Below are 282,276 nucleotides of genomic sequence, written 5' to 3'. Positions count from 1 at the left end.
TCTTGACTTCTTAAAATGGTGATACCAATCCACTTCACAGGACTGTGGTGTGGAATGTTTTGTAAGCCTTAAGACCCTATAGAAATATACTTTATTATGTAGTGACCTCCTGTCTTAAGGATATAATGACTATCATTGCCAGGGTAAGACTTTGTAACAAGGAAGTTCTATGAAAGCAATAATTTGGGAGTTCTGATCCTTCTTCCCACTTGTATTTGTTTATATCCTTCCCCTGGAGCCTTCCCCTTAGGAATGGGGTATCCTATCTGTGTGCCCCTTGGAGATTAGGAACCTTCCATTTTGGTTCCAGGCTGAACTAATTAAACTTGAAGCTCAGATGATTTCCCTGAGGATTTCTCCATTTCCAAAGGAACTAACTAGCTATACCTGAGGAGTTCCTAAGTCATCTAGGGCAACTAGAGTTTTGCCTCAGGGTGGTAAATTTAGAGGGAGTTGAGCAATGGCAGAACTTAAAGAATGAGCTCTTTCCCTACCCTCCCATGGCCTCAAGGCAGCCTCCTAAATAGTGGCTTGGCAAAAGTATTCTGGGATCTCTGAATCTCTTCAGCTAGATGAATCCAGGGATAGAGAACTGGACCTGGAGTTAAGAAGACCTGAATTCAAATCCAGCCCAAGACTTGAGCAAGGGCCTGCCTGCTTCCTCAACTGTAAAGAGGATAGTAATAGTACCTGTTTCCCAAGGGTTGTTGTGAGGATCAAATGATGTAATATTTGTACAGTGCTTGGCATATAGTAGGCACTTAATAAATGTTTATTTCCTTCCTCCTACAGGGTGGTACCCTGCCCCATGGTACTGACATACTGAGGAGGGAAGAATTTCCTCCTAATGCCTTGAAGTCTTCCATTGGCTCATGCCATGTGGGCATAATCCCGCCTCCAGTCTCTTACCTGGTTACCCTCCTCATTATCTTGGCAATTTGGCATCCTTTGCCTTGAGTCTGTACTGTGCCTCTTCCCTAAGATGAATTTGACTTGGGTATAGTTTGCCTTATATTTAAGGACTTTGTGTTTCTTTGTATTTATCCTCTGTAAAAATATATTTTCTGTCTCATTAGAATGCAGACTTCTAGTGATTAGAGACTATGTCATTAATAATGTTTGCATTCCCATCTGTGTCTGGTACCCAGTAGGTGCTTAATAAATGCTTGTTGCTTGATTAATTAGGCCATCTTGCCTTTCTATATGCTCTGCATATAGTAGCTTAATATGTAGCTATTTAATGAGTCAAAGTGATGTTCTTTTTTTTTTAGTCATTGTTCAGTCCTTTTTCTCAAGCTGTTTTTTTAGTTGTGTCCAACTCTTCATGACTCAGTTGGGTTTTTTGTTTGTTTGTTTGTTTGTTTGTTTGTTTGCAAAGAAACTGGAATGGTTCACCCTTTCCTTCTCCAGCTTATTTTACAGATGAGGAACAGAAGCAAACAGGGTTAAGTGACTGGCTCAGAATCACACAGCTAAGAAGTGTCTGAGGTCAGGAAGATGAGTCTTCCTGACTCTAGGTCCGGCCCTCTATCCACTGTGCCACCTAGCTGCTATAGGCTAGGCTGATGATGAATGATTATATTTACTATTTATAGATCTTAATTTATATATTTTTATCAGTTATCACTTTATTCATTATTATTTTTTATCATATTATAATGATTAAATTATATGATGATCTATGGCTCATTGCAAGGTAATTTAGATAATAAAAAGAGCAGGCAAAGTTATATGAACTGGATTAGAACTTTATCCAGGATGAAAGGAAGGACTTTAAGATTAGACAACAATATACAATCTCAGTGGGTATTTTTTTTTTAACGGCGTTTGTCTAGGGCACAGTCCTCAGGGAACACTTTCTTCACTCTCCAGTAACTTCCTGTCTTTGGGCCCTTGCATAGATTCATGGCTTCTCTATAATAATCCTTTGTATAAATAGTTAAACCTGTAGCCACAACATAGATACAAAGTTGAGAGGCAGCACCAGACTCTACTATCAGATGAATTAATAGCCCAGACCTCTTTGAATAGGAGCCTTGTAGTTTGCCAGAGAGCTTCAGATGGTTCTTGCAAAAATCAGGCAGAAGCAAGAGGAGGGAAAAAATAGATAGGAGGTCAAGAGGACAGGCCTCAGACCTGAAAGCAGAGGAGAACAAAGAGGCTTACTCTTGAGTACAAGAAAGCAGGCCACGCTTTGATGGAATTGACAGCACATGGTAACATTTAGAAAAGGCATTTCAGCAAGTGACTGAAGCAGCCCCTTTTAGGCTTTGCTTCAGTCGCCCATATTTTGGGATGGACTCTTTTGCGCATCTCATGGGGCGAGGGTTTTGTAAGTGGGGTTAGGGATATGATAGTACCAGTGTTTTGTTATAGCTAGTATTTGCATAAGCCCCTTTACAAATATTATCTCATTATCCTCATAATGACTCTGGTAAGTAGTTGCTCTTATTACCCCCGTTTTACAGATGAAGAAACCGAGGCCAATAGTGCTCAAGTGATTCACCCAGAGTCACACAGCTAGAAGTGTCAGAGGCTGGATTTGAACTCAGGTCTTCTGGTGTCCGAGCCCAGACTTCTCATCTTTTTTTTTTTTTAACTTGCAACAAACATTTATTTTATTTTTTCCAGTTCCATGTAAAGGTAGTTTTCAACATTTATTTTCATAAGATTTAGGGTTCCAAATTTTTCTCCCTCCCTCCCTTTCCTCTCCCTTCCATAAGACAGCAACCAATCTGTTATAGGTTATAAATGTACAATCCAAAAGTGCTCTTTTTTTTTTAGTTTGGGTCCAATCAATATCAGTTCTTTCTCTGGGAGTGGATAGTATGTTTTATCATTGGTCCCTTGGGATTGCCAGACTTCTCATCTGCTGCACTGTCTAACTGAGGTCCCAAAGAGCCATCCCTGATCTCTAGTTTGGAGGGAACTCAGTGCCTATTAGCAAAGTCTTCTGGAGAGCATTTTTATCCCAGCCTGCTCACATACTTAGTGTCTCATGGTTAGGATGCTGCCCTTACTCTGCTAACAAGAAGAGGAAGCAGGGGATCCCAGAGAATCAACTTTAATAGATAGTTTGGTAGACCTGGAAGGGACCCTAGAGACTGTGTAACCCAGATCTTACATTTTATAGCTGGGGAAAACTGAGACCTCAAAAGATGAAATCAAAGCTACTCTCAGGAGGGGGTTTTAGAAACCATCAGCCCAACCTTCTCATTTTGAGGGTGAAGAAGCTGAGGCTCAGGGGGAGGAAATCATCCAGATGATAGACTTTAAGAGCTAGAAGAAGGGACCCTTCATTTTACAGAGATGGAAACTGAGGCCCAGGGAGGAAAGTGACTGATCTAAGGTCATAGAGTGGCAGAGCCCAGACAAGTGCTTGGGTGTGACTCCAATGCCATGTGTTCTTTCCACAAGGTTTCTAAGTAACACAGTGTGAAATAAACTGTTAAAACTGAATTCATTACCATGGAAAGGGCACTAGATTTGAGGTCAGGAAGACCATCCTTCAAATCCAAATCCTGCCATTACTACCATCCTTGAACCTGTTCCTCCCTCTTCAAAATGGGTTCCAATTAGAATATCTTTGAAGTCTCTTCAAGTTCTACCTAATTTTATGATTGTGCTTTAAGTCCAAGAAGAGATGAAAGGTGATAAACAGGTTCAATAAAGAGGTCACTGGTTAGGCTCAGCTACCCACTGGACTTGATGTGAGGAAGATCTGGGTTCAAATCCTAATTCCAACCCTCCCTTGATGTGTGAACCTGAGTAAGCAAATTACTTATCTTTTTTTTTTTTGGTGGGGCAATGAGGGTTAAATGACTTGCCCAGGGTCACACAGCTACTAAGTGTTAAGTGTCTGAAGCTGGATTTGAACTCAGGTCCTCCTGAATCCAGGGCCGGTGTTCTATCCACTGTGCCACCTAGCTGCCCCATCACTTATCTTTTAATAGTCTCAGTTTCCTTGCTTGTAAATGGGGGTATATGTGGATTAATAGCATATACTTTGGGTCAGCTAGGTGATGCAATGGATAGAGCACTGGCCCTGGATTCAGGAGGACCTGAGTTCAAATACAGCCTCAGACACTTGACACTTACTAGCTGTGTGACCCTGGGCAAGTTGCTTAACCCCAATTGCCTCACCAAAAAAAATAACATATACCTCATAGAGTTATGAGGATCAGATGAGATAAATTATGTAAAATGTTTTAGAAATCTTAAAGTGCTATTAAATTATTATTTCACCCCCTTTATGGATGAGAGAATTATTAAAGGGATTTGAGAAATCTGGGGGATGCCTCTGGCTTTTCAGGGCTGAGGTTCCTAGAAGGCCACTCTGACAGCTCCCTTAACCCCGCCCCTCCCATGCCAGACCCTTCATGTGGGATTGGGGGCCTATTGAGTGATTTCTAGGTCCATACAAGAAACCAGAACAACAGACTTTCTTGCCAGGTGGGTAATGAACCTCTTTAATGCCCCGATTTACTGTTGCCACGCAAGGCTTTGCTCTTCGATATTCTGCCATACCCCTCTGAGTGGCAGCCTGGGAGGATGGCCATAGGGGTGGTAGGTTCCCAGTTTAGAGTGAGGCCTGGGCTGATAGGCTTTTCTTCACCTTTAAGCCCTTTCTTTTGTGGAGCCCCGTCCAGGCAGCAGCGCCTTCTGGGATGTTGTTCAGCGCTACATTGTGTGCGCCCAGAGGCCCTGGGTCTTCATCAGTCTCAATAGGGGAGGTGGGTAACTCTTCCGGGTCCAGGTTGGCATCGCTCCAGCCCTCAGAACTATCGCTAAGGCAGCATGTGCTGGTCCCTTCATCCTCAGCCGGCAGGATGGTCTCTTCTGAGTGCCCAATGGGGCTGCTTTCTGAAAGGTTGGCCCCCTCCCCGGTTGGCCCCTTGGTCCCCACAACAGTGGGCTGGATATCGGCATCTTCATCTGGCTTCTGCTCTGGCAATGGGGACAGCTCTTCAGCCCTCACCCGAATGCTAGGGGAAGGTAACCGGATGATGGCGTGGATAGGGGGTTTAACGAAACCCTGACCAGTCCAAAAGAGGGAGAGCTCCTGGCGACAGATGGCAACCACTAGACTGGTGATGAGGGTACAAGACACTAAGTAGAGCAATGCTGGCTGGCCCATCTGCATGAGAATCATGGCAAGAAAAGTAACCAACAGGCCAACAGCATAGGCCAAGGTGCAGGCCATGTAATAGACCCGGGGGGAGTGTACCTGGACGTCAAAGCGGTGGCAGTAGGCCACCAGGAAGCCAGGCACCACGATGTCCCCAAAGCCAAGGATGGAGAACGGCCGGTCACACAGAGTCAGAGGCGAAAAGCTGAGGCGAGGCACCTTCAGCACCATGGGCAGCTTCTCATGACTGGTAGAATCCGAGGGACCAGAGGCCACTTCTACCATGATGCTCTCGCCAGTCCTGGTGAGGAATGGGGTGATGAAGACGAAGAAAACATCGAAGGCCAGCAGGGCCAGCAGGAAGGAGGTGCAGCTACGTAGCGTGGGCAGCCTCACGCGACGGAGCACAAACAGGCAATAGGCCACACCTAGCGTGTCTTGTAGAAGCCAGGCCCAGCGCTCTTCGTTACGAAAAATCATCCAGATTGCTGTGATGGCGGTGCACAGGCCGGCTAGCAGAATGAGGGACAGCTGCAGGTACGTATGCAGGCCCGGCAGGATGAGCTGGTAACGGCCCAGGGGCAGGCGGCGAGCCAGAGGAGCCAGGCAGCTGTAGAGGCCGGTGCCGGCGCCCAGCCCGAAGATGCCGATCATAATGTAGACGAAACAATCATAGAAGAAGTACAGCAGCAGCATGATGGAACAGGACATGAGCACCACCGCCCCGGTCATTGCCGGCGTGAAATCCACCGGCTCCTCCTCCTCCTCTTCTTCTTCCGCCATCCCTTCGGCTTCCTCGCTCACACTGGTCCCTCCGCCCCGGCGCTCCCTGCGCCGCTGGAGTCGTTCTGCTTCACTCAGCCCAGCCCAGTAGCCCCCCAGGGCCACGGTGCCGACGGCCAGGATGAAGATGATCACCATGTTGTAGTCAAGGACAGGCTCCAGGGGCACGTACATGGCCACGCGGATGACGGCCCCACCCCGGGCCTGGTTCAGGATGTCCAACATATCATCGTAGCGGAGTACGGCCACTGGGATGGTCAGCTCGGGCAGCGGCCCGTAGCTCTGGTAGGTGGCTGGCACCGGGGTGGTGTCTGAACACTGGAAGCCGCCGGTTCTGCTGACGATGAGAAGCCCGTGGGCACCCTGCCCTTGGGCTAGGCGCCCTTTGGCGTAGAAGCTGCAGTTCCCCCGCAGCACCATGGCGGTGGTTTTACTCAGTGGTTTCTGAGAGCTGGAGCCTCGGGGGTATGACTGGTGGGTGTTCTCACTGGGGCACCACGATGCTTTGGTGCCATCGTGCAGGGGCAGCAGAGGGGCATGGTGGAGGTCCCGGGGCAAGGTGACGTACTCGGAACTGAACAGGGCGCAGTAGTCTTTGCTACCCTTCTTTTCCGATACCACGTGGACCACGCCGTACTCTCCGTGGGCTGGAGTACCCACGTGGAGTAGGAGGAGGATGAAGGGGAGGAGGAGGTCCGGAGCTGCCATCCTCCTCAGCCACCTGCTTCAGTGTCCTGCAGGTCTGAGTTGCCTTGTGAGTGGGCTTTACCCCACAACACACTTGGCCTGCCTTCAGCTGCCCCATGGCGGGGGGGACCCCTCCCCTCACGGTCACAGAGCGAGGTCCCTGGAGACCAGGGCTCCGCCCACTTCATCATAAAACACTAAGAGTAGGAAGAGCAGTCAGGCACACTTTCCACTCATGTCAAAGCACTGTGCACCCTCCACTCCACAGTGTGCCCCAAATCCAGGCTTCTCTTGTCCCTCCCTGGTAAACCGGTCTGGTCTCACCTTTGTCTAATACCTTAGGACTGATGTGGAACAGGTGCTGGGTGGGGTCACAGGTAGAGCTGACAGTATGGCATTAAAGAGATTAGGATACGGACTGGAAGTCAAGAAACCTGGCTTCTATTTCTGACTCTCCCATCAAATAACCCCAAATGACCTCAAAAAAAATTCATCGACCTGCTCCTGACTCAAGTAAGCGGAGGACATTGGACTTAGTGGTCTCCAGGGTCCCTTCCTGTTCTGAGAATGCATGAAATAATCGCAAGTCAGGTTGTCCATTTCATCTTCCTAGTCAGACACAGCCCTATGTCTATCACAGTACTTACAGTCGGTTCTCTGGGAATCAGGAAGACCTGAGTTCAAATCTTGCCTCTTGGCATCTACTAGCTGGGTGACTTCAGGACAATTCCATTCTGGGTGAGTGCCACCAGATCCCTTGGACTGTCCTTGAATTTCAATTTCATCATCTGTAGAATGGGGATAATAATAAGCAGAGGGTTGTGAGGAGGATCAAATAAAGTAGTACTTTGCATAGAGCCCTTAAAGGACTCTATAAATGCAAGCAATTATAATGATTATGGATACATAAATGGTCACAGTCTTCGTATATTATTTTTGACTCCTGGGCATTTATGGTGGGTGACTGGCCTATCTCACTTCTCCTCATTGTTCTTCCCCTTTTTTTGTTGGCTGGCCTGCCGAGAATCTCCATTCCCGATAGACCCCTTTAGCCCCATGTGTATGATTTCCTAGGTTTAATTTGCGTCTTGTCTCTGAAACCCAAATCACTTTCTTTATGATTTCCCCACCTCCATCTCCCCTTTGTCTCTAAGTATAACTCCTAGAGATGGGGGTGGGGAGGAGGGGATGCCTAGGGCCAGATATAGAAAAGTAAAGGAGACAGAGTCCTTAGACTCTCTAGAAGGAGTGGTTTGAGGATGCTAGAGGACCAAACTTGCCTCAGAGCAGAAGTGAGCTCTTACTGGGAGGAAGGGGTCTTGCCAACACGACTTCCCCAGGGTTCTTTGAGCACTCTGTTGCCTTACTCTAAGAGACAATGGTTAGATGGAGTTGAAGGGGCAGCTAAGTAGTTCAGTGGATAGAGCACTGGCTCTGAAGTTGGGAGGATCTGAGTTCAAATCTCACCTCAGATACCTACTAGCTACATGTCTTTGGACAACTCACAACTCCAATTGCCTTAAACATCTGGGGCCATCTCCATTTATCCTGATCTATCTATATCATGCCACTTGACCCAGATGGCTCTAGAGGAGAGAGTTAGGTTGGTGACCTTGCACAGCCCTTCCTCACTTAAATCCAATTCAGTGCAAGTCATGACCACCCCGATGTCATGGTCTTCTTCGAGAATGAAAGACAAACAACAAGAGGGAGTTGGAGGAAGTTGAAGAGAGGCAGATTTTGACCCCACGCAAGGAATAACTTCCAAAAATTAAGTGGGCTTCTCTGTAAGGAAGTGAGTTCTCTGACACTAGAGGGGGTCAAGAGGAGGCTGGATAAATTGCCTGTCAGGGACAGTGGAGAGATTTCCTATTCTAGTTATTTTATCCATTTATACCACAAGACCATATAGACCTGTGATGCCCCTATGACTTGAAAAATGGAAGTGGTGGGAAAGGCTGCTGGGAACTGAAAACAGTACCTTTCTGAGGACTCAGCAATGATAAATTTCAGGAATTCGGAACCTCGTGCAATATTTCCCACTAAGAGTTGCCAGCCCCTTCCCTCCCCCCTCCCCTTTCCATCTCCAATCCCCCAAGTGGTGAAAGAGAAGTGTCAAAACAGCCTAGTTTCAATTTCTAGGTAGGAATGAAGGTGATCTGGAGCCTTAAAGAGCAGGGGAGCCCTGTGTGCTGAATAATAAATATTTGTTGAATATTGAATAGAAAATGCTGAGCACTGCCCCCCAGCAAGTCATCCCTATCAGTGATGTTATTATATTCACTGCACCAGACTGATTACATCCTGTGGTTGTCTGATGTCATGTCTCTCCCTCCCTCCTGTGTTCATTCTCTCTGTCTCTCTCTGTCTCTCTGTCTCTGTCTCTCTGTCTCTCTGTCTCTGTCTCTCTCTCTCTCTCTCTCTCTCTCTCTCTCTCTCTCCCTCCCCCCTTGCTTCCTCCCTCCCTTCCTCCTCCTTCCCTCTCTCTCTTGTTCCTTCCCTCTCTCCTTCCCTCCCTTTCTCCTTCTCTCTCTTGTTCCTTCCCTCCTTCCCTCTCTCTCGTTTTCTCCTTCTCTCGTTCCCTCCCTCCCCCTCCTTCCTTCCCTCTCTTGTTCACTCCCTCTCTTACTCTCCTTCTCTATCTCCCTCTCCCCCTCTCTGTTTCTCTCTTGCTTTCTCTTCTCCCCTCTCTCCTCTTTCTCCCTGTCGCCTCTCCCCTCCCCTTTCTCTTGTTTTCCTCAATAATGTTCCTGTTTATTTATTGCAATATGATTGCATTTAAATTAATTTAGATTTGATAATTTTAAAAAAACACACTTTACAAAGCCTTCTATCTCATTGTGGATAAAAATACCCTAAGGTGTTTGTTACCAAATGAAAGCATTGAAACCATAGAACCCACAAAAGACTTGGCAAATGTCTAGTGTTCAGGGAGGGGTGGAGAGGCAATCTGCTTTCTTGAGTCCCTTCCCCCAACCAAGCCCAATATCTTGGAGTTAGCTTTGTTTCTTGAGGAATTAATCATCCTCTTTCCCACCCCAATCCCCCACCCCATCACACACACAAAGGTCAGAGGTAGGACACAGATGAGGGCAGCCACCTGGATCCCTGAGAACATTCTATAGATCTGGGTAACAGCCATGGGGAGGAAGGAGAAAGAGAAGTTTGTGAATATCTTTGATATCACAATGATGCTCACTGGAGGAAGGACAGAAACTGAGGGTCTAAGAGGGGCCTCTCACAGCAATAGCTCACATATATAGAGAATGTTTTATAGTATAATACTCCTCCTCAGGATTAAGGATGGCTTCATTTGTTTCTCTTTACCCCCAGCACCTAGCACAGTGCCTGCCACATGATTAGTTAAGGCTTGTTGAGTTGAATTATAATTTACAGTGTGTGTGTGTGTGTTTTTTAAATTTTTTTTAATTTTTTTAAATTTTTAAAAATTTTTTTTTAGTGTGTGTGTTTTTACAAATATGTCATTTGAGCAAAAAATCCTGTGAGATTGCACAAGTACTGTTGTAGCCAGGTGTTGTAGGGTTGTTTGTTTAAGGCAGAAACATTCACCTGCCAGTTCACTACAAGAATGGAGGAGCACTTCCTTCCTCCTTTGGCCTCCACCCTTGGAATGTGGGTATTCTTGTCTAGTCACTCCCCTTCCCCTCCCACTAGGCAGGATCTACTTTCTCAAGCAAGGACACATATCCCTAAAAAATGATTTATCTGTGCATACAAAAGGTGGAAAACGATGAAGAAAGCAGCAAGGCTCCCCAGTGCCAAGCAATACTCCCCAAGCCCTCCTCCCCTAGCCAACTGACTCTGTCTTCCTGCCTCCTTACTTTCCTCTCAATCTTGTGTCCTGGTGCACTCCTCCCTCTTTCAACAAACTGTTCTTTCAATTTTGTCTGTATGAAATTATATCTCACAGAAACTCATGCAACTAAGCAAGCATTGGACACTTGCTCTGCTTGCAAAAACTGGTTTTCAGATGCTCCATGACACTATTACCCCCATTTTGACAGCCAGAGAAACCCAGTTTGGGTTAAGATACCTTAGAGAAATTATCTTTAGCTCTTTCCTTTTACAAATGAGGAAACTGAGGCCTGGAGAGAGAAAAATATCTTGAGAAAAGTCACATAGGTAGTACCTGCAGGAACCAAGACTTAGTCACAGTTATTGGACTCTGGTTCCAGTGCTCTCTCCTCTGGGCCACATTGTTGCCTCCCACAGTGGTCAGATTAAGAGAGTATAATGCCATGGTAGTTGTAGGGGGAGGGTACTCTTAAGGATATTTCCACTAGCAATCTAGCAGCCTTGTTGGCCACTATCCAGTTCTGGGTCACAGATCCAGGGGGAAGAATGGAGAAAGATATCCATGCTAAAGAAGAGTGTTCTTGGGTAGGGTTCTCCTGGGCAGTGTACTGAGAAAGGAGAAAGTTCAGAAGCTAGCAGCAGTAGTGGTATGCTTTAGATCCCAGAGCAAGGTCCCACTTTTAGCATATAGCTCAGCTTGAAGAGGAATAACCAATTCAGGAATTCCAGACCAAAATTCTGCCACTCTAAACCAAAAGAAGTTTCCATCTGACTGATAGAAGCAGAGTCCAGCAGCAGTCTACTCATGCACACACCCAAATCTGGGTCAAGAACTTGCAAAGCTCAGGCCAGGGGGGCAGCAGATAGATTCTGCCCTGGATAAATCCCTTTGGGAGCACTGAAAACTTTCAAGGTTCCAGGATATCCCTGAGGTCTTTGAATAGCACAACATTCAATATTCCAGGAAAGCAGTAAAAGGACCAATCCAGATCTTTCCTCCAGAAGTGGTGCAGAACTCATCCCTAACATCAAATCTAAAGTCAGGAAATGGGCTGCAAGAACAGGCAAATAAAATAGAACCCCACCATAATGAGCTATTATGGTGGCAAGGGCACTCAAGATACACACATAAAAGGAGAAAATGATTCCAAAACATCTACAAGTAATTCCTTAGAGAAAATCACAGCTTTAGCACAAACTCATAGAAGAGATAAAACAAGAGTAAAAGAATGGAAGAGATGAAAGGAGAGTTTAAAAAATTATAAATATTTTAAACATGGAATAAGAGAGTTTGATGAAAAAAACTAGAAAAGAAATGAGAGATACAGAAGAAAGAATTGTAAAAGGAATTAACAGCTTGGCAAAAGGATACAAAACCTCGTCCAAGCAACAAATTCCCTGAAAATTAGAATGGACCTAATACAAGTCAATAAACCCATGAAGCAATAAGAAATATCAAAACCAAAAGGTTGAAAATAGAAAACATAAGGCATCTGATAGCAAAAGCAATAGACCTAAAAGACACCTGAGAAGAAAGAATTTAAGAATCACTGGACTTTCTGACTGCCATGACCACAAAAGACCTTAGAAATTGTATTTCAAGAAATCATTAAGGAAAAATATCCAGATCTCTAAGAACCGGAGGAAAGAGTGGAAACAGAAACTACTGGTTACTTTCAGAGAGAAATCCCAAAATGAAAACTCCCAGGAATATAAGCAGCTATAAACAAAGAAGTGAAGTATTGAGGAGGCACATGCTAAATCACATGATTTAGCAACCACCACTATAAAGAAGAGGAGAACTTTGGAATGCTATAGCAAAAGCTATGGGCTTGGAGCCAAAAATACCTTACTCAGCAAAACAGAATGTCATGCTATAAGGGGGAAAATGGATCTTTAATGAAACAGAGGTCTTCCAAACATTCTAATGAAAAGACTAGAGCTGTGGAGAAACTTTGAAATTCAAACACAAGAATGAAGAAAACATAAAAAGGTAAAAATGAATGAACAATGATAAAGGACAAAATGTTTACATTCAACTATGGGGAAATGATATATGTGTCCCCTCTGAACTCTACCATTATCAGTGTTCATGGAGGGAGTTCAGATAGATGAGACCTAAGAGTGGTTCTGCAGTGTCTTGATGATTTTAAGAAAAGAATATAAAAAGAGTAGAGGAATATATTGGGGGGGAAGGTTATGGAAAATTATCTCATGTACTTGGGGTACATAAGTAGACATACATACAAGCAAAGAAGAGGGGGGAAGGAGTGGTTGACACTTGAACCTCTGAACTTGTCAAAAAGAAAGAACATACACAGTTTGGCACAGAAATAAATTTCACTCAACAGAGAAATAGGAAAAGGAGAGAAGGGGAATTTGAGGGAGGGTGAATTCAGGTATGGATTATTCTTAAGCAAAACGAACCCTAAGAATGTGCAAAAACATTTATAGCTCTTTTAAGAGTGGCAAAGTATGGGATTCTGAGGGGGTACACACAAATTGGTTTATCCACAAAATGGTTAAACAAGTTATGGTATATAAATGTGTTAGAATACTATTGTGCTGAACTCTAATCAGCCTAATGACCAACCAGGATTCCAGAGGGCTAATGAGGAAATGTGTTACCCACCTCCTGATAGAGAAGTAAAGAACTCAGTATGAAGAATGATACAAATATCTTTTGGATATGACCAATGTGGAAATTTGTTTTGATTGACTATACATGTTTAGAATGGATTTTGTTTTTCTTGTGTTCTCAACTGGAAGGGGTTTGGGATAGGATGGAAGGATGAGAAGATGTATCTTGACTGATTAAAACAAATAAAATATTAAAGAAAATAAAAATGATAAAAACCATGACCACAACTTCTGGAGTTAACTAAATCAAAAATAACCAAATTCTAGGATAGTTATTGAATGTCAGATCTGGAAATTACATTAGAAAACGTCTAGTCCAAAACTCTTAACTTTATCGAGCAAGAAATTGGGACCTAGAAAGGGGAAGTAATTTGCACAGGGTTATACAATGAGTTGATGTCACACCTAGGAACAGTAGCCAAGTAGAGCTATAACTAGGGTGGGGCAGTTGAGGCTTTGCCCCAGAGCACCAAAAAATAGTCATTATCTCCCAGGCATGATTCCTCCTAGCATAGGTCATTTGTCTAGTGGTTTTATGCAATGATCTCCACTCTGTCAATTGGTTACAGGGCTTAAGTCCCAAAGGGGTGCTGTCACCACAGGTTTCCTTTTTTAGAACTGCTTTCCTCCACCTGCCACCATCCCTAACCATCTCCACCTAGGAGTTAGATTATTAATGTGTGGTCTGTGTAGGAGGGGTGAAAGAAGGATTATCATTCCAATCTAGGTGTAATGCCAAGCCCTGGTTTTGGAATGTGAAATCTTGAGTCTAACAGATAGATTGGTGACCCTGAGCAAAATGCTTACTTCTCGGAGACTCAGTTTCCCTATCTATGAAAAGGGGTGAGAAATACTCTGTCCACTTCATAGGTGCATTGTGAGGGAAAGTATTTGATAAACCTTAAAGAGCTATAGAAATGTTTTCCACTAGGGCTCAGTGATGATAAATTAATTCATCCAAGTTATTAATAACTGCTTAATGATTGAATGTGTTATCTCTCCTAAAGGAACTCATGTTTTAAAAGAGAGTGACTGGAGACTTAACAGAGGAATTGCAGAGCAGGTACTGGAGGAAATCAGAGTGGAGGAGGAAGGCTAGTTGGGGGGTGACAGAAGCCTTAGACTGTGGCCCATAGGTAGCTCCCTAGTTAATTATGTAAGCTAGCCCTTCTCATCCTAAGTGAAGAAAAGCCCCAGGCTCCTTAGAGGTCCTGCTCTTCTTTAGTCCATCCATTTGTGACTGATGCTGTGTGGGAAGAAACATCTTGGAGGGATTCCCATGTTCTGGTGAGAATTTCAAACAGAAAGTGATGCTGTGTGGGCAAGAACATCTTGGAGGGATTTCCATGCTCTAGTGAAAAGCCGAATGTGGGCTGCACCCTAGCCAGGCACATCCATCCATCTACAGAATGACCTTCATTAGTTTCCAGCTTTTTATATGCCCAATCTGGGGATGTTGCCTTGGTGATGAATGGGGCCATATTTAGGCTGCAATTGGTCCTGCTCCCATTAGATTGTAAGATCCGTGAGGGCACGGAATGTCTTTGGCTTCTTTCTGTATCCCCAGCATTTAGCACAATGCTTGGCATGTAATAGGTACCTAACAAATGTTTATTGACTTATTGATTAGCCTTTGACATCTCGCTGGGAACACAAGATTAAATGAATTCTCTTGATAGAACTTGAGAAACCTCTATCCTTTCTGATGTTAAAGAATGGTATTATGGAGACTATTGTAGAAAACCCAGGTTTGAATATAAGCTCTATGATTTACTGTCTGTGAGAAGAGAATGCAAGCAAGTCAATTCCGCTCTCTGGGCCTCTTTATCTATAAAATGAGGGGGTCAGATAATCTCTGAGGTCCTTTTTAACTAATGCTTCATGAGCCTGCCAGGAAACTTGAGTTAGTGACACTGAGATACTCTTGCAGATAATTCTAAGTGGGATTATTGGGTTTTGGTTGACTAGAAATAATGCCATTAGATTGGCAGTTTAGTTTGTTTCCTGATTCAAGGTTCAATGCCCTAACTGTTATCCTGTGTAATTAGAATGCTAACAATGAGATAAATGTCTGTGGAGGTCAGCTGTTGTACTATTGATCTATAAATTGGCTTTTGTTGTTCAGTCATTTGTTTCAATCATGTCTTACTCTTTATGACCCCATATGGGGTTTTCTTGGCAAAGACCCTGGAGTGGTTTTAGCCATTTCCTTCCCCAGCACATTTTACAGATGAGGAAACTGAGGTATACAGGGTTATGTCACTTGTCCAGGGTCACACAGCTAGGACATGTCTAAGGCTGGATTTTAACTCAAGTCTTCCTGATTCCAAGTCTGGATCAAAGGATCTCAATCCTGTACTGACTCTGTTTTCTTCGTATGTGCTAGTTGTAACCTGCTAACATTTCTATTTTCCGGAAATGGCGTCCCTTAGCTCCTACCCAAGAAATGTATATGTTGTCTCCTTCATTAGATTGTGAGCTCCTTCAGGACAGGGATTCTTTGTTTTGTTTTCAGTCTTTTTATTTTCATTCCCAGGACATAGTAAGCACTTATTGACTTATTGCTTATTGACTAAGTCAATTGATTATCCTCGTCCCCTTCTGAGATAAGGCAGGCATGGGCCACTAGCTCCTCAGCTTTGTTGTGTCACCTTAGCTATCCTTTGCAAGATCATTTCAGAAGAGATAAATTGTGTACTCGTCTGGGGACAAATTTATTGTCATCCATGTCTTGCTCTGACATGGCCAATGAACTCCCTCTGGATTATAATATATGTTGTTTCTCCTCCTTAGCTACAGTTGACACTCTGTTAATTATAGCAGTTTGTTGATTTACATACTCATCTGGCTGCCCAGAACAAAGTGGGGAAGGAACCTGCCTTTCCTCATTGACCTGGTGTTTATTCCATGTTCTGGATGAAGGCCTATAATAGAGTTGGCCTCGGGGCTTGCAGGCAGGTTAGAGACTTGAGAAAGTGACAGCAGTAAGTGATCAATAATGAGGTGAAGTTGGTCTAATGGATATTTCTTCTGATGAGACTATAGGAGGAGTGCATCAGCACTCGTTGTTGGTGTTGGCTCTTGCCCATTGCTGGACATAGCTTTGTAGTGAGCCCTGAAGTACACCTCAGAGTATAAGAAGGGGTGGGAGGTGCTAAATACCAGGGCTTCCTCTTTAGAGCAAATGGCATTGGATTAAAAGGCTACCAATTTGTACCTGAGCCAGTGCCAGATCAAGAATCTATGATTTCGGGGCAGCTAGGTGGCGCAGTGGATAAAGCACCAGCCCTGGATTCAGGAGGACCTGAGTTCAAATCTAGCCTCAGACACTTGACACTTACTAGCTGTGTGACCTCGAGCAAGTCACTTAACCCCCATTGCCCTGCCAAAAAAAAAAAAAAAGAGTCTATGATTTCATCAGTGTGGAATTACTTCCACTGACACACGTTGCATCCAGTCTATTCTCTCAGTAAAGAAATCTCTGAGTTGTGCAAAGCTTAGAGAGACATACCTTTGGTTGCATAGCAGTAAGTATCAAGGATGGGGTTTGGTCAGCTCTCTCTGACTTCCGCCATTCTCCATCTACCAGGCCAGGGAATCTCATGTATCCTTCCAAAAACAGGCCTTGCCTTATAATCACAAATGCCTTTTGTAGTAATTTCTAGCATCCTGAAATATTAACCTGAGAACTGATGGTGGTCCATCAAGCCAACATGGTGTCAAGCATGATACAGATAAAAAATATAGCAGGGTTCAAAGAAGAGAAGAGGTGGTGGATACTAGAGTGATTAGAGTGATTGACACTTGAGTTGAACATTGAAGAATGTATAGAATTGGAATGGAATAAAATTATGATAGAACTTAGAGTATGGAATGTAATAATAATAATAATAGTTAGCATTTATATAGCACCTACTATGTGTTAGGCACTATGCTAAGGGCTTTACAGATATTATCTCACAACAGCCATGAGAGGTAGGTGCTATTATTGTCCCCATTTTGTAGTTGAGGAAACCAAGGCAAACAGAGGTGAAGTAATTTTCCCAGGGTCTATTAAATGTCTGAGGTGAGATTTAACTCAGGTCTCACTGACTCCAGGACTAGTGTTGCATCTTGTTTGGTCATTCAGTCCAACTCTTCATGACTTCATGGACCATACTGTCCATGGGGTTTTCTTGGTGAAGATATTGGAATGATTTGCCATTTCCTTCTCCAGTTCATTTGACAGATGAAAAAATCGAGGCAAACAGGGATAAGTGACTTGCCTAGGATCACACAGCTAGTGTCTTGAGACCAGATTTGCACCTAGGTCTTCTTGACTCCAGGCCCAGTGATCTAGCCACTGAGCCATCTAGCTGCCCTCACATCTGCTTCACCACAAATGCTTACTATGGGCAAGTAAGGTGCTAAGTGTTGGGAATATAAAAAAGGCAAATACAGGGTCTTTTCTCTCAAGGATCTCACTTTCTAATGGGGGATATACCATGAAGACATCTAGGCACATGCAGGATATTTACAGTGTGGATGGAAGGTAACCTCAAATGGAAGGAGTTGGAAGCCGGGAAAAGATTTCCCTTCATGAAGTAGGATTGGACTTGGGAATTAAAAAACCTGGGTTTGAATCCTGACTTTTCTATTTATTACGCATGCGACCTTGGGCAAATCACTTCTCCTCTCTAGCACAGTTTCCTAATCTGAAAAATAAAAGTTTGGGGGCAGCTAGGTAGTGCAGTGGATAGAGCACCAGCCCTGGATTCAGGAGGACCTGAGTTCAAAGCTGGCCTCAGACACTTAACACTTACTAGCTGTGTGACCCTGGGCAAGTCACTTAACTCCAATTGCCTCACCAAAAAAAAATAAAAAATGAATGTTTCAAATTGTTGGGGCAGCTAGGTTGCGCAGTAGATAGAGCACCGGCCCTGGAGTCAGGAGTACCTGAGTTCAAATCCGGCCTCAGACACTTAACACTTACTAGCTGTGTGACCCTGGGCAAGTCACTTAATCCCAATTGCCTCACTAAAAAAAAAAAAAAAAAAGAATAAATCTTAAAAAAAAATAAATAAAAGTTTGATTAGATGGTCCCTAAATTTTAGATCTAGTGAGGCAGGGAATGGAAGAGAGGCAATGGAACTTGCTCTCAGAGAGACCAGGGACTCTCACTGCTGGAAGGGGGATGCTAGGACCGCATACTTCTCTCTAGGTTTTTATGACAGTGGATGTAGCACTGGGCCTGGAATATGGAAGACCTGAATTAAAATCGACTCTCGACGTAAAGATGATAATTGAAGCTTTCAGAATGGATGAAAAAGAGTCATATCAATTGAAAAGAGGAAACTCTGTCTTCCAAGATAGGTCAGCAAGTTCTCTGCAGCTAGAGCACTTAGTCACTTAGGTGACTTGCCCAGAGTCAAACAGTCAGGATATGTCAGAGCAGGACTTGAAGTCCCATCATCCTGGCTTGGACACTGGCTCACTCTGCATTATGCTCAGCTGTCTCTCAATAGAAATAACACAATGCTTTAAAATTTGTAAGATGTATGTATACATGTATGTATATATACACATGTGCATATAAACACCAATATACATATAAACATACACACATATATACATTTGAAATACACACACATATATAATCTCACTTAAGCCTCATAGCAACCCTGAGATAGTTACTATTGGTATTATTATTCCCAATTTACAGATTAGGAAACAGGACGAGAGATTCTTCCAGGGTCATTCAGCTAAGTATCAGAAGCAGAATCCAAACCCATATTTTTCTGATTCCAGGTCCAACTCACTATCCACTATGTCAGTGGTTCTTACCCTTTATTATGCCACAGGTCCCTTTGGCAGTCTGGTGAAACCTATCAACCCTTTCTTAAAATAATGTTTTTATGTGTATAAAAGAAAATATATAGGCAGCTAGGTGGCACTAGATAGAGAACTGGACCTGGAATCAGGAAGACTCATCTTCTGACTTCACATTTGGTCTCAGATACTAACTAGCTGTGTGACCCCGGGCAAGTCACTTCACCTGGTCTGCCTCAGTTTCCTCATCTGTCAAATGAACTGGAGAAGGAAAATGGTAAACCACTCCAGTATCTTTGCCAAGAAAACGCCAAATGGAGTCACAAAGAGTCAGACATGACTGAAAACCACTGAGCAACAACAAAAAAGAATCACGAAGGAAACTAATTAGATTGAATTATAGTTTTCTTTTTTTATTTTAAATTTGAAAAAATTTAAACTTGAATACAAAATGAGAAAAGAAAAACATCATCATGTATGTAGCAGAACATAAGAGAGGATTCAATAGAAAATGATAAATTTCCACTTCAAGAAAACCTATATAATAAATACTACTCACTGTTTTCAAATCCCGCTTTTCTTTGCTTTCTTGTTGGTTTTCTTTTGTTCTCTGCTGTGTACTTTTTACTTTAATATTTCCCTTCCCTCCCCACCCACCCTAAAGAAGGCTGCGATTAAATGTGGCTATACCTATATATACACACACACAGATATCTGTACATGTACACACATCCGTATGTATATATACATATATACACACATATACACTCATACTCATATATGTAATACTGTACTGTCAACTGGACTTTTCCAGAACTGGTCTCTAACCTATGTATGGCTGGAGCTGCACAGAATAAGCCAGAGACAGATGAGTCAGGAATTAGAAAGTTTATTTTCAAGGTGAGGAAAAAAGGCTTGCAAGCAAGATGGACCTATAGACACATGTGACGGGGCCCCATCCCTAGTGGGGGGGAAGATAGTGTGGAGAGATCTCAATAGTTATACCAGTGGTTGGCCAGTGAGCTGTAGCTCTAACAATGAGGGAGCAGCAAGCATGTGACAAGTTTGATTCACTGCAGGACGTTCTGACTTTGTCCAGTGTTTGTCTTGGATCAGAGAACACCTGGTGAATTGTGTGACTAGCCCAGAGGGTGAGATCATCCAGAGGGTGATTGCAAAGGATTATTGTCCTGTCAAGCTAAGGGTGAAGCTTGCTTGTTGGGCCTTAGCTCTGGAAATGGAGTCTAAATTTTACTTTTTCAGTACTATGCTTATTTCCACTCATCATCTGTTTCTCTGAAGAAATAGAACTTCTTCTTCTTCTTCTTCTTCTTCTTCTTCTTCTTCTTCTTCTTCTTCTTCTTCTTCTTCTTCTTCTTCCTTCAGAAATATAGTTTTCAGGGGCAGCTAGGTGGTGCAGTGAATAAAGCACCGGCCCTGGATTCAGGAGTACCTGAGTTCAAATCTGGCCTTAGACACTTGACACTTACTAGCTGTGTGATCCTGGGCAAGTCACTTAACCCCCATTGTCCCTCAAAAAAAAAAAGGAAAAAGAAAAAAGAAATATAGTTTTTCAAAAACAGATTTTAAGTCCCAAGTTTTTAGAGCCCAGGTGAAGATTTGCATTTCCAGCATAGGAGAAGAGAAGGAAATCAGGTTAGGTAATACATGATGGCTCTCAATCAAAAGGGGCGATACATGGCAAGGAAATGTTTTCTAAGTCTTCTAAGCACATGTTTCTTTAGAAGATGAGATTTCGGTGTGGGGAGGGGGCGGGGAAGAATTTTAAGCAATTCACAGAACAATCTCATGAAGCCAATTGTTTAAAAACTCTAAGAATACTGCATGTCTCCTGGTCCTGAGGGCACTGATAATACCTATCAGGGTGTCAGGTCTTGTTATTTCTGTTAGGAAGACACAACACTTTAGTGGGCTCCTATCCTGCCAATGAAGCCTACAGACAAAAGAAGTCAGCTAAAGAAGCCTGGTGAATGTCTTTAGATATGCAAATCACAGACATTTAGGACTACCAAGATTGGAATCTCTCTATTCAGAGAGACAGCAGGGACCCAGCAGCATCTTTAAACCTATTCGGTGTTTCAAGAGAATCGCAGAAGGATCCGAGTGGGAAGGAACCTTGGGGACTATGTCTATCCCCCCACATACACACTCCCACCCCCTTCATTTTACAAGTGAGGAAACTAGGCCTGGAAAGGTTATCAGAAAAGTGAGAAAATCAATTTACAACACCAGAAGCCAAGGAAAATCCCCTCCCTGCCTCCCTGTCTGTCCTGACTTTTTTTTTTTTTCGGGGCTATGGGGGTTAGGTGACTTGCCCAGCGTCACACAGCTAGTAATTGTCAAGTGTCTGAGGCTGGATTTGAACTCAGGTACTCCTGAATCCAGGACTGGTGTTTTATCCACTGTGCCACCTACCTGCCCCCTGTCCTGACATTTTGTGGAAATTTTAACTCAAGAAATCTCAGAATGTTAGCAAAGTGTCATTTAAATTGATATAACTGACACCTCTCAGGCTTAGAATTACAAAAATGCAATACCACACTTAACCCCACAGTTAGCTCAAGCCCAAAGACACCTCCATCTCACTCCCTCTCAGAAGACCGTTCAGACTCCTGCTTTACTACAAAGATTTACTTCATGAAGTTGGCCCCACTCACAAAGGTATTGTCATACAAACTTTAAGGAAACCCAGGGCCCCCTGCCTGTGGCTAGGTTAAACTACCCAGAGTTCCTAAGGTTCCTGTGGCCCCTTCCTAGCTTTCAATTTTTCTTACATTTGACTACTCCTCATGCATTCTATGATTGAGTTCTACTGGTCTCCCATGCCTGGAATGTAATCTCTCCTCATTCATACCTTTTGGAATCCTTTGCTTCCTTTAAGACTCAGATCAAATGCCAGTAGGAGGCTTTTTCCAGTGCCCCCCTCCAATCCCCCAAATTCTAGAGACTTCCCCTTTAAGATTACAGTCCACCCATTCTAAATATATCTTAGGGGGGGTGGGGCAGCTAGGTGGCACAGTGGATAAAGCACTGGCCCTGGATTCAGGAGGACCTGAGTTCAAATCCGGCCTCATACACTTGACACTTATTAGCTGTGTGGCCCTGGGCAAGTCACTTAACCCCAATTGCCTCACCAAAAAAAAAAAACAAAAAAAACAAACCAACCAACAACCCCAAAACAAAAACAAAAACTAAATATATCTTATATGCACTTATTTATGTAAAGTGAAGTGAGCAGAACCAGGAGAAAATCCTCATTTACACTCACAACAATATTGTGAGGATAATCAACGACGAAAGACTTAGCTATGCTGATTAAGACAATGATCCAAGGCAATTCCAGAGGACCAATGATGAAAAGTGCTATCCACTTTCAGAGAGAGAGAGAGAGAACTGATGAACTCTGAGTGCAGATTAAAGTATACTTCGAAAAAAACCTTTCTTTTCCCTTTGTTTTGTGTATGTATGTGTTTTCTTTTGCAACATGGCTAGTATGGAAATATGTTTTGCATGACTTCACATGTAATTGATAACAGATTGCTTAAATGCAGTGATCCAAGACAATCTGAAGGACTTATGATGAAAAAGTGCTATCCATCTTCAGAGAAAGAACTGTGAGAATCTGAATGCAGATCGAAGCACACTTTTGCTTTACAATGTTTTCTTTTACAACATGCCTAATGTGGAAATTTGTTTTGCATGACTGCACATGTATAACCTATATCAAATTGCTTGCCTTCTCAGTAAGGGGAGGGAAGGAGGGAGAGAATTTGGAACTCAATTTTTTTTTTAAATGTTAAAAATTATTTTGGGGAAAATATATTAAAACTATATCATAGGGGCAGCTAGATGGCACAGTGGATAGAGCACCGGCCCTGGATTCAGGAATACCTGAGTTCAAATCCGGCCGAAGACATTTAACACTTACTAGCTGTGTGACCCTGGGCAAGTCACTTAACCCCAACTGCCTCACTTAAAAAAACAAAAAACTATATCATATTGCTTACCTTCTCAAGAGGTGGGGGCATGGTAGGAGGAAGATAGAATTTGGAATTCAAAATTTTAAAAAATGTTAAAAATGTTTTTTATATGTAATTGGGAAATATTTAATGAAATAAATAAAAATATGCCTTAAAAAGTATAAGATTTCTATTAGAATATGAACTCCTAGAAGGCAGGGCCTGTCCTTGCCTTTCTTTTTCTTTTTTTTTTTTTTGCAGGGCAATGGGGGTTAAGTGACTTGTCCAGGGTCACACAGCTAGTAAGTGTCAAAGTGTCTGAGGCCGGATTTGAACTCAGGTACTCCTGAATCCAGGGCCAGTGCTTTATCCACTGCGCCACCTAGCTGCCCCCCTTGCCTTTCTTTATAACCCCAGTTCTTAGCACTGGGCCTGAATTGCATATAGTAAGTGATTGGTAATTGATTGTAGACTCATGGAATGACTGAATGGACTTCTGGGAATAACCCATCTGTCATAAAGTCCCTCAACAGTCACTTAATAAGCCTTTATTAAATGCCTTCTGTATGCCCACCATTATACTAGACAATAGTGATGGGCAAACATTTATAAATACAAAGAATGAAATCTATTCTCAAAGAGCTTTTCTCCTATCCTCTGTACCTCAAAACTCCTCGCTGTCTTCACTCACCTACCCTTTATCCTTTAGGTTCATATTCAGGGGTAAGATGGCTTACACTCTTTATTAAGGCTGACTCTTTCAATTGTGCCCTTGATCTCATCACCTCAAAATTTATGGGTAAATGTTGGGGTACAACTGACCTAACTGAAGATTAGAGGGTGAGTACCTCAAACAAGCCTCACATTTCTGTTCCTCCAGCTGGGTGTTGGTTTTTATTGTTGTTCCAAATAGTCTGTGCCTGTGTCTGGACAGCTAATTCTGAAAAGATGTTCGTGTTGGTAACTAGTCATTTCCTTTCTGTTAAGATAGAGCCAAAATTTGGAGCTATGCCCAAAGGGCTATAGAACTGTGCATGTCCTTTGCGCCAGCAGTACCACTGCTAGATTTATATCCCAAAGACATCCCCCAAAAGAGAAAAAGACCTAATTGTACAAAAAATATTTATTGCAGCACTTTTTGTGGTATCTAAGAATTGGAAATAAAAGGAATGCACATCAACTGGGAATGGCTAAACAAGCCATGGTATATGATGGTGATGGAATATTATTGTGCTATAAGAAATGACAAGTAGAAAATAAAAAGAAATGACAAGCAGGATGATTTCAGAAAGGCCTGGAAAGACTTGTATGAACTGATGTATAGTGAAGAGAGCATAGCCAAGAGAACATTGTGCACAGAGAAATCAATATTGTTTGATGAAGAATTGTGAAAGACTTAACTATTCTCAACAATACAATGATCCAAGACAATCCCAAAGGACTACTGATGAAACATACTATCCACTTCAAAAGAAAGAACTGATAACTGATGGAACAGACTGAAGCATGCTATTTTTAACTCTTTCATTTTTTACTTTTATTCAAGTTTTCTTATACAAAATAACTAATATGGTAATGTTTTGCATAATTACATACATATAATCTTTATCTGGTTGCTTACTGCCTCAGGGAGAGGGGGAGGGGATGGAGGAAAGGAGGGATAAAAATTGGAACTTAAAACTATAAATTAAAATGTTTATTGCTTAAAAAAAAGATAGAGCCAATTTCTTTTTCTTTTCTTCTCCTTTTTTTTGTTGGTGATATTGTTTGGTACTGGTACATTTCCATCTCTTTCTCAGAGCTCTTTTCCTAATCCATGCTATAGAGACCCAAGGTTTTGGTCTAGAGGCCTTTGGCTTCTTTTGTTTCTAAATCCTGAAATATTGTGCCTCCATCCTCCCCTATGCCTACTTGCACATTGATGTCATTGGATATCAAGAGATATGCTACATGCCAAAGATATGAAAGAAAAAGGAAAAAGACATATATGTACAAAAATATTCATAGCAGATATTTTTTATGATGATAATGAGATGCTCAACAATTGAAAAGAAGAGAATTTGGAACTCAAAATTTAAAAAGAAAAGAATGTTAAAATAAATAAATACTTTAATTTTAAAGTTTAAAAAAAGCCATCAAGAGATATGTTACCTTGGTTATGAGGATTTCTACAAAGAATTTTCCTACTTCTTCATTCTCTACAAAGGGAGGTTTGTATATAAGCTGCATCCTTTTTTTTCATATGCTCTTCTTGCTCATGCTTATCTTGAGCAAACAAAGAGAAATTACCAAGTGTCCCATTCTTGCTGCCCTTCAGTACAGGATGAAGCTGACTGGCTTCTTTACTCATCTCTCTAGGGATAATCATCCTCCCATTTAGTGGCAATTTCTTTTTTTTTTTTTTGTGAGGCAATTGGGGTTAAGTGACTTGCCCAGGGTCGCACAGCTAGTATTAAGTGTCTGAGGCCGGATTTGAACTCAAGTCCTCCTGACTCCAGGGCTGGTGCTCTATCCACTGCACCACCTAGCTGCCCCTCTTTTTTTTAAACATTCTAATTAATTACTTATTTATTTTAAACATTTTTCTTTTTAAATTTTAAGTTTTAACCTCACCCTTCTACCTCCTCCCCATACACTGAAAAGGAAAGTAATATGATATCAATTGTACATGTGAAATTGTGAAAATCATATTTACATGTTAGCCATACTTCAAAAAAAGAAAAGGAAAGTGAGAAAATTATACTTCACTTTGCACTCAGTGTTCATCAGTTCTCTCTCTGGAGGAAGATAGCATTCTTTTCATCATGATTCCTTTGGAATATCCTTGAATCATTGGTCTCTCTGAAGAACTTTGGAATTGGCTGTAAGATATGGGACACCCATCATAGTGTACCCACATCAAAGAAGGCGCTGTATTCTATGAGCAAAGCAGAATTACAGTAGCTCAAAATAAATCTGAGATTTGCAAATTTAGAGACATTTCTGCTCCAAATGTTCATATGAACTATTTGTGCCTAATCTGTGCTATAGCCTTTTGAGCTTGTATTTTCTGATCAGCCACAGACACACTATATGTTGACCCCAACATAGTGATGTCATTTTGGTCCTCATTGAGAATGAAGGACAATGACCAAGGACAATTGGATTGGTTGGAGTATCCAAGTTTTTCACAGTTGATCATCATTACAACATTGTTCTTACTATGCATAATGATCTCCTGGTACTTCTCACTTCACTTTGTATCAGTTCATATAGGCATTGCCATATTTTTCTGAAACTAAACCCCTTGTCATTTCTTATAACACAATAGTACTCCATCAGAATCACATGCCACAGGGGAAGCTAGGTGGCACAGCAGATAGAGAACCGGCCCTGGATTCAGGAGGACCTGAGTTCAAATCTGGCCTCAGACACTTGACACTTACTAGCTGTGTGACCCTGGGCAGGTCACTTAACCCCAATTGCCTCACAAAAAAAACCCACGAAAAACACACAAAAAAGAATCACATGCCACAACTTGTTCAGCCATTCCTCAATTATTGGGCATCCCTTCGATTTCCAATTCTTTGTCTCCACAAACAGAATTGTTGTAAATATTTTTGTACATAGAGGTCCTTTTCCTTTACCTTTTATCTCTTTGGGATATAAACCTAGTAGTGGTATTGTTGGGCCAAAGGGTATGCACAGTTTGATAGCCCTTTGGACCTAGTTTCAAATTGTTTTCCAGAATGGTTGGACTGGCTTAGTGACAACTTCTTTAAATCTAGACATGTCGTTTATAGAGAGACTATCATCCATGCATGAGAATATCAAGTGCTTAATAAATTTTTAAAAATTTAATTGAATGTGTTGAATTATTCACTAATCCTGCCACTGTCAATGAAGGCTTTCATAAAGAAAACCCAGGGGAAGCCCTGAGTGTTACTTAAACTAGTATCATTCAAAACCTGAGAATACCACTTAGACACAGTCTTGCTCCTAAGAGTTGAAACAGGCTGAAAATTGACATAAGTTCAAGAAAGGTTTACATAAATTAACAAAGCCTAGATCTACAATCAGTCAATTATCCCTCAAGTATTTCTGAGCCTTTGATATGGGATCTAGAAGCAAAGAAACTATAATACCTTACTTGGGGAAGCTTGGGCGGGGGTGGAATTGGACAGGGGAAACCCATCACCTAGAAGGTCTAAGCTGGAAGGGATCTTTGAGATCATGTAGTCCAACCATCTTTATTTTACAAAGGAGAAATATGAATGCAAGGAGGGGGAAAATAGCTTGCCTAAGGTCACACAGAATATTAACAAAACAATTGGTACTAGAACCTTGGTCTCTTGATTTTCAAGTCTGTTGCTCATTTCATTACATCATGTTGACAGTAATTTTCATATTATCTATCTCTGTTGCTCATGCCCCATGTTGTATAGGCCTCTTCTAAGTCATGACCTAGCTCTGAGTGACCCCCTCCTTAGTTTTAGACTTGCCTCTGTGAGGTAGTCTGGTTGTGCAGTAAATAGAGCAGTGGGGCTGGAGTCAGAAAAGTCCTGAGTTCAAATCCAACCAAATCAATACTTAGTAGCTATGCAGTCCTGGGCAAATCACTTAAGTTCTCTCTGCCTCAGTTTCCTCAATTCTAAAATAGGTATTATAATAGCACCTATCTCCCAGGATTATTAGGAAGATCAGATGAGATAAGGGACCTAGCATAGTCCCTGGCACATAATAATTTCTTTTGTTTGTTTTGTTTTGTGAGGCTATTGGGGTTAAGTGACTTGCCCAGGGTCACACAGCTAGTAAGCGTCAAGTGTCTGAGATCAGATTTGAACTCAGGTCCTCCTGAATCCAGGGCTCGTGCTCTATCCACTGCGCCACCTGGCTGCCCCCACATAATAGTCTCTCTCTCTTTTTTTTTTCATATAAGGTATTTTATTTTTCCGTTACATGTAAAGATAGTTCTCAACTTTCGTTTATACAAGCTTTACAATTTCAGATTTTTCTCCCTCCCTCCCCTCCCCCAGACAGCAGGCAATCTGATATAGGTTATATATATATATATATATATATATCTATATATCCATATCCATATATATATACACATAATAACATTAATCCTATTTCTGCATTAATGCCGTTACAAGAGAAAAAAATCAGAGCAGTGATGCAAAACCTCAAAAAAAAAAACAAACCAACAGCACCCAAAACAAAATAGTATGGTTCAATCAGCATCCATACTCCACAGTTCTTTTTTGTTTTTTTTCTTGGATTTGGAGTTTTTTTTCTTGGATTTGGAGAATAGTCTCTTAATAAATATTTGTTTCCTTTCTTCTTGTGTACTGAGTCATGGGGAGGACTAGCCAATGAGGTGCCAGCTATCAGAGCATGCAGAGTCTTTTTTTTTTTTTTGCAGGACAATGAGAGTTAAGTGACTTGCCCAGGGTCACACAGTAAGTGTCAAGTGTCTGAGGCTGAATTTGAACTCAGGTCCTCCTGAATCCAGGGCTGGTGCTTTTATCCACTGTGCCACTTAGCTTGCCTCCGCAGAGTCTTCTTATTGCTGCACACTGAATGGAAATCTTGGGGAGTATGTTTCCCTACAGGCATAATGGGGCATTATTCTCCATTTCAGGGTATGCATAGGTATTCTGTGACTGCTTGATCCCTGTTGGCTTCTTGTTGTTCATCCTTCATTTTCAAAGAAGACCAATGACATCATGAGGATGATGCCTTGACTTGCTGTGAATCAGATTTAAGTGAGGCAGAGCTGTGCAAAGTTGGCAGCCCCACTCTCTCCTCCAGAGTCATTGAAGTATAGTGGCAAGACAAAAGTTAAATGGCTGGTTTAGTTCATGATGCAGAGGGGCATTTTGATTGGCCGCTGAAAAAGAACTAAGAGTGGAATACAAAAGTTTCCAATGGAGAAATTCTCTCTCATTTTCTTTCTGTTTGCCACAGGATGCAAAGATGAGTCCCTGAGCCTAGAAGTGTGTGTGTTTGGGGTGATGCGCCTTTATTTCCCATCAGATCAGCTGATGATCACATGGCCTCATAGGTAATCCTGTGTCTGAGATGGATGGTTGCCTCCTGTTTGTGGCTTCTTTCCTTTGGTATAGGACCTTGCATGCTTCAACAGGTCAGAAAAAAAACCACAGAAAAGGCCAGGAAGTAGACTCCATACTAGAGTTTACTTGAAGTTGAGCTTAGTCTAACAGTGAAGCCCTGGTGAACAATCTGTTTGATTCAGTCCAGCAGTGGATTGGCCTGGCAGACAAGACACCATCTACTGAAAGCAAAGGAAGGACCCTTTCTATTGGCATGCTACACTTGGAAGTGAGTTTGACAGGGTGAATGCTTTGTAGAATACTCCTTCATGTTAGAGTCTACTCTCCCTAGGTACCAAGGGGGTAGAGGAGAAAGTGTGCCCCAAGAAAGGGAGTGGGGAGAGGCTGTGTTTATACTTCTATTCTTGCTATGTCTTTTTAATAAATATCACTTTGTAAAAGCTAATTGCTTTTTTATGATATCAGTATCAAGGATGTTGATGAAATTAATTGGCACTGGTGATTAATACTGAGAACACACTGGATTAGAAGTTTGAGCCAATAACATAAAAAGAAACTCCACAAGTCTTTAAGGTTATCTCTAGAAATCTGAGTCAGCCTTCCCTTAGAGACTTGATTTTTTTCAGTGCTAGTGGGAGTTGGAATAGGATTGGCAAAGCCTTTTTACAGAAGAATCAGATATATTCTCCCCCAGCCTCACTCTATGGAACTTCAAATCCCTCCTGGGCCATGCCTATCTCAGGAGACCATTTCTCTGCCATTCATTTTCTTTTTATTTCTGTTTAAAACCCTTGTTCTTAACCTTTGGGATTGGACCAAGGAAGAGGGGGAGAGTCAACAACATGCCAAATTAAGTCTTTGATAGCAATGTGGTGCACTGGAGAGTGCTAAATTTAGAGCCGCAGGACTTGAGATCTTTTTTTTTTTTTTTTGCGGGGCAATGGGGGTTAAGTGACTTGCCCAGGGTCACACGGCTAGTAAGTGTCAAGTGTCTGAGGCCAGATTTGAACTCAGGTACTCCTGAATCCAGGGCCAGTGCTTTATCCACTGCGCCACCTAGCCGCCCCCTGAGATATTTTAAAACTAAATTTTCTTTTAGTCATCACATATATCCCTTCCCTCTCTCCCTTCTCTCCTCCCCAATTTACAAAGAAAAACAAAATCCATATCAGTCAAGCAAAAACAAATTCCCTCACTGGCAACATCCCCCAAAAAACATGCCTTAATCTGCCCTCTGAGTCCATCACCTCTCCATCAGGGGATGAGTTTCATCATTAATTTCCTGGAGTCATGGTTGATCACTGGCCAGAGTTCCTAAGTCTTTCAAAGTTGTTTTTCTTTATAATATAGTTGTCACTCGATAAGCCATTGTCATGCATTGTCTTATGAAGGAAGATGCTCTTCACCTCCTGAGAAAGAAAAGTATGCACAATATATATGTATATGTATATATCTGTGTCAAATAGTGGCCTTCTGTAGTGCAGGGTGGGGAGGGAGGGATATAGTTTAGAACTTAAAATGTAACAAAAATAAAATAAAATAAAATAAAAAATATAGTCAGCTTAAAAAAAACAACAACACCCTTTTAGGAATTCCAGTAAACTATGCTCAGTTCAGCCACTATTAGGAAGATGGAAAACTCTGCTGGTTTAGATAGAGTGGCAAAATTGTAGGCTCCTCTTTGTTCTGTTATTCTTACCTTAGTTATTAAACTGCAGGCTTCAGACTGGATTGGAAATTGGAATGGAGACCCTGCTCACTTTCTGGCATCAGAGTCAACCAGCTGCACCTTGCTTCTGAACTTGCTCCTTGCTTGGTGCACAATCTAAGGATCGCAACCATTCTGTATCCTGAAATGCCACTCGTATGTACAGATCCCTTTCTCAGTCAGCCCTGGATCAGTGACCCAGAACTAAATAGGGAGCAACAGAGCTGCCAGTTAACATCTGCCTTCGTGCACCTGTACAAGGTCAGGCTCCTCTGAGTGGGTCTAGAGCCTTTTCTTGCCCTGGTACAAAGCTTCTTTTCATTCTTCAGGAAAATTACTGCTAACTCTATGAAGAATGGATAAGAAAGGGGAGAGATGAGGCAGAGAGAGGGCAATTAAAAGACTTAATGTGATGGTCTAGGTAAGAGGGGGTGAGGACCTCAAATAGGGTGGTAGCTGTGTGGGTACAGAGAAAGGGCCTGATAAGAGATACTATGGAGGTAGAGAGGAAAGAGTAATAGTAAAGAGAAGAAGAAGGAGCACTAAGAGTGAGGGGCTTCTATTTTCTCAACAAAGTATGAAGGTCTCCAACTGAGAGGGTGGAGGGAAGGGCAGGTATGGGAGACTCAAGGAGAGAAGAGAAGGTTTGCAACAGTTGCTGTAAAAAGTGGGACAGAGAATTCAGGAGGAATAAAAAACTCGTTTTGCTGTGCTGAGGGTCTCATTGAGCATAGACAGCTTTAGCGTTTAGTAATTCAGTCAGTAGAGTTGTGAGATTTCATCCAGCTTCATTCATCTGCAGGTGAGTAGGAGCAAAAGAGGTGAATTGTGGGAATCATCCAGAGATGTGGTATTATCACTGGGTCAGTCACTTAATCTTATTGACCCTCATTTCATCATCTTTAAAATGAAGGTGCTGGTCTAGATGACCTCCAAAGTTTTTTATAGCTCTAGATCAATGATTCACTTTCAAAGAGAGATCCATGCTATGGTGGGAGGGAAACCAGAATAGTTGTTTTTGGCCTGTAGGGCCAGGGGCCAGCAGAGACCAGCTAATCTAGCCTAACCTGAAGATTGGTCCTAGACTGGCAGTGTCTAAAGGATATTTAGGTTGCTTAGCTTCCTTTCCCTGCTACTTTCAACACACACACACACACACACACACACACACACACACACACACACACACACACACACACACACACCACTCACCCTCTTCCCTTGCTCTCTTCTCCTTCTATAAGTATGTCTGATCCAGAAAAGATTAGAACTTGAAGGGACAATTATGATTATCTGGTCCAACTTTCTTTAGGTGGTGCAGTGGATAACATGTTGGCCCTAGAGCCAGAGAGACCCGAGTTCAAATTCCACCTGAGATACTGTGTGACTTTGGGCAAGTCACTTAACCTCTATCTGCCTCAGTTTCCTTAATTTTATATAGAGATAACAATAGCACCTACCTCCCCAGGGTTGTTGTGTGGATCAGATGAGAAAATATTTGTAAAGCGCAGTGCCTGGTATATGGTAGGAGTTATATAAATGCTTATTGCTGTTATTATTATTATGATGATGATGATGATGTAAGGAATCTAAGGAGAGAAAGAGAAAGGACTTGTCCATAGCTAATGTATCTTTGACTGAAGACTCATCAGATGGTCTGAGTCAAAATTGAATATTCTAGATCACATCATGTGGTCCAACTCCCTCCCCAGCCCTGACACCAGTTATACAGTAGAGGAAACTGAGGAAGTGAATTACCTGAGTTCACACTGAAAGTTGAGACGAGAGTCAGCACTGGGAGGTGAGTCTCTTGGCTCCAAGTTTAGTTCTCTTTCTTGCTTTTCATGTGTGTTACATGTTGGTATGTCTAGGGGTGTGACTATGGGGGGAGCATATGCCCCTGGCCTTTAGCCCTAAACCATAACCCCTTGCCCCAGCTGCCACTTTGTATGATGGTCTAGGAAGCCTCTTTATTTTTTTAAGGTTCTTTTAAAAAATGTATTTTATTTTTTCTAATTACACGTAAAAACAATTTTTAACATTCAGTTTAAAAATTTTGAGTTCCAAATTCTCTCCTTCCTTCCCTCCCCTTTCAATGAGAAGGCAAGAAATTTAATATAGGTTATGCATGTGCAGTCATGCAAAACATATTTCCATATTAGTCACATTGTGAAAGAAAACACAGAGCAACAAACAAAACAAAACAAGAAAAACAAAGTTTAAAAAAATTGCTTCTATCTGTTCAGACTCCATCATTCTTTCTCTGTGGGTGGTTAGCGTTTTTCATCATGAGTCCTTTGGAATTGTCTTGGATCATTGTATTGCTGAGAATAGCTAAGTTATTCACAATTCTTCATCCTTACAATATTGCTGTGTACATTGTTCTCCTGGTTCTGTTCACTTCACTTTGCATCAGTTTATGTAAGTCATTCCAGGTTTTTTTTTTCAATCATCCTGGCTGTTATTTCTTATGACACAACAGTATTTCATCACAATCAAAGACCACATCTTGTTCAGCCATTCCCCCAATTGATGGGGATCCCTTCAATTTCTAATTATTTGCTGCCACAAAAAGAGCTGCTATAAATATTTTTGTACATAAAGGTCATTTCCCTCTCTACTCCCCCCCCACACCCCTTTCTAAATCCCTTTGGGATACTGACCTAGTAGCAGAATTGCTGGGTGAAAGAGCATACAGTTTTTGAACCCTTTGGGCACAGTTCCAAATTGCTCTCCAGAATAGGATGCCTCTTTAAAGGAAGCATGATTTAAAATAGAGAACTGACAGTGATTTAAAATGCAAAATAGATGACTAGCGAGGCAGATGGATACAAAGGCCACTGCCAATTATTTTGCATTTTTCAGGGAGATCATGTTACTACTACTAATAGCTAACATTTACATAGCACACTTTCAGGCTTGCAAAGTACTTTACAAATATCTCATTTGATCCTCACAGCAACCCTGGGAAGTAGGTGCTATTATTATTATTATCCCTATTTTATAGATCTGGAAACTAAGACTGCTTGGAGGTTAAGTGATTTGCTTATTGTCACCTAGCTAGTAAGCCTCTGAGGCTGTATTTGAACTCAGGTCTTCCTGATTCCAGGTCTAGTTCTATCTATTATACTTCCTGGCTGTCATACTCTTGAGAGCCTGTTATAGATTCCTTACACTTACTAGTCTATGGCCTATGAGAAAATTCTAGAAAAAATAAGGGTAAGGAAAGAGGCAGTATGATATAATGATCATCCTGGTCATGAAGTTAGGAAGACCTGCGTTCAGATCCTGCTTCTGACACTAGCTAATGAAGAGGGTGAAAGATGAAGTGACTGGGGAAATAAAGGTTTGAGCTTCCAAGAATATTGATTTATTTAGCAATGCATGCCAATTGCATAATAAACCAGGAGCAGGCTTCCTCAGCTTGGCACTGGACCTTGAATACAGGGAGAGACAGATTTTTTTTTAATGTGGTAAAAAACAATTAATCAAATAAGAACAACTAATTAAAAGAAAGCAATTAACCAGGATACAAAATTAGGTAATCGTATTTGTAATTGGAGGAAAGATTAGGGACTTTCCAAGTTGGAAGGAGGAGAGCAAATGGGTGCAATTCCCTGAAATCAGAAAAAGAGGTGTCCCATTTCCCCTAGGTGTTTTTATTCAATCAAAGAAACATGGGAACAGTTACAGATGAACCAGGACAGGGCAAGTTTTCAGGTAAGACATATGGGTTGCTTGTGATACATAATTGTGAGAAAACTCCTTGCATCAGTCTTTGGATCTGGCTGAATTTCTGGTCAGTATAACCTAGGTCCTTAGTTAAGGGTCTCTAAGCAGCAGGTAGAGGTGGTCCAGCTTCCCAGTCAAGCAAGGCGGGGTTTAAACAATGAATTGAGTTTTCCCATAATTCCCTTAACTGAATAAAGTTTTCTCTGAAGATAGAAATTGGACTAGACCCATAATTGAATAGAAAGGGAACTGAGCAAACTCTGGAATTGAGTCACAAGATGAAGTCAGTGTGGCTCACTCAATTCCCACAATTCCCTCAGTATGTAGCCATGGATGAGTTATATAACCTCTCTGGACCTCAGGGAACTCTCTAAGACTGTAGGTGGGCAGTGATGGGCAGTGATCTCCATGATCACACAGCTTGGGCGTGACACACATTTATAACTAAAGGCTCTCCTCCCCATCCCAATAAGTCGCAGGCATCACTGGGATGTTCAAAAAGATCTTAGAGATGATTTAAACCAACCCCCTCATTTAATGGATAAGCTGAAGCCCAGAGACAGAAAGTGATTTGTTGAGATTCGGAGCTTCAAGGGACCTCAGAAACCAACTAACTAATCCAGGGTTTCTTAACCCTTTTTTGATGTTACTGGCATTCTGGTGAAGCCTAGGAACCCCTTCTTAAAATAATGTTTTTATATGACTGGGGATGGCCCCAGATGTTTTAAGGCAATTGGGGTTAAGTGACTTGCCCAGGGTCACACAGCTAGTAAGTGTCTGAGGTGACATTTGAACTCAGGTCCTCCTGATTCCAGGACTGTTCCACCTAGCTGCCCCTAGAATAATGTTTTTAAATGCATAAAACAAAATATATAACATTACAAAGAAAAACAATTATACTGAAATACAGTTAACAAAATACTAGGAAAAAAATTCATTGATCCCTTGAAATCTATCCATGGATCTTTTGGGGGGGAGGGGATCTGTAGACCGCACATTAAGAACCCCTGATTGAATCCAATCCCCTCATTTTATACAGACCTAGAGAAGTTAAATGACTTGCCTAAAGCCACATCCCTATACTAATCATCAGAGAGGGACATTGAACCTGGGTTTTGATTTCAGAGCTAGGGCTTTTTCCATTATACTACTGCTGCCTCCTAATAGGTCACACAGCAGGTGAAGCCAGTACTAGAATCTACAATAAACTAAATTATTGATTGAGAGAGAAATGGGAACCTTTAAGACTTTTACTCAAGTGGAAGAAAACAGAAAACAGTCAAGACTTCACTGGCAAGAACACCGATGACTAGGGGAACAAGACTCTGGAAAGAAGGGATTTGTGATTTTATTAGAAGGTGGTCACACCATCAAAAACCATTTTTTCTTCCTGCTTCACCATGAGGAAGGAGAAGATATGAAGATGTCAAAGGAAACCCAATAGGTTAGTGGGGCTTTCAGCTTACCAGGAATTCTGGGAAGGCCAAACAAGGCCATGACTCTCATAAACTCTACTAGACTGCACAGAAGAAATAGATTGTGGTTATTGAGGAGACCCTAGAATCATAATCAGTGAGCTGTGGGAGCAGCACATCCAAGTCTTCTCACTGAGTGTGGTTGGTTAGTTCAATGGTGGCCTCACCTGTGCTATGTAAGCTATTTTTTTCCCCTTGCCTGTGTGTATATTTGAATTTTGGTGAGTTAAATGGGCATTGTAATATTCACCTTCACATAGCTCGAAACACTTTATGACACCTCTATGAGGGAGTGTGACTATATTGGGAAGACTATATTGTTAGTCAAAAGCAGCTAAGTGGCTCAATGGAGAGAGTGCTAGGCCTGAAGTCAGGAAGACTCATCTTCATGAGTTAAAATCCAGCCTCAGACATTTACTAGTGGTGTGACCCTGGGCAAGTCATTTAACCCTATTTGCTTCAGTTTCCTCATCTGTCACATGACCTGGAAAAGGAAATGGCAAACCACTCCAATATCTTTGCCAAGAAAACTCCAAGTGGGATCATGAAGAATCTGAACCAAGCCAAGTTTTGTCCCTCCATCACATGATTCAAGGTCATTTAACCCTGGGAAGGAGTATGGGGGTGGCTTCATAATGGTCTTTGGGAAGGCTTCTCTTACCTCCTTGGGAGTCAGTGAGGTTTAGATCTTAACTCCTCCCCACCCTCTTCATTCCTTTCTCCTTTTATTATAATATCCACTTTATACTTGCTCACTCTCGCTATGTTTAACCCGACTGCTTAGCAGAATAACATGTACCCTTAGCACCCATATTCCCCAAGCACATCTGTTCTATTGAACAGAACTTTGCAAGAGGCAGGATTGTGAAGGTTGATGACAGCTCTAGAGAGCTGATTGTTGAATTTTCAGCATTTACATCTCAAAAATCGGCAAATGTTACAAATCAGGGCTTGGATTATTATTTTTTTTTATTGCTTAAACTTTAAAAAGCGATGGAATAAATGTTAATGATGAGAATTAAACTTAAAAGTGTGTCCTGGGTACAATTTTTTAAAAAGAGAGCTGGTTATTAAACATTTACCAGCACATTCCCTGCTCACATCTCTAATACAACCCTTGGGTCATGTATGTGTTATATATGGAAAGCCAGAACAATTGGCCTGCTTTTCCTCTGATCTAGGGAGTGGATTTTTTGGAACTGGTAGCTATTTATGGAAGTGAAATGTACTGAAGTTGAAAGGGGATCTATAGATCTATGGGACCTTGGACAAGTGACTTGCCCTCTCTAGGCTTGTTTTCCAAGCTATAAAATGGCTTGGGCTCCATTAACTCCAAATATCTCTTTCCAACTTCACCTTTTCTTGTTTAAACTATTAAAGAAACATCACTGGTGTCCTCTTTTCTCTCCTATAAGGAGATTTTAGTTATATTATGTAATTATATTAGATTACATACAAGTTATATGGTATATATAACTTGTATATAATGTTATAGATTATATATGTATATATAGTTACATATAGTGTGTCTGTATGTATATGTGTATATATATAAATACATACACACATACACACATATATACATACACGTATATGCTAGAACATTGGGCCCCGAGTCAGGAAGACGTCTTCCTGAGGTCAAATCTGGCCTCAGGCATTTACTAGCTGTGTAACCCTGGGCAAATCACTTCACCCTATTTGCCTCAGTTTCCTCATCTGTAAAATGAGCTAGAGAAGGAAATGGCAAAACCACTCCAGTATCTTTGCCAAGAAATGGCAAATGGGGTCATGAAGAGTCTGACCTGACTGAAAAATGACTGAACCACAGAATGTCCCTCTTAATTACTGTTTTCTTGATTCTTATTTAGATATGTATCAGTTCATATAAGTTTTTCCACCATTTTGGGGGAAGCAATAGGGTTTAAATGACTTGCCCAGCATCACACAGCTAGTAAATGTCAAGTGTCTGAGGGCAGATTTGAACTCAGATCCTCCTGACTCCAGGGCCAGTGCTCTATCCATTGCACCACCTAGCTGCCCCCAGAACTTCTTGAATTCTTTTGTCATTTTGCCATTTCTTATAGAACAATAATCTTCCATTACATTCACGTACCATAGTTTTCAGTCATTCCTTAGTTGATGGGAGTTCATTTTGTTTTGAATCCATACTTTTTGAGGCCAGCCTGCTCCTTTCCACAGAATCGGTTTTAAAAAAGTTGTCTTTAAGGGGCAGCTAGGTGGTGCAGTAGATAAAGCACCGGCCCTGGATTCAGGAGTATCTGAGTTCAAATCCAACCTCAGACACTTGACACTTACTAGCTGTGTGACCCTGGGCAAGTCACTTAACCCCCATTGCCCCGCAAAAAAAAAAAAAAAAGTTGTCTTTAAGGAAGTCCTTAGACATAAGATTGGGAAATTAAAGGATATGATGGGATCTTGGGAGGCAGCGGGTAAACGGTGTCTTTAAATTTTTTTATTTATGCCTTTTGTGTGTTTATATCACAGTCATTTCTGGAAAATAAAGCTCAACAACAACAACAAAACTCCTCTAGACTGAACCCTCCCATCTAAGGAAATCAATTCAGCAAAAACACCGAAAGTAGTTACCACATTGTATTCAGCTTTCTGCCCTAGTAATTCCTCACTTTTTTCCCCTGTGAAGATAGAATTTCCCAGGAATATCACCGTTGTTTTTTTAATTACTCAGGTTTTAGCTTCCTTTTTAGAGGTTGTTTTAGTTACATTCTTGTGGTTATTATGCATTTTGTTCTTTTGGTTCTAATTATTTCACTCTCCATCAGATTGCACAAATTTTCCTATATTTCTCTGATTTCTTGTATCTGTCCTTTTTTACTGTATAATAATATTCCATTATATTCATATGCCAAATTTTTTTCAGCCATTTCCCAGTTGACAGTTGACTTTGTTTCCAGCTCTTTGCTTACCACAAAGAGCATGGTTATTATGAATATTTTGGTTCATAATGGACTTTTATTTCATTGGGGGTGGGGTATTGCTCAGTATTGGCATTCCTATTTCAAAGGCTATAGATTTTTGCATCACTTTTCTTGCAAAATTCCAAATTTATATCCAGGAAGAATGCTATCAATTCATAGTTCTACTAACCCTGTGTTAGCATTCCTGGCTTCCCACAAATGAGATAATATTTATAAAGCACCTAGCACAGAGAAGGTGCTTAACAAATACTTATTTCATCCCATTCCACAACTTATTCAATATGAATTATTCCTGATTTTTGTCATCTTTGCTAATTTTTTAGGGTGTCCAGTGGAACCACAGAATTGTTTTAATTTGTATTTCTCTTCCTAATGGTGGTTCGGGGCATGTTTTCTAATGGCCATTCATAGTGTGTAATTCTTCTTTTTGAAAACCATTCATAGCCTTTGACCATTCATCCATGTATCAATTTCCTGTATCTCTTGGAAACTGTATTTTATCAGTGATATGTGATGCAATTTTTTTTTTACCATTCGATAGTTCCTTTGGTTAATGTCATTGATAGTATTAGTGCAAAAACTCAGCAAAAATATGTCTTGTATGATTTTTTGTCTTATATGATTTCCTCTATCCCTTGTTTGGTTAAGAATTCTCCCCTTGGACATAGTGATGACAGGCACCTCTCATTGTTTTCTTATTTTTTAAAAAGGATATAATGTTTAATATACATTGAATATTTAGTATTACATTGAATATAAATATTGAACTTAAGGTATATGTTGTAATGGTTTGGGTGTAATGTATGCTGCAATATTCTTTTCCTTTGAAGAAGAGATTCTCATTTGTTCTGCCTGTATCTTTCAGTCCTATTTGGAAACAGGGACCTGAATGAAATGACCTCTGGAAGTTTCTCTCCTGATCCTGATAGGTAACTACCACCTTTGGGAGGTAGGTTGAAAACCTGAGGCAGAGAGAAGGAAGTCTCAATAATAGGAGGTCTTGCCAATAATACAACTTAATGTTGTCTTTGTGAATCAAGAGAATAGCTCATTCTACCCCCAGGAGGAAACCCAGCCATTGCAATTAACCTAGCTCTGTAATTAAAAGCTCTTTTAATCAATCAATGAGTGCAGTGGGGAGTAGGCACAGCTGATAGGAGGTATAGTGGTAGGGCAGAGAGACTATATAGCTTTTCTCCACACCACCCACCCTCTTTCTCTATAGAGGAAGGGCAGTAAGTACTACTGGTGTTTTGGAGGACTTCTTGTCTCTTCTTGGTCTGTGCTTGAAGCTTTCCCAAAATTACCTGGAAGTTGGTTCTTTGTGAGACAGTTCCTACTTTTGTCCAGAAATTATCCCTGACTAAATCCCAAATCAAACCCTTGAAACCCTCCCCGTCCCACCCATCCCAATTCCTTGTGATCTGGTTCTTTCAATGCATTTCCCCAAGACATAATTTCCTGGGATCAGATGCTCTTTGGGATACCACCTTGAGACGCCAATAGCAAGTGAAGAGGTCACTTCACGTATGCCTAAGGAGACCCCTCAATGTTCTAGCTGAGCATCCCATAGGCCCGGGGTAACTAGGGGACAGGACCAGTAGCATCTATCATGTGCTGCTTGGGACCAAAGGGACTGAAGTGGAAAACCCAAAGCAACAGTTTGTATTTTTTTCCTCCTGAGCCTGGTCTAGTCTATTCCTCTGGATGTGGAGGGCTGCCCCACTTGGAGAAGCTGGAGAGTAAGGTGGGGGTAAATGGGAGCTGGTGGGAAGAAGAGGAAATGAAAGGGGACAGGTGGAAAAGGGAGGAGGGAGGAAGAGAAGGAGAAGAGTGGGAAGAGTTTCTTTAGAGGGGAATACAACGATGAAATGCAGCCTTCCCAGTCTAAGGTTTTCAGTGGAGAGTGCACCAATCTGAAAGGCCAGAGATGAAAATCAAAATCAAAGCGGACTATTATTGCACCAATGCCTTTTCTCTTCTAATAAAGCCCTTTTGAGCCTGTGTGTGTATTCATATTGATACCCTCAACACAGATTGAACTTTCTCCTGACCTCCCTTGTCTTTCCCCCAGACTTCTTCCCCTAATCAAAGTTGAATAACACAAAGACCTTCCAGGAACGTACATAGAGTTATCTGTCCCAAACCAGGCCCAAGGGTATTAGAGAGAGTGTAGAAGACATCAGATAGGGGAATGGGTAAGGACTGAACCTATGATTTCATTGTTATAATGGACTCCCAGGTGAGGAAACTCCCTTCACCAATGCAGGTTGACACCTTCTCTACAACTTATTGTCCTAGAGAGTTGTCTGGACTGGAACACTGAGAGATGACTTGCTTAGGTTCACACAGTATGTGTCAGAGGAAGGACTTGAATCCAGATTTTCCTGGCTTTAAGGACCACTATGATAACTGCTAGATTGGGGGCAGGTGGTTGGTGAGGAAGAAAGGTAAGAAAATGAAAGTCTGGTCCTCACATTTAGAATGTACATTTCTTTTGGCTCTAGGTGTTTCTAAAGGACAGGTGTAGTTCTTCTGCAGCACCAGGAAAAGCTGGAGAACATTCTGAATTGGGGTTTTTCCCCCCAAGTCCTTTGATTAAACAGTCACTCTTTCTCCCTTATCTATTTTGACTTAGAATTGAGTATAGATTGGCAGATATTATGACAGACAGAGAGCTAGAAGGGACTTCAAAGGCCCCTTTACTTCAGATGGCCCATGGAGAGGCTTGCTGAAAGTCACACAAATAATCACCAAAGATGGGGTTTGAACCATTTGACCCATTCTTTTTCTCCCCCTCCTCTCCTCCCTCCTCCTCCTCCTTTTCTCATTCATCTTCTTCTGACTTCTTCATGCAGCAAGCCAGAAAAATCTAAAAAAAAAGCCAGGCTAACACGACTATCTCTGAGCTTTTCTTTTTTTAAAATCATGCTGCCTTCCCCACCAGCCGTGTGCTTTTCTCTCCTCCACGTTAATCCATAGCCACCCTCTCCTTCAAGCCAGACTGGATCTCATTGTTCAAGTCTTCCTTTACTTGAGAGGCACCTCAGCACTTACCAGTACAATGTGAAAGTATATTGTCTTGTAATAATAATAATAATAATAATAACAATAACAATAACAACAATGATAATAATAATAACAGTAATAGATAGCATTTATATAGCGCTTTAAAGTTTGCAAAACGCTTTACAAATATTGTCCCCATTAATCCTCACAACCACCCTTGGAGATAGGTGCTATTATTATTCCTGTTTTAAAGATGAGGAAACAGAGGCAAACAAAGATTAAATGACTCGGCCAGGGTCACACAGCTAGTATGTGTCTGAGGCAGGATTCTAACTCAGGTCTCCTTGATTCCAGGCCCAGTGTTCTATTCAGGGTGCCAACTGACTGCATCCAGGTGTACTTATATATTGCCTTGCACTCCTATTGACAGACTTGTGAATTAGAAGGGTCCTAAAAGGTTGTTTGATCCACTTGGAGGAATCCTAAAAGGCAGTCATCTCATCAAGCTTCAGGATGGATGAATGTGGGGTGGAAGGAACACTGTGTCTAGAGTCAGAGGACCTAAGTGTGGATCCTGATTCTGTCCCTGTGTGTATATTGGGCTAACCTCTCTCTTTCTTCAAGCTTTCAGTGTCCTGGTGTAAAGGGAGGCAGAGGGTTAGATGCCCCAGAAGGTCCCTCCCACTTCTAGCTCTCACCCACCACTTCCCAGGGACCCAGATCCACTGCCCAACAGCCCTGACCTCTCTAAGTTGTCCCTCATTCATGGGTTTTCCCTAACAACAATGCCCAACAGCGATTTAGGGTTTTCAGATTTACAAAGCATTTTGCATTCATGACCTAATTTGAGCCAACAATCCTGTCCACCTGAACTTTTGTACCAAAAATGGCTTGGAGCTCCTAGGGGCCAGAGATTGTTTTTTAGTTCATTTTATTTCTTTTATCCCCTAGTCCACCCCATGCCCCAGCACCTTGGACAGGGCTAGGCTCAATCATTGCTTTAAAGGAATCTGTCAGTCAGTCCAGTTGGCCTAAAGGAGGACCCCCTTCAGGAGCCAATAGCAGCTGCTTCCTCAGCCTGTCTGCTGTGACAGCTTCTCACTCTAATATCTTTTCCTTTAAAAGGGCAGGGATTGTCGTGCATTTCTTTGTATCTCCAGCACTTTACACAGTGTCAAGTATACAGAAAGTGCTTAATAAATGCTTGTTGATGGACAAACTCCTTATTGATTGCTTCCCATAGGATGAGGCTCCCAATCTGCCATTGGGCCTCCAAGACCATTGTCTACTATTGGGACCCTGCTTTGTAAGCTAAGACTCCTTTCTCTGCCTGACTGGGCAAAGTTGATTTCTTAACATTTTCCCTCCAATTCTCGCATTCCTCCTCTTTCCACTCCCTTTCCATCCTCTTTCTTAACATTCTTCCTCCTACTCTCACATCCATCCTCTTTTCATTCCCCATCTCCTTTGCCTGAGTCCCTCCACTTTTCCCTGCCCCCTTCCCTCAACAAAAACCTCATTTTTTACATTTCCCAGCTTCCTTCCTTTGGTGGAAAGCAAAGTTGAGAATTATTTTACTGCCTCGGCCGTTTGAGACTCATTAGTCATTTCATGTTCCTCCTTTGTCAGCAGGGACCCATTATCCAGCTTCTCATTTTCTTCCATCATATTTCTGTGAAGCCCTCTGCCCCAGATTGAGTAAGAGGTTCTCTTATCACTTCTATTCTTCCCACACACCCACCTCCCACATGTTCCTCTGACTCCTCTGGCCTTTCTACATCTCTCCCCTGTAGTTACAGTGGTCAGACCTCATGGAGTGGGTGAGACAGGCTGGGGTTCCAATGTTCTTTCTCTGATGTATCTCTCCTCCTCCAAATGCCCCTCAGTGGCCTCTCTAGGTCCTGCTCCCTCCTCAAATGGTTATATGTTAAAAATCATTTATTTTGTTTCCTTTTTCAAGGAGAACTTTAATTCTTAGCTTCTTCTATCTGGAGTCTCCTCTCCCCCTCCCCCACCCCCCACAATGTATACCCATATCTTCTCTTGCTCCAACCACCTTTCCCAGGCTAACCACCTCAGTCCCTGACAGGAACCATTCAGGGCAACTCCCTTTCTTTCCTAACCTGGCCAAAGTTCTCTCCTGTACGTACACACACACACACACACACACCCCATACTCACAGGCTGACCCTCTTTGATGGAACCCAGTGTGATTTAGGAGGATTCTAGTAATTTCCTTTTTCTCCTCCTTCCTTAGTCCCTATCCCTTCCTTTCCTCCTACCTTCAGAAAATGCCAGCAGTATAAGATCTCTGTGTTGAATCCAGAGCTATAACTAATAATCTTGACATCCCAGCTACTTCCCCAGCTTCACAATACATGCCCACAAAGCAACTTTGAAAAGGAGGTCTGAGTAGCAATTCCCAAGACATACATGTATCAGGGAGTGAGCCATTTTGTTACTTTAGAGAAATCCCTACAGTAATAAATTTCAGGAGTAGCAGAGCCCTCAGGCAGAAAATAGTCTCTCCTTCCCCATTTAGGGAAGGGTAGTACCACTCATAAGTCACCTGCCCCTTCTTGGTATAGTGAGCCAGAGACAAGTAAGTCATGAGCAAAGAATAATAGCAAAGTCATTTCTGGGGTCAGTGCCTAGGTTATGGTTATGGTTTGCAGTGACATCACTTCTTCTTGCTGATGTTGTCATGGGTTCTGATGATGTGACCGTGGTTCATGGTGGCATCATCAGACTTTCCAATGATGTGGCTGTGACATCACTACAATCAAGGATATAATCATTGTCAAGAATTCTGAAGATCACATCCATTTCTGCAAGTGTCTTTATGATGATGTCACAATGGTTTTCACAAAGAAATTCATGAAGATGTTCTAATACCAACTGGTGACATCTTTAAGGCTGATGATGCCAACCAACCAATCCTGTGGTTTCTAGTTGGATGGCTACATTGTGCTCCAAGTTTTCATGGTTTTCATTGTCCATGTGCTTTTAATCTTCCATCTCATCCTTCAGGTAGGCCTGTCCAAAGATCAGACAAGGAGCACAGGAGAGTGAATTAGGTCTGAGACTCAGCAGCCTTCACCATTCCAGGGTCTCCTGTAAGACCCTTCTTTACCATCCATCTCTTATATGCTCACCATCACCAGTTTCCCACCTCTGTCTGGGTCTCATGGGTCCAACATTTCCCATGCTCATAGGGTTACTCTGGGCAAGCAAGTGCTGAAGTATGCCAAAGTTTGAGGAGGAAACTGTTTTCCTGCACAGATTGGGAAGAGTTAGGCAAGAGTAGGGAGAGCATATTGAATAATGTGTTCCTCCCAGCAAAGTTAGATTCTGGTTCTGCCCCTTTTGGCATCCCTACCCTCCACCCCTGTTTTCCCCATTCCATTCAGACAGCTGTTGACTGCTTGATGCTATGGAAACTGACACGTGTAGGGGAGGTAGGGATGGACATGGCCCGTGCCACTCGGGCACGAATTGAATGTTTGTCTTGCCACCGATGCCACCTCTTCCGGACAGCTGAGCGGACCTGTAAAGAAAAGAATGGAGGGCCTCAAGACTGGGGTAAGAAAACAGTTACTTCATAAATCCTAGAGATAGCCTGGGATGCCCACTCCTCCTGGATCCCATCATTTCTCTGTTTTCCAGACTATGGAAACTAAGACCTAATTTCACTGATGAGCCATAAAATTTATGGCTTCCAGCCCTCTGAGCATCAGATTCTCTGGAAGGAGGGTACAAAGGCATAGTTCAGCCAAGTAACCATTGATCAAGTATTGGTAAGGGGAAAACAGGAACCCCCCAAGACTCATATCCAAGATCTTCCCCTTGGTGGAGGAGCTAGAAGCAGGCCCCCAGCCATGTCCCTCCTCCACAGACATAGGAGGCGAGAGGGGGAAAACACAGGGAGGCTATTATACATATAATCCTATCCTGCCACCCCACAACCAGTTGAGTAGAAAGCCCAATGTTCAATAACCTCAAAGGTCTTGTTCATTTTGGAGATATACTCCTTACCTCACTGTTGAGGAAACAGTAGAAGACAGATACGAAGAAACCCTGGTGGGAGGAAGGATAAGGCCAAATTATTCTGAGAAGGGAGCAGGATGATGACCTGCCTTCACTCAGAAAACTTTACTCATTCCATCTCTTCAACTTTACCCTTGGCCACCCAAACTCCCTCTCCACTCTTTGCACACTCATCATTTCATTCCCAAACTAGCTAGCATCTAACTCACTTCTGAAAGCCTTCTCTGACTAACCATGCCTTCCACTCTCAGTTCCCTGTATCACTGACACTTGCCCTAGTTTCCTGTACTAGTTAGTAACTTGCTCTTGCTTGCTACTTCTAGACTGGCCCTCCAGAAACCATACCCCTATTCTCAGGGGAACAACTGCTCTGGGGCTCAGCTGCCTTGACTGGTGAGTGAGTGGGCACCTAGCCCACTATAGCTGATTCCATACCAGAGTATGCTTCACATCCTATCTAGTCAACCACCCAGTCATCTTACCAACTACTCTGTAGTATGAGTATTCTCCCTTTTTACCTAGTGCTCTAGGAGCAGCAACTAAATGAGCACTACTATTGCTTCTGCAAAGGACAAATCAATCAACTGCCCAATGGATTCATTCAATATGCCTGTGGCTCACCAGACCAGAAAACTCCCTCCCCTGGCCATCACTCTTCTGTATGTGTCATTTCTCCCTATTAGATGGCAAACTTCTTGTATTCCCAGGGCTTGGCACAGTCCCTGCCACATAATGCTGTTGTTGTTCAGTCATATCTGACTCTTTGTGACCACATTTGGGGTTTTCTTGGTAATAATACTAGAGTGGTTTACCATTTCTTTCTCCAGCTCATTTTACAGGTGAAGAAACTGAGGCAAATTGGGTTAAGTGACTTGTCCAGGGTCATATAGCTACTAAGTATCTGAGGCTGGATTTGCATTCAAGAAGATGAGTCTTCCTGATTCCAAGCCCAGTGCTCTATCCACTGCTCCACATAGCTATCTTGTTGGAACATAATAAGAAATGCTTAATAAATGCTTTTTCATTTCTTCATTGATTTCTACTGTCCATCTTTGATCACATGTAAGAGCTGACCCTAGAAACCTAATAGCCCAGTATTTTATTTAGGATTTTTGTATCCATATTCATTAATGAAATTGGCCTATAATTTTCTTTCTCTGTTTTTACTCTTCCTTATTTTACCCATAAGGCAACTGAGGTGGAGAAAGGTTAAGGGACTTGTCCAAGGTTACACAGTTAATACTTGGGATTGAACTTCATCTCTGGTTTCCTATTTGAGAGATAGCACAATTGAAATGAGAAGACCTGAGTTCCAATGTTTCAATGCCAGCTTACTACCTATGTGACCTTGGCTAAGGTATTTAGCTTTTAGTCTCTTCATCTATAAAATCAATGGAGTTGGACTCATTGACTTCTAAAGGTCCCTTCCAGCTCTGGTCCTGTGACTCTATAATTCCTAGTCCCCTGCTCCTCTCATTATTCCATATCATAAGGTATTGGAAGGCAGGGATAGTTCTCCCTCCTTCTCTGCTACCATCCCAATGGTGGGAGCCATAGCAGTACTCAAACAATATGAATTTTTGTTAACAGATGGGCTGCTGGCTATACAACAAGAGGAGCAGTCACCAGCCCCCATGCTTTCTCCTCCCACCTCCATCAAATGAGGAATGCTTGGGAAGCAGTGGTACCTGGAAGGACTCCAGGAAGGAGTTGAAGTAGATGAAGACGACTCGAGAGACCTCATCCTCCCCAGGGTTTACAAAGAACAACATGTATGTGATACCCAGAAGAGGCAACAGCACAAGAGTGGCTTTCACAGCTTTCCTGAAGGGAGAGGAGAGAATGGGGGAGAGGAAATCAGGAGTTTATGAATAGAAGCCACATTTGCATCCCAGAAGAACCCTCCCACAAGACCTGTTGGAGGTTATTGAGGGAGTGTTTGCTTAGGAGATCTCAGAGCAAGTGGAAGGGGAGCTTGGGATCTGTGGGACAGGGAGGGATCTCAGATTTGATAGGGTGAGACTCTGGAGATGCTAGGAAAATAGTCACCTGTACTGAATGGTTTCTGATGTGGTTGAGGCCCGGAGCTTAGTCATGAGGATACGGACGATATTGAAGAGGAAGATGAAGTTGATCTGAAATAAACCAGAGTCATTAGGGCTTAGGGTTGGCCATGGCTTCTCCCCCGGGGTTCCTTGCTCTTCCCTCAGGGGCCACTGACATCTCTCAGGGACCTCGTGCCTGGGGTTTGGTGCTACAGTGAAATGACCAACCACCCCAAAATGGGAAGGAGGCACACTGACTATTTTTATCATGAGAAGAGGGTGATGACATCCTCATCACTGAAAAAAAGAATCAGCTCCCCAATCTTAGATAGATGTTTTTTTTTCTTTTTATGAGATATTTTATTTTTTCCGTTACATGTAAAGATAGTTCTCAACTTTTGTTTATACATGCTTTACAATTTCAGATTTTTCTCCCTCCCTCCCCTCCCTCCCCCCTCCCCTAGACAGCAGGTAATCTGATATAGGTTATATCTATATATCTCTATACATATACATATAGATATATATATATACACACACACATATATACACATAATAACATTAATCCTATTTCTGCATTAATCCTGTTACAAGAGAAAGAATCAGAGCAGTGATGCAAAACCTCAAAATAGAAAAAAAAAACAACAGCACCCAAAACAAAAGAAATAATATGGTTCAATCAGCTTCTATACTCCACAGTTCTTTCTTTCTTTTTTTTTTTCTTGGATTTGGAGATCCTCTTCTTAGATAGATGTTTTAAATTTGGGTGTGAGGGCAGTGGATCACAGAAAGTAGACTAGGTTTCAGACTACTATTGAAACCCGAAGCAGATACAAACATCCTGGCTTCTGTTCTCCCAGGCCTGTCTGATGCCTGTCCCATGGGTACCCTGCACCCAAATCACTAGAAGACTTCCTCTAGGTTCCTAATTCATTCAATGCTCCATTCTATGACACTCCTGAGACAGTTGAATTGTTTATCCCAAAAGAATTATATTCCTACTAAATTCTTACCAGAAGGACCAAAATCATGGGACCCTGGTAGATGTAGTCGGTGTACACTCCAGCCCTCTTTCCAAACCAGCACCTGGGAGACCATAGAAATGGTGGTTAGGAGGAGACACAAGGTATCAAGGACCTCAGCCTCTGATTTACATGAGACTCAAGAGCCTAGGGAGGAAGGAAAGGGTGGGATTTGCATGGCTGACCTCCTCTCATCTCTGCCAAAGGGACAAGTTTCTCAACTTCAAATAGAAATACTCAATGAAAACCTTAGTTATCCAATCTGTAAAATGACCACCAACCTTCCAAGATTGCAGGGGGGTGGGGGTTAACTTTTTTTGTCACAAGTCCCTGTGGTAGCCTATATGGACCCCTCAGAATAATATTTTTATTTGTGTGAAAAGTGTTTTATAATTGTATTCATATAGTTCATATAGTATGATAAAAGGTAGAATGAGATAGATAAAGGAAAAAACCCAAAGCGCTATAAGATATTTAAAGAGATGATATCACTTTCATGGCTGGGGGGAGATAAAGAGATAGAGAGTGGATGAAGGACAGCTTTAGAAACTATTTACTAAGAAAGACTGGGTACCAGAAAGACCAAGCAGTGGACCCAGGTCATTTTTCTGACTGTCTATCCCTTAAGTCCTGCATTGCCTAGACAGTCCTTGACTGTCCAGTAGATCATAAATAATCTGTATGTTCCTTGAAGGCAGGGGTTGTATTTCATCCTTGTCTAATAATTAGCATTTATATAGTGCTTTAAGGTTTTCAAAGTGTTTGACAAATATTACATTTGATCCTCACAACAACCCTGGGAGGTAGGTGTTATTATTATCCCCATTTAACAGATGAAGAAACAGACAGAGGTCAAGTGACTTTCCCAGGCTCACTCCACCAGTGTCTATGGGGAGATTTAAATTGAGGGCTTCCTGACCCCAGGTCCAATGCTCTATTCACTGTGCCAACTGACTCTGTCTCTGTATCCTCAGTACTTTGTACAAAGTAGGTGCTTAATACAAGTCTGTAGAATAAACACATAATCTGAATCTCTCCTGCCTCAGTGGTAGCCCCTTTCTTCCTGGTTGGATTTCATAGAATGTTGTTATTCAGTTGTGTCCTACTTTTCATGACCCCATTTAAGGTTTTCTTGGTAAGGATACTGGAATGGTTTGCAGTTTCCTTCTCCAGCTCATTTTACAAATGAGGAAACTGAGACAAACTAGGTTAAGTGACTTGCCCAGGGTCATAAGGCTAGTAAATGTCTGAGGCCAGATTTGGAGTCAGGAAGATGAGTCTTCCTGACTTCAGGCCCAGAACTCTATCCACTATGGCGCCACCTAGCTGCTGCTCTCAATTTCTCATATAATCTACCTTCATGCACCTGGAAATGAAGTAATAAGGTCCTGCTGAGATAAAGACCAGTTTTCTTTGTGTTTCATTTTAGTTGTACCCCAGGGGTAGCTAGATGGCCCAATGGATAAAGCACTGGGCCTGGAGTCAGGAGGACCTGAGTTCAAATACCGCCTCAGACCCTTGACACTTACCAGCTGTGTGACCCTGGGCAAATCACTTAACCCCAATTGCCTTAAAAAAAAAGTTGTACCCTGAAACTCATCTTCCTAGGGTAAAGAGTGAGAGCATCAGGGGCAACTAGGTGGCACAATGGATAAAGCACCAGCCCTGGATTCAGGAGGACCTGAGTTCGAATTTAACCTCAAACACTTGACACTTACTTGCTATGTGACCCCGGGTAAGTCACTTAAGCCTCATTGCTCTTCCACCCCCCCCAAAAAAAGGGTGAGAGCATGGCATCCTCATAGATTCAGGGAAAGGTCACCTTGTCAGAGCTTTGCAAGCACTAGACCAGGAAAGAAGTAGCAAGTAGAAATATGAGGTTAGGAGCCAGGAAACCTATGTGCTAGTCCCCATTCTGACACTTCCCAGCTGTGTGACCTTGAACAAGTCACTGCCATTTTTCAGGTGCTGAAGGGGATAGAATGTTGGACCTAGAGTCCAGAAGACCTGCGTTCAAATCCAACTTCAGATATCTATAGCTATATGACACTGGGCAAGTCACTTAACCTCAGCCTGTTCCATTCTCCTCATGTGTAAAATGAGAACAAATGAGGATAAAATGAGATAATATTTGTAAATCCTTTTGCAAACCTCAAAGGACTAATATAGATGTTATTATTATTATTGTTGTTGTTATTATTATTTCTCCTCTCTGAGCCTCAATGTCCTTACCTATAAAATGAAGTTGGATTGGGGTCCCTTTCAGTCCCCACACTCTGTGATTCTATATTATTCTGAACACCCTTTCCTTGCCCCCTACTTTCCAAATTCAATAAGCATTCGTTAAACCCCTGACGAGTGCCAAGTACTGATTCTGGGTACTGGAAGAAATATTCAGTTCACAGAAGACAAAACTCTCTGTCCCTGTGGAACTTATAGTTCTAGAGGTGGGAAAGAGGCAAGCATTTAGGGTAGATTTATGATGCTACCCCAACGAATTGGGGTAGGATTGGCCCTTAGTCCTGAGGCTGGAGGTGACCCAGGCAGTGAGGGGTGGGGGAAGGGGAGGGAGGCAGTGTTACCAGGTAGGGATTCCTCAGACACCCAAGCTTGTGCTGTTATGCCTCCCCGCCTCTTCCCCCTGCCCCACCAGCCAAGCGAGGCTCCATGCCTTTCCAGCTGGGATATAATAGAGCCTGCTCTCCCAGGAATGTGTGAGATGCAGAAATCAACCGGCTGCCTCTGAGTCAGGCAGGAGTCACCCTGATAAATATGGAACATATTCAGATTTCTTGTCTTTCCCAGTACAGCTGAGGTGTCTCCATTTCCCAGGGGGGGCAGCCTCTTTAGGGGGGGAGTTGAGATGGAATGGGATGGGGGGGAGGGGCTGACGGCTGAGATAACAGGAAGCCTGGGCCATATTTGCCAATGCAGGAGCTGAGGGAAGCCTGTGCTTGTGGGCACATGCATCCCTACAAACGCACACAGGGATGTGAGATGTGTGTGTATCGCGCGCGCGCGCGCACACACACACACACACACACACACACACACACACACACACCCATGCTTAGACAGAGATATCACACAGAAACCAGCCTTTTACTCTAATAATAAAACTATGTCCTCTATAAAATAGATTTTGCTATTTAGTCTATAGTATATGCTGAAGGCATTAGAAAATAAAAGTGACTCATGTAGTTTTGACCTATGCACTCAAGTGAACACAGACAATATCCATCCACATATACCTATCCATTCATGTTCACACAGAGATAAATATACAAACAACATACATACACATGAAATGATATGCATGTATCATACACACTCCTAAAAAAGAGAGGAAGGTAGGAGTCCTGCAGTTGAAGGGCTGTTGAAAGTAATAATATCTGGGTTTTCAGAGCACTTTAACTATATCATCTTGTTTCATCTTCACAACATCCCTGTGGAATAGTTTAGGCAAGCATTATTAGCCCCATTTCAGAGGAGAGGAAATCAAGGCTCAGAAAGATTCGGTGACTTGTTTGTTGTCACACAGCTATTAAGTGTTAGAGGCAGGATCTGAACCCAGGTCTCACCCAACTCTAAGGTCAGTACAACCAAGTCCTCTGTAGAGGACTATATTGCATTAACCATTCAAGTATCTGACTAGTTGGGGAATCTGCTGATATCTCTGGACTTCTATATCCTAATCTGTGACATGAAATTGCTAACATGGGAAGATTAGATGTGAAATTAGGAGATTGCCTTGCTCTAACATGTATAAGTTCTGTGGCTTTGGGAGTCACAACCTCCTTGTACAATAGAATCCTCAAATATAAAATGAAGAAGATAATACCTCCAAGGACCCCGTCACAGGGTAGTTGTGAATAAAGTGTCCTGTAAACTCTAAAGCCCTTGAAAAAGGTGAATTATTCTTTTTGTTTTTTGTTTTTGCAGGGCAATGAGGGTTAAGTGACTTGCCCAGGGTCATACAGCTAGTTAAGTGTCAAGTGTCTGAGGCCGTATTTGAACTCAGGTCCTTCTGAATCCAGGGCTGGTGCTTTATCTGCTAAGCCACCTAGCTGCCCCCAGGGTGAATTATTCTTAAACTGGATTTTTCAAAGGACAGGTGGGACATACAGCCTTATTCTCAGGATCAAAGCCTGCCTTCCGGAGGTCAATCTTGTCCATCACTTGGCTTCCATAGACAGACTTATATCCCGCCCAGACATCTCAGCATCTTTTATACAGGATGACCTATCTAGACAAAGAGGGCTGTGATGGTTTACTAGCTCATTCATTAAGATCTAAATCATTTAAACCTCTATTCTTGACCCCAATTAGTGTTTGTGCTCATTCCTTTTTTTTTTCTCTAGGGAGATGAAGCAGTTGTGTCTTTCTTTGAACAGAACCATGAAATGTCAGCACTGACATTTAGAAGCCATTTAGTCCAACCACCTCATTTTATGGAGGTGGAAACTAAATCCCTGATAGAGGAAGTGATTTGTCTAGGGTCACACAGTCAGTGGGTAGGAGGGTGATGAGTAGAATCTGTATCTTTTTACGCCTAGCCCAGTGATCTTCTCATTCACCACTGTTGTGTTAAAAGTCAGAGCTTTGCTATGTTCTTTTCTTTTGGTGAGGCAATGGGGGTTAAGCGACTTGCCCAGGGTTACACAGCTAGTAAGTGTTAAGTGTCTGAGGCCGGATTTGAACTCAGGTCCTCCTGAATCCAGGGCCGGTGCACTATCCACTGTGCCACCTAGCTGCCCCTACTTTGCTATGTTCTGAAATAGTCTCTTGTGAGTGAACTGGATATGTGAGGCAGGGCTGCACAAAGTCGTCAGCCTCAGACAGTCATTACATCAACAGTGTGATGTCATTGGTCCTCTTCAAGAACAAGGGAGACAAGACGGCAAGGAAACAGTCTTGTGATGGCAGGGCTTAGGTGGATGGTTGGGTTTAGGGGGTTGGCATGTGGGAGCACTGGGAAAGGGTATCCATACACATTCATAGGAACACATTTTTCCCAGGTTCAAGGCAAAGCCCTGAGAACCCAGAGATTCTCATTCTCAGTACTGAGAGTCAGCCCCATGGCAGTCAGCAGCACATCTCATCTGTGTTGTTAATCTGGTACAAAGTGAAGTCATTTCTGACTCAGGATAATGGATGATAGATCACCTCATTTTACATATGGAGAAACTAAGGCACAGAAAGATTAAGTGCTTTGTGCCAAGCCATACAAAGTCCTTCCCTCAAATCCACTTAAGTTGCCAAATACTGTTAGTTGTATCTTCCTAATCTCTCTCACACCTCATCCCCACCTCTCTACTCCCATTAAAATATTTCTAGTTCAGACTCTTCTCACTTTGCCTGGATTATTGTAACAGTCTTCTAACTGGGTCTTGCCTCTTGTCTCTCCCTTCTCCATTCACGGAACAATCAAAGACCATTTATTTAATCTAGCCTTCAATAGAAAGGGAGATCCTGTCTGTGAAAGGGGTCATCTGACTGCTGCTTGGAGTATTTTAATGAGGGGAAACTCACCACATCCTGGGACATCCCATTCACTTTGGGGCAGCTCTGGTTGTCAGGAACCTGGCTCTCTCAACCTTTCTCCTATCACTTCAAGTGATTACTACTGGGACCACTTCCTCACACCTCTTCCTTATGACAACCTTTCAAATGTCTGAGAACATTGAAACTGTCTCCTACTGAGTTTTCCTTTTTTACCCCCAGGCTAAACATCTCCAATTCCATCAAGTAACTTCTAAGTCAAGGGTTCTTCATCTTTTTTTGTGTGTCAGGGACCCCTTTTGGCAGTCTGATAAATCCTATGGTCCACCCTTTTCTCAGAATAAGTTGTGTGTTTTTTTTCCCTTTTTTTGTTTGAGGCAATTGGGGTTAAGTGACTTGCCTAGGGCCACACAGCTAGTAAGTGTCAAGTGTCTGAGGCCAGATTTGAACTCAGGTCCTACTGAATCCAGGGCTGGTGCTTTATCTGCTATGCCACCTGGCTGCCCCCAGGGTGAATTATTCTTAAACTCTATCCACTGAGCCACCTAGCTGCCCCTGTTTTTTTTTTTAAGTGCATAAAATCAGATACATAAGACTGAAAAGGAAAACAATTAGAAAAATGCCTATATCAAATTATTTTAAAAAAACAAGTTCACAGACCCTAGGTTAAGAGTCCTTGATCTTACCATCTGCTTGTCTGCTTCCGATTGAATTTGTTTGTCAATATCCTTCCTAAAAGATGGTGCCCTGAAATGAACTCAGTATTCTAGATGTGGCCTGACCAGAGCAAAATACAGCAGGACTGTCATCTTCCCTGTCCTGGACATCAAGCTTCTCAGCATGCCTGAAAATCGGATCCAATCCTTTCCCCCTCACATACATATTCTACAGATGAGACAACTGAGACCCAGGAAAAGGAAGTGACTTTCCCAAGGCAACCCCACTGATTAGAAGCAGAGATTTCCCTTTAGTGTCAGGCTTAAGTGGACTCAGGTAAAACATACTTCTCCACCCCCACATATACATTTGTTGTTGGGGTGAGTGGGAGGGGGGAGAAGAAGAGATCTCTGCTCACTGTGGTTTGGTGCCATCTCTGCTGTAGACCATTGATGATAAAGGGGAGGGGGAAGAAGAGAGAAGAAAGCTAAATATGGAGCATCTACTTACTTCTCATTGTCATAGTACAATTTCCCAATGGCCCAGGCCACAATGATGGGGAAAGGCACACCTATAGAGGAGACAGAGTCAGTACTAAGGAAGGATCGAGCCCTTATATCTTAGAGTTACCCATTTGAGGACATTCAGCTAGGAATCACCCATCATGATCCTAAGAACCTTGGAATCTGTAGTTGTGGGTCTGGTGATGGGAAGCCCTCTGCCCATAAATAGGACAAGGTGATCCCGGTATATCATGGTTCCTGCTCAGCACACACTAGATTCTAAATTCATTTGATGAATTGGTTTGGATGCCAGGCCATGGAGCAGGGTGTCCAGGGACTGAGGAGACTGCTTACTCCCAGTTCCATCAAATAGGCTAAGTGCCCCAGAGTATCCCACCTTGACACATGCCCCTCGTGTGTCCCATCTGGGGTAACATTCTTCTTCCCCAGTGACTGTACTTTGGGGTTCCCAAAACAGGCCTTTTTTTCTAATTGGAGAAGAGGAAGGGGAATTATTTATCCAGAAGGAGCCACACGAATCATCTCTAGGGAGACACTCCAGAGGACAGTGTCAGCTCTTCCTTTCCTCATACCCTCCTCCTCCTCCCCCCTCATCCATGGACATGTGGTTGTGGGAAGGGAGGATGGATGCTGGTGGGTGCAGTGCTGAGACACGACCCCTCAATCACCACACTCACACCAGCCAATGCAGATGAACATCCACTTTCGGAGCTTGTCAGTAGAGTAGGTGAGTACGATGGCTGTGTGTAGGTAGCAGCCTTCTCCAAACATCCAGAAGAAGTTGGTAACATGAAAATAGTTGTAAGCAGCTGTCACCAGTCGGCACCAGGCCTGCAGAGCAGAGAAGGCATAGGGGATTAGGCAGCCAGAGGTCAGAGGGGAGGGGCTTAGAAGTAGCTTTTATCATTGCCCATCTCCAGACCCCAATTCTGCTTCTGTATCTAGTGGTCTTAGCTTCCCAAATAGGGTTATTGATGGAGGAAAGTTGGTGATAATAGAGGCATGGGAAATGGGTTCCTTGCCTTGCTCTATCCCTATCATTTATTCCCCCACACCAGAGCCAGCAGGTCCCTTGGAAGGAAGGATGAACAACAACCTTGGCTCCCAGGGGGCATTTAGAGGGAGAAGGGTTGGGGTCTGTTCTCCATCACCAGGGATGAGGGAATCAATAACAGGACCTCTGCTCTTCCATTGAGCAAGATTTGGGAAGTACTTATCAGCTCCCCAAAAGCTCTCTTCTGGGTTCAGTGCCCCAAATGGCTTTAAATCCAGTGATAGGAGTGGGAAAAGGGGGAAGGAGAAGGATTCTGGCTCTGATCCAATTTTGGGCAGCCAAGGCTTGGACCCAATCTGTCAGGACTGCTGCTGGAGGGATTCCCATACTAGGAGGGAGGTTGGGTCTAGATGAAATCTTTTCCAACTCTTAATTTTCTATGGCCATCTGCAAATGAAAAGACCTCAGTTTCTGTGGGCTCTACTCTCTTCCCCCTGGAGAGCATCTATCTTGTCCCCTGCTTCTAGTCTTGTCCCCTCCAGTCCCACTCTCCCACCTCAGACCAGACCTCAGCTCCCAGGCCCAGACCACATCCCAGCCAGGATGTACATACCACATTACTCTGGTGTACTTCAGGGCTCATGGTGAGCTGCACCACAAACCAGGTAGCATTGCGAAGGATGAAGGCAGAGATGAGGTTCCAATGAATGATGTTCCGAAGACACCGGATGCTCCTTTGTTTGGGTAGAGAGGAGCAAGGGGAGATAGAAAGCAGGATAGGAAGGTGGAAGAAGAGGGCAGCAAGTATACTAGTCGGCCAGAGAAGGCAGTAAATCCCTCTCTGACCTGGCCAGCCCTAATCCCTGCCCAGCTCAGCCCCTCGGCCCTCCCAATCCTAGGAAAATGTAAGTCCCTTGGGGCAGGGATTGCTTATTGGTTATTTTCTTCATATCCCCAGGACAGTGCCTTGTACACAGTAGGCACTAAATAAATACTTGCTGGAGAATAGACGAAACAGGGAAATGCTTGTTTTCCCTTCTCTTTCCTCCAGTCACCTCATCCCCTTCACTAAATCTGTCTCCTATTGCCTTAGATCACCCTGTGCCCAGGTGGCTCTCCTTGGTGATAGGGAGTGTCTGGGGTAAAGCTGTGGGTACCTGTGTCAGATGACCATCACCTAGGAGAGGTGGCAGAACTGGAATAACAACTCGGTGAAAGGTGCCAAAGGAGAGGGCCCACTGAAGGGCTGGATGGACTGGTAAGGCTGGACACTCAGAGATCTACATGGAAAACTAGAAGTACCCTGCAATAAGCCATGGGTTTTATAACAAATGGTTCTACAAAGTGGAATCCAGTCCAGCCCTAATTCAGTCTCTTTCTGCTCTGATCTCTTATGGCCCCCATTGCTAGGATTTCTCAGAAATGCAGAATGGTGCAGTCAGATGGGATGATAGAGGTCAGTTTCCTCATTTGACATGGAAACAGAGGACCAGCAAAGTGAATTGACTTTTTTTTTTGGGGGGGGGCGGTGGGGCAATGAGGGTTAAGTGACTTGCCCAGGGTCACACAGCTAGTAAGTGTCAGGTGTCTGAGGCCGGATTTGAACTCAGGTCCTCCTGAATCCAGGGCTGGTGCTTTATCCACTGCACCACCTAGCTGCCCCTGTGAATTGACTTTTGCTCAGTGTCCCCAGAAGAGCTGATGGTAGGGGTGGGCCTTGAGCCCGGCTCTATTTGACTCTCAAGTCCAGCATATTTTCTACCTTTCCACAAGGCCTTTCAGATTTCTGTACTCATCTAAGTTTTGTCTCCCCAGCTAGATGATAAGCAGCTTGAGGGCAGTGGTCATATCTCATAATTCTCTTGTTCTCCCAACAAGCTCAACACCGAGTACTCAGCACGTGCTCAAGAAATTCTGGTTGAATTGAAAAAAATTTTTTCTTTGAGTATCTTGGAAGCAATTGACTGGGAAAAAACAAATATCTTTGATAAGGTTTGGTATCATTTGGTATTCAAAATAGACAGACAAATAACAAAAATTTTGTTGTTGTTCAATCTTTTTCAATGGGATGGGATGAAGAAGGATGTGAGAAATACCACTCAGAGCTAAGGCAGATTCTCCTGGTGAAGGGGAGCAGAGCCTCCTGCCCCCAGATGACTCTAAGAACCAGGGGCTAGTGTTTGCCCTTAGTTCCAAGGACCCAGCTGGGTCTAGTGCAGAAGAATCAATGGCTGGGGACAGGTAGGGGGGCTATTGTGACCTCATTTGGGGTTTTCTTGGCAAAGATCCTGGAGTGATTTGAAATTCTATTATCCAGCTCATTTTACAGATGAAGAAACTGAGGCAAACAGGGTGAAGTGACTCACCTAGGGTCACACAGCTAGTAAATATGTGAGGCCAAATTTGAACTCAGGAAGATGAGTCTTCCTGACTCCAGGCCTGACACTCTATCCATTGCACCAATATCTAGTCCAGGGGTTCTTAACTTGTTTTGTATCATGGACCCCTTTGACAGGCTGGTGAAGCCAATGGACCCCTTCTCAGGAAGAATGTTTTTAAATGAATCAAATAAAACACATAGAATTACGAAGAAAACAAGCTATATAGAAATAAAGATGTGATTTTTTTTCCCATCCAAGTTTTTGGGCCCCTAGTTAAGATCCCCTGATCTAGTCCAATACCTTCACTTTATAGATATGAAAACCAAGGCCCAGAGATGGAAACTTTATTTGCCTCAAGTCACATAGGTAGTAAGACAATGAACCCTGTCTTCTCAGGTACACTGGGGTAAATTAGAGCAAATCATTTCCCCTCTCTGGCCATTAATCTATGCAGATAGATTCCTGTGGGCTGTATATGCACTTAGTGATAGCTTATCTATGTTTTATAGAATTTTTACTTATTTTGTTAAATATTTCCAAATTACATTTTAATCTGGTTCGGGCCACACTCAGGAGTATTGTGGGGTGCATGTAGCCCAAAGGCCTGGAGCGTGACACTTCTGCCTCAGAACACAAAGGACTAGAATTATAAACTCTTCCATTTCTGGCGTACTAGGTTTCTCTGAACTGGATAGTAGCCAGCATTCATTTTGTATAAGAGGAGGAGGAGGAGGAGGAGAAGTATGAGGATTGGGGAGGAAGCCATTCTATGGGGAGATGCCCACCAGGGCTATGAATGACCAGAAGGTGGAGAAAAACCTACCAGGACAGGACCCAAAACCCTGAAGACAAGTCTCTCTGATCATTGCCCATTTCCAGCCCCCAACTCAGCCCCTGCAGCTGTTGTCCTTAGCTTCTCAAATAAGATGTCAATGTAGGGAAGTTGGCAATGTCAGACTATGGGAAGCTGGCTTTCATGCCCCCCACCACTGACTCTTCTGCACCAGAACTAGCTGGTCCCTTGGGACTAAGGGCAAACACTAGCACTTGATTCTTAGGGTCACTTGGGGGCAGGAGGCCCTGCTCCTCCACACTGGGAGAATCTTCCTTAGCTCTGAGTGACAGTTCTCACATCCTTCTTCATCCCATTCCATAGCAATGTGGTACTGACTGGGGCTTGGCACAGAAGTGTCTGGCACGGAGGCCTCCATCCCTGCCAACAGGCGCTGCTGCTGCCACACACACGTCTGAGGGGTACTGTTGCCAGCTTTCTGGAAGCCCTGCCAGCAGCCGTCTTCTAGCTCTGACCCACCAACCTGGCCCTGGTTGTGTAGATGGGGGTGGGGAGAAGCAGAGCAGATGGAGGGCTCTCTGGTGTGGGTGAGAGTGGAGCAGAGCCATCTCATCCCTTGGGATTAGTGAATTAGAGCCCTGTGCATTACTGCCCCCACATCACTTCTCACACCCCACTGTGATGGCAACTGAACAGTTAAAAAGAGAAACATATTTGGGAGGGAGAAGAGATTAAGCAGGGTGAGGAAGTTAGGTGGCACAGGAGAGAGAATGCTAGATTTAAGAGTCAGGAAGTCCTGAGTTCAAATCCTGGCTTAGATACTTATTAGTTATGCGACCTTGGGCAAAGACTCTCAGCCTTCCTTTCCTCATTTGGCAAATAGGGCTAGAAATCACACTTACCTTACAGGGTTGTTGTGAGTATCAGATATGATATTATACATAAAACACTTGGTAAGCCTTAAATTACTATATGTATTAGTTATGATTGTTGTTGCTATTGTTAATAATAATAGCTAGCATTTACAAAGCAGCTATCATTATTATCAGCTATAACATCTATTATTATTATCAGAAAAATCTGAAGTTCAAATTTATATAATCAATTCATTTCTCCTCACCCTCATCCGGGTAAAGGAGGTTGGTCACATCCTACCACCCCACACTTCATTTAGGCTGCTTTTGGGGGATTTGCTTCTCTCTTTAAGATATACTTTCTCACTTGATTGTATCTAGCTAGACATGTTGAGGGGAGGGATAGGGTCAGAGCAGGTTAATTTGAGCCCTAATTGGGGAGTGGGCAGTACCAGGAAGCACTATATATATATATACATATATATATATGTATATATGTATATATATATATATATATTTTTTTTTTTTTGTGGGGCAATGAGGGTTAAGTGACTTGCCCAGGGTCACACAGCTAGTAAGTGTCAAGTGTCTAAGGCCGGATTTGAACTTGAATTCTCCTGACTCCAGGGCCGGTGCTTTATCCACTGTGCCACCTAGCTGCCCCTGAAGCACTAAATTTAAAGTCAGGAAGACCTGGGTTCGAATCCTTCCTCTGACACTTCCTAGCCATGTGACTTTGGGATGTCATTTATGATCTTTTTGCTGAAGTTTCCTCACTGGTAAAAAAAAAAATGGTTTTGGCTTTGATGCACTCTAAAGTCCCTGATAACTGCCATAGCTGGTTCAAGGATCTTCTTACCTTAGGTGCATGAAGAGGACAAAAGCCATGAGAAGAGCTCCAAGGGAGATACAGTGACCCAGGTAGTTGATGATGACAGCAATATGGTAGTGTAGTTTACTCTTTCTCTATGCAAAGGAAAAGAGAGGAAATAAAGTGGAAAAAAGTGTCCCCAGGCAATTACCATTTAATCTATTTCGTGATAGAAAATGTTATCCACATCCAGAGAAAGAATTGATGGATTCTGAATGCCGATCGAAGCATACTATTTTCACTTTATTATTTTTTTCATGGCTTTTCCCTTTTGGTCCGTTTTTTTTTTCTTTCACAACATGACTAATATGGAAATCAGTTTTACATGATTGCGCATATATAACCTATATCAAATTGCTTACCGTCTTAGGTACAGGGGAGATGAAGGAGGGAAGGAAAGAGAATTCGGAACTCAATTTAAAAAAAAAAGGGATGTTAAAAATTGTCGTTAGGGGCAGTTAGATGGCACAACGGATAGATCACCGGCCCTGGAGTCAGGAGGATTCAAGTTCAAATTCAAGCCTCAGATACTAGTTGTGTGACCCTGGGTAAGTCACTTTACCCTGTTGGCCTCAGTTTCCTCATCTGTAAAATGGGCAGGAGAAGGAAATGGCAAATGACTCCCGTGTCTTTGCCAAGAAAACCCCGAATAGGGTCACGTAGAGTCAGACATGACTAAAAAATTGACTGAACGACAACAATGACCTTATGACTCCCTAACTTGAAACAGCCACCTTGCAGACATATGTGAGCCTAACTCTAGCCAGTCAGCTTATGATGTAGTCAACAGGGAAACTGGGAGACAGGGCAGAGATGAAGTTTTAGTATCTCTAATCTCCGCCCCTGAGAAAACAACTCAACTGAATCTCTGGTAGCAGGTGCTAAATAACCCCTATGTATTCAGGGAACCCTACCAGCTCTTGTGGCCTAGGATCCCAGGAAACATCACCAGGATGGTTTCTGAAGAGGATTGTAGAGTAAACTCCAAGAATCCAGAGAATGAGCATCGTAGGTAACTGATTGGGACTGAGTTGGGGCGGGGGCGGGGGGAGTATGTGTGTGAATGGTGGTAGGAGGAAGAGTGGGGAGATATAATTGCTTAATGTAAATGGAAACCTTCTCGGCCCACAAAGCAATAGAGGCTGAGCCCGGGAGCATCCGGAAGATACATATCACAGTCTGTCTGGACCTGATTCTTAATTTTGTTTTATTAAATTTTCCAGAAGCCCACATCAAAAATGCACTGGATAATAGCATCTGTGGTGCCCTAGCCCACACAGGGCCCATCTTTGTCCATCAGGGCCCTATCTTGGAAGATAAACATTGCTGCACACAAAACGCTCACCTCCCTGACCCCCTCCTCACCCCATCCCACTCTGTCCTGATCCTGTCATCTTACATCCTTCCTTCAATCCCTACAGTCACTCCCAAAGTGCTGTGGGTCAGCCTTGGGGTGGAAAGAGAGGGCTTGGGGGGGGCGGTGTTATGACGCCCAGATAAACAACAGAAAGTTCCCTCGGCTGGAAAGGCGGTGGAGTGGAGAGAGCAAACGGGTTTGAAACTAGAGGGGCTGGGTTTGAATCCTATCTCTGCTCATTCTCAATTAGTCCCTCAATGAAGAAATATTGAGTAAATGACTACTGTGTGCCAAGCACACTATTGAGTGATGGTGACACCGAGACAAAAATGAAGTAGACCCTGCTCTGAAGGACCTTATCTACTATGGGAGAGACAAAATGTATACACATGGGGTAGCTAGGTGGTGCAGTGGATAAAGCACTAGCCCTGGTTTCAGGAGGACCTGAGTTCAAATCTGACCTCAGACACTTGACACTTAGTAGCTATATGACCCTGGGCAAGTCATTTAACCCTCACTGCCTCTCAAAAAAAAAAAAAAGAATAAATACAAAATAAACATAAGGTTGTTGAGGGAGGAAGGTACTAGTGGTTGGGGGAATATCAGGAAGGTAGGAAATAAGCACTTATTAAGTGCCTACTTTGTGCCAGACACTGCACTAAGCACTGTATAAATATCTCATTTGATCTTTACAACAATCCAGGAAGAAAGGCGCTATTGTGATCCATGTTTTATGGTTGAGGAAACCAAGGCAGGCAGTGGTTAAGTGACTTGCCCAGAGTCACCCATCTAGTAAGGGTCTGAAGCTGGATTTCAGCTCAGAAAGATGAGTCTTCTTGACTCCAAGCCCAGTGCTTTAACCACTGCACCACCCAGCTGTCCCAGGGTTTGGGCTAGAGCAAAGCTTTTTAAACGGTAGGTCTCAACCACAAATGGGGTTGTGTAACAATGTATGGGTCACGAAAAATTTGGCCACAATTAAAAGTTATGTATACCTGTTTTATATACCTATATACCTGGGGTCATGTAAAAATTTCTCAGGGAAAAAGGGGTTGCAAGTGGAAAAAGTTCAAGAAACCCTGGTCTAAATGATCTTTAAGGTACATTCTACCTCTCAATCCCAGAGTTCTTCTTCCCCCAGTCTCGGGGCCTTTGTGGTTCTACAAAGGTGGGAAATCTTGATTTTTTCCTCTCCCCAACCATATGAGTGGCTAATGACAAGCTTTCTTTCCAAGGAACCAGAAGAGGGGAACCCAGGCTCAACAATATCAGTGACAGGGGTTAGGGGGTGAGGAAAAAGGCTTTTTCTTCAGCATCAGCTCTGGGGTTTGGCAGCAGTGAGCCTGATCCAAGCTCCACCCTTTCACAAGTTCTATTAGGCTGGAGGTCTTTGGGCTCCGTCTGAGGAGTGGAGACAGCTGGTGAGACAGCCTGAGAGAGAGGAACAGAGACAGCTGGAGAGTCCTAGTCAGTGAAAGAGGGAATGAGGAGCGGTGTCAAGATGAGCCAGAGAGACAGCCGGAGACAGATAAGGAAACGAAGCTGGTTAGAGAGACAGCCAAAGACACAACCAAAGAGACACTTGGATAAACTATCTGAGAGATGGGGGAGCTAGTCGAAGGCAGCTGGAGAGACAGCTTGAGCTATAGCTGGAGAAATAGAGGCAGAGAGACAAATAGAGATAGTGTAAACTACAACAGGAGAGACAGCCTGGGATATAGCTGAAGAGATAATCTGAGAGATGGCCAGGGAAGAGTAATGAGACAACCCAAGACAAGTAGAGATGGCCAGAAAAATAATGAGAGAGATGGTTGGAGACAGAAAGAGCTGAAGCCAGAGGCAGGCCTCTGGGGCTCTGAATCATGGGTTGCCTTTGTCTTGGGGGGTGTCCCAGACTGACAAATCGCTACTGCTGAGATGGGAGGGGCCATAACCCAGCTGTGGGCTTCCTCTTAGTAGGGTGGTTTTGGGGGTCAGGGCCCCTTAATTGTGCCAGCAACAACCAGAATTCAATAAGCAATTAGAACTTGTCCAATTCAGAGACAAAGCTGCCAGACTTGCTGGGTGACACAAACCTTGCCTTCACAGGCCTGGGAGGCCAAACGAACAGCAGAATTAACAGTTTATCTACAGCCTCCTCCTCCAATTGGGTTAATAAGGCCATATTTTTCTAAGTCAGGCAGTGTGGTCCTGTATCCTTAATTTCTGTCCAGTCTGGCCTGAGATCCCTTAAGCACCCCCTCTCTGACACTTCTGAACCCTCTTAACCCTGATCTTTTTTCTTTTCTTCCTTTTTCTCTTTCCTTCTCTCCCTGTCCCCTCCCCCTCTTCTTTTCCCCAACTGCCATCTCTCCATCTTAAGTCTGTCTCTTGAGTTTTTTATTCCCCTACCTGTCTTTCCTGGGTTGTTTATACCCTCAACTCTACCAGTGATCAGGTAAGTAGTGGGACATGAGCAAAGCTTTCCTCTTTAGGTGTCCTCCCTGAGCGTGTGTGTGTGTTTCTGTGGTGGAACAGGGTTGGGGGGGGGGCTGAAAAAATGTGATTAAAGAGAACTGCTACAAGGAGGGGGACTGATACTAGGGACTGAGTTGAGGTGGGGTAGATAGGGATTGATGCAAGAGAAAGAAGGGTTGATACAATGAGTGGAGGATAGTTGGTCTCCAGAGAGGTGGGGTGCTGAATTGGAAAGGCTGGCACCTGGTCTCCCTGTGTCTTCACAAGTCCCATTTCACACAAACTTTTCTGTGAATCCATTATCCGAAATGCCCCAGGGGCACTGACACTTAATTAGGGCTTAACCAAGGTGATCTAGAAGCTGGAGAAACCCATCAGCTCAATTAATTGGCTACTTTTTCTCTCAGTTCCTGGAGAGGGCTAAGGGTAAAGATCTCAACTGATGGAACTGAGGGGAACTGAGATGGAATTAGTATAAGGGATGGTCCTTCTACTAATTAAATTAATTGATTATATTGAATGCTAAGCAACTGTGCAGGATGGTAGCGGCTGGCAGAACACTGTGGATGGCGGCGCTTTCATTGTTTATGATGGTAGGACGGAGAGATGGACTGAACAACTGGGCAGTAGGGACTGATTTTGTCTTGGTCCCTGAATTTTAATGATGATATGGAGAAATTAGAGAGGGTACAAAGAGAGGGGACCTAAAGGTTTAATGGGATGAAGACTAGGTCCTTGGGCAGGAGTCACCAACAGCTTGAGAATGACGGACTGGGACCACTGACTTTTAGAACAGGAAGGTAATCTAGTCTTCCTGATTCCCAGCCCAGTGCTCTATCCTCTGCACCACCTAGCTGCTCTTAGCTCACATTAGTTGTGCTTTTTGATAGAGGACAGTGAAGTTCAACAAAGGAAATCGGTGGGCAAGCATTTATGAAGTGCCTTTAATGTGCCAGGCACTGTGCTAAATGCTGAGGCTACAAAGAAAGACAAAAAAAAAATATTAAAAAGAGTCTCTTCCCTAAAGGAGCTAATAGGAGAGACAACATGTAAAAATTGTACATATAAGATAGATACTATGTAAATGGAATGTGACCTATCCATGGTCACATAGTAAGTGAGCAGCAGAGCCAAAAAAAAGATGGTGGGGTTTTCTGACTATATGATATCCTCTCTCTTCTGTATAAACTACTGCACTTGTCCCTCTTCTTGTCTGCCAGCCCCTATCTTCCTAAGTTCTGGGCTTATGGGTCTACAACATAAAGGGGAATGTGGTTAGAAGACACCAATACAGTTCTGATTCCTTGGGTAGTTGTGCCAATGAGCTTGGGGAGAAAAAGAGGGGAGCAAAGATTGCAGGTCTTTTTACTTTGAAGTAGCTTTGGTATTATGGATTGTAAACTCCCTGGGAATAAAGAGTACAATTTTTTTAATATATGCATCACCAGTGCCTAGTTCACAGTATGCATTTAATAAATGCTTATTGATTGATTGATGGGAAGAGCCCTGAGCTGGAAGTTAGGAAACCAGATGTTCCAGCTGTTCCAAAACTCAAAATTATTTTATTTCCTTGAATCTTGAGTCCCCAACTATGAAATGACGGGATTGGACCAGAAACTAGAATCAAACAGGTATGTCACACTCTTGGTTGTTGACTGACAACATTCCTGAGTGCAACCTAAACCATATTAAAATATAATTGGTAGCTATTTAACAAAACATAAAATAGATCATATATACAGAATATAGATAATAGTAATATGTGATTTTCTAAGTCATTATGATGGATCCTTATGTATGGTTTAGTGGGCACTGTTTCTATTTGACTTTGACTCTACTGGACTATATGGGCTTTAAGGTAGTCCTGTCCAACACAGGCTCATTGTTGGTCAGTCGTGTCTGAATCTCTGTGACTCCATTTGGGGTTTTCTTGGCAAAGATATTAGAGTGGTTTGCCATTTCCTTCTCCAGCTCACTTGACAGATGAGGAAATGGAGGCAAACAGGGTTACATGACTTGCCCAGAGTCACATAGCTAGTAAGTATCTGAGGCTGGATTTGAACTCAGGAAGATGAGTCTTCCTGATTCCCAGTCCAGTGCTTTATCCACTGTACCACCTAGCTGCTCTTAGCTCAGACTAGTTTTGCTTTATGATAAGGTGAAAATTCTGTTTTCTCATGGAAGAACATGCTAACTCTTGTGCTATACTGAAAAGTTAAAGGATGAACGATCATTTAGCCTGAAGAAGAGAAAGTTCAGGGGGCATCAGTTTTTATTTTCAAGTCGGTGTGGGTAACTATGATGGTGATGCCAAATAATTGGTTTCTATGTCAGAAAAGAACCCAAACAAAATGAGAGGGGCTCAAATTAGAAGAGAAGAGCATTAGCTTAGATATAACCAAGGATTCCTGGATATCCAAGGAAACAAAAACAGGAAAGGAGTTCTGTCCTCAGAGATTTTAAAGATGACTAAACACACCAATGACTGTCCTAAAGGCTGGGTCAGTCCACCTGCCTTGCTATCATTCACTTCAGTTCCTTTCTTGGATCTCTAGGGCCATTGGGTGCCAAGAGTTGGGTCAAAGTCCCTACTTTCTGATTTTGAAATCCCCCATCCCATTCTTGTCTAAGAGTTAGTGTTTCAATGTCTCTCTCCTTAGGAGAGTCATAATTATTTTTTAAACCACAACTTCTACATTTCTTCTCTTTCCACCTTCTAAGAAAAATTCCAACAATTGGCCTCATTCATCTCTCCTATTGATCCTTCTCTCTGGTCCAGTCTATCTTCTCTCTAGATCCAGTCACCTTTCCCAGGAGGGAGTCTCTACCCTCATAATGCCATTCCTGTCCAACACTTAAGTCCCTTTTGTTCAATCCTCTCCTTTTATGGATGAAGAAATTTTGTAGCCCAGAGAGAAAAGACTTCTCTAAGGTTATAGAAGTGGTAGAAACAGGAATCAAACCCAGATTTTCTGACTCTAATGGTTCAATGTGAAATTTCTCATTTGCATTTCCACCGTGAGACAAAAATCCCAAGATTTGTGTGTTCTGTGCTGATGCTTTGCAACCTGGGACACTTTTGACTCTGGATTCTAATTCTCCTATAGCTTCATTCCAGTGAGGATACTGTTGCATATTTATTACAATGTATTTAAAAAAAGGTACTAGGGCATAGGAGATAGCATTCTAGATTTTGAATGCATGAGACCTGAATTCAAATTCTGCCACAGACATTTACTAGCTGTATGACCCTGGAGCTAGTCACTTAGCATTGCTCAGCCTCTTCAGTATCCTGATCTATAAAATGGAGAGATATAATAATATCACCTTCCTCAAAGTCATATTGGGAAAATCAAATCAAATCAAATCAGATAAGGTATGCATAGATTTTTGCAAAATATGGTAGCTATAATTTTATAATATATTTTAAATAAGTTGATGATGTATTTTAAATAAGCTCATAATATTTTAAATGTTTGTAATATAATATAGTTAAGTGAGTTTATAATATATAATCCAATATAATTTTTATAATTTTATAATATGGAGGTTCCCAAAAAGTCTTACCGCAGTTTTAAGCTATTAAAGTTTAAAACTAGGGGCAGCTAGATGGTGCAGTGGATAGAGCACCAGCCCTGGAGTCAGGAGTACCTGAGTTCAAATCCGGCTTCAGACACTTAACACTTACTAGCTGTGTGACCTTGGGCAAGTCACTTAACCCCAATTGCCTCACTAAAAAACAAAAAACAAAAACCAACCAAACAAAAACAAATAAAGTTTAAAACTGCGCTATGACTTTTGGAACACCTTGCACCTGGTCACTATTATTTTTATGTCACTTAATTTCTTTGAGCCTTAGTTTTCCTATCTATAAAACTGAGATCATACAATCTATGGTACTTACCTCACAGGGATGTTGGAAGGATTAAATCAGGCTATCATGGGATCATAGATTTTGGTCTAGAAGAAACCTTTGAAGTTATCTAATCCAACCCTTTCATTTTATAAAGGAGAAAAATGGGACCCATAGAGCCTAAGCAATTTGCTCAAGGTCACATAGCTAATAAATATAAGAGAGCCAAGACACAAACCCAGGTCCTCTGATGCCAAGTCTTACTGCTCTTTTCATTGTTGACATCCTTTACTATTTGTTGTTGTTCTTCAGTCACTTTCCAGTTCTGTCCAGCTCTTTATAACCCCATTTGGGGTTTTCTTGGTAAAGATACTGGAGTGGTTTGCCATTTCCTTCTCCGGTTCATTTTACAGATGAGGAAACTGAAGCAAATAGGGTGAAGTGACTTACCCAGAGTCTCACATCTATTAAGTGTCTGAGACCAGATTTGAACTCAGAGAGAGGAGTCTTCTTGATTCCCAGTTCAGTGCTCTATCCACGGCACCACCTAGCTGCCCCCTTTTTACTATCAATTCCCTCATTTTCTACACTCTCTCCCTCTTCTCCATTCCCCTCCAAACCACTTCCTGCCTACCCTCCCCGTCCCCAGTCCTCCCCCACCCCGCTCCAGTCCAGGGTGCATCCTCCAGAGACTGAGGCAAATTATACCTCTTCATTAAGGATCTCTTGGCACTGGGAATAATTGACTCGTACTGCCCAGCTCCCATTTGCAAGACACTCCCGATAGCCATTGTCTGGAAAAGAGAAAAAGAGAGAGATGATGGGATGATTCACAAGCTGCACTTGGGGAGAAGTCCCTCCCTTATGGTTAGCCTGCAGAGAAGGGACTGATTAGGATTTTCACAGTAAGGAGCCTATCAAGGGGAGGCATCATCCGTCTTGATGGGACACTCTCTGGGGACCTTGCTTTGCTGAGAGTAGTTCCAGATTCAGGTCTGACATGGTAGGGGCACAATAGTTGCTGCCATGAATCTTTCAGCCCACTAACTACCCACCAGAACAGCCACACAGGGGGGCACTTGTGTAGATATGAGAGACTAAAGTTTTATTTCTCTGAAAGACGTGAGACACCAGGTTCACCTGGATCAGCTCCTCTGATGTGGTTCCTTCAGAACCTTTCACATGGTGAGAGTATGGAGGGACAGAGAGAGAACCTGTGTTACAAAGGGGAAACTCCCTCTAGATAATAACATGTTTGTTTTTGGTCAGTCATTTCAATCATGTCCAATTCTTTGTGATCCTATTTGGGGTTTTCTTGGCAAAGATACTGAAGTGCTTTGCCATTTCCTTCTCCAATGCATTTTATAGCTGAGGAAACCGAGGCAAATAGGGTTAAGTGACTTCCCCAGGGTCACATGGCTAGTAAGTATCTGAGGCTGGATTTGAACTTAGGAAGATGTCTTCGTCATTCCAATCCCAGTGCTTTATCCATTTTGCCACCTAGCTGCCCACCAAGAGCTCTTACTACTCCCCAAGGGCAGAAGGGTAAAGAAGCAGCAATGAGCTCCCCCTTGGCAGTCTTGGTTTTGGGTTCTCTACCCTCACACCATTCCTCCTTCCCTTTAAGAAGGAATTGTTAAGGGGGCAGCTACTTGGCACAGTGGATAAAGCACCGGCTTTGGATTCAGGAGGACCTGAGTTCAAATTTGACCTCAGACACTTGACATTTACTAGCTGTGTGACCCTGGGCAAGTCACTTAACCCTCATTGCCCCGCAAAAAAAAAAGAAAAAGAAAAAGAAAAAAAAAAGAAAAAGAAAAAGAAAAAAAAAGAAAAAGAAAAAGAAAGAAGGAGTTGTTAGTTTGATTTCTCTACAATTTCCGTTGAGGCCTCTCCACTCCCCCTTGCCTCCCTGACTCTCTCTCCAGCTGGCACCAGTCCATCCTCCTTTGCCTGAGATTCCCAGCCCCCATCCTGGAGCCCAGGGGCCAGAGGGACCCCAGCAGGAAGGGAAGGAGAGGAAAGCTGAAAGTCTTTTTTCCTCCTCCTCCTCCTGCTAGTGCTCCTCAGGTCCAGTCCCTGCTGACATTTTTCTGGATGCATTAGCAGCATTAACAGCTTAAGGAAGGAGGCTTCAGTGAGCTTCTCTTTCACAGTTCTGATTCAGGGTGGAGAAGAGTAGATGACAGATAAGCACAGCACTATTCATCACCTTCCCTCCCCTGCTTATGAATTTTCAGTGCCCATCTCTGACCTGTGAGATCACACCTCCACCCCCAGGAAGTCAGGGAAAAGAGAAAGGGTGGGAGAGATTAGGAGACAGCATTTCTGCAAACCCAGCATGGACTGCCGACCTGGGGATCAGGAAACCTGGTTAACAATCTGGGCTCTGCTACTACATAGCTATGGGACCTTAGACGAGTCTCTTCGACCTTTGATGGTCTCAGTTTCCTTATCAGTAAAATAGTGATTAATAATAACTTCACTTATCTAACAAAATTGTCATGTGGATCAAATCAGAAGGGAAATTCAAAATGCTTTGAAATCATCTGTGAGTCCGAATGCTTATTAGAGGGGGCAGGCTGGTGTGGAGACAAGACTTTGTGCTTGAAGCCAAAAGACCCAAGTTGGATCAGATACTTGCTTGTTATGTGACCTCAGGCAAGTAATTTAGCCTCTTTCAGGCTTAGTTTTCTCATCTATGAAATGGGGATGCCTGTAATTCTTGCTTTATAGAGTTCAACAAAGGTCAGATGGATAAGAAAGGAGGTTGGGATCTCAAAACAGTGGCTAGGGGGTCCCAAAAGTCTTGTTGCTGTCTTAAGCTTTAAGAGTTCTTTAATCTTTTCAGCTTTAAGAGCTTAAAACTTCACTAAAACTTTTGAGACAACCTATATATAGAAGCAATTGTTCTTACTTCAAAGATGTGAGGTGTAATGGATGAAGGGCCAGTCTTGGAGTCAAAGGGACCTGGATTCAGGTCCTGCTTCTGACACATACCAGCCCTCCAGGTAGCTATAAGTATGAATGAATTGTCGATTTATATTGGTTTAGGGAGTTCCCCACATTGATGAAACTGGAGGTCTGGGGAAAAATATTAGTATTTAGCCTTATCTGGGCTTCCGTTTCCTCCTCTAAAATGAAGATTTAGAGACTCCCTTCTAGTTTCAGAAATGTATTATTCTTTCCTCAGATCACAAAGCACCCTAGCAGAAACAAGGAAGACTTGTTCCTGAGCTAGGCCGCCTGAGGCTGGGCTCTAAACCTTCAATGACAGGGCATTCTCCTGGCCCTGAGGCATTCTTCAGGGCAGAGCAGACAGTCCTTAGGAAGTAGAATGGGGATGGGGAACTAAGGGTTCTTCTGCAATCAGAATAGGCCAGGTACCTGTCACCTGGAGGTTAAGGGATTAGGCCGTATTCTCCAGGTATTGAAGAGTCATAGATAGTGCATCAGTAACCAGCTCTAAGTGGGGATTTCCTTCAGCCTCTTCCCCACCCCCCCCCACTTCATGACACTCTATCTGCAAGGCCTGCTGTAACACCCTCCATAAGCAAAACAGGGGAAATGAATTTTTAATGTTATTTCCTAGTTCCATCAGCAACAGGCCAGGCCCCTGGGCACCACGGAGACTGGTAGCCTTGGCTCCATTCACTCCCTAAGGAGACTGGCCTCTAATTGTTAAATCAGGGGGAAATGACCCAGAGGAATAAGGCCAGGGGAACCGGGTTTTCTGAAAGGCCAGTGCAGTCAGGAGTCCAGCCTGGGAAATCTAATCCTTGTGGCTTGGGAAGGGCCATCTCCCCCACACTCTCCCCAAACCAGGGCAGCTGAGACCAGGGGCCATAGTTAAACTGAGTGAATTCTTTCTAGTGTCTCCAAAGATAGGAACCATGGCTTTTGAGAAGGCCTACAAAACATCCTGAGTCCTGGGGGAGGAGGGGAGGGAGAAAAGAAAACAATACAAATAAGCCTTGAATTCAAACCCAAGAAGAAAATTACCCCCCCTCCCCCTTCTTAATCAATGGCCCCTACTGGGCTCAAGCTGTCTCCCTCTAGTAATCATGGGAAATTGATATTTTCAGAAATCCTTCCCAAAACTTAGAAGAGCTGATGCCAAGGGTAAGAGGGAACACAGAGAGGATGCCCCGAGGTCCTCACTCAGTAATGAATTAATTATTGCTTCATTATTAGAAGTGACTCTAATAATGTTCCTGGATGTTGTTAATAGGGGTGGCATGATCCTAATCACTTTAGCTGCTAATTTTTTTAAGGGGGTGGACTAGAGGGTTGTTTCCTAACCTTTCCTTAAGATCTGCCCTATATTAGTCTTCTCTAACATCCCCGGAATGCCCTTCTGCTTCATTTCTGAATCCTGAACATCCTTCAGGGATCAGTTCAAAGTCTTTCTGCCTCTTATCAGGCCTATGCTGCCATGGGCCCTTCAATATTCTTTCAGGTGGATATTCTTCCTTATCATCATTAACTCACATTACTTCAATGCTTTTCAAGGCTTACCTTAGGAAGCCTTTCATCACAGGAACCCAGTAAGCCAAGGAGAGTTAAGTATTAATAGGCTTTCTGGAACATGAGATTTAAAGCAGGAAGATCCATTTAGACCAACGTCCTCATTTTCCAGAACAGAGAAATGACTTACCCAAGGCCATAGGGTAAGAGCCAATTTTAAAACCTAGGTGGTCAACCTAAAAACGGAACATTCTTATTCACCATGGTACTTCCCCATTCCATCCCACCCAGCACAATGCTTTATATAGAACAGGTACTCAATACATGCTAATTGACCAACTGTCAGACAGTCCCCTTGAACATCTTTAGGATCATAGCTCTAGAACCAGGAGGGACCTCAGAGGCCATCCATTCCAACAATCTTATTTTACAGATGAGGAAACTGAGGTACAATGAACTTAAATGACTTGCCCAAGGTCACACAGGTAATAAGAATCTGTGGCTGGATTTGAACCCAGGTCCTTTGGACCCAAGAGGCAGGAAGGGCTCTTTCCACTGCACCACACCTCCTTCTATTCCCTGGTATTCCTTCCTTTCTTCTTTCTTTTCTTTAATGTCTCCACTTTTCTGTGAATTAATTGTTAGGCCCAAGAGGCAGCTAGGTAACACAGTGGATAGAGCACCAAGCTTTGGAGTCAGGAGGACCTGAGTTCAAATCCCACCTTAGACACTTACTAGCTGTGTGACCCTGGGCAAGTCACTTAACCCTGGTTGCCTAAAAAAAAAATCAAGAGGCCAAAGTATGATATGTAATATGGTTTCCTTGTCCCTCTAAATGGGGGGATAATACTATTTGCACTATTTGTGAGGAGAATGCTTTGTCAGTCTGAGAGCATAATAGGAATGTATCTTACTATTGTCATCCTGGGGACACCCTACTAGGTTGTAGATGAGAAGTAAAGAAGTCTAATTAAAGCAGTCAAAAAGCTATTAGAAGAAACAGCTTCAGCCCTACCTCAGCCCCAACTTCTCAGGGAATGGGGATTATTTCCAAGGTTCTTGTGAATCCCAGAACAAGTCATCGACTTCTCCTGATTGGGCTTTCCCACTCTGACCTGATACCTTCCCTCTGATTCTGCCTTTCTCCTTTTATTCTTTTAAACCTCACTGATTATTAATATCAACATAGCTTATGTTTACACAGTGTTTTATGGGTTACAAAGCACCTCTGGGAAGGTATTCTCTTATTTGAATCTTACTGCACCTTTTAGAGTGCAGGCATTGTTAATCCCCACTTTACAGATGAGAAAACTAAGGCTCTGAAAGCCTCTCTGCAGTTCTCTGGGGTTTACCTTTCTTTCAGAGTGAGACTTACAGCTAGGTGGTGTAGTGGATGGGGTGCCAGACCTGGAGTCAAGAAGACCTGGGTTCAAATCCAGCCTCTGGCATTTTCTAGATGGGTGACCCTGGGAAAGTCATTGAACTCCTGTTGACCTCAGTTTCCTCATTTGTGGAATAGGGGTAATAATATCACCCCTTTCCAGGGGTTTTGTGAGGATCAAATGAGATAATAATTATAAAGCACTCAGTACAGGGCCTGGCATATAGTAAAGACTATATAAATGTTAGCTATTAGTATTATTATTGTTGTTGTTTAGTCATTCAGTTGTGTCGTACTCTACCTGACCCTATGAATATTGTCCATGGGGTTTTCTTGGCATAGATAAACAAATAAACTAATAAATAAATATTGAAGTATTATCATAACCTGAGTTCAAATCTAGCCTCTGACACTTAGTAGCTGTGTGACTCTGGGCAAGTCATTTAACCTCTGCTTCCCTCAGTTTCCTCATTTGTAAAATGGGGATAAGAATAGCACCTACCTCCCAGGGTTGTTGTGAGGATCATGTGAGATAACAACTATAAAACACTTAGCACAGTGCTTGGCACATAGTAAGTGCTATATAAAAATGTTAACTGTGATGATGATGTGACCTATACCCTATCTGTGACCATCAGTTCCAGGGGTCTTCACAGTTATAAGGGCCATTTATAGGTCACTAAAAAGTGATTTTTGAAACTTTTTTGAAACTCCAGAATGGGTCACCTTACCCCTTTTATACCTAAAACATTGAAAAACTGGTGATTGGTTAGAGAAGAGTAAGCAAGTGTAGCTAGAGGAGAATAATCCAAATGGCAAAGGACTTTGAGTTCATGGCCTATGAAGATTGGTTCCAGGGGATATTTACTCTGCGAAAGAGGAGGCTTAGCAGGGGCATGATAGCTGCCGTCAATTATTTGAAAAGCTGTCACATGGAACAAGGATTAGATTCATTCTGTTAGGCTCCCAAAGGCAAATTAGGAGAAATGGCTAGAAGTCAAATAGAGGCCAATTGTAGTTTACCATGAGGAATAATGGCCTAATAATTTTGTTGTTGCTGTTTTTCAGTCGTTTTCAGTCATATCCAGCTCTTTGTAACTCTATTTGGGGTTTGCTTGGCAGAGATACTAGAGGGGTTTGCCATTTCCTTCTCCAGATCGTTTGACAGATGAGGAAACTGAGGCAAAGTTAAGTGACTTGCCCAGGGTCACACAGCTAGTAAGTGTCTGAGGCTAGATTTAAACTAAGGAAGCTGAGTCTTCCTGACTCCAGTCCTGGTGTTCTTATCTACTGTGGCTCTAGGCCTAAAAATGAGAGCAGTACAAAAATGGAATGGGGGGCCTTTGGAGAAAATTGGTTCTCTTCCATGGAAGGCCTTCAGGCAGAGACTGGGTAAACATTTCCAGATATGCTTTGGGCTAAATGACCTTGAACCACTCTTCCAACTGTGGCATTCTATGATTTCATCATTTGCCCAAGGTCATGTGGCTAGTAAGTGAAGGTGAGACAGGAACTCAGGGTCTTAATTCAATGTAAGACAAAAATGTCTCCACTTTTTCCCTAGACCACGGGTTCTCAACTTGGGGAATGTGATTTAAAAATACATATATTTTCATAACTATATTTAAAAATAATTGGTTTTCTTTGTAATGGTAGGTATTTATTTTGTTCATTTAAAAAAATATTCCTGGGAGGGGTCACCAGACTGCCAAAAGTGTCCATGACACAAAGGGGTCCTTATAATGAACCTAAACCCTGCAATGGCTTATGAGAGAGCTGTATACTTTACCCCAACTAAAGGAGGCGTTGGGGGAGCCCAGTCAAAAATCCCAGGCTTGGGTTAAGGTCCCCCTCCCATGGCAGCCAGGAAACCTGACCCCCAGGACTCTGTGCTCCAGACCTCAGTTTTATCCTTGATGTGGCTTTCACTCTGTTGTCCTGCAGCTACTGCTCTATAGATAGACATGGCCCGTGCCATTTGGAGAGATACAAGCAAATTAATTCTGAGAGAAACAGGTGGCAGAACAATACACCATCAACTCCAGCAAGGACCTGTAAAGCCCTGAGGCTTGGGGCCACAGAGGAGAGAGTCAGGGGCCTCAAGCATCAGGTGTCAGAGATGGCCCTGTGCCAATCTACCCTTCCCTCTTCACCCATAGATGGAAAATAATAACAGCTGACATTAATAAAGGGCTCAGGGATTTACAAAGCGCCTTCCTCACAAGGACCCTCTAACATAAGGTATTGAGTGCTGGTATTGTTATCCTCACTTTGTAGCTAAGGAAACCAAATCTGAGAAGTCAGAGGGTCATTGGGTTTTTGAGAAGTTGGAGGCCAGCTAGTCCAACACCTTCATTTTTACAGATAAGGAAACTGAGGCCAAGGTGAGTGAAGTGTCTTGCTCAAGGTCACAGAGGGATTAAGCACCAGAGATTGAATTCAAACCCAGGTTTTCTGACTCTATCTGGTATTACTGCTTTCCTTTTCCCCTCCTTCTTTTAATTTCCCTACCTACTTTAGTGTACAGACTGGTGGACTCAAGTGGTGGGAGATCACAAAGTCACGTGGCTAGTAAATTATAAAACTGACATTCGAATTCAGGTCTTCAGGCCTTGAGTCACTTCTGACTCAAATCCAAGTCTTCTGACTGTAAGTGTAATTGGGAGGCATCAAGGCTCCTGATGTGGCCCCAGGACTCTGGGGTCTCTTTTTCAGCATAATGCACTATATGTCCCTCCACCTGTCATTGTCCCACCCTCCCTCCTCACAGGGAATAAGTTTCTCTATTTATTTCCCTACTACCTCATTTCCCCAAAGCAGGACCTTACTTGTTGTATTATAGCGGACTCCATAGAAGTAGGCAGGACAGGGCCGTACCACAAGCTGGCCAGCTGCACTCCGAGGCCAGCAGGTCCCAATGAGGTCAATGGATGAATTGCACTGGATTCCTGGGAGAAGAAAGGGAAAGGGAGACACAGAGACACAGAGAGAGACACACACAGAGACAGAGAGACAGAGACAGAGAGAAAATGAATGAGGTAGACCCTAATCTTCCCCTCACTGCCCCCCAGTCCTCTTATGTCCAAAGAGGGTAGAATAACCAATAGTACCTTTCACACTCTATCCCCAATCTGCCCTTCCTCCCCAACACACTCCTCCTCAGCAACCAGGAAAGACCCTAAAGGAAAACATCAAGGTGGGAAAAAACAAATCTTATCCAGAGGAGGAAAGAAAGGATACTGACTGGGCTAGAGCAAGGAAGCTGAGTAGAACAGATTTGGGGGTTAAGAATCTGGTGTGTGTGTGTGTGTGTGTGTGTGTGTGTGTGAGTGAGTGTGTGTCAGTGTGCGTGTTGAGCAGAACCAGGAGTACATTGTGCACAGTCACAGCAACATTGTACAAGGATCAACTGTGAATGACTTCTGCTATTCTCAGCAATACAATGATCCGAGACATTTCCAAAGGACTCATGATGGAAAATGCTATTCACATTCAGGAAAGAACTGATGGAGTCTGAAGGCAAATTGAGGCATACTATTTTTACTTTATTTTTTAATGTTTTTTTCTTTTGGTGTGTTTCTTCTTCCATAACCTGGCTAATATGTAAGCATGTTTTACATGATTGCACATATATAACCTATATCAAATTGCTTACCCTCATAGGGAGGGGGCAGGTAGGGAAGAGAAAGAAAAAATTTGGAACTCAAAATTTTTACAAAATGAATGTTACAATTTGTCTTTACATGTAACTGGAAAAAATAAAATAGTATTTTTAAAAAAATGAATGTGTATGTTGTGGGGAGGCATTGTGCACTCAAGGGAGGGACTTAAATGCCAAGTTACAGAGTACAAATTTAACATGAGTGGCCATAGGAAGGCATTTGTGTTCTGGAGCAGGGGAGAGACAAGGAAACTGAGGTGGTAAATCTTTCCAGGTTAAAGGGAATAATTAAAAGTTGTTAAGATCTTCTGCTGTCATTTTAGAGGAAGGTTGAGCCTTTCCCTAGGCAGCAAGCTCTATAGCTTGAGGCCATTCCACCCCCCCCACCTCCTTTCAACCTTCTAGCTGGCAGGTGGAGCCCAGTAATATACGGGTGTGATTTGTGCTCCTGGTAGCTTTATGCAAGTCCAGATCCCCTTGGCTCCAGGCCCAAATTTACATAACCCCTTCATAGGGAAAATAGATCTATCTCTGCCAATGCATATCTACATAAAAATGACTAAACTTTCAGTCAGGCGATAGCACTGATCTAGTTCCTGGGGTATCTTCACAGAGCACTGTACTAAGTACCACAGGGGAACATGTCACCCAGGGAACAATAATAGCACATGTTAATACTCAGAGGCCTACAAAAGATGAGCAGTGGGGTACTATTAGTCCTATTTTACAGATGAGAATGGAAGCTGAGCACCAACCAAAGGGCAATGGAGAGGCTTGGTCAAGATGGTCATGAATAATGCACAAAACATTCCAAACAAGAAACAACAAAGCAGAATCAGTGTAAAGGATGCCATCTGAGAAATATATGATCAAAAGAAGATGGGATTGTCTGGTATGTCTTGAGAGTAAGCAATAGCCAATGGGAAACCAGTATACTCCAGTGATATCCTTAAGATAGCAGAATTACTTGAGGAAAGCCTTCAGGATATTGGGTCAACCGTGTCAACTTTGTTGTTATCTTTTAGTCATCTTCAGTTGTGTCTGACTCTTTGTGACCCCTTTTGGGGTTTTCTTGGCAAAGATACTGGAACGGTTGGCAATTTCCTTCTCCAGTTCATTTTTTTTTTCGTTAACAGATGAGGAAACTGAGACAAAAAGCAACTTCCTCAGGGTCACACAGCTATTAAATGTCTGGGGCCAGATTTGAATTTAGGTCTTCCTGTTTCCAGGCCCAGCACTCTATCTACTGTGCCACCTAGCTGCACCCATGGGAAGTCAAACATCAGAGTCCTAAAGAATGCATGGAATAGTCACATCAGGGAGGTTGATGTGGGATAGCAAGGTCACAGATGCACTGGAGAATGAGAGCACAAATGAGAAGTAATGTGATTTGTCTAAGGTCATTCATTATTTCTTTTTTTTCTTTTTTTTTTTGTGGGGCAATGAGGGCTAAGTGACTTGCCCAAGGTCACACAGCTAGTAAGTGCCAGGTGTCTGAGGCTGGGCTTGAACTTGGGTCCTCCTGAATCCAGGGCTGGTGCTTTATCCACTGCACCACCTAGCTGCCCCCCCACTCATTTATTCAGTGGTATAGCTGGGACTTTAATGTTAGTCTTCTGAAAGAGGGATAGTCCTTTGACTTCAGAGTTGGGAATGGAATTCCAGTGAGAGGCTGGAGATGAGCTAACAGCTTGGTTCCCCATTCCAGTGCTGGCCTGGACACAGCTGCATTACTCGAATCTGTCTAGTTATGACCCCACCTGCTTAAGATGCAAACACCACCCCAGTCAAGCACCAGAGCTTATTTAGTAAAGGTCAGTTGCTAACACCCAGGGACTGGCATAGAGACAGATTAACATGTGTGGAGGAGTCAGGAGTAAATGAGGGGAAAGCAGCTACTTCAGTGTTAATGACCAGCCCTTGCTCTTGGGCTCTGTTCAAGACCGTATCTCAATCATTTTTCCTAAATTAGCCCTTCCCAACTAGGGAAACAGCACTGGTTTACGTTGGCTTCCTTTCTGGGCTGGGCTCAGGACAGCTCTAAGCAACACTTGTATCACATTAGTTTTTATACTCTAATCAAAGCTATTCATAGGACACAGAAAATCAGGGCTGGAGGGGGTGAGTCCTCTGAGCCAAGTGGTTTCACTGACAGAAAATTATAAGATCATTTAAGGATGTCTAAGTGCCAGCTTATTGGGAACAACACATCAATCAGGTTTTTGCAAAAGTGGGATTCCCTTCATTTCCAAGGATTAGGCCAGGTAGGGGAGACCAACCTCCTCAGCTCTTTCTCACTCCTTAGATACGGTATCTACTCTGGGTAGGGGCAGTCTACAGTGCTTTGCCAATAGTAGCACCGAACCAAAGGTGTTAATGATTAGGGTATGGTGAGAAGAACACTGGAAATGAATTGAAAAAAGGCTTTAGCTCAAATCTTGGCTCTGACACTTACTGGCTGTGGGACTAGAGCAAATCATTTTACTTCTTTGAGACTCAGTTTCTTCATCTATAAAGTAAAGATAAAAACATGCCTATCTGACAGAGCTCTTGTGAGATCAAATGAGATAACACGGTAGATTGATAATGACATGGGTAGAGAGATAGTTTCTCTGGATGGATGGATAGATGGAAAGATGGATGGACAGACAGACAGACAAATAGATAGGAGCCAGACAGACATAGGGATAGATTAGATAGATATGTGACCCCAGCTTCAATAACCTTTGCAATAGAGATTACGGATATAGTTACTATATCTTTAAAGGGGAATATACTCCCCAAAGAGATCATAGAAAGAGAAAAAGGACCCATATGTATAAAAATATTTATATCAGTTCTTTTTGCAATGGCAAAGCACTGGAAACTGAGGAGATATCCATCAATTGGTGATGATTGAATAAATTATAGTATATTAATGTATGGAATACTATTGTGCTATTAGAAATGATGGAGAGGATGGTTTTAGAAAAACCTGGAAAGACTTGTATGAACTGATGCAAAGTGAAATGAGAAGAACCAGAACAATTTATATAGTAACAGAATATTGTAAGGATAATTAACTCTAAAAGACTTCTCTTTCTGATCAACATGATGACCAATCACAATTCTAAAGGACTTGTGATAAAACATACTATCCACCTTCAGATAGAGAACTAATGGTCTTAACATGCAGACTGAAACATATTTTCTTTTCTTTATTTCTTTTCCTTCATTCCTTCCTCCTTCCCTTCCTCCCTCCCTCTCCTTCCTTCCTTCCTTCCTTCCTCCCTCCCTCTCTTTTCTTTCCTTCTCTCTCTCTCTCTCTCTCTCTCTCTCTCTCTCTCTCTCTCTCTCTCTCTCTCTCCCTTCCTTCCTTCCTTCCTTGGAGTATGACAAATGTGGGCATTGTTTTGCATGACTAAACATATTTGTACTAGGTTTGGATTTTTTTTTTTGCCTTTTCAATGAGCAGGGGAGAGAGAGAATTTGGGACTAAAATTAAAATAAAATTGAATTTTAAAAAAGTTAGTACCCTGGAAAAACAAAAAATCAAGAATATCCAGGGAAATAATGAAAAAAAATTCACAGGAAGGTGGGTTAGCGGTACCAAACCTGGAGCTTTACTATAAAGCAGCAGTCATCAAAACTATCTGGTACTGGCTAAAAAATAGAGTGGTAGATCAATGGAATAGGCTAGGCTCAGGAAATTCAGTAGTAAATGACACTAGTAATGTAGTGTTTGATAAACCCAAAGACTCCAGCTTCTGGGATAGGAACTCAGTATTTGACAAAAACTGCTGGGAAAACTGGAAGATAGTATGGCATAAATTAGGCATAGACCAACATCTTATACCTTATACTAAAATAAGGTCAAAATGGATACATGATTTAGACATAAGAGGTGATACCATAGGTAAATTAGGAGAGAAAGGAATAGTGTACCTATCAGATCTTTGGAAAGGAGAACAGTTTTTGACCAAACAAGAGATAGAGTATATTATAAAATGCAAAATGGATGACTTTGATTACATTAAATTAAAAAATTTTTGTACAAACAGAAGCAATGTATCCAAAATTGGAAGGGAGGCAGAAAACTGGGAAACAATTTTTGAGGCCAGTGCTTCTGATAAAGGCCTCATCTCTAAAATATATAGGGAATTAAATCAAATTTATAAGAATCCAAGTCATTCCCCAATTGAGAAATGGTCAAAGGATATGAACAGGCAGTTTTCTGATGAAGAAACCAAAGTTATCTATTCCCATATGAAAAAATGCTCTAAATCTCTAATGATTAGAGAGATGCAAATTAAAACAACTCTGAGGTACCACCTGACACCTATCAGATTGGCTAAAATGACAAAAAAGGAAGATAATAAATGTTGGAGAGGCTGTGGGAAAATTGGAACACTAATGCATTGTTGGTGGAGCTGTGAGCTGATCCAACCATTCTGGAGAGCAATTTGGAATTATGCCCAAAGGGCAATAAAGCTGTGCATACCCTTTGACCCAGCAATTCCACTTTTAGGTCTTTTGCCCAAAGAGATCATGGAAGGGGGAAAGGGACCCACATGTACAAAAATATTTATAGCTGCTCTTTACGTGGTAGCAAGGAATTGGAAGTTGAGGGAGTGCCCATCAATTGGGGAATGGCTGGACAAGTTGTGGTATATGAATACAATGGAATACTATTGTGCTGTAAGAAACGATGAGCAGGAGAAGTTCAGAGAAACCTGGAGGGTCTTGCATGGGCTGATGATGAGTGAGATGAGCAGAACCAGAAGAACATTGTACACAGTATCAACATTGAGTGTTGACCTACTGTGATGGACTATATTCTTCTCACCAATGCAATGGTACAGAAGAGTTCCAGGGAACTCATGATAGAAGAGGAAAAAAAGAAAGAAAGAACTGTGGAGTATAGATGCTGATTGAACCATATTATTTCTTTTGTTTTGGGTGCTGTTGTTTTTTTTTTCTATTTTGAGGTTTTGCATCACTGCTCTGATTTTTTCTCTTGTAACAGGATTAATGCAGAAATAGGATTAATGTTATTATGTGTATATATATATGTGTGTGTATATATCTATATCTATATCTATAGAGATATATAGATATAACCTATATCAGATTACCTGCTGTCTAGGGGAGGGGGGAAGAAAAATCTGAAATTGTAAAGCTTGTATAAACAAAAGTTGAGAACGATCTTTACATGTAACGGAAAAAATAAAATACCTTATACATTAAAAAAAAAAGTTAGTACCCATTCTTTCACTAACAGAGTGCAGACTCTATGTATTTGTGGGAGAGTGGACCTCTGATTTTGGGGAAAATGGTTTGTAATTATTGTATTGTGATACCATTTAGGTAATTGTATTTGCTAAAGAAAAAAAGGGACTAACTTTGTGAAGCTGAACTTGATTACTATCGTAGAAAAGCTGTTAATGATAGTTGGAGAGAAACTGAGTGAAACAAAAAAAACTAAGAGAACTTTTTTCTTGAGAGAACTCTTGTGAAGAAATACCATGAAGAGAATCCTTGAGAAGAGACTTCATTGGCATCTTGAGAGAACTAAATGGTAGGTCTATGTTTCCAGAATTGAAAAGTCAATAGTAATAATGGTTAGAGATGACTCTGGCTGTGATCTTTCTTAGATGTAAACAATTATTTATATCATCATTTTATTGTTTGTTGCATTGTTTATAAATTGTATCACCAGTAACCTTATGATTACTTAAGACTAGATAATTATAGAGATGAATAAAAGTTTGTGGAGGGGGCAGTTAGGTGGTACACTAGATAAAGCACTGACCCTGGATTCATGAAGACCTGAGTTCAAATCCGGCCTCAGACACTTGACACTTACTAGCTGTGTAACCCTGGGCAAGTCACTTAACCCTCATTGCCCCTAAAAAAAAGTTTGTGGGAAAAGAGATCTCTCTGGTTTATTTAATAAATAGTATTTAAACTTCTGGGTAGGGCCCAGAGCTGGTTGATTAATGAGAAATATCTTTCAGTTTTAGGAATTTATAAGAAAATATAGAGACATACTCCTTGATTGCCTTTGAACCCAAGGTGGAAATGAATAAGGAAAATGTGTCAGTAGATAGGCTGGCAGAGAAGAGAACAGTTGGCACTGATCATTCAGTGTACTGGCATTTTGGAAATAGCTAAATTTCTGATACTGCCAGAAACTAACTATAATGATGGAAACTTCAGGTCAGGTAGGAGTGGAGGAAACCTCAGCAAGGTACATATTTGGGGGGCAGGTGGAGTCTATTAGTACTCCTAACCCTCATGATATGTGCACTGCTTTACCTCCTCATCTATGCAGTAGGTCAGTCAGGCTTGCATAGAATAAAAAAAAGCATAACTTCAGAGCTAAGAACATAAGACATCATGAGAAAGGAATAGCTAAGTCACAGCAAACAAGTAGTTCTCTGGTTTCTCCCTATAGGTCTCTATAAAGAGGCTCCATATTGGGGCAGCTACGTGGCACAGTGGATAAGGCATTGGCCCTGGATTCAGGAGGACCTGAGTTCAAATCCAGCCTCAGACACTTTACATGTTCTAGCTGTGTGACCCTGGGCAAGTCACTTAACCCTCATTACCCTGCCCCCCCCCCAAAAAAAGAGGCTCCCTAGCTTCTCTTAGTTGCCTTATTCTTCTGGACTATAAGATGTTTTTCTTTATGTTTGACAGCATTTTCTTCTGCTTTAACCTAAGTCAATTTCCTCTTAGACATTCCCCTGTGGACATGGAGAACAACTTCTCACAACCTCATAAAAACCCAAATGCTGACTTGAAGACATTAAGTCATTCTGGAGCCTTCTTGTATCCACATTAGCCAACCTTCTGTCTCAGTCTGACCTCTGGGTACCATCAGGTTCAGCTATCACCAAATCCCCTTCTGGGGAAGTCAAATAGCAAAGCAGGAGCAATCACCAACTACAGGCCTAGGGCTTGGTAGCAAGCAGGACTGGACAGGGTGATTAATTAGTTTCTTTTTTTTCCAGGGCAATGAGGGTTAAGTGACTTGTCCAGGGTCACACAGCTAGTGTCAAGTGTCTGAGGCCGGATTTGAACTCAGGTCCTCCTGAATCCAGGGCTGGTGCTTTATCCACTGTGCCATCTAGCTGCCCCCAATTAATTAGTTTCTCTGTCTGCCTTTTCAGAAAGAGGACACCAGAAAACATCTAGATATCTTGGGCAAGACTAAACCAAGAACCTGCTAGGATAGGTTGGACACATATCCACAATTGGTCCAGGGATCTGGAGGTGTGTGTGCATTAATCAATATTTGCCTGTCTTGAGGAAAGAAGTGAATATTGGGCATCAATCTGGCTGATTGGGCCTTGACCCCAATCACAGGATCATTGAATCACAGATAGGTGAAGATAGAAGGGACTTCAGAAGAGCATGGAAGCCATCTAATTTTATAGAGAGCCAAATGATCCTTCCTTTTTATTCCTAATATCTAGCCCCTTTTTCTTGTTTTGATCTTTTTTTTCCTGTCTCTTTCCTGGTTTTTCCACAAAGGTCATTTGCGTTTGTTCCCTTCCATCCCTATTGCAGACTTGCAAGAAATATGGAGGTGACAGGGGGAAATGAGATGCCAACATTGTTTTTTTGACCTTTACATTTGGATTCTAGAAAATCCTTTAGGGAATATCTGCATGAGAGATTGGGAGGGTGAGAGGGACAGAGGAATGAATGCTAAGTAGAGCCAATGAATAGAAAATCTATCTTCTCCGCCTCTATCTGATAGTGTCCACAGTTCCTACTGGACAATGCAGAAGGTGCCAGGAATGGGAAAAGCAAATCTTATATCTGTAAGGGGATTGGGGGGTGGGTTCCCTGGCACAAGTCCATGGTGGATGGAAGGTAATGATGTATGACCTTGGCCATGTCACTTCTCTTTGGACCTCAACTTTTCTATAAAATGAAAGGGGGGCAGTTAGGTGGCGCAGTGGATAAAGCACCAGCCCTGGATTCAGGAGGACCTGAGTTCAAATCCGACCTCAGACATTTGACACTTATTAGCTGTGTGACCCTGGGCAAGTCACCTAACCCTCATTGCCCTGCAAAAAAAGGAAGAAAATGAAATAGTTTATTTAGGTAACCCCAAAGATCTTTTCAGCTGCAAGTCTATATGTATAGTACTTATTGAGGAAAGGTGGGTGAAACCAGAAAAGCAATGAATGTGATGTATGTGACCACAGAAAAGGAAGTACCAATCAGAAGTGGCAGCTGGGATTAGCTTTTTGAATGTGAAAAAATATAGAAGTTGTAGTTTAGCAACAAGGGAGAAAAATGGAGAGAGGGACAGAAAGCTGAGAAAGAAGGGAGGGCATGGGGTCTGTAAGTGTTTTGGATGACATTGTTATGAGGTACAGGAAGTTGAAATCTACCTCTGTCTTGCAGGATGTCTGATTACCTCACTGTTGTCCTTCTCACCCCATTCATACCCCACCTAGTAAACATCCTGGGATGCAGCTCCTGGCTAACTCAGCACCTTCCATTAGGAAGGGTTCCCTTTAATGAGCCCTCTGGGCAGACCACTGCAGCTGCTTGCAGTTCATACAGAAGGATTTCAAAATATTGCGCATAAACACATCAACCATCTACTGACTTTCTCTTCTCTGGGCAGCCTAAAGCCTGTTCCCTTGACAGAATAGGGAGTTGGGAGAGATGGAGAGACCTTCAGAAGGGTGGGTACTTGCTGATTAGGCAGTGGGCAGAGCCAGGAGCCAGCTCAGTGGTATCATCTGAACAGTGCATAACACAGGGCTGTAAGAAAGAAAGGAGTTCATAGAGGGGTGGGGACTGAGACTACAAAGGAGTGGGGTGGAAGAAAGGTAGGGAAGAAGAAAAGAAGGAAGAAAGGAGAGAAGGAGGGGAGAAAGTAGGGAAGAAATGAAAGAAGGAAGGAAGGAAGGAAGGAAGGAAGGAAGGAAGGAAGGAAGGAAGGAAGGAAGGAAGGAAGGAAGGAAGGAAGGAAGGAAGGAAGGAAGGAAGGAAGGAAGGAAGGAAGGATGGGAGGGAAAGAGGAAGGAGAAAGGTAGTAGGAGGAAATGAGGAAGGAAGGAAAGAAGGAAGGGAAGAAGAAAAGAGGGAAGAGAGGAAAGGAAGAAAGGGAAGAAAAAGGAAGGAAGGGAAGAAGAAGGGAATAATGAAGGAAAGGAGAAAGGAGGAAAAGAATGAGGGAAAGGGGGGAGAAAGGAGAGAGGAAATGAAGAAAGGAAGGAAAGAAAGAAGGAAGGAAGGAATTAAAGTTAGAGGGAAGAGGGTAAAGGAGGAGGAAAAGCAGAGGAAAGGAAAAGGCATATAGGAAAAAAAGAGGAGGAGAAGGAGAAAGAAATTGTGAGAGAGAGAGATGAAAAGGTTGAGTGAGATGAAAGAGCTATATAGGGAGACAAAGAGAGACCCATGACTTCTAAGACTAGCTGCAGAGACAGAAGAGCCAAAATTGCTCTGCCTGCTAGATAGAGAGGATGTGGGTTGGGGGAGGGGCAGAGCAAGCAGGGGACTGATCACGTACACCTGAAGATCTCTGGGGCAAAGCTAACACCCTTCTCCACCCAGGAACTGCAGGGTTCCACTGTTTGTCTGGAAATGCCTTGGAAAACAGGGCAAAGTCCTATTGTAACAAATATACATTTTTTCCCCTCACTCCCAAGCCAAAGGGACTGTGATGGGGACTTCAGTTTTGTTTTTGTTTTCATATTGGTCTGGCTTTAAAAGAAAGGGAGCAGCTAGGTGGCACAGTGGATAAAGCACCGGCCCTGGATTTTTAGGATCTGAGTTCAAATCCAGCCTCAGACACTTGACACTTACTAGCTGTGTGACCCTGGGCAAGTCACTTAACCCTCATTGCTACCCCCCCAAAAAAGATTTCGGAATGAAGCTAAAACAACTTTGCAAATTAGCCTCCCAAACTTAGCATCCCACAACACTCACTAGGCAGGAGCCTCCTCCACTAACCCCACTCCCAAACCTCATCCCTGCCAAAGGGCAGATATATTATGTCCAATTAAGCCTTTCCCAGGGACCTGCTGCTGTTTCAAAGAAGACCTGCTCACACTCAGCTAGTTCCAGTAAGGTAAGCCTGTGGTAATCAGGCCCCAAATCAACATGACCTTCCCGACTTTCTTTCTCTTTGGTACTCTTTGATCTAGCCTCTTAGAGTCTGACTATTCTCAGTTCCTCACATATGATACTCCATCTCCCATCTCCATGCCCTTCATTGGCTATCCCTCATGCCTGGAATGCTCTCTCTCCTTATATCTGCCTCTTAGAGTCCTCTTCCTTCAATATGAAGTTCAAAAATCATATTCTACATGAAGCCTTTCCTGATGCCTCCAACTGAGAGTGTCCTCCCTCTCAACCATTATATGGAGTACCTCCATCTCAAACTACCTTGTATTTTGATTTCATATATTTTCATTAACTTTATATTTATGCTGAAAACATTTTAACGTTATCTCTCCCAATAAGTTCATTGTGACTAGGGATTATTTTATCCTTAGAATTTGTATTCCCATCATCTAGCAAAATGCCTGGCACATTTGGTTGTTCTTCAGTTGTTTTAGTTGTATCTGACTCTTCATGACCCCATTTGGGGTTTTTTTTGAATAGATACTGGAGTGGTTTGCCATTTCCTTCTCCAGATGAGAAAAATGAAGCAAACAGAGTCAAGTGACTTGCCCAGGGTTACACAGCTAATAAGTGTCTTAGGCCAGATTTGAACTCAGGAAGATGAGTCTTCCTGACTTCAGACATGCCACTCTATGGACTATACTACTTAGCTGCCCTGGCCTGACACATAGTAGGTACTTAATAAATGCTTGTTGATTTATTGCTTGATTGGCTCCTCCCCCCTGATATTCAGTGTCATATCAGGTGGCAACAAAGAGCCCTAGTCACTGAATGCCCAAGTGAGTTATGCTCAGACTACCTTAATCCATGGTCAGGTATGTAGTGTGGTAGATAGAGCGCCAAGCCTGAAGTTGCGAAGACTGATCTTCATAAGTTCAAATCTGGCCTCAGTTTCCTCATTTGTAAAATCAACTGGACAAGGAAATGGCAAACTACTCCAGTGTCTCTGTCCATAAAACCCTAAATGGAGTCATGAAGCACCGGACACAACTGAAACTACTAAACAACAACAACCCTAATCCATACCAACTGGGGGAGAACTAAATTGAATTGTTGAAAAGTTTTAATTTGATAATAATATTTTTAAATTAATTCAGTTTTATAACTTTTTGGAGTGCAAAGTAGTTTAAAGTAATGCCTGCTAGGGTAGAGAAGAAGCACTTGAAAGTGGCACCTTTACTACTTGCTGCAAAAGTTATAAGAAAGCTTTTAGTACATTATATGTGACATAGTCCCACTTCAATTTTGTTTATCAGTGTAATTTGTGGGTGTTAGCCCCTTTTCTTCATATAGAGTACAAAGGAAAGCATCTGCCCCATGCTGTCATGGATTCCAAACCCATAAGAACAGAAGGAATGAATGATTTCCTCCCTATATTTGGTCCTCCTTCTATCCCAAGCTCCAAGATGGGAGGTGGTTTTGGTTTAAACACACAAAATTTTTGTAAAATTTTAAAAAATTAATTAAAATTTTTTTAAAAAACAGTTAAGCTGAAAGATTCCCAGAGCTTCAGAGTTTCAGAAAGCCAATTATACTAGTTTTTTGTCTTCAAACTCAAGGTTGGTCCTAACCTATCTAGATATATGTCCTACTGTGACCAATGGCAGGGGGATAAGGCAACAAGATACCTATGCCCCATCACCTGGATGGTAATAGAAGCAACATGGAGGCCAAGAAATATCCTAATCCATCTCCTTCTTCTTTTTTTTTCTTTTTAGTGAGGCAATTGGGGTTAAATGACTTGCCCAGGGTCACACAGCTAGTAAGTGTTAAGTGTCTGAGGCAGGATTTGAACTCAGGTACTCCTGACTCCAGGGCCAGTGCTCTATCCACTGCACCACCTAGCTGCCCCCAATCCATCTCCTTCTGATCCTCTGCTTGAATTTTCTCCAAGACTTAAAATGGTCTTGCCCTACTTCAAGTCTCCAGAGGGTCTTCTGTGCAATTTTAAAAAAATCATTCCACCAAAAACAATGTGTACATCCATAAGTCAAGCAGGAAAAATCCACCATCCATAGCTAATCCCCAGGACACCTGCAGTGAGGGTTCCTTTACTCTCTAATAGCCTTGCAACCCCAAGAGAATGGGCCAGATCCAATCCTACCTGGCATTTAACTCCCTCACGGTTGGATACTCAGGAAATGCTGCAGACTGAAATATTAGTGCGACTGTTTTGAATTAGTCTTGGGACCTCAGGAAGTCATCTCCTTATAATGTGGCGCTGTGAATCTGAGCAGTAGGGCAGGACCACAGCGCCCAGAAATTCTGAGTTAGACTTTTGTCTGCTCCCTGCAGGCAGGGACTGTATACCATCAGTATTCTATTCCATACATAGCATGGGGTGAGTGCTCAATCAGAGTTGGCCAAGAGCAACAGCAAAGTGGGAGGGCAATGACAGTGAGAGAGGAGAAGGGGGACAGTTTAATGACCTATATCCAAGCTGCCTCTCATTCATCGTCTCCCAGTATGGAATTTCTGGTCACACCAAAGGTCACAGAGAGGGATTGCTAATTCTAGTCCCACATTTTTGCCCTTAGCTGTCACTCATCTGTCAGCAGGAAATGCTGGTGGGTACAGAGTGTTCAGGAAAGGGAGTGAGAGGGCTAGGTGAGTGACCTTTAACTATGACAATATATAAAGTAGATGAAGGGGGAACTCTGGTTCTATCTCTAGGTTCTTTGGGCACAGGGAGTCTCTTCTTCACTATCCTACTTCCTGAGGTTCTTTGGTGATCAAACTGAACCATTCGTTACCCTAGAAACCATCTCAACCACTACCATTCTCAGGGGGTAGTGAATTGGGAAGAATGTCCAGAGAGTTCCTTCCCTTAGTTGACAAGGTCATCATCTCAGTAAGGACAGACTGGGCCCTCTGGATACAAATCTATTCTACAGTCAAGATAACTGGACCTGATTGGTTTAGACAGAAGAAGGCAGAGAGTTGGACCTAATGACTTCCCAAGGTCCTTCCCCAATTTAATGAGGTATTAATCTGCAGAGGAAGCATGAGGTAGTGGGTAGATCAGTGTGATGAGTCAGTAAGACCTGAGTTCAAATCCTGTATCTCATACTAAGCTGAGCACTATATTTTCCCCTTTCTTGGTGTAAACAATTCCATCTTAGACTAAGCCTTCCTTTCAGTGTTAAACAGGAAGCCACGTCTAACCCATGTATTTTTGTCTCCTTTTACCCCAGTTTGTAGGCAAGGATGAACGAAACAGAGAGTCCACTCTGACTTGGCCCCTTGAGACCAACAACAGACCAGCAAATTAAAAAGTCTTTTTTCCTTCTCTTGAAAAACTGTCCCAACCGAGCCCAAGGCCAATGGCTGACCAGTTGTGAACACAGCATGATTATATGCCTTTTTGTATTCCACAAGTACCTGTGGGAAATGGTTCCTATTTAGAAGCCCACTTGCCTCATAGAAACACGTCTCCATGTACCAACTATTGCTTTTCTCTGCTTTGGTTTGTAACAATGCATGAAATAAAACTTTTTATTTGATTGTATTCTAAATTGTCAGAAGTGGGTTTCCTTTTCTATGACAATACTTCATGCCCATGTGACCCTGGACAAGTCACTTAACCTCTCAGCCTCAATTTCCTTCTCTGTAAAATGGGAAGACTAATGTCATCTACCTCACAGATGTTGTGAGGCTTCAGTGAGAATTATATAAAATACATTGTAAACCTTACAGTCCTAGGTAAATGTGAACTTATATAAACACCATGGTTCTGATGCTGTTATTCTACAATTACATGATTTTATAATTTTGTGACCTATCTGGACTGTGCCAGATGGACAGATGAGCTCAAACTCCAGTCTATTTCCCAGTGGTGCTCTCCTTGGTCATGGAATATGCCATGTGAAAAGAGGATGGGGACTCCCCACAGAAAACCAATGTCTTGGTGTCACTAGGCAGCCAGACTGACCATCCATCTGTCAATGTCCCCTATCTGCTCCCCACACTCTCCATCTGTCTCTCCCAGTGCCCATTGGTCTGGGCAGGTCCAGGGAGGGAGGAAGAAAAATGGCACTTGATCAGAGGCTTCTGCAGAGGGTGATCGATCAGCACACCATAAAGCCAGTTTTGGATTGAGGGAGGGAGGCAGTGGTGAGGGTGAGGTGAGGAGAGGGAGTAGGGAATATAAATCACAGGGGAATGAATGCCATTTATCACAACCTCCAAGGACAGATGACACCTACGGCAATAAGCTATGGAATAGAGTTCTTTAGGGAGCAGAACAAATGAGTTAATGGAGCCCAACCAGCCATTCCTTCTGTCATGGGTCACCAGGGCCATTCCTATTAGGAGGCTCCCATTTCTTAGAGGGACTCATTGCTTCCTCTTCATACATGCCTACCACACTAATCTTCCTCCAGTACCATTCTCATGATGCTCTTCCTTGACTCAAGAACCCTAGCAGCTCTCTGCTAGCAGCCTGATATATCTAGTCCAAATTCCTCACATATCAGCTGAGCTCCTGATGATTCTCTAGGTCCATCTCTTCCTTTTGCCCACATTGAAGCCACTTGTCCAACCATGGGTCTCTGCTTGTTCATTCTCTATGTACAACTTGGTAGGTTCTGCCTCCAAATTTTTGCCTATGTCATTCCCTCTCCCCTTGCTTAGTGAAATGAGTTACCATTAACTTTTTTTGAGCCCAGTTTCCTCATCTGTAAAAACATAAACAAACAAACAAACAAATAAATAAATAAAAGGGAACCATACTCATACTATTGATCTCACAGGGTTGTTATAAGGATTGAATGTAAAGTATATGAGAAAGTCTTCCTAAATCACTTCCATTCCTAGATTAAGAGATCCTTTATTCTACCTCCATAAAGCACTTATTTCTTTGATTAGCAGGAAAGGATTTTGTACTTATTGATATGCTACTTGGAACTAATCAACGTGAAAATAAAAAGCCCATTACAGAGATTACCTTCATGGTATTTATCTTCATTATGTCTAAGCTATTTCAGGTATGTACCTTCTGCTTTTCCCTCCCCACTTTGTCCTCCCCTCCCCCCATCAGGCTGTGGTCAGATTGTGTGTCTTTCTTCTTTTATCCCTTTCCCAATGGGTAGAGTGCTCCACCTACGGTAGGCACCAACAAAATTTTATTAAATAGTTAGCTAGAGTTCAAGCTCAAGAGGGGTACAAGGAAGACTAATCTTCTGTCACCATTCCTTCTCTCCTCCACTCCTCCCACCCTCCTTCTGCCTCTAGATGGCACATCTCCCTATTTCTCCCATCTGACACATAAGCCTGATGCCCACTGCTGAGCACCCTTGTTTGGGGTTGGGCAATCAGAATTAAGCTTTGCTGGTACAATTCAGAAAGGCAACTCTGACTGTGATTTTCATGTCATGGAAAAGAGAAGCATTTGTTTGGCACTTTGTGCCAAGTAGAGTGACAAATGCAGGGCATACAATTAGAAAAACATTCTAAGTAAGGGAGATGACACATGAAAGAGGGTTCAGTTTCATGGCAGATAGAAGGGTCAAGTGGAACTTAGGGTCCATCAGGAGAAGCATGGAAGATAGTAAGACCCCATGGACCTTGGTTAACAATGATGGTCCCTGACCAATGACTGTTGGGAAGGGATAATGGGCCCAAAGGTCAGAGTGGAGTGGGGCTTTGGATTACCTTTGACAAAGATGGGGGGAGAGGTCAGTATCTAGACTGGGGTTGGAGTGGGGAAGAAAAAGGGTTCTTGAAGATCTATTCCTGCTAGTTTGTAGGATGGGGTAAAGCTTCACCATGGACAAAAAGAGATGGACTTAGAGAATGATCAGGGTTTCAGTAGAAGGCTTATGAGTTTGAACTGGATACATTAGAAAATGGGGAATAATACTGGTGTTCTTGAGCCAGGGAGGAATATGATGAAAATGGCACTGAAGGAAGATTTTTCTGGCAGGTATGTATGTATGTATGTATGTATATAGTATGTACATATGTATGAAAAAGAACTGGAAGAAAGGCTTCTCCCTAGGAAATGGAGGTCCAATAGGAATGGCTTTTGTGCTATTACTTCTCCAACTCTGGTGCATACTGTTTAGGAGGCATTTAGGGAAAAGGGAGGAGGAGGATGCCTTGGGGGTACTCACCAGTGGTGTTGTTGACTAAGGATAGGCTCTCACAGTACTGATCTTGGAGCGAGGCTGAGACTGGTGCAAGCCACAGAAGAAGGGCCTATAGGGGACACAGGAAGAGAGAAGCATGGTTAGGATATTCCACTTGCTCCCAGGGATTCTACTCTGGACAAGGTAGCCAAAACTAGAACCTCATTGGGTTTAGAGCTGGAAGGAATATCAAAGATCACCTAGTCCAATGCCTCCATTTTATAGATGAGGAAACACATTTTAGGAGAAGTGACTTACCCAGGGTCACACAGACATTAAGTAGCAGAACTGATATTTGAACTTGGGTCCTCTTGACTCTTAACTCAGGGCTTGTTCCACTATACCACAATGCCTCCAAACATTTAAGTTCTAGATAACTGAGACAAAATGGTGTACTTTATCAAGTTCGAAAGATAGCTATCCTCCCTCTATCAGAAAAGGCCTCCCCAAAAGTCTAGCAGCTACTTGGGCATGAAATTCCTATCTATGATAAGGAAAGTAAATATACTGCAATGGGTGGAAGGTACAGCCCTAGATTTCCATTTCTTACAGGTCCTACAACATCCTAATGGATATATTTGGTCCTTCAAAAAACTGCCAAGTAAGCGGCAACTTAAAACTTGGCTTGGGAAGAGCTTTTGTTGTTATTGTTATGGTCTGACTCTTCAGTTATGGTCTGACTCTTCATGACCCCATTTGGAATTTTCTTGGCAAAGATACCAGAGTGGTTTGCCATTTCCTTCTCTAGCTCATTTTACAGATGAGAAAACTGAAGCAAACAGGGTTAAGTGACTTGCCCAGGGTCACACAGCTAGTTAAGTGTCTGAGACAGGATTTGAACTTGGGCCTTCCTGATTCCAAGTTGGGAACTCTATACTTCTACCTCCCAGGATTATTTTGAGGTTCAAATGAGATAATGCTTATAAAGTACTTGGCCCAAAGTATGCAGCTTAATAAATGTTTGTTCCCTTTCCTCTCTATCCGCTCTATCACCCAGCTGCATCAAAACCTTCCCTTTTCCTTTTCCTCTTTTTCCCCTTTAGTATTCTTTGTTTTTACATCAAAGCCCTGCTTCTGTCCTGATAGAAAAATGAGGTGGGGGCCCACAGGAGGGAGTGCTGCTACCAAACTGGTGGAACTGTGGCCCAGAGATTTTTCTTGTGGGAGTAGGAGGTAGTGTGGAACATCGGAGAAAGCCCTGGACTTAGAGGCAGAAAGCCTTACCTCAAATACGGTGTGACCTTGGCCAGGTAATTTCACCTCTGGGCCCCAGTTTCCTCGTCCATCTCTGCACTGCCTCCTTCACAGTATCGAGAGGAAGGTGTTTTGTGGCTTGTAGGCTATCTCTATAAATGGGAACTATTCCTAGTGGGAATAGCTAGGCATAGTTGCTCTTCCTCTCTTTAAAGATTTAGGACTAAACCATGATGCTAAAATACCTGTTAAATCCCACTTTCCAGAAGAATCAAGTTTATTGAATTGAATTTCAGATCTGGTCCCAACCGAGAGTCAAAAGACCAAACTAAATTCTCCTTCTGGTTCTGCTATTAATTAGCTGTGTGAAAATGGACAAAGCATATCACCTCTCTGGGCCTTAGCTTCCTTATTCTAAAATGAGACCATATAGCCTGGGGAATCCTTTGCAGCTCTACATTTTTTATGGTCTCTCTTCCTTTGTACCTGAGCCCAGTGGGGATGGGCTGGGTTTGAACCCAGATTGTCTGACATCACACCCAGTGATGATCTTTCTATGGTGCCACTTTTTAAAATCTCTATGAATATAACCATGCCACCTCTCATTATTTTCACAATCCCTTCTCCCCACTCATTTTCAGGGGGAGGGATTTTGACAATTTTACCCTTTGTTTTCATGTCTGAAATTCTGTCATTTTACAGCAGTGGTTTCCCCCTCCCCAACTATATTGTCTCCCAGAGCGGATCCCCTGGGGAAAGGAAGACTCTTTCCAAAAAGTCAATTTCCCCTTGGGATTCCCTCCTTGAAGAGCAGAACATTCCCACCCAAGCAGGCAGGCAGAACTGAATTCCTTCTGCTAATATTAGAGACTCATTACAGCTCAGCCCTGCCCCTTCTCAGCTGCAGTACTCCTGCTCAAAGTCTCCCTTTAATTAGGCACTTCCCAGTATGCTCACACATGCCCACCCTTCTCAGTGGTGATAAATACGTGTTGGGGATCTGGGCCTGTGCTGCCTGCCTGCCTGTCCTTGGATTCCAGGGAATAAAATTGTGACCTCTTACTTCTAAGGATCTATCTGCTCACTACCCCAACTGCTACCGAGCCCCCAAGGTAAATAAAGGTCCTAGAGAGGCCCCAGATTGTTATACCATGGTAGGAGAGGATGTAGGCAACAAGGATGCTGAGACAGGTATGTGAGTAAGGTCAGGGGAAATTATGAATTTTAGGCACAATACCAGAATGGAATATTCAGCCATCCTTAATTTAATTCAACAAGCATATATTAAGTGTCTATTGTGTACCAGGCATTATGCTAGGTGTTGGGAATACAGACAAAAATGGAACAGTTCTTGCCTTGTAAACTCAAGGAGCTTATATTTTAACTAAGAGAAAACATGTGTATGTATATTTATGTATATGTGTATATACAGACAGGAGAATAAAATAGCAACCACCCTCTCTTCTATAGAGCTCGCCCCCGTGAGTGACGAGACTGTGTATTGGCCACTTCTGGAGAAACAGGAGGCTCAGTCCTGAAAGGACTTGGTATATTTGGTATGATGCAGAAAACTCTGGGTAGTTTCTTCCCCCGAGGTGTGAACACAGTCTGCACACATGTGGGTCCAGAGCTGAGAGGGACTCCTTGGTGTAGAACAAGGAAGACAAATCGCCTAGCTCCACTGGACCCAAATACAAATATTATTATAACACAGGTATATATAGGTATATAGGTAGCTGGGTGGATAGAGTGCTGGGTCTGGAGTCAGGAAGACCTGAGTTCAAATCCATTCTCAGACATAACCTAGTGTGAACCTGAGCTAGTCATTTAACCTCTGCAGCCTCAGTTTCTTCAACTATAATACGGAGGTGATAGCAGCACATACTTTGCAGGGTTGTTGTGAGGCTCAAATGAGATAATATTTGTAAAGCACTTATCAGTGACTGGCACACAGTAGGTGCTATATAAATGCCTTTTTAAAGACACAAACTGTATATGAAATAAGTTGTTGTGGGGATCACTAGCAGCCAAGGGGGATTAGGAATGGCTTCGTATATTGATTGGTGCTTTAGCTGAGTCTAGGGATGCTAAGCAGTAGAAGGGAGGGGAGAGTGCATTCCAGGCATCAGGAACAGCCCATTCAAAGGAATGGAAAGGGGAGATGGAGTATCTGTGTGAAGATAACTAAGAAGACCAATTTAGTTGGATTGTAAAGTTTGTGAAAGGAAGAAATGTATAATAAGCCTGGTAGACTAAAGACAAATCAAGAAAAGCTTTGAATGCCAGAGGAGTTCTTATTTTATTCCAGAGTCAGGAGGGACCACTGAAGCTTTTTGTACAAGGGAGATATATGATATGACCTGCACTTTGGGAATATCACTTTGGCAGCTGGGTGGAGAATGAAGCAGAGAGATGAATTAAGAGGCTGCTAAAATGGTCCAGGTGAGAGGTGATGAGACCATGCACTAGGGTGGTGACCCTGTCAGTGGGAAGATGAAAATGGATGTTGAGAGATGCTAATGGATGTGAAAGATGCTGTGAAGGAAGTAACAGCAAGACCTGGCAGCTTATTGCATATGGGAGTTGATGGAAAATGAAGACCAGGGATGACTCTGAGGTTGCAAACACAGGTGATTGGAAGGAGAGTGGTGTTCTCCACAGAAATTGTGATGTTAGGAAGACATATAGTTATTGGGAGAAAGAATAAATTCTGCTTTAGACATGTAAAGTTTGAGATGCCTTTAGAAAATCCAGTTGGAAATGTCCAACAAGCAGATAATGATTAGGGCTCAAGAGAGAGACTAGGATAGCTCTGGGAGTTATTGGCATTGAGATGATAACTGAAAATATGGAAACTAATGAGATTATCTGAGGGTATGTGAAGAAAGAAAAGGGAAAAAAAGCCTAAGCAAAACTCTGGGGCACATGAATGGTTGGGGGAAGGATAAGGATGATGAACTAGTAAAGGAGACTGAGAAGGCAGTCCTTACTAGGTGCAATGCATCTTGGGGAATGTATATATCTAGTACTTTCCCCCTAAATTCTCACTTTTTATTTTCATTTGTCCCTCAAAAAAAAGTAATGAAAATAGTTGAATAGTTTCTTGTTATTGGTTTAATTGGCTGGTCAAAATGTTCTAACTGAACTTTGTAGTTTCAAATTCTATTACTGAAACAGGTTCTGAAGAAATCTCTTTCTTAGGCAGCCTGTACATACTGTACTGAGGCAACCTAGGCTATGTAACTAGCAATCTATGATATGCTTATTTAAGTCAAGGACCAGGAGAAAAGGTCAGGAGTGGTTTCTTCTTAAGGAGGAATTAGAAAAGAAAAATGCAGAGGCATTTGATACTGGGAGGAAGCTACAGGAAATGAATGAAAAAGCCTTTTTAAGTGCTCCCCATGTGCCAAGCACTGAGGATACAAACTGGAAAGCAAATCCATTTCCTACCCTTGAGAAGCTTACATGGTAATGGGGGGGAGGTGGGAATGTTTCATGGGAAACATAGAAAGTGTCAGCTTCCAATCAGATGGAAAGGTCCCATGATGCTTAGGGGCGGCAGCAAAACAGATGGTAATTTGCCTTATTTAAGGCTATTTCCACTGACAAAAACATGTCCCTTTATGAGGCAGAACCATTTGGCACCCACACTTTCTTTCCAGGGGCTGCAGTAGCTGTGGCTGCTGGGAGGTTGGGGCTTCAGCACCTGAAGAGATGCTGATGACCTTTGGGGTTCTTTCCAATTCTAACGTTCTCAAATATCTCATAGATCCTACATCTGGAAAGGGAAGGAATTTACTTTAAGATTTATTTTATAAATGAGAAAACTGAGAACTAGGGAAGTTAAGTGACTTGCCCAAGGTAGTACTGAAGACAGGATTAGAGGTCCTCTGAGGTCCTCTGACATCAGAACCAGTGCTCTTTCTACAGTACTACTTTTTTTTTTTTTCATGTCTCTGGATATATCCATGCCTCCTCTCATTATACTTACTTACATTCTTTGTTCTCCACTCATTTTCAGGGAGAGGAAAATTGAACAGTTTTACCCTTTGTTTTCCATGTCCTAAGATACTGGAGGGCTTCCTCTGGTTCTGGAGCAGCTAGGTGCCATAGTGAATAGAGCACTGACCCTGAAGTCAGGAGGACCTGAGTTCAAATGTCACCTCAGACACTTACTAGCTGTGTGACCCTGGGCAAGTCACTTAACCTTTGTCAGACTAGGTTTCTTTATCTGTAAAGTGGAGTTAATAATTGTACCTATCTTACAGGGTTGTTGTGAGGATCAACTGAGATAATAATTGGCGCACTTAGCACAATGTCCAACACGTTGTTTAGTTGTGTCCAATGACAAACCACTCCAGTATCTTTGCCAAGAAAACCCCAAGTCCGGCCATGAAGAGTCAGACATAACAACCTTCAAGACTCCCTATTTAAAATGCAAAACCACCTGGGATATATTACATTATCACAAATCTCAGAGTTGGGAAGAACTCTGGCAGCCAAATATTCCAATTTCATGAGTAAATAAGAATCCCTCTACAAATTCTATTGCTATCTGTGCAGTGTCCACAGGGTTATAGGTACCTTGGTAGAGGCCAGAAAAGAAGAAATTTGGTTCAACAAACATTTATTAAAAGCCTATTGGGGGACAGCTAGGTGGTGCAGTGGATAGAGCACCAGCCCTGGATTCAGGAGGACCTGAGTTCAAATCTGACTTCAGATACTTAACATTTACTAGCTGTGTGACCCTGGGTAAGTCACTTAACCCCATTTGCCCCACCAAAAAAAAAAATAAAAGCCTATTGGGGGCAGTTAGGTGGTGCAGTGGATAAAGCACCAGCCCTGGATTCAGGAGGACCCGAGTTCAAATCCAGCCTCAGACACTTGACACTTACTAGCTGTCACTTAACCCTCATTGCCTCCCCCCTCCCAAAAAGACTATGACAAGAAAGGCACAATGTTAGGTGCTTGAAATACAAAACCAAGAATAACGCAATTCTTATCCTTGAGCAACTGACATTGTGCTAGTGGGGGACTGAGGGATGCTGGGGGTAGGGGCAGAAAACAACATGTACTGAACTAAGAATAACTAATAATTCAACTAAGAAATAGAAGGTAATTTTAGGAAGATACCACTAATCACTGGTTAAGGGAGGAATCAAGGATGAGGCCACCAGGAAAGGGGGGTGGGGAAGGAAAGATTTAAGGGCACCAAAGGACCATACAAATTTCCAGTTCACAGTGTTTGCACCTACTCCCAAAGATCTGAGAATGAGCAAGCATTGGATTTAATAATAGTAAGAGCTGGCATTTACATAACACTCCTCAGCTTACAAACTGCTTTATGAGGCAAATAACTGGTACATTGAGTCAGTAAGACCTGAGACTGAATCCTGACTTAGATACTTAGCTGTGTGACCCTGGACAAGTCACAACCTTTCTCAGTTTCAGTTTCTGAATCTGTAAAATGGGGGTGGGGCAGCTAGGTGGTGCAGTGCATAGAGCACTGGCCCTGGAGTCAGGAGGACCTGAGTTCAAATCTCACCTCAGATGCTTACTAGCTGTGTGACCCTGGGCAAGTCGCTTAACCCCAATTGCCTCACTAAAACAACAACAACAACAACAACAACAAAACAAAAACAAAAAACAAACAAACATCGGGGGCCATCTCCAGTTGTCCTGATCTGTATCTTGCCACTGGACTCAGATGGCTCTGGAGGAGAAAGTGAAGTTGGTGACCTTGAACAGCTCTACCTCACTTAAATCCAATTCACCACAAGTCATGATATAACTCAGCTGTCATGGTCCTCTTCTGGAACCAAGGCCAGACAACAACAATAAAATGGGGATGATAAGGGTTGTTATAAGGATCCAGTGAGACAACATAGGTAAAGTGATTTGCAAACTTTAAAAGGATTATATAAATAAATACTAGCTATTTACATTCATTGTTTTGCCTGATCTTCACAACATTCTTATGCTATAGGTAAAATATTATGCCCATTTTATAGATGAGGAAACCAAGGGCCACAGTAGGGAGCTGACTTCCCCAAGGTCTAGGCCAGTGGCAGAGCTGGAACTGGAACCTGGGTTCTTATTTCTCCAAGACCATTCTTCCTATGATACAACAGTGTCTCTGGATTCAGCCATTTACAGGGAACCTACTATGTGTAGAGCAGAATGTGTCAAGAAATACGTAAGCAACTAAGGACAGGTTCCTGTGCTTTAGAAGCTGGAAGGGACATAGGACCACACACCAGGATCAGCTAGTGAGAGGAGCACTGGATGGAGAACCAGAAGGCCACGTTCAAATCCCAGCCCTGCTCTATTTGAGCTATGTGACCTTGGGCAAATTACTTGACCTCTCTGTGTCTCAGTTTCTTCAGCTGTGAAATGAAGGGGGTTTATTTAGACTAGAAGATATCTAAACTCTCAAAATTTTAGCTCTGAAATTCTGTGATCCTAAGCAGGATGCAATTTGATGGGGGTGGGGGTGGGGTGGGGAGGTAGGAGATGGCGTTGGGGAGGATGGGGGTGGGGGTTGGGAGGCCCTGAGCTGGAGCCACTGATATTCCAGGGTTGTTACACAGCCCACAGCTGCAGAAAGCTCTGCACCTGCCGCATCCTGCCTTGGGCTGTCCCTTAAGCACAGCAAACAAGCCTGGAGCTCAAGATTCCCAACGTGACTTTGGCATAAAGGTTAATCACTCCGAAAAATGCTTATTAGACCCCATAAATAACCGCTTTGCCAAAGCGCGATTTGGTCTTTAAGGCACAGAGATGAAATTTTGTTGGATGGGCTGATTTGATAATTAACCTTTCAGGGCTGGTCTGAAAGGGCAGAGTGAGGGGGAGGGCAGCAGAGAGAACACCTAGAGCTGCCCACCCCCACAAAGGTTAATTAGAAACGAGAGGAGGGACTAGGGCTAAGGGCCAGGCTCACTGAATTGAATTTCTAGTTTCATTTTGTTGTTGTTGTTACCCTCTCTTTCTAGGGACTAGCTTTCCTTCTGGGTTTGGGAAAGACTCCAGATCACCATCCTGGCCAATGCACCTAGATTATCAAAAATAGAGGGTAGCCTTGTCCCCTTTTCATTATTATTCAACGTGCAGTTGCTTGGTTTCCTCTTCTGCAAAATGGGAATAATAATAGCACCTAACTCCCACAGTTTTTGTGAGGATCGAATGAGATAATATTTGTTCAGTGCTTAGCACAGTACCCGACACATAGTAGGTTCTATATAAATGTTAGTGATGATGATGATGATGATGATGATGATGATGGCAGAAATGAGTCAGTTGAATTTTTCCTCTCTGAGCTTCAACTTATTCCTCTATACAATAGGAGTAATAATACCATGATCTTTACTTTGCAAGGTTTTTCTGTTAGATTCAATAAATATTTATAGGCCTACTATGTGCAAAGTTCTATGCTAGATATTGGAGGTACAAAGACAAAACAGACGATGAACTAGTTTCTATCCTCAAAGAGCTTATATTCGGGGGCAGCTAGGTGGCACAGTGGATAAAGCACCTGCCCTGGATTCAGCAGGACCTGAGTTCAGATCCAGCCTCAAACTCTTGACACTTACAAGCTGTGTGACCTTGGGCAAGTCACTTAACCCTCATTGCCCCACAGAAAAAAGGAAAAAAAAGAAAAAAAGAGCTTATATTTCACTGAGGGATACAGGTGCACAACTTAGTATAGTATGACATGAGAGAGGATCAAAGGTGTGGCATGGGAGATGATCAGAACCCCCTATTCAATTGATTTTTCCCTAGCTGACAGAATTAAGGAAGGCAAGGGGCAAGTATGAGACAATGTTAAGGTCTTAAAGGAAGTACAAAAAAGTGTGTATTCTCTTTCATCCCTTTATAAGATATGGAGAAGTTCTTCAGTTGAGCTTGATGGAAATACAGAGCATCTAGCTATTGGTCCTGGTAGCCATTTGAAGAGCAAGATGCATTTTCTAGGGATCAGTAGAGGCAAGAGACAACTCTGGAGGTATGACCACTGTTAGCAAAGAAGTGAGTCAGCCATCCATGGAAGAGGAACCTAACACTTGAGAAGGAATCATTCTTCACCTGGGTGGGAAGATTTCTTTGCAGGATAGCTACTTTCCCAGTAGGAGATTGTGCATAGTGGTCAAGGCAGGAGACAGATCTAAGGAGCAGGGTTGAGGGGATCATGAGTTATAATTTTAAGAGTGTAGACCCTCAGAATACTGGGAGTAGTCATGTCCCTTGAAGATCCAACTTGGAAGTGTGGGTTGGGAGATAGTTCCAGGAGGGCCATCACATACATAATTTTTTTGGACAGGGCAATGAGGGTTAAGTGACTTGCTCAGGGTCACATAGCTAATAAGTGTCAAGTATCTGAGGCTGGATTTGAACTCATGTCCTCCTGAATCCAGGGCCAATGCTTTATCCACTGCGCCACCTAGCTGCCCCACCTGGAGTAATTTTAAAAAAATAATTTTGAAAGACATAGACAGAGACAAGGAGACAGAGAAAAAGAGACAGACAGAAAGACAGACAAACAAAGAGACATATTAACTTCCAGGTCATAGGATAAACAAGAGGCTGATTAGACACTTTCTCCAGGTTGAGTTATCCACATACCTGGCATGGTCTCACAAATTGATCCCCAGGCTTGTACCTAACATCTATTGAGGGACTTCTCTCACAATGCAAAGATCTTGCCAACACATCCCCACTCCTAAAACAAGTGACAGACATTGACTCTGCCCAACCATGTGCAGGTGGTAGGGGATGAGGGAGGAGTGAAAACTGCCATTCTCTGTTCACAGCATCATCCCTGCCCTCCTCTCACCCTTCAAAAAGCAGCAGATACTGTTTCAGCCCAACAAGAGAAGGAAAGGAGGAGAGCAAGATAATCAAAGGGAAAGGGGGGAAAGGCTTTAGCCAAAGAGAATTTAGTTTGTGAGTTATAATAATGTTTAAGATGATAACTTCTTAATATAAAACCAAAGGGTCCATATTTTCATTTGAACTCAATAGTTCTGATGACATGTTTCAAGTTGATTTGGCTTTTTATGCATCTTAACAAATAGCAGTTGGACTGTAATAGGCTTTTCAAAAAGGGACCAAAACCCACCTGGGGTTAGTTCTATCTCTTTAGAGGCTATTCAGGACAAGAATTCAAGCCAGAAAACCTGATTTGCAGCCCAGCATTAGGGCTACAGAAGAGGAACTTTAAACAATGGAAGGGAAACTAGAAGAGTCAAAGTGAAGCATAGTGGACACTAACAAATCCACTACAAGTAAATCACTGTATTTTGTGAATTGGAGTTTCAGAGTGGAAAAATACCAAAATGGAGAGTGAGGAGGTAGAGGACATATGGGTGTCCTCCAGGGGTGATATAACCTAACCAAGTCCATGGATGAACAGAAAAAGAATAATTCCTATAGTCTCCTAGCAAGAAGAGAAGTTATTGGAGAGTAGGGAAAAAAGGAGGAAGGAAGGAAAGAAAGAAGGAAGGAAAGGGGGAATCTCAACCTAGTGAGAAAGGGTGTCCTGTTGAAGAACACTTCCATGGGAGAAGAGGGTGTGCTTGTGGCCAAAGTAGGCAACATCCTAATCTGGGGGAATTTGATGCTTTGGGTGAGCCCTCTTAATTTTACTGTCTTTCTTCTGTTGGTTTGTGTGTTTGTGTGTGTGTGTGTGGCAATTGGGGTTAAGTGACTTGCCCAGGGTCACACAGCTAGTCAGTGTTAAGTGTCTGAGGCTGGATTTGAACTCAAGTCCTCCTGACTCCAAGGCCGGTGCTCTATCCACTGCGCCACCTAGCTGCCCCTTCTGTTGTTGTTTTTGGTTTTTTTTTTTTTTTTCAGTTTAACATGTATATAGATTATTTGTACATAACTATTACCACATTGTCTCTTCCATTAGATTGTGAGCTCCTTGAGAACAGGAACTGTCTTTTACCTTTTTTTGAGTGTCCTGTTCTTAGAACAGTGCCTAGAACACAGTAGACACTTAATAAATTTTTACTGACTTACCGACCTCTTTCTCTGAGAGAGTGTTGTACCTCCATGAATAACATCCTGACCCACAAGAAGGAATGTGTGAGTTACTAGGGGCTGCTGTCACTTAGAATGGGTGTGGAATATGTACCCCAATATGAGATAGCAAGGCCATTGGAAAGAGAACAATCATGAGGACAGTAGGAAGTAGATTTGGATCCCGTGATCTGAGACACAGGATATTATTAGGTGGTGCTGCCAATATTATATCCTTCACAAATTGTTCCTTTTAAGAAAAAAGTACATTGGAGAAAAAGAACTATAGGGCAAGAACAACAAAAGCAATAACAGAGAAATTGGTTATAAGAGGAAGCTCAAATCTGGTAACTTAGAAGCTTTAATTCTATGAGGAATACAGAGTGATTAAATAAATAATAAATAATGGTATAGACCATGAATCAGAGAATAACATTTCTGAATAGCTTGGAAGGGAAGAGAATTAATAAAGAGAACAAGGAAAAAGTCTCCAAAGGAAAAAAAAAAACTAATAAACTTAAGAAGCTGGAGGGTAGAAGAAGGGAGTTTTGACCTAACCATTTAACTGGGAGAGGAATGAGAAGGGACAAAAAAGGGGAAAAGTAACTAAACTTTTTAAAAATAAAAAGGAATAAGTTATTTAAGTAAAATCTCCACACTAAGAAAATGATTGGCAAATGGGAGGACTGGAACAGGAAAGGAGACTATTGAAATAAAGTTACTTCAAAGTACTTTAAACAAAACTGTGGGCACAAAGTATTGACTTAAAAGGAGAAAAAATTTAATCTCAATAGTAAAGAAATAAAGGAAAACACAAACCCAACTCTCAGAACTTATAATGATATTTATATTTAATAAATAAAATTTAACAAATAGAACAGGAAAGTTCCAAAATGGTCAAGAAAACAATACCCTAAAATCTGTTGCTTAAATGAGATACATCTAAAAAGCAAAAACACACGTAGAATTAAAATTAGAGGCTGGAACAAAATTTCCCATGCATTAGGGGATACAAAAAAAGTTGGAGTTGCAATTATACAATCAGGCAAAAAAAACCCCAAACCAACCCAAAATTCACAGTATCAATAAGGATGCTTAAAGAAATCAGTATCAATATTAAATTTGATATGCATCAAATGGTAAAGCATCTAAATTCAGAAGAGAAATATTATTTGAATTACAAAAAGACAAAGATAGTAGAACAACATAAAAAGGAGATTTTTAACATTCCCCTCCTAGACCTAGACAAATCAAATAGAAATTTTTTAAAAAGGGAAAATATGAGACCAAAAAAACTGTTAAAAATTTTAGAACTAAAAAGATTTGTGAAACTTTTTTAACAAGAACATTTAAAAAATCCCATATTTCTCATCACAACATGACACCTTTAAAATAGAACATGTTATAAGATCAAAGAGAAATTGTGAATAAAATTTTAAAAACAGAAATACTAAACATATATTTTATAGACCATAACACAATAATAATTAATACATGGAACTCAAGAAAAACACACCACAGACTTAGAAAATAGAGATGTAATAATGAAATCCTAAATAGCAAGTGGGTCAAAGAACAAATTATAGAAATAATCAGTATTGACGTAAAAGACAATGATAATAATCAAAAATACCAAAATTCATGTGAGGCAAGTAAAATAGGCCTCTGAGGGAAAATAAAATCCCTAAAACATATATTAACAAAATAAAAAATGAATATTAATGCAATTTAAAAAATTAGAAACCCATAATAAGCACAAGAAGAAATCTTAAGGATTTAAAGAGAAATAAATTTGAAATAAAAAGACTATAGAACTGAAGAACAAAACTAAGATCTAAATCTTTGAAAAGACTAACAAAATTGATAAGCCTTTCTCCAGTTTGATTTAAAAAGTTATTAAAATTAATTAACAAAATAAAAAATGAAGATGAAGTCACAGCAAACTCAAAGGAAATAAAAAGAATGGTCAAAATGATCTCACATAATCCAATCTTTAAAAAAGGGAAACTGAATTGGGTATAAAGGAACAACCCAAGGGGAAAAGATAACCCTGGTCAAAACTAATTTACATGAAAATTCAATCAAATTTTAAAAGAACAATTATTCCCGAAATATTTATAAAGAAATCACTCGGGGCAGCTAGGTGGCACAGTGGATAAAGCACTGGCCCTGGATTCAGGAGTACCTGAGTTCAAATCCAGTCTCAGACACTTGACACTTAGTAGCTGTGTGACCCTGGGCAAGTCACTCAACCCCCATTGCCACGCAAAAATTTTCTTTTTTTAAAAAAGAAAGAAATCATTCTGCCAAACTCATTTTATGAGACAAATGTAGTCCTAAATGTAGTCTCTAAACCAGAGTCAAAAAGGTTAAGCACTTCTGTTTAGAGGTGGTGCAATGGATGGACTTCTGGCCCTGTGGTCAAGAAGACTGGAGTTCAAATTCTCCCTTAGACACTTACTAGATGTGTGACCCTGGGCAAGTCACTTAGCCTAAATCTGGCTCTGTTTCTTCAACTGTAAAATGGGGATAATAGTACATACCTCCAACGGTTGTTATGAGACTCTAATAAGATATTTGCAAAGTGCTTATAATAGTACCTGGCATAAAGCAAGAGCTTAATATATGTTTGTTTTCTTTCTTTCTCTCTTCTTGTAAAGAATAGCTAGCAGACCAGTTTGTCTAGAATAGAGAGGGTATGAAAGGGGGATTGTGGGAAGTAAGTTTGGAAAGATTTGTGGGAGATTTATGAAAGCAGTGATAGATACAGGAGTTGGGGGGGAGGGGAGAGAAGAGGAAAGATTGTAGGAAATAAGCCTGGAAAGGTTGGAGGGCTTAAAATGCCGATCTAGGGATTTTGTAGCTCACATCAAATGAGGCCTTGTGTGTGGAAGCACTTGCAACCATCAAGTGAGTGACATTATCAGCAGCAGCCTCTGTGGTATCTGTTAGCACATTCAGCTGTTAACTGAAAGGTTGATGATTCCAGTTCGCTCAGGGCCACTTTGGCTTAGGAAGACCCGAGGTTTTAAAGCATCAGTGTGGTGGATACAGCCAAGCATGGAAAGCCCCTTGTAATTGAAAAGGAATGAGAAGAGTGGGAGGGATTGCCTTTGGGTAATTGAACAGTGCTTTTTTGCAACCACAAGCTTCTTCCAAAAACGCAGGCTTTTTGATTTGTCGAAAAGGTTCTTCTAGGGACACCATATGGCTACAAATGGCGAGTAAGGAAAGGGACTAAGCATTTATTAAACACTTGCTATGTGCCAGGCACTGTTCTAAGTGCTTTACAAATATTCTTATTTGATTTTTACAACTTTACAATGATTTGAAGGCAGGTGTTTCTGACTCCAGGTCCAGCCATCTATCCATTGCACCACCATAAAGACGCAAATTTAGGTATTGCTTTTGACATATACTAGCTGTATAACTCTGAGTAAATCACTTCATCTGCTGTGATTGGCAAACTACAGCCCTTGGGTCAAGTAGGCCCATGTTTTTTGTTTTTTTAAATAAAGGTTTATCGAATTTTTAAAATGTAAAAATCTTTCTCTAATCATACAAAACCTGGAGGAGGGCCCATTTCTGAACCCCTGTGCTGGGCAATTCTCTATTTCTATAAGACTGTGAGCTGCCAAGGAGGTGTTGACCTCCATCAGTAGGTGAAATTATCTCATCAGGGAGTTCCCTATATGAAGGAAATTACAGATCCAGTTCCTATCTCCTCAGTATGCAGTATACAGGAGGAGCTTAATCAATGCTCCTTGTACTGGATTCATGTTTGGCAAAGGTAGTCCCTAGCAAGCCACACAGCTCCAGATGAATGGGGATGGGGAGGTAATAAGAAAATAATCCTCAGGATAGGCAGAAGGTGAAAAGACCCTTCCCTTCCCATTTTCCCTTGTACTACACTGAATGTTTGCAAAGCCAATTTATGGAAGTCCCGATTTAGCACACACAAGCACAAAATAAAATGAATTGGGAAGGTGTCCATTTACTAAAGAAAAGTATTCTCTTCATGGTGCCTTTAAAAAGTGAGCTCCCGCCCCCTGCCCCCATCTAAAATCAGATTCAAATAAGAAAAATTAAACACGTGCAAGGAACTCTTTAGGAATATGCCTGATACCTACAGAGAGCTAGCTACACCTGTGCTTGACTGCTCGGCTGCCTGCTCTCCTGGTCTCCCTGGAGAAAAACCCTTCTCCATCATGGCTGAGAAGACAGATAACAACACAGGATGCTCAAGGATCATGCTAGCCTTTGGGGTAAGGTGCATAAGGCAAGAGAAGCACATGGACGTCTGCCACCTGGCCCGCAGCTAAGCCCAAGAGACCATCCCCTCCAAACCACACCCTCTTTGCTCTGTTTTTGGTTTTGTTGTTTTGTTTTGTTTTTGTTTTGTTTTAAAACAACCCCTTTCCTTGAGAGCAGCATCCTTCTCCCTCCACGGGCCTGTTCTTCTTCGATTCAATGAGCGATGAGAGCTCGTTCCGAGGCAGACGAGGAATAATTTATTGTTCTATTTAATTAACTTAAATTGCTGTTGTACAGACTGAAAAATAATGGATAAAGAAAATCTAGTGCCTACAATTACAGAGAATGCTCTAGCCTTCCAGGCTTCCCTATACCCCCCCCACCATCTCCACAACTGCCTTTTTTTTTTTTTTTTTTACCTGGCCGTTACCAGCAGGGCATTGGGTTGAGGTGAAGGCACTTACCCATCTGGATCCCAATGCCCTTTGTAACAGTGCCTTGTTCCTCTGCCTCCTCCCAAGGTAGGGCCCCCTGGCCAGGAGTCACCACTATCACTGCAGTGACTACTGTTTCCACAGGTAATTCCTTGGTTCCTCCCCTCCCAGTCCCCTATACCTCCACTTGCAGGTCTTCTTGGAGAAAATCATCAGGGATCATAGATTCAGAATGTGAAGGGACCTTGGGGATCATCTACTCTGACCCTTTCTTTTTTTTTTTTTTTAAGTGAGGCAATTGGGGTTAAGTGACTTGCCCAGGGTCACACAGCTAGTAAGTGTTAAGTGTCTGAGGCCGGATTTGAACTCAGGCACTCCTGACTCCAGAGCCGTGCTCTATCCACTGCGCCACCTAGCCACCCCTGACCCTTTCTTTTAACAGATGAAGACACTGAGGCCCAGAGAGGTTGTGACTTGACTAAGGTCACACAGCTTATAAATGACAGAGAAGGGCTTTGAACACAGGGTCCTTTGACTCCACATTCAAAGAAAGCTCTTTCCACTGTTCTATGTTGCCTTTTAACTTAAGAATAAACATTCTAGATTTCTATATCTTGCCACTTCTGACTATGGATCCCCTCCAAAAGCTCCCCACCCCCATCATAGGGCAGGGGTATTCTTGCAATCTTCTATTATTTCTCTTCTTCCTACCTCCCTTTTATTTTTTCACTTAGTCCTCTTTTCCCCCTTGTTGCCCTGCACACATATTTTTCTGCCCCTCCCTCTCCTGTTCTCTGCCTAATATTTTCCTTGTCTACAACAATGCTAATTGAATCTCCATGCCCCATTCCTAAAATGTTACCAATATTAGCTAACATTAATAAAAGAGCTTTAAGGTTTCCAAAGCTTTACATATATTATCTCAATTTAGTCTCACAATAACCCAGTGAAGTAGGTGCTATTATTTATCTCCATTTTACAGATGAGGTAACTGAGGCTAAGAGGTTAAGTGACTTACCCAGGGTCACACAGCTAGTGTGAAGTGTCTGAAGCTGGATTTGAATTCAAGTCTTCCTGGTTCCAGGTTTTATACACTATCCACAGTATTATGTTGTTGTTGTGCCTTTGAATTGGACACTTTGTGACCATTTGACCATACATGCCAATGTTGTCCATGGGGTTTTCTTGGCAAGAATACTAGAATGAGGGGGCAGCTAGGTGGCTCAGTGGATAAAGCACCAGCTCTGGATTCAGGAGGACCTGAGTTCAAATCCTGCCTCAGACACTTGAAACTTACTAGCTGTGTGACCCTGGGCAAGCCACTTAACCCTCATTGCCCTCCCCCCCACAAAAAAATTAAAAATACTAGAATGGTTTGTCATTTCTCTCTCCAGTGGATTAAGGCAAACAGAGGTTAACAACTTTCCCAGGTAACAAGTGTTTGATTTATACCAGAGAATTTTTTAAAGTATTGGTCATTACATGACTGCACTTCCCTGACATATGACCAAAACAAATTTGATGGGTGAAAAAACATCTTTTAGAATCTTACCAATTCCCACCTATGAATTTTAATAAACAGCATGTACTTATGATAAGACAGGAAGAAGTCAATTTACCAATTAATGTTGCCCAATAAGACTCTAAATTAACTAATAAGGAGTTGGTTCCCCAAAGAATACATATATAGTTATGGAATATTTCAAACATAGATAAATGAGGAGACTTGATGGCAAGTTTGATGACATAACCTCAAGTTGGACTTCAGCTTCCTGTGCTTTCTTTCCACAGTAGTAGACACAGTGAGGAATGAAAGTATCATCATGTCTGACCAACATCCTCTCAGCTACAATAAATACCCTACAACCAGGCCAGTGGCCATGAGGACCAAAAGGTATCCGTAATTACCCCTGTAATCACTTGGGACAAGAGAGATGAGAATCAAGGGAATGAAAAGAATGTTAAATTCAAGATTGGCTGTTGCAAGAAAATGGAACTGTACAGTTTTCTTCTCTGTGTGGTTTATTCAGCTAAAAAATTGACACAACAAACTCTACTCCCTGACTAAAAAACAAACAAAACACCCCGAAAATTCTCAGATCTTCTTGATTCCAAGTCCAGTGCTCTATCCACTGAGCCACCTAGCTACCTCACTGTATCACATGGCTTGCCTAAAATGCTTTTTCTCCTCACTCATGGAATCTCAGCATCCTTTAAGGCTTAACTCAAATGTCAAATGGTCACAAACCTTCTATAGAAAGAAGGTTTTTCCCAGTCCCCCCAACCCCGCCACCAACCCCAGCAGCTAAAGCTTTCTCTCCAAGGTTCCCTTCTATCTACTCTGTCAGTATCTTTTAAGTATCTTTTTATTTACATATTGTCTTTCTTATTAGAATGTAAGCTCCTTTAGGGCAAGGATTGTTTTTGTCTTTATTTGTATCCCCTACACTAAGTAGTGCCCATAAATACTTATTGATGGATTGATTAATTTTCTTTCAGTGGCAGTCTTCCTGGAATAATCCCGAACCAGGCTATTCACCTTATTGTCCTATGTTTGGCCCCTCTGTACTGACTCAGTTCCTATTACTTGGCCCAGCATTCTCAAATAGATTGCCTTCTCCCCATTCTTTTCATTTTATTTCATTCTGTATAAGGTATCTGCTTGTCCCATCATACAACTGCTTCTGATTGGGATGGGTGTTTGAACATGTCAGTAACTTTGGCACTGGAGGTGTTGGGGCTCAGGGCAGTACTAGATGACTTGGGGGTTCCCAGGGATGACTGAGGATGACCATCTTGGGATCAGGCAGGTCTTAGAAATGTTTTTGCTTATCACATGACTGCTGCATGGACAAACACTATTGCAAAACATTCACCATTTTGAATTATTCACCGTAGATAAGCTCATTGTAACATGATCAACAAAAGACTGTTAACAAAAGGTTGTCTGTTGGGATAGAAACATCTGTGGGGCAGACAACGTGAGCATATAATGATATTTATCCAAGAGGGTCTCTTCTTCCTGTAGGACTTAAGACGCTGTGGCTGTGACCTAGATTATTTCTAGCATAATGTCGCTGTATTCCCTCCCTCTTCCTGACTCTAGATCCTCATTCTCTCTCTTTTCTGTATGTTTGTCTTGACATAAAATTCTGGTTTTTCCTCTTTCCCACTTCCTCTATTCCCCATCCCCCTACACTCTTTCTCCCCCTTTCTCCTCTTCTTGCTCCTTTCCCCCCATTCCCTGCCCTCCCTCTCCTACTTCTTCCCATCTTCCGTTCTCTCCCTCCCTCTGTTCTTCCCTCTCCTCTCTCGATCTTCTCCTCCTCTCCCGCCCGTCCTCTTCCTTCCCCTTTTCACCCCCTGTCTCTTCCTCATTCTCCTTTTTTCCTCTCTCTTCCCTTTCTCTCCCTCCCTCTTCTCTTTCCCCCCTCTGCTCCTTTTCTCCCTCCTTCTTCCTTTCTCTCTCTCTGCTTTCTCCTTTCTCTCCTTTTCCTTCTCTCTCTCTCTCTCTCCTCACTCTCTCCTTCCCTCCCTCCCCCTCCCCCTCCCTCCTTACCTTCCCTCCAACCTCCTCCCTCCCCGTCTCCCTCTGGACTTCCTTCTTTTATTCCAATATTCCAAGCATTTGTTAACCTGCCTACCATGTGCCTGGCATGGGGGTAAATAAACAACAACCCACAACACATTAAAAGCAGGAAACAATGTGGGAGGCAGCAAGGTAGAGTGGGGAGTATATTGGCCCTAAAATTCACATCCCAACTCTGATGCTCACTACCTTTGTGATCTTGACCAAGTCACTGAACTTCTCTCAGTTCCAGGTTCTTCATTTGTAAAAATGAGGGGGCTGAGGGGCAGCTAGGTGGTACAGTGGATAAAGCATAGACCCTGGATTCAGGAGTACCTGAGTTCAAATCCAACCTCAGACACTTAACACTTAACTAGCTGTGTTACCCTGGGCAAGTCACTTCACACTCATTGCCCTGCAAAAACAAACAAACAAACAAAAAAATGAGGGGGCTGGACTAGGTGGCCCTTCCTACTTTATATCTAGATGCTAAGTACACAGTGAATGAAAAAAAAGTATGCAAAATAATTTTGGAATTGGAGAGGATACTAGCAATGGGGTCAGGGTTGTGTGTGTGTGGGGGGGCAATTAAATTTGGCTTCCTTTAGGAGGTAGCATTTCAACTGAGATTTGAAGAAGGCTGAGGATTCCATGAGTCAGAGGGGAAGGAAGGGAGGAGAGAGTGAGTCAGGGCATGGAGAATATCAGATGTAATATTTGCATTCAGATCAGCAGATAGGCCACTGGCTGGAATGTATGAAGAAGGTTAACATGCAATAATTCCAGATGGGTATTGGAGTTATACTGGGAAGGGCTTTAAGAGCCATGCAGATGTTTTGAGTTGTAACCTGGAGATAAGAAGGAGTCTCTGGAACATCTTGAGAGGGGAATTAACATATTCAGAAACTGTGCTTTTTAGGACTGGACATTTGACAGCTATGTGGAGAATGAATTGAAGAGGGGAGACGCTTGAGGCAGGGAGACTTAATAAGGAGGATATTGTAATAGTCAAGGGCAGCTAGGATAAGGAAACTGAGGCAAACAGGGTTAAGTGACTTGGCCAGAGTCACATAGCCAGTAAGTGCTTGAGGCCAGATTTAAACTCAGGAAGATGTCTTCCAGATTCAAGCCCCGCCCCCGCCCCCACCCCCACCATCCACCATATATCCACCTCCCTATACACAATGTAAATGAAAGATAATCTCATTGCACTAGCAATGTGTGTGTGTGGGGGGGGGGGGGTCGGGGTGGGAGGTTGAGTGAGGAGAAATAAAGAAAAACCTTTGGAAGGCAGAATGACAGAATTTGAGCTGGTTCTTGAAGGAAGCCAGGAAAGCCAGGGGCTGAAGATGAGAAAAGGAGAGAATTTTAGGCATGGAGGTTGCCAGTAAAAAGGCATATAGTAGGGGGCAGCTAGGTGGCACAGTGAATAGAGCACCGGCCCTGGAGCCAGGAGGACCTGAGTTCAAATCCAGCCCCAGACACTTGACACTAGCTGTGTGACCTTGGGCAAGTCACTTAATCCCCTCCCCCCAAAAAAGGCATATAGTGGCGAGATTGAATTTCATGTGTGAAAAATAGCGTCAGCAGAGACTGACATTGCTTCCTCCCTGTGGCTCAGAAATGAGTCTTGGGAAGTTTCTTACAGTCCCCGAGGAAAAGGTTGTCAGTGTGGCTAGGGGAGCAAGGAGTTGAGAACACATCAGTGATGGACAGCTCAGAAGATTCCTGCTATCCAATGCACACCATCAGGTATTCTATCCTGGATCTCCCTGACACTGGCTTTTTCCTACCACAGAGAAGTGATGAGAGTTTTGGGGATAGGGAGGGGGAAAAAGCCATATTTAATAAGTAATGTATCCAAAGAAGGAAGATCAAATATTCAAGGACACGAAATCTAAATCTTAGGATGGGTGAAAGGAATTAGAGATGTTTAACCTTTAGAAAGGAAGGTATAGGGAGAACTTAGTATCTGTCTTAAGAAAATGAAGGATTTCCATACGTTGGGTGCTTGGTGATTGGTTCCGCTCCCCCCAATACTATCAGGAAAAAAATAGGTTTATCTTAATAGGAAAAATGGCAGCCAGAATCATATCCTTTTACAAGTTGGAAGGGATCTTCCTCTCCTTGCCCATGCCAGGATGACTATGTCCTGGCGTTGTTGTCCTGAGTCCATTCCTGGAAGGTGCTCCAGCCATGCTACCCACGTCATTCTGAGCTCAATTCACCCTCCACACTGCTCCACCTCCCCATTGACTGCCTTGTCCATCAAGGGTATACACTCTTTCCTCTCTTCCTCCTGACTTTTTCCCAGCTCTCCTTTATGTTTTGCCTCCCACTGTTAGAACATAAGCTTCTTGAGAGTAGAGAGGATTTTGTTTTTTGTATCCTGAGTGCTTAGCACAGTGCCTGTCCCCATTTAACTGATAAGGAAAGTAAACAACACATAGTAATGGCTTAATAAATGCTCTAGCTAGCTAACTACCAATTATCCTATCCTAGAATCATCTTATTCAATTCTTCCTTCCTCCTCCCACACTCCCCTGTGCCCATTTTACAGATTAGGAAAATAAGACCCAAAGAAAGAACATGATCACAAGGATCATATCACTCAAGAAAGTTGCATAGTCAGTGGTCCCGGAGACCTTCAGAGAGAGAACAGGCAGCCATCTGTTCTCAGGGGTTGAGATATCCATCTGTCTAAAGGCAGGGAGCTGGGCTATTTTATCTTATAGATTCTCAGTTCCAGGGCTCCGTGATGCCGACTTTCTAAACGAGCCTAGTTCCCTTTTTCTGACCCAAGCTTTACCCATAACAACTGACTTTATATAGCACTTGAAAGTTGGCCAAGTATTTTACAGACATGGTTTCATTTGATCCTCCTAATAGTTGTACTGTAGGCATTTTTGTGTCCCCATTTTATAGATGAAGAAATGGAGGCTCCAAGAAATGAAAGTATTTTCCCATAGTCCCACAGCTCGTAAGTGTAGAAGGTCAGATATAAACTCAGGTCTTCTTGACTCCAGGTCCCTCATTCTATCCCTTAGGCTCTACTTTGACACCCACTACTTGTCTTTGTAGGCTCAGGAAAATACACATTTTCCTCAATATTGGCTTAAACCATTAGATAGGGTGTCCCAAAAGTCTTAATGCAGTTGTGAACTACAGGCATAGCTTGTTTTATTGCACTTTGCCTTATTGCACTTCTCAGATATTGCATTTTTTACAAATGGAAGGTTTGTGGCAACCCAGCATCGAGCAAGACAATTGGTGTCATTTTTCTAACAGCATGTGCTCACATTGTGTCTCTGTGTCACAATTTGTTGATTCTCACAATATTTCAATTTTTTCATTATTATTATTATATCTGTTATGGAGATCTGTGATCAGTGATCTTTGATGCACTATTGTAATTGTTTTAGGGTGCCACAAACCATGCCCATAGTATGACAGTGAACTTAATTGATAAATATTCTGTGTGTGTGTGTGTGTGTGTGTGTGTGTGTGTGTGCTCGGGCAAGCACTAACTGCTCCACCTATCTCCACTGTTATCCCATCTCTTTCCCTCTCCTGGGGCCTTCCTGTTCCCTGAGACACAACAATATTGAAATTAGGCCAGTTAATAACCCTACAACGGCCTCTAAGTGTCTGAGTGAAAGGAAGAGTCAATCAAGGTGACAAACTTCATTGTCTTATTTTAAGAAATTGCCACAGCCACCCCAATCATTAGCAAACACCACCCTAATCAGTCAGCAGCCGTCAGTATCAAGGCAAGACCCTCCACTTGCAAAAAAGATTATGATTCACTTAAGGTTCCGATGATGGCAAGCATTTTCTAGCAATGAAATATTTTAATTAAGGTATACATGTTGGGTTTTTTTAGACATGATACTATTGCACACTTCATAGACTACAGTACAGTGTAGACATAACTTTTATATGTGCTAAGAAACAAAAAATTTGCATGACTAGCTTTATTGCAATATTCATTTTATTGCATTCCTCTGGAACCAAACACTCAATAGCCCCAAGCTATGCCTGTATTCAAGTTAAAAGCTCTAATTAAGCTCTATTAGAGGGGCTGCTAGGTGGCAGTGGATAAAGCACTGGTCCTGGATTCAGGAGGACCTGAATTCAAATCCAGCCTCAGACCCTTGACATGTACTAGCTGCGTGACCCTGAGCAAGTCACTTAACCCTCATTCCCCCCCCCCAAAGAAAAGCTCTATTAGAATTTTAAATTCTAATATCTTTAACCTGCACTAAGACTTTTTGGGATACTCTATATAGTTTTTTTTGGGGGGGGGGTTGGGGGCTGGTTATTCTTTATCTTTACAAAGACTATCATTAAGTTCCTAATTAAAAAATTAAGTGGGAGCAGCTAGGTGGTGCAGTGGATAGAGCACCAGCCCTGGAATCAGGAGTACCTGAGTTCAAATCTGGCCTCAGACACTTGACACTTCCTAGCTATGTGACCTTGGGCAAGTCACTTAACCCTCATTGCCCTGAAAAAAAAAATTTAAGGACAAAGTAATTAATGAGCAACAGTGAAATTTCAGGGATAGCGGAGCAAGCTTTTTAAGGAGTCTGCTGGTAGTAATGTTACTGCTATCAATTTACTTTCCCTTCTGTATCACCTTAGTCCTCCTGAATCCTCTTCCTCTTCCTCCTTCCAACCCCTTTATATCTACAAGTTCTTTTTTTTTTATCCTAATCTGAACATAAAACGCCCTCCCCTCACTCCCCAATAATGATTCCTTAAATCCTTTTCAGGGTTTATGTTTGAAACCTTCACATTTTGCAAATAAATTTCTCTGAGTTAAAAAAAAGTACCACCAAATCTGTAGGTGGATAATGATGAGAATGATAACAATAGCACATATTGCTAGTGCTTTCTTCCCAACAACCTTGTGAGAGGGGCAATCGAGGTCAATATTGTTCCCATTTTACATATGACGAAACTGAGGCTAAGAGAATTGAAATGTCTTGCCTATGGTCACACAGCAGGTAGGTACTACAGTCAGAATTCGAACCCAGTTCTCCTGCCTCCGAATCCAACACTCTTTTCACTAACCCCATGAAGCAGGAAATAAAGGAAAACAAAACCAAAAAACAAAAATTGGTAACTGCCTTTCAAAGGCAAATAGAAATGATTTATTAGTTATTCTGTGTTTTGGTACTTTCTATGCCATAGTTCCCTTCCAGAGAGGCCAATTTTTCGTTAATGAGCTTCTCTCTCCCTTTCATTCTGCTGATTGTTAGGCAATAGATTCATCAGTGACCTTAGATATGAAGCTTGTTAAATTTGACTGGGACTAATTGTACATAGGAGCTAGGTGGTATTGTGAATAGAGTTCCAGGCCTGGGGTCAGGAAGACTTGAGTTCAAATCCAGTCTCAGACATTTACTAGCTATATGACCTTGGGCAAGCAACTTCGCCATTTGCCTGTTTCCCCTTCTGTAAAAGGAAATGGCAAATCACTTCAGAATCTTTGTCCAAAAAAAAATCCCCAAATGCACTCACAAAGAGTTAGAAATGGCTAAGCAGGGGGCAGCTAGGTGGCACAGCGGATAAAGCACCGGCCCTGGATTCAGGAGGACCTGAGTTCAAATCCATCCGGCATCAGACACTTGACACTTACTAGCTGTGTAACCCTGGGCAGGTCACTTAACCCTCATTGCTGAGAGAATGAGAGAGTGAGAGAGAGAGAGAGTGAGAGAGAGAGAACTAAACAACAAAAGTAGTACTGCTTTTTCAAGAGCCCTGGGACTCCTCCATAGCATGATTGGGGAGAGTGGGGTGGTGGGGGTAAATTATGGCCTTGAATATTAGAATGCATTAAAAGAATGTGAGATCCTTGAAGGCAGGGACTGTCACTTTCCTATTTGGAGCTCTACACTACCCTCCCTCTCCTTCCCCTCCTCCCATTTGGAGAGTACTAACGCAGTATCAGGAGAAATACCCCGGCAACCAGGCATCCAATTTTTCTTGGCAAAATAGCAAGAAAATACAAAGGGTCCATAGAATCAATGTCAGATGTCTTCCTAGGAGTTATTTAGCCTTCCACTCCTGGATGGGTTCACAGGCCCCTCAGAAGCTGATTCCATTTCCTCTTGCCCTCCAGCTGGGTAGGGAATTGTGGCTCCCTGGGTGGAGATGAGACTTAACTAGTCAGGAAGCAGCCCAAAGGGCATACGTTTACTTAATCTTCCTCCCCTGCCCCGCCCCCCCCCACACTGGATGAGGTGATGATGGGCAGGAAAATGGTACCCAGCAGGAGAGAGAAAGAGAATGATATGAAACAAAGACTTTGCAAACTGGAATCAGCTTTGGGAGGAGGGATAACTGTAGCTCTCCCTTCCCCAGACCCTGCTCTTACCAGTCCCAAAAGATCCTTCTCTAACCAAATGATCACTCCCTCAACCAATATTTCTATGCATCTATCTCTTTTAATGGAAACTACAGTGATTATAAAGAGAATTATCATATCATAATAATGGATAGAGGGCAGCTAGGTGGTGCAGTGGATAGAGTGCTGGGCTTGGAGTCAGGAAGACCCGAGTTCAAATCCAGCCTCAGACACTTACTAGCTGTGTGACCCTGGACAAGTCACTTAACCCTGTTTGCCTCAGTTTCCTTATCTGTAAAATGAGCAGAAGAAGGAAATGGCAAACCCCTCCAGTATCTTTGCCAAGAAAGTCCCAAATAGGGAAGAGTCAGACATGATTACAATGATTAAACAACAACAAAGCAGAATCCAAATAACTTTGTGGCTTTGGGCAAATCACTGCCTTTTCTAGATATATTTTCTCCTCCATAAAATGAAAGGGTGGGACTAGATGATCTCTAAGGTCACTTCTAACTCTAGGTCCTATAACCCTATGTAACCTTTGCCCTCAAGAACTCTATAAGTTAGTAGCGGAGATACAATGCACACACATGAAAAGCTAGTACCCAGAGATTAGAGGATGGCTGAACAAATTGTGGCATATGAATAGTGTTGTTGAGTCGTTTCAGTTGTGCCCAACTCTGTGACCCCATCTGGGGTTTTCTTGGCAGAGATCCTGTAGTGGTTTGCCATTTCCTCATCCGGCTCATTTTATAGATGAGGAAACTGAGGCAAACAGGATTAAGTGACTTGCACAGGGTCACACAGCTAGTATCTGAGGCTGGATTTGAACCTAACTCCAGGCCTGGCACTCTATCTACTGTGCTCTCTCTGTGAATTGCCCTTATATATGAATATAATGGAATGTTACTTTGTCCTAAGGAATGAAGAAGACTGTGAAGACTTTTATGAAGTGAGCAGAACCTGTGAAGAATATACACAATGACTATCATAATGAAAAAGAAAGCTGATATAAATAATATTATAACTAATAATAAATATGAAACTAAAAATAAAGCTGAATGGTATGCAACGATGAGAAGCAGTGGACTATGGGGGCAGAATGTTGAATATCCTGTCAGCTTTAGTGGCATTCTGTTGTTTTTGCTTTAACAATTTTTTCTTTGTTACAAAGGTAGGCTCCCTGGGGGACAGTATATTCAGAAATGACTATGATATAAAAATAAAACTTTAATTAGCAAGGTTAACCAACTGCATAAAGTTGTGTACAATAAGGACCCAATGAGGGCTGCAAAGAATAAGTACTATAGAAGTTCAGAGGAAAGAGCAAAGACCTTTAAAAACAACAACAACAACAACAACAACAGGATAACTAAGCTGGTAGATCAGAGGAATGCTGAATTATCACTTTTTAAATGCAAAGTGTTTAATAAAGTATTTCAATGCAAAGCATTTAATAAAGTATCTCACAGCATTCTCATGGGAAAGATGGAGAGATATGGATTAGAAGATAATGTTATTTACATGGATCTGGAACTGACAGAATAGGTAGACAGAAGGAGTAATCATTAATAATTCAATAGCAACTTGGCAGGAAGTCTCTAGTGAAGTGCCTCAGGGATCTATCTGTGCTTGGCCCTGTGCTACTTAACATTTTTATTAATGAGTTGGATAAAGACATAGATGGCAGGCTCATCAAACTTGCAGATGATATGAAGCTTTCATGAAAAGAATAGCTAACACAATGGATGCTTGAGTCAGGATCCAGAAAGGTCATGACAGGCTATGGCAATTTGATTTGCTTCCACCACATAGCCATTTGCATGTCATACTTTGCTATTTTTACCTCCACATCTTTTGTCTTTGCCCCTTTTTCTCCACTTACATAGCCAGTACAACAGCTCTTAAACTAATTTTCTTTCTCTTGCTTAGACTATTATAAGTCTCCTAATGGGTCTTCCTATCTCAGGTCTCTACTCACCGCAAACCATCTTTCCTATGGCTGCCAAACAGATTTTCCTAGTGTACAGTTCTGACCATATCATTCTCCATAAAGTCTTGGCAGCCTATTACTCGAGAATAAAATAGAAACTCTCCTTTGTAGCATTTAAAGCCCTTATAGCCTGGCCCCAACCTATCTTTTCAGCTTAATCGCATATTACTCTCCTCCACGCACACTATGGTTCAGCCAAAGTGACCTATTTGCTTGTCCCCAAATATTTCACTCTGTTGCCTACTTTCATGCCTTTGTACTGGCCTCCCCCCATACCTGGAATATACCTTTCTCACTTTCATCTCTCAAAGTATTTAGTTTCCTTTGAGACTTGATTCAAGAGCTGCCTTCTAAGTGAAGGTAGTTCTGATCTTCCTAGCTGTTAGTGCTTTTTTCTCAAAATCACCTTTTATCTATTTTATAAACCTACATAGCCTAAATGTGGTATACTTTAGGTTTCTGGGTTGGCTCTCATATTGACAGGCTTGGGGTTCCCAGGGAGGGGTAGATCACATTTCTATCACTCAAACTTTCTTTTTGGGTCTTGGTGGTAATCCTGGTGTAGAGAGAATCCTACTCCTTCCCACTGCAGCTCCTGAGACCCTACTAGTATGCTTCTCAATTACACAAAATTAATCTCCATACTTTTATACTAAATATTTTTACTAAATGATAAGGCAAAAGTGATGATAGTGGTAGCACTTACTCAATAAAAGAAAAGAACAGGAATAATCACAATATAATAGTCCACCCATAAATATCTTCCAGAAATACACAGTGTTGGTGGAAGAGAGTAGGCATACATTTACAGAAAACTAGCAAGGAGACATCTGATGTTAAAGGAACCCATGCACCTAGGGCAATTTATGACTGTGGATAGTAGGCCTTAATGTCCTGGGTTTTTTTAATACAATCTGCAACACATGTTACCTGCTGGGCATAACTGCTTCTTTGCCATCTGTTCCATTTCTGATCCTCATGGCTTTCTTGAGGAACAAAGCCACTTCTCTGATTACTGAAACAGTAACAAGCTTTCTCTTAGCACACAGCTTCCCTTAGCGGGGTGCTGAAAAAGTGTTACTCTCAATGACAAGTAGTATCCTTAAGCCAGAGAACTACCAAGCTCCTCAGATCTGCTTTGGGACTCTAGAAATTTCCTCTCAAGATTTCCTCTCAAGCAATAAGCCTTTTTCCCCAGGCAGTTCTTCAGGTAGCAGAGGGTTCTACTTTATTTAGTCAGTTCTAAACCTTTTCTCTCCCTCTGCCCCAGCAAAGAAGATGCAAAACCTGTCTCACCTTCTTTATTTCTCTCAAATGAAAGAGGACAATAGAGGGCAATACAGGTACTCCTAAGGGGTATATCCTCTTTCAGGCTACACATGGCACTAGGGAACATAAAGCCCAGATAACTCTTCACAGGAAGGCAGGATTCAGCTCTCTTCCAGTGAGTCAATGAGCTCTTAGTAAAGCAAAGGCTCCCTTCTAATCAGACCAGCTTCCAAAAAACAGCTGTAAAACTTTCCTAAGAGCTCAGCTGCTACCGTTTCTGTATTCTGTCTTTTGTAAGCAGCTTTTTTTCATTGTCCCCTTATAGGTATTCCTATACAGCTCCTTCTATGCCCAGACTCCCCCCTCCCACACTTCTTTCTCCCCTCTTCTTTCCCCTCTCATTGTGGAGCAATGAGGGTTAAGTGACTTGCCCAGGGTCACACAGCTAATAAGTATCAAGTGTCTGAGGTAAAATTTGAACTCAGGTCCTCCTGAATCCAGGGCTGGTGCTTTATCCACTGCACCACCTAACTGCTCCCTTTCTCCTCTCTTCTTATGCTGGATTATTCCTATAGTTTTTTCTCCAACTAAGATGATAGAGTGTAAACCAGATGATGGAAAGAATCTCAGCAGCCATTTAGCCCAAACTCTACTCAATTCCTCAAGGCTGTGATGGTGGTTTCAGTACTTCCTTGAAAGTGGTGACCCTCCCTAACTTATGATGTAAAACAACAATTCCTCTTTTCTGTACAGTATGACCCCAACAGTCCTTATAGAATCTTCCCATAATCTCTAAATGGTTATTTTACTTATAATTTTTCAGTTAGAAACTTCCAAATTAAAAAAAACAACACAAATGAGCTGATAGACCACAATGCTTTGCAGCCATCATTCCCTCCATCATTGCTCTGCCTTCAAATAGTTCCTCTCAGCACATTCATCCAAGGGGTAATTTTCTATCTGGTTTCCAGAATGGTCTCTCTCTCTTCTCATCATTTTATCTGAGAGACTATGTTTCTTCTCAAGTTGATTTGTATCAGTTTTCCTTATACAAATGTTTTTTTTTCTCTTCTTTTTAGCAACCAAACCCTTCACATATGAAAAGTACAAGTACATGCATACATGCAAATGTAACTTCTCCAGCTAGGCTATATATTCCTTGTTGTTCAGTCATTTTTTAATTGTGTTCAATTCTTCCTGACCCTATTTGGGGTTTTCTTGGCAAAGATCCTGGAGTGGTTTGCCATTTCTTTCTCCAACTCATTTGACAGATGAGGAAACTGAGGCAAACAGGGTGAAGTGACTTGCCTAGGGCCACACAGCTAGTAAGCATCTGAAGCAAGATTTGAACTCAGGAAGATGAGTCTTCCTGAGTCCAGTCCTGCACTCTATCCACTAAGCCACCTAGTTGTCCATATATCCTTTGATGGAGGGACAATTTTTGCATTTGTCTTTGTCTCCCTTACTTGGACATAGTAGATGCTTCTTAAAGGTTTATTGATTGATTGAACTATTTTGCCTTATCAATAGGGAACCTTTGAAGTTTTTGAACAGGAGAGTGACATGATAAATCAAGTGGTATTTTGGGAAGTTAATCTAGTGGCAAAATGTGAACAGGAAGCTACAGGAAGTCCACTAGTATCTATTGAATCAAATTTATCTGCCTTAACCTGGAATTCAGAATCTTTCATCAAATACCTTCCCTGCCAAAATGCCCATGAATGCCACCTATCATTACTGCCCACCTTTTTTGTTCTACTTTAACCTGGCTGCTCTCCTTATCACCCCTCACAAGTAATGCCACCTCGCCTTCAGATCACACTGTGTCCCTGCCTACGTCACCTTTTCTGTTTCTTTTCTGCCTCTCTCATCACTCTTCTCAGCCCCAAATCACCACATCTTCTCTAAGACAAAGCCCAACTAGTTAATTCCTTCTTCTCTTCTCTTCTCTTCTCTTCTCTTCTCTTCTCTTCTCTTCTCTTCTCTTCTCTTCTCTTCTCTTCTCTTCTCTTCTCTTCTCTTCTCTTCTCTTCTCTTCTCTTCTCTTCTCTTCTTCTCTTTTTGTTTCTTTTCAAGGGGTCAATGAGGATTAAGTGACTTGCCCAGGGTCACACAGCTAGTAAGTGTCAAGTGTCTGGGGCTAGATTTGAACTCAGGTCTTCCTAAGTCCAGGGCTGGTGCTTCATCCACCACACCATCTAGCTGCCCCCAGCCCTTGTTCTTTTCTCAAGTGTAAGAGGGATTTGACTAGTTCTTCTTGGTTTCCAAGGGTAGAACTCAAAACAAGATAGTTGCTGTTCACTGGAAGGACAGATTGCAGGTTCTCCTCAGAGAGGCAAACTCAGGAGTTAAGTGAATTGCTTTCATCATAGAAGAAGTGTGGTATATTGGTAGGAAATGCACTGGACCTGGAGTCAGAGGTCCTGGGTTCAAATTCTAACTCTACTACTTACCACCTACTCTCCCATCTTGAGTAAGCCACATAACATTTTTGACCCTCCTTTTCCTTCTACACAAAGATCAGAGGATATTAATCTCTTTTTGTGTGTGTGCCTCAAATCCCCAACCAAAGACTCTGATGAAAACAGACATTTTTGAAATATCCTTTCACTGGATTATACAGTATCCCCAAAGAAGAACTCTGGGTGTGGGGTAGGCTGGCTAAACGGTGTTATTTCAACTTGTTCAAAATCTCATCCATCAGGAAGATTTCCTCTGGCTCTAGGGCAGTGTACAGTAAGTAGCCTGAAGATGGAGGGCTAGGTACCAAGAGGACCTTGAATTTCCCAGTTCTTCCTAATTCTGCATCAGGAGGTCTAAATTTTGTGTTTTGGTCATAAAGTTCTTTGGCAGTCTTTGTAAGCCTATGCACCACTTCTCAGAATAATTTTTAAAAATTTTTATAATTAAAGGAAATGATAAATATTAGAGGTTAGGGAAAATAAAGGTGTATATTTTTTCTGATCCAAGTTCATGGATCCCCTGCAGTCTATCCCTAGTCTGTGGCCCTTCTATCTGCTTAGTAACTAGTCCTGCATCTTTTTGTGTGCATTTGTATCTTTGCCCCAGTTTGTCTGTAAGTTCCCGCTGGTAAGGACTGTGTCTTTTTCTTATGTGTCCCCCTATAGGGCCTTGGAAAAGGAAATGGCAAACTGTTTCAGTGTCTTTGCAAAGAAAACTCCATATGAGGTCACAGAGAGTTGGATATGACTAAAACAACTGAATAACAACTACAGAGTTTAGCCCATTTGGCTCAATCAATATTTATTGACTGAACAAGTCACCCAAGACCATATTGGGATATGGATGCTGGGCATGTGCTCCTTCTGCCTTTTCCCAGACTAACATTTATGGCTCTATATTATGGTAAAGATGTTCTGACGGCCAGTCACAAGAAAGATGAGCTCAGCAGAGAATTCCTTTTTCCCTCTTGCTAGTGAATTTGACTCAGTACATTAAACTGTGTAGTCCCGGGGCAGATAGGTAGCACAGTGGATAAAGTTCTGGCCTTGGAATCAGGAAAACTTACCTTTGTGAGTCTCTGATGCTTACTAGCTGTGTAAATCAGTTAACCCTGTTGGCCTCAGTTTCCTCATCTGTAAAATGAGCTGGAGGAAAAAAATGGGAAACTACTGCAGCATCTTTGCCAAGGAAACCCCAAATAGGGTAACAGAGTCTGAAAAATAACTCAACAAAATGAAGTCCTAGAATTTGTTGATGCTTACTCACATATAGCAGTCCAGACTCTTCCCTCCATTCTCCTAGCTCTGACAGCATCTGGAGGGAGTTGTTTGCATGTGAACAAGAGCAGAGTTGTATTGCATCAGGGGTTCTAGGCTGAGCTGATGAGGAAATCTTTACCCAGAAGAATTGTGGGTATCTAGTGTAATCAGAGACAGAGAGAACTGGACCTCCCCTAAACCAGGAATACATCCCTAGTAAGTTTAACAAGGAAGTTATTATCTGGGCACAACATGGGGTGCCCTGACAGGGATCCTTTTGGGCTGGCCATCAAAACCTCATGCTAGGCTTTACAGTTATCCCTTCTACATGATGACTTTCCCCATCATAGTTTTGATATATTGTGAGTGGGCATAAGAAATTAAATGGGAATTCTGGGGAAGTTTTGCAAAAGCCATAGATGATACACAAAGGACAGCAGACAACACAGAAAAAGTTCTCTTTCATACAGTGTTTTTATTTAACATTGACCTACATATCACTTATGACCAAATACTTAACCCAAATTTTACAATAAGGTACTGTAAACACACCATAAAAGAAAAAGAAACAATTCAGACTTCTCTGGTACAAAGGGAGAGCCAAAAAATGTTATGAGTATTTTCCAGATCACCTCCCCTAACCTCCCGCGATGTGGAAGGGATAACTGTAGTGAGTTTTCAGCCCAAATATGGCCTGACTATAAAAGAGACTCAACTGGACTAACCAAGTGGGTAGCTATGCTAGGTACAACAGTGAAAGGGGCACTGACCCTTCTTTTGGTTTTGGTTGAATCCCTTCCTGGGATTTTTACCCATTGTTCAGTGTGTCTTTGGCTCTACCCTTACCCAAGAGTAGGGACCATATTTTTCCTCTTTTGTAGCCCTCATCCCCGCAATATGTGTACAGGGCTCAGCACACAGCATTGGTATCTCCCTGACTGTCACCTTGGCTGCTTTTGCTCAGTTGAGTCTCATGGGATGGTAGGGGGCTGTGTTTTCTTGTGGTCTATAAACATAAATAAGAGGGAATGGACAAAAGTGAGGGATTCTTGTCAGTTTGGGATATTTTAGAAGGTGTAAAAATTCCTGGTGTGGCTCATCTGAGTTGGGTTCAAGAGGGAGGTGTGTGGTATAATGGGACAGTGTCGGACTTGAAGCCAAGAGACCTGATTTGGGGCAAGTCTCTCTGAGCCTCAGTCTTCACCTCTGCAAAATGAGGCTAATAACATTTGTACATTTACCTCCCTCACCAGCCTATTATGAAGAAAGTGCTTCATAACCCTTAAGTAATCATAGAGAGATAGCTCAACATAGTTTACTCAAGCCTGCCCTCTGAGCCATGAAGACCTGGATTCTTTTACATCTTACCTGTGTGACCCTGGGTCACTTACCCTCTCATTGCTCTCTTCCTAAGTTACAGAGAACATTTTGATCTACATTAGGAGTAGAAATTTTCCTTTCCCAGGGTTCTCCACACAAATGAAATCCAAAGTCCAGGGCCTATCTTTGTAATATTAATAGCTAGCATTTATAAAGCACTTTAAGGTTGGAAATTAATGTTATCTGAACATATGTTATCTTATTTAATGCTCACAACAACACAGTGAGGTAGGTGTTATTATTATCCCCATTTTACAGATGAGAAGACTGAGACTGAGAGAGGTCAAGTGATTCACCCAGGATCACATATCTAGTACGTGTCTGAGTCAGGATTTGAATTTAGGTCTTCCTTACTCCAAGCCCAGAAATCTATCCATTGTGCCATTTCCCAGCCTAAAGCTCTATAGAAATATGGTCATTTTCATTTTCATCTTATTGAGAAAAAGAGGGGGAGGCAGTTAAGCAGTTCTAGCTCCCAAGCTCCACAAGCTAATTGTTTTAAGATCCCCAGCCAAAGCCTTCAAGATACCAGTTAATGATGAAAAAGTTCTTCATGGAGATTTGACTTCCCCCAGGCCTTCCTCTGCCTACTGTAGGGTGACACCCAATCCTTAGATTAGCTCCAGTGTCATCCTCATTTCTAGACCCCTGCACCCCAAGGCTGGGATCAGGATTCATTCTGTGCTCCTCTTCATCATGACTTTCAGTCTATCTCATCTATCCTCCATTTGGACTAGGAGCATAGCCTGAAAAATATGAATTTGTTTGATTCTGTGTGTGTGTGTGTGTGTGTGTGTGTATGTGAGAGAGAAAGAGACAGAGAGAGACAGAGACAGAGAGAGACAGAGAGAGATACACAGAGAGAGAGACAGAGAGGGACAGGAAGGGAAGAGAAGAGAAGAGAAACAGTGGAGAGACAGAGAGGAGAGAGAAGAGAGATTGAGAAAGATTGAAGATAGAGAATGAGAAGAGGAGAGAGAAAAGAAAGAGAAGTTGAGAGAGGGAAGACAGAATGAGAGATAAGAGAACATGAAAGAGAGAGGAGAGAAGAAAGCATGAGGGGAGACAGAGACAGAGAGGAGAAGAGAGAGAAGAGAAATTGAAGGAGGGAGAGGGAGGGAAGGAGAGAGAGAGAGAGAAAGAAAGAAAGAGAGAGAGAGAGAGAGAGAGAGAGAGAGAGAGAGAGAGAGAGAGAGAGAGAGAGAGAGAGATGTGGCAGCTACCCTATCTTTAGCTTCTTAGGGGAGTCACCAACCAGAAGATGCTATTACCTTTTCTGCATGATTGACTCATTCCCTAGCATGTGGCCAGGATATAAAAACCAGACCTTGTTCTACTCCTCTGCTGCTGACTGGGTACTGGGGAAGCCAAACAGCTGGCTAACTGCTTATAATGTAATGCAGCTGCAGTCTTGGGATGCTCCTACGGGTCCACCCTTTGGGGGATCACTGGCAGCTGAGGCAGAGCTACCCGAGATAGTAAGAAAGGAGTTCAGAGTAGGAGAGCTTCTTCCCTTCTTCCAAATATAGTGGGGGATATTCATGAGGTGTTGTCACTGGCTGTCTCTCCAAGGTGAATGGATCTCTCTTCTCCACCTTCTACCTTCTCCCATTCTCCCCATACTATCTCCTTCCTTCTGTTACATGAATTCAAGAAATCCCATCCTGGGTCATCCCTATAGTCTTTCCAGTCTCAGACAGTGGTTCCCAAGGGACAGTGTGCTGTAGCCAGGTAGTTTTCCTCTGTGGTAGACCTATTTATCCTCTGTATATTTATACTTGTATATGTCATATCCCTCAATAGAATGCAAATTCCTTGAGGGTAGGGACTATTTCATTTTTGTCATTGTATCCCCAGAGTGTAACACAGTATTTGGCACATAGGAATCAGTGAATAAATAAATGTCTGTTGATTGATTGATTGTATCATAGTTATATATGTACATGTCTTGTTCTCACTATTATTAGACCATAAGCTTCCTTGAGGGCAGGGACCTAACATTTTCCATCTTTGTATAGAGCTGTAATTAGCAATCTTTGAACCCTGGCCAAGAACCACAAACCATAATCTCAGGTAACTTTGAGATAGACAGAGATCATAGGACAGCATCTTATAGGCTGGTGCTGATGTTCACTATGGTTGAATAAAAAGAACACTAGCTCTGGAAATAGTAGATATGGGTTCCAATCCTGTGTCTGATGCTTACTACCCCTGTGACCTTGAGTAAGTTTGTGATGTATATTTTCAGACACTACCAATGTGGAAATTTATTTTGCTTGACTGTATTTATTTGTTACAAGGGAGGGCTTTTATTTAGAGAGGAGAGTGAAGAGTTGTTGGGACAGGTGTGGGAAGTGATAGAGATAAGAAGAAAAGAAAGGGGAAAAATCAATTAAATGTTGAAAAATACACATTTGTTCATTTCAGATTCTTTGTGACACCATTTGGGTCTTTTTTGGCAAAGATACTGGGGTGGTTTGTCATTTCCTTCTCCAGTTTATTTTACAGATGAGAAAATGGAGGCAAACAGGGTTAAGTGACTTGTCTAGGGACACACAGCTAGTAAGTGTCTGAGGTTGGATTTGAACTCAGGAAGATGAATATTACTGACTCTGGACCCAATACTCTATCCACTGTACCACCTAGCTGCCTCCTCCCCCAAAAAAAAACTACACAGAAGAATGGTAAAGAAAGTTAAGAAACTATAGCTAAGGAATTATATTTCTGTAGTTATTGCTAGTATCATTTCATTTTAGAATTTGTTATAGTCCTTTGAACACGATGGTACCATAAACTTCACGCAGAAAAACAGGGCGTTGTTGATACTATGTTAAATTTAAGACTTTTTTTTTTTAAGTGAGGCAATCGGGGTTAAGTGACTTGCCCAGGGTCACACAGCTAGTACGTGTTAAGTGTCTGAGACCAGATTTGAACTCAGGTCCTCCTGACTCCAGGGCCGGTGCTCTATCCACTGCGCCACCTAGCTGCCCCAAGACATTTTTTAAAACTCAAAAATTATATATAATAAAAGTTCATGGTTTCATATATAATCCTCTTTTTCTGTTCTTCTTAGTGTATGGAAATATTCATATTTGTTGAGTTCATAATAAAAAAAGAAGAAGAAATTAAAACAAGAAGCTGGATCCAGATGCCCCGGAGATCCCTCCCAGCTCCAAATCTATTATTATCCTGTAACAGAATGATCTCTGAGATACTTTTCAGATTTTAATATTATCATCCTTTGAATGATCTCTAAGGTCCCTTATCCTGTGACATTCAAAGACAATATTCTTTCTTTCCCCTCTCCTTTGCTCTGCTAAAATGCTCCATTATCACCAACAAGAAATGGAGAAGCTTCCTGGGAGGCTTCCATGTTTTTCCCAGCACCCCAGAAAGCCAGCTGGCCCAGCCCTTGGCTCTTGCTTTCCCCAGGAAGCTGTTCACACCTCTTTGACAAGTGGCAAGCTGCTGAATGAAACTGGGAAAAAACAAGGGAAAAAATGAATGGCTTCATAGACAAACCCCAAATCCCCAACCAAAGGCCCTGATGGAAATAGAAATTTTCCAAACATCCTTTTCATCCCACTCCTCAATATTCCTGAAGGAGAGTTTTAGGTTTGAGGTGGGATGGCTAACTGATGCCACTTCTACTTATTAAAAAACCTGTCCATCAGAAAACCTTCCTGAGCCCTTAGGATTATGCAGAGTAGCCTGGCACTCTCTGGATGGAGGAACTAGTGCTGAGAGAAGCTCATCCCTTAATTCTACCATATTCTACCAGTCAATAAACAGTTATCAAATGCCTACACAGAAAGTTGTGGAAAAGTCAACCACAAGTGGTATATGATCATAGTGGAATATTATTGTGCAATAAGAAATGATGAGCAGACTGTTTTCAGAAAAACCTGGAAAGATTTATATCAACTGATGCAAAGTGAAGTGAGCAGAACCAGAACACTGAACACAATAACAACAATCTTGTACAATGATCAACTGTGAATGACTTATCTATTATCAGCAATATAATGATCCAAGACAATTCCAAAGGACTCATGATGAAACATACTATCCAATCCAGAGAATCTCAATGCAGATTAAGCATACTGTTTTTCATTTTCTTTATTTTTGTATCTATTTCTTCTTTCACAACCTGACTAATAAGGAAATATGTTTTACATGATTGTTCATATATAACATATCAAATTGCTTACTACTTTAGGGAAGTAGAGAGGGGAGGGAGGGAGAAAATCTGGAACTCAAACTTTTAGTAAAAATTAATATTAAAAGTTGTCTTTACATGTTATTGGAAAAAATAAAATACTATTTAAAAGAAGAACAAAAGAAAGGTGCCAATGATGCTAAAAGGTTCAAGTGAGGTACTAGAAGTGGTAGAATATTATGTGTTAGAAATTGGAAGTAGTTCAGTATAGTTGCACTGTACATTGTGTGGAAAGGAATAATGTGTTAAAAGGCTAGAGAGGGTGGGGACAATTTGTGAAGATCTTTAAAAACCGGTTTACTTTTTTTTTTTTTGTGAGGCAACTGGGGTTAAGTGACTTGCCCAGGGGCACACAGCTAGTGTCACGTATCTGAGGCCAGATTTGAACCCAGGTCCTCCTGACTCCAGGGCCAGTGCTCTATCTACTGCACCACCTAGCTGCCCCAACTGGTTTACTTTTGATGCTACAGGTAATAGGGAGCCATTAGAGTTTATTCAGTTGGATAGGAGATGATGTGATCCAACAGATACCATAGGAAAATCACTTTGGAAGTTGTATGGAGGTTGAATTGGAGTGGGGAGAGACTTGAGGAAGAGGGACTCATTAGGAGGCTATTGGGGTATTCTAGGAGAGAGGTGATGAGGGCCTGTACTGGGTGGGGGGCAGGGAGGTGGATGTGGAAGTAGAGAAAGGAAACATATGCAAAGGACAGGGTATAGGTAGAAATGATGAGATCTGGCAACTGATTGGATATCTGGCATGAGGAAGAGTGAGGAGCCCAGGCTAATGCAAAGAATGCTAGCCTAGAGGAATGAAAAAGAGAGGTATACTGAAAGAGGGAAATTCAGGAGAATGATGAGTTTGGAGGTGGTGGTGGAAACAATGAGCTCTGTTTTGGACATGTTGTGTTTGAGATGTCAAATGACACCTGCAATTTTAACATGTCCAATAGACAATCAAAGATAGAGGACTAGCGTTCGGATGGGAGACTAGGGTTGGTTATAAAGGTCTGAGAATAATTTGCAAAGCACCAATAAATGAAACCATAGAAGTTGATGAGATCATCACATGAAAAGAGGATTTAGGATAGTCGTGGGTGACATTCACACTTAGTAGGTAGTGATGTGGATTAAAATCCAGAAAAGGAACGTGAGAAGGAATGGTCAGAGAAGGAGAAGGAAAACAAAATAAAACACACACAAAAAAACAAGCGGTCAAGAAAACTCAGGGGAGAGATCAAAGACGAGGAGGTCAGGAGAAGGCGGAGAATAATGTCAGGTGAAGCAGAGTTCAAGAAAGATGTCCATTGGATTTGTCAATGGTGACTTTGGAGAGAATAATTTTATTTGAATGACAAGGTTAGAAGACAAATTACACTGAGTTTAAAAGAGTATAATGAGTGCTCGCTTCGGCAGCACATATACTAAAATTGGAACGATACAGAGAAGATTAGCATGGCCCCTGCGCAAGGATGACACGCAAATTCGTGAAGCGTTCCATATTTTTTCTAGCACACCTTCCAAATTATCTCTACCTGATTCCTTGACACTGCCTCTCTTCCTCTCCCATGCTCTTATTGTAATCAGCTTATCCTTCTATTCACATGCATGTATTAAAGAACTTCATTCTTAAAAAACAAAACAAAACAAAAAGAGTATAATGAGAGAAAAGGGAGGCCCCAAGATGGCTTATTAAAGGCTTATATAACTGAGAAGGGGAGGAGAGATTTATCTGCTTGTTAGATCAGGACATAGTGAAGGATTGTTTTTAGTTGTTTTAGGAAAGGGAAGTCTTGAACTTTGTTGCAGCATGGAAGGAGCCAGTAGACAGGGAAATATTAAAAGACTGGTGATGGGGATGACTGAGATTGTGATCTAGTAGAAAAGGTGGGAGGGAAGAGAATTAAAGGTATATGTAGAAGGATTGGACTTGGTGATCAGAACTACCTCATCATCATCAAAGACTGGAGTGAAGGAGAATATAGTAGGGATTAATCAATCACCTGCCAAGCACTATTCTAGGTAATTAAGATACAGGAAAAAATGGACTTTTTCACTCTCAAGAAGTTTACATTCTATTAGATAATATAGATAGATATAGATATAGATACAAGATAATGTGGGGGAAGAAAGTACTCAAGAGGGATCAGGAAAAGAATCACATACAAGGCTTGAGTTCAGCCTTGAAGGAAATTGGCATTCTAAGATGCAGGGGGGAGAGAGGGATGCATTCTCAATATGAAGGACAGGCAAAGGCCTAGTGGTGAAAGATGAAATGTCACATATGAAAAATAAGAAGGAAGGCCAATTTGGCTGGATCTAAGAGTATGTGACCCTGGGCAAGTTACTCACTAGCTGTGTGAGCCTGGGTGAGTCACTTCACCCTGTTTGCCTCAGTTTCCTCATCGGTCAAATAAGCTGGAGAAGGAAATGGCAAATCACTTCAGTATCTCTGCCAAGAAAACCCCAATGGGGTCACAAGGAGTCAGACACGACTGAAATGACTGAACAAAAACAACAACAACACAACAAATCACAGAGGGAGTATGTTCCAGTGCCCTGATTAGCTCTGCAGGTAATTCCTTCTCACAGTTTCTTTATGGAGAGGGAACAAAAAGAGTGAGATACTGGAGTTTCATCTCCTAAACAGATTTCAGCTCTCTATAAGGACTATGAGTCATTTGGCCAGAGCCCTTCAAGAACTGTTTCTATCATTTTGGCTAAATGTGACTGCTGAGTGAGCCCAGGCTAATGCCCCTTCAGAGCTCCCACAGATAAAACCAAAGAAAATGGGAAATGGATGGAAAATGACAAGGGTCTGGGTTTGCAGATGAACCAGCCCTTGGTACCAATCTTTGACTCAGTATCAGATGTTATCAAGCTTCTCCATGTCTACAGGTAAAGACAGACTCAGGCTGTGATCTTCAAAGGCTTGTCAGAAAATCACTGCCCATTGAAGTCAACTGTGGACCATTTGGATAATGAACTTGATCTGTTACTAAATTTAGATGTTCCTACAAAAATGAAATGATATGCTACTCTTTAACAGCTCAGACATTTCAGGACCCCAGATCTAAGAAAAATAAGAAAGTGGCCCAAGGGGAGAAAAAACATTCCTGCAAAACTCTGTCACTGAAGAGTTTGGAATCAACAACCTCTATCAACAACATCCAAATGTGTTATAGAGGAAGAGATTGAAGACTGGGTAGATAATCAGTGACGTGATGGCAATTGTCTGTAATCCTGGCTACCAGAGAGGCTAAGGCTAGAGGATTGCTTGAGCACAGGACCCCAGGATTGCAATGAGCTGAACTGATCAAGTGCCCACACTAAATCTCAATATGATGGGATCTTGGGAACAGGGAGCCACCAGGCTGCCTGAGGAGGAGGGAAACCAGCTTAGGTTGGAAAGAAAACAGGTTAAAAAAAAAACTGTCATGCCATTCATTAGTGGGATCAGGCCAGTGACTGGATGTGACCTTTCTAGGATGGTCAAAGACCCTGTCTCAAAATACAAGAGAGACAGAGAGACAGAGAGAGAATGAGAGAGAGAGAGACAGAGAGAGAGACAGAGACAGACTGGTTTCCTAAAGGGAAAAAAAATGTCTGAAGAACTCTGATTGCCTTGTAACTTATGGATGGGATAAGGTGGGGGGGGGGAAGGGTCACATAGAACAAGGCAATACAAGAAGAAGAGGTATTTATGACACCCCAAATCAGTGACCAGTGTAGTTATTGCAACTACCACATTATTTCAGTCAAGAATGGATATAATGAATAATACAGAGGTTCATTCTAGTCATTTGTTCTTTCCAGCCTAGATTTTTAATAACTTGATTTCCTTATGCAAATGAATGCTGTCCCACATACCCTGTGCTCTCCACTTGCCTATAAGAGCACCCAAGCTCCTAGTGTTTGCTTACAACTAGTCAGGATTGTGACAAGAGCAAGATATAATTGGCACCTATATGCATTTGGAGAAAAATTATAAATCTGGCAGCAAAATTTAAATTCAAAAGAAATTAAACTTGATGAATATTTAAGATGTGGATTGACACTTTGGTCTGTGCATCAGATGGTCATGCATCGCTGTGCTTGAGGTATCCTGAGGGGAGAGCAGCAGCTCTACATTGTGGAGGGGTTGACAGTGTTGCCCTCCCTCATCCCTTCCATTTCAACATATGGTGAAGACACATTGCTCTACTACAGAGTTAAACCCAGACTCTTAAAAAATAATGAAGCACATTCAATCACATTGCTCTTGCTAAAACGTGATTATGAATAATAAACCTTTTTGCTCACACCAGAATGATTGCTTTAAATTTATATTGAAATCTGATTAGTAGCAATCACATTTTATCAAGAGCAAAAAGGTCTTTTGAACCACAAACAAAATAAACAATTATTTTAAAAAGATTATTTCACCTTGATCTCATCTTTTAAACATCTGCTTTTATGTTTTATAAGGTATATAAGATGTTAGTATAGTATTGAGTGAACATAATTTATAAATAAATATACATATATTGGAGATGCATGATAAAAAATTATTGATGGGGTAAACAATCAAAAAAGAGAGAACATTGATCTAATTTAACTTCTTTATTTTACAGATGAGGAAACTGAGACCCAAGGAAAGGAGGGAATTTGCTAAAGGTCACAGAGGTACTAAGTGTCCAAGACCAGTCTTCTAGCTACCTCAAATGTAAGCAAATTGCTTTCTTAAAACAAAACAAAAACTGTTTGTGGGGTCACAGGCTCGGATTGGACCACCTGGGGTTTCCTTATCTCTTTTCCCCACAAAGGATTGCAAAGGGAGGGAAGCTAACCTCCAATCAGGTAAGATCTAGCCCAGGTTGAGGCCTGGCGTCCCTCTCATTATGCTTCATTGTTTACTTTGACAGCTTTCCTTAAAGTCTTGTTAACTTAACCTAATTGGGGTAAAGGATTACCTGACCTAAGGAGAAAGGGAAAGTTTGAGAGACGTAAATGTAGGGTTTGGTTTTTTTTTTTTTTTTTTGCAGGGCAATGGGGGTTAAGTGATTTGCCCAGGGTCACACAGCTGGCAAGTGTCAAGTGTCTGAGGCTGGATTTGAACTCAGGTCCTCCTGAATCCAGGGCCGATGCTTTATCCACTGCGCCACCTAGCCGCCCCCTAAATGTAGTTTTATTGCTTTAACTTAAGACCAGAGAGGGCAGGGAGCAAGAAAGTCCATTTTAAACAATCTAAGAGAGGGAGGGAAGTTCTGTAATGGATAGATAAGAATCATTTGTTATTTGAAAAATAAATACAACACAGCTAGGTGGTCTTGTAGATACATTTCTGGGCTTGGAGTCAAGACCTGAGTTCAAATCCTGCCTCAGACACTTACTAGCTAGATATATGACCTGGGGTGGTGGTGGTGGTGGGGAGTCACTTAATTTCCCTGGGCCTCAGTTTCCTCATTTGTAAAATGAGGAGGTTGGACTGGATGACCTCTAAAGTCTCTTCCAGCTCTCAATGTATGATGTCAGCTAGTGAATCTTGCTCTGAAGCAAACTAAATATTCCACCAGTTTCCTCCAGGAGTAAAGGGCCTAGCCTATATCACAATCATTCCATATTCTAAATCAGCCTCTTCTGAATCAGTGAGGTTTTGACCATGATGGGATTCCTGCTGGTTTTCAGCATCCAGTAGCCCATTGCCAAGAATGCTTTGGAATAGAAATTTCTCACCTGGGTCAAGTCTGTTTGTGACATCTCATTTTCAAACTGTAAGAATAGCACCATCAGCGCTGGGACTGCTGCATAGAGTATTCAGCTACCTGGATGTGGCAGCCAAAGAAAGAATCACAGACTAGAATGCCAGAAGGCCAGAGCTCAAAGGGACCTTAGAGACATTGTGTCTGGACGTTCCTTACTCTTTTTTTTTTTTTTTTTTTTTGCATCATGGACCCCTTTAGCAGCCTCGTGAAACCTATGGACCCCTTCTCAGAATAATGTTTATGAATTACAAAGGAAACCAATTATACTGAAATACGGATATTGAAATAGTTTCCTCATCCAAGTTCAGGGACCCCCTGAAATCTAGCCACAGACCCCAAGCTATGAAGCTCTGATGTAGTCCAGCTCCCCCATTTTCCATAAGAGGAAACTGAGGCCCAGAGAGATTAAGAATCAGGACTCCTAGTTCAAGATTTGTTCAAGCAGTGTTGTCTTACCAACATTAAAATAGAGCTCTTGGGGGCAGCTAGGTGGCGCAGTGGATAAAGCACTGGTCCTGGAGTCTGGAGGACCTGAGTTCAAATCCGACCTCAGACATTTAACACTTACTAGCTGTGTGACCCTAGGCAAGTCACTTAACCCTCCTTGCCCTTCTCCCCCCACTAAAAAAAAAAAATGAGTTCATGGGAAGGGAAAGGGAACAAGCATTTATTAAGCATCTACTTAATTCAGGAATTATGCTAAGTGTATTACAAATATCATCTCATTTGTTATTTATTTAGTATTTTATTTTTCCCAATTACATGTAAAAGAAATTTTTAACTTTTTAAAAAAAATTTTGAGTTCCAAATTTTCTGTCTCCCTCCCTTTCCTCCCCCCTTCCTTGAGAAGGAAAGCAACAAATATTGCCTCATTTGAATATGAAGAGAGTTACAGGTTCCTTTTCTTTACCTTAGCCTTTCTTCTTGGGCAACCATTCATTTAAAAGGCACTTATTTAGTGCCGGACACTGAGGACACCAAACAAAAAAGAAACAACCTCTAACCTCAAGGGACTTACATTATACTTGGGGAAGGGAAGGAGAACATATCCAGATGTAATATGAAATATGCACAGTTATTTCAGGGGATGAGGAGAGGTGATGCAGAAGGGTACTAGTTCTACAGCCCTTGTGGGAAGGCTGGGTTTATATTGGTAGTAGAGATGAGGCAGGGCATCTGCTTGGCTCAGGTCAAGAATGCCACAAGCTTTTTGCTTCATTGCCTCTTGCTTCAGTGGACAGTCAGGGGCCTTTTACCCAATAATGCTGGATGGGGTTTAGGAGACAGAAAATGCCCAGGTAGCCTTCTCTTAATGGCCACAAATGGAGCTGTAGATACAAGTATAAGGAGGGTGAGGATGAAACAAGATATAACCCAATCTCAGAGATAACTTATACTTTGACTCACGACTCCCTTTTCTTTTCAGCTGAAATGATTTCTTCAGGTTGTTAAATGGCCCACAGAAGAGTCAAATATTAGTGTGTGTGAGAAATGGCCCTTCCCGGAGAGTTCATTTGTCACTCTGTGGTCTCCAAATCAGAGTCTTGCCTATCTGTAATCTATAAAGTCTTTCCTAACAGGACTAACCTGGTGTCTCCTCTTACCCATCCTCCTTATAGTGACTTCCTACATTCTGAAAGGAGAAACCCAAGACCGTAAGAGTGTAAATAACTTGTCCATGGTTATGCAATGAGTCAATCTATAGCAGAACTGAGATAAAGGATCGATTTATGTTGCCTAGAATTCAAGGTTTTTCCATCAACTACATGCTCTCACTTCCAAACCATTTCCCCTTCATAAAAGGGGATTCCTGAGATCCTTTTGGGGGGTCCATAAGGCCAAAAACATTTTCATAAAAATACTAAGACATTTTAGTTTCTAATATGGTAAATGTCAATAGATATAAACCACATAAACAAAAGCTCTTTAAAGAGGGGGGATCCTCAGTAAATTTTAAAGGGGTCCTGAGAATAAAAAGTTTGAGAACTTCTGGTGTAGTGGAAGAAGCACTGGGCATGGAGACCAGAACCTTGTGCTCAAGTCCAAGCTCTGACATTTACTTGCTGTATTACTTTGGGGAAGTCATTTCTATACTATAAGTTGATGCAAAATGAGGGAGGGAGGTCTAAAACATTTGCTTGTGACCTTGGATAAGTCACTTCCCTCTCTGGGTAAATTGAAAATGAAGGAGTAGGATTAGAAGAGTCAGTCTCTTCTAGCTCTATTCTGTGATTTATAGTCTTTCCTGGTACTTTCCCCAGCCTCACTCACCTCTTGCTCACTCTCTAGCCATGAGTCTGCTCTCAATATCTCTCCCACTCCAAGAATTTGTTTCTGACATCGTATGTTTACTTTCCCCATAGAAGCATTCACTCTATATCTACTTCTCTCTAGTCCTAGCTCATCCCGAATTCAGCTCTTCCAGGTAGACTTCCCTAATTAGCCTCATCCCAAACCTTTAACTACCATCCCCTTTTCCCAGTTTACACTTCATTATCATGCCTTCATAACCTGGTTTGGTAATTAATTGTTTCCAGTTCTGGTTTTCTGTGCCCCAACTAGATTATAAACTCCCAGAGGGCAGAGACATTATCTCTTTGACACTCTCCTCCCCTCACATCCTTAAATCTAGTTACGTTCCTACTATTTACCAGGCATTGTGCTTAATGTTTGGCAAATATTATCTCATTTGAATGAGAACGGAGATACAAGATTCCCTTCCTTTTTGGTATCCTCTTTTCTGAAATAAACTACACTCTGCTGCTGGCCCCCCCCCCCCCGGCCAAAGAAACAAGTGAACATATGAATGAATAAAAAACAAACCTTGTAATAGTTTTCTTTTAATGGAGATGGTGGAAAAAGGGTTCAAGCCAAGAACACTGGGCATACAGTTAAGTATGTGCTCAAGAAATGCATTCTGCAGCCTTTCTGATCTGCTTGGGGACTTTGCTTGGTTTGGTAAAGCCTCCCTTACTTTTCTCTTTTGCTTTTCTGGTTTCCTACTCTTTTTGTTGTCAGTAGGTTAGAAGCTTGGGTCAACCACTATTTATGACCTGGGTTTCAGTTTCCTCTTCTGGGAAATGAGGGTTGGACTAGGTCATTTCTAAGGTCCCTTCCAGCTCTAAATCCTATGATCCTTTAATTCATAGGAGCTGGGATAATGGTAGGGAGAGGAGGGCGTAAAGTTTATATTAGAATAGTTTCAAACAAAAGCTGAAAATAGAAATGAAATCCTCTCCTTTCCTTACTTAGTTATTCCTCCCTCCCCCATTCATTCTTTATGGATTTTTCCCTTTCCTTTCCTTTCCTTTCCTTTCCTTTCCTTTCCTTTCCTTTCCTTTCCTTTCCTTTCCTTTCCTTTTCTTTACCATACTCTCTATCCTATCCCTCCTCCTCCACACTTCCTGAATCATAAGATTTTGAGCTGAAAGGCCCCGTAGTGGTCATCTGGTCCAACATCCTCATTTTATAGAAGAAGAAACCGAGGCCCAGGGAAGAGGCAGGGGTCTGTTCTCTTCTCTCTCCTCACAAGACTTCTACAATAGTTCAATCCTTTATCCTCCCTCCCCGTACTATTGCATAACCTCCTCATTAGCTGCCCTGCCTCAAGTCTCTCCCCTCTCCAGTCCATCTTTCACACCACAGATGCCAAAATGATCCTCTCCTTTGCATAGGTTTCCATGTCAGTTCCACACTCAAACTTCAGCTGATTCTTACTGACTATTTCCACTTCCAGGGTCAGATATAAACTCTGGTGCTTAAAGCCCTTTGCAGCTTGGCCTCTAGCTAGTCTCATTACATTTTCCTATCCTTCTGGAATTCCACTGGCCAGCCAGATTGGTCTTCTTATTGTTCCTTACTCTAAGCTTTCTACCTTCTGTCCCTAGTACCTTTGCATCAACTACATCCTCCATGCCTGGGGTTTACTCCCTCCTCCCCTAATGACTCCTCTTCAAACCTCAATTCAAGTGTCACATTTAAGTTTTTTCCTGACCCTCCCCATTTTTCTAGTGCCTTCCCCTCTCCCAATCTATATATTTGGTATATAATTGTACCAAATACACATGTTGCCTCTCCCTCTCTCCATTCGGCCCCCCTCTCCCCCCAATACTGTAAGCTCCCTAGGCCAGGAACTGTACGACTTTTGTCTTGTGTCTCAAATGCAGTATAGCCCATAGTAGATGATAAATAAAAGTCTGTTTTTCAATTGATTGCCAAAGACCACACAGGTAGTGCAACCAGACTTAAACGTAGGTTTTTCTTCCGGATCCAAACCCAGCATTTTTCTCACTGCCTCAGTTAAAAGAAAGCTGTACTACAAGGGTTTGGGGGGGGGGGTTGGGGGAGTATGGTTTATTTCAGTTAAACTTATTTTTTAAACATTCTGTTACAGACACCTTGAATTCAACTGCTAGTTTTCAAAGGAGATGATTTGACTCATGAACCGCTTTGTGTATGTAGAGACACAAAAGACAAAACAAAGGTTCAACAATTCGAAAGGTAAAAAAAATATATATATATATATATATATATATCATATGTGTTATTTGGTATCATGTGACCACTCATTAATCACTTTTGAAAAACTCAGCATTTTCAACCTTCACACAGACACATAAAACAACCCCCCCCCAAAACACCCAACAACCGAGAAACAGTTAAAGTGATTTATCTGTGTGTGCATTGGAGACCAATACAAGTCTCACGAAAAATACATGCCCAGAATTCACTCATTTACAGGGCAGTAAAAATTTGCTATCCTTCCTCATTGAAGACTGCATCCTAGTTTGGGATGAGTGAGTGGTCTGTCTGCCACTGAACTTCTGCAGGCAAAAATTGGTGGGTTATTGGCGACTTTCCTAAACTCTAGGAGCTGAAATAGCTTCGCTAGACGCTAGACGCAAAACCGAGCGGCTTCTGACTCCCGGTGCCAAGGGAATAAATGGGCTCCACTCTCGGACCCGGCTCAAGCACGGCCCCGCCAGGAGGCTAGCCAGAGAAGAGGACCGAGCATCTGACACCTCATCTCCTCTGGGGAATATTGTTCTATTGATCAAAGGGCTCCGAGGAGCTGGAGAGATTTATCTCTATAGACATGCAGATTTCTGCAAAGGGAAGAGGAGCCACTGGGCGGCCTAAAAGGGGGGAAGGAGATGGTGGTTAAGGTGTTTAAGGAAAAAAACCAGGGGAGAACGTTACCTCCAAAGCACTGAACTATTGAAGCCCGACCAAGGCAGGATAGTGGGCGGGTGCGGGGGCAAGTAGAGGAGGGGGAAATGGAGACTCAACCCCCGATCTTGGAATCACCCGGGCACTCTGAAGCTTGAGGAAGGGATTCTTTGGCACTGCGGATTCCGGGAAGCGTTCTCCGAGCCCCAACCTGAGTCCTCCCCACCCGTTTCCCCGGAAAACCGTCGGTTCGTTCTGAAGAGTTTGGCTTCCCTCAGGGCCATTAAAGCCATCTTTCCAGCCTTGGTCGCTCCCCAACCAGTCCTGGCCCCGCACCCGGCTGGAGAGGGTCAATCCTGCGCCCCGGCTCCTCTACGCACACAGCTCCCCCTCTCCCCTGCTACCGCCGGGGCTGTTGGGGGGAGGGGTTGGAGCAAGTGGAGAGGTCCCTTTGCCCTCCCATTTTCTTACCTGGACGACCAAAAGGTGAGGGCGGCGTCCCATCCTTGGGGTTCTCCGAGGGCCCGGGACACCTGGGTTACTGGCACATCCCCAGAAGGGCACGGCCAAGCCCGGGCTAGGGAGCTTGCTTGCTAGCGAGCTGCGGGGGAAAGCTGGGGGTAGCGCGGCTGACAGGGGATGGAGGCAGCCCCAGTCTCCGAGAGTGGGAGCCCAGAGGAGTGGGGGGGGGGAGCGGGATAAAGAGCAGGAGGGGACCGCGGCTCTGGCAGGGGGCGAGCAGGGAGTGAGCAGGAGAGAGGAGAGAGCAGAGCGCCAGGTGCCCCTTTAGAAGGAAGCACTGCCCGCCCGGCTCCTCCGCTCTGTCCCTGGCGGGCAGCCCGCAGCCGGGTCACATCTGCTGCCAACAACCGGCTCCTTCTCCCGTCCGCCCCCAGCTCCGCTCCCCGTTCCCTCCGGCAGCGCCACCTCTCTTCTTCCTAAGCCGGGTCCCCACGGCCGCTTCCCGCCCAGTTCTTTAGGGAGGGCACTCGTCTAGCCTGTGCCTGGCAGCCAGGAGCCCCGCATCACCCCCGCCACCTCTTTCCTCCTCCTCCTTCTCCTTTTCCTCCTCCTCCTCCTTTTCCTCCTCCTCCTCCTTTTCCTCCTCCTCCTCCTCCTCCTCCTCCTCCCTGTCCTTTCTTGCCTCTTTCTCTCTCCTCCCCACCTCCTCCTCTCCTCTCCCTTTTTCCTCCTCTTTCCTTCCTCCTTCCCTCCCTCCTCCTCCCTCTGCCCCCTTTCCTTCTCCCTCCTCCCTCTCTCTCTCCCTGCTCGCGCTCCCCTCCTGTCCTTTCCCTCCTAGCGCTCCCCCCTCACCCCTCCACCCAGCCTGGCTAGTCGCTGACCCCTTTTCCCTGCCCCCCTCTCAGTTTGCAGCAGTCAGTTGAGCGCGGCTCCTGCACCGCCAGCTTCGGGGACCGCAGTCCGAGAAGAAGCTAGAGATTGGGACCGGGGCTAGAGTAGGGGGGAGGGGAGAGGAGGCGAAGAACCCCTCTTTCACTCGCTTCTTGGAAAGGCTGCGGAAGATTGAGACTTGCGGGACTCAGGGGGGAGATCCGGCGAGACATACTTATGGGACACGGAGTGGGTCTGATTGGAAGAACAGAGGCGAGAGGGCTGGGGTGGGCGATGGAAGGTGGCCCTCCGTCACCGCTCCCTGGGCACCCTGCTGGAGAGGGAGGGAAGGCTGGCAGTAGTTTTGGAAGCTCAGGATTGCGTTTGGGTGTTTCCCGACCCATCCCCCACAGCTCCTCCTCCGCTTCAACCCTTCCATCTCTCCTTTCTTTACCATTCTCGAAGAGGGTCCACAGCTCTAGGCCCGTGTGTGAGGGTATGAGCACTCCCTGCTCTTTCTAGCATCTACTCGTCATCCCTCCGGAGCCCTTCTATGTTTCGGAGACACTCCCCTCATTGACAGGACAACCCCCCAGCCCCTCCACCCAGACCCCAGCAGGAGGCTGTGCCGTTTTTTCCCTTGGCCAGTGAGGAAAGAAAGATATCAACACTAGAATCCAGGCTCCTTAGCCCTTGTTACTCATCCTTGCTGCCGCTGGGCAGGATGACCGTCTGTCTCCCCAGCCTCCAAATCACTAGATATAGCTTTGGTATACAAGACAGAACTTTGAGCTCACTTCCTGGGGCTAGAGATTTGGTTCCTGGATTCATCTTCAATTCTATTCGGCAAAAATTCGTTGAGCGTCTACCCTAGTGCAGATGCTGGAGAGAAGTACAAAGATGAATAAGATAGGTTCCCTATTCTTGGGAAGCTTACCATCTTGTAGGAGAGGTGACATGGGCAAGGATGTCCATTTTACAAGGCAAAATATGATGCTCCCTGAGAGAGGTATAGTGCTAAGGGAATAAAGAAAAAGGGAACATCACTTCTGGCTGGAGGAAGAGGGAAGGGAATCAGAGAAGGTTCCTTGTAGGAGGTGTCATTTTGGCTGGGCCTTGAAGGATTGATCTGAATATGGCAGGAGGAAATGGGGTGAGGGTGGGGAAGCAGTGGGGAGGAGGAAAAGGGAGAGTCATCCAGTAGCAGCATGTACAAAAGGTAAGGGGTATTACAATCTGAATCAAGCTTATACCTTGGCTTTCCTGAGTTTTCCTCCACCACTTCCTTCAAGACTCAACTCAAGGGAACTTTAAATGCACTGGGATTTAGTAGTTGTGTCAATTTCCAATTTCCCCAAACTGTTCCTTGTCACAAGGGATGGTTTACATGAGGCAAAGATGGTCTATATCTGGGGGGGGGGGAGATGATGTGAAAGGCATCAGTAAACCTTTTTTAAAAATCAATTTTTAATAAAAATATAATCCCAAATCACCTTCGAAATCAACCAAAGGTATTTATCATGTGCCAGGCTCTGCGCAAGATGCTAGGGGTATAAATTAAAAGAATGAAACAGTCAAGGAACTTGCATGCCAGCTGAGAAGACAGGAGGACAGTGAGGTGGTGCTGTAGTGCACAAGAATGCCAGGCCTGGAGTCAGGAAGACTCCTTTTCCTGAGTTCATATCTGGCCTCAGACACTTCCCAGTTATGTGACCCTGGGAAAGTCACTTCACCCTGTTTGCCTCAGTTTCCTCATCTGTCAAATGAGCTGGAGAAGGAAATGGCAAACCACTTCAGCATCTTTGTGCTAAGTTCCTTTTACAAATATCTACAGTATTACTTTACAAATACTTACAGTATTTAAAATATTTTAAATAACATTTGTAAATATTACCTCATCTTCACAAAAACCTTGCAAAGTAGATACTATTGTTGTTATCTTTATTTTACAGTTGAGAAAACTGAAACAAACATAAATTAAGTGATTTGCCCAGGGTTAAACAGCTAGTAAGTGTCTAGGGCTGGATCTGGACTTTGGCTGGATCTGGGGCTAGAGGAGAAAGACTTAAGGCAAGGTGACCAGTTTGAAGTTATACTAATCCAACTGAGAGATGTTGAGAACTTGACAGTTGTGTGAGAGAAGGGTTTGGATGGGAGTGATTTGTGTAGGTAGAAATGGTAAGATTTGGCAACTTTGTATACATAAGTTGAGAAAAGAATAAGGAGTCAATGATAATGCCAAGGTTACAAACCTTTGACGGTATTAGAGAAGTCTGGAAGAAAGGTGTGTTTGGGGGAAAGATAATGAGTTCTATTTTGGATTTGCTAAGATGGAACTGCCTTTGGGGACATCCAGTCTGAAATGTCCAACTGATGAAGCAGGACAGATGCTCAGGGGGATGACTGGGGCTAGATATGGGGATCTGTAAGTCATCAGTAAAGAGACAATCTTTAAAGCCATGGGAGCTAATGTGGTTACCAAGAGTGAGAATGCAGAAAGAGAAGAAGAGGGTAGACCCTTGAAGAACATCCACATTTATAGGATACGATATGGATGATGAACCATCAAAGGATAGTCAGACTAGCAGGAGGATGAAAAGAGGGAAGCATCATAAGAACAGGAAAGAGTATCCAGGAAGAGAGGGTATCAATAATGTCAAATGCAGCAAATGGGTTAAAAAGATGAAGACTAAAAAAAGACTAGGAAGAGTTGGCAACCTTGGAGGGAGCAATTTCAGTTGAGTGATGAGGTTAGGAGCCAGATGAACAAGGGTTGAAGAGCAACTGAGGAGACAGTAAGGGGAGGCTGTGAATGTAGACAACTTTTCCCAGGATTTTTGCAGAGAAATGGAGGAGATACATGGATGATAGCTTGAGCAATTGGTAAGGTCTAATGGAGGTTTCTCTTAAGAATTGAGAGATTTGACTATGCTTGAAAGAAGTAGAAATGGAACCAGTAGATTGAGAAAGGTTAAAGATGAAAAAGTTGGATAATGATTGAGATTGCAATATTCTAGAGAAAATGAGAAATGATGGGATCAAATCAGGTCTGTACAGGAACTAGTTCTTTTTTTCTTGGTAGTATTTTAATTTATTTTCCAATTACATGTAAAGATTGTTTTTAACATTCATTTTTGTAAGATTTTTGAGTTTCAAATTTTTCTTCCTCCCTCCCTCCCTTCCCTCCCCCCCTTCTCCAAGACGGCAAGAAATCAGCTATAGGTTTATATATATATATGTGTGTGTGTGTGTGTGTGTGTGTGTGTGTATGTGTGTGTGTGTAAATATATATGCACACATATTATCATGTTATATATATTTCCATATTAGTCATGTTGCAAAAGAAGAATCAGAACAAAAGGGAAAAACCACAAGAAAGAATAAAAAATAACAACAAATTAAGTGAAAATAGTGTACTTTGATCTGCATTCAGACTCTATAGTTCTTTTTCAGGATGTGGAGAGCATTTTCCATCATAAGTTTTTTGGAATGGCTTTGAATCATTGTATTGCTGAGAAGAGCTAAGTCTTTCACAGTTGATCATCACACAATGTTGCTGTTACTATGTACAATGTTCTTCTAGTTCTGCTCACTTCACTCAGCATCAGTTCATGTTAAATCTTTCCAGGTTTTTCTGAAATCTGCCTGCTCATCATTTCTTATAGCACAGTAGTATTCCATCACATTCATATACTCCAACTTGTTCAGCCATTCCCCAATTCATGGGCATCCCCTCAATTTCTAATTCTTTGCCACCACAAAGAGAGCTGCTATAAATATTTTTGTACATGTGGGTCCTTTTTCTTTTTCTATGATCTCTTTGGGATACAGACCTAGTAGTGGTATTGCTGGGTCAAAGGATATGCACAGTTTTATAGTCCTTTGGGCATAAGAAACTAGTTCTTACTGGCATCTAGGAGCCAATTATTAAAATTTCAGTATAAGTATTTACACCTCAGAAATTGCTGCGAATTGCCTAGATTTATTGTTTTGTTGGTTTCTAGACTTAAGAAAGCAATGGATAAAATCTTAATAATGCAGATTAAACCTAAAAGGGTGTCATGGGTACATATATGTTTTGGGGAGCCAGTTGTTAAACATTTACCAGCATACTCTTAAATCAAGAGCAAGGAGAAGAGTCATTTCATTATCAGAAATTGGGAAAGAGGAGAGACTGGGAGATGATATAAAGGTGTTTTGAGATGAAGAGAAGAGGAAAAGAGGGTGCTCAGGTCAAATGGCCTCAATATTCTTAGGAAAGCAAGAGGCAAGGGCACCTAGGTGGTGCAGTAGATAGAGCACTGGCCATGGAATCAGGAGGACTTGAATTCAAATCCAGCCTCAGATACTTACTAGCTGTGTAACCCTGGGGAAGTCACTTAACTCCTCTTGCCTTTAAACAAATTAAGTAAGAGGAAAAGTCCTCAGCTGAGAGAAAGGGAGTAGGGGTAAGAGTAAGTGTAAGAGGCTTGAAGAATATATTGGGCCAGGCCTAACTCAGGCTAGTCCAATGATTCAGGCTCAGGGTAGAATACAATGAAACACTCACAGACCATAAAATTCAGTAAAAATTACTTTAGCAATAACAAATGGTAAAAAGGACATAATTTGGGGGGTTAAAAAAGAATAATTCAGATTAAAGAGATACCCTCTTCTACCTCTGTATTCACCATAGAAACTATCCATGTAGGCCTTAATAGGCTAGGCCTTTTATGCCTTGGGTGGCAAGGAACCTAAGCTAATGATGACATTGAGAATAGTTTCCTAACCCCCCTGAAGGGAAACCAGACCAGACAACAAAAAAGAAGCAGTGATCCTACAAATCCCTTGCTGTCAAGGTCCCAAAAATTTTCTAGGAGATATTACATAAAATAACCTTATCATGTTATAACTAGCACTGGAAGAGAAGCTTAACACAAATAGTAAAAACACAAAACAATTCAATCTTCTTAAAGGTACAATTCATACAGTAGAGGTAATTTTGGGGGCAATTCAGAGTAGGTCTCCTGATGTAAAAACAACTCTGATGGCCAGTAGCAGCACAAGCAGCATCAAATCTACAGCAGATGATATCTTCTACACAATCACCAAGCCCCATCACAGGTCCTGGTCATCTGTGTCATAGAAGCTAAGAGGTCATAGGCCTCTTATGGGGCATGAGTTGTTTCTGAGATTCACAAGATATTGCTGTCCCCTTAGTGGGGGCTAGCCAACTAGCCCAAATCTAACCCCTCCTGGGAAACTCGGTGGGGAATGGTGATAAATTTTGGTTCCTTCAGAGACTTTTGCTGATCAGTTATTCTTGGTTCCTTCATCTTGGGATTCAAGATTACCATCAAGTCAGTTAAAATATCCCTTTCCTACTCTGTAAATTCCTATTCACCATGATTGCATTTACTACTATTTTTATTATTTTATGGGCTATAAGGGATTTATTTAGTGCTTGTGTCATGTAGTACCTCTGAGAATTATGTATATTTTTAGTGGTCCCATTCTGAATTCTCTTAGCTCTAAATTCTCCAATGAGTTCTTCAAATATTCCCGAGGAAAAATTATGGGAAGGATACTGAATGCCTCCCCACTGGTCCTGACTGGTTTCAGCCACAGGGATGGAGAGGAAAGGATTGGTGATATCACTAACTCTATAGCGCTTACCTGAGACCTGGGATACCCAATTTATCACATGGATAAAGTCAAGAATGGCCACAGAAATCAGCATAGCAATTTTATTCCTATCCTAATGATCTACTTTAAGTTGCCAAGTGCCATCTGGCTTCACCAGCCATACGGAGTTATTATAAGGGGAGTTTTTATAGCAAAATACTCCAACCTCCTTCATCTCCATTATGAGGGAGGAAATATCTTGCACTTCTCAAACCTGGGCCCCAGCATTACTTAATATTAACTATAGAGAATGGTTAGGGCAACTCCAAGGGTTTCCATTCTACTCACAATGATCCACGTAGAAGCTACCATAAAGATCCGTACAAGTACTGACTCCCCCAAACTAAAAATATTCATAAATCAACAAGTATTTATTTATTAAGGCTTTACTATGTGCCAAGCACTGTGCTGCCCATTAGACATCCTCCTTTATTAGCTACCACTACTGAGGCCACTTCCACTTGAGCAAAGATGCTCCTTTCCTTTGGCAGTTTTTCCCCTAAAACCTCTTATGAAAACTGGGGTATCCCTGTGGGTCCACTGAGGGTCCTTTAATATAATAGTAAGGTGTCTGCTGGCATCTAGAAGGCCTTAAAATTTATGATAACAACACCCCTCTGTTTTCTAAGCCATGGTGCCTCGGGCAAATAGCTTCCAATCCTGCTGTGGTCCTGGGGTTAGAATATCCTAAATCCCAGGGAAACCTTAGCCATCAACCCAGAGGAATTCATCTCATCGGTCCCTTAAATCTAGATGCAATGATTTGTGTTCCTTGAAAAGACCATGTAGAGGCAGCTAGGTGGAGCAGTGGATAGAGCACAGGCCCTGGATTCAGAAGGACCTGAGTTCAAATCCGGTCTCATACACTTAACACTTACTAGCTGTGTGACCCTGGGCAATTCACTTAACACCCCCCCCCCCCGAAAAAAAGAAAAGAACTCCCACGGTGAGAGACTGATCAAGTAGGGTAAAGGATTTCAGAGATATCCTGGATTTGGGCAGAGTAAAAGGACTCTTACTTCCTGGGTCCTTCATGTTTGAATACAGGGTGGTTTTTTTTTTGTTTTGGGGTTTTTTTTTTGGTGGGGCAATGAGGGTTAAGTGACTTCATCAAGGAATAAGACATAGAGGGAATTCATCTTTGTGGGCCAAGTATGCCAAACTCCCTGTAACATGGGACAAACAGCAGTCTCCATCTGGTTTAACTGGTTCACCTAATTTTACAGAAGGAAATACTCCATAATTCTCTAATTTGATGGAACTTCACCACTGACCAAAAACTCTCTGTTAGAAAAATTTAGCCATTAGAGAGTTATTCATTCTTCTAATGATTAATTAGCTTAATGTTTAAACTTCTCTTGTGACCTTCTTGGTTCTTTATAGGTGAAAGCCCAACCACCCTCTGACTGCCCTATATTGTAAGACAATCCTGGAAGGTAATCGACCCAGTATAATAATGGGATAGGTTTAAGGCTCTCGTCACACTTATCCTAGTTCCTAGTCTTCATTTCTGCTTTTCCCATATAGCCCAAATATCAGCAGGCTTTAACATATTCTCCAAGGAAACATCTCATCTGTAGCCAATCTGTAGCCCCCACCCCCATTTTCATTGTTCTTTTCATCCATACTGTGGCTAGTTCTAAAGATACATTCTTTAAAGATGAAAAACTCATTCATCTCTACTTCTAATTGTCCAATACAGAAGGACAAGTTATTCTTAATTTTCTTTCTGTCACCATTCCAGTTTTTCTAAAGTCACTAATAAGAGCCAAGGAATAGTTGATTTTGTTCTATTTTTACTTTCCCTGTCAAGTTGCTTAAGCATCCATCATGCTAACCCTATAAAGTGAAAGAGAGCCTCTTTCCTACCTCACTGAGAGGATTCCCCACATACTGCTAAGAACACCGAGACCACAAGATACCAGAGTCCTGTATCTTTTTCATCCAGTCACTTAAGGTTCTATTTCTTTTACATCACCCTCTCCCCACTTCAACAATGAATTTAACCACAAAGTGAATTTAATTGCAAACTGAAACAAATTTAACAAAGAATGACTTTAACTGTAAACAACCCATTAAATATTCTGGGTCAGTCCTAATTCAGGCCAGTATAGTGATTTAGGTTTAGGATTAGAATGCAATAAAACACTCGTGGACCATAAAATCTAGGCCAAAAAAGACTTTACTAATAACAAAGATAAAAGAATACAATTCCTATGGTTAAAAAAGATAGAAATTGCAGATTAAATGTTTACTCCATCTCCACATTCTGCATGACAACTGGCCACTCTAGTTTGGAAAGCTATTGCCACAGGGCAATGAGAAGTTCACTAAAATCTCTGAAGCAAACTTCCCATAGTATAGGTCTTTTATGCCTTAGCTAGCAAGGAAGCCTTTCCAATGGTGGTCTTGAGAACAGCCTCACAGCTCTCTTAAAGGGAAACCAGCCCCGCAGACATAGAACAAGGAAGGAAGAGAAAATTTGGAATAGCTTCCCTGGCTAATGAGATAGGGAATCAATTACAGAGGAATAGAAGGATTGCCTTGCTGTAGTGAGGGCTCAGTTGAAATTGAAAAACATGAATTTATAAGGCACAAAGTCAGCATGGTTGTGTGACTTCCTTCAACTCTAATCAGCAGCGTGTGAGTAAGAGTGGAGAGATGAATGGTGGGAGTTGTTTAGGACTGAAGTTTAGCAAAAGATGAATAGTGATAGGACAAGGTTGGGGGCTGGAGGAAGGGTGAGGGATTCAGGAGTATAAGTCAGTGTGGAGCATAATTAACTAACCCTAGAGTCACAATTCTCCAGGAAGTTCTACTAGGTCAATCCATATTGCTGCCTTCAAGGTTTTTACATCAATGTGGGTAACCTGGTATGTTGGCGATAGCATCAGATTTGGAGTACAAAGACCTGGGTTCAAATCCCAACTTGGATACTACCTATGGTTTTGAACAAGTAACCTCCTCTCCTCTAAGCCTCCATTTATCCCTCTGTATGAGGTGTTTGGGCTCAGTGCTCTCTGAGGTGTCTTCATGTTCTGAATCCTATGAAAGAGGATACAGAACTCAATTCCAATACTTCAAATTAGCCAAGATTCATCAATGTCGACACTCCTAGCTGTGCAGATTGTGTGGCTACTCCTAGCTATTTTCTTAGTGGACAGTTTTCATGAATTACCCCCAAAAAGTCATTTGGCATCCAATCCTCTCATGGTGAACTTCTTGGCACTTCTCTAATCTAATCTTTTTTTTTAAATTAATAAAGTATTTTATTTTTTTCACATTACATGTAAAGATAGTTCTCAACTTTTGTTTATACAAGCTTTCCAATTTCAGATTTTTCTCCCTCCCTCCCCTCCCTCCCCCTTCCCCTAGACAGCAGGTAATCTGATATAGGTTATATATATATATACACACACATAATAACATTAAACATATTTCTGCATTAGTCATATTATAAGAGAAAAATCAGAGCAATGACGAAAAACCTCAAAATAGAAAAACATCAGCACCAAAAACAAAAGAAATAGTATGGTTCATTCAGCATCTACTCCACAGTTCTTTTTTTTCTCCTGGATTTGGAGATCTTCTATCACGAGTTCCCTGGAACTCTTCTGTACCATTGCATTGGTGAGAAGAATATAGTCCATCACAGTAGATCAACACTCAATGTTGATGATACTGTGTACAATGTTCTTCTGGTTCTACTCATCTCACTCATCATCAGCCCACGCAAGACCCTCCAGGTTTCTCTGAACTCCTCCTGCTCATCGTTTCTTACAGCACAATAGTATTCCATTGTATTCATATACCACAACTTGTCCAGCCTCTAATCTAATCTTTGGGCATACACAGTCATAACACTAATTGACATTTACGTAGCATTTTAAAGGCTATGAAGCACTTTGCAGATACATTGGGGTCATCAAAGGAATGCTCTCCATCTGCTTTATGGAGTTGAACATGTGCCAAGGCTACTTCTTGTTTCTCATGTGCTCTGGATGGAGCATTTTCCATGGAGTTGAATATGTATCCTTTCCCTCTTTGATGGCCCCACAATAGGGTCATCAGTGCCAGAACAAACCAGAACCAGAACCAGAACCAAAACCAAACCCTAAACTAGCAATTTAAGGAACCAACAAGGGTTTGTTGCATTTCCAGCAGGGGAGCCCCACTCCCACTCTCTGAAGGATCCCCTGATTGAACAGAGTCTGTTGCTATTCCTGCTAGTAACAGGAACAACTCTTCTTCAGGTTAACTATCTCTTGTGATCCCACCATAGTAGATGGGCTCATCCTTGCTGTTTTGGCAGTAAGGAAGACAGCAGGCAGGGTTGAGGTTGCAATACAAACAGGGTCAGGGGCAAGATAGAGGACAAAAATGAAGTTGCTTTAGTTTTTCTTGGCTACCCACAACACATGTTCTCGGTCATTGCTGAAGGGTATAGCTGATTCTTTGAATCCCATGATGGAGGGAGCATGCCAAAAAGGATTGGCCACAGTGCAGGAAGAACTGCTGACAATTGTCTTTACAAGGAAAGATCATTTCCACTGTATCTCTCTCTCTCTCTCTCTCTCTCTCTCTCTCTCTCTCTCTCTCTCTCTCTCTCTCTCTCTCTCTCTCTCTCTCCCTCTCTTCCCTTCTCTCGAGCATGTTGGGACTCATGCAGCCTTTCCCCGAAACTTCCATTAAGGCAAGGCGGAGGGGACCTCAATACTTTGTACATTGAATCGAGAAGGGAATGTGCTAATCTCTTTTGGAGAGGCTCTAGATATGAACCAAACTGGAGTTTTAAGAGGTTTTTTTCTCCCCAGAGCTTTGAGTTAGAGTCATAATAAACCAGAGAGTAGGAGAAGAGCTTGATCTACTCTTTTTACATAATAAACATTTTTATTTATTTAAAGTTTTGAGTTCCAAATTTTATCCCTCCTTCCCTCCCTCCCTTCCCCCCTCCATGAGGTGGTAAACAATCAGATATAGGTTATACATATGCAATTTTATAAAACACTACCCTATTCTGATCTACTCTTTTAAAGGTCAGGGTCCCCAAGGACAAAATCAGGTCCCTGAGCCAAGAACTGGGCTTCTTGGGGGGGGGGGAATCCCCCTTCCCCATCCCCTACTCCCTATCATGAGTTGGCTTGCTTTGAGATTAATCTCAACTGATCCTCATAGCAACCCTCTGTAAAGAGGGAGTCCCAGCATGGCTTTTATATGTTTCTAAGAAATCCAAATGCAGGAGCATCAGGGAGGCAGAGAGGGAAAGCCCAGTGTTCAAAGTAAAAGTGCCCTGCTACCAGTGAGACTTGTGGGTCTTAAAGAGGGCCAGAGGCTTCAGAACTTGGGGACGATGACCCTTGACCAAGATCATACAGGAAGTGTCCCAACCAGGCCAAGAATCCAGGTCTTTTGATGGTTGATTCTTGTATTATTTCTGCTATACAAAAGTTCAATCCTGGGTCCAATCCTGGGAACATGCACAGGTGACCTTCAGGGATGTGTGGTGAGTCTGTTTCTAGAAGGTCACAGTGATGTGAAAGATCACTTCAGATGCCTAGGTATTCAACTGATTGCTCCCTGTTCATGTGAGGGGGAAAAGGCCTTTTGGTTGGGTGATAAGTCAGAACTTGGTGTGTATATAAAAGGAACACTAACTAGGGGGCAGGTACATGATGTAGTGGATAGAGTACTGGGCTTGGAGTAAGGAAGACTCATCTTCCTGAGCTCAAATATACTATGGAGGTATATAACATATACATGTAGAAGGAGATAAAAGTACAACATAGGGGCAGTTAGGTGGCACAGTGAATATGCCCCTGGAATCAAGAAGACCTGAGTTCAAATACAGCATTAGACACTTACTAGATGTGTGACCCTGGGCAAGTCATTTCACCCTGTTTGCCTCAGTTTCCTTATCTGTAAAATAAGCTGGAGAAGGAAATGGCAAACCACTCCACTATCTCTGCCAAGAAAACCCCAAATGTGGTCCCAAAGAGATGTGATTGAAATGACTAAAAACCTAGCCAAATTTAGCCCTCTCTTCCCTGATATCAGGCAAGTCCAGAACTATCTAAGAATACCTAGTTCTGGCTCAGTAACAAATCAAGAGACTTTTCCTTTACCCCACCAGTAAGTAGACAAGTAACAGAGAACATGAAGCATTCCTCCATTCCATATCATGAATTTCCCCAAACAGGCTTACCAAGTGTCCAGCTGGGTTTCCTGTACATGCTCCCAGGAATGGATCCCATATATGCATAATACACACACGTACACACACACATACATGTACACATACATGTGTGCATTTCCCCATATATACATATAGGTATATATTCATTCATGCATGCATACTTCTGTTTATGAGACACCTGTGTTTGCCCAGGAAAATGGGTATGGTACCTCTCTCTTACTTGTGGAGAATCCAGACAGGATGAATGTCCACTCCTCCCCCAATTCCCCACACGTCAGCTCATGCTGAAGCAGAGGTAATGTCATCCATCCCTTCAAAGGGTAAAAGCTTCTTCCCAAATCTGTATCTGCTGCCATCATCGATCACACCAGACAAGGATTTAGCAGCCACTTGGTTTTTTGTTGTTGTTTGTAATCAGACATAATACATGAAAATATAAGGGGATAAAATCTGACTTGGAATATATGTGATAAGAACTAGCTCTGACTGCTTTTGGCTGGGAGGAAGGAACATAGACTTTTCTTTCTTTTTCTGTTGATTCCTACCCAAAATAAGGGAGAGGAAGAGTGAGGCATATAGTAAATATCCCATACTTTCTAATTACCACCCTCCAGCAATGGTAGCCAATGAAATTCTCAGAGGAAGTGGGACAGGCAATTCACATCCAGAGAGCAAATTCTCTTAACCCTGCCTGCTATTCTTTTCGTGTGGCATCCAATATAGAAGACAAGCTCTCATTTTTCTGGCTTCTTTCTTCCACAAGTGCCAGAGAATTAAATTCAAAAAGATGTTACCACGGTAGTGAACTCTAGGACAGAGTCTATCTGGCCATTTCCAGAATCTGCCATCTTTTATGACAATGCTTTCCAGGAACAAGCCTGTGAGTCAAGGAGTTACACGAGGCTATGTGTATGTAGCAGTGAATTCAAGTGAATTCAGCAAATGTTTTTCTGTGAGGAAACAGAACCCTGGGAAGTGGGGAAGACAAATATTATTATCCCATTTTACAGGTGAGTAAACTGAGGCTCAAAAAAGCTCAGGGACTGGCCAAGATTATACAGGTGGTAGAACCAGAACTGAAGCCCAGATCTTCTGACTTCAAATTCTGTGCTCTTTCTACCACACTAGGCTCAAAGTTGAAGAGCTTACAATGGAACCCAGATTTTTTGATCTCCAAATGCAGGGGTCTTCCCTAACTTCCTCTCGGGGCATGGGCCCTGTTTTCTACTTTTTTTGTATCTCTCTTACTGTTTAGCACAGAATAAAGTACACAGAAGGTTCTCAATAAATGCTTATTGTATGCAATTGAATATGAATCTGGAACCCTAATTCCAGATTCAAGCAAAGAATCTCTGATTGGCTGAATGGATGGCTAAATAGATGAGTGAATGACTGGATGGATGAATAAATAGATGGATGAATGAGTGGATGGATGGATGGATGGATGGATGGATGGATGGATGGATGGATGGATGGATGGATGGAAGGAAGGAAGGATGGATAGATGGATAGATGGATGGATGGATGGATGAATGAATGAGCGGTTGGATGGATGGATAGATGAATGAATGGTTGGATGAACAACCCCCTAAAAACTCTGATAGAGTTGCCAATGTGACAGAATCCTCCTTGACACATCAGCTGATATAGTCACAGAAGGCCCAGAATGTAATCACAAAGTATAAAGGATGTCTAAGAAGTTTCCTTATGACCCCACAATAATATGTAAGTTCCTTAATCAGCTCAATATAAGGCCTTGGATGAAGGCAACAGAAACCACATAGGAAATATTTTGTGATTGGCTGAGAGAATTAGTCCTTCCCTTTAGGCTTTTATGTATGTATGTATGTGTGTGTATGTATATATATGTATGTATGTATATATGTGTGTATGTATGTATGTGTGTATGTATGTATGTATGTATATATATATATGAGAAGCAAGCCATCCAGAAGTGGATGAATTCTAGTATGAGTTGGAGAGTGGGAAGCAGTTGTGGAGAAGACCCCTTTGCCTATGTCAGAGGCTAGTAAGGTGGGAAGAGGATATTCTCTCCTCTCCTCCTTTCCATCCTCATTGACCATGTTGTCAGAGCTACTGGACAGTTACAAGTCAGAAGCCAAAATACACACCTGGGGACAGACACAGATATGGAGAGTGAATCACCTATTGGAGGAGGCAGATTCAAAGCGTGTGACTGCTTGAAGCAGAGAAGTGAGCCAGCTATGGACACAAGAAAAGAGTAGATCCAAAGTGTGTGAGGACTCAACAAAGAGAAGAAGGACTCTCAGGGCCTGAAACACCTGGAGTTGTGAGTTATCTTTTGCCATAGTATATATTCTCCCTTCTCTTGCCCCCAGTAGAACTCTTCTCTGTAACAAAGTAGTATGATTAGGCAGAGGCAGTTCGGTGGTACAGTGGATAGAGAGATGGGCCTGGAGTCAGAAAGACCTGAGTTCAAATCCAGCCTCAGATACTTACTAGCTGTGTGACCCTGGGCAAGTCACTTAACCCTGTTTGCCTCAGTTTTCTCATCTGTAAATTAAGCTGGAGAAAGAAGTGACAAACCACTCCAGTATCTTTGCCAAAAAAAAACCCAAATGGGATCACAGAATTGGGCATAACCAATAGACTAAACAACAACAACAACAGTTAGGCAAAACAAACCAACCAATTGGCCATATTTGACCATATATGCCTCATCCTATACCTCTAGTTCCTGAACTCTCTGTCCAGCAGAGGTAGATAAGCCTCATCATCACTCCAGTGGGGACAAGTTCAGTTACTGTAGGGATGAGGTGTCTTTCAGTGTTGTTTTTATTTATATTATTTTGGCCATTACATAAACTCTTCTTTTGAGTCTGCTTACTTTACTTTGTATCAGTTCAAAGAGGCCTTCACAAATTTCTTATAGCATAATAATATTCCAGTATGCTCATATCCCATGACTTGTTCTGTCATTACCCACTTGGTGCTGCCCACCCTTTTTTAGACTCTCTCTGAGACCTTAGACCTAGACCCCTGACCAAGCTTCAGCTTTACCACCTTTCTGTTATACCATCCTCAAACTGTTGAACCCTCCTAATAGGACTTCAAGAGACCATGCCCTGGAGGAAGTAAACTGGTCAGCTTCGGAAAACCTACCCTGGGGTTGTGTGATCCTGATTGCTGAGAGCCCACAACATCTAGCTGGGCCCATAACCCTTTCTCCCAGAGGACACACTGGAAATTCACAGCACAGGCCAGCAGTTAAGGGATGCTGATCCCAAAGAATCCCCAAAGCCTATCTTCTCCTTATCTAACTCCAACTTGACTCTGGGGTGCTGGGGAGTGGTAGAAAGGGAACAAACATTTATTAAGTGCCAAATTTATTAATGTGCTAAACCCTATGCTAAATATTTTACAAATATCATCTCATTTGATCCTCATGACAATTTTAGGGAGTATTTGTTATTATTATCCCCATTTTGCAGTTGAGGAACCAGAGACACACAGAAGTGCACTGGTACAGGGACTTTTTTTTTTTTTTTAGTGAGGCAATTGGGGTTAAGTGACTTGCCCAGGGTCACACAGCTAGTAAGTGTTAAGTGTCTGAGGCAGGATTTGAACTCAGGGACTCCTGACTCCAGGGCTGGTACTCTATCCACTGCGCCACCTAGCTGCCTAGCCTAGAGGGACTTTTAATATAACTCCTGTCTGGGGAGTTCCCTACACAGATGAAATCACAGGTACCAATGTGCAACGTGGTACTAAATGGTGGTTTTATAAACACAAAACCAAAATACTTACCAGACTTCAAAGAAGTCCCTATGATTTCATTTTATCTTCTCAATAGCCCTATGAAATATTACATTAAAAAGGTTATCATTCCCATTTCACTGATGAAGAAACTGAGGTTCATAGAGGATAATGGTTTGCTCATGGTTACATAGTTAGAAACGCAAGATGTGCAAATTTAGAGACATCTCCACTCCAAATGTGCATGTGGGCTATTTGTGCCCAACCTGTGATAGAACCTTCCAAGATGATATTATTTTAATCAGCCACAGTTGGATACACTGTACCTTGATCCCAACTTGGTGATGTTATTTTGTTCTTCTTTGAGCATGAAGAACAACCAACCAACCAACCAACCAACCAACCAACATAGTTAATATCAGAGGAAGGATTTGAACCCAGGTCTCTCCTGATTCCAAGTCTAACATTCTTTCCACTAAACAAGATCCCATAATGAGTTAGTGGCAGAGACAGAGTTAGAGTGGTGTATCAACTCCCTCCATATTCCGGGCTCTCTCTGTGCTGTCTCCTTGCTAGGGGCCACCTTGGTCTCTGCTGCCCAGGCCAACTCCTCCTACTTCATACAGCTACCATGCCCACTGAGGCCACTGCTCTAGCCATCAAGAGTCTGATGATACCCACTGCCTGGGTTTTCTGGAACAGGTTCAGGCCTGGCTCATTGGCTTCTTTCAGCTGCCATCTGGCCAAACTCATGTGGCTGAGCTGGAAGGGGTCCAGTTACTCCCAGGCACACAATAGGGGAGAGGAGCACTGACCAGAGCTGCTCATCAGCTTATTAGCAATAAAAGAAAACCCTTTGACTACCCCTCTCTGCTCCCTCCTCCCCCTGCACACTCACACTCCCCACCAGATGTTTGATAAGGCTGACTGGCTTTGGGTCCACTTTCTTTTCATTTCATTAAGACACCACCGCTTAAGATGCTACCTGAGGGTGGGAAGATGGCGTAGTAGAAATTGACTACTGGAATTGTAGGGGAGGCTGGGTGGTGCAGTGGATAGAGTGCTGGGCCTGGAGTGAGGAAGACTCATTTTCAAAATTCTTCATTTAAATCTGGTCTCAAACGCTTACTAACTGTATGACTCTGGGCAAGTCACTTAACCCCATTGGCCTCAGTTTCCTTATCTGTAAAAAGAGCCAGAAAGGGGCTCCAGTATCTCTGCCAAGAAGACCCCAAATGGGGGCATGGCTGAAATGAATGAAGAAAAACTGGAATTGTATTCAGAGGAAGAGGAATGGGGTTTATATCTGAGCTGGGGAAAGTCATTTCAACTCTCTTGTCCTCAGTTTTTCTTACGTGTAAATGAATGGATTGGATTACGTGATCTTCTAAAAACCCTTCAACTAGGATTTCATGGGTCAGCCCCAGAGGCAGTGTGGTACAGTGTAGAGGACATCTGAGTTCAGACCCTAGTTCTGATACATTCTAGTTGTTTAACCTCAGACAAATCATTTTACCTAACGTTCCTCAGTTTTCTCATCTGTAAAATGGGTTCCCTGAAACAGGCTTAGTCCTGGCTCATTGGCTCCTTTCAGCTGCCAGCTGGCCAGACTCATGGTTAAGCTGGAGGAGGTCCAGTTACTCTTAGGCACACAATAAGGGAGAGGAGCACTGACTGGAGCTGCCTGTCAGCTCATTAGCAATGAGGGAAAACCTCTTGACTGAGGAGTTATGATACTTGTATGACTGCAAAATCGTCCCATTTTACAGATGAAGTACAAGGAAAATACTTTGTAAATCTTAAGGCACTACACAAATGTGCTGATTAATTCACTATCTATGCTAATCATCTCCCATCTAAACTCCAGTGATAGAATGGAAAAAGAACACTGGTTTGGAAGAAAATAACCAGGGTTCCAATCCCACCTCTGCTATTTCCTGTTTGTATGACCTTGGACAAGTTGCTAAACTTTCCTGGGCCTCAGTTTCCCCACCTATAAGACAAAGGAGTTGATCTAAATGGCTTCTAAGATCTCTTCAAACTCCAAGTCTAGGAGGGCATTTATGGTCTTCGATCAGTTTGCTGCCTATATCCTCTTCAGGCTGATCCTCTCGCTATTCCTTATCCCAGTCCCTTGGTTTTAGCCATGCCAGACTCTTTACTATTCCCTGTATATTCCCCTCTTACCTGTGGCTCCAAGAAGCTGGAGCAGGTGCAGTGACCACACCCTGACAAAACTGTCTTGGCAAACATGCTAAACTAGGCTGAGGGTAAGCAAATGGCCCAAGCATCTAAAGACTTCCCCCAGCAGAATAGGTGGGTGAGAACAATTTGTACCAATGGCCATGAAGGTAGCCGAGGCAGGTGCTGAGGATCACTTAGAGCTTGTTGTTTGTCCTTTGTTTCCAAAGAGGACCATGACATTGAATGATGTCATGACTCACTGAATTGAAGTGAGGTAGGGCTGTGCAAGGTCACCACCCTCACTCTCTCCTCCAGAGCCATCTGGGTCCAATGACACACATGAGGACGACTGGAGATGTTTAGCTCTCGATGTTTAACTTAGTCAGACACCAGTGTCGTCCACTGCACCCTGGTCCATTTCCAGTCATCTTGACTTTTGTCCTGACATTGGACTTCAATGACTCTGGAAGAAAGAGTAAGGCGGACAACTTTGTACAATTCTGCTTCACTTAAATCTAATTCATGTGCAATTCAAGACATCACCCTGTGATAGAGAAAGAGAATTGTTTTCTTTTTCTTTTCTTTTGTTTGTTTTTTAGGCAACTGGGGTTGATTGACTTGGTCAGGGTTACAGAGCTTGCATTTGAATTCAGATCCTCCTGACTCCCGGACAAGTGCTCTATCCACTGTACAACTTAGCTGCACCTGATCCTATAATTTTAAATGAGATATATGTCAAACACTTTACAAACAATTAGTAAATTACAAACTTTTAATTCCTATTCCAGCTTTTTGTTTGCTTGTTTTTGGTTTTTTTGCAGGGCAATGAGGTTTAAGTGACTTGCCCAGGGTCACTCAGCTAGTAAGTGTCAAGTGTCTGAGGCTGGATTTGAACTCAGGTTCTCCTGAATCCAGGGCTGGTGCTTTATCTACTGTACCACCTAGCTGCCTCGCCCCAGTTTTTTTTTTTTTAATGGTATGGCTTTTTATTTCTTCCACAACAGAAAACGTGCAAGATGGAAAGAACTCACCAGATCCCATGAATAAATATAGAAATCATCTTGTTTCAACCTTTATCTAATACAGAAATTCCTTCTACAGCATCTTTAACAAATGGTTGAATGTCCTGTGCTTCGATACCTTAAGTGACAGGTTGCTGCTGGGTCACCACCTAACAAAGGAACCTACAGCTTCCATTGTTGCATGGTTCTAGTTATTTGGAAAGTCCTTTAAATTGTACCAAAATTTGTCTCTTTGCAACTTCTACCCACTGGTTCAAATTCTGTATTCTGGGGTCATCGAGATGACTTCTTCCTTCTTCTACTTGATAAATATCTGAAAACTGAAATCATAGAATCGTAGGTTCAGAGCCAGAATCAACTTTTCAGGCCATCTGATGCACCCTTCCCCCCTTAATTTTACAGATGAGGAAACTGAGGCCAGAGAAGTTAAACACTTTCTACAAGGTCACGCAGGTTGGAAGTGGCAGAGCCAGGCCTTCTGATTCTCAATCAGAACTCATTCCAGCCGTATTGTGCTGCCTCCGAAATCATTCCCTTTCCCTCTGCTCCCCCCACCCCCTCCAAGTCTTCTCCTTCTCTGTTCTCTATTAATCACAGGGCTGTGGCCTGATTGTCCACGTGCACCTCAGTGTTCTCCTCGGTAACTGTGAGTGACAGCCCGCCTGTGAAGATCGTAGGGGTTTCGGAGCCCACTCCCTGTGAAGGCAGCTCTGGATGAGTGTGAGTGGGGATGGGGGGGAGGGGAAGCCTGAACGCTAAACATGGATTGCTGGCATCCCTGAGCAGTGCTGCCTGTGATATTAACTCAGCAGAGCCGTGTCAAAATTACTCATTTCTGCTGCTCAGCCATCTCTCATCTCCTCCTTTGTACAGAAATGCCAGTTCTTCCCGACCTCCCCCTGCCACTTCATAGGAGAAGACAGGAATGGAGAGACCTAAATAAGATTGAGTTATATTCTCCATGGAACTTGTCCAGATTGCCAATGAGCTGGAGGCTGACGACAAACACACTTAGCTAAACAGATTCACAGCCCAGGAATGGGACAGTATTCAAAGCCTTTCCAGATTGGTAGGCTCTGTCATAGTTTGTACCATTTTCATAGTCTTGGGGAACTCGGGTCACCTCTGTGACCTGATGAGCCATTGGAATCAGACTCCAGCAGGGGGAATTCATTCATACTAAAGCAGAAATGACTGATGAAGCTTACAGACATCTCTCTCCAGAGAGTTTTTGTTTTAACACAAGTAAAGAACCCATAAGCCAAAGAAAGTTGAATAGGACCCCCAAGGTCATCTCATCTAGTTTCATAGTATAATGGGGTAGCCGAAAAAAAAGATACTCTCTTGTCCAACTCCTTCATTTTCTCATGTGAGGAGACTGGGGTCCAGGGAAGTAAAATGACTTGTCAACAAGAAAATTCAATTTAATCTAGATTTATTAACAGGCTACTATGTTAAAAACCCTATATTAGGTCCTGAAGATACTAAAGATGAAATCAGATACAACCTGTCCCCCTAGAACAGGGGTTAATGAACTTGTTTTGAAATATATATGTATATATATGTGTGTGTGTGTGTGTGTGTATGTATATATAATATATATTTGATAACTATGTTTCAACATAATTGGTTTCCTTTGTAATCCTATTTATTTTATTTAATGAAATTAAAGCATGATTGTGATAATCACACGATTCTGCCAAAGGGATCTATGATACACAAGAGGCTAAAGATGCCTGCCCTAGAAGCAGGTGGATAAAATACTTAGTCATAAGAGAATGTATAGAATGGTGAGGGAGCACATGAAACTGTGCCCTACAAGTATTGGTTGAAAGAATTAGGAGTTATCCGCTTGAAGACAAAAAAAAAAAGACTTTGGGTGAGACAGTAGGATAGGATAGCAGCTTTCAAGTATTTAAAGGATTATACTGTGTTTAAGGAGTTAAATTGACTTTGTTTGATCCCAGAGGGCAGAGCTAGGAGCACAAGTCACAGACAGGTAGAATTTGGTGTGATAAAAGGCAAAGAAAGGTTTTGTCATTTAGAACTGTCCTAATGGAATGAGTTGCCTGGAAAGGTAATGAGTTCCTCATCACTGGGGGTGTTTAAACAATCATTTGTTAGGGATGTTTTGATGGAGGCTAAAATAAAGGGCCCCTGAGGTCCCTTCCAACTCTTAGAATCTGCAATTCTTTATCTCTAATAGGAATCAGAGGAAAGTAAGTTCCCAGGGAGCTTCCCAACAGTATGAGGTATTTGAGGAGAGAGAGAACATTCATACCCAGGCATATCAAAGAAAGGGTCACTGCTGGTGAGAGACTGAAATAAACCTGGGGCTCAGACTCTCAACCCAAGTGATATTTCTACTATATCCTAATAATGATTATATAATAGTGGAGCATCAGGTACCAGACCAACAGTCTACTTACTTACATGGTCAGCCCTGATTATGGCTTGCTCCAACTAAATCCCTTCTTCCCCCTCCCTCTCAAACCAAAGCCTTTCTCCATCCATTCCTTCTCCCTTCCCATTGCTTGTCAGCTACATTTGGAGTTGAGATTAATCCTCTAAACTCTTCTTCCCCAGTAGGGCAAAGCCTGGGGATGATAAAACTACCCCTGCCCCAGGTGCCAGTATACAGCTGATACAGAGAGAGGAAGGTGAATACATGGCTCATACACCAACTATTTTTAGTAGGAGAAATCGGTTGCCAGGGACATTAAGCTAATTCCATCCCCATATATCAAGGAGGCGACAGCCGAACTGTTTTCAGGGTCTAATTGAGGGGATTTATGGTAAAATACAACTTGTCAGAGGCAAATCAGAGGAAAAAAGGAAGCAAAGGCCTAGGGCTCAATCTTTTTGTGAAGAGGAATTTGAGAAGGTTCTCTGGCTTGCTAAGTGAAAGGGAAGAGGAGCAGAGAGAGGGGAGGGGGGAGAACGGAGGTAGTGGAAATCGGTGGGGATGCAAAAACAGGACTCCATGATCCCATAGACATCTCAAATCTGCCTTGAAGAGAATGGGGAAAGTTGGTCCCATTCTAGGTAACTGGGAATTGAGAACAGGGATGGAGCACAAGCAGGAATAAAGGGATGGTTCCATAGGGGAAAGTTAAAGGGACTGAAGTTGTTGAGATTTCAGAAAAGAAGAAGACTCAGGCATGATTGTGTTAATGTCATGTTACCAAAGGATTGACTCTTGGGAATTTTTGATGGATTTGTTTCATGAAGTAAGTTATGACAAGAATGGTGGGACTAATCCAAAGGGAAGAAACTTTATGATTGGATAGCAGCACAGTGCTGGATCTATTAGTATTTAATGAATACCTTTTCTCTATACCTTGGGACTAAAAAAATGAGAGTGAATAAAGATGGATTTGAAATCAGGGACTATGTTCAAATCTTGACTATTATTTTCTCCCTGTAAGAACCTGGGCAAGACTTTTCCTCTTCGCCTCCATTTCCTTGTCTATAATATGAAAAGGTTAGATTTCCTGAACTTTATGCCTAAGAGAGGCAGGGTAGCATAATGGATAGGAAGCTGATATCAGAGCTAGGAAACTCTAGATTCAGGTCTTGACTGATACCTCTGTCTGTGTGACCCTGGATGAGACACTTCACCTCTTAGTAGGCAATTCTCTAAAGCTATAGAGATGGTGCTCACCTGCATTGGTAGAGGGAGGTAGTTTTCTCACCTGGGAGCTCTCTATACCAAAAAAAAAAAAAATTACAGATCGAGTCCCTATATCTATGGAATTACATCACAAGTTCAGAGCCAGAATTGGCCTTGGAGGACATCTTCCCAGTCTCCTCATTTAAAAAAAAAAAAAAAGGAAACTGACGCCCAGAGAGGTTTCCCAGGTTACATGATTGCAGAAGCAGAATTTGAACCCTGAACCTATTTCTGACTTCAAATCCAGCACATGTTTCAGTATACCATATTGCCTTGGAAGATGAAATATGAAGCAGTGGGGCTTGAAAATAAAAGAGATTTCCATCATCCTTAGGGAAGAATGTGGAATCCTGGTTCCTACACCTGCTAACTGGATGACTGTGGACAAGTCACTACTTCATCTTTTTTATGCCTATTTATTTATCTGAAAAAATGGGCATAAGAATACTTTGACTACCGACTTCACAGGTTTGTCATGAAGAAAACATTTTATAAATGTTAAAGTGCCTAGAGAAATATGAATTGTTGTTAATCTGTTGTTAACAGGGCACTGTTCACCATAGGTCATCGGGAGTTGTACCGTTTCTATACCTGGAGAGTTGCCAGAAGAGAATGAAGGAAGATTGATAAAAGGCAGAACTGAAATAACAGCCACTCAGACAGGTAGGTAATTTCCTTATTATCAACCCCACTTTACAAAAGGGAAACTGAGCTTCAGAGAAGATAAGTGATTTGCCCATGGCCACAAAGCAGGATATCTACCCAGGTCTTTCTGACTCTTGAGTCCAGTATTATATACAATATCTCAAAAAGAATTAGGAGGGGCAGCTAGGTGGTGCAGTGGATAGAGCACCGGCCCTGGATTCAGGAGGACCTGAATTCAAATCCAGCCTCAGACACTTTATACATTTACTAGCTATGTGACCCTGGACAAGTCACTTAACCCCAATTGCCACACACACACACACACACACACACACACACACACACATACACACACACAAAGAATTAGGAAAACCAGTTTCATTCATGGACTACTAGATTTGATAATAATAACAACAACTGCTGGCGTTTATATGGTACTTTAAAGTTTGCAAAGTGCTTTACATACATTATCTCATTTTCTATTCCCAACAACACTATCCAATAGATCCTATTATGATCCCTACTTTACAGATGAGGAAACTGAGGCTCAAGGGCTAACTGTCTTCAGAGTAACATTGCTAGTCTGTGTCTGAGATGGGATTTAAACTCAGGTCTTTCTTACTCAATATACACATCTTCAGTGGGGAGGAGCATGGAGTGGCGTTGGTCAACAATGAAATATAGACCCCTTCTACAATCCTTTACAATTCAATTCAGCATATTTATTAAGCATCTGCTAAGGGCAAAAGCATTGGGGCTACGAAGACAAAAGAACACTTCAAGGAACTTCCTCGCTTCCTCACTTCAAGGAACATAATCTCCAGTTGTTTGCTTGCTCCAGCCTGCATGCTCATTTATCTTCTTTTCTTCTCTTATGCACTTGTTCATATATTTGAATGCCTGCACTTGCCAAAGGAAAGCAAAATTAAAAACACCAGACTAAACCAACATCCTTCCCCATGGCAGGTAGATATCCTTCCTAGAAAAGATTTCCTTCCCCTTGTGCTTGGAATCATTGGGTTAGAAGGGACACAGTTTATCCAATCTTAACCCCTGTCCCTAGGTTAGGTGGCACCTCACTATCTGCCAAAGATACCAGTCTACATTTTACAGTTTCTCCATACTGTTCCCAGCTAATGATTTTGGAGCTTGTTGCTTGCTTAGACAAATGCAAATGACCTTCAGGTTTGATATAATGTAGAGAATCAATGGGTTTCTGGTCAATTTTAACTCCCTGAAGAATACAGAGTGGTTTGGGAAAGAGCCTATGGGTAGATGCACATCTATGGATAGCATAAATCTTTTAAATATGTACAAAGTTTTATGTTTCAAAGACCTCAGTTTCATAAGCATTATCTTATTTGTGTTGCCAATAAGTCTGTGAGCTAAGTAGGGAAAACATATCCCTATTTACAGATGAAGAAACTAAGGCCCAGTGAGTGAAGTTAATTTTTCCCAAGTTTTAGAGTAAGTTGGTGGCAAAACCTGGATTAGAAAACAGTTCTCAGTGGTCCAATGGAAAGAGTGATGAAGTGATGAACTTGGAATCATCCGAGTTCCTGAGTCTGAATCTCCCATTCCATGATTTGCTATTTTGGACAACCCATTTATCTCTCTGGACCTCCCTTCCTTATCTTTAAAAGGAGAGGGTTGGATTACATGATGTGTAAGGTCTCTTCCAGTTCTAAATCTATGATGTTGACTCCAAAACTAGTGCTCATTCTACTATATGGCCTTTCATTTAACAAGTAACTATTTAATTCTAGGTCACATAGAAATGGCTGAACAAGTTGTGGTATGATTATGATAGAATGCTATTGTGCTATAAAAAATGACAAGGGGGATGGATTCGGAAAACCCTGGGAAGACTTCTATGAACTGATACAAAGTGAAGTGATCAGAATCGGGAGATCATTGTACACAGTAGCAGCAATATTGTAACAATGATCAAGTGTGAAAGACTTGACTACTCTGATCAATACAATGATCTACAAAATTGTCAAAGGACTTATGATGAAATATGCTATCCACCTCCAGAAAGAGAATTGATGAACTCAGTGCAGATCAAAGTATATATTTTTTTCTTTTTTTGGCAATATGGTTTATATGGAAATATGTTTTGCATAATCTCACACATATAATGGATATCATATTGTTTGCCTTCTCAATGGGTATAAGAGAGTCTAGAAGGAGGGAGAGAATTTGGAACTCAAAAATTTTTAAATGAATGTTAACAAAATTCTAGGCTATGCAATCAACAAAGATGCATAATAATTAACATAGAATAAGGTATCTGGGCACTGCAGGGGATGCATAAGTATAATTAGATGATAAGGTCTTTGAGAGCAAAGATGAAGTCTTGCATTTGTACAGGCTTTTAAGTTTGCAAGGAACTTTAAACACATAATCTCATATGAACCCAAGAAAAATCCTGTAAGGTAGATACTACAGGTATTACTATTATTTCTACTTTACAGTTGAGGAAACAGGCCCAGGGGGGCTAAGTGACTGCCCATGGTCATAAATATAGTCAATGTCAGAAGTAGGATGTAAATTCAGGTCTTTCTGACTTCAACTCCAGCACTCTATCCACTATTCCAGGCTGCCTCATTCTTGTACTTTTTGTATCCCTGATGAAGCCTGGCACGAAGGTGGGCACATAAAAATATTTTAAAAATTCAATTGAATATGACACAGTCCCTGCCTACCTTGAACCTGCCTCCTACTATAGTGTCCAAGTAAAACAAGGAAAGAATAAGACAGTATGTGTAATAAGGCACTAATTTTGTACTCTAGACAAAAAAAAATTGCAATAGACATTAGCGAAAGGAGGAATTAGTGTGGGTTGGAGTGGAGATGGGGTACCTTGCTGTTGAAAGCATAGGATTCAGTGCCATGTTTAGAAAATTAAATAAAGTCACTCTTTAGGTCTATAGGAGATTTACTCACTATCTGGTCTGGCTTTCTCTGTTTTCCAACCCATCACCTTTTCAACATAGTGCCTCTTTGCATGGACCAACCTCATTACATGCCTCACTCCCAGTCCATCAGTGAAGTCTGTCTGCATCCAAGGAACCTGACTTAAACCTTCAAAGGTAACTGGGCTTAAGATAACGCCTTAGATACTTCTCAATACAGGAGATCTGCCTTGCCCTAAAGGGCTTTTCCTCACTCTACTCTTAGAACAACCTCCTTACACCTTGGCCTTTAACTCTTGGGGTGTTGGCATGTTAATCTGAATCTAAGTAAGCCCATGGCAGCTACTTGGAAGTAAGGGCCAGAGTGAACTCCTTCCTCCATCAACAGATTGTATCTCTATTAACACTTCAGTTCTCAACTAGACTGTTTATTTAACTGGCAGCTGCTGTCCTCATTAGGGGCTGTTAGCACATCAGAAGGTGTTTAAAAAAACACAGAATTCAAGGGCAGCCTAGTATAGCTTACATATGGAAAATAGGGACCTCTGCCGTGTAATTTATCATTTTCTTTTTTCAATTAACAAGCATTTCTTTTCTCTTCCTTCCTTCCACCTCTTCTACCCATTGGGGAAAAAAGAAAAAGAAAACTTTTATAACAAATATGCCTAGTCAAGCAAAACAAAATCTCACATTGGTCATGTCCAGAAAATGTATATAACATTTTGCTTACTGAGTCTGTCACCTCTCTATTGGGAGGTGGGAAGTATGCTTCATCATGGGTCCAATGGAATCATGGTTGATCATTGCATCAATCAGAGGTCTGAAATCTTTCAAAGTTTATGACTTTCAATGTTTTTTTTTTTTATATAAATTGTTCTCATGGTTCTGCTCAGGTCATTCTGTATCCATTCATTCAAATTTTCACAAGTTTCTCTGAAATCATCCCTTTCATCATTTCTTTTTTCTTTTTCTTTTTTTTTTTCCGGGGGTGTGTGTGGCTATGATGGTTAAGTGACTTGCCCAGGGTCACATAGCTAGTAAGTGTCAAGTGTCTGAGGCCAGATTTGAATTTGGGTCCTCCTGAATCCAGGGCCGGTGCTTTATCCACTGTGCCACCTAGCTGTCCCCAGCCTTTCATCATTTCTTACGGCCAAACAAAGGATAGAGAAGATCACAGAAGATTGATTAAGTGGACAATTTTGATTAGGGAAAATTTAAAAGGCTTTTCACCCTTTACAATTTTCAAAGTGCTTTCAAAAATGTTGATTCATTTAACACCTCTAACTCACTAATTCAAGCCTTAAGGGTAGTAAGCAACAATAATCTTATTGGGCTCAACATATAGCATCCTGTTATGCTGACACCTCCTAATAAGGATGGTAACCACCAGAAATATCAGCAAGTTGTGTTATGAAAAGAAGGGTCCATACAATCTAGTAACGTGAAGACTGGTGATAACTAGCTATGATGTCTCAGTATTTTACTATTTTGACTCAAAGATACTGTGAGACATATATTCCTAGAGGCTTGTCTGATTCTGGCTAGAGGAGGGAGCATGGAGAAATAGTGAGAGGTTTAGGCTGGTTACTGGGAGATGCAGTATAGAAAGAGTATTAACTCTGGAGTCAGAATGTGAGTGAGTTCAAACTCCACTTACTATCTGTGCCTTGAGTCTCAGTTTCCTCATCTGTAAAATGGGTGTAATATTAGATGACTCATGTGAACTCTAGATGGATGATCTAGATCTTACACAGACCCCTGCTAAGTATGATGAATGTAATGCCCCAGAGTTCTGATTGATCAGAGGACTAAGTCTCAATCATTTGTGGGTTGGGAGCCTATTGCTCAGTTCTGTGCTTGGGGGCCAACACAGCTGGAGATAGCGGCTGAAGAGACACCTGGGCAGACATTTAAAAGCCCAGCAGTCTCCAGGAACCCTTGAGCATCTTCCCCATGTTTAGCACCCCTCCCAGCAGCCAGGAAAGCATCTCTGCATACTAAACAGACCTATATGAGACCCAGCCCTGCCCAGGATCTGGGTGTTAGCAAGTGGGTGGAAATTAGAAAGCTAATAAAGCATGTCCCAGGTAGGTGAAACACGAGCTCCCTGTCAGGGAACATTTTGATTGCCAATTTCAAGACATGCTATTTATTACTTAGTCCTCCCCACCTTCTTACCACAGTCCACCCCCTCCCCCCAAGCAGTGCATGTTCTTTTAATGAGACTGGGCATCTCTCTTGGCTTTGGCAGCGAAGAGCTTTTAACACAGCACACCACTCTTCTCTCCCTGCAGCATACTGGCACCAAAATGGCAGCTAGAGACAGAAGGAAGTCCTACCAGCATAGGTATAACAGGGGGGAACTGCTTATTCATATCCTTAGATATGAACCTATCATTTATCAATTTATCATTTGGGAATGATATTTACCACATATCAGTTGGGGAATTGCTCTTTTTCTTATAAATTTGAATGTGCTCCTTACATATCTTGGAAATGATGCCTTTCTTAGGGAAAGTTGCTGCAAAGATTTTTCCTAGTTAATTCTTTCTCTTTTAATCTTAGCTTTATTAAATTTATTTGTGCAAAACCTTTTAAATTTTACGTAATAATTAATAGAAAGTCTTTTAACTTTTGAAAATCCCCCGCAACTTTCCATTTTAACAGTGTAAACCCCTTTTAGCTGTTTTTCCCTATGTGCTAATTAATCTATTGTTCTTTAATCATTTCTCCAGGGGAAAAAAAATCATGCTACAGGTGGCATCCTCCCTTTCAGCCTGGGTTGCATCTTCCAGCTGTTCTCCTATCAGTACCTCACAAGGGAAGCTGTGGCAGTCCTTAATCCAGCCAGGGAATATTTTTCTGGGTGTTCAAGAGGGCTGACAATCCTACTACCAATTTACTCACTTCCCTAATTTACCTTTCCTTCCTACATGAAAGAGTTATTAGCACATATTCTGTTGTTCCATATGTCCTGTAGTTTTTAGCATTTTAGTCTCCTTTGAACAGAGCTTATTTCTTAAAGAGCCATTGCACTCAGGGCCATCTTCAGTCCTCCTGATATATATCTCACCACTGGACCCAGATGGCTTTGGAGGAGAGAGTGAAGTTGGTGACTTTGCTCAGCCCTGCCTCACTTAAAACCAATTCACTGCAAGTTGTGACATCACCTTCCCAATGTCATGGTCCTCGTCGAGAATGAAGGACAAACAACAATTTCTTAAAAGGCTAAACCTCTCTCTTTCCTGAACCTTATAGTCAGATTAGATTCAGTCCCTTTGACAGGTAGCTCCTTCACATTGTACTTTAAGGCTCAGACCAAGTCTAGTTTCCTCCAGCAAGAACTTTTCCTACTTTCAGTGATCACTCTTTCTTTTAAACTCTCACAGATCCTGGTTCTGCCTTTGTTTTGTTCATTGAGACAGTAACAACCAATTGCTTAGGGGGAGGCCTCCTGAAGGAAGGACCTTACTAGTTTTTTGTTTTTGTTTTTTTTAGTGAGGCAATTGGGGTTAAGTGACTTGCCCAGGGTCACACAGCTAGTAAGTGTTAAGTGTCTGAGGCCGGATTTGAACTCAGGTACTCCTGACTCCAGGGCCGGTGCTCTATCCACTGCGCCACCTAGCTGCCCAACCTTACTAGTTTTAAGGGAGTCACGTTTGCATAAAATGTTTGGTTTTTTTAAAATGTTTTTTTGGAAATGGTGATGCAGCTGGCAGTCCATTATTGCATATAGACCTACTGGCCATGGAGAGAATGTAAACTAAGAGTGATTTCCAGAACTTTGGGACTAACAACTCTGTTGAAGAAATTGAGTTTTGTATTTTGTTTTGTTTTTTAAATTTGGAATTTGAGGGACTCATCACAATTTCACCACGTGGATTTATTTTTTTATTTTTTTGATTCTTTAGGGCAGCCAGATGATGCTGGGCCTAGAATCAGGAAGACCTGAATTCAAATCCAGCCTCAGACACTTACTAGCTGTGTGACCCTGGGCAAGGCATTTACCCCTGTTTGCTTCAATTTCCTCATCAGTCAAATGAGCTGGAGAAGGAAATGGCAAGCCGCTCTAGTATCTTTGCCAAGAAAATCCCAAATGGGGTCATGAAGAGCCCGAACACAACTCAAAGTGACTCAACAACAACAACAACAAAACCCCAACACAATCTGCCCCAGCATTGGTCAGAAGAGCCAGGTCTTGATAGTGACAATTGTCTTGCTCTCACCCCTGAAAAGAGGATAGTAGTTGACCCTGGAAAATCAGGCATCTGTTAGGGATGCATATACTACTAAAGCAGCTATGTGAGCACCAATGGTTCTGAGCTAATGTCCTGAAGTTGTCTCCTTCCTCACCACAGAAAAGATGACATCCTCTGGCTTTTACAGCAGTCTCCCAAAACTCCCCCCCCCCACCCCTTCCCCTTATCTAAGGGCATATTTTGTGTTACTTTCCCCTGGCACAAAAATCCCCAATTATGACTCCACAAGAAAGTATGATCCCAGAAAACATGGTCTCTCTGAAAGAAATCAGCATAGGACAAATTCTCTGAACCCAGGAAGCACAGGTGGAAGGTGGCCGCAGGCACCTTTCTTAGAGTTGTTTTGATATCCAAGTGCCATGAGGTTTTCTGACTGGAGGGAGAGTCAGGGGTTGTAAAGTAAACTTGATTTCTGGGTGGTGCCTAAAGAGCTCTAAAGACAAACAACTTTCTTGTTTTTCCCATTTCTTCCCATTAAAAATTCATTAGCCTTCAGCCAGAATAAGAGAAAGCATTTGTTATGCAGGATTATTGTAGGGGACTTTCCCTAATCAGATCCAGAAAATGTTGTTAGCCTGGACCAATCAATTGGGTTCTGGAAATAACCCATTGACCATAATTCTCATGCCTAGAAAAAGCAACTGTATTAGAAGTCACTGAACGCTAGCCTGAACCTTAACTGATGTGTGTGAATAGTATTTGTTGTTGGAGGGGGGACAGTAGAGGTTAGATCATCTATGAGACCAGAGGGAGGTGGTGGAGGAAGGGAATGAGGGAGTGGGATGGATTCAGAGAAAGGCGTTGGCAAAGTAGATAGAATGCCCGAATTTGGAGCCAGAGAGCCTTGAATTCAAATCCTGCCTCAGACTTTGTGACACTGGGCAACAACAGCTGACGACAACAACAGATATGCAGAATCTTCTGTCTAGTGTTCAAAGTCCTTTGGGATCTGCCCCCTTCCTACCCTTCCAGTCTATCTTTTTTTTTTTTTTTTTCTTAGTGAGGCAATTGGGGTTAAGTGACTTGCCCAGGGTCACACAGCTAGTGAGTGTTAAGTGTCTGAGGCCGGATTTGAACTCAGGTACTCCTGACTCCAGGGCCGGTGCTCTATCCACTGCGCCATCTAGCTGCCCCTTCCAGTCTATCTTACTACTCTCCATGTGTTCTTCTTGGCCAGTGATGACCAACCTCCTTGTTGTCCCACGGCTAAGACACTTTTGACTCTAGGCATTTTCTTTGGCTGTCTGGACAGACATTTTCTTTGGGCATAAAAGTGGTGCAGTGCATGTTGAGTGTTGGGCCTGGAGTCAGAATGAACCGAGTTCAAATCCAGTCTCTGACATTTCCTAGCTGTATGACTCTGGACAAGTGACTTAACCTTTGCCTCAGTTTCCTTATCCATAAAATGGGGGCAAATGGTAGCACCTACTCCCAGGTTTGTTGTTGAGGTTCAAATGAAATAATAATTGTAAAGCACTTAGCACAGTGCCTGGCTCATAATAAGAGCTATATAAATGTTAGCTATTATTATCATTCCTCTGGCTGAGGAGGTAGAGCCAGGGGTTGGAAGGTAAACTTGATTTCTGGGTAGTGCCTAAAGAGCTCTAAAGACAAACAACTTTCATGCCCAGAATTTTCTCCTTCATCTCCTCCTTCTGGTTTCTTTCCAATCCCAAGAAAATCCCATCTTCTACAAGAAACTTTTCTCAGCCCTCCTTAGTTTGAATGCCTTTCCCTCTCTATTATTTCCTAATTGTTTCATATTTAGCTTGTTTGTACATATTTGCTTGATGTCTCTGGCATTAAATTGTGAGCTCCTTGAAAGCAGGAACTGTCTGGCTTCTTTTTGTATCCTCAGCACTTAGCATGGGGCAGCTAGGTGACACAGTGAATAGAGTTCTGGTCTTGGAGCGAGGAACACTCATCTTCTTTCTAAGTGCAAATCCAGCCTCAGGCACTGACTAGCTGTGTGGCCCTGGATAAGTCACTTAACCTTGTTTGCCTTAGTTTCCTCATTTGTAAAATGAGTTGGTGAAAGAAATGGCAAACCACTTTGGTATCTTTTACTAAGACAACTCCAAATGGGGTCACGAAGAATTACACATGACTGAAAAACAAACAAGCTCTTATCACAGTCTCTGGCACATAGTAGGCACTTAATAAATGTTTGTTGACTGACTAACAGCTAATATTTGCAAAGCACTTATAGCTTTTTGTTGATCCTCACAATAGTCCTGAAAGGTAGAGGGATTACTTAATTTCTCTGGGTCCCACATTGCTCAATGGTAAAATGAAGGGGTTAGATTCAAAGGCCTAAAAGATCCCTCTAAATATCTAATGACCTGAAGGCTGTACACTTATTAAAATAAAGGAAGGGTGATTGTTAGAATTTAGCTGGAGTTGTGCAAATATATACCACACAGAGGAAGGCGAAGAGGGACACCAACAGGGCTGTGGTAGAGCTAGCTCTAACTAGCTTGTGAGAGCTGAAATCTGCACCTCAGAAATCAGCAAACTACAAATCAGAGCTTGATTTATTGTTTTATTGATTGTCTAGACTTAAGACAGTATTAATGATGTGAATTAAATGTAAAGGTGTGTATCCTTTTTTGTTGTTGTGTTTTTCGAGAGCCCAATTGTTTGTGCTTAGCAGGAGTGTGGTAGAGGGCTCGGGTAATGGAGTGATCATGATATTAGAGGTTGATAATAATAATATAGTTTATATAATAATAACTAGCATTTATATAGTTCTTTAAGGTTTGGAAAGTGTTCATATCTGGTATCTCATGTGAGTCTCAGAGAACCTTTGGATTTCTAGCCTAAGTTTCTGTGAGGAAAAAACCCCTTCTAAGCATCTTCTAAGCAGCTGCTGCCCAAGCAGTCCCTGAAAAGTCCCCAAGAGGAAGTGGGAGTTGTGGATCTGTTTGGTTTGGTTTGGCTCACTTTTTGACATTTCCTCCTGCCAACCTAGTCAATCTATAAGAGGCCTACCAAATGGACAAGATAGAAAAGCCTCACTTCCCCTGGGGAAATTAAAAAGCCAGCATATGTCACCATAGAGCCACAGGAAAGCTGGGAAGACAGGGAAAGGCCCTAAGGCTTACCAGGGAAAAAGCAGACAGAATCATTGGCTCAGAAAAATGCCAAAGCAGAAGTAGATCTCAAGGAAGGGATCTTTAAGCGATCTTGGTTAGAGGATCCTGAAGGCAGGAATGGGGGATTGGCTCTGCTTTGACTGCCAATGTTAGGGTCCTTCTGTATTGGGGCTCCTCCAAACTCAAGAGGTCTCCTCCAAAGGTATGCAAGAGCAATCTTTGAAGGAATAAGTTAAAAAACTTTTTGGATGCAGTTCCAAGTAGCTTTTCAGAATAGCTGTACCAATTCGTAGTTCTACCAACTACATTACATTAATGTGCCTGTTTTCCTATAGCTCTCCCAACATTTGTCATTTGTCTTTGCCAACTGTTTGCATGTGGGGTGGAGCCTAAGAGTTGATATAATTTGTACTTCTCTAATTATTAGTAATGTGAAGCAATTTCTATATAGTTGTTTTAGCTCAAAATTCTTCCTTAAAAAACTACCCATTCATAACTTTTGTTCATTTATCTATTGGGGAATGGCTCTTGAACCAAATCTAAAGTGCATACTTGTTGTACTTTGATTTTCTATATATGTGTGTGTGTGTATGCACAAGCATATACATATATGTATACATAAATAATACAATATATGTCATAATATATACATACATATGTGTGTATATATGTGTTTATATGTATATGCATATATATATACCAGTATTCTCTACAGATTATTTTTGTTTTTCACAAAGATTTTATATTTTAAAATTTAAATATAGATTTTAAGTCTATTTACATACTTTTTTGAATAAAAGATTATTCAATATACTGGGGAGAGGGGGCGGGGAAAGGTGTATTTCAGATAAGGTTTTCTTTTTTTCTTTTTTAATGAGGCAATTGGGGTTAAGTGACTTGCCCAGGGTCACACAGCTAGTAAGTGTTAAGTGTCTGAGGCCAGATTTGAACTCAGGTACTCCTGACTCCAGGGCTGGTGCTCTATCCGAAAGGTATATTTCAAGGAACTTTATGGGGCAGTAGATACCTGTGCAGAAAGATCCTTCCCTTCTCTCCTCCAGGATCCTTATTTTGCATAAGAGGAAACTGAGGCACAAAGAGGTGTAGAGACTTGCCCAAAGTCCTTGTCAGGATAATAGCAGAACCCAAGTCTTCTGATCCCCAGGTCAGTGTTCTTATCTCCATCTCAGGTTGCCTTTCGTGTTATGCCAGCCTTTGAAAAAAGGATGTTCCATTTCCATCACCAATTGATTGAACAGCTTTTACATGCATACCCAGGAAATTCTAGTACAAACCAAGTAATCTACTAACCAGTACCAGGAAGTAGAAATACCAGGCCACAGCCAACTTGGCTTTGGAAAGAGTGAATTGTGCCCAGCCAATTTAATTTCCTCTTGTATGATAGAGTGACAGATCTCATAGACCAGGGGAAAGAGAGAGATGTCATTGATCTTGATTTCAGCAAGGCTATTGGTTCTGTCTTACATGACAGTCTTTCTCATCAACTAGATCAGAAAATACAGTCTGTTCCATCTGGCTGTTATGAAGAGAAGCTAGTGTGCAGGTCCCCCACTGGGCCATCCCTATCCCTCCTCCCCCTGCCATGATAGTTGCTGTAGGGGATGTGCTCAGAGCATTTGGAAGACGATAACTCTAATACCACCTGACATCTGTCTAGCACTTGAGAGCTTACAAATGTCACACCCACAATCTCGTTGGATGCTGGCAGCCCTGTGAGATGAGTGGAGAAGAGTAGTGCAAGTAAATATGACTACCCCCATTGTACAGATGAAGAAGCCTAAGCTGGAGAGAGGAAAATCCCTGCTGGTGGCAGTGTTCAAAATATTGGGTGGTGTAGTGGAAGGAGTGCTGAATTTGGACTCTGAGGATCTGGGTTCAAATCCAGGTTCCATCACTTACTCCCTGTGTGACATTAGTCAAGTGTTTTTGCTTCTTTGGATTCTAGTTTCTGCACATGTAAAATGGGCAAGTTGAATTAGTGGATAGGATTTTGGACTTGTAGTCCAGAAATCTTGAGGTTGAATCCTACTTCAGACACTTAGAGGCTGTATGACCCTGGATGAGTCACTTATCCCACTTTCAATCACAGTTTCTTCATCTGTAAAGTAGGCATAAAAGCAGTACGTATTTCTCAAAGTTGCTGTGAGTATATGAAGAGAACTTATATACATTTTATTAATAAGATCCTTCTGGCACGAAATCAATTATGATCCATTGGTTTTATGACTTAATATAGACCTTGAAGAATAGATAAAACAAAATGAGGAGAAAAGGGTGTCCCCAGGGAAGGAAACAGAGCATGCAAAGGCCTGAGGTGGGAATGTGTAAATTCTGCTTAGAGGAAGGTCAGAAGACCCTACCACCACAGAATGTTAGTTTTTTGTTGTTCAATCCCTTCAGTTCTGTCCAACTCTTCATGACCCTATTCAAAGATACTGGAGTGGTTTGCCATTTCCTTCTCCAGCTCATTTTACAGATGAAGGAACTGAGGCAAACAGGGTTAAGTGATTTTCCCAGGGTCACACAACTAGTAAGTATCTGAGGGTAAATTTGAATTCAGGAAGATGAGTCTTTCTGATTCCAAGATCAGTGCTCTATCTACTATGCCACCTAGCAGCTTGAGATGTCATATTTTCTGCAGAATCTCTAACCAGTGGTCATTCAATCTCTGTTTGAAGACCTCCTTTGAGGGGTAGCCCACTCCCTCCTAAGGAAACCTATTCTACTTTTGAACAGTTCTAAAAGTCTAACTCCATCATTTTATAAACTGAGGTCGAGAGAAATTCTGTAATTCTCGCAAGGTCATTCAGCAAGTTAATAGAAGACCTGGGACTAGAATTCTGGTCCTTTAACTGGTGGTTCAGTGATCTTCCCATTATGCCACACTCCAGTTTGACTGGAGTATAGGGTTCATGTTCGGGAATAGTGGGAGAAAAGATCAAAATGCTAGATTATGGTGACATTGTAGAGGATCTTAAATCCCAGGATATGGAGTTAAGATATAGTCCTGCAGGCAATGGAAAGCCATTCAAGGTTTTGAGTAGGGAAATCTCATGGGAAAAAAATGATGGAGAGAGATGAATGTGGCCATGGTGCATAGGGTGGATTAAAGGGGAGCAAGAATAGAGTTAGGGAGACCAGTTAGGAGGCTGTTCCAATAATTCAGATAAGAGTGAAGGAGGGCATGAGCAACGGTGGTGAGAATAGAGAGGAAGTGATCATATAAGAGCGATAGGAGAAAGAAGAATCACCAGGATTTGGCAACTGATTTGGGTGTGCAGGTAAGAGAGAGGGAAATGTTAAATCTTAGGTTCCAGGGGGTAACTAAGAAAATGGTAGTGCCATTGACAGAAATACAGAAGTCAAGAAGGAGAGCCTTTTTTCACAGGAGGTTGAGGAGTAGGTAGGACAAGATGATTAGCCTAGTTCTAAAGATTCAGCCAACAAGTACTGATGAAGTTCAGGCTGTGTCAGACACTGTGCTAGATGCTAGGGATGCAGAGAGAAAAAGGAAAGTTTTTGTCTTCAAGGAACTTACACTCTATCAGGGAAAATAACACATATATAAGTAAATATAAATGCAAATTAACTTAATGGAGGGAGAGCTCTAGCAACCAGAGAAATCAGGAAGAGCCCTGTATAGGAGGTTGCCAGTCAGTTAACAAAAGGGCACTATGTCCCAGGCACTCTGCTAATCTCTGGGGATACAAAGAAAGGCCCTGGTCTCAGGGACTTCCCAGTCTAACAACTATGATACAGACAAGATAAATTGGAGATAACCTCAAGAGGAAGGATTAAGGATTGAAAAAGGCTTCTTGCAGAAAGTAGGACTTAATTTATTTTTTTCTTAGTGAGGCAATTGGGGTTAAGTGACTTGCCCAGGGTCACACAGCTAGTAAGTGTTAAGTGTCTGAGGCCAGATTTAAACTCAGGTACTCCTGACTCCAGGGCTGGTACTCTATCCACTGCACCACTTAGCTGCCCCTAAGACTTTATTTTTTTAAAGAAATTATTTAGTATTCTATTTTTCTCCAATTACACAAGAAAATAATTTTTAACATTCATTTTTAAACTTTGAGTTCCAAATTCTCTCCCTTCTTCCCTCCTCCTTTCTCTTCCACCCCCACCATTGAGAAGACAAGCAATTCAATATAGGCTATACATATGTAGCCATGCAAAACATTTCCTTGTTAGTCATGTTGTGAAAGAAAACATAGATGAAAAACACCTCAAGAAAAATAAAGTAAAAGAAACCCCTGTGCTTTGATTTGTATTCAGATACCATCTCTCTGGGGATGGATAACATTTTTCATCATAAGTCCTTCAGAGTTGTCTTGGATCATTGTATTGCTCAGAATAGCCAAGTCATTCACAGCTGATCATCTTACAATATTGCTGTTATGTTGTACATAATACATTTCACTTTGCATCAGCTCATGAAAGTCTTTCCAGGTTTTTCTGAGAGCATCCTGTTCATCATTTTTTATAACACAATAGTATTCCATCATAATCACAAACCACAATTTGTTCAGCCGTTCTCTGATTGATGAGCAGCCCCTCAATTTAGAATTCTTTGCCACCAGAAAAGAGCTACTATAAATATTTTTGTACATATAGATCCCTTTACATTTTGGTTTTTTTTTTCATCTCTTTTTGGAGACCTAGTAGTGGTATTGCTAGGTCAGAGAGTATGCATGGTTTTATAGCCCTTTGGGCATAGTTCCAAATTGCTCTACAGAATGGTGGACTCAGTTCACAACTCCATCAACAATGCATTAATGTCTTATTTCTCTCACATCCCCCCCAATATTTGTCACTTTCCTCTTCTATTCTATCAGCCAATTTAACAGGTAGGAGGTTGTAGCCCAGAATTGTCTTGATTGGCATCTCTCCAATCGATAGTGATTTAGAGCATTTTTTCACATGACTATAGATAGCTTTGATTATGAAGGCAGGGCATTAGCTGGGACTTGAAGGAAGCTAGGGGACAGAGGTGAGGAGGGGGAGCATTTCTTTTTTTTGGTGAGGCAATTGGAGTTAAGTGACTAGCCCAGGGTCACACAGCTAGTAAGTGTCAAGTATCTAAGGCTGGATGTGAACTCAGGTCCTCCTGAATCCAGGGCCAGTGCTTTGTCCATTGTGTCACCTAGCTGCCCCAAGGAGGGGGAGCATTTCAATAATAATGGAGAGACTGTGTAAATCCACAGAGAAGAATGTCCTGTACAGGGAATGGCAAGTAAACTATTTTGACTGTAATGTTGAGGGGATGAAGGCAAGCAATGGATAAGCTGGCAAAGTAGTTTGGATCCAGATAATAAAGGGTTTTAAATGCCAAGAAGAGGAATTTGCATTTGATCTTGATGATAGTCATCAGAGCTTTTTGAACAAGTGACTGACATAACATAATCATACCTGTGCTTTGGGGGTATCAATCTGGCAGCTATGAGGTAGGTGGATTAGAAAGAGAACAGATGGGAGACAGGGAGACCACTTAGGAGGTTATTGCAGTAGTCTAGGTAATAGCTGATGAAGACTTGAACTAAGGTGGCGACCATGTGAACAGAGACAAGTGACAAGATTTAGTAACTAATTGGATATGTGGGGAGTAGAAAGTCAGGAATGACTGAGGTTGCAGACCTCAGTAACAAAGAGTATGGTTGTGTACTCAATCGAGATAGTAAAGTTAAGGAAGAGTGATGGATTTGGGGGCATGGATGGGGAAGATGAGTACTGTTTTAGATGTGATAAGTTTCAGAAGCCTACAGGACATACATTTGCAACAGGTAATGGGAGCCTAGAATTCAGGAAAGAGATTCTCTGTGTGTGTGTATATATATATAAGAATATAGGGTTGGAAGTGACCCAGCTATCATGGTGCATACAGGTAGAAATGTTCAGTAGGCCATTGGAACCTTAGATCTCAGAGACTGGAGTTAGAAAGATAGATGGGAGATATATCTGTATAGAAGCCTTGACACCCACATAGCTATAGCCTGAACCCATAAGCAGACATACATGCCTAGATATGTGTTTATACACACACACACACAGACACACACACATATGCCTGTGTTTTTCCTCCAAGATTTTCAACCTCACCCTACTATAATGTTTAACAACCTCTTCTCCAAAAAAATTATATATATATATATATATACACATACATATACATACATACACACTCAATGTATATATGTATGTATATGTGGTGTGTATGAATATATACATATATTAATAAATCTACATCCACCGATATATATATATATATATGTAGATATATCCTCTCAAATATAGGTATACATACATACATAAACATACCTTAAAATTAAATCTATGTTCTTGACTTGTGATGTCATTGGTCCTCTTTGAGAATGATGAACAACAAAAACAGCATTCTTAACATTTTCTCCATCACTTTCTTAAGTCTAGATAATCAACAAAGCAAAAAAATCAAGGCTCTATTTGTAGTGTCTGACAAGGTATAAATGCTTACACTGAAAACATAATAACCAGCTCTTGAGAGTCTGTAAGAGCTAGCTTCAGGATACCCTGATTAGGCTAATGAGATAGAATAACTAAGGCAAATTTCTATAGAGCAATTTAAGGTTTAGAACAGCACTTTTTAGTAGACAGGTATAATTATCCATATTTTACAAATGAGGAAACAGAATCAGGGGCAGGAATTGATGTGCCATTGGTCATATAGCCAGCTGGTGTTAGTATTAGGATTGGAACTCATGACCCTTGGCTCCAACTCCCACCCTCTTTCTTCTGTACCTGAAAATCTATGTCTTGATTCATAAACGTTGTTATTAATTACATCAGCATCCTGGCTACCACAAACAGTGGTCTTTTCATCAGACCCCTATAACCTTTTGGTACCCAGCTTACACTGTACTACTGTATACTTGCTCACATGTTGAATCACAGGACTACAGAAAAGATAGAAGGAACCTTATAGATCTTGTCCAACCCTCTCATTTTATAGAGGAGGAACATGAGGTGCAGAGAAAAGAGGTGACTTTCCCAAGGTTGTACAGCAAGCTAGTGGCAGATATGGGATTAGCACCTTGGCTTCCTTCCTGACTCCCACAATCCAATCATTTCTCCACCATCTCTCACTACCTTCCTTAAATTTATTCTCAAGCTACTTCATATAAAACCATAACTAGGTATTGGTTCCTCATGTATATTTACTTGGGGTGAAGGAACTGAGATAGGGACAATATGCAGAAGATGGTTCATCTCATTTGTGTATATTTGTGCCTGGCAATGGTCATGGTAGTGAGGTAAGGTGAGACCTAGGAGAAGAATGGGACCCTTGGGGGAGGGGGGGGGGTGTTGTGAGAATTGAAAGGTAGGCCAGAGAACTGCCCCAGGAAAGACTAGAGTTATACACCATGTGTGTCCTCAGAGTCCAAGCACAGTGTCTAATATATAGTTGGCACTCATTAAGTACTCTTGAATGAAGAACAAGATCCTTTACCATTCCCCACTACCATTTTGTCATGGGTCAAAGTCTCAGTTCTCCTGCCCTAAATATAGTTCTGGTGTCATATTCTTTATATATGGCTTCCTAATGGTTTCATGTATCTCTTCTACATAGTGGGGGTTATGGCACAGCATTCCCACAATCTGGAATATCCAAAAAAATTTTGGCCCTCCCTTCATACTAGAGAAAAAAATCTGAATTATTTTTCTTTTATGGGGTGTTTACAGTACCTTATTGTAAAATTTGGGTTAAGCATTTGGTCATAGGCTATATGTAAGTTAAGGTTAAGTAAAAATACTATACATATATTTTATGCATTTCTAAACTTTTTCTATGCTGTCTGCCGGCCTTCACGCATCATCTGAGGCTTCTGCAAAACTCCCCCCAAACTCCCATTGAATTCCTTATACCAACTGCAATGGGGAAAGTCACTATGTGGAAGGGATAACTGTATACTGTCTTGTCTACCCAGTTATATAAAAGGCTGATGGAGGACAAAAGTTATTTTTCATATCTTTTGTGACCCCCCCTTCTCATTCCTTCCTACCCTGTCCCCTTCAACCATTTCATACTGCTGAACAAATAAGATTTTTCCAATAAACTAATCAATCAACAAGCATTTATTAAGCATTTACCATAAGCTAGGTACTGTGTTAAGTGCTAAGGATACAGCAAAAGACAAAAACACAAAAATAACCCTTGCCTTCAAGGATTTTATGTAGTAAGAGGGGAGATACCATGTAGATAAATAGGTATATATCTGATAGCTATGGAGCATAAGGAACCTTAGAGGAAAGGGCTTACGGAACTTGGGGGACTGGAAAGGCAGAAGGTGGGACTAAGCTGAGTCTTGAAAGCAGCCAGAGATATTAAGGGGTGGAAGTGAGGAAGGGGAGCATTCCAAGAATGGGGTATGGCCAATGCAAAGAGAGGAGTATTGAAGGAAGACCAAGTCAATATTGCTGGACTGCAGAGTAGGTGAAGGAGAGTTAAGTGTGAAACACTGGAGAGGGAGGGAGGGAGGGAGGGGCCGGGCTTTGAAGAACTTGAAATGCCAAAGAGAGGACTTTCTATTTGCCCCTTGAGGTTATAAGGAACCACTGGAGTTCATAAAGAAGGGGAGAGGAGGGGGCTGCTAGGTGGCGCAGTGGATAGAGCACCAGCCCTGGATTCAGGAGGACCTGAGTTCAAATCCAGCCTCAGACACTTGACACTTACTAGCTGTGTGACCTTGGGCAAATCACTTAACCCTCATTGCCCCGGAAAAAAAAGTGAATCAAAAGAAGGGGAGAGGAAATGATCAAGGCAGACTTATGCTTTAGGGTATCAGGGCAGCGAGGTGGCACCATAGTATATAGAATACCAGGATTGGAGTCAGGAAGACTCATCTTCCTGAGTTCAAATCTGGCCTCAGACACTTACTAGTTGTGTGACTCTGAGCAAGACACTTTACCCTGTTTGCCTCAGTTTCCTCATCTGTAAAATGAGCTGGAGAAGGAAATGGAAAACCACTCCAGGATTTTTGCCAAGAAAACCTCAAATGGGGTCATGAAGAGTCAAACATGATTGAAATAACTAAACAACAACAAATGCTTTAAGAAAATCACTTTGGTAGCTCAGAAGGGTGAATTGGAGTGTGGAGAGATGAAGCAAGAGACGAATTAATAAAAGCTAATAATAACAGTAGCTAATATTTATATAGCACTTTAAGGTTTGCAAAGTACTTTAAAAATATCTCATTTTATACTCACAACAATCCTGGAAGGTAGGTGATATTGTTATCCCCAATTTAAAGATGAGAAAACTGAGGCAAACAGAGCTAAATGACCTGCCCAGAGTCACACAGCTAGTAAATGTCTGAGGCTGGATCTGAAGTCTAAGTCTTCCTGACTCCACACTTTATCTACTGCCTCAATTATTGCAATTAGAAGACTATTGTGATAGTCTAGGGGAAAGGTGATAAGGACCTGAACTAGAGTTGTGGCTGTGTGTAAGCAGAGAGAAGGGGACATGTACAAAAACTGTTGTAAAGGTAGAAATGACAGGATTTGGTAACTTATTACATATGTGGAGTGACCGAGAGTAAAGAATCAAGGAGGGCACAAAGATTGTGAAATTGGAAGATGGAAAGGGGCAATAGTGTCCTCAGCATTAATTGGGGAATTGTAAGTGGGGGGAACATTTTTGGGGAAATACAATGAATTCTGTTTTGGACATGTTGGGTTTGAGATATTTATGGGATATGCTCTTGGATATGTCCAGTGGAGTGTTGGTGATGTGTGACTAGAGGTCAGTAGAGAGACTGGGGTTGTATCTATAGATCTGGGAATCATCCTCATTCAGATAATAATTGAATCCATGGGAACTGATGAGATCATTAAGTGAGAAAATACAGAGAGAAAAGAGAAGAGGCCCCAGGGTAGAACCTTGGAGTATGCCCACAAATTGGGGGGTGTGGAGGAGAAGACAAGGATGATGATCCAGCAAAGAAGACTGGGAAACAGTGGTCACAGAAGCAGGAGCAGAAACAAGAGAAAAGAGTGTCACAAAAACTCAGAGAGAAGAAAGTATTTGGTAGGATATGGTTATAATGTCAAATGTTGCAGGAAAGATGAAAAGGATGAAAATTGAGGGAAAAAATAACATTGGATTTGACAGTTAAGAGATAATTGGTACCTTTGGTTAGAGTAATTTGAGTTGAATGATGGGGTCAGAAGCCAGATTCTAGAAGAAAAGAAGTGGAGTCAATGTAAGTGTAGATGACTTTTTCAAGGAGTTTAGCAGAGAAAGGAGGGAGAGGTATAGATTGATAGCAGGGATTGCAGGACCAAAGGAGGGTATTTTGAGGCATGTTTATAAGACAGCAGGGAAGGAAATAACATGTAGAGAGATTGAAGATTAGTAGGAGAGGGTGGGCATAATGGTATGGGCAATCTTCTAGAGAAGACTGGAGGGAATAGGGTCAAGAGTTCAAGTAGAGGTTTGTTGGCCTTGGCAAGGAAAAGGTGACCTCTACATCAGAGTTTGGAGTGAAGGAGGCAATAATGGAGGATAAGGTCAGATGGATTTGAGATGTAGAGAAGGGCACAAGAAGGAGGCTGGATGATGTTTTGAACAGCTGCTGTGGTGAAGGAGATAAAGAATCAATTAGAAAGGAGTAGAAAGACTGCTTTTTTACCCTGAGGGACCAGTTGAGATTTAATAACATCAATTTGCAATAGACTCAGTCTCCAGTTTCTTGACTTCCCCCTTAAATAAAGAAAAGAGATGAAAGATGAAGATAAAGAGAGTAAACCAGGGTGGGGGGGGGTTGGCAAGGCATGATTGGCAGTAGGGATATGATGGGGGGAGGGGTGAAGACTTTGAGAGTAGATGATAGTGTAGGGTTGGGAAGTCAGTACTGAGAAAGGAGGAGAGTGTAGCCAATGCAGGGTAATGGCCTGGGAAAATATTAAGGGGTACAAAGGTTTAGGTCCCAGGGAGGATGCTTTGTTGTTGTTCAGTTGTTTTTCAGTCACGTCCAACTCTTTATGACCCCATTTGAGGCTTCCTTGGCAAAGATAATGGAGTATTTTGTCATTTCTTCTCCAACTCATTTTTCCAGATGAAGAACTGAGGCAAACAGGGTGAAGTGACTTGCCCAGGGTCACACAAGTGTTTGAGGCTGGATTTGAACTCAGGTTCTCTTGACTCCAGGAAAGGTGCTCTATCCACTGCACTACTTAGCTGCCAGGGAAAGATGCTAATGATCAAATAAAAGAATTTCACAATTCACGAACATCAAAGTGGAACGTTTGTGGGATGTGGAAAGAGGAGTGGAGAATAATGAGAATTGAAGATATTGAGGAATGGGAAAGTTAGAGTATTTGAGAGAGCATCAATATGTATGTTGAAGTTTCCTAGGACAGGAGATAGGATATAGAGAACAATGGTGAGTCAGGCACTTAATTGAGAAAGGAGGGAGAATAATCTAGATCATCACTACGTAGCTATCACCAGGATCTAGATAGAATGATAGATTAGGAAGGATAGCATGAACCTCAGAGGAGAAAAGGTCTCTGGTGATAGCAGTATGGGGGAGAATATGAAGGTAGCAAAGTGTATTCTTACTCCCCCACTATGACCAGTGAGTTGTAGGTATGAGAGGAAGTGTGGAACTGCTGGAAAGGATAACCAGGAAAAAGCATCAGGAGAGAGCCAGATTTCAGTGTATGCCAGCAACTATCTATGTATCTATGGGATTGATTGCATGACATGGGAGATGCTGGCACAGGGCCACCCGGCATGGCATGCCCTCATCAGAGAAGAGCTGTGCTCTATGAGCAAAGAAGGATTAAAGTAGATCAAAAGAAATGTGAGATGTGCAAATTTAGAAATTCTACCCCAAATTTCACGGGGACTATTTGTGCCCGATCTATGGTAGACCATTCCAAGATTGTATTGGTCTGATCAGCCACAGGTAGACACACTGTACCTTAACCCCAACATAGTAATGTCATTTTGGTCCTTTGAGAACTATGGGCAACATCCATGTGCATGTATATATGTATGTATCTGTTTGTCTATCTGTGATATTAAAGAAGTTGAGGATATTTTAGTGTGTTGCTTAGTTTATCCCCTTCCCTACCCTACCCCCACTGCCACTCCAACCTATCCTCTAATTTGTAGATCAATAGAGGTATCCAAAGGGTTAATCTAAATCCTTCTCTTAGGTTCTCCATAAATGGGGGTAGCAGGAATAAGATACAAAAGAATGAAGGCTTCAGAAGGATGGGGAGGTTCTCCTGGATTTTCCAAAGGGCATATGTGGTAAGACCAGATCCACTGATGATAACCCAGATCACTGTTTCTTACACTTGTGATTTCTCTCCCGGCAGCTGGCCTTCCAGGATACTTGAAATATCGGTCTCAGTAATATAAATTCAAGTTGTATTTGGGGTTTCATATTATTCCCAAGGCAAAAATGGAGTGGGGGGAGAGAAGAATGTTAAGCCCCTTTAAAGAGAATTTGGAGCACATTGTGAATATTTCTAAGCATTCTTGAATATATACATATATTACAGGGAGAGAGAGAAGAGAGAGAGCAAGAGAAAGGGAGAGAGAGCAATAGAGAGAGATTGATGTCTATGAAAAAATAAGCGCATATAGAAAGATATGAATTCCTTTTTGCCCCTGGTGGAATGTAGCTGTACAATGGAAATTCTAACAGGCTCTATATCAGGCAGTGTGCCAAGGTGAACCCTCCTGTTTGAAAAGAGAAGATGAATTCTGCCCTGGAAAGACAGCATGCTGAGTTTATCTGGATCCCATTCACTGCTTCTACAAAGAGCCCTTTCTTCAAGCCCACACCTTCCTAAACACCACCTACCCATGGCATTTTCCAGCCCTGAATTTCAGAGGAGCCCTGAGTGTCATCTTCAGGTTACCAAAGGGAGCTTCTACCTGGAATTTCTGTAGTGTCCTTGACTTAATTGTATCTGTGGGTGATTGTGTGACCTTGGGTGAGTTGCCTCACCCTATTTGCCTCAGTTTCCTCATCTGTTAAAGAGCTGTGGAAGGAAATGGCAAACCACTCCAGTATCTTTGCCAAGAAAACCCCAAATGAGGTCACGAAGAGTCAGACATGCCTGAAATGATTGAACGACAACATGGGTGACTGAAGCCAGTGGTCAATTCATTGGATTCAGGGAGAAACAATTGGCTTTTTTCACAGACAAGATCGAGACTTTGGGAGGTAGTGTGGTCTAGTGGAAAGGATAATAATGTTGGAGACAGAAGACCTGTGTTCCAATCCTGGCTTAGCTGCTCTGTGTGATCTTAGGCAAATTACTGAACCTCTCTGGGCTTCACTTTCTTCTCCTGAAAAATGAATGGATTGGATTAGATGAACTATAACTATAACTTTCCACCTATGATCCTATGAGCTTTTTTTTTTTTAAAGTAGCACCGATATCCTATGGATGCACATTCTAACATTTGAGAATTAAGAGTTCTGAACTTCAATTGAGAGATGGAGAAAATGAAATATAATAAGACCTCATGCAAGGGCTTCTGAAAAGGAAAAAGGTTTTTAGAAAATTTGAATTTTTGTGAAATAAATCACCTCCTAATAACACATTATGTTAGGAAAATAACTGTTTGGGAATTGTGTATACCCTGCCTCACCTCAGCACTCACTGCCAGGCCACCTGCAAGCCTTCAGGCTGGTTAATAAATGCCTGTTGACTAACCTTGGTCTCCCTCAGGTTTGGTTCTTACTGGCCCGGGCACAGGAAACTGACCCAGTAGGAGGTCAATTCAATTAAACCAGTATTTATTAAGCATGTGCTCTGGGCAAGGACACTTTCCTTGCTGCTGGTGCTTGGGTCCTGTTCTCCTGCCTGCCTTGTCCTGTCCCCTCAGTTCCCATGGTTCTTTCTAGATATCAACTCCTCTGCCTGGCAATTCGGTCTCCCATCCTCCTCCTCTGCCACTGAGCAACCGAAGAGAGATTTTCCAGCTAATTATGTGCACTCTAAACTGCTTTGGTGCCTTCTTGGGTACATGTATATTGTGCACATGTGTGTGAGCTGGAGTGTTTGCACATTTGTGCATGCGTGTACATGGGTGGCTGTGAGCGTGCATGGTACATCATGTGGGAACACACATGTGCAATATGTATCAACATTATGCACATGTGTTCACACTGCATTATGCATGAGCATATATGTATTATGTATGAGTGTATGTACCCATGCATTCCTATTACCAGTCTTCAGCCCTGGATTTGTGTCTGATTTCTTCAACTTTTTTTTGCTTCCTATGACCTTGTGCCACACGTGGCTAGCTGTATCACATGGCATACTAAATAGACTATGTGCCCCGGAGTCAGGAAAATCTAAATACAAATCTTTCTAGATGTGTGACCCTGGGACTTCAGTTAACTTCTCTGTCTTAGTTTCCTCATCTATAAAATGGGGGTGATAATTATACTTGCTGCACAGGGTTGTAAAAATCAAGTGTGGGGGGGCATCTAGGTGGCACAGTGGATAAAGCACTAGCCCTGGATTCAGGAGGACCTGAGTTCAAATCCAGCCTCAGACACTTCACACTTACTAGCTGTGTGACCCTGGGCAAGTCACTTAACCCTCATTGCCAAGCAAAAAAAAAAAAAATCAAGTGAGGGAGGGAATAGGCATTTATGTAGCATCCATTTTGTACCAGGTACCCTCCTAAATGCTTTTTATAAATGTTATCTCCTATGATCTTCCCAATAATTCTGCAAGGTGGATGCTATTATGGTCTCCATTTTACAGTTGAGGAAACTGAGGCAGACCGAGCTTAAGTGACTTACCCAGGGTCACATAGCAAGGAAATCATCTGAGACAGAATTTTAATCCAGGCCTTCCTGACTCCAGGCCCAGTCCTCTAATCTACTTTGTCACATGAGATATGTGATAATATATGTAAAATGCTGTGTAAATGCTAGGTTTTTTTTTATTATTCGTGTAGGGGGAGTCTGGTGCCAAGGTAGAGTGCTTTGAACAGCATCTCTCCATGTGTAGACACTAAGAAGCTTGCTTCTAGGAGAGCCTTGATAAAGTGGGAGGGAAGCACCTTGGTGAGATTGGAGTATATATAAACTTTCTGTCACTGGTTCCACTCTGGTAACCAAGAAATGGGCCTCGGTCCTTGGCCTCATGCTAACCACAGGGCATGGAAGAGGCTTTTTGCTTGGCTATGGAGGCATTCAGAAAGGTCTTTTGGCATCAGCTAGGCCTTGTCTTTTTTTTAGCTGAACTCTTAGGGGAGCTAAGTGACTCCTCTGCTCACAGCATCTGGTGAGAGACCATATGGCAGAGGGAGAGACCCTGGGGCCATTTTCCCTCTGAGGTCACACGGCTCCACGAAATGGGCCTTGCATGAAAGGACTGAAGTCTTCGGTCTTGAGAATTTGAAAGGTTTGGAGGGAATCTTGGTATTCTGGCATTCCAGAAGTCAGGCATGCAGCTGAGACAGCATGAATGCCTTGATGACTAAGGACTGGCATTTATAAGTGACCTGAGCAATCCCAGTCCAATGGTAATAGAGCCAAGGACTCATTCAGCAATGATGCTCTCTTTGGATATCAACTTGGGACTGATGGGATTATGCTAAGAGTGAGCCTTCTCATCCTCATACATTAAGTTGGTGTTGGGAAGAATATGACCCCAAGGAATTGGGGAAAATGTTTGTACATTTGTTCTTGCCATATCTTTGAAATAAATAACCCCTTTTTAAAATGCTCATTAATGCTATTTGGTTAAATGGAACCAGGACTAGTGCCGTCAAACTAACAATGGAGGGAACACTGCTGGTAGGGACTTGAGCAGGTAACAGTAGAGAGTGGTAGAGAATGAGAAAGGATGAGGAGAAAAAAAATGAGATGATACAGAAGGAAAGGGGACAGAAAGAGGAAGTAGTAGATCAAGGGAGGGAACAGAAAGGGGGGATGGTAAGGAGGGAAGGGGAGACAGAGGTAAGGAGGTAGAGGAGGTGAGTTGAAGAGTACAAAGAAACAGAGGTCATGGGGAGTAAAGAAAACAAAAGTGTTAGTGGAGAGAAGAGGAAGAGGAAAGAGAGGGGGTAAAGGAAGGAACTGGAGAAGAGGATGAGATAGCAGAAAAGGGAAGGGGGCAGAAGGGCATAGATATGTTATCCAGGTTGAAAAGTCAATATAGTCAACCCTGTTTAATTATAATCTGTCTCCCTGTCTACCCCAGGTGCTCTCTGTTCAGGAATCCCAAGTTATTTCCTCTGCTCTCCTTTGAGGTCACTCCATATCACTCACTCCTACCCATAGTGGAGATCCAAGCCCAGAGAGGTACAGCCACTGGGCCAGAGATCACACAGCAAGCCCGCTGAGGGGATGCAGTCCTACTTCATCATTCCATTGGTACCCAACCACCTCTTTTCCCCTCACCCCAGAGTTAGTTAATATCTTAATTTCCTCTGAAGACTAGAACATTCCCTTTAAACAAAATTGTTGATCTTTCCATTTATTGTGTAGAAATTCCACTTACTGAATTTTACAGCTACCTTTTTACAGCCTCCTCACACTCAGGGGAATATTCCATATCTACCATCTCCCCAAGCTGTGAAACTCAAATTCAGAAATAAAGAGCTTTGAAAAGGGACCATAATCTCTCCATATATCGGAGCCAAGGAGTCCTCCATTCTTTGTTACACCTTTCAGAAGACGGGTTCTGAAGAGAGGGACAAAGAGGGCTATCTTGGCAGGCGAGGGAAGGCAAATACAGGTGCGATTGTGCTCTGTGACCCAGCTCCCACAACCCTCATCCCCTCTCCCCTTCCAGCTCCTCCCCCTAGTAGTTCATCTCAGCTGAGTCGAGAGATGCCACCGTCACCCACACCATAAATTCAAACCTGCCCTGGGTCACCTGGGGCTTGTCCTGTGCTCCTCTAGATTTTCACAGTTGCTAGACCCGAGTAAGGGAACACAGCATCCTAGAAAGTATGCTTTCTTTAAAGAGAACGCTGATCACTCACGTGTTCCAACCTTGGCCACTTTAAAACAGTGACAGACTCTGGATGCAGAGTTAAGCCTTTTCCAGTCCTATTCCTTGCCTTTTATATTAGAAAATACTGATTTGAAGTTAAAAAAACACTAGGCTGGGGCAGCTAGGTGGCACAGTGGATAGAGCACTAGCCCTGGAGTCAGGAGGACCTGAGTTCAAATCCAGCCTCAGACACTTAACACTTACTAGCTGTGTGACCCTGGGCAAGTCACTTAACCCCAATTGCCTCACCCCCCCCCCAAAAAAAAAACCACCAAACCACTGGTCTGGAATTCTAGGTTCCATGTTACCCTAGGCAAGTCAATTGCTTTCTCTGAGCCATAGTTTCCTTACTTACAAAGGAATGGTGTTGTACTAGAACAAAGGTTTTTAACCTTTTTTGTGTGTATTATGATATGGTAAAGCCTATGGGCAGCTAGGTGGTATAGCGGATAAAGTATTAGGCCTGGAGTCAGAGGGACCCAAGTTCAAATCTAGTTTCAGACACTTACTAGCTTTGTGACCCTGGACAAGTCATTTCACCCTGTTTACCTCTGTTTTCTCATCTATAAAATGGGCTGGAGAAGGAAATGGTAAAATACTCCAGTAACTTTGCCAAGAAAACCTCCAAAAAGAATTATAAAGAGTTGGGCATAACAAAAACAATTGAATGATGATCACAACAAAGCCTATGGAACCCTTCTTAAAATAATTGTATTGGTTTTTTGGTTTTGTTTTTGAGACTAGGTCTACCTATCTCATCCAGGCTGGAGATATAGCGGCCACTCATGAACCCAAAGCCATTGCTGATTGTCGTGGGACCTTAGACATGATAGAATTCCATCCCAGGATGGTTCATCTCCACATTTCCAAGGGTTTGGAATATTGTCCCCAGACACACAATGGGCTTTAACCTTACCACAGCTCAAAACTCCCGGATTTAAGCAATCCCCCAGCCTTAGCTTCCCCAGTAGGAGGAGCATGAACTATCACATCTGGCACAGAATAATTTTAAATGCATAAAAATACATAAGATTATAAAAATAATCAAGTATTTTGAGAAACAGCTATGAAAATACATATTTTTAAACCAAGTTTCCAGATGCTAGATTATGAACCCCTGGATCACTAGAAAAATCTCTTAAGTCCTTTCCAGCTTCAATTAGTCTTACACCAATGAATCTCCTGGGAGAGTAGAGAAGTTAGTTGTACAGAGATTCCCACTTTAAACTCTTAAATAAACCTTCCTACTAAAGTAAGTAACTTAAAGGTTGTTACTTAGAAGAAGCTGTGATTTCAGTGATGTGGGCATTCCCTCCAGGTATAGGCAGCATCCCGTCTCTGGCTTCTCATCTTGTGTGATTCTTGTTCATGTTTTCCCATAGTTCCTCTAGAGTAAATTGTCTTAAACTGTAAGGTGTTGACCCCCAAATGGGATCCCATACCTGAATATGCAGGTTGTGAAAAATTTGGTAACAGTAAAAGGTTATGTATACCTATTTTATATACTTATATACCCAGAGTTGCATAAAAAAATTTCTCTGGTGAAAAGGGGTCACAAGTGGGAAAAGTTTAAGAAGCCCTGATCTGGAGAAGGTCTTAAAAGTGAAGGACTAGGGGGCACCTAGGTGGTGCAGTGGATAGAGCACTGGCCCTGGATTCAGGAGGACCTGAGTTCAAATCTGGCCTCAGACACTTAACACTTACTAGCTGTGTGACCCTGGGCAAGTCACTTAACCCCAATTGCCTCACCAAAAAAAAAAAAGTGAAGGACTAAAGCTGTAGCATAGGTTGCCAGGAGATCTGGACCTTGGAACCCTCCATAATAATTGCTCTGAGTTACTCAGATGGGTCTGAGGATGAATGAGCAACGCCTGCCCAACAATGTCACCAAGGGACTTGGCCTTCCAGGAGGAGTAAAATGAGAGTCATTAAGTATTTGGTTGTTTTATGCTTCTTATATTTCTTCAGGTTCAGTTTCGAATCCTTTGTAATTTGTGAGGTTTCTGTGGAAGAGAAAATAAAAAATCACTCCATCCCTGATACATGTATTGTCTGTTGAGGGTTTTTTTTTAATGGGTAAATAAGTTAGTCACAAGTCATTTATGAAGTACTTCTTAAGTACCCTACAGGCACTGTGCTAATTGCTGGGCACCCCCAAAAAGGCAAAAAGTCACTATCCACATCCTAATGGGGGAGGCAATATGTAGACAACTATTTACATACAAGATACATACAGAATAGAATTAGGGATTCTTTTTTTTTTTTTTGAGGAGCAATGAGGGTCAAGTGACTTGCCCAGAGTCATACAGCTAGTAAGTGTCAAGTGTCTGAGGTTAGATTTGAACTCAGGTCCTCCTAAATCCAGGGCTAGTGCTTTATCCACCGCACCACCTAGCTGCCCCCCCCCCCCAATTTAGGAATTCTTAACCTTGAATTTGGGTGGGAAAATATTTTGATAACTATTTCAACATCATTGAATTCTATCGTATGTTAATAAGTTAATTATATTATCTATAAGTATGTTTGATTTATTAATGTTTTATTATATTAACATATAGATACTGTGTCTCTCTGTTCTGGGGATTTCCTCTGGGTGTCCCCCATGCCTGTAACACTTTCCCTTCTCTTCTCCAATTATTGGACTCCCTTTGTTGTTCAGTCATGTCTGACTCTTTGTGACCCCATTGAGGTTTTCTTGGCAGAGATACTGGAGTGGTTTGTCATTTCCTTTTCCAGCTCATTTGACAGATAAAGAAACTGAGGCCAACAGGATTAAGTGACTTGCCCAGGGTCATATAGCTAGTAAGTATCTGAGGCCAGATTTGAACTCACAAAAAGGAGTCTTTCTGACTCCATCCACTGTGCCACCTAGCTGCCTTACTGATCTCCCTGGCTTTCTTGAAGTTCCCCACCCTCTACAGGAAGCCTTGCCCAACCCCTCAAATTAAGTGCCTTCTTTCTGTTAAGTATCTCCTATTTATCCTGTATATGGCTTGCTTTGTATATATTTGCTTGCATGCTGTCTAGCCCAGGAGATTGTAAGGTACTGAGGCAGAGGCTGTCTTTTTGTATCCCCAACACTTAGCATAGTGCCTGGCACATAGTAGGTGCTTAATACATGTTGATTGATTGATTGATTGATACTGTATTGATATAATGAGTACATAGTCTTAATTACATACATATATGTCAATACAATTACAATTGGTTTTGTGTTTTGTTTTTTTTTTTGCAATCCTATCTATTTATTATGCCTTTAAAACATTATTCTGGGAAAGAGTCCATAGGCTGCCATAGACCGTCAACGGAGTTTATGATAAAAGAAGGGTTAAGAATACCTGGAATCGATGGAAGGCCATTTCAGGAGGAAGAGGGGAAGGACTGGGATATATCTCCTGAAGAAGGTCAAATTTGAGCTGATCCTTAGAGGAAGCCAGGAAACCAAATTATTCACTGTGATCCAATTTGCTTAGCCATAAAGAAGTGAGGGTTGTCTCCATACCAACAAGAAGAATCAAAGGTAGAATCACATGGTTGACTTAAGATCCATTATTTTTTTGTTGTTCAGTGATTTTCAGTCATGCCTGACTCTTTGCAATCCCATTTGGAGTTTTCTTGGCAAAGATACTGGACTGGCTTGCTATTTTCCTTCTCCAGCTCATTTTACGAATGAGGAAACTGAGGCAAACAGGGTGAAGTGACTTGTCCCGGGTCACACAGCCAGTAAGCATCTGAGGCCAGATTTGAACCCTGGAAGAGGAGTCTTCCTGACTCCAGGCCTGATTCTCTATCCACTTTGCTATCTAGCTGCCCATTATCTTTCTTTATTAATGAAGTTAGACCTTTAGTGCTTCTGGAAATGGTTAGTTCTGTGTAGTAGTATCTTCTGCCTAAAGAAAAAAACAGAGATCTGGTCCAAAACCCCAAAGTGAATAAGTATTTTGGGACTGGGGCATGCAGCATGTTTTTCTCCAGTGTTTGCTGCCACATTTCATTGTCTAGTTCCCTGTGAGAAAACTACTTCTGGCCTCTCTGTTTCCCACTAGCTGGAGATGAACCTAGGGCAGGGGGGAGAGAGAAAGCTTCTCCCCACCATAAAGAACATGCCAAATGGGCATCAAGGCTCTGCTTGAAACCCCCCAAGGAAGGAGAATCCAGAGGTGGCTAGGTGGTGTGGTGGATAGACTCTTGGACCTGGAATCAGGAAAATCTGAATTCAAGTCTGGTTCCAGCCACTTACTACTAGCTCTGTGACCTTATGTGTCCTTGTCTGTCATTGTTTAGTCATTTTCAGTCATGTCTGGCTCTTCATGACCCAATTTGTGATTTTCTTGGCAAAAATAGTATAGTGATTTGCCATGTCCTTCTCCAGCTCATTTGACACATGAGGAAACTGAGTCAAAAAGGATTAAGTAACTTTGCCCAGGGTTGCACAGCTCACAAATATCTGAGACCAGGGACCCTGGCAAGTCACTTAAACTCTGCCTCAGTTTCCTCATCTCTAAAGTGGGGAGGGGGTAATAATAGCATCTACCTACTGGGATTATTATGAGAATAAAATGAGATATTATTTTTAAAGTACTCTGGGGGAAGCTAGGTGGCGCAGTGGATAAAGCATCAACCCTGGATTCAGGAGGACCTGAGTTCAAATTTGACCTCAGACACTTGACACTTACTAGCTGTGTGACCCTGGGCAAATCACTTAACCCTCATTGCCCCTCATTGCCATATAAATACTAGTTATGATTATTACTGGCAAGAGAATTAGGATTTCTGTCTTCCCCCTCCTTCCAGGAATAGAAGCTCATTGATGACCATCTCATGGCTCTTGGGTCGATAGATATTGGGGGACTGATGTCTGCCAGAAGACATTGGACTTGACATCTTGCTATTGGAGGATCAATGGGAAGAACTAAGAGTGTTTGGCCTTGAGAAAAGAAGACTCAGAGATGATATGATAAGCATCTTCAAGTATACGAAGGCTGTCATGTGGAACCAGCTTTAGATCTGTATGACCCTGGGCTCTAATAATGAGCATTTTTTCCTGCCATCACGCCTAAATATTCCTCCTTACAATTTCCACCCGTGGCTCCTGGTGCTACCCCCTGGGGCCGAACGAAACAAGTCTGATTACTGTTTCACATGACAGCTTTCATATATTTGAAAGTCAGTTATCACATCCCCACTGAGTCTTCAATTCTCCAGGCCAAATACTCTCACTTCCTCCCATTGATCCTCACGAAGCATGGACTTCGGTGTCTGTTGGCAGACGTTAAGTTCCCCAGTGTCTGTCTGCTGAAGCCCTTGTGAGCCGTGAGGCTGTCACCATTGAGAGGATCTTCTCCCGTTTTCCTGGGGGAAGAGGGAGGCGGAAATCTCAGGAGAGGTGAGAAGTGAGGGAGTGTGCTGAAGATTTTCATCAGGACTTCTGGGAGAAGTCATAGCCCGTTTTGACAAGAGAGCGAGAGGGATGGGGTGAGGAGTCAGAGGCTGCCAACCTGCCCCCACATCCGAAGAGTTGTCACAGCACTATGGGGGAAGGGAGTGTGTGTGTGTGTGTGTGTGTGTGTGTCGGGGCAGTGGGGGGGGGGGTGATGCTTTGACTGATGTCTGGATTCTGATTGGGATTGAATGGAGGCCAGACCCAGAGATGCTGAGATCTGTAGCCATTGTAGGGTAGCCTTTGTACTGCTGAGATAGAACCTGGGCATTCTACATTCCATCATCTACCTCTGACTTCTCCCCATCCCCATGCTCTCACTCCCTAGGGAGAGGCGAGTCTGCTTTACCAATCCTTGTTCATTAAGAGTCTGTTTTGTTTCACCATTCACTTTAAAAGATACTCGTTTCTCTACTACTTTGTGGTTATTCATTACTGAACTGGCTTGTATGTGCCCTTGCAGGCTAAATGCATCTGAGAAAGAGATGAATGGGTGTCAAGGTAAGCAGGGAAAGGGATCTTTATTGTGTGTGTGTTTTTGCGAGGGGAAGGGAATAAGCATTTATATGTCACCTACTATGTGCCTGGTAGTGAACTAAGTACCAAATATTGTCTCATTTGATTCTCACAATTGTAGGTATAATAAGGTAGCTCTTGTTATTATCTCCATTTTATAATTGGGAAAACTGAAGTAAATAGTGGTTAAATGATTTGTCCGGGGTCACACAGCCAATAAGTGTCTGACGCAGGATTTGAGCTCAAGTTTTCCTGACTCTAACCCCAATATTCTATTTACTGTGCTACCTAGCTGTCTCATTAAAATGGGAAGGGGGCGGGGCAGCTAGGTGGCACAGTGGATAAAGCACCGGCCCTGGATTCAGGAGGACCTGAGTTCAAATCCAGCCTCAGACACTTGACATTAGCTGTGTGGCCCTGGGCAAGTCACTTAACCCTTATTGCCCTGCAAAAAAAAATCCTTTAAAAAAAAGGGAAGGTATTCTATAGCAAAATTGGGGGACTGGGAGACGAGGTGCATAAAGAGCTGGATTTATAGTCAGGATCTGAGTTTAAATGCTGCTCCAGACACTACTTAGTTGTACTACCCTGGACAAGTTATTTAACCTTTTTCTGCTTCACTTTCCTCATCTGTAAAATGGGGACTGTAATAGTACTTACCTTCCGGGTTCTTGTGAGGATCAAATGAAATGATGTATGTAAAATGCTTGGTAAAAAATAAGCTACATATATGCTAGCTATTATTATAAGAGATATTATTGATTTAGATTTTATAGCTTCCCATAAGTAGAGAGATAGACTGAAAAGGTTAGAGTTAACTTCTCAGAAGCCAGGTAATTCAGGCACCTCTAGTCCTTTTGTTCTTCCTAGGCAGGTTTGAAAGAAACCAGTCCCTTTGAAGGTTGGAGCTGAGGTCCCTGACTAAGCAAAGTCATTCCTAAAGCAAAGAGTTGAGAATGAAGATCGTCACCTACAATGAGACTGGTCCAACTAGAGGGTACTCCCCCTAGTTCACCTGCTCATCAACTTTTCACCTTCTACACCCTACCACCACCCACCCATACACTGCTAGAAACACAGGAACTCACTACTAGAAAGTGTTAGAAGTGAAAGTTTGTCTGACAATATATATGTGTGTATGTATGTATGCATGCATGTATGTTTCTTGGTTTTTTTTCCAATCTGCTTTTGGAATTAAAATACCTTTAACATTTTTCCTTACTGCTTCTTTAGACCAGGATTTCCCAGCATTACTAATGTAAATACTGGAGATATTCTCACTATTAAATTGTTAAATTTTAAAATTTTAATATTTTGTGTTTTTATGCTATTGCATTTTTCTCTTGCTCCTTTGATTTTGGTTTTAAAGTTGCTGCTGTTGGGAAGAACTGTTGAGTGCTGAATTTTATGATTTTGATACACAATTTTGTTTTTATTTAAAAGTATATTGGTGCTTTCTTTTATTTAATTTAATTTTTCTCAGGTTTTCATTTTTTTTTTACTTTTTGTTCTCTGCTTTCTTTTTTAATTGTATTTGATTACCTACCCTCTCTCAATGGGTACTTCCCTCCATTGTACCCAGTCTTCTGCATTCATACTTTGTAGCTACATGAAATGTAGGTTTCATTATATTTCCAAACCTGTTACTTAATTATTCTAATTGTGACAGTAAATGTGATTTAATTGCCTGTTGAATTGACACATGGAATGTTGTCACTGTTCTTACTATTAATTTGCAAGTTTCAATAGAGTATTGTTTTATCATATCATTGTGATACAATATTGCATAACTGATTCACTTTCATATAGTGATTAGTCAAATACTGTAACCTAGACAGTGTATTAAATTAGTTTAAAGCCCTTTTAATTAGATTAATAAGCTATCTGGTAAATATATTCATAGCAACTTTTGTCCCCCAGTGTCTACTTACTCATGAGTTATGAGTCTGTCACCAATGAGATAATCTTCTAGTCACGGGGAAGGGGAGGATAGAAATACTAATCTTTCATACCTATATTTTTTTGCTGTGGTCCAGAAGTCCAATTCCATTCTCAGACATTGCCTTCTTAGCCAACTAACTGTTTCCTTCTCAAATAAATTATTCTTTGATGGGATGATAATATTTGTAAGTCTTGAAAACTTTATTATAAGAAGTATATGTAGACAGAGGGTGTGGTTATAAGGTGACATTTATGGGATGACACCCCAAAAAACAAAATAAAGGAGTAAGAAAGAAAGTGCATGGAAGAAGAAGGAGGGGCAAACTTAAAAGGCATAAATTGTCACATAAAAAAAGATGTGTGAAAGAACTATTATAATGTAGGGGAAGGGGCAGGGGCGCAGGTGGGCAAAAATTAAACCTTACTCTCATCAAAGTTGGCTCAAAAAGGGAATGACATACATACTCAGTTGGATATAGAAATCTATCTTACCCTATGAGGAAGTAAAAAAGGAACAGGGATAATAGAAGGGGAGGGGGGACTGACACAAGGGAGGGGATATTGGGGAAGGCAGTGATCAGAAGTAAAACAATTATGAAGAGGGAAAGGGTGGGGGGATAAACATGTGAAAATAGCATAGAGAGAAATAAACAGTTATCATAACTATAAATGGAACTGGGAAGCAGATAGCAGAATGGATTAAAAACCAAAATCCTACAATATGTTGTTTACAAGAAACACATTTGTCTTAATAGTATTTTTTCCAGTTACATGTAAAGATAGTTTTCAACATTCATTTTTATAAGATTTTGAGTTCCAAATGTTTCTCTCTCCTTCCCTTCCCTCCCCCCTCCCCAAGATGGCAAGCAATCTGATATAGGTTATATATGTACAATCACAAAGAAACACATTTGAAGCAAAGAAATACACACAGGATAAACGTAAGGGGCTGGAACAGAATCTATTATGTTTTAGCTGTAGCAAAGAAAGCAGGGGTAGCAATCATGATTTCAAATAAATTGTTCTCATTGAATTGCTTGAGTTCTCAAGGGGGGATAGGGAAGAAGGAAGAAAATTTGGAATTCAAAGTTTTAAAAATCAATGTTACAATTTGTTTTTACATGTAAGGTGGAGGAAAATTCCAAACAAATAAATAAATAAAAGACAAATAAATTGTTCTCTTTGGTATCCTGGCCTTCTATGGACAACAGTGAGGAAAACAACCTGTGCTCCTATGGTGATGAGTTTTGTGCCCAAGATTTCGTAATCTTTTGCAATACTTTTTTTTGTTTTATTTATACTTATTTTTTTTTGTGGGGCAATGAGGGCTAAGTGACTTGTCCAGGGTCACACAGCTAGTAAGTGTCTAGTGTCTGAGGTCAGATTTGAACTCAGGTCCTCCTAAATCCAGGGCCAGTGCTTTATCCACCTGCTTCCAATCTTTTGCAGTACTTTTAAAGATTTCTTCAGCTATCATTTATACTTTCATGAATCATTGTGAGTAAGAAGTAGCTACCTTGTCCTTATAAATCTTGGAAAGGCTCTCTGTTAAGTGTTAGATGGATTCTTCAGGCAGACAACAGATCTCTCAGCTGTTGCTACCAAGTCTACAAATAATTGCTTCAGGACCCCTGAGCAAGGGAATCCCTAACCACTAATGCTTCAGCTCTTCCCCTGATCTTTACTGAATGATGTCTCCCGTGTTAGCCTCTGTGGCACTCCTATCTCATAGGATCATGGACTTAGAAGCCATTGAGTTCAACCCTCTCGTTTTACAGATGCAGAAACCAAAACTCTAAGAGGTTAAGAGATTGCCCAGGATCACACAGTAAGTATCTGAGGTGGGATTTGGTTCCAAGTCCTGTATCCTACCCATTAGAACATGCTGAGGACGAGCAGCACTTTCTCTTCAATGTATTCAGCTCCTTCCTATTCAGGAAGATTCCACCTTCTGCAGGAAGCTTTTCCCAATCTACCTTAATTCTAATGCCTTCCCTCTGTTGATACAGTTTATCTTGCATGTGGCTTTTTGGTTCACAATTGTTTTCATGTTGTGTCCCTCATTAGACTGTGAACTCCTTGAGAGCAGAGACTGTCTTTTGCCTTTCTTAGTATCTCTAGCACTAAGCACATGCCTGACACATTGTAGGTCCCTAAAAATGTTTATTGAGTACAACTGTCCTTTTCCTTGACTTTCTCCTCTGCATAATACTCTTCTGCTCACTTATATTCTGATAATGGTCAAGGCTCTCCTCCATCTCAGATCCCATTTGTCCGTTCTCCCCACCCCCACCCACGGCCAATGAAGCCTCTCTTGTTTCCTTTAGGAACACTTATTTGTCCTTAACAACCTGAATTATAGAGAGGTTATCTTCAAGTCACTTACTTTCTCCTTTTAAAAGAGATCAGTCGGAGCAGCTAGGTGGCGCAGTGCATAGAGCACCGGCCCTGGATTCAGAAGGACCTGAGTTCAATTCTGGCCTCAGACACTTAACACTTACTAGCTGTGTGATCCTGGGCAAGTCACTTAACCCCAATTGCCTCACACACAAAAAATAAAATAAAAGAGATCAATCTACACTTGGAAGGCAGTCTTTTGACTGTGGCAGAAAGTCAAACATTGGGTCATTAGATGCAACTCACTATACAGCTTTCTCTACTTTGCATATTGGTTGAGATTTTCAGCTTAGTTTTTTTTTAACTGCTTCAGAGTGTTTATTGCCTCTTATTAATCTGACAATCCTTCTCAACTTCTTTTCCAAACTTCCATGTCACACCCCATACCTACCCTTCTATATTTCCCTAACTTCCTATCTGTTTCAACAATTGGCCCCGCCTACTTATGCACTCTATACACTGTATTTACCCTTCAATTGTACTACTTATATTTTCTTAATTGCTTTGTCTTGTCTTGCCTGCTATCTTCTGCTTTCCCTTCTTGAATCTTCCTCCTCAGGTCTTACTCTTAATCCCTCCTGGATCCTTCATCATTTTATATCCTCCTTTACAAGTCCTTAATCCTAGAACTCATTCAGCCTAGAAGTACAATCTGGGCCAGTAACTAGACCAGGAGATATTTCTTTTTCAAATTTCCCTCAGTTTCTCCCAAATTTCTCCTTCCCACATTCAATTGTCCTTGGTCCTATTTTACTAGTCCAAACCTTTCTAAATCACCTGCATTATTTATTTTTCCTGCTTACCCAGTTCAAGTCCCTTTCTCTTCTGCTCTTACTCTCACAAATTTCTCTCATGGAAGTTAGAAGTAGATCTTTCTCTGATTTCTGCTTCTCTGACTCATTTTAAATTTATTATTCTCTCTTCCCTCCTACCATTGAAATGTGTCTGTCAAAGGCTTTGTTCTTACTTCTTTTAAAAATGTAACATTTTAACGGGGTCTTTTGTTTTTGCATCACTTCCCTTGTACAATCTATCCCTCTTTCTCCTCTCCCAGGGAACCATCTCTTATTTTAAAAAAGAATAAAAAAGAGGAAAGAAAAATAAATTCAGAAAAATTAACCAACATATCTGAAAATTGTGACAGTATGTACAATGGTTCAAATTTGTGGTCTCCTTCCTCTACAGAGAACTTGGAGCAGTGGAAGAAGTATCTTTTCATATCTCTACTTTGGGACCAAGCTTGATCATTATAATTTTGTAGCATTCACTTTTAGTCACTTATTGTTGTTGTTGTCGTCACTGTGTTTCTATCCATCTACAATTCTATAGTCATCGTGCGGATTGTTCTCCTGGTTCTGCTTACTTTCCTCTGCTAGTTCATATGAATCTTCCCATGCTTCTTTATATTTATCATATTCATTCTTTCTTTTTTTGGTGGGGGGTGGGGTGATGTGGGTTAAGTGACTTGCCCAGGGTCACACAGCTAGTAAGTGTCAAGTGTCTGAGTCCAGATTTGAACTCAGATCCTCCTGAATCCAGGGCGGGTGCTTTATTCACTGCTCCACCTAGCTTCCCCCTTCATTGTTTTGTTTTAAAAAATATTCATTGTTTCTTTTAGCACAGTAATATTCTATGATATCCACATGCCACAGTTTTTTCAGTGGGCATCTACTTTGTTTCTGGTTCTTTGATCTCACAAAAAAGTGCTACTATAAACACGTTGGTGTATATTTTATCATGTATTTTGTTTTTTATGTTTTTTATTCTGTGTATATATTTATTCAGTCATTTAGGTCACATCTGACTCTTCATGATCCCATTTGAAGTTTTCTTGGCAAAGATATTGGAGTGGTTTGCCATTTGTTTCTCCAGCTCATTTTACAGATGAAGAAACTGAGGCAAACAGGGTTAAATGATTTTCCCAGGGTTACACAGCTACTAAATGTCTGAGGCTAGATTTTAACTCAGAGAGATGAGTATTCCTGACTCCAGACCCAGAACTCTATCCACTGCTTTATTTTTGTCATTGACCTCCTTGGGTTATGGAGGTGTCCTTGGTTCTTAATGATTTCAATTTTCACTCTATCCCTTGAAAATCTTGGTCATTTCTTTTTTTAATATCATAAAATTATTTTATTATTTTCTAGTTACATGTACAGATAATTTTCAATATTTATTTTCCTGAGATTTCTAGTTTCAAATTTTTCTCCCTCCCTCTCCCCTCCCCAAGACAGCAAGCAATCTGATATAGGCTATATATGTACAATCACATTAAACATATTTCTGCATTAGTCATGCTGTGAAAGAAGAATCAGAGCAAAAGGGAAAAACCAATCTTGGTCATTTCTATATCTTCTACTATCAGATGACTACCATGTATACATACACATTCATGTCCCCTTCCCATTTCCCCCACCTCTGGTATCTCTAAGTGAACTCTAGTCCTACATTTCCATCTGCTCGATGACCTCAAACTGAGTATATCCAAAACTGAATTTATTCCCCCTAAGGCCCCTCCTGGTTTCCCTGTTTTCATCAGAAGTACTATCATTTTCCCAGTTACCTAGGCTTAATACTTTGAAAAATTCCTTTTCTTCTTCCCCTTCATGTCTCCCATATTCAATCAGTCACCTGGACCTGCTGACACATCCTTTCAAATACCTCTGTAACCATCTTTGCTTTCTTTCACCTGAAATATTATAAGTCTCCTGACCTTAGTTCACCCTGACACCTACTTCCAGTTTTTCCTCCTCCAATCCGTTCTCCACACCATAGTATTCCTAGCATATGGCATCCGTCATACTATTCTCTCCTTTAAGATATCTTCACTAGCCCATAACCATTCACAACGATAGGGATAGAATCTGGATCCATGATGTCATTTGTTGTTCAGCCTCATTGGCTCTTCGTGACCCTGTGGACAAGTCCATGGGATTTCCTTAGCAAAGATACTATGTCATTTGTGACTTGCCCAGGGTCACACAGTGTCTGAGGTCAGGTTTGAACACACACAGTGTTGGAGGTCAGCTCTTCCTGATTCCATGCTTGGTGCCATTGCACCACCTACCATTTTCTGAGGTCCAGCTCAAGTACCCCCTCCCCCCAAAGTTTTCCTAACATCTTTTCCCTTTGTTGAACTCCTGTAGTATTTTCACCCATACCATGCTTTTTATACAACACATGTTGCTCACTGAGAGAACACACAGTACCATTGAAAATGGCACTAGACTTGGAGTCAAAGAACATGAGTTCAAATCCTGGCTTTGCTATTTACTACCTATGTGACTGTGGAAAAATGATTTAAAATCCCTGTGACTCAGTTCCCTTATCTGTGAAGGGGAGGGACTAAATGATTCTAAAGGTCCCTTCTTACTGTGTGTGGCTGTGAGTTATATAGCCTCTCTATGCCTCAATTTCTTCATTTTTATAACAAGATAATAACATTTGCCAATTTATAGAACCACAGAATGTGAGAAATCACCTAAATCTAACAATTCATTTTCGAGAGGAGGTACAGGAGGTCAAATGAGTTGCCCAAGGTCACACAGTCAGTGAGTGATAAATCTAGTGCTAGACCCCAGGTGCCCCAAATGATGGGCCACAGCATTTTCCCCTCCACTATACCACCTTAACAATAGACCCATAGCTCAGATATCTGGGTTGATCATCCAATTCCCCCCTTTTGTACAGATGAGGAAATTGAGGCCCATGGAAGTTGGGCTTAAGGTCACATGGCTACTAAAAGCCAGGATTTGAACCCATGTCTTTTCTACTGTGCCATACTGACCCATCTTTTATTGATCATGATTCATCAACTCCAAACCAGATAGTTGGAACTTCAAGTTTCTATAGTCATGAACATACATCTTATCTCCCCAAACACTCCGGAAACTCGTGGGGGGTGGGGGGTGGGGCAGAACCCATTTCCTGTGTCCTTTCTATTCCCTAAAGCACGATTCACTTATTTGTACAGAAGAGGTACTCAGTGAATGACTGATTACTCCTTTCCCCAGTCTCATCATCACCGGATGATGTAATACACACAGTTATGTTACCAAGGATTTGTTGACAGAGGGTTTTATAATCATTCTCTGGTTCTTCGACTTGTCTCTCCTCAGCCAGACAGTAAGGGCACAGACTGGGTCTTCTGTATTGTTTTCCTCCCATAGCACCTAGCCGGTTACCTAGCAAGAGGTCAATAAAGGTTTGAGTAAAGAATGAATATGTCTATGAAAAAAACAAACAAAACAACGACAAACTTTTAGGCTAATGACATTGCTTTTAGCTCTAACCCTTTGCCTCCTGACTTGCCAGTCAGTAAACATTGCCATGGGCACTCAGATTGCTAAACATGTTAGAGGCAGACAACAGATCATTACCTGGAGGTAACAGAACAGCATCGTTTGAACTTGGCACTTAGAATAGGATGTCTCTCCTAACCCCAGTCCTATTTACTTTGTGGCTCAGCAATATGGATTCTCTTCATCTCTTTTCCCAACATCCTCACCCAATGTCAAATTCATATATTATGGCTCTTGTGACCTCCAGGTAAAATCCACAGGAACCCCTGGCATCCTGAGTGCTTGCTTGTGGCAATGCTGACTGCCTGGCCATCAGAGAGGCACAGGGTTAGAGCTAGAAGCTATGCCATTAGCCTAACATTTTGCCAACCATTTTCATAAACATTAATGCTTTCGGGGCAGCTAGATGGCACAGTGGATAGAGCACCGGCCCTGGAGTCAGGAGTACCTGAGTTCAAATCTGGCCTCAGACACTTAACACTTACTAGCTGTGTGACCCTAGGCAAGTCACTTAACCCCAATTGCCTCACTAAAAAAAAAAAACAAACAAACAAACAAAAAAACATTAATGCTTTCATTCAGTCAACATACATTTGTTGACCTCTTAAGGTCCAAGGGTAACAAAGGATTACAGAGTCAAACAAACAAGCAAATCCAAATTGTAATTATCCTCAATGTCATTGACGCTAATATGCTGGTAGGATCTTAGAATTTAGAGAGAGGAAGAACTTTGGTAAGCAAAGTATTCCAAACTAGAAGAGATCCTATCCATTTAGTCCAAATCCCTCAAATTACAGATAAGGAAACTGAGGCCCAGAGAGGTTAAATGACTTGCCCAAATTCATAGGGGTAGTAGGAGTGAGATTTCAACCCAGGCCCTCTGAAGTCTTTCCCCAGAACCCCACTGACTCTTTAGCAGCAGCAGCAGCAGCAGCAGCAGCAGCAAAGATGAGAAGGGGCTGCTAATATATTTCAAAGAGAATCCAGGAATCTTGTGCTCCCAGATAAACTTCATACAGTACCTAGTAGCAGCAGCAGCAGCAACAGAGCAATGCCCTCAACATGAGCATCCATCAAAGAAGCTAGAAGCCACTGAGGTCCCTCAGGCAACTGAGCAGATGGCAGAGGGTGGGTGTTCCTGGCTGAGCTGACAGGCCCCACATTCTGTTCAAAATTCCCCCCAGAGCTCAGGAAATCCCTCCCAGATGTTCTCTCGCCCACCCAGAATCAGTCATATGGACTGGCTGTGGAAGAGCAGCATGAAGAAGCTCTAAGGAATCTGAGGACCCCTCTTCCCCATCAAGAACAAGCAGGGAGAAGTTCACATACAGATTATGGAGGCATTGCTGAGAGCTTTGTGCCCTCCCCAAATCTCCTCCTTTTCCACTCCATCTTTCATCTTGAGTAGTGTTTGCAGTTCCTTTATGCTGCCCTCAGATGACCTTTATAAAAATATAACCTTCCTGTTCTCAACTATTTGTTTTGATTATTTAATATTATTAATATCATTTAACAATTTAACAAGACTAATAATTCAGTTTTTTACCATGGCTCTAGGAATAAAAACTGTTGACAAAGGGGTTCCCTTCCCAATAATCCTGTGAGGTAGAGTATCAGTGAGGCAGGTGGTGTATTGAGAGGCATCATGGAGTAGTAGACCTGAAGCCAGAAAGACCTGAATTCCAATCTTGCTACTGACATTTACTCTCTGCATGACCATGGACAAGTTACTTGACCTCTCTAGCCTCAGTTTTCCCATGTGTGAGATGGGTATCTTTATGATGCCAGGAATAAGGTCTCCAGGATATCAGGTGGATTTTTGTTTTTCAGTCATGCCCAATTCTTTTTTACCCCATTTGGGGTATTTTTGGCAAATATACAAGAGTGATTTGTCATTTCCTTCTCCAACTCATTTGACACATGAGGAAACTGAGGCCAACAAGGTTAAGTGACTTGCCCAGGGTCACACAGCTAATAAGTATCTGAAATAAGATTTGAGCCCAGGAAGATGAGTTCTTACTGACTCCAGGCCTGGTGCTATATCCACTGTACCACCTAGCTCCCCTATATTAGGTGGATACTTTGTGGCAAACTTATGGGAAGACACTGACATGATTAGCACAAGATAGGTGGGCATGAATAGACTGTGATCTATGTGGTTAGAGAGAACATCCAGATGGATGAGTCATAAATCCATTTGAATAAGAAAGGGATAAGACTACCTGTAATATGTATGTCATAAGGTTTTAGTAGTAGTAGCAGCAGCAGCAGTGGCAGCAGTGGTAGTGGTAGTAGTAAGGGTAATAGCAATAGTAGTAGTAATAATAGTAATAGCTAGCATTTATATAGTGCTTCAAGCTTTGTAAAGAGCAAATATCTATTTTATCCTTACAACAGCCTTGGAAAATAGGTTCTATTATTATCCTCATTTCATAATTGAGGAAACTGAGGAGAACAGAGGTTAGATGACTTGCTCTGGGTCATACATCTAGTAAGTGTCAGAAGTCTGATTTGAACTTGTATCCCCCTGACTTCAAGTGTAGTACTCTATGCAGTCCCCCACCTACCCATCATGAGGCTCAAATAAAGGAAAACTTATATGGCTATGTAGATGTCAACCATCATTATTCCCATTTTATTTTATTTCATTTTTTGTGGGGCAATGAGGGTTAAGTGACTTGCCCAGGGTCACATAGCTAGTAAGTGTTAAGTGTCTGAGGCTGGATTTGAACTCAGGTCCTCCTGAATCCAGGGCTGGTGCTTTATCCACTGCGCCACCTAGCTGCTCCTATTATTCCCATTTTAGAAATGAGGGAACTGAGATTTAGAGGTGTTAAAATGACTTGTTCAAAGTCACCAGGCTGATAAGGTCAAAAATGGCAGGGACTTTATCATATATAAATTTTGTATTTTCCCCAACATAACACAAAGATCTTAGACAGGTAAGTTCAAAATAAATTTTCATTGTTCTGAGTCCAAATTTGGCTCTGGGCTCACTTTCCCACCCTCCCTAAGGAGTCAGTTTCCAGGAATGCATCTGGCTACATCTTCTTTTCGGGTGGAACCTTGACCAGGTGTCACTTTTCTCTAGTATTTTCATTCATTAGCCATCATCTGGTATGTTCTCCTAATATCAATCAACACTTAATCTCTTCTCTGTCTCATTTAACTAGTTGATATCTCCTCAATATCAGCTAATCAATTAACATCAAATTAGCTTTTATAAAGGGACATTTTACTGAGAAGATATAGCAAGGACAGAAATTTCTCCTCCCCACCCCTAAACTAGAAATACTCTTCCCTCTCAAGGGATCCACTAATGCCCTGGAGAGACTAGACTAAGGTTTCAAATAATGAGCACCAAATATTTGTCCCCCCTCCCCAAATCATTTCTGGGTGTTGTTGTTATTGATCCTTCATTCTCAAATACTACCAATGAAATCATGAGGGTAATGTCTTGACTTGCTCGCCAATGGGATTTAAGCAAGGCAGAGCTTCAGCCTTACTCCTCTAGAGTCACTGAAATCCAATGAGAAGACAAAAGTCAAGGCAACTGGACATGCCCCAGGGTGCAATGGGTGACCTTGGCATTTCTTTTTCTTTTTTTAGTGAGGCAATTGGGGTCAAGTGACTTGCCCAGGGTCACACAGCTAGTCAGTGTTAAGTGTCTGAGGCCGGATTTGAACTCCGGTACACCTGACTCCAGGGCCGGTGCTCTATCCACTGTGCCACCTAGCTGCCCCTGACCTTGGCCTTTCTAAATTAAGGTGTTACATATATAGGTTGCTCCTTTGCTTAAAAGACACAGTGTCTTGGCTACAGGCTTGATTCACTTCCAGCCTGGATCAAGCAGGTTGCTCCTCAGGGCTAGCACCTTGCCAGAGACAGCTTCTGTTGCTACCAGCAAACCATGTTATGGACTCCAGTTGCTATACATTTGGTGGCTCTTCCAACCTCATTCAAAGGGTGTAATCTGGCCCGTTCCATCTCTGATACTCATTCCTGTAAGATCAGGAAAGAATACACATAACAAAGAGAAAAACAGAGGTGGCATCATGTATTAAAAGCCACATGACATCTGGGTTGGGGAGAGACTCCCCCAAGTTATAACAGGGTCCCTATCTTCAAGAAACTCCCGTTCTAATTTACAACTTGTAAATAACTAGGTATCTACAACATATATAGATACAGAGAGGTTAGATGGAAGGTGATCTCAGAAGCACTAGCTTACAGAAAGAAAGCCTGGGAAAGGGCTCTTGAAAAGGATGAGATTTGATATTAGTTGAAGGAAGCCAGAGAAACTTAGATGAGATAGGAAAACATTCCAGAAGTGAGTGATGACCAATACAAAAGCATGGAGATGACGGATAGACTTTCATATGGGAGAAATAAAGGTCTAGAATTTGGGGCTCCTGAGCCTAAGACCAATGAATTATCTCCCACTGTCTCTATTTCAGGAAGAGACCAGACAACTCTAAAGCCAGGATTGTGTAAACCACTGATTTCTGACTTGGGAGGAGTTGTTTGATTTTTTTTTTTACCTCACCAACCACCTTATCTACTAGGTAATAATTATATATAATTGGAATCAGGAGGATTTCACACATTATTGGAGATGACTGGCTAATTAGGAGGCTATTGTAGCAGTTGAGGTGAGAGGTGATGAGGGCCTACATTAGAGTAGTGGTTATGTGGATAGAGAGAAAGGGACTGATGCAAAAGATGCCATGGAAGAAGAAAGGTCAGGATTTGGTACCTAATTGGATGAGATGAGTGAGAGTGAGGTGTCAAGCAAAATGCTGAGGATACAAACCTGTGTGATTGAAAGGATAAGTACCACCCACGGAAATAGAGAAGTTCAAAAGACTAGTGGCATTGGAGGGAGGAAGAAAATAATCAATTAATCAATATTTATTTATTAAGTGCCTACTATATGCCAGGCACTATACTGAGTGAGCACTGGGGATACAAAAATAGGCAAAACATAGTCCCTGTCCTTAGGAAGCTTACAATCTAATAGGCAAAGCAACATGTAAACAGACATATACAAAACAAGCTACATACAGGATAGAAAATAATCACAAAGGGAAAGCAATAGAATTAAGAGGGGTTAGGGAAGGCTTCCGCTAAAAGAAGGGATTTTATTTGGAACTTAGAAGAAGTCAGGGAGGTCAGTAGTCAGAGTGGAAGAGGAAGAATGTTCCAAGCATGGGCGACAGGCAGAGTAAATGAATGTTTAAAGATGCCCAGAGCTTGGATCAGAGAAGACTGTGAAATGAGTTCTAATCTTGTTTAAGGAGGAGAGAAAGGGACCTAGCTAGCCACCACAAGGATCTAGGCAGACTGGAGTGAACTTTAAAGGAAGACAGAAGAACTCCAAGGTCTCTAAACTATCATCCTAAATCAATGCCTTTCTGAAACATTGGATTAAATAATAGTTCCTCCATTTGGCTTCTAAAGCCCTTTACTACCTGGCTCCCACCTACCTTTTCAAACTTGCTGTGTGTTCTTCCTCTTCCTGCACCCTATGGTTTGGCTAAACTGGACTTCTTGCTGTCTTCTCACTGAATTCTCCATCTAGTCCAACCATATCATTTTACAGATGAGGAAACAGAGGCTTAGCCGTGGTAAGGGACTCACCCAAGGTCACAAGGTTATCCAGTGGCAAAGTTTTATTTCAGAATGGAAAGGAAACTGGATTCAGAGGAAGATGTGAATTCAAATCGTAGCTCTGCTACTTATTACCTGAGTTACCTCAGGTCCACCACTTTGCCCCTCTGGTGTTCATTTATTTCCTCTGTCAAATAAGGGGATTGGCTCACTCTCTAAGGTTCTTTCAGCTCTAAAGTCTAGAACTTAGATCTTTTGGCTCCAACGAGGGTTCTTTACACTACATCAAATTTTCTTTCTTTCTTTCATTCATTCAGCATTTATCAATCACTTTCTATGGTCCAGGAACTGGAGAAAAAAAAAAACAAAACAATAATGAAAACACTTCCTTATCTTCAAGGAATGAAGATTCTCTGGGGTAAGATGTGAGATATCCTCCTTCCCGACCCCTAAAATTTCCTCGTTGGTACATTTACTCCTTCATTAAACCTGGCTGTCTTCTTTCTTTCCTCCTTCCTTTCCTTTCCCCAGTCTCTTCCTCTTCTTCTTGTGTTCAAATGTGGAAGTTTCATTTGCCCTTAAGGCCATCAATGAGTTTTTAGGGAGCTAGTATTTGTATATAGACATCCAAAAGAAGTATCAGAAACCAAAAGGTAAAATTGATTCTTCCCAAAAGGAAGTTTCTCCAAACTTAGCTCCTCCAAGACTTAGGACATTTACTAGTTGTGCAGTCCTGGACAAGACACTTAACCTCTCTGGACCTCAGTTTCCTCAACTATAAAATGAGGGGGTTACTCTAAGGTCCCTTTTAGATCTAAATCTATAATTTTATGACTAAACTCCAATCTAAGAGCACCTCTAATTTTTCAACTTTTTTTTTTTGGCAGGGCAATGAGGGTTAAGTGACTTGCCCAGGGTCACACAGCTAGTAAGTGTCAAGTGTCTGAGTCTGGATTAGAACTCAGGTCCTTTTGAATCCATGGCCGGTGCTTTATCCACAAATTTTTCAACTTCTAAAGGAGCTGGGGTATCTCATCCACTCCTCCTGATTATTCTCCATTGGCCATGTCCAATCTCCTAACTCCACCCATTTTTCCCAGGCCAGCTCCTCCATTTTTTTTTTTTTTTTTTGGTGAGGCAATTGGGGTTAAGTGACTTGCCCAGGATCACTCAGCTAGTAAATGTCAAGTGTCTGAGGCCAGATTTGAACTCAGGTCCTCCTGACTCCAGGGCTGGTACTCTATCCACTGCACCACCTAGCTGCCCCCAGATGCTCCAATTTTAAAACCACCATGATCCTAGTATCATAGGACTTGGCATTGTGGGGGGACCCTTAGATATCACCTGGTCATAAACACATATTTGGAAGAGAGAGACCTCGGAGGCCCTCTCATTCTGCAGATGAGGAAACTGAAGTCCAGAGATGAGAAGCCATCTTCAAACTCACGAAGCCTGTGCTGCCCAGCTCATGGGCACAAGAATTTCTAGGTTTGTCTCTTGGGGCTTGTTTCAGCCTATCTGAAATCTGGTCACTTCTCAGCCTTCAGGATCTGAAGCCTGAGAATCACAAGTCCCCAAGGATGGGCAAGAGAGAGGCGCTTCAAGGGAAGGTATCACTTTGCAGGGGTGAGAGCTGGCCATTGTTTCCTCTGCCCAATCAAATCTCAGGGTCAAACTTGGAGCAAAGAAATCCGAGATGCCCCACCCCGTCCCTCGAGGTGACAGGAGACTCTCTGGGCCCCCTCTGACAGCGTCCTTGTGCGGAATGTCAGCAGAGCTGGGCGCAGAACCAAGGCCTCCTGGTTCCCAGGCCATTCACCTCTCTCACTCTGGTCAGTGGGGATCCCAGGGGATTTCAATCCAGTCCCTCAGCTTTGGAAATCAAGTAACGACAATAGTGGGGCAGTTCCTGAGGCACTTGGGAAGCCTCTAAGAGAAGGTGGACTGTTGCTTCTTCTCTCTGGGATGCCTCCAAGGGGGTGATCCTTTTCTGTTGAAGAGGTGCAGATTACCCTGGGAGGCCAGACCTAAAATCTCAATTCCTGTCCCTCCTAATCAACTCACAAACCAAAATGTCCTCCATAGTTACAATAAGTCATTCACTGACAGCTAGGTGCCAAAGTTGATAGAGCACTGGGCTTGGACTCAAGAAGACCTGAATTCAAATCCTACCGCATACACTTACTAGGTAGGTAACCCTAGGCAAGTCATTTAACATCTGTCTGCCTCAATTTCCTTATCTGTAAAGTGGGGATAACATTGTAAGAATCAAAGGAGACAATATTTGTAAAATCATTTAGGGCAGTATCTGGCACGTGCTTTATAGATGCTTATTCCCTTCCCTTCCCCATTGGGTACTCCTTACTTCCTTTTTGCTGCTCCTCTCTTGCCTCTTTCAGGGGAGGTCATCCTTAGCCGCCGACCCACATCCTTTCTGATTTCTTCTTTCCAGCTAAATTCCGGTGGTGGGTCACATGTCCCTCTTCTTATTGTTACTACCCTCTCTGGGCACACCCATCTCCTCTCTGACTCCACCCATTTTTGTTCTAGCTCCACCCATCTTCCCTATTAATAGATTCTATTCCTCTGTGTCTATGTGTTCAACAGCTGGATTTCTATGCTATTATACAATAATGATTATTTGGTTATTATTTGTTTCCTTTACATTACAGTTTTCAGATAACTTTCATGTCAATTACTTCATTTGATCCTCCAAACTACCGTCTGAAAGAGGCAGGATAGATATTATTATTATATTCATTTTGCTTATGAGAAAACCAAGGTTCTGGGAAATCAAGTCTGTGTGCCTGAGGTCACACAGCTCATGTATGTCAGAATTGGAGCTCAAGTCCCTACCTTCTGATTCTCCAGCAGGGATGGCTTCCACTCTCCTTTTGTTGCCTCCAAAGGCTGTTTGTTCTCTCCATGCCTGCATCTTCTGTGTCCTTCCTTCTGACAAACTTCCAAGTCAACAAGCTTTTATTAAGTTCTTATTATATGCCAGGAACTGTGCTAAGTATTGGAATGCAAAAAAGAAAAAAAGACAATCTTCCCTCAAGACGCTTACATTCTAATAGGAAAAGGCATATATAAAAGGAAACTCAGAGATTTTGGGGGAAGAGGATAAGGAAAATGCTGTGGTAGAGAAAGTCCAGGACAGCTGAGTAGCAAGCACAGTGGATAGAATGGCAGGCCTGGAGTCAGAAAGACTCATCATCCTGAGTTCAAATCTGGCCTCAGACACTTATTAGCTGTGTGACCCTGGGCAAGTCTTAATCCCTGTTTGCCTCAGTTTCCTCATCTATAAAATGAGCTGGAAAAAGAAATGGCAAATCAATCTGGCATCTTTGCCAAGAGAACCCCAAAAGAGGTCTCAAAGAGTCAGGCACAACTGAAACAACTGAATAACAGCAGAGAAAGTCCAGAATCAGGAGCGCAGTTGGTGAAGAATGAAGACATGGTTGGCCTGTGTGTCCATCCTCCTTAAAATGGAGATTCTGATAGGAACCAATCCATTAGCAGTAAAGGCTAATGGAGCAGGGGAAACTTCTAATGTGTGAAGTCCAGAGGGGGAGGGGGGACTGAATAGATTTCTCTGTCTCTTCCCATATTTACAGAACTAAACTATGAGAAAATAACTGCCTCCCTCCACTCCCATTTCAAGGACTTAAAAAAAAAATCCCAGTTCCAATCAGTTAACAGAATTTATTGAATACACACCAGGGCCTTTGTCCAAGATGCTGGCAAAATTTCAAAATTGACTGTTTGTTTTCTGGAATCCTAACCTGTCTTCTTCTTCATCAAAATCTGCACTGGGAAGGATCTGATAGATGCATTCACACTGAAGTGTCTGGAAAATACCAATGAGGTTTGATATGGCCTTTCCAAGAGGTATTTGCATTTTATCAGGAGACACTGAATTTAACCAAAGAAATTAGTGTCTGTGCAAAATCTAGCTATCAGTACTCTGTGGGAATGGAATTTAGTGGGGAAAACTTTCTATGCTCCCCTGAAATCTCACCACCTCAGATGACTACCTATTCTGCCCATGTGTGGTGTCCATCCCCCTAGACCCAGGCAAAAAACCTAGCTGTCCCAGACTTCTCACTCCCTTTCACACACCCATATTCAATCTGTTGCCAAGGACTGTTTATTTTACATTTGTAACATCTCTCATATTTTTCCTTCTCTCTTCCGACACTGCCACTATCCCAGTACAAACCCTCATCACTTCACACCTGGGCTATTGCAATAGCCTATTGGTGGGTTGACTTGCCACAGGTCTCTCCCTACTCTAGTCCATTCTCTGCTCATATGTTAAAGTGATCTTCTTAAAGCACAGGTCTGTGTCTCACCTTGGGACAGCTAGGTGGCACAGTGGATAAGGTGCTGGGCATGGAGTCAGAAAGACTCATCTTCCTGAGTTCAAATATAACCTTGGACTTCACACTGAAGTATCAGTAAAACACCAATTAGGTTCAATGTGACCTAGATAGAGAGAATTTGCATTTTGTCAGGGGACAAGAAATTTCACCAAAGGAATGAGTCTCTAAGAAATTCCCCATTTTCATCTCTACCTTCTGCCCTCCCTGTCTTCCTTTAAGTACAAGCTAAAATTCCACCTTCTGCAGGAAATATTTCCTGATTCCTCTTTTTTAAAAATAATAAACATTTTTATTTAAAGTTTTGAGTTCCGAATTTTATCCCTCCTTATGTTCCTCCCTTCCCCTCTCTCTGAGGTGGCAAGCAATCAGATATAGGTTATACATGTGTAATTATGTAAAACATTACCATATTAGTCATTTTGTATAAGAAAACTTGAATAAAAGGAAAAAATAAAAGAAAGTGAAAAATAGCATGTTTCAGTCTGTGTTCACTCAAAATCAGTTCTTTCTCTGGAGGTGGATAGTATGCTTCATTTAGTTCTTTGGGATTGTCCTAGATCATTGTATTGCTGAGAATAGTTAAGTCATTCACAGTTCTTCATCAAACAATATTGATGTCACTATGCACAATGTTCTCTTGGTTCTGCTCACTTCACTTTACACCAGTTCTTACAAGTCTCCAGGCCTTCCTCAAATCATTCTGCTTGTCATTTTTATAGAATAATAATAGTCTATCACCATCATATACCACAGCTTGTTTAGCCATTACCCAACTGATGGGTATTCCTTTGATTTCCAATTCTTAGCTACCACAAGAAGAGCTGCCAGCAATATTTTTGTACAAATAGGTCTTTTTCTCTATTTCTTGGGATGTCTTTGGGATATGAACCTAGCAGTAGTATTGCTGGATCAAAGAGTATGAACAGTTTGATAGCCCTTTGGGCATAGTTGCTCTTCAGAATGGTTGGATCTTTTTACAACTCTGCAAACACTGGACTAGCATCCCAGTTTTCCCACATCCCCTCCAACATCCAATATTTTCATTTTTTGTTATATTTGCCACTCTGATAGGTGTGAGATGATACCTCACAGTTGTTTTAATTTGTATTTCTCTGATTAATAGTGCTGATCCCTCAATTCTAGTGCCTTCCCTCTGTTATTTCCAATTTATTCTATATATAACTTATTTACACATAGTTATTTGCATGTTGTCTCTGCATTGGATTGGATGCTCCTTGAGATTAAGGACTGTCTTTTACTTTTCTTTGTATCCCCAATACTTAACACATGTTTTAGTTTTGGTCATTTCAGTTGTGTCTGACTCTTCATGACTCCTTTTGGGATTTTCTTGGCAAAGATACTGGAGTGGTTTATTATTTCCTTCTTCAGCTCATTTTACAGATGAGGAGACTGAGGCAAACATGGTTAAGGGACCTGTTCAAGTCACATAGCTGTAAGCATCTAAGGTCAGATTTGAACTTGCAAAGAGTAGTCTTCCTGACACCAAGCCCAGCAGTCTATCCACTTCACCACCTAACTGCCCTAAGGTGCCCTCAACCTCAAAATAAGCCTATGAGCTTATAAGAGTATAACTAGGCATTGTAAGGGAAAGAGAACAAAATAGAATGTAGTCCCTGCTCTGAGGGAACTCAAAGAGTAATATAACTTCAAACAGGATGATATATGGCTGCTCAGATAATAATCCTTTGCACCCTCTTATGGTGTTACATCAGTGGGAGCTGCCCACTTTGAACCTGCCTGGTTAACAACCTTGGGTGGCTAAACATCTGAGGCAGGATATGGGAGGCTTCTCTATTCAGATTTTCTGGAGTTCTGGAAATGTTTTGTGTGATGGTTCTGATCCTCCCTAGGTTCAGCTTCTTCCAAGCCTTTGTCTCAATTTTTCCAAATACAAATGAATGTGATTCTTTTAGAGTATTTATAATCTGGGTCCTAAACTGGGTGGGAGGGGGGTGTACTATTTTACTCCTCCTGTAGGGACAGGAAACAACTATGGAAATAAAAAAGGAAGCTTAGATCAGGAATGGGCAGACTTTGTAATCCCAACAAGAACCTAAAGGAAACCTCTCATTGGTACAAGGTGTAGGGACTGGTTCAGGGATTGTTTTTTATAATTCTGAATCAAAAGCAATCATATATATTTTATATCATAAGCGAGCTTGAATAGCAGCTAAGGTGGCACAGTGGATAGAGCACTGGGCCTGAAATTAGGAAGACTCATCCCTCTGAGTTCAAATCCAGCCTTAATCACTTACTAGCTGGGTGACCCTGTACAAGTCACTTAAACCCATTTGCCTCAGTTTCCTCATTTGTAAAATGAGCTGGAAAAGGAAATGGCAAACTACTCTAGTATCTCTACCAAGAAAATGCCAAATGGAGTCTCCAAGAGTTGGACACAATTGAAAACTGACTGAAGAACAAGAAATGAATTTTACTTACAGAACATCAGACTTAAACAATTTTAAGTCAAGCAGTGGTATACAAGGTATCCCACGGCTTTAATAGCTTCACTAAGACTTTGGAGATACCCTGTATTCTATTGATCCTAAAGCCCTTGTACCTCAGACTTCAGGCCTGAAACTACATTTGCCAAAGTTCATTGCCAAATCCAATAGTCTTTTCTCAATCTTCATTATTCTTTTTTTTTTCCGGGGCAATGAGTGTTAAGTGACTTGCCCAGGGTAGCACAAATAGTGTCAAGTGTCTGAGGTCAGATTTGAACTCAAGTCCTCCTGAATGCAGGGCCGGTGCTTTATCCACTGCGTCACCTAGCTGCCTCCAATCCTCATTATTCTTGACCTCTTTGTAGTATTTGGCACTGTTGACTATCTTCTCCTCCTGGATACTCCCTGCTCTTTGAGATTTTATCATTCTGCTCCCTTTTTGTTCTTCTCCTTACTTTTTGCTCATTCTCACTCTCCATTGATATACATCTATATAGACATATATGTATCTATATTTTTACTCCTCCTATATACCCTGTGGTAGTAGAGTAGTGAGTAGCTTTGGTCACATATATTCCCTACAGGTATGCCTAGCCACCATTGTATTCTAAGTTTGTACCTACTTGCATGTATCTATATATTTATATCTTTATCCATATCACATTGGTGTTGCACAAGGCGATAGCCCCAACCTGGGACCTCTTCTCTCTCCATAAACTCTCTCAGGGACTTCATCAGCTCCCATGGGCTTATCATCTCTATGCAAATCCTCTCAGATTTATATGTTCAGCTTTAATCTTTCTCCTGAGTTCTAGTCTTGAATTATTAATTTCTTATTGTACATTTCCATCTCAAACTCAATGTGTACAAAATAGCACTCTTCTTTTCCCCCAAACCCTATCTCTCTCCCAAATTTCCCTGTTTCTGTCCATTTGGAAATCATGGTATCATTTTTCCACTCTTTACTCTCCTTCTCTCTGCATAGCCAATTAATTGCCAAGTCTTGTCATTTTTGCTCCATAGCATACCTCATGTTTGTCCCCTTTTCTCCATTCATGCCCTCATCTCCTCTCATCTGAACTATTGCAATAGCCTCCTAATTGATCTCTCCCCTCTCCAATCTAACTTCCACACAATGGCCAAACTAAGCATAGATTTGACCATTTTGCTTCTCTGCTCAATAGATTTCCTATTACCTCCAGGAGCAAATACAAACTCTTATTTTACATTTAAAGTCCCTTACAACCTAACTCAAACCTGCCTTCCCAGACTTAATACATGACTTTTCTATATGTATTCTAAGGTCATCACACTAGTGATCTTAACTGGTCTTTTTGCTGTTCCTCACACATGATGCTCTACCTTGCCTCTCCATGTTTTTGTATAAGCTGTCTCCCATTCCTGTAATGTATTCCCTCCTTTCCTATGCCACCTAGACTCTCTAGTTTCCTTCCAAGCTCAGCTGAAGGATTATCTACCTCCTACGTGACTTTTCTGATTTCTTCAGCTGTTAATATCTCTCCTCACCCACCAAATTATCTAGTATTTGCCATATATATACATATATATACGTACACATATATTTTATATATAGTTATGTAAGGGGGCTGAGTTCACTAATACATATCTTTGGAAAGTTCTGTTACACGTATATTTGTCTATGTTGACTTTAATAGAAGATAAACACCTAGAGGGCAGGAATCATTTAATTTTTGTCTTTGTGTCACCAATACCTTGTGCAGTGCTTGGTATATGGTAGTGAATTTATAAACACTAATTTATTGAGCTTAGGAAAATTTCAGACTGAAGTACATTCGATTTACTTTAATTTTTTGTTACTAAAGTTTCCTTGATTCCTTTTGTTTTTTAAACCATGGAAATTTCCAAATATCCTCACCCTATGCCCACAATATCCCCTTATCACAACAAAAAACAGTTAACTAAAACCAACTAATATAATAACTAAGTCTAGTGTGGTATGTAGTATTCAGCACCTGTAGTTCTTCATCTCTCTATAGAAAGTGAGCTCCCAGTGGGGCAGCTAGGTGGTGCAATGGATAAAGCACTGGCCCTGGATTCACTTAACCTTCATTGCCCCACAAAACAAACAAACAAACAAAAAAATATCGAGGAATCTATGACTTTGGGGCAGCTAGGTGGTGCAGTGGATAGAGCTCTGGCCCTGGAGTCAAGAGGATCTGAGTTTGAATCCAGGCTCAGACACTTGACACTTACTAGCTGTGTGACCCTGGGCAAGTCACTTAACCCCAAATGCCTCACCAAAAAAACAAAAAAACAAACAAAAAACCCCCCAACAACACAAATGAAAGTGAGCTCCCAGAATTATAGGAAGCAGGATCTTTTGCCCCACCATGGATAATAAATGCCTTTGCTAAGAGCTAATATTGTCTACTGGCTTATTGTTCATGGGAAGCACACTGGAAGGGGCTAGTGAGTTACTACAGTAGGAGTAGCCACCCATAGAATACTTGTAAATGCAAGTGCAACTTGGAGAATTAACTCAGAGGGGCTGCTATACCATGGGGGCTTATCTGGGATACATGTAGGTCTCCCTACACATTTTCAGAGTTGCACTGGAGAGATTCTCCATCTAGGACTCTGTTACTTGAATGTTATCCCAACTCAATTAACTTTCTGGTATTTTGTGCCTTCTCAATAGCACTGCCTTTCTCCTTGATATGCCTCTATCCTGGGTCCTGCTCTCCTGATTGTTGAGTCTTTACCCTGGATAAGTTCATGAGGGGCCCCAGCTCACTTCACTTCCAGCTTAACTCACTCTCTTGACTTCTCTACCTTCTTACCAGTAGCCACACTGGCTCCACTACTGGTTTCCAATTACCCTTTATGTTTTCCCGCATTAAAATGTAAACTCCTTGAGTTTAGGGACTATCTTGTTTGCTTATAATTGTATCCTGAGTGCACAATGTTTGGAATAGAGTAAGAGCACTTGTCTGTCTATCTCTTGTAGAGATCAGCTATAGCGAAATTAGCGTTTGCTAAGAGTTGACTGTGTCTATTGGATTATTATTAATTATTATTATTAATATTATTATTATTCATGGGAAATACACCAGTTTGGGCTCACAAACTTCAATATGTAGGAGTAGTCTTCCACATATAACACCTTCTCTAGGATGTACCATAACTTGCATTCACACTTATATGTTGTGTTTCTAGGGGTCAGCTACTACTCACAAGTTCTAGGGTATTTTGTGGGTGGCTTTGCTACTTTTGTAGCTCAACAGACCCCACTAGTATATTCCCTATAACTAATCAGCCTGGAGACAAATGAACTCTCAGAAAAGGCATTTATTAAGACAGCATGGTAAGAAGAGTAGCTACAAAACATCCTGACACATGCTCTCAATAATACATACATCAGGGGAAGCTAGATGGCACAGTGGATAAAGCACCAGCCCTGCATTCAGGAGGACCTGAGTTCAAATCCAGCCTCAGATACTTGACACTTACTAGCTGTGTGACCCTGGACAAGTCACTTTAACCCTCATTGCCTCACCAAAAATCATCATCATCATCATCATACATACATACATACATACATCAGGGAGGAGTAGGTACAAACTTAGAATACAATGGTGGCTAGGCATACCTGTAGGGAATATATGTGACCAAAGCTACTCACTACTCTACTACCACAGGGTCTAGAAGTCCTTTCTCTCCTAGTGGCTCCTCACAAAGCTGCCCCCTAGTTCAGTGGATAGAACACTGGCCCTAGAGTTAGGAATACCTGAGTTCCAGCAATACAATGGTCCAAGATAGTTCCAAAGGACTCATGATGGAAAATGCTTTCCAAATCTAGAGAAAAGGAACTGTGGAATCTGGATGCAGATTGAACCATGCTATTTCTATTTCTTTTGTTTTTCTTTTTTGAGGTTTTTCCTTTTTGCTCTGATTCTTCTTTCACAGCATGACTGATGCAGAAATGTGTTTAATGTGATTGTACATATAAATATATAATATATATATATCAGATTGCTTGCTGTCTTGGGGAAGGGGAAGGGAGGGAGGGAGAAAAATTTGAAACTAGAAATCTTATAAAAACAAATATTGAAAACTATCTCTACATGTAACTGGAAAATAATAAAGTACTTTTATGGGGAAAAAAAAGAACATCTGAGTTCAAATCTCACCTCAGGCACTTGCCAGCTGTGTGACCCTGGGGCAAGTCACTTAACCCCAATTGCTTTAAACATCTGGGGCCACCTCCAGTCATCCTGATATATATCTCACCATTGGACCCACATGCCTCTGGAGGAGAGAGTAAGGCTGGTGACCTTGCACAGCCCTGCTTCGCTTAAATCCAATTAACTGCAAGTCATGATCCCAATATCATGGTCCTCTTCTAGAATGAAGGACAAACAACAACCAGCCCCCAGAGTTCAGCATCTCAACTGGGTAGGTTGCTCAGCTGCTTCAGCTGAACAAAATCTACTACTCTCCATAACTCAATTCTTGGTTGCCAGAGCTAGCTCTCGAGTTCATAGCCAGCTCTCTTTTCTGCTGCCAGAGATCTCACTGCTTCCTTTCTCAAGTGACTGACTTTTGTATCTGCGCCTATCTAGAGTGAATATCCCTAAGTACTGGGGGGACCCCCTGAGGGCTGGAAGACCCCCTAGCCTCAAATATTGACAGCTCCAAGTTCTGACAGTGACTTTAGAACCAACACATGTACAATGAAGTCATCCAGCTCAAAACAACGGTACATGTTTACAGGGGAGCAGTATTTCCCAGCATGTGGCTTTTCTTTTCTTTTTTTAAAAAAATTAATAAAGTATTTTATTTTTTTCCGTTACATGTAAAGATAGTTCTCAACCTTTGTTTATACAAGCTTTACAATTTCAGATTTTTCTCCCTCCCTCCCCCCCCTCCCCCCTCCCCTAGACAGCAGGTAATCTGATATAGGTTATATATATATATATATATATATATATATATATGTATGTATATATGTATGTATATATGTATGTATATATGTATATATATATATACACACACATATATATATACACATAATAACATTAATCCTATTTCTGCATTAGTCATGTTATAAGAGAAAAAAAATCAGAGCAATGATGGAAAACCTCAAAATAGAAAAAAAAAACAACAGCATCAAAAACAAAAGAAATAGTATGGTTCATTTAGCATCTATACTCCGCAGTTCTTTTTTTTTTTCATGTGGTTTTTCTACACTTTGTCTGTGAAGTACTTCTGTTAGTCTCAGGTATTTGCAAGGTTTATTTATACCCTCAGTGCTTATGAAAAAAGGAAAAAATGGCTTCCTTTGTTTCTGTTTGTTTCTCTGTGTCTGTCTTTGTCTCTCTGATCCCCCCCTTTCTCTCTCTCTCTCTCTCTCTCTCTCTCTCTCTGCCCTCCTCTCTTCCTGCCACCCAACCCATATTTGCTGAGGAAAAAAAATGTCTTCTGTTTCTTTAAAGGGTTTAGTTGCTGTCCCCAACACCCACCCCTAGTTTCATTTACTATAATTCAATTACCAGGGCAAACAGCTCTAGTTTTTTTTTTTTTTTTTGGTCAAATCCATTATTCTTCATCATCATCATCATCAAATAATAACTAGTTAAATAGCATAAACATATGATTAGACAGGGAAATTGAAACTCTTAATGCCAACAATAAGGAAGGGACAATTGGGTTGACTGGCAAACAGAGAAACATAGTTTCTCCCTGAAGGGAAAAAGGGAGAAGCAGAGGGTCATCATTATCATTCCCCTGCCTGCTCAACTATACAGGCCCAGTTCCTCCTTATACTGTAATATGAACAACTCCCAAATCCATGCATTTCTGCTCCATCATTCTCTACTATGCTTGGACAATTCTTTCTGACTCTCTGGCCACTCTACAGGATCTCTCTCCTTACTGGCCCAACTGCCGAAAGCCATTTCCGCTCGGACTTGATGACATGGCTGCCCCAAACATGTGGCCACAACAATACCTCCTCATTCACAGGCATCTGGAAACTCTGAAAAGCGAGTCTCAGGTCACATTCAAAACCACAGGAACCCAGGGAATTCTGGGTAGTTTGCTGATCAGCAGGAAGGTAACAGGATTCCCCCCAAGGCTTCCACGGCCATACCTCTGTGAGTGTAGCAAAAGTTGGGTTATATTTACAACTAAACTTTCTGTCCCTTTGGATAACACATTCCCCTCAAATGTCCTGCAGTGAGACATTGGCCCTTCATTGAGTCTCTGTTCCTTTCTTTTTTCTGCCACTCATGTGTCTCATTCACTTATTCATTTTCTTCAGTGTCACAGAGTCAGAGAATTTTAAAATTGCAAGATATTTCAGTGACCATCCCCTAACTCATAACCCAAAGGTATTCCCACTGTTACACACCTGACAAGAGGTCACCTTTTCTCTGTTCGATGAACTCCAATGTGGGGGCCCAACCTTGCCTCTGAAGGCAACTAATTCCACTTTTGGACAGTTCTAGCTGTTTGGAAGTTTTCCCTGACATTATGCCTAAATTTGTCCCTTTATAATTTCTACCCATTTCTGTTGGTTCTGCCATCTGGGACAAGATGACATAAGACTGTATAATATATAGGAAAGTTTGCTGGACTTAGAATCAGGAGATGACTTCAAAATCTAGCTTCTAGACTTACCAGCTTGGAGACCCTGAGCAAGTAATTTCCCTTTCAGAGCTCATTTCCTCACCTATAAAATGTGGGAGGTGGAAAGAAGGTGGAAATCTCTAAGATTTCTTCAAGTTCTAACATTGAAAGACTCCTTTTCTTTTTTTTCTTTTTCTTTTCTTTTTTTGGGGGGCAAGGCAGTGAGAGTTAAGTGATTTGCCCAGGGTCACACAGCTAGTAAGTGTCAAGTGTCTGAGTCTGGATTTGAACTCGGGTCCTCCTGAATCCAGGGCCAGTGCTTTATCCACTGCACCACCTAGCTGTCCCTGAAAGACTCCTTTTCTAATAGATAACCTTTATAGTTCTGCTTTCTAGGTGTCATTTCCCAGCTATATGCCTTACCTAGCTGACCCTCCCTTGTGGTCAAGCCCATAAAATCTATGACTCCCTGATCTTTGTTTATCCTCCCCATCCCAATTCTTCTAACCTCAGTGGTGAATACCCACTCATCCTCCTTAGTCTAAGAGTATCAGGGCTTTGAAGGAGCTGGGTGGTGCAATGTATAGAACCCTGGGCCTGGAGTCAGAAGAGTAGAGTTCAAATTCAGCCTCAGACAATAAAAACTACCCTGGGCAAGTCACTTGATTCTGTTGGACTCGGTTTCCCCAACTGTAAAATGAGCTGAAGAAGCAAATGGCCAACCATTCCAGTATCTTTGCCAAGAAAACCCCAAATGGAGTCATGAAGAGTCAGATGCGAATGAAACAACCCAACAACAACAACAATCAGGGCTTACCCGAGGATTGTTCAAACAGGATGATGTTCATTTTCTGATTTCCTTGTACCTGTTGGTTTAGCCCCTGGATTGATTTTCTGGTGCCCCACCACCTCTACTGTCTGAGACCTTCCCTTAATAGGAATCCTAAACCTTCTTTCCTCCCTTCAGTTCAGCTCATTAGTTCTGTTACCTGCACCCGGCTGAAGAACTCCCCCGCCTCTCTCCTGTCAGTGCATTTAAAATATTTGCAGCCTGCTTTCCTGTCTGGCTTAGTCACCTACTTAACCACCCTACACTGCAGGTTTTAGGAACGTTAATCTTTCTGCATAAATCAACTTCCTTGGCTCTTCTGCTCTCTTCCAAGCAACCCATGGCATTTGCCTGTGCCTGTCTGTTTCCAAGATGCCCCAGGCTAAACTCACTCTCTGAAGTGCCAGTTCCCTCCCTCTCATCTCCTTACCTGGAGGCTGACTTGCTTTGCTGTCTGTCCAAAAGTGGGATTGAGTGGTGAGTCCCAAGGATTCCCCCTGCCACTCCACTGCTCATGACTTTCCTAAAGATTCATAGAGTTTTAGAGCTAAAAGGCACCATAGAGATCAGGTAGTCCAACCCTATCATTTAATAGATGGGGAAACTGAGGCCAAGAGAAATGAAGTAGTGTGCCCAGGGGTGGAAGAACCAGGACAAGAGTGAATGCCTCCTGACTCTGAGTCCAACATTTTCCAGTGCACTCTGCTGCTTTGGCAATAAGAGCAAATTACAGCACAGCACGAAGCCTGATGTCCCAGGATTATAGTTTGGTAGGCAGTTTATCAGCTCTTTGACCTTAGCGATCCATGAAATAAATAAAGTCAAAATGGCCCTCAGTCTTGTGTAGCAACCTTCTGATTCTTCAGTGATTGTGGTGGAGTGATAGAGAGGGGGCAGGAGGTGCCAAGAATCATTACCTGTGAACGTGAGTTTAACAGTTGGTATTTTAAATGTGAGCTTGGTTAAATGACCAAGGAACTGATATTCTATTGGGGAAATGGAGCCAGATTAGTAGGAAGGAAAGAAATAAGCATTTGTTAAGCACCCAATTACTATGTGCAGAGCACTGTGCTAAGCACTTTAGAAATATTACCTCATTTGATCCTCACAACAACTTTAGGAGGTAGGTGCTATTATGATCATCACCATTTTACAGTTGAGAAAATTGGGGCAGACAGAAATTAAAAGTGACTTGCCCAGTGTTCCACACAACTAATAAGCATTGGTTGAATTTGAACTCACATCTTCCTGACTCCAGGTCCAGTTGGAGTCAACTAGCTTCGTCTATTATTGCTGTTCCAGTGTTTTCATTCACGTCCAACTCTTCGTGACCCCACTTGGAGTTTTTGTGGCAAAGATACTAGAGTGGTTTGCCATTTGATTCTCCAGCTCATTTTATAGATAAAGAAACTGAGGCAAACAGAGGTGAATTGCCCAGGATCCCATTGCTGGTAAGTGTCTAAGGTTAGATTTGAACTCAGGGAGATTAATCTTTCTTGACTCCAGGCCCAACACTCTATCCATTGAACCACCTAGCTGTCCCCTGCTCTACTGAGCTCACTGTAAATGAAATCAGGAGACAAGGAAGTTACAACTACTAACTAATGGAAAAATGACTCACAATTTCTCCTTAGAGAAGCAAACTGTTATGGGGTTAGGATTAAAATTTAAACTGGCCAGCTAAACTGAAGGACAGACACACCTTGAGAAGTAAGAGAGAGAAGCTCATTAGGCATGGCTGCTGCCTGAGTGGCGCCAAGGGGGCAGATAACTCCAGAAGTCAGGACTACCTCCTCTCATTCCAGCTTTTCCCACCCTTAAAAAGAACTTTCCGCATTTAGATGATCACCCCATCTGTCCCTCTACCATCCATCCTCTATAAAAGCTTTTGCCTTTTTCCTGTTTGAGGAGATAGGTATCTCAGAGAAGGTCTCTGAACCATCTCCCCATGAGGGAAGTACAAGGACTTCTATCTTGGTCAACTTTCTCTAGCTCCTTAATAAAAGATTATTTTATTCTAATTGGATTTGTGTGCAAGAGGGTATAATTCCTTAAAGAGGAATACCTACCACCAACCAACCTATTTCCCCTGTGAGTTCATTTGTGTACCCAAAGGCAACAAGAAACATTATTTAATGGGACCCAAAGTCATCTCATTTGACAATGGTCATGATCCCAGTATAAACAAAAAGATCCAAATTAGGATAACTGAAATTTATTCACTCACACCTATTGCAGAGGTTAGGGGGAAAAGAAACAATGACAGAGACAGAGAGAGATTCTATGAAGAAATTGACAAAAGCCAATAAATATTAGGCGCAATATAAAGCTGGGAGTGGGGGAGGACTAAAATATAATAAATGTTTTCTTCAGTAAGAAATTTAAAAGGTGCTATATATGGTAAGTACTGAATAACATTAGCACATTGTGAAATTGACTCTATATTTTTGTTTCTTTTTCAATTTATATTGCTATCACTTGCTTTAACATCACTTGGCTTCCCAATATGCTCTTCTCTTGCCCCTTCCCAGAGAACCATCCCTTTTAACAAAGAATAAAAAAGAAACAGAAGCAATTCAGATATTCTAAAGAGCACATCAATCAAGGTCTAAGGAGAAATGCAGCGTTCCACATCCACAGTTCCCTCTTTGCTTCTGAAAACAAAGGAGAGAGGTACATTACAATCCAAAGCATTCGGATTCGATTTTGTTGTTGTTCTTTCTATTTACCTTGTCACTGGGGAGATTGTTTTCCTAGACGATGTTTGGTCACTTTGCATCTGTTCCCACAAAGAAATTGACTATATATGAAAAGACAGGGAAGGACTAGTTGTGCACAGTCAGACCATCAACTAGTTAAAACAAAGGTCAAAATCAACACTTTGTCCTCTGATAAAGTGCAAATACCCCTATAGTAGTCATTTAGGGCTCAGTGTAAAAAACTTTGTCAGACCCTTTCTTCAATCTAGAAGAAATGATAAAGATGGGAAGAAGACATTGGATGTAATTATATCACTGGTGACTGTGAAATAAGGAAAATTGTGAAGGAGAGGATGCTTCTTTCTGTTCCCAACATATTATACCACCTATAACCTCCCTCTTCTGAGCCCATCTAATGACCCTCCCCACTGGTTGTTTACACTTTAGTATGATTAAATTCTAGTTTTCTATCCTTTAGTCTGAACAAGTTTTTGCTTGGCTCCACATTGATATGACTGTCTCATTCACATTCACCTTTATTCTCTTCAAAGGACTTTCCCAGTGCCTTATCCTGCCATGGAAACTACCCCTGGTCCTCAGGGCCAATGCTAATAGAGTACAAGCTCTGCTGGGTCCTAAGAAGCTTAAGTCTTAGCTTGACTCTGGTTGCTGGACTGAATCGTTCTTATCCAAAAAACAGACTAGCTACAGTACGTGCAGAGACTTTTTACCCCAAAAAATCTGGCTTCCAGCTGATAGGTTTATTTAGCTGAGACAATTCATGAAATATAAGGAATATCCGATCAATCAAGCAACCACCTAGAATTTGTTAATTACCTACTATGTTCCAGGCACTAGAAATACAAAGACAGAAGTACTCTCCCTCCTCCCCTTCCTCCCCTAACCCCTGGCCTCCTTTAAGGCTCAACTCTAATTTCACTTTCTGCAGAAGACCTTTCTGGATCTCCTTTCTACCCCCCACCCCAACTGCTAGTGTTTCCCTTCAGATATTGTGTTCCAACTACTAAGTATGTATGCATGAATACATGCTTGCATGCATGTACATATGTATGGGTGTGCACATATATGTTTATATATATATATATATATATGTATATAGTTATTTGCATATTGAAAAACGTGAACTCCTTGAAAGTGAGGACTATGTTTTTGCCTTTCTTTGTATCCTTGGTGCTTAACATAGTGCCTGACATATAGTAAGCTTTTAAATGCTTTTTGACTGATTGATATCCCTGCCCTTGAGGAGTTAACATTCTATATCCACCTGAATGAATTCACAAAGAATCTGGAAGTTTCTTTTCTAGCCTACAAACTCTAGGCACATATGCATCTTAAGCCCCATTTCTAATTTGTGGAGTATATGGGTGTTCAAGGAGGACTAGCCCCTCTGGCATGAGGGCTTGCTGAGCCCTTTTCAGGGCTGTTCACCTACCTTTGGTGTTCACCTTCACCCATCTCACCTCTGGCTCCAAGAAGCTATAGCATGTACAGTGGCCATACCCAGGTAAAATTTTCTTGGCAGACAGGATAAACCAGGTTAAGGATAATGGACAGGCTTCAAACCTGTTGGTGAGTTAGGGGGATGTCTACCCCAAGCATGTGAAGACTTCCTCCAGTGGAATGGGTGACTGAGAATAATGTATTCCAATGGCCAAGAAGGAGGCTGAAACAGGCACTGTGGAGCCCTTAGAACTTGGTTATTCATTGCATCCCAGGCCATTACCAGTTGTCCTGACTTTTCATCTTGCCACTGGACTTCAATGACTGAAAAAGAGAGTGAAGCTGATGACTGCAGCTCTGCCTCACTGAAATCCAATTCAAGCATGAGTAAAGGTATCACCCCATGATATCACTGGTCCTCTTCAAAAATGAAGGACGGGGGCAGTTAGGTGGCACATTGGATAAAGCACCAGCCCTGGATTCAGGAGGACCTGAGTTCAAATCCAGCCTCAGACTCTTGACACTTACTAGCAATGTGACCCTGGGCAAGTCACTTAGCCCTCATTGCCCAGCAAAAACAAAAACAAAAACAAAAAAAACCCAACAACAATAACAAAAAAAATGAAAATGAAGGACAAACAACAGCAATAAAAGCAACAATTTGTAGAATAAAAAATTTTGGCCAACTAATTAAAGAGATCTGAAGAATCACCAAGCAGATAGGGTAGAATTAAGGAAAGAGAGTAAGGGTACCCTTCCTGGTGCCTGATAATCCTGCTACATACACAGTTTCCTCAACTGTAAAATGGGAATAATAACCTGCTTCACATCGGGGTGGTAGGGATCAAAAGAACTAATAAATTAAAGTGATATATAAATGTTAGTTATTATCATCATCATCAACAATAACAAAAACATTATTATTCCCTGAAGATAAAACCAAAGGATGCAGCATGTACTCCTCTTGCCCCTGACTGGAGCTGGCCTTTTTACCTGAAGATCGCACAGCTTCAGGTCAGATTCTCTCCAGAGATTTAAATGTACCTGGCCCCCAATATCACCCCCCACCCACTGGATAAAGCCTCACCAGAGATTCTTCCCTTTGCCTAAACTGGCTTGTTTTCTATTACAGTGCAAATGTTGCTTATTAGTCATTTCTGGCTCAATATGAATGACTATCAGATCCTTTCCTCAGTACAGGCTTGAATAGGGAAAGGTGAGGAAAGGAAGAAAGGGAGGGAAAGGGAAGAGGTGCCACCAGAGGAGAAAGGGAAAGAACCCCCTCCCAAGAGAGGCAGGGGACCCCATGGGCTAAATTTGCTCACTTCACAATTTTGCCAAGAGCAGCTAATTTCTGGGATATGAAAGGGAATGAACAAGACCTTGCCAAGTTCTGACCCAATCCTGCCTCTGAGCTGAGGCTTTCAGTTGTCATTTGAATCTCTGAGGGTTGAGGCTTTCTGGTTTTTTGATGCATAATGTTCACAATGGTTCAAAGGAAAAAACCTGCAAAGAGATTATAAAAAGCTTTGCCCTAAAACACCTCCTACCCAGTTGTATAGGAAAAGAAGGGCTCAAGATCTCCAGATGAATAGGATTTATGATACACTAGTACAAGAAGCCAGGGGCAAAGCTGAGGAAGCAGGTGATGGGGGTGGGGGTGCCGGGGAGAGAGGATGGTTTGAAGCTCTTCTGACCATTACTAGAGGAGATAGAGGGAGGGAGACAGTCTAGGAAAAATAGATGGAGCTGGAGAAGAAAAGTGTGGGACAAGGGACAAGGGGACCAGTCTGGAAAACTGAATGGGACCAGTCATGGACTTCCTCCAATAAGAAGGGGCACACGGTCCTTGAGTTATCACAGAAATATTGCTCTCACAAAAGAACAGCTGAAAATGAAAGAAAGACCATATGGAGATTGAAGAAGAAAAATGGGAATAAAAACTAATAAGGGTCCAGGGGCAGCTAGATGGTACAGTGGTTAAAAGCACCGGCCCTGGATTCAGGAGTACCTGAGTTCAAATCTGGCCTCAGACACTTGACACTTCCTAGTTGTACGACCCTGGGCAAGTCACAAAACCATCATTGCCCCACCCCACAAAAAAGATATATTGTCAAGTACAACCTTATAGGGATCATCATCCCCATTTTACAGTTGTGGAAAACTGAGGCTTAGTCATGAAAGGACTTATAGAAGTTTATAAAACCAGGAGGTGGCTGAACTAGGGCTCAGACCCAGGTCTTCTGATTCCCTGTCCAACACATTCCTCACAAGACCAACCCTACTGAACTTGGTCTAGGTACGACAAAACTCTTTGCTGAATAGAAAAAGCAGAAGCTCTACTTCCCTAGGGAGGAGGTAACCTGATTATTAGACCCTGAGCTCCTTAAGGACTGGGATGAGGTTCTTGCCTTTGTATCCCCAGACCTTAGCATAGTGCTTGGCACTTAGTAGGGGCTTACTAAATTCTGGTTGACTGGTTGACAAATTGCAAAGTAGAGACATTCTGAACCTTCTGCATATAGTCATAGCTGCCCTGAAGGGCCAGGTTGGCAAAGATAGAGTTTCAGCATTTCTATGGAATATTACAGAACTGGGAAAGTATATGGCATGGTGGATAGAGAGCTGGCCTTGGAGTCAGGAGGCCTCAAACTCAACTCTCATCTTTAACCTATACTGGCTGTGTAACCTTGGCCCCCATCGTGGTGCAGGCTTTCATCACCTCACATCTTGATTATTGCAATAGCCTATTGGTGGGTTTGCCTGCATTAAATCTCTCCCTACTCCAATCCATCATCCAATCAGTGGCTAAAATAACTTTCCTAAAGCACAGGTCCAATCATGTCACCTCTCTATTCAGTAAACTCCACTGGCTCCCTATTCTCTTCAACAAGTGCTCTGTTTTGCATTTAAATCCCTTCTACCTTCCCAGTCTTCCTTTTTTCCATAAAAGTATTTTATTATTTTCCAGTTATATGTAGAGAAAGTTTTCAACATTTGTGTTTAGAAGATTTCTAATTTCAAATTTTCTTCCTCCCTCCCCTCTCTCCCCCCTCCCCAAGACAGCAAGCAATCTGATATAGGTTATATATGTACAATCACATTAAACATATTTCTGCATTAGTCATACTGTGAAAGAAGAATCAGAACAAAAAGGAAAAAAAACCTCAAAAAAGAAAAAAATAGAAACAGTATGGTTCAATCTGCATCTAGATTCCATAGTTCCTTTTTTCTGGATTTGGAGAGTATTTTCTATCATGAGAACCTTGGAATTATCTTGGACAATTGTATTGCTGAGAAGAGTCAAGTCTATCACAGTTGATCAACACACAATGTTCTTGATACTGTTCTCCTGGTTCTGCTCACTTCACTCAGCATCTGTTTGTGTAAGTCCTTTCAGGTTTCTCTGAAATCTGCCTGCTCACCATTTCTTGCAGCAAAGTAAGATTTCATTACATTCATATACCACAACTTTTTCCATCATTCCCCAATTGATGGGCATCCCCTCAATTTCCAATTCCTTGCCACCACAAAAGAAGCAGCTATAAATATTTTTGTACATGTGGGTCCTTTCCCCATTTTTATGATCTCTTTGGGAAAAATACCTAATAGTGGTATTGCTGGGTCAAAGTGTATGTACAGCTTTATAGCCCTTTGGGTATAGTTCCAAATTGCTCTCTAGAATGCTTGGATCAGTTCACAGCTCCACCAACAATGCATTAGTGTTACAGTTTTTTCCATGGCTTCTCCAACATTTATTATTTTCCTTTTTTGTCATATTAGCCAATCTGATAGGTGTGAGATGGTACCTCAGAGTTGTTTTAATTTGCATTTCTCTAATCAATAGTGATTTAGAGCATTTTTTATATGGCAATAGATAGCTTTGATTTCTTCATCAGAAAACTACCTGTTCATATCCTTTGACCATTTCTCAATTGGGCAATGACTTGGATTCTTATAAATTTGATTTAGTTCCAGATATATTTTAGAAATGAGGCCTTTATCAGAAATAGTGGCTATAAAAATTGTTTCCCAGCTTTCTGCCTCCCTTCTAATTTTGGATGCATTGTTTCCATTTGTACAAAAATGTTTTAATTTAATGTAATCAAAATCATACATTTTGCATTTCATAATATTCTCTATCTCTTGTTTAGTCATAAACTGTTCTCCTTTCCAAAGATCTGATAGGCACACTATTCCTTTCTCTCCTAATTTACCTATAGTATCGCCTTTTATGTCTAAATCATGTACCCATTTTGACCTTATTTTAGCATAATTTGTAAGATGTTGGTCTATGTCTAGTTTCTGCCATACTATCTTCCAATTTTTCCAGCAGTTTTTGTCAAATACTGAGTTCCTATCCCAGAAGCTAGAGTCTTTGGGTTTATCAAACACTACATTACTAAAGTCATTTACTACTGGGTCTCCTGTGCCTAGCCTATTCCATTGATCCTCCGCTGTATTTCTTAGCCAGTACCAATTAGTTTTGATGACTGCTGCTTTATAGTAAAGCTTCAGATTTGGTACAGATAGCCCACCTTCCTGTGCATTTTTTTTTCATTAGTTCCCTTGATATTTTTGACCTTTTATTTTTCCAGATGAATTTTGTAATTATTTTTTCTAGCTCTATAAAATAATTTCAGGTAGTCTGATTGGTATGGCACTGAATAAGTAAATTAATTTAGGTAGAATTGTCATTTTAATTTTATTAGCTCAGCGTATCCATGAGCAATTGATATTTTTCCAATTATTTAGATCTGATTTGATATATGTGAAAAGTGTTTTGTAATTGTGTTCATAGAGTTCCTGGGTTTGTCTTGGCAAATAGACTCTCAAGTATTTTATATTGTCTACTGTTACTTTATTTATTTGTTTATTTATTTACTTTGCAGGGCAATGGGGGTTAAGTGACTTGCCCAGGTTCACACAGCTAGTAAGTGTTAAGTGTCTGAGTCTGGATTTGAACTGAGGTCCTTCTGAATCCAGGGCAGGGGCTCTATCCACTGCGCCACCTTGCTGCCCCTTCTACCATTACTTTACATGGAATTTCTCTTTCTATCTCTTGCTGTTGGACTTTGTTGATCCAAATATAGAAATGCTGATGATTTATGTGGATTGATTTTATATCCTGCTACTTTGCTAAAGTTGTTAATTGTTTCAAGTAATTTTTGAGTTGATTCTCTAGGATTCTCTAAGTATACCATTATATCATCTGTAAAGAGTGATAGTTTTGTTTCCTCCTTGCCTGTTCTTTCCAGTCTTCTTGTACCTTACTCCTCAACCCTGGACAGTTAGGTGTTACTGTAAATAGAGCACTGGCCCTGAAGCTGGGAGGACTTGAGTTCAAATATCACCTCAGATACTTACCAGCTGTGTGACCCTGGACAAGTCACATAACTCCAATTGCTTTAAGCATCTGGGGCCATCTCCAATTGTCCTGGTATATATTTCACCACTGAACCCACATAGCTTTGGAGGAGTGAGGTTGGTGACCTTGTACAACCCTGCCTCACTTAAATCCAATTCATTGCAAGTCATGGTCCTCTTTGAGAAAGGACAAACAACTCCCCAACACATAGTCCTCTATCCAGTGACACCGACACTCCATTTCTTGACTCCAGGCATTTTTTCTGATTGTCTTCCATATCTGGAACACCCTCCCTCCTCTATTCTACTAACCTCCCTGGCTTCCTTAAGTCCCAACTAAAATCCTACCTTCTACAGGGAGCCTTCTTTAACCCCTCTTAATTACAGTGCTTTCCCTCTTTTAATTATTTCTTATTTAACCTATATATAACTTGTGTGTATATATGCATATATGTGTATATACATGTGTGTGTGTTTGCATGTAGTCCCCTCCATTAGATTGTAAGCTCCTTGAGGGAACTGTCTTTTGCCTCTTTTTGTATCTCAGTGTCTGGTGTATATATAGCAGGCGCTTAATAAATGTTTATTGAGTTGAATTGAACTTAACTTTTCAGTGCTCTGCTGCAACTTTCTAAGACTCTACATCTCAAAGCTAGGGCTGCTCTGCATTAGTAGAGGCTATTTCCTCACAGGTTTCCTCTACCAATAAAATGATAGGTCTTGTGTGTGCCCTCCTTGACCTCCTTTCCCCCTCAATCTGCATTACTAGCCCTTCCCAGGGAAGGGAGAAATATTGTAGATTAGCTGATGTTATCCCCTAGCCACAGGTAATACCTAGAAATGGAATCCTGGACTGTGCTTAGATCCTAGAAAGGAGCCAGCAGCCAGTTGTAGAAAATAACTTCATGCCTAAGCCAGAGTTAGTAGGGCACAGAAAGGCAGAAAGACTAATTTGAATGTGTAGTGTTTGTGCAGGACTTGAGGGACCTAATGAGCCCCAGAAGTTCATTGAGGGGGGAAGGGAAGAGAGAGATTAGAATTTGTTATTTGCCAAGAAATGACAAAATCTGTACTCTATTGTATAGATCTGGGGTCCTCTTTATCATCTGTGATTCTCTCTATCCTTTATGGTTCAAGACCTTTTCCCCTATCCATAGAATGTGAAAGAAATGATTATTTCACTCTCATATTAATAATCAATTATTGAATTAGACCAGGGTTTTTTCAGAAGGCTGCAGGTTATTTGGTCTCTGAAGGACATTGCTGATAATGAGATTGAATTAATTTTCTCCTCAGTCTGGTTCAGACCCCACTGGAGGTGGGGAAGCCCATTGTACGCTACTCAGGTTTGGACTGGGATAAATTCTTTGATTAGATTGCCCAAGGCTAGGCAATTTAGAAGTAAATGACATCATCAAAGTTACCTCTCCGGGCCCCTAATTAGATTAGGTCTATCTCTCATTATAATATTCATTCTATTTCATTGTTAACCAATCAGAGTTGATTGCCACGCTCAGGAATACCTACTCATCCAAGTGCATATAAACAGCCCACTGCCACGATTTGTCTTTGGCATTCAAAAGTGTCACTGACCCGTTTTATTACTAATATGCTAGCATTATTCATAAAATGATTAATTACCCAGAAATTACATTTCTTAAACTTTTTAAACATCGCAAATAGGAAAGCAATTTCTTCCTTCTTCCTCTATTTTTTATTACAATTTCATCATCATTTACAATATCCAAGTCATATATCCAATTGAAATTTATCTTGGTATGTATTGTAAGATGTTGGTCTATATGTAGAAGGTAATTGTGATTTTTGAAATATCTTGTTTGATTTCATTATAAGTGATAGAACTTGAATATGGAGTCGCTTAATTTAAGTGGTTCTAATGACTATAAACATATAGGCAGTGACAGACAGCTTGTATTTTTCCGCTGCCTTGATTTATTAGGACCCTAGGTCAAACATGTAAATATTTGTAGCTCCTGATTGGGCAAGGCTCCTGGCTAACTCCAACTACAGTGGCTGTTTGCCAACACACGTTTCTAAGACCAGTGATTATGGATTTGGATCCTTACTCAATTTCTGGCCCAGATTAGGAAACTCCCCCACCAGTGTCTGGTATCACTAGCAACCCAGGAAAATGTTCCACTACATCTGTGTCTGATGTCCCCTTCCATATCTGGCACTGATTACCTGTTCTCAAATAAGCCTGTCTTTAGGTTATCAAACTGCCCTGTTTAGATCCCACCGGTCCTGCCATAGTACACATCTCTCTCATGTGAGTGGTTCTGGCTCTATGTGTATGTGCACATGTGTGTGCAGCTATGCATGCATGAGCACACACTTTTGTTATTTCCTGCTTGATGAGACACATAGTAATAGAGCTCATCCTTGTATTAGCTTCCAATTTTCTGCAAATCCTCAAACCGAAGTCTTTGCTCTAATCTAAATGATGAAACCAAATAAAACAATATAATTTCTGCCAGGTTGTTTTCCAGTTTTCCTAGTAGTTTTTGTCAAACAGTGGATCCTTCCCCAGTAACTGTGGTCCTTGGGTTTATCAAACACTATATTACTGTGTTCATTTACTTCTGTATGCTATATACCTGATTTGTTTCACTGATTGACTGCTCTACTCATTAGTGATATTGGTCTATATTTTTCTTTTTCTACTTTTTCTCTCCTGAGGTTAGGCATCAAGACATCTCTATTGCTATCTCTATTTCTGTTTCTATCTCTATCTCTATTTCTACCTCTACCCTCTACCTCCATCTGTGTCTATGTCTGTGTCTGTGTCTGTATTTATATCTGTCCTAGAGATTGGAGAGTTCCCATCTTTTCTTAATTTTTTGCAAATAATTAATGAAGTATTAGAACTAATTGTACTTTGAATGCTCAATAAATTCATCTGATCCAGGATTTTTTTCTCCTTTGAACTTGACTTGGGACTGGCTCAGTTTCTTTGATACTATGGGTTCTTTTTTTTAAAGCATTCAATTCAATAAACATTTATTAAGTGCCTATTATGTGCGGGCACTGTGTTCCACAGAGAAAATCATAGTTTGAAAAAGGTATTGTGGTGTGACTGTAGAGACAGAGGATCATGGAATTGAAAAGCAGAAGGCATCTTAGACATCATCAAGTCCAATCCTTAATTTTAAAGGAGAGGAAACTGAGTCCCAGAGAGATTAATTTTCTCCAGGTCAGATTGGTAATAATTGTTGTGCCCAGGATTAAAACCCATATTCTGACTCCAAATTGAGGGATTTTTTTACCATCCAAACTGAGTAGAAGGGTCTGCTGATATTCCAGTATCTGAAAAGAAGGTATCTATTGCTCAGCAAGGACAATTATGCCAGAAAAATTCTGAGCTGTCTGCATGATTCAGTATCAAGCTGATTTTCTTTAGTAATATTTTCTTAAAGTAAGACAGATGGTCCCTAGCCTGCCCTGCTCACCTCCTAGCCAATCTTGACCTCTTCTACCACCCACTTCTGTATTTGAAGAGCTAGGATGAAGCCTAGATGTGGATATCCAGTTGACAATCATGACAGCCAGGGCCCCAAGGCCCCACTGAATAAAAACCTCCAGGGCATGGTATGAGATGATTGGTAGATGTCCAGGCTTGCAAGAAGATGGCACAAGAGGGAAAGTACCTGCTTTAAAGTTAGAGGACCTGAGTTCAGATCCTGCCTTGGACACTTATTAGTTGTGTGACCCTGGGAACATCACAATCTTTCTCTTCACTAATTTCTTCTGTAATATAAGGAGATTAGTCCCTTCTGGTGCTAAATCTATAATCCTATGCAAAGTAGAGCTAAATTCCCCAGATGAGATTTCAATTGGGAATTGTTCATACTGGGGTACACAAAACACAGAAGTAATTACAGTAATCCAAGGGTGAGATGGATTTGAAGTCAGAAAGCTTGTTTTGAATTCTGTCTGTGCTACTCATTAACTATAGGACTTTTGGCAAATCACTCCACCTCTCTTAGTTTCCAGGGCCTTAGTTTCCCCCTCTGTAAAATAAGAAAGTTGGATAAAGTTATCTCTAAGGTCTCTTCCAGCCCTCACCTTCTTTGATTCCTTAGACCTGGGATAAAATAGTGCTGTGAAAACTGAAAGTGAAGAATAGATTTGAAAAATGTTATTCAAGAGAAATAATAGGACACATCACCCAACTTTTTTTTCTAGACTCCTTCCTTCATACACAAGGCCCCTTCCCCCATCCCTGGAGGAGAGAGACACTGACTGCCATGTTTACAGAAGAACACTGACAAGACGTGGTGATGGTGATGCTAATGGCTTGGCCATTTTGTCAATTAGCCAGTGGAAGGAATGGAAATGTAGAAACATTTTACAAAAGTTTTTACTTCATCCTCAAACATAGGAAGGCTCCAAAAACTTTTCAACTGAGGGGAATGAAGATGTTGGAAATGTGCCTAGTTAGGGAAATAGTCTTCCCAACTTAATGGAAAACAACAGCAGCACAGCAGTGGAAAGAGCCGGGAGACCTGGAGTTTTAGTCCCAGCTTGCAAGTATGAACTTGAGCAAGTCACTGGGCCTCAACCTCCCCATTTGTAAAATGAGGAGGTTGGACTCTGAGATCCCTTCCCATATCAGGCATTCTGTGATTCTGTGATTTGTTCATGGGAACCCTACAAGCCAGCTGTAGGCATCTCAGCTTGCTCCTCCCCAACTGCTCCTCAGTTGGCTGCTTGGCAGTAAGGAAGATACAGTCAAAACCAGTCTTTGATCATAGGAACATAAGAGCATCTTGGGTTGTGAAAAGCAGTTTATGGAAACATCTCTCCCTTCACACAGTCACCCAAGCATATAATAAGAGATGCACAAACCATACATGCCCCTGGTTAGGATAGAACCACCCTAAGTGGGGACAGTGATACTTAGCATGGGTCCACCCCCTAACTACAGTCCATTCTTCCTAGAAGCGAGTCCCCAAGTTGCCAGTTCTCTTGTCTCTTTTGTTTCTCCTTGAAGTGCCTGGGGAAGTGAGTGCCCTACACATAGCCAACTCTCTAGCAACTATCTTGGTTTAGTAAGTCAATAATTACTTGAAACTGAAAAGGTAGCTGGGAGTAAAGGGGAGACTGAGAACTATTTCTTGACCTCATGAAAATACTTTTTCTTTTATAATTCAGGGGGAAAAACTAAAGAACTGATAATGGCTATGACCCAGAGTTAGTAATATCCTATAGGCAACAAAAATCTCTGTTATGCTCAGGAACTTCATGACCAGAGCCATGACCAGGAATTCTGATATCTGAGACAAATTTGACTGGATATAGAAAGTGAGGAGGAAAAACATACCATTGCTGTTCACTAGTATCCAACTCTTCATGACTCCATTTTGGTGTTTTGGTTTTTTGACAAAGATACTGGAGTGGTTTGCCATTTCCTTCTCCAGTTCATTTGACAGATGAGAAAACTGGGGCAAATAGGGTCGTGACTTGCCTGAGGTCTCACAACTAATAAGTAACTGAGTCTGGATTTGAACTCAGGTCTTTCTAACTCCAGGCATGCCATTCTCTCTACTGAGTCACCTGACTGCCATAGGCCACTATTGAAAGGTTTGATCAAGCTGGGAGAGAGGACACTTCATTCACTAGAGACACTGACCCTGGACCCTGCTAATGATTGCCAACTCCCTGATCCCAGCCCCTGCATGAAAGTGGTGGGGGCTTCCCCACCATCAGTAAAGAAATATGCTGAAAGGGGAAGATGAATCCTAGAAAAGGATTATCAAAGTGATGAGTCCCTCAGACACCCTGAGGCCCAGTAAGGAAGTAGGATGTTTACCCTGCATAAAATGGGATCAGCAGACCCAAAGACTGGTGGATTTACTCTCACAATATTGGCTACCTAAAGTACCCTTGGAGAAAGCTCTGCTTGCCCTGCCTTAGTTATATTTCTGTCCATGACTGAATTGCAGTTCCCAAAACTCCTCCTTAAGTATGGGAATTCACACTCCCTAATAGAACTGGTTTGCAATATACCATATCCTTATAGTTAGTTGCTTCTATGCAGCATATGATATATTACAACCTGAAGATTCCTTATGTTTGAGGCTGCTGATTCTATTAAAAAATTATTCATGTGCTACTTCATCAATTCTACATAATCAAAATCCTATAAAAATTAGATTCTGTAAAGAAGATATACAAGCTTCCCCAAGAATGCACATATTTTTTACCCAGAATGCCATGGGCCTGAGACATTCTAAGGTAGAGCTCCCAGCTTTTTCATTTCAATTTTGGTCCTGTTTTCTGCTCAACTGGGGTAACTGATGCTGAAGAGAAGGTCTGAGCTGTCTGCATGACTCAGAATCAGGCTGTCTCCCACATCTCTCATCAAATCGAAACCACCCCCAGAATGGCCCTTCCCACACCTCCTAGCTGACCTCCACCTTTTCTCCCACCCACTCCTTTCCAATCCAGTCAAGTTTGGGTTTTTTGGTTTTTTTTTTTTTTTGCTCACTGCAGTCTTAATTTCCTGCTTTTCCTCCCAGTAAAAGATACTTCCTTCCTTTCTGCCACCCATACCATTATAGGTTTTCTCTTCCTTTCTTTGAGGAGAGAAACCTTTGTACCCTCCTTCCAGTTCTGTTTCCTCTAAAAAGTTCTCCTAGATTAAGGGAGAGAAGGAAGTCACTAGTCCACCCCCAAACACTCCACTGACTCATAGACCCCTTAAGGCTCTATCTACCATTCTAGGAACTCCAGGCAGATGAAATGCAGTCAGGAAAAGGTCACTGCCTACCCTGGGGTTTACTCACTAATTCAGTGCCTACAAAACAGTAATGGCAACAATAAGATCAGCTCATACAAAGAAGGCAAGAATAGAAAACACCCATCAGAATAAGATGTTAGATTTTATTTGTCCTCTTTGGTCCAAGAAAGATCCTTCTCTAGAAAAGGATGGACTGAGGCAGCTAGGTGGCACAGTGGATAAAGCACCAGCCCTGGATTCAGGAGGACCTGAGTTCATATCCAGCCTTGGACACTTGATACTTACTAGCTATGTGACCCTGGGCAAGTCACTTAACCCTCATTGCCCTGCAAAAAAACAAAAAACAAAAAAAGAAAAGGACGGACAGAGAAAGAAACAGGTCATAGTACCTTGCTTGTATAAGGAACCTTAGAGGTATGTAGGTGGTGCAGTGGATAGTCAGGAAGACTTGAGTTCAAATTCAGCCTCAGACACTTTGTAATCGTGTCATCCTAAGCAAGTCACTTAACCTCTGTTTGCCTCAAGTTTCTTTTTCTTTCTTTCTTTCTTTCTTTTTTTTTTTTTGCAGGGCAATGAGGGTTCAGTGACTTGCCCAGGGTCACACATCTAGTAAGTGTCAAGTGTCTGAGGTCGGATTTGAACTCAGGTCCTCCTGAATCCAGGGCTGGTGTTTTATCCATTGTGCCACCTAGCTGCCCCTGCCTCAGGTTTCTTAACCATAAAATGGGGGTAATAATATCACTTACCTCCAAGGGTTGTTGTGAGGATTAAATGAGTTAATACTTGTAAAGTATTTAGTACAGTGCCTGGCATATAGTAGGTACTATGTTAATGTTTCTTCCATTCCATATTCTAACCTCTCATTTTATAGAGGATTAATATGGGGCCTAGAGAGGTGAAGGAACTTGACCCAAATTGCTCAGTGAGTTCAGGTTTCCTCATGTACGGTCCAGAGTTTTGTTGTATTTTTTTCTATTTAATCTTACTCCTTCCTTATCAGTTGAAATAAGATCTGCATAGTGCTTAGTATGGTACCTGGCATATAGTTGGTACTTAATAAATGCTTATTCCCTTGCCTTTCCCTTACTTGCCCTTCAGAAGCTTATAATAGAGGAAATTATAAAGAAGCAAACAAACAAGTCAAAGGTATCAACATTAATAATAATCGATCCCATTTTTCTATGATTTTAGTTTGTGACCTGCAGAAAATGTAACTCTGAATGATGCCCCTATACTAGCATAAAGATGACCCTAGGTTCTCACAGGTCATACCAGTAAAGGGCAAGCTTTGACTGAATCTACCATACAGTCACAGCAATGGGCTAAGTGGCTGCTTTCCAGGGGCCAGCCCAAGTACAGAGAGGTTCAGCAGCAGCAGGTTTTTAGTAGGCCAACAAGCCATGAAACAAATGCAAAATAGCCCTCAATCCTATGAGGCCTTCTTTCAACTTCTGTGGCAACAGCAACAGAGAGTGCCCCCCGACCCCACAAATGGAGCAAAGGATGTTAAGAATCACACAATTTTCAGACTGTGTCTAAATTTTAACCCAGCATTTGCTACTCCAAAGTTAACATCCCTATGCAGTGACCAGTCAGTGAACACATGAAAGAACCAAATTGAATCATATTAATCGTGACATTCTTGCTCTAAATGAAATGAGAAGACGAAAGGAAGTTTCTCTTTTGAGAGGGAAAGAAAGGAGTTGGTGGATCTGGTTTTTACTGTGTAACCAGGGGCAACAAGGAATGTGATTCTGTGGGATATTTGGTCATCTTATATTGCAGTGATCATAAGTGTTTGCAAAAATATCACTATTAAAAAAATTGTAGTTTATGTACTGACATCTGTTGTGTAAGTTGAAGAAGAAGGGAAATTCCACGAAGAACTCAAATAAAAGCCTACAAATTAAATCGACATGTACTTTGCTCAGTGACTCCAGTGCAAATGTGGATATAGAAGACAACAAAAATATGTTAAAAATGTTTCAATAGTTAAGAAATAAGAAAGTCTAAAGGCTTATTGACTATGTATGTGTCAAAACCATGTCATAAAGACTTTCTCCAATGAAGAATACATACATATATATAAATTATATATTAAGGTGTGGCAATGTTTCAAGTCAACAAGCACTTATTAAGCACTTTTATTGTGTCCCTGTACTGGGAATCAAAGAGGATCAATGACATCATGTGGGTGGTTATCTTGACTTGTGAGTGAATTGAATTTAAGTGAGGCAGAGCTGCACAAAGTCATCAGCCTCACCCTCTCCTCTGGAGTCATCTTAGTCCAATGGCAAGACAAGAGTCTGGGAATAAAAATACAAGCAAAAAAGAAAAATAGTCCTTGTACAAGTCAAGTCAAGAGAGGAATGAAGGATGAGTAGCCTGGGCCATTCATCAAAATGGAAGTTCTGGGAGGAACTCAGACAAAATTATCTCTCATATGACATTTTGCAAGGAATCCTAGGTGATTCTGACAGTTGCATGGGAGATACCTTGTTTGAAGACAGGCAATGGGAGAAGGGGGATGCAAGGGCAGAGGATGTTCCAGGGTGAGAAGGCCACATGGATTTCAAGGTGAGAAAGGAAGTGAGACATGGTGGCAAAGTCCAGAGAGTTAGAAGCAAAGCCCGGAGAAGAATAAAGGATTGGTCCCTTCCCCAAAATGGAGATTCTAGGATGAACTCACTAGTGGTAAATGGGATTTGAGTTGTATGATGGTGTTTATTTAACACAAGAAAGGTTTTTGTCTTGTAACTATTCAGAAAAGGGATTTGGAGGGAAGAGGGGAATAAATGGTAGTGATAAAGCACTTAAAAACATACATAGAAGACAACAGAGGGGAATTCAGAGAGGGAAACAAACAGAATGTCTTTGAAACTAATATGCTAAATACATTATATACTTTTTAAAAGAAGCTAGTTCTTCATAGCAAAGATTGTTTCATATCTAACTCTTTATTCTTTCTATGTAGATGTGCTTCCGTTAATTAGTGTTTGTTAAGTACAAGATAACAAAAAAAAATTGCAAATCTACAAAGCAGGACCACCATTTCAGGACTGTAACATTAGAGTCCCAAATATGCTGTATGTAGAAATGAAAATTACTCTTAAAAAAGTTAAAAAAACAGCTGAACTGGCCCAAGTAAACAGAGGGGATATCTGTCCTAATAAACACACAGTGTTGAGGGTTCTGAAGAATGAATTCTCCAGGTAGATAAAAGGAAGGAAGATAACAAAGACATGGAAAATGTCTTAGACCTTATTCTTTAAAAAAGGGAGAAACCAAGAGAATATCAATATCTACCACTTTTGTAGGATTTTTTCATCTCTATAGAAATTCTGTGAGAGTTGGATTATAAGGAAAGCTGAGCACCACAGAACTGACACTTTCAAATTGTGGTGCTAGAGAAAACTTTTGAAAGAACCTTCCAATAAATAAACAGGTAGATAAATGAATGAATGAATGGATAGATAGATAGATACATAGATATATAGATGGATAGATAGTAAGTAGGAAATGGTGGACTTGAGTCAGTTCAGACTCTGAGGCTGGGGTCTGGAAAGTACCCAGCCCCCCAGTCCCTGTTATTGTTAGACCATTCTGTCCATACTCCATCCCGTTGCTAAAACACACCTCTTCCCCACCTTGTTCTGTGGCCAGGCAGGAGAGCTGTCTTCTGTTAGCGCAGGCCCACCCTGATGCTACCTCTCCCTTCTTGCATTCCTAAGCCCTAGCTCTTGGTACCAGCTCCTGGTACCATCTATCCCTTCTTCCCCCTTGCCCCCTCCTTACACAGGTGGAGTGGTTTCACCCTTTCTCCCTCCCCTTCCCTCCAGCTCTCGAACCCAGCTGAGCATACCTCCATACCATGATCATGTACTGAACACACATGCTGTGTGAGACAGAATTGGATGTTAGATTGTGAGCTCATCCTGTGCACGAGGGGACTGTCCCCTCAAACTTCCATAAAAACCCAACTCATGAGCTCATCAGCATGCTCCTCATCTCTTGCATGGGGTCGCCCATTCTCATGAGAATGAAATAAATCTGTCTTTGCTTGACTTGGTGGTCTCCTCCAATTATTTGGTTAAACTGAGGCAATTGTCCCATACAGATAGATAAATAGATATATAAATAAATAACCAAATAAATGAATGAATGAAAAAATGAATGAAGGGATGAATGAATGAATAAATAAGTAGATAGAGAAACAAATAAATGAATGAACAAATAAACAAACAAATAAATAAATGGATGGATAAATAAATAAATGAAAGAAAGTTCCTTGGAAATTAAGGAGGTCAAATTAGTTAACATTTAAAGATATTAATTCAGGTTATTCACTGGAAGGTCAAGTCCTGAAGCTTAACTACTTTGGATACTTAATGAGAAGATGGGACTCATTGGAAAAGACCTGATGTTGGGAAAGATTGAAGGCAAAAGGAAAAGGGGACAGCAGAGAATGAGATGGATAGATAATGTCATGGGAACAATGAACATGAACTTGGGCAGACTTTGAGAGATAGTGGAGTATAGAAGGGTCTGGTGTGCTAAGGTCCACGGGGTCACAAAGAGTCAAACATAATTGAAGCACTGAACAACAACAACAAAACAGACATCATATGAGAATAATCCCTATACACCCTAAAGGCATTCTTGGTGGTAAGAACAGGCAGAATTCCATAAATAATATTCTATAGACTTCCACATCTTGACAATAACACAACTAGCTGGAAGATATACAGGATGCATGAGGTTTGACTGTGCTTATTGTTTGTTAGCTATATTTTTTAAAAGCATGTTATTTAGTAGAGCAAATGTTGCCTTAAGGGCTCTCTTCAAACAGGGTATCTCCCATGCAAATGTCAGAATCATATAACATTCCTCGCAAGATGTCAGACAAGATATAATTTTGTTAAGTGACCCTATGTATCAATATCAAACTAGCAATAAAGCAAAAAACCATATGTCAAGTCAATAAATCAGTGAGAATTTAAGTACTTACTGTGTTCTAGAAACTGTGTTAAGCACTAGAGTTATAAAGGGGGCAAAAACCAGCCCCTGATCTGGAGTAGCACAGTCTAATGGAGGAGACAACAGGGAAACTATTATGTACAAATAAGGAATATACAGGATAAATGTAGAGATAATTTTATTTTATTTTTTCCATTTATTTAGAATTTTTTTTTACAATTTGTAACATCCATTTTTAAAACTTTGTGTTCCAAATTCCCTCCCTCCCCACCCCGCCATTAAGAATTCAAGCAACTCAGTATAAGTTATACATGTGTAGTCAGGCAATACACTTCCACATTAGTCAGGTTTTGACAGAAAACAGACAAAGAAAGCTTAAGAAAAAGGAACTAAAATTATGTTTCAATCTGTATTCAGACACCATCAGTTCTTTCTCCAGACATGGATTGCATTTTTCTTAAGTCCTTCAGAATTGTCTTAGATCATTGCATTGCTGAAAATAGATGTCATTCACAGCTGATCATCTCACAATATTGCTCTTACTTTGTATATAGTACATTTCACTTTGCATAAATTCATGTAAGTCCAGGTTTCTCTGATAGCATCCTGCTCATCATTTCTTATACTGCAATAGTGTTCCATCATAATCTCATCCCACAATTTGTTCAGCCATTCCCCAATTAATGGGCATCCCCTCAATTTTGAATTCAACTTTTTAAAAAAAATCTCTTTTGGATACTGACCAAGTAGCGGTCAAAGAGTATGCATAGTTTTATAGCCCTTTGGCCATAGTTCCAAATAGCTCTACAGAATGTTTGATCAGTTTACAACTTCACCAAGAGTGCACTAAAGTCTCATTTCCCCCATATCCTCTATAACATTTGTGATTTTCTTCTGCTGTCCTATTTATCCTAAGTATGATGGAGTACCCCAGATTTGTTTTGACCTGTATCTCTCCAATCAATAGTGAGTTAGAGCATTTTTTTCATATGGCTATAGGTAGCTTTGATTATTTCATCTGAAAAATCATATCTTTTGATCATCTATCAATTGAGGAATGGCTCTTATTTCAACAAATTTGACTCGGTTCTCTATGTGCTTGAGAAATGAGGCGTGTCAGAAAAACTTGCTTCACATTTTTTTCACAGTTACTATTACTAACTGTATTTTCCTCCATCCTAGTCCCTCTGCATATTTACTCTATTTTCTATATCCTTTTACCCTGTCCCTCCTCAAAAGTGTTTTGTTTCTGACTGCCCACACCCCCAATCTGCCCTCCCTTCTATCACCCCACCCCCCACCCCTATCTCTTCCCCTCCTACTTTCCTGCAGGGTAAAATAGATTAGTATACCTAAGAGAGTGTGTATGTTACTCCCTCTTTGAGCCAATTCTAATGAGATTACGTTTCACTCACTCTCCAGCACCTCCCCCATCTTCCCCTCCACTGTATAAGCTTTTTCTTGCTTCTTTTAGGTCAAATATTTCACCCCATTCCACCTCTCCCTTTCCATTTCTCCCAGTGCATTATTCTCTCACCCCTTAATTTTATTTTTTCAAAGATACCATCCCTTCATATCCAACTCACACCTGTGCTCTCTGTCTAAATATACTCTATCCACCTGCCCTAATAATGAGAAAGTTCTTATGACTTACAAGTATCATCTTTCCATGTAGGAATGTAAGCAGTTAAACCTTTTAATATCCCTTATGATTTATTTTTTCTCTTTACCTTTTTATCCTTCTCTAGAGTCTTGTATTTGAAGTCAAATTGTCTATTCATTTCAGGTCTTTTCATCAGGAATGTCTGAAAGTCCTCTTTTTCATTGAATTCCCATTTTTCCCCTTGAAGGATTATATTGTTTCACTGGGTAGGTGATTCTTGGTTGTAATCCCAATTCCTTTGCATCCAGAATGTCATATTCCAAGATCCCCTGATCCTTTAGTGTTTAAGCTGCTAGATCTTGTGTTATCCTGACTGTGGCTTCACAATACTTGAATTGTTTCTTTCTGGCTGCTTGCAATACTTTCTACTTTACCTAGGAGCTCTGGAATTTGGCAATAATAATCCTGGAAGCTTTCATTTTGAGATCTCTTTCATGAGGTGATTGGTGGATTCTTTCAATTTCTATTTTACCTTCTGCTTCTAGAATATCAGTGCAATTTTCCCTGACAATTTCTTGGAAGATGATGTCTAGGCTCTTTTTTTGATCATGGCTTTCAGGTAGTCTAATGATTTTCAAATTATCTCTCCTGCATCTGTTTTCCAAGTTAGTTGTTTTTCCAGTGAGATATTTCACATTGTCTTCTATTGTTTCATTCTTTTAGTTTTGCATTATTGTTTCTTGATTTCTCATAAAGTCATTAGCTTACATTTGCTCAGTCCTAATTTTTAAGGAGTTATTTTCTTCAGAGAGTTTTTATACTTCCTTTTCCATTTGGCTTTTCAAGGCCAAAATTTCATTTTTCAAGGCATTCTTTTCCTCGATGGCTTTTGTACCATTTGGCCTAGTCTGGTTTTTAAGATGTTATTTTCTCCAGTGTTTTTGTGTGTCTCCTTTACCAAACTGACTTTTTTCATGATTTCCTTGCACCACTCTCATTTCTCTTTCCATTTTTTCCTCTACTTCTCTTACTTTATTTTCAAAGTCCTTTTTGAGCCCTTCTATGGCCCTTCATATTTTTCTTGGAAGCTTTGGATATAGGGCTTTGATTTTGTAATCTTATTCTGAGGGTATATTTTGATCTTCCTTGACACCATAGAAACTTTCTAGGGTCAGCATTTTTTTCTGTTTGCTCATTTTCCCAGCCTATTTCTTGACTTTTAACTCTTTGTTAAAGTGGGGCACTTCTTCCAGGGTGGAGGGCACACTGTCCCAAGCTTCAGTGCGTTTGTGCATCTGTTCTCCAAGATACTTCTAAGAATTTGTAAGTCCTTAGTTTTTCTAAGGTGGCATGGTTTAAAGAGAAGTATATTCATCACTCTTCTAGTCTGTGCTCTGGTCTGCAAGCAACCACAGGCCTGCTTTTCTGCCCTGGAACTATGAACAGAGTTCAGCTCTACTGTATATCTGGTGTGCTTATGTTCCTCACCCACCTAGGACCATCACCCAAGACTATGACCTGGATCCAAGTATGGGCAAAACAACAGAGTCCTGCCTCAGACCCCTGTAATTTCCTTCTGGCCAACTCTTTAACCCCCTTACCACCTATGGGATGAGTTCTAGAAGCAGTTGCTGCTGCTTCTGATTCAGAAAAAGGTTACAAAGGCCTGCTCCTGCTTTTCTGGGGCTGGGGCTGGGTCTCTTCTAGCATGGCCTGTGCTGGGCTGAACTGCACTCTCATGATGGTACAACAGACTTTTCCTGATGACCTTATAAGTTGTCTTTGGCTGGAAAATTATTTCACCCTATCTCTTTGTTGGTTTTTCTGCTCCAGGAATTGTTTTATGGCATTATTTGAAGGTATTTGGAGGGGTCTTGGGGAGAGCTCAGGCAAGTCACTGCCTTCCCCCCACCCCTGCCATCTTGGCTCTTCCCCTGTGAAGATAATTTTAGAGAGAAGGCACTAGTATTAAGGAAGATCAGGAAAAGCTTTCTGCAGAAGATGGGATTTTAGTTGGGACCCAAAGGAAGTCAGGAAAGCCAGGAGGCAGAGATGAGGAGGGAGAACATGCCAGGCACAGGAAAATGTCTGGAGTTGGGAGATGTAGTGTATTGTGCAAGGAACAGGAAGGAGGCTAGTGTTATTAGATCACAGATTATGTGGACAGGAGTAAGATATAAGAAGACTGGAAAGATGGGTTTTCCAAAGGCAATCATTTTCATAGAAAGACATTTAACATAGAGTTCAACAGAAAAGATATTCCCTTTAGATAAATGCAATCTTCTACATGTTCTGTTTGCAAATGGTTTTGTTCCAATTGTATCAAGACCTGGTATATTACAAAGTCTCCTAAATGAGATTCATAATCACCCAAAAGAGTCTGGCCTAATCATCCACATTGGATAAATGAAGTGGATGAAGAAAGCCTGTTGTGGCAGTTTTGAGATGAAGAAATCAAAGCGATCTATTGCCATATGAAAAAATGCTCTGAATCACTATTGATTAGAGAAATGCAAATTAAAACAACTCTGAGGTACCACCTCACACCTATCAGATTGGCTAATATGACAAAAAAGGGAAATAATAAATGTTGGAGAAGCCATGGAAAAATTGGAACACTAATGCATTGTTGCTAAAGTTGTGAACTGATCTAACCATTCTGGAGAGCAATTTGGAACTATGCCCAAAGGGCTATGGGGCTGACCCAATAATACCACTGCCAGGTCTGTATCCCAAAGGGATCATAAAAAAGGAAAAAGGACCCACATGTACAAAAATATTTATAGGTGCTCTCTTTGTGGTGGCAAAGAATTGGAAATTGAGGGAATGCCCATCAATTGGGGAAAGGCTGAGCAAGTTATTGTATATTAATATAATGGAATACTATTGTGCTATAAGAAATGATGAACAGGAAGATTTCAGAAAGTGAGCTAAACCAGGAAAACATTGTACACAGTAACAGTAACATTGTGTGATGATCAACTGTGATAGACAGCTCTTCTCAGCAATACATTGATCCAAGACAATTTCAAAGGACTCATGATAGAAAATGCTCTCCACAGTCAGAAAAAAGAATTGTGGAATCTGAATGCAGAACCATACTGTTTCTACTTTTTGTGTTTTTTTTCTTTTTCGAGGTTTTTCCCTTTTGTTCTGATTCTTTTTTTACAATATGACCAATGAAGAAATAAGTTTAATGTGATTGTACATATATAATCTATATCAGATTGCTTTCTGTCTTGGGGAGGGGGAAGGAAAGGGATGGGAGGGAGAAAAATTTGGATCTCAAAATTTTATAAAAACAAATGTTGAAAACTATCTTTACATGTGACTGGAAAATAATAAAATATTTTTATGATTTTAAAAAAAGAAAGCCTGTTGTACAGAGAGGGACATGCAGTTGGATAGACGACCTATAGAACTGTTCCATCAACATGTATATATTGGATAGGAATTGCAAATGGACAATATGTTGGCCCCATTATAGAACAGGAAGAAGAAAACAGACTGGATTGCCTTTGGGAAATTCTGCATGACTTTTAATGACTCTAAGCTTCTCCCTGAAACAAAATCCCATCATTTTGATATCAATATTTTTCTAGGAATGATGGATGGTTGCGAGTCATGCAGCCACAATCTTTGAAAAATTAATGTTATGGGTCATCTAAAGTGAAGTAGAGAAGTGTAAAGTGAATGTGACTACACTGCATGTATTACAGATAGTGTGCAAAGATGTCATCAAAGAAATGTATGACCAGAACATGGTTAGTTATGAAGAGTATGCTCCAATGATATCCATGAAATGTAGTGTTTGCTTCGACAGTACATATACTAAAATTAGAATGATACAGAGAAGATTAGCATGGCCTTTGCACAAGGATGACATGCAAATTTGTGAAGCATGAAATGTAAAGAAAATGAAATTGTTTTTTATTATTTTAAAAATTCCCCTCATTTATTTAGAATTTTATTTTTCCCAAATTACATGTAAAAACAATTAAAAAATTTTTGTTTTCCAAATTCTCTTCTTCCTTCCCTCCCCAGCCCCCCTTAAAAACTCAAGCAATACAATATAAGTTATAGATGTGTAGTCATGCAAAACATTTCTACATTAGTCAGGTTTTGAACAAAAACAGACAAAAAACTTTTTAAAAATGGAACTAAAAAAATTATGCTTTAATCTGTATTCAGACATCATCAGTTCTTTCTCTAGAGATGGATTGCATTTTTCATAAACCCTTCAGAGTTGTCTTGGATCACTGCATTGCTGAAAATAGCTAAGTCATTCACAGCTGATCATCTTACAATATTGCTCTTACTTTGTATACAGTACATCTCACTTTGCTCATTTAAGTCTTTCCTTGTTTTTCTGATAGAATTCTGCTCATTCTTTCTTTCTTTCTTTTTTTTCTTCCTTTTTTGCAGGGCAACGAGGGTTAAGTGGCTTGCCCAGGGTCACACAGCTAGTAAGTGTCAAGTGTCTGAGGCCAGATTTGAACTCAGGTCCTCCTGAATCCAGGGCCAGTGCTTTATCCACTGTACCACCTAGCTGCCCCCCCTGCTCGTTCTTTCTTTCTTTGTTTCTTTTTTTCTGGGGCAGGGCAATGAGGGTTAAGTGACTTGCCCAGGGTCACACAGCTAGTAAGTGTCAAGTGTCTGAGGCCAGATTTGAACTCAGATCCTCCTGAATCCAGGGCCAGTGCTTTATTCACTGCACCACCCAGTTGCCCCCACTATTTCTTATAGTACAATAGTGTTCCATCATAATCTCATCCCACAATTTGTTCAGCCATTCCCCAAATGATGGGCATCTCCTCAATTGTGAATTCAACTTTTTGTTTTTTATCTCTTTTTGGATACTGACCTAGTAGTGGCATTACTAGCCCTTTGGCCATAATTCCAAATTGTTCTACAGAATGTTTGAATCGGTTTACAACTTTACTAAGGGTGTATTAGTGTCTCATTTTCCCCTTATCCCCTACAACATTTGTCATTTTCCTCTGCTTTCCTTTTATCCAATCCAATAGTATAGGTATGAGGTAGTACCCCAGAATTGTTTTGAACCTGCATCTTTCCAATCAATAGTGAGTTAAAGCATTTTTAAAAATATGCCTATAGGTGGCTTTGATTATTTCATCTGAAAACTTCATATCTTTTGATCATCTATCAATTGGGGAATGGCTTTTATTTTAACAAATTTGACTCTGTTCTCTGTGTTTGAGAAATGAGGCCTGTCAGAAAAACTTGCTTCAATTTTTTTCATAGTTACTATTGCTAACTGTATTTCTCTCCATCCTATTCCTTCCCCACAACATTTACTGTTTTCTATCTCCTTTCACCCTCTCCCTCATCAAAAGTATTTTGTTTCTGATTGTCCCCTCCCCCAATATGCCCTCCCTTTTATCACCCCCTCCCCCACTCCTATCTCTTCCCCTCCTACCTTCCTGCAGGGTAAGATAGATGACTATACTCATTTGAGTGTGTGTGTTATTCCCTCTTTGAGTCAATTCTGATGAGAGTAAGGTTCTCTCTCCCCCTAACACCTTCCCCATCTTCCCCTCCACTATAAAAGCTTTTTCTTGTTTCTTTTATGTGAGATACTTTACCCCATAAGAGAATGAAATTGTCCTCACTATTTGGTGCTATTTGGTAGGGTTTGGCTATATAAATGATACTGAAAGTAAATGATAATCACTCTTTGACCCTGTGCCTGGAATGCTTTCCTCATCTTTGCTTCCTCGAGTCCTTAGTGTCCTTCAAGTTTTAACTTAAATCCCAACATCTATAAGAAGGCTTTCCCCAGTGTCTTTTAATTCCAATAGCTTTCCTCTATTGATTATTTCCTATTTATCCTGAGATAGCTTATTTGCACATAGTTGTTCACATTTTGTCTCCCCTATTAGATGGTGATCTCCTAGAAGGCAGAAATTGTCTTTTGCCTTAGTTTGTATCCCCAGTGGTTAACATGGTGCTTGTCACATAGTAGTCACTTAACAAATATTTATTGACTGATGACCTTGCTGGTCAGTTCTTTCTACATCTGTTTCTCCTCCCATGGGGGATAGTTCCTATTCTCTATTCACTGCTCCTGTCTCCATGTCCACAAAGAGCAGTAGTAGGGGAGGAGGAGTGACTGAGCATATGTGACCAAACAACTCCAGTCTTATCTCAGACAGCTGAAAAAATAGGAAGCTGTATTTTATTTTATTCTAGGGAAGGGGTGGGGAACAAAATTATGGGGTCAATTTAGTTCTATATTTAGGGGGGGTTAGAAAAATTATGAATATATAAATCATGGAGACTCTCCCAACTTTTCTCAGAGTCCCCAGTTATGCAGCATTTGAATAGTTTGGACCTGAGCTGGGACCTCTGTCCTGTTTTAGTTCTGTCTATTGCCAGCTGTGTTTATACTTCTTCCACTGTGATCTCTCTGTACACAATGAAGTATATACCCAGATTAAGAGAATTTAAAGTAGGTCAGATTTTATCAAGGGTCAGAATTGGGGCAGCTAGGTGGTGAAGTAGATAGAGCACTGGCCCTGGAGTCAGGAGGACCTGAGTTCCAATCCGGCCTCAGACACTTGACACTTACTAGCTATGTGACCCTGGACAAGTCACTTAACCCCAATTGCCTCACCAAAAAAAAGTCAGCATTGAAAATTTCTACTTAAAACAAAAACAATCATCTTCAACCCCCCCCCCCCCCAAGTCTAGATTATACATTGATCTTCTCAGGCAGAGAGAAGGGAAGGAAGAAAAACTTTCATCAGTGTTATATAATAGTATCTACCTACTGGCCACCCAGATTCTTGGCCAGAAGAAAGTTCACCAACAACCAAATATTTCCCAAACTCTGGTCACACTATTCAATATATTCCAGTGGATGAATTTGGTGCTTTTCTCTTCTCAAGACACTATACAGGCTTCTGTAGCTCATGGATGCAGCAGCCTCTGTTTAAATACTGAGTGTTCCATTGCTCTTGTTCCTGTACCCACACACTCTGGTTTAGGAGTCTTTCCCTTCAAACTGACTCTCCTCCTCCAAAGAAGATAAATCCATGGAACCTCTTAGACTATAAATCACATAAGTCTATGCACCTTCTATCTAAAGCCTGGTGATAAGACATGCCTCCAAATACTTTGGGTGAACCTCCTGCTAGGGATTTATAAGAGGACATGGATAGAGGTTGCATAGGATTAGCAGGTGTGGATGAATTACAATCTATACTACTAGAAGACATTTTCATGTCAAGGATACCATAGATCCATCAAAATACCATTGAAAAAGTTTCATTTGTGGACACAATTACTCCAAAAACAGCCATAAGACAACTCCTGGAGCAGCAGAACCCACAAAAAAACAAGTTGAAATTATTTTACAGCCAAAGACAGGTTAGAAGATCGACAGGATGGGGCCCCTGTGCTGGGCTGGAAGTGGAATCCAACCCCATGATCTCACCAACACAGCCCTAGCCCCAGGCAGGCTATGCTAGAGAAACTTACCCCTGAGTCTCCTAATCAGCTGCAGCACTGGTGTCTTCTGGAACTAAGTTTACAGTCAGGTGAGAGGGATGAATGGTTGGCCAGGGTGGGGGGTGGAATACAGGGGTGTCTGCAGGACCTAAAGAGGAATTCGGCTGTACCACCCCAGCAGGGAACCAAGAAGAAATCTTGAGTGGTGGGAGGCCCAGGTGGGGAAGGGGTGCAGGCTCGTCAGAGCTAACAACCACAGCACACAAAGTTTTGCTGCCTGGTTAATTAGCAAGTTGGCTTGAGGTTATCTTCAGACCAGAGAACAGGCCAGGTGAGTGTAAAACCTGTCCATCCTTAAACCAAAACACCTGGGACCCTCTGAAGCTTGGGACAGTATATCTTGGAAGTTGGGCCCCACTGTAAGAGGGAGTTAAAAGTAAAGTAAAAGATGGGCAAGATGAGCAAGCAGAGATAGTTGAGAAGCAGAGAAAGTTTCTTTGGTGACAAGGAAGATTGAGGCACACCCTCAGAAGAGGATAGCAACATCAGGGCCCCTACATCCAAAGCTTCCAAGAAAAATATGAATTGGTCTCAGGCCATAGAGGTGCTCAAAAAGCACTTTGAGTATAAAGTAAGAAAGGTAGAGGAAAAAGTGGAAAGAGAAATGAGGATGATGCAGGAAAGTCATGAGAAAAAATTCAACAGCTTGAAAAGCCAAATGGAAAAGGAGATACAAAAGTTCTTTGAAGAAAATAATTGCCTAAGAATTAGGATTGAACAAATGGAAGCTAGTGACTTTATGAGAAGACAAGACACAATAAAGCAAATCCAAATGAATAAAACAAAAATAGAGGGCAATGAAAAATATCTCCTTGGAAAAATGATGACCTGGAAAATTGATCCAGGAGAGATAATTTGAAAATTATTGGACTACCTGAAAACCATGATCAAAATAAGAGTTTAGACATCATCTTCCAAGAGATTGTCGGGGAAAATTGCCCTGATATTCTAAAAACAGAAGGTAAAATAGAAATTGAAAGAATTTGCCTATTACCTCCTGAAATGAAAACTTCCAAGAATATTATAGCCAAATTCCAGAGCTCCCAGGTCAAGGATAAGTATTGCAAGCATCCAGAAAGAAGCAATTCAAATACTGTCAAGCCAAGGTCAGGATAGCATGGGATCTAGCAGCTTCCACATGAAAAGAATGGAGGTCATGGAATATGATATTCCAGAGGGCAAAGGAATTGGGGTTACAGCCAAGAATCACCTTTCCAGCAGAGCTGAGTTTAATCTTTCAGGGGAAAAAATAAGACTTCAATGAAAAAGAGGGCTTTCAGGTATTTGTGATGAAAAGACCTGAACTGAATAGAAAATTTGACTTTCAAATGCAAGACCCTATAGAAGCATAGAAGGGTAAACAGGAAAAAGAAATCATGAGAGATGTTAAAAGGTTAAACTGTTTACATTCCTACATGGGAAGATGATATGTCTAAACCATAAGAGCTTTCTGAGTATTAGGGAAGATGATAAAAATAAATTTAGACAGAGGGCACAGGTGGGACTTGATTATGAAGGGATGATATCTGTAAAGCATTTATTTTTTGTTTGTCTTTTTTGGGGGGAATGGCATGGGAGATTGGGATTGGTTAGTGTCTTATGTCTGAGGTCCGATTTGGGCTTGAGTCCTCCTAGGTCCGGGGTGGGTGCTTTGTCCATTGTGTCACCTAGCTTCCCCATGATGACATCTTTAGGGTAAAATTGAGAGGTGAGAGGACTGCACTGGGGGAGGGAGAAGGGGAGAAGTAGAATAGGGTAAAATCCCACATGAAATAAACAGGAAAAGGTTTATGGAAAGGGGGAGATAGGGGAGGAGTGGGGAAGTAAATGAACCTTCCACTCAATAGAATTAGCTCAAAGACCCTAATCTCATCAGAGTTGGTTCAAGGAGGGAATAAGGTACACATTCAATTGGGTAGAGTAATCTATCCAACCCTACAGGAAAGTAGGAGGGGAAGGGGATAAAGAGGGAGAGGTGAAAGAAGGGAGGGCAGACTGGGGGAGGGGGCAGTCAGAGGCAAAACACTTTTGAGAAGGATGGGGTAAAAGAAGATAGAAAATAGAGTCAATATCATGGGAAGGGAATAGGATGGAGGGAAGCAATTAACAATAGCAATTGTGAAAAAAATTTTGAAGCAGAGGCAGGAGCAATGTAGGGTGATGATGATTGATGATGATTGATTGATGATGGTATTAATTTTACAATAACTACAACAATAATTTCCCCAAAAAATCCAAATTAAATTTTACATTAAATAATTATAATTATAAAATTCTACATGTAATTATGAAAACTCTAAGTGTAAACTTATAAAACAATAACAAATATTTCATGAGGAATATTCTTTAATAATTAAAAGAAGTAATCCAGCACAGCCTCCTATGTATAGCTTGAAAAGCCAAATGGAAAAGGAGATACAAAAGTTCTTTGAAGAAAATAATTGCCTCCTAAGACTCCTAAGACCTGTAAGAATTGATGCTAAATTTCTTTATTTTACAAACTTTGTTGAATATAAATATTTTAATTAAATCAGTTATGTAATGATTAGAATGATGCCACCTACTGGAGATTTGCTGTGGGAAAGCTCCGCCATGAGGAAAATGCCTCAGAGGCATTGTGGCTTTTCCTTGGCATCAGGAAATGATGTTTACTCATGGGTGCTGTCTATCAAGGCTACTAGCCAATCAACTTGAGGAGCCTCCTATTTTCTGGGAGGAGACAGGAAGGAGGAGAGGGAGCCTGCACGGAGAGCTCTTGTGCTTTTGGGTTCCTGACTTGATGGTGGTGGCGGCGGCAGAGGACTTCACAGGAAATTTGAGGAAAGATAGGAATGCCAGGCTGTTGGAATTCTCTTCTCAATTTTTTCTTTCTATTTTTCAATAAACCCTTAAAAACCTAAACTCGTTTTATCAGTGATTTTAGTCAGTTTCCCCCAAAACTGGGGGAACAGATTAGAATCCACATTTAGAATCTTAAATTACACAGTTATAACTTGGAAGATGTTTAATATAATAATCATATGTAAATTTAATTTTTTTGTTAGACATATATAACCTATATAAAATTTCTTAACCTATCAGGGAGGAGGATGGGGAGGGAGGGAGAGAATTTGGAAGTCAAAACTTAACAAAATTAATGCTAAAAATTGCTTTTACATATAATTGGAATAAATAAAATATTCATAATTTTTAAGAAATTTGGTGTTGGACTTTATTATTTGAACAAAGGTTTGCAGTATTTTGCTCAATACCAAACAAGTGCTATCTTAAGTCTGGTTATGCATTGAGTTTAATTCCATATTCTGATTTAATATAAGAATAAAGTGAAAATGCTTACTCACACAAATATGTGATGAAAAATGTTATAAGAATTTTACAAGCTCTCCTGCTGAGAAATGAAAAATCATTTTTAATTTTTGTCATCTACCCAGTCAACAAAATGAATAACTAGTTATTATATAAAATATATACCTTTTATTTGCTAATGACAAGAGCTGTACTAAATGATAAATGCATTTAACATTCAATTGAATATATTGCTTTGTTTTAAAAAAATAATATTTATATAAAATCTTTTCTTCTACCACTGGATCACTGGCCATTCTTTCACAGAAAATCTACTTAAAACTGACCAATGTTGCTAACCAGTGTATTTGAAAGTCTGTCACACAGAAGCATAGCAACATAAACAGAGATTAAATGTAAATCAGAAAACAAGATTAATATCATAGTAAGGTGCAAGATAAAAGTTGTTTCTGCAAAACTTTTTTGATGGTCCATGATATTTTTAAGGTGGCTTGTAACACACATGCCTAGCTATCATGGTTTTTCAAACAGCTAGACATTTGTGCAGTAGGAATTCATGATTACACAATTGATGAGGTGTGTTTATAGAGTAATAGAGGGGAATGAGTGTAATGTACAAAATGCAAATGAAGGTAAATGCATGTGTCAGAGCAATGGGTTGACACTTGAATGTGAAACATTGTTTGGAAACAATTTGATGATGGTTTAAGAAATTACAAGAACACATCACACTTGGAAGACATCAGAGTTTGGTGCAATTGTTGCATAAACACCAAAATCATTATGTACATAATCATGATTGTTTTGAATGGATGCAGAAACAAATCTATTATGCTTCAAACATGAGCATGCTTGTTATCACATATGAAAAATATGTTGTAACCTACTGGGGCTACTATTTTACAGCTTAAGGTGACATTAAATAATTTAGCATGAATCTCTTGGACCATCATCATGAACTCCCACTACATGGGACCCACCAGCCAAGTATTTCCTCAATTGGTTTGTCATCCAAAGCCTTCTTAAAAAGTAGGACATTTTAACTGGATGAAATTATTAAGTTCCCACGGGGATACAAGAGCAAGAGTAAGTTTGTTTGATAAATCTATTGTAATTCATTTTCTCTCAGCCAGGATCAGGACCCTGAGGGGATATAATTCAGTTCATTCATTTGAGACATACATTTATTTTTTTGTGGGGCAATGGGGGTTAAGTGACTTGCCCAGGGTCACACAGCTAGTAAGTGTCAAGTGTCTGAGGCCAGATTTGAACTCAGGTCCTCCTGAATCCAGGGTTGGTGCTTTATCTACTGCACTACCTAGCTGCCCCCTCAGTTCATTCATTTGAACAAATAAGTGCCTCCTATGTGTAAACTACATAGATCTGGAAAATGAGTAAAATCAAAATAGTCTCTGTCTTCAAGAAGTGTCCATTCTACTAAAAGGATGTGATACATACACAGATCAGTAAACACAGTACATGTAATTTTGAGGAGGTTAAGGTAACAAACTAGGACAATCAGGAAAGACTTCATATAGATGGTTATATCTAATTTGAGAATTGAAGGAAGATAAGAATTCCAAGAGGCAGAGGTGAGGAGGAAATAATTTCTAGTCATGTGGAGGCAGAGATGGAAGAGAACACGTAGAATTCAGTGAACAACTTGTAAATCAATTTGACTGGGTAGTCATATTATATAAATTCAGATTATAACAAAGAATAAGGTAACAGAAATGTCACACAGGTGTGGGAGTCTGAAGACATGGGAGTCCCAGCTCTGCCACTGTCTAGTGGTGAGATCTTGGATAAGTCACATAATTTCTCTGTTTCTCAATTTCTTCTTCTCCATACTGAGGGGCTTGAACTAGAGATGGGATCTTTTCCAACTCAGACATCCTGTGATTCTGTGACTATGACAGGATCAGGAAGAAGTCCTGAGCATGAGGTACTCAGTGATTAGCCAGGCAGAATTTTTTGGTGATTGTCTCTGGATGATCAGGCAGAAAGAGAACATTGGGCATCCCAAAGGTCAAGGTGAAAGTGGAAGAGAAGAACTGGAAGGATAAGAGGACAATGCTAAAGACAGATCACCTCCTTCTCAAGTCCAACTCTGACTGAAATGTCTGTTCATTGTTCTATTGTAAAGAATAATTTGTTTGCTTAAGTCAAAGCTGTGCTTGATAGTAAGTATGAGGTGGTGGAAAGATTGAAGGGTTAGTCCTAAATAAAAGCAAGAGGTGTGAAATTGGGACATACTTGAGAAAATCCAAACACATTCTCCTTCATTGACATGCACTAATTGCTTTAATTAAAGTATCAGGCTAGGGTTCAAGCAAAGAAATGAGCAGAGCTGAAAATAAAAGTGAAAACAAAGATCTTAATTTATTTATTGGTCTTCATTCTGCTGATATTAGTCCCCATTCTGTCTTTGACCACTGCCAGTTCCTAGAGATGGAGGGCACCTGAAGGAAAGGAGATCTCAGAGTTGGATGGATGAAATAAGAAAAAGCTGTCTGGAGGATATGGGTTTTCTGGGGTATCTTGAAGGAAATAATAGACAAATAATAGTGACCAGAAGGTGGAAAGATATTTAATGCCAGAGAGAATGACAAAAGCAAGGGGAATGAACAAATTGACATTGGTCTTGAGTGGCCAACTCAAGAGGCTTAGATTTATAAGATCTGTTCATGCTATTAGACTGTAAACTCCTGAAGTTAGGAACTTGTTATCTTTGTATTTACCATTGCCTAACTTTGTACCTTGCAAGCCAAACCAACAAAATCAAATAAACATTTGTTAAGTGCTAACTAATATACAATGCACTGTGCTAGGTACTGGTGATTTAAAACAGAAAATAGGTCCTGCTCTCAAGGAGTTTACACTCTATTTAAACATAGTAGACAGACTAAATGTTTGCCAAATTGAGTTGAATTGAATTAAATGGGAGAGAGTAGGAGCTGTGTTTGTGTCTCTTTTTGTATACTTTTGTGGGGACAGGGACATACAATGTCTTTTCATTGTATGACTCTAGATATGGTATACATATTTTATTATAAGCTTTAATCTGGTGGAAGTGGCACATGGGATAAGGTATACTAAATCTGGATGATAGGTTGAAACTATGTGTGTGGGTGTTAGGGGGCAGGGTATAGACTTATCCCTTCCACTTGGTGAAGATAAGGCAGGGCAAATGCTTCTGGGGAAAAGAATGAGATTTAACTTGGGTATAGTCAATGAACTGACTATAGTCTATGTAACTGAAGTCATTGGGCTTCTGAAAGAAAATGATAGCTGAGTCAGATGTTTGGTACTTGGCAATTCCTTATGCCTACACATTTCAAGGCATGTACAAAGGAGCTAATTACTCAGAATTTCGCCAGTGTTACCTTAGTGGGTGTTAGTGGAAGGGAGACATATACAGTTCACCTGTAGCATCTTTGCAACAAATATGGAAGGAAAAGTGAGGCTAAGTTTGGACATCAAACATAGGAGAAGGAATAGGTTTTCTAAGCTTACTCTGGCAGAAAGGCCAGACTAGAAGGAAATCTTCAAATAAGATTCCTTATACTATTCTGTGTTTATAATCATAGAATATAAGTTTAAAGAGATTTTTGTGATATTGAAATATTCAAAGACATAATTTCTGGGTAATTTAGTCATTTTATTAATAAGGCCAGCAGGTTATTAATAAAAGAATGACCATTTAGAAATATCTTTTAGATAAAAGACAATCATAGTTGTGGGACTCACAGTTTATATACCATTGAAACAGTAGGTGATCAATGGGGCCAAAACTTGATCCCTGCACAGAGAGATGATCTCTACTCAGACCACTTCCAGGCTTGGGCTATCAATTCAAAGAATATGTTCTCTCTTCACTGAGGGAGGTGAGTAACCCCTGGACTGAAAAGCCCTCTCTCTAGACAAAAGGCTCTGTCTCTACCCAAGCTTGAGCCGAACACAATGAGCTTCCCCATCCTAGATTAAATTCCTTACAAGGTTGGATGGGATCTGATCAAGTTGGGGAGAGAGAATATAATCTCATTTGGTAATCTCCAGGGAAAAGGGACTTTTTAAAATGAGAAATTTAGAAGAAGGGGAGAGTCTCTCAATCTCCCCAAGATACTGGTTATTAATAATTATTTATCACACTTTTGAAGCTATATACTAAGGAGGAATCTCCTCCACAATATCACCAGCAAAAAGATATCTAGTCTCTGCATGAAGATCTTCTTTAAGAAACAATGAAGGGGGGCAGCTAGGTGGCACAGTGGATAGAGCACTGGCCCTGGATTCAGGAGGACCTGAGTTCAAATCCAGCCTCATTTACTAGCTGAGTGACCCTGGGCAAGTCACTTAACCCCAATTGCCTCACCCTTTCAAAAAAAGAAAGAAGCAATGAAGCAATAGTTACAGTTTTAACTAGAAAAAAGGGGCTAGAGGAGGAAAGTGTAAATTAAATTTTGACCTATGAAGATCTATGGGAAATTTGTGGGAAAGTAATAGAAAAAGGTCAGGAGAAACTTCTTCCTTGTTAGAACTGTTGACCTAGGAAGAAGCATTATAAAGACATTTTTATGAACAATGAATCTGAAGAGAGACAAGAGCAAAGGTTTGAGAGAAGCCAAAGAGGTTGTTTTCCTCTGATACTTAGAAATAAGTTGGAAAAGAAAAAGAGAAAGAAGATGGAAACATCCTTCTTATATATGAAACTATTTTAAAATTTATTTTGTGAAAAAGTTAAAGATTCTTAGGGTTATTTATTTATTTATTTATTTAAAGTTTTGAGTTCCAAATTCTATCCCTGTCTCATTCCCTCCCTCCCTACCCTCCCACCTCCCTGAAGTGACAAGCAATCAGATATAGGTTACACAAGTGCAATTATGTAAAACATTACCATATTAGTCACTTTATATAAAAAGACTCAAGTAAAAAAATTTAAAAATGCAAAGTAGCATGCTTCAGTCTGTGTTCATTCAATATCAGTTCTTTCTCTGGAGGTGGATAGTATGCATCACTAGTCCTTTAGGATTGGCTTGGATCATTGTATTGCTAAGAGTAGTTAAGTCATTCACAATTGCTCATAGAACACTAATGCTGTCGCTATACACAATGTTCTGGTTCTGCTCACTTCACTATACATCAGTTCATATAATTCTTTCCAGGTTTTTCCAAAATCATCCTGCTCATCATTTCCCATGGCACAATAATATTCCACCACAATCACACACCACAGCTTTTTTAGTCATTCCCCAACTGATGGACATTCCCTTAATCTCCAATTCTTAGCCACCACATAGAGTTGCCATAAATATTTTTTATACATTTTTTTTCTTTTCTCTTTTTCATAGTTACTATTGTTAACTTTCCCTCCATTCTATTTCCTTCCCCATGATATTTACTCTATTATCTATCTTCACCCTATCCTTCTCAAAAGGGATTTGCTTCTGACTGTCCCCTCTCCTAATCTGTCCTCCCTTCTTTCACCCCTCCCTCTTTATCGCCTTCCCCTCCTACTTTCGGGCAGGGTTAGATAGATTACTCCACCCAATTGAGTATGTATGTTAATCCCTCCTTGAGCCAACTCTGATGAGATTAAGGTCTTTGAGTCAATTCTGATGAGTGTGAGGCTCATTCACTGCCCCACTCCACTGCCATCTCTCCCCCTACTCCATGACCCCTTTCCTGTTTCTTTCATATGGGATTTCACCCCATTCTACCTCTCCCCTTCCCCCTACCCCAGTGCATTCCTCTCACCTCTCAATTTTAACCTAAATATGTCATCATGGGGTAGCTAGATGACACAATGAACAAAGCACCCAACCTGGACCCAAGAGGACCCAAACCCAAATCTGGCCCCAGGCATAAGACACTAACCCACTGCTTGTCCCTAAGCATGTCACCCAACTCCAACCACCCCACAAAAAAAAGATAAGCAAAAAATAGATGTGTTACAGATATCATCCCTTCATAATCAATTCCCACCTGTGCCCTCTGTTTAAATTTATTTCTATCATCTGCCCTAATACTGAGAAAGTTCTTACAAGTAAGACATATCATCTCCCATATAAGAATGTAAGCAGTTTAACCTTTTAACAGCCCTCTTAATTTCTCTTTCCTATTTACCTTTTTATGCTTCTCTAGGGTCTTCTATTTGAAAGTCAAGTTTTCTATTTAGTTCAGGTCTTTTCATCATGAATGCCTGAAAGTCCTTTTTTCCACTGAAGTCCCATTTTTCCCCTGAAGGATTATACTCAGTTTTGCTGGAAAGGTGATTCTTGGTTGTAATCCCAATTCTTTTGCCCTCTGGAATATCATATTCCATGCCCTCCAATCCTTTAATGTAGAAGCTGGTAGAAATTGTGCTATGCTGACTGTGGCTCTCCAGTACTTGAATTGTTTCTTTCTGGCTGCTTGCAATATTTTCTCCTTGACCTGGAAGCTCTGGAATTTGGCTATGATATTCCTGGGAGTTTTCATTTCAGGAGGTAATAGGCAAATTCTTTCAATTTCTATTTTACCTTCTGTTTCTAGAATATCAGGGCAATTTTCCCTGACAACCTCTTGGAAGATGATGTCTAAACTCTTATTTTGATCATGGTTTTCAGGTAGTCCAATAATTTTCAAATTATCTCTCCTGGATCAATTTTCCAGGTCATCATTTTTCCAAGGAGATATTTTTCATTGCCCTCTATTTTTGTTTTATTCATTTGGATTTGCTTTATTGTGTCTTGTCTTCTCATAAAGTCACTAGCTTCCATTTGTTCAATCCTAATTCCTAGGCAATTATTTTCTTCAAAGAACTTTTGTATCTCCTTTTCCATTTGGCTTTTCAAGCTGTTGAATTTTTTCTCATGACTTTCCTGCATCATCCTCATTTCTCTTTCCATTTTTTCCTCAACCTCTAATTACTTTATCTTCAAAGTCCTTTTTGAGTCCTACTATGACCTGAGACCAATTCATATTTTTCTTGGAAGCTTTGCATATAGGAGCCCTGATGTTGCTATCCTCTTCTGAGGGTGTACCTCAATCTTCCTTGTTACTAAAGAAACTTTCTATGGTCCTCATTCATCTTGACAGTCTTTTACTTGACTTTTAACTCCTTCTTAAAGTGGGGCACTACTTCCAGGATGTACTGTCCCAAGGTCTAAGGTGGTAAGATTTAAGGAGGGGCAGGTTCTTCACTCACCTGGCCTATTCTCTAGTCTGTAGATAACCCCAGGCTAACTTGCTAATTAACCAGGCAGCAAAACTTTGTGTGCTGTGGTTGTTAGCGCCAACAAGGCTGCTCCACTCCCACACCTGAATCACCACCACTCAAGCTTACTTCCTGGTTCTCAGCAGGGATGAAACACCCAAGTACTGCCTCAGCTCCAGCAGAGACCCCTATAATCTCCCCCCCCCCCCAGCCAACTGTTTAACCTTCTCACCAGACCGTGAGCTTAGTTCCAGAAAATGATGCTGCTGCAGCTGATTCAGAGACTCTAAGGGGTCTCTTTCTTTGGCAAAGCCTGTCTGGGACTGAATCTGTGTCAGCGTGACCTCGGGGTTGAGCTCCACTCTCACCCCGGTGTAACAGCTCCCTCCTGCTGACCTTCTAAGCTGTCTTCAGCTGGAAAATAATATCAGCCCATTCTTTTGTGGGTTCTGCTGCTCCAGGAATTGTCCTATGGCATTATTTGGAAGTTTTTTGGAGTGAACGTGTCACAAGTTCTGAGAGCTTTCTCAAAAGTTGGAGATTCTTGAGAAGAAACTTTATTTGTCATCCTGAATGAACTACATGGTGTGGGACTGGGATTTTGGAAGTGAAGATAAGTCATCTGCAGTCACAGTAAGAGTTTGACTTGACTTTGGCTGTGACCTCTCTCATAGCTAAAACATTGTACATAATTATGTCTTTCTTTTATTATTGATATCACTGATGATAAAGTGTACATTAATTAAGTTCAATATTTAATTGAATAAGGTTAAGGAATTTAATATAGAGAGATTAAGCAACTTTTAAAAATAAATTAAATAATATTTGATGAATTGTAGTGACAGAGGAGTAAGTGTTAAAGAGAAACCAACTCCCTGGAATCATGGAGGCAACTCATGGATGTTGTTGAACAAAGATCTTGCTGGGAAGGGGTAGTATAAGGGAAAGGAGGTAAATTGTGCTTTTAGAAAGATCCCTCTGTGCAGGATAAATCAGAAGAGCACAGGGGGACTTCTCAAAAGGTAAAGCAATTCTAGACCTGTATTAGGCAGGACCATAGTTCTTAGTTATCAGGGGACAAGGTATTGAGCGCTTTTCCATCTGATTATTCTTTTCTGAAAGTTTAAATCCAAGATCACAGATCTAAGGCTGAAAGGACTTCATCTAGTCTAACCCCCTCATTTTAATGCTAAGGAAACTGGGGTCCAGGGAAGTTAAATGACATGGTCTCATAGGTTATATGCATTAGGATTGGGATATTAACTGTATTATTTAAATTACTGGGGGGCTAGGCTAGGTTTTCTAAAATATTGCTACTTATAAATTAATGGCTAATGCACCAGTTTGGGCAGTAAGCATTTATTATTAATAAATATCACATATTATTTAAGTATTGACCGCATGTCTCCCTGACTTCCCCACTAGTCCCAGACTTAAAAGCCTAAACAATTACATACCCAGCATATTGAGCCAAGAGGGTGAGGAGAGTGAGGGGAGAGTTCCAGGAAAAAGAGAGCAAGCCCCCTGTGGTACAATCTTTTTCCTCTTTTCCACAGGGGGGCTCCTTACACACTGATCAAAGCTAATTGGCTAGCATCATTCAATTCCATTGGTTGAGGTAACTCGAGGGTGGTCCATATTAAAATAAGTTCTACCTTGATGACATCAGAGTCTAATGGGAGACCCCTCACCCCCACAAGGCAAAGGCACATTCAGATAGGTATGGATTAATCTCCTCAATTCACTGAACTAGTTAATAGAATCTCCATTTCTATTGTACTACCTACACAGAATTAGAATTTGAAAGAGATTAGAACTTTCTCAAAACTGAGCATTCTGAAGTGGGGGAGGGGGGTAGAAAGGCTAAAAAGTGGGTCCCCAAGAAATTTGTTATTAATAATTATTTTCTCACATAACCCTGATCCTCTTACTCCAGAGTGCACTTTCTTTCCACTAGTACCAGGATGCTTCTCATGGGGGTGTTCATAGGCATGGGAATGTACTAAACAAGGCCTTCAGAGGCTCTCTGGGCCAGACTGGATTTAGGCTGCATCAGGGATTCAGGCACAGGATTGGAATCAAATGAATCTCACATAGACCATTGAAAATTACTTAACAATAGCAAGAAAAGAATATTCATCAAGGATACACTTGATTCATTTGGGCCACAGCTCTTCTCCTCATATTTGTCATGATGGCTCACCAGTCATAAGAGTTTAAAAAGTCTGAGGGAGCCCTGAGTCCTTGAGTGCATGGCTTTTGTACTTAGGCAACCACTCAGGTATGCTGAAGGTTTAAGCCTTAAGACCTAGGCTGGTCCACTGACTCAAGCTCATATAATAATATAATATTTACTTATTTAAATATAATAAATTATGTATTCAGTAGCTTCAATATTTAATCAGATGAGATTAAGGAATTTAATATATAGAAATTGAGCAACTTCTTTTTATTAAATAAATAATATTTTATGAGCTGGGGTTTATCAAATTCATTATATTATTAATTATTAATACCCTTCATTAATGATTTAATTAGTGTTAGTGAATGGTTATATTATCAATATCAATATTATTGTATTTAATAATAATAATTTATTATTTTAAAGCTTAAGTGGTCCAGAGGACCAATTAAAGGATGGTTTCATCACCTTTGGGAGAAAACGTAGCCAAGTCTACATGACAGAAATCTTAGTAGAGGTGGCTCCTACCACAAGTCATCTAGTCTAAATCCTCATTTTTCTGATAAGGAAACTGGGACCCAGGGAAATCAAATGACTTGCCCGTGGTCACACAGGTAATATGCATTAGGATTGGGTTATTAACCCTGATCCCCTTGCTGCAGAGTCCACTTTATTTCTACTTGTACCATGCTGCTTCCCATGGGGGTACTCATAGGCATGGGAATCTGCTATTCCTCATCAGCATTTCCATCTCCATCCAGCGGTCATAAACAGCTAGCGTCCTCCTTGTTAAGTTATGGGGAAGTCTTGGCAGGCAGAAGTTTCATTTAAAGGGCCTGCTTCTGACTAGAAACAATTTGTCTTCCCAGCTTCCCCAGCTCTTAAAACAGTCATTTCCCCTAATTCTGGTATTTTCACACTTTGAAAGACTTGTTAATATTGAATTTTGAGGCACATTTTAAAAAACAACAACCACCTCACAACTCTCTTTCAGCTAGGGCTGCAGTTCATGAATTATTTAGGTCCCAGATGAGATGACAATGCCTTCTTCCTCCTAGAAAAGATAAGCTACCACAGCTGGTGTCAAAATAGGAGAGCTATGAGCAGAAACTGGGGTCAAAATGGGAGCCTGCTAGAAAGAAAGACAGTGGGCTTTTTGTGTTTAACCAGGGGTCACCTGTAGGGGTGATTTCAGAGGCCAGGCCCCGCCTGTGGTTGACATGCTACTTCACCTATAGAATATCAGAGTTGGAAGGGGCCTGGGAGGTCACATATTCCATCTACTATCTAAACAGAGAATTCCTTTATCTCAAGGCTCCGAAGCCAATTAAAATGAAAATACTACTAAGAGAGCACACTTCTGGTGAAGCACCGGCCCTGAATTCAGGAGTACCTGAGTTCAAATCCGGCCTCAGACACTTGACACTTACTAGCTGTGTGACCCTGGGCAAGTCACTTAACCCTCATTGCCCTGCAAAAAACAAAAAACAAAACAAAAAAATTAAAACAAACAAAAAAAAAAAGAGAGCACACTTCCATGCATTAGGTATTATTCATTTACACATCAGTATAAATGAGTTTGTAAGAGAGCCTAGGCTAGTGAATAAAGGCTAAGACTTGGAGCCAGAAAGGCATGGACTCAAGTCCTGCCTCAAATACATTCTAGTAATATCACTATGTACAAATCAATAACCTCCTTAGTGCTTATGGCACCCCTCAAAGACTATGAATTACAGATGAATTTGCTCATCTATCTCCTTAGAAGAAATTTCTATATCAGAAGTGATTTACTTAGATGAAATCATCAATTTCATGACCCTTTTATCACCTTGTCTTCTTTATCCATTCATCCCAATAGCTGCATATACATTTTTAAAAATTATGTAGGGTGGGGCAGCTAGGTGGCACAGTGGATAGAGCACCGGCCCTGGGTTCAGGAGGACTTGAGTTCAAATCCGGCCTCAGACACTTAACACTTACTAGCTTGTGACCCTAGGCAGTCACTTAACCCCAATTGCCTCACAAAAAATAAATAAATAAATAAATTATATAGGGTGGGGGCAACTAGGTGGCACAGTGGATAAAACACCGGCACTGGATTCAGGAGGACCTGAGTTCAAATCCAGCCTCAGACACTTGACCCTTACTAGCTGTGTGACCCTGGGCAAGTCACTTAACCCTCATTGCCCTGCAAAAAAAAATTATATAGAATGTCCCAAAACTCTTAGTACAGCTCTAAATTTACTAAAATTTGTCAGTGTTTTTATGTCTACTATTCCTCTGATTCTTTTCTTAGCTTCATAACTTACTTCTCAAATTTCTTTATATTCCTTCTATTTATAATTTTAACAGCATTGTAGTATTCCATTCCATTATCATACTAAAGCTTGTTCAGCATTTCATCAACCAAAAGACAGCTACCAGGATAGGGAGAGGATTGGGGACAACACCATTTCATGATCAGTTGAGAGATTCAGCGTTGCATAGCCTGGAGAAGAGAGGATAATGTCATGATTTATCTTGACTCTGGTATACTGATGTTTGGACATGTCTTCCTTCTACAACAGAGAGGTGTATATCCATTTTTTAATGTATTGGCCTTTTGTCTTTACCATAAGTTATTTGCCAACCCAATCCCTAATGTCCAAATCATACCTTCCCTTGTAACCAAGAAAAACAATTAAGCAAAAACATTCAATATAGAAACTTTGCCTGCAAATGTATACAATGTTCTGTCTTAGTAGTCCTCTACACCTCTGTCATCAAGGAGAAGATATTGCTTTACCTCTGCTCTGTGACTTTCATTGATTTTACCATTACCCAGAGTTCCATTTCCTTTTAATGACTGTTAATTTGTACTATTTTTGTCACTGTGCATTTTGTTCTCTTGCCTCTTCTCCTTCTTCTCCTCCTCCTCCTCCTCCTCCTCCTTCTTCTTCTTCTTCTTCTTCTTCTTCTTCTTCTTCTTCTTCTTCTTCTTCTTCTTCTTCTTCTTCTTCTTCTTCTTCTTCTTCTTCTTCTTCTTCTTCTTCTTCTTCTTCTTCTTCTTCTTCTGGAGTAATGAGGGTTAAGTGACTTATCCAGGGTCACACAGCTAGTAAGGGTCAAGTGTCTGAGGCTGGATTTGAACTCAGCAACTCCTGAATTCAGGGCTGGTGCCTTTATCCACGGAGCCACCTAGCTGCTCTCCTCTGCTTCTTTTAAACTGCATCAGTTCATACAAATCCCATATTTCTTTGAAGTTCTCATATTCCTCATTTCTTACTACACAGTAATATTTCATTATATTCATATATCAGTCAGTCAATAATATGTGCCAGGTTCTGTGTTAAGTACTAGGAATGCAAAAAAAAAAGCAAAAGACTGTCCCTACTTTCAAGAAGCTCATAGTCTAATGGAGGAGGTAACATGCAAATGACTATATACAATTAAGATATATATATATGTTATATGTAATACATATATAAAATATACAATATATTACATATAATCACATATAATATAAGCTTTATAACCTATATTATACACTAACAGAGCATAATTGGAGATAATCAACAGAAGGAAGGTATTACCCTGTTTTTACATAATTCCAAACTGAAATCTGGAATGGTTGAGTCACTTCACAGTTTCAAGAGTAAAATGGGGGTCCCGAAGCCTCTCCAATATTGACTGTTCACATCTTTTCTCATCTTCACCAGTTTTTATAGAGGGAGGTAAAATTGAAAAGTTGTGATTTGGGTTGGGGTAGAGGATGCCTTTTATGGCTTTCCTTTCATATTGCTCTTTCTTATATTTTTTAATTCAGTTTTGTTTTCTGTTCCAAATTCTTTGCTTCCCTCTTCTCCTTCCCCTCTATTTAGAAAGCAAGAAAAATAAAATTAATTACAAATATGTATAGCTAGGCAAAATCCTCCACATTAGCCATGTCCAAAAAAAGATGTTCAATCTGTACTCTGAGTCCATCATGGTTTTGTTTTTTTCCAGGGAAATGAGGGTCAAGTGACTTGCCCAGGGTCACACAGCTAGTGTCTGAATCCAGTTTTGAACTCAGGTCCTCCTGAATCTAGGGCCAGTGCTTTATCCACTGTGCCACCTAGCTACTCTCCATCATATATTTATCTAAAGGTGATATGTTTCATCATGTCCTTTGTATTGTGGTTGGTCATTGTTTTGATCTGAGTTCATAAGTCTTTCAAAGTTGTTTCTTTTATATTATTATTGTTATTGTATAGATTGTTCTCCTGTTTCTGCTCATTTCACTTTGTATCAGTTCATACAACTCTTCGTAGGTTTCTCCAAAACCATACTGTTCATCATTTCTGATAGCACAATAATATTCCATTTCATTAATATTCCAATACTCCAATTGATGGATACCCCTTCAGTTTCCAATTCAAAGAACTGTTTGTAAAGAAACATTATCATGTCAGACATAACCAATATGTTGGCTTTGTTTATATATACTTCATTGTTATAAGAGTTTGGGGTAGGGGTAGAAGTTGTTTCATTTGGGCAGTTAAGTGTCTTTCCAACTCTGAGATTCTATGATTATGTGACTAGATGATCCCAAAGGGCTCCTCTGGAGCTAACATTCTGAAATTCTATCTCTCCCTGCTCCTCACCCATCTTCAAACCCCACCCTCAAGAAGACCCACTTTCTGACTCTGGTGGATCCTAAGCAATTGTACCTTCTGTCTGATTATTAAGGAGAACTCAGCCTAAGCCTGAGCAGCTTGGAGGTCCCCCAGGACAATGCTAGCAGGAGCCTTCAGGCTTGCCCTTCTCAGAGGCGTAAAAGGCATTTGGGAAACTCCTTTATGTCAAAGGTAACCCCTGTTGTACTCAGACAGGACTTTTATATAAAAAGCCCTTTGGCTTCTCTGCCAGCACCAGGCCCCAGTGAGTCATCCCCAGGGGATCTATTAGCATCTCATGCCTTGAGCTAGACTTGGTCACTCTGGCTTCCACAGCTTGGCAGTATCAGGATTCCCCAGAGACACAAGGACACCTAAGAATAGCTTTTAAGAAATACTGAAGTTCTAATTCCCATGCCTTTCAATGAGCAGAGGAATGGGAATTCAGTTAATAGTTATGGCTTATTCCTAGTGGAAATGGCTCGGTCTTTAACCTGGTTTTATGAACATTCAGTTATTCTGTTGACATCTGGTCAGAGAGATCAGAAGGATCATGTGAGTAAGGACTATTGCTTGAAAGGAGACAACTTGAGTTAGGGTTCCCAAGAGACAAAGCCAGGGGATAGGTATCTGACTTTATAGTCCAAGTTCTGCCACCAATGTGAGACCATGGAAACAGAGCTGGATTTGGAATCAGAGGACCTGAGTTCAAATACTGACTCTGCCGCTGTGAAATTTTGGGACAAGTCATTTCACCTCTCAGCCTCTGTTTCTTCTATGAAATGAGGGATCTGGCTAGATGAGCTCTGAACCCCCTTCTAGCTCTAAATTTATGATAAAGATGCTAGATAACCTCTCTGGGTCTCACTTTCCTCATCTGTATAATGAACACTTCTCCATCCTCAGTCATTGTTAGACTCTAGTGAGATATCAGATAGAAAGCACAAAGAAATCTAAAATGAGATAATAAATGTCTTGGATGAGCTGGCCTCTGAAGTTCCATCCAGCTCTAATCCTACATGGCCTTGCTACAAAGCCAAGGATTTATACAATTGCAAGGTATGCTGCCATCTGTTATTCCCAGCTCTCCCAGGCATGAACAACTCAGGTAACTGGAAAAGAGCAATTCCAACTTCACCTATTTTCTTTTTTTTTAATTAATAAAGTATTTTATTTTTTTCCATTACATGTAAAGATAGTTCTCAACTTTTGTTTATACAAGCTTTGCAATTTCAGATTTTTCTCCCTCTCCCCCCTCCCCTAAACAGTAGGTAATCTGATATAGGTTTTATATATATATATACACATAATAACATTAATCCTATTTCTGCATTAGTCATGTTATAAAAGAAAAAATCAGAGCAATGATGAAAAACCTCAAAATAGAAAAAAACAACAGCATCAAAACCAAAAGAAATAGTATGGTTCATTCAGCATCTATACTCCGCAGTTCTTTTTTTTTTTTCCTTGGATTTGGAGATCCTCTTCCATCACGAGTTCCCTGGAACTCTTCTGTGCCATTGCATTGGTGAGAAGAATATAGTCCATCACAGTAGATCAACACTCAATGTTGATGATACTGTGTACAATGTTCTTCTGGTTCTGCTCATCTCACTCATCATCAGCTCACGCAAGACCCTCCAGGTTTCTCTGAACTCCTCCTGCTCATCATTTCTTACAGCACAATAGTATTCCATTGTATTCATATACCACAACTTGTCCAGCCACTCCCCAATTGATGGGCACCCCCTCAACTTCCAATTCCTTGCCACCACGTAAAGAGCAGCTATAAATATTTTTGTACATCAACTTCACCTATTTTCTAAGGTTAACCTGAACCTCAGTGTAGTATTTGAAATAAAGACAATGGGTTACAGCTTGGATTTCTAACTTCCATCATCTTTTTCACCCTTTGTTAATTAATTGGAAATAATTACTTTGATAAACACTTTGGCCAATATTCTAATGTCCTAGACAGTTCCCACCCCAGCTCCATCCTCAATGCAGTCAAGTTTAAAGCTTTAATGTATTAAGCTCATATCTGGGGCAGAAGGGGATGGTGGGGTATGGAGAGTCTGGCCCTGGACTAGACTGAATAATCATATTTAGTCTTCATCTCTCTGTTCTTTAGTATTTATTCCGTCTGAATTTCCCATCTCTTTTTCCTATTGCCTAAGAGTTCTCATAATCTAGAAGAATGAAATCTAATAAAATAATTCATATTTGCACTAAAGCATTAGTGAAACATTCATAGGGTCACCTTCCTTTTTAAAAGAGGAGTCTATAGGGGGCTATGCCTAATCCAACAACTGATCATTCAGAATCTGTGGCATTCTGGGAACTGAGGAAAGGAGGACTCTGGGTAAAGAAGCCTTCCCAGTGCTATGAAAGCAGACACTGACTCTGCCTATGCCTAAGGCCCTCTCAATCTCATTAAACCAGGAAGGAAGTGGCTGCTATTACTGTCTTACACATCTGATTCCTTCCAAAGCTTGTAGAATTTGTAATGATATCTCATGATTTGAGGCTTCATTACAAACCATAGACATTCAGAGCTGCAGGGACCTTAAAGGTATTTCCCCTCCTTATCTCATTCTTTCATAGATCCATTGGCTTATTCACTCATTCATTCAATAACTATTCATTCAGTCAAAAAGAAAGCTCCCGGGGGCGGCTAGGTGGCGCAGTGGATAAAGCACCAGCCCTGGATTCAGGAGTTCCTGAGTTCAAATCCAGCCTTAGACACTTGAAACTTACTGGCTGTGTGACCCTGGGCAAGTCACTTAACCCCTATTGCCCCACAAAAAACCAAAACCAAAACCAAAAAGAAAGCTCATGATTCGGTGGGGGGGGGGGGGGAAACCCTGGACCAAAAGTCAGATCCAGATTCTAATTCTGGCTCTACCACTAACTTGCTGTGTGACCTATACTCCTGCTGTCCACTCAGAAGGTCTTTTCATCTCCTCTTGAATGGTCCAAGTCAATTATGACTTTTTAAAACCCAGATTGGGACTTTCTTTCTCTAGAAAACTTCCCATGATGAACTTCAACCTCTACTGATCATTCTCTTATACAGGACCCACTGTGTGTAAAATAGGGAACTGGATGAAGTCTGTCTTCAGCATTCTTCAAACTCTTTTCTAAGCTACCTGACTGCTCTCACTGCACAAATAAAGTTTGTTATTGTGCTAGGGCATATGGGACAAGGGAATGAAGGAATCTAGGGGAAAACAGTATTTCTGTCCTCATTCCTCTACCAATAAAAATGGAGGAAGGGAGTGAAAAGCTCAGGTGTTCACAAGACTCATATCACTTACAACAAGAAGATATGTGAACAGATCTAGAACAGTCTAGGAACAGATTCATGGCTGGTGGCTCTCAGTACACCTTTGTCCAAAGGAACAATATTAAATGATAGGTCATTGGCTCTGATATTCCTGGGTGTAGTGGCCCCCAAATCCTATTGGCTCAGCAGTAGCCAGAGGGAAAAAGTAAGAAACAGGCAGAAATGCAATTATTGAGACAAAGCAAAGACAGGAAAGGAAAACATCTGATGTGTCCCCAAAGAAAGATCACAGAAGTGGCTCAGTCACCTGAACTGACTTGGACAGAGCAGACACTTAGTTCTTTCTTTTAGGACTCTGGGTTTCCATATTGCTTTGGACAAGTAGACATGTGCAAACCCCTTGCTGACGCCCCCATTGTATTCCCCTCACTGAGTCATCCTCTCTGTCATTTACTCCTACTCAGAATGACTCACTCATGTCAGTGGGCCTGTTGTTCATTCCCTACCCATCCTGAAGCCCCAAAGGGGGGATGGGAAGTCTCCCACAGGCAGACAAGAGAGAGAAGAGGCAACATTGATCCTAGTATTGCTGCTACTGCTAAGGGAGTCAGAGGAGACTTAGAATTCCATCTTCAAAGTTTCTTCCAGGAGTTTTGTTCACTTCAAGGGGATCTTTAACATCTGGAGAAGAGGGCAGTCACTACAGTTAAGGGATAGTGATAAGCAAAGGTTGGTAGGCTCCAAGCAGGTGGTATTTACCTTCTCCGT

At 41.5% G+C, this 282,276-nt stretch overlaps 2 protein-coding genes, 1 long non-coding RNA gene and 2 other non-coding genes across 7 annotated transcripts; 3 read left to right on the top strand and 2 right to left on the bottom strand.

The window, feature by feature from the left end:
* Positions 1–4,579: 4,579 nt before the first annotated feature.
* On the bottom strand, positions 4,580–6,619 carry SPPL2C (signal peptide peptidase like 2C). The gene has a single exon (XM_043964411.1). The coding sequence runs from the start codon at positions 6,617–6,619 to the stop codon at positions 4,580–4,582; it is 2,040 nt and encodes a 679-aa protein (XP_043820346.1).
* A 35,407-nt stretch (positions 6,620–42,026) lies between these two features.
* CRHR1 (corticotropin releasing hormone receptor 1) lies at positions 42,027–145,309 on the bottom strand. Of its 2 annotated transcripts, XM_044005401.1 has the most exons (13): positions 144,700–145,309; positions 94,896–94,980; positions 77,813–77,932; positions 69,845–69,930; positions 61,458–61,564; positions 57,184–57,304; positions 56,254–56,407; positions 55,563–55,623; positions 48,885–48,957; positions 47,876–47,961; positions 47,515–47,650; positions 45,815–45,856; positions 42,027–45,326 (listed from the first exon to the last, which is right to left on the bottom strand). In XM_044005401.1, the coding sequence occupies exons 1-13, from the start codon at positions 144,730–144,732 to the stop codon at positions 45,186–45,188; spliced, it is 1,245 nt and encodes a 414-aa protein (XP_043861336.1). In that variant the 5' UTR covers positions 144,733–145,309; the 3' UTR covers positions 42,027–45,185. The 2 variants fall into 2 exon arrangements, with proteins under 2 accessions (XP_043861336.1, XP_043861337.1); XM_044005402.1 differs by lacking the exons at positions 69,845–69,930; positions 144,700–145,309 and having other exon boundaries at positions 94,896–94,979.
* On the top strand, positions 134,716–134,822 carry LOC122726846. The gene has a single exon (XR_006352839.1). It is a non-coding gene; the product is annotated as a U6 spliceosomal RNA (small nuclear RNA).
* On the top strand, positions 144,001–168,698 carry LOC122756220. Of its 2 annotated transcripts, none has more exons than XR_006356441.1 (3): positions 144,001–144,714; positions 164,959–165,081; positions 168,598–168,698. It is a non-coding gene; the product is annotated as an uncharacterized LOC122756220 (long non-coding RNA). The 2 variants fall into 2 exon arrangements; XR_006356442.1 differs by having other exon boundaries at positions 168,581–168,671.
* Positions 168,699–257,178: 88,480 nt separating this feature from the next.
* Positions 257,179–257,283, top strand: LOC122726971. Its single transcript, XR_006352961.1, has one exon. It is a non-coding gene; the product is annotated as a U6 spliceosomal RNA (small nuclear RNA).
* Positions 257,284–282,276: the final 24,993 nt, after the last annotated feature.

This window comes from Dromiciops gliroides, chromosome 4 (assembly GCF_019393635.1).
Source record: "Dromiciops gliroides isolate mDroGli1 chromosome 4, mDroGli1.pri, whole genome shotgun sequence".
Classification (NCBI taxonomy): Eukaryota; Metazoa; Chordata; class Mammalia; order Microbiotheria; family Microbiotheriidae; genus Dromiciops; species Dromiciops gliroides.
The sequence above is the reverse complement of the archived record's forward strand: the minus strand, read 5'-3'. Positions and strand labels throughout refer to the sequence as shown.

What these genes read in the sequence shown, in the direction of transcription:
- CRHR1 (XM_044005401.1), bottom strand. Translation starts at nt 144,732, where the DNA reads ATGGGACGCCGCCCTCACCTTTTGGTCGTCCAG. An exon ending in CTCACCTTTTGGTCGTCCAG is followed by an intron (nt 94,981 to 144,699) that starts GTAAGAAAATGG and finishes TGTCCCCTATAG; the next exon opens with GCCCTTCTTCTGTGGCTTGC. An exon ending in CTTAGTCAACAACACCACTG is followed by an intron (nt 77,933 to 94,895) that starts GTGAGTACCCCC and finishes TTCTTCTCCCAG; the next exon opens with GAATCCAGTGCAATTCATCC.
- SPPL2C (XM_043964411.1), bottom strand. Translation starts at nt 6,619, where the DNA reads ATGGCAGCTCCGGACCTCCTCCTCCCCTTCATCCTCCTCCTACTCCAC.